Source organism: Pseudophryne corroboree, chromosome 10 (assembly GCF_028390025.1).
Source record: "Pseudophryne corroboree isolate aPseCor3 chromosome 10, aPseCor3.hap2, whole genome shotgun sequence".
Lineage (NCBI taxonomy): Eukaryota > Metazoa > Chordata > Amphibia > Anura > Myobatrachidae > Pseudophryne > Pseudophryne corroboree.
In genome coordinates, this window is record NC_086453.1 from 206,951,288 (window position 1) to 207,239,645 (window position 288,358).

At 46.6% G+C, this 288,358-nt stretch overlaps 1 protein-coding gene across 2 annotated transcripts; it reads right to left on the reverse strand.

Annotated features, from left to right (window-relative positions):
* Positions 1-26,647: 26,647 nt before the first annotated feature.
* On the reverse strand, positions 26,648-160,099 carry GNB1 (G protein subunit beta 1). 2 transcript variants are annotated; one of them, XM_063943049.1, is made up of 11 exons: positions 159,672-160,099; positions 89,709-89,810; positions 56,975-57,013; positions 56,725-56,831; positions 54,649-54,712; positions 43,969-44,131; positions 37,722-37,788; positions 37,150-37,351; positions 36,403-36,619; positions 29,658-29,769; positions 26,648-29,108 (listed from the first exon to the last, which is right to left on the reverse strand). In XM_063943049.1, the coding sequence occupies exons 2-10, from the start codon at positions 89,763-89,765 to the stop codon at positions 29,663-29,665; spliced, it is 1,023 nt and encodes a 340-aa protein (XP_063799119.1). In that variant the 5' UTR covers positions 89,766-89,810; positions 159,672-160,099; the 3' UTR covers positions 26,648-29,108; positions 29,658-29,662. The 2 variants fall into 2 exon arrangements, with proteins under 2 accessions (XP_063799119.1, XP_063799120.1); XM_063943050.1 differs by lacking the exon at positions 159,672-160,099 and adding an exon at positions 145,053-145,155.
* Positions 160,100-288,358: the final 128,259 nt, after the last annotated feature.

Sequence of the window (288,358 nt, forward strand, 5' to 3'; positions counted from 1 at the left end):
ATGAACGTTATGGTAAGAACTTACCGTTGATAACGTGATTTCTCTTATGTCCACAGGTATCCACAGGATAACATTGGGATATTGTCGAGCGACAGCGAAAATGGCACCAACACTGTCACAAGCTTTCTGGCCTCCCAGGATGCATTGGGGCCTCCACTATATAGTCCCGCCCACTGACTCAGTCAGATCAGTTCTTTCCACAGCGATTATAGGCAGGAACATTAGGTAGAGACCTGTACAGGCGATAAGAACACACATGCACACCCTTCCATACAAGAAGGAAGAGGTTTTTAGTGTTTGTCTAGATCCTCAAATCAGATGCGTCCGGGTGGGATCCCTGTGGATATAAGAGAAATCACGTTATCAACGGTAAGTTCTTACCATAACGTTCATTTCTCTGGCTGGGTCCACAGGATTATCCACAGGATAACATTGGGATTCCCAAAGCCATTTTAGTGGTGGGGACGCTCCTGATTGCACAGGAGGACCTTTCGCCCGAAGTCTGCGTCATGAGAGGCAAAAGTATCCAAGGCATAATGTCTGATGAATGTGTTTATGGAAGACCATGTGGCTGCCTTACATATCTGTTCTGCTGATGCACCCTGTTGTGCTGCCCAAGAAGGACCTACCTTACGTGTCGAGTGTGCAGAGACATTAGCCGGAATAGGGAGATCTGCATGAGAATAAGCTTCAGATATTACCATTCGGAGCCATCTCGCCAGCGTCTGTTTACTAGCAGGCCAACCTCTCCTATGGAATCCGTAGAGGATGAAGAGGGAATCTGTTTTCCTGATGGCACTAGTACGATCTATGTAGATTTTTAAAGACCGGACCACGTCCAGTGACGCTTCTCCCGCAGATAGTCCAGATACCTGAAAAGCTGGGACTACAATCTCTTAATTCAGGTGAAACTTTGACACCACCTTTGGAAGATAACTAGATCTCGTTCGGAGAACTGCTCTGTCTGGAAAAAAACTTAGGAAAGGAGACTTACATGATAATGCTCCTAAATCTGACACTCTTCTGGCTGACGCCATTGCCAGTAAAAAAAGAACTTTAACCGTTAACCATTTAAGATCTGCTCTCTCAAGTGGTTCAAACAAAGGACCCTGGAGAAATTTAAGAACTAAATTCAAATCCCAGGGAGCTGCAGGAGGAACAAATGGAGGTTGAATATGTACTACTCCTTGGAAAAAAGTACGTACATCCTGTAAGTCAGCAATCTTCTGCTGAAACCATACAGTCAACGCTGAGACTTGCACCCTCGAGGAAGCAACCTTCAACCCCATATCCAATCCTGCCTGCAGAAAATCCAAAATTCTAGCTACTTTAAAGGCTCTTGGATTGTAATTTTTTCCAGAACACCAATGAATATAGGCTTGCCATATTCTATGATATATACGGGCCGAAGAAGGCTTTCTTGCTCTAAGCATGGTTTGGATTACTTGCTTTGAAAATCCTTTAGCCTCTAAGATAGAGGTTTCAATAGCCACGCCGTCAAAGACAGGCGATCCAGATGACTGTGACAACAAGGACCCTGCATTAACAGATCTGGACGTTGAGGGAGCAGTATCGGTGCTTCCACGGACATTCTCCACAGATCTGTGTACCAATGCCTTCCCAATCTGGAGCTATTAGAATGATTGCTCCTTTTGCCTGTTTTATCTTTCTCACTACTCTGGGTAACAGAGATATTGGAGGGAACAGATATGCCAGCTGAAACCTCCATTCTACTGACAGTGCGTCTACCAGGACTGCTCCTGGGTCCCTTGTTCTTGATCCGTACCTCGGAACTTTGTTGTTTAGACGAGACGCCATAAGGTCTATCTCCGGTAGACCCCATCTGTTCACCAGTGTCTGAAACACTTCTGGGTGTAGTGCCCATTCGGTTTCCTGAATGGTGTGCCGACTGAGAAAATCCGCTTCCCAATTTAGTACACCCGGGACAAATACTGCTGACAATGCTGGGAGATGGAGTTCTGCCCACTTTAGAATGGGAGTTACTTCCTCCATCAGACTCTTGCTGTGAGTCCCTCCTTGATGATTTAGGTATGCTACTGCCGTCGCATTGTCTGAGCGGATCTGGACTGGTCTTCCTTGTAGATTGTCCTTTGCCTGAACTAGGGCCAAGTAAATGGCTCTTATTTCTAACAGATTTATCGGCAGGCGACTTTCCCTTGCGGTCCATTTTCCCTGGAACCATAGGCTTCCGAGTACCGCCCCCCCAACCTTGCAGGCTGGCATCTGTCGTCAGGACTTGCCACTCTTTTATCCAAAAGGGTCTCCCCTTGTTTAAATGGTCTGTCTGTAGCCACCATGCTAGAGACCTTTTTACATTTACTGGAATCTTTATCATGTGCTTCTTTATTGTTTGATGATTTCCGTTCCATTTTGTCAAAATGAGATGCTGCAATGGTCTGGAGTGGAATTGCGCATATTCCACCATGTCGAACGTTGATACCATCAGACCCAACAGTCGCATTGCTGCATGGACTGACATTGTCTGGGCTTGCAACGCTTCCTGAGCCATGACCTGCACCTTGACTATTTTCTTCTCTGGTAAGAGAACTCTCTGTAGGTCTGAATCCAATATGGCTCCCAAATGAACCATCCGCTGTGATGGATTCAGGGACGACTTCTCCCAATTTATGAGCCACCCGTGTCTCTGTAAACAAACTATCGTCTGTTGGAGATGGCTCAACAGTAAATCTTGCGACTGTGCTAAGATTAATAGGTCGTCTAGGTATGGGAATATCCTTATCCCTTGTTTGCGCAGACAAGCTGCCATAACCACCATGATCTTGGTAAACACCCTGGGTGCTGTAGCTAGCCCGAAGGGCAGAGCTTGGAACTGGAAGTGTTCCTTGAGGATGGCAAACCTGAGGTAACACTGATGTGATAGTGCTATAGGCACATGTAGGTAAGCAACCCGCACATCCAGAGATACCATATAGTCTCCCGGTTCCATAGCCAACATTATGGAGCGTAACGTCTCCATGTGGAACTTCGGGATCCATATGTAATTGTTCAACATCTTCAGATTTAGAATTGGTCGATATGACCCATTTGGTTTCTGGATTAGAAACAGATTGGAGTAATACCCCTGTCCCTTTTGTGATGGAGGTACTGGGACAATCACACCTGACTGCAGTAATTTTTGGACTGCTTCTTGCAGGGCATTGGCCTTCGACTCTATACGAGACGGGCTGGTGCAAAAAAATCTTTGAGGAGGCTGCCTCCTGAATGGGAACCCATACCCCTGAGATACTACCTTCTGCACCCAGGCATCTGTTGTTGACTGTTGCCATGTGTGTGCAAATTGCAGGAGTCGGCCCCCAACCCTGGAATCCTCCAGGCGGAGGCCCGTCTCTTCAGGCTGAGGGCTTTTGTTCAGGTTTGGAAGCTGGCTTTTTGCTAGCCCACTGCTTCTTACCCCTTGATTTAAACTGGGGTTGTTTAGGCTCCTCTTTACCTTTCGCTTTGCTTTGCCAGCGAAATGAGCGAAATTTTAAACCCTTGGACTTAGGGTTGTAGGTAGCCGGAAATCTGACCTTCGATTCAGCCTCTGACTCTAGGATATCAGATAAAGGTTTTCCAAATAATATATTACCCATGAAAGGCAATGCTTCCAATTCCTTCTTGGACTCCGCATCTGCCTTCCAGGTCCGTAGCCAGACTGCTCTGCGAGCGACTACTGCCAGGGCTGAAGCTTTAGAAGCAACAGTGCCTACATCAATGGCTGCTTCTTCTAAATACTGGGCAGATTGTCTTAAACGGCAAAGACGATCCTCTTGCTCCCTAGTAGGAGAGGGGATGTCATTCTCTAGTTCCTCTATCCATTCGCCCATTGCCTTTGCTACCCAGGCCGAAGCCATAGCAGGTCTTACCACTGCACCCACAAGAGAAAAAATATTTTTCAATAGGCTCTCTACCCTCCTGTCTGTGACATCATTCAAAGAGGTAGATGACAGTGGCAAAGCAGATTTGTGCACGAGTCGCAGAACATGTGCATCTACTTTTGGAGGAACTTCTCTCTTCGAACAATCTCCAGCAGGAAATGGATAATAAGAATCCCATCTCCTAGGAATCTTATACTTTTTACCGGGCGCTGCCCAAGACTCATCCATCATTTCCGTCAACTCCTCTGACGCTGGAAATTCAGCTTTCACTGACTTTGTTCGTTTGAATACAGGTGCTTTTGACGCTGTCTTGGCTGGTTCTTCCAGAGAAAGCACAGCCTTTACTGCATTAATGAGTTCAGCTACATCATCTGAACTAAAGCTCTGCGACTGATCATCATACGGAGTTGAATCTATTGTTTCCGCATCATCATCCGATGTATCCTCTTGTGTAGTCTGCCATACAGACGTATCTGTCTTAGTCTTACCTACCCCTTGGTTGCTTGTAGAGGCTACTGGAACCAAACCATAGGAAGGGAGCTGCATGTATGGGTTCATAGTGTAACCTAACCCCTGAGGTGGTGCTACTGGAGCTAACCTGTCCGCTATTGAAGACAGAGTCTTTGCGAACATTTTCCATGGTGGCTCTACTGGAGGTTGAACTAACTCCTGTTTTTTACTTCGCTGAAAAGCGAAACAGTTTGCACACAAACCCTCATAAGTGACCAATTGAATCATATCAATTACCCCTGACTTACAAGATAAGCATGTTAGGGCTGTAGGAGTGCTTGACAAATTCTCCTCATCACTTTTGCCGCTCACAGACATTTTTTTCTGATATTGACTACACAATTTTGTGACTGAACCACACCCTATAATCAGTATATAGAGGTGAAATCAATCTGACCACAGTGCACCTGATTTGAGGGTCAGAACAGGACTGACATTACACAGAAAAGTCAGCACACATACTAGCAGTCAGTCACATGTTAAAGCATTAGACATTGTCATATGAGAATACAACCTCCATAATAACTTATACATAAGTAGGAAATTTGTACTTCTGTTTAACTGGTTCTTTTTCAACATAACATGCAGAAAACACAGTAATATACAGGTCTCATATGCAATAGGTACTAAAAATTAACAGTGCACACTAAGAAGTAGAAGGAATTTTTAGTACTGTATACCCTGCCTCCAGGGAGCGGGATACAGGGAGACTCACCACACTTCCATATCCAAGCAAAGACGCTCGAAAAACGCTGAGTGGATTCAGACGCTACTGGTGTACACTGCCGCTCTTGGTAACTGATAACTAACACGGACGCTCACCAACGCACACGGACGCTGAGCGACTCCACGTGCATGCAGACACTAAAGGCCTGCGACTCGGTCTGGGCGGGTTTATATCCAGTGTACACAACCGCAGCGTCTAAGCTGCGACCGAGTACCCTCGTGGTAGCGTCTGAGCCGGAAGTGAGGTCATTCAGTTCATGAAACGAGAGACCCGCGGGAACTGGCCATGAACTCGGAGGAGGGACGGCCAGGAGAGCGTCTGAAACCCCCTGTTGACTTAAACTCCCAGGATCGCGGCCTCACCTAGTCCTGGCGCCTATGATCCCCGGAGCGTAGCGCTGTCACACTCGAGATGTTCGGCGCATCAACACGCTGTTTGTAGTCTCCACCAAATCAGCGTAGCTGTGTCCTGACCCCTCTAGTAAGAGGAAGTCCATATACTGTCTCCCCATGCTCCGGCCACAGCCTGGTAACGTCTGCTGGACCTGCTAGAACATCCGACACAGACGCCCGTCGAGACAGCACTGTACCGCGAAGGTAAGCGTTGTTGCGACCCGGTGGGGAGTTGTTGGAGCGACTCTTTCTAATACACGTTTAAGACGCTGTTAAGAGAAGTCGCTCAAACAAAAACAGTAAAAGTCTATAAAAATAAAGTAATGAAAACTTGAGGCTGCTTTCACAGCAGCCCTGTGACCATGCGGCTTCCTGCCGCACCAAGCAAAAAACTGATCTGACTGAGTCAGTGGGCGGGACTATATAGTGGAGGCCCCAATGCATCCTGGGAGGCCAGAAAGCTCGTGACCGTGTTGGTGCCATTTTCGCTGTCGCTCGACAATATCCCAATGTTATCCTGTGGATAATCCTGTGGACCCAGCCAGAGAAATGTCTACTTCCCAGCCGTCGCTGTGGAAACGAGGTCCGAGAGACCATCCCCAAACAACTCCTCACCCTTGTATGGCAAAACCTCCATGTGCCTTTTAGAATCCGCATCACCTGTCCACTGCCGAGTCCATAATACTCTCCTGGCAGAAATGGACATTGCATTTATTCTAGATGCAAGTTGGCAAATATCCCTCTGTGCATCTCTCATGTATAAGACTACGTCTTTAATATGCTCTACTGTTAGCAATATAGTGCCCCTGTCAAGAGTATCAATGTTATCAGACAGGGAATCTGACCACGCAGCTGCAGCACTGCAAATCCATGCTGAAGCAATAGCCGGTCTCAGTATAATACCTGAGTGTGTATATACAGACTTCAGGATAGCCTCCTGCTTTCTATCCGCAGGCTCCTTTAGGGCGGCCGTATCCGGAGACGGTAGTGCCACCTTCTTTGACAAGCGTGTGAACGCTTTATCCACCCTAGGGGATGTCTCCCAACGTAACCTATCCTCTGGCGGGAAAGGGTACGCCCTTAGTAACTTTTTGGAAATTACCAGTTTCTTATCGGGGGAAACCCACGCTTCATCACACACTTCATTTAACTCTTCAGAAGGGGGAAAAACCACAGGTTGCTTTTTCTCCCCAAACATAATACCCTTTTTTGTGGTACCAGGGTTAATGTCAGAAATGTGCAACACATTTTTCATTGCCGTAATCATGTAACGGATGGCCCTATTGGAATGTACACTAGTCTCGTCGTCGACACTGGAGTCCGTATCCGTGTCGACATCTGTGTCTGCCATCTGAGGTAGCGGGCGTTTTTGAGCCCGATGGCTTTTGAGACGCCTGGGCAGGCACGGACTGAGAAGCCGGCTGTCCCACATCTGCTATGTCATCAAACCTCTTATGTAAGGAGTCGACACTGTCACTTAATTCCTTCCACATAACCATCCACTCAGGTGTCGACCCTGCAGGGGGTGACATCACATTTACCGGCACCTGCTCCGCCTCCACATAAGCCTCCTCATCAAACATGTCGACACAGCCGTACCGACACTCCGCACACACACAGGGAATGCTCTGACTGAGGACAGGACCCCACAAAGTCCTTTGGGGAGACAGAGAGAGAGTATGCCAGCACACACCACAGCGCTATAAATCACAGGGATGTACACTATAATGAGTGATTTTACCCTATAGCAGCTATATATATATATATATATATATATATATATATATGTATTTGCGCCTAAATTTAGTGCCCCCCTCTCTTTTTTACCCTATTGAGCCTGGAAACTGCAGGGGAGAGCCTGGGGAGCGTCCTTCCAGCGGAGCTGTGAGAGGAAATGGCGCCAGTGTGCTGAGGGAGATAGCCCCGCCCCTTTCACGGCGGACTTCTCCCGCTTTTTTCATGGATATATGGCAGGGGATTTTACACATATATAGTCTTAATGACTATATTATGTGTATTTTTGCCAATGTAAGGTAATCTTATTGCAGCCCAGGGCGCCCCCCCCCCCCAGCGCCCTGCACCCATCAGTGACCGGAGTGTGAGGTGTGCATGGGGAGCAATGGCACGCACAGCTGCAGTGCTGTGCGCTACCTTAATGAAGAACGGAGTCTTCAGCCGCCGATTTCCTGGACGTTCTTCTTGCTTCTGGCTCTGCAAGGGGAACGGCGGCGCAGCTCCGGAACCGGACGACCGAGGCTGAGCCTGTGTTCGATCCCTCTGGAGCTAATGGTGTCCAGTAGCCTAGAAGCCCAAGCTAGCTGCAAGCAGGTAGGTTCGCTTCTCTCCCCTAAGTCCCTCGTAGCAGTGAGTCTGTTGCCAGCAGATCTCACTGAAAATAAAAAACCTAAATAAACTTTCTTTTCTAGAAGCTCAGGAGAGCCCCTAGTGTGCATCCAGCTCAAGCCGGGCACAGATTCTAACTGAGGTCTGGAGGAGGGGCATAGAGGGAGAAGCCAGTGCACACCAGGTAGTCCTAATTCTCTTAGAGTGCCCAGTCTCCTTCGGAGCCCGCTATTCCCCATGGTCCTTACGGAGTTCCCAGCATCCACTAGGACGTCAGAGAAATACAAAACAGTATATCCTGTGGAACACTATATGGTATATGGGACCCTGACACACTTAGTTCCCCAGGGTACAGAATATAGTGATAGCAATGTGTGTGATACACAGAATAGAATCCACACAGCAGCTATAGGCACACACATCCACAGGTACAATGCAGAAAAGAAGATTTTACTTACCGGTAAATCTATTTCTCGTAGTCCGTAGAGGATGCTGGGGACTCCGTAAGGACCATGGGGAGAGAAGGGCTCCGCAGGAGACATGGGCACTTTAAGAAAGAATTTAGTTCCTGGTGTGCACTGGCTCCTCCCTCTCTGCCCCTCCTCCAGACCTCAGTTAGAGAACTGTGCCCAGAGGAGATGGACAGTACGAGGAAAGGATTTTTGTTAATCCAAGGGCAAGATTCATACCAGCCACACGTATAACTTGTGATAACAATCCAGTAAACAGTATGACAATAACATAGCATCAGTTCACACCCGTTGCAACAATAACGTAACCCTTATTGAAGCAATAACTATATACAAGTATTGCAGAAGAAGTCCACACTTGGGACGGGCGCCCAGCATCCTCTACGGACTACGAGAAATAGATTTATCGGTAAGTAAAATCTTATTTTCTCTAACGTCCTAGAGGATGCTGGGGACTCCGTAAGGACCATGGGGATTATACCAAAGCTCCCAAACGGGCGGGAGAGTGCGGATGACTCTGCAGCACCGATTGAGCAAACATGAGGTCCTCCTCAGCCAGGGTATCAAACTTATAGAATTTTGCAAAGGTGTTTGTACCCGACCAAGTAGCAGCTCGACACAGCTGTAGTGCCGAGACCCCTCGGGCAGCCGCCCAATAAGAGCCCACTTTCATAGTGAAATGGGCCTTGATCGATTTAGGTAACGGCAATCCTGCCATAGAATGTGCCTGCTGAATCGTGTTACAGATCCAGCGAGCAAGAGCCTGCTTTGAAGCAGGGCCGCCATGCTTGTTGGCTGCATACAGAACAAACAGTGCTTCTGTTTTTCGGACTCTAGCCGTCCTGGCTACATAAATTTTCAAAGCCCTGACCACATCAAGGGACTCGGAATCCTCTAAGTCCCGTGTAGCCACAGGCACCACAATAGGTTGGTTCATATGAAAGGATGAAACCACTTTTGGCAGGAACTGAGGACGTGTCCGCAATTCCGCTCTATCCATATGGAAAACCAGATAGCGGCTTTATCACATAAAAGCCCCCAATTCCGACACTCGCCTAGCCGAAGCCAGGGTTAATAACATGACCACTTTCCAAGTGAGATATTTCAACTCCACCATTTTCAGTGGTTCAAACCAGTGTGACTTTAGGAAGCCCAAGACCACATTAAGGTCCCAAGGCGCACCGGAGGCACAAACGGAGGCTGAATATGCAGTACTCCCTTAACAAAAGTCTGAACTTCTGGGAGAGAAGCCAATTCTTTTTGAAAGAAAATGGATAGGGCCAAAATCTGGACCTTAATGGAGCCTAATTTAAGGCCCAAATCCACTCCCGTTTGTAGGAAGTGAAGGAAACGGCCCAGATGGAATTCTTCCGTAGGAGCATTCCTGGCCTCACACCAAGAAACATCTTCGCCATATACGGTGATAATGTTTTGCTTTTACTTCCTTCCTAGCCTTTATCAGCGTAGGGATAACCTCCACCGGAATACCTTTTTCCGCTAGGATCCGACGTTCAACCGCCATGCCGTCAAACGCAGCCGCGGTAAGTCTTGGAACAGACAGGGACCCTGTTGCAACAGGTCCTGCCTTAGAGGAAGAGGCCACGGATCTTCAGTGAGCATTTCCTGCAGATCTGGATACCAGGTCCGTCGTGGCTACCTCTGAAGCTTTTTGTTGAGGCGGAACGCCATCATGTCTATCTGTGGCAGTTCCCACCGACTCACAATCTGTGCGAAGACTTCTGGATGAAGTCCCCACTCTCCCGGGTGTAGGTCGTGTCTGCTGAGGAAGTCTGCTTCCCAGTTGTCCACTCCCGGAATGAACACTGCTGACAGTGCACTTACATGATTCTCCGCCCAGCGAAGAATCCGGGTGGCTTCCGCCATTGCCGCTCTGCTCCTTGTGCCGCCCTGGCGGTTTACATGAGCCACTGCGGTGATGTTGTCTGACTGGATCAGAACTGGTTGGTCGCGAAGTAAGGCCTCCGCTTGACGTAGGGCGTTGTACATGGCCCTTCGTTCCAGGATGTTGATGTGCAGACAAGTCTCTTGACTTGACCAAAGACCCTGGAAATTTCTTCCCTGTGTGACTGCTCCCCAACCGCGGAGGCTTGCGTCCGTGGTCACCAGGATCCAATCCTGAATGCCGAATCCGCGGCCCTCGAGAAGGTGAGCACTCTGCAGCTACCAGAGTGGTGACACCCTGGCCCTGGGGGACAGGGTGATCAACCGATGCATCTGTAGATGTGATCCGGACCACTTGTCCAACAGATCCCATTGGAAAGTCCTCGCATGGAACTTGATAAAGGGAATGGCCTCGTATGAGGCCACCATCTTTCCCAGGACTCGAATGCAATGATACACGGACAACTGTCTTGTTTTCAAAAGGTTCCTGACCAGAGTCATAAGTTCCTGGGCTTTTTCTATCAGAAGATAAACCCCTTTCTGGGTCATGTCCAGAATCATGCCCAAGAAGGGCAGACGAGTCGTAGGAACCAACTGCGACTTTGGGATATTGAGAATCCAGCTGTGTTGTTGTAACACTTTCAGTGAAAGATACGCTGTTCAGCAACTGCTCTCTTGATCTCGCTTGTATGAGGAGATCGTCCAAGTACGGGATAATTGTGACACCCTGCTTGCGCAGGAGCACCATCATTTCCGTCATTACCTTGGTGAAAATCCTCAGAGCCGTTGAGAGACCAAACGGCAACGTCTGAAATTGGTAATGACAGTCCTGTACCGCAAATCTTAGGTACGCCTGATGAGGTGGATAAATGGGGCATGAAGGTACGCATCCTTTATGTCCAGTGACACCATAAAATCCCCCCCTTCCAGGCTGGCGATGACCGCTCTTAGCAATTCCATCTTGAACCTCTTCAAGTATAGGTTCAGAGATTTTAAATTCAATATGGCTCTGACCGAACTGTCCGGTTTCGGAACCACAAACATGGTCGAATAATACCCCCTTCCCTGTTGAAGGAGGGGAACCTCGACCACCACCTGCTGAAGATACAAAATTTGTATTGCATTTAACACTATATCCCTCTCTAGGGGGGAAGATGGTAGGGCCGATTTGAAAAACCGGCGAGGAGGCACCTCTTCGAATTCCAGCTTGTAACCCTGAGACACAATTTCTATTGCCCAGGGATCCACCTGGGAGTGAACCCACATGTGGCTGAAATTCCGAAGACGCGCCCCCACTAACCCCGACTCCGCCAGTGGAGCGCCAGCATCATGCGGTGGATTTTGCAGAGGCCGGTGAGGAATTCTGTTCCTGGGAACTAGCTGTATTGTGCAGCTTCTTTCCTCTGCCCCTCCTTCTGGCAAGAAAGGACGCACCTCGGACTTTCTTGTTTCTTTGTGAACGAAAGGACTGCATTTGATAATGCGGTGCTCTCTTAGGCTGTGAGGGAACATAAGGCAAAAAATAAGAATTTACTTACCGATAATTCTATTTCTCGGAGTCCGTAGTGGATGCTGGGGTTCCTGAAAGGACCATGGGGAACAGCGGCTCCGCAGGAGACAGGGCACAAAAAAGTAAAGCTTTACTAGGTCAGGTGGTGTGCACTGGCTCCTCCCCCCATGACCCTCCTCCAGACTCCAGTTAGGTACCGTGCCCGGACGAGCATACACAATAAGGGAGGCATTTTGAATCCCGGGTAAGACTCATACCAGCCACACCAATCACACCGTACAACTTGTGATCTAAACCCAGTTAACAGTATGACAACAGAAAGGGCCTCTTAAAGATGGCTCCTTAACAATAACCCGAATTAGTTAACAATAACTATGTACAAGTATTGCAGATAATCCGCACTTGGGATGGGCGCCCAGCATCCACTACGGACTCCGAGAAATAGAATTATCGGTAAGTAAATTCTTATTTTCTCTATCGTCCTAAGTGGATGCTGGGGTTCCTGAAAGGACCATGGGGATTATACCAAAGCTCCCAAACGGGCGGGAGAGTGCGGATGACTCTGCAGCACCGAATGAGAGAACTCCAGGTCCTCCTTTGCCAGGGTATCAAATTTGTAAAATTTTACAAACGTGTTCTCCCCCGACCACGTAGCTGCTCGGCAGAGTTGTAATGCCGAGACCCCTCGGGCAGCCGCCCAAGATGAGCCCACCTTCCTTGTGGAGTGGGCTTTTACAGTTTTAGGCTGTGGCAGGCCTGCCACAGAATGTGCAAGTTGAATTGTGTTACAAATCCAACGAGCAATCGACTGCTTAGAAGCAGGTGCGCCCAACTTGTTGGGTGCATACAATATAAACAGCGAGTCAGATTTTCTGACTCCAGCCGTCCTTGCAATGTATATTTTTAAGGCTCTGACAACGTCCAACAACTTGGAGTCCTCCAAGTCGCTAGTGGCCGCAGGCACCACAATAGGTTGGTTCAGATGAAATGCTGATACCACTTTAGGGAGAAAATGCGGACGAGTCCGCAGTTCTGCCCTATCCGAATGGAAGATTAGATAAGGACTTTTATAAGATAAAGCCGCCAATTCAGATACTCTCCTGGCAGAGGCCAGGGCTAGTAACATAGTCACTTTCAATGTGAGATATTTCAAATCCACCTTTTTCAATGGTTCAAACCAATGGGATTTGAGGAAATCTAAAACTACATTTAGATCCCACGGTGCCACCGGAGGCACCACAGGAGGCTGTATATGCAGTACTCCCTTGACAAAAGTCTGGACCTCAGGGACAGAGGCCAATTCTTTTTGGAAGAATATTGACAGGGCCGAAATTTGAACCTTAATGGATCCCAATTTGAGACCCATAGATAATCCTGATTGCAGGAAATGTAGGAAACGACCCAGTTGGAATTCCTCCGTCGGAACCCTCCGATCCTCGCACCACGCTACATATTTTCGCCAAATGCGGTGATAATGTTTCACGGTGACTTCCTTCCGTGCCTTAATCAAGGTAGGAATGACTTCTTCTGGAATGCCTTTCCCTTTTAGGATCTGGCGTTCAACCGCCATGCCGTCAAACGCAGCCGCGGTAAGTCTTGAAAAAGACAGGGACCCTGCTGTAGCAGGTCCCTTCTCAGAGGTAGAGGCCACGGTTCGTCCGTGAGCATCTCTTGAAGTTCCGGATACCAAGTCCTTCTCGGCCAATCCGGAACCACTAGTATTGTTCTTACTCTTCTTTGCCGTATGATCTTCAATACCTTTGGTATGAGCGGCAGAGGAGGAAACACATACACTGACTGGTACACCCAAGGAGTTACCAGTGCGTCCACAGCTATTGCCTGTGGATCTCTTGACCTGGCGCAATATTTGTCCAGTTTCTTGTTGAGGCGAGACGCCATCATGTCTACAATTGGTCTTTCCCAACGGTCTATTAACATGTTGAAGACTTCTGGATGTAGACCCCACTCTCCCGGATGAAGATCGTGTCTGCTGAGGAAGTCTGCTTCCCAGTTGTCCACGCCCGGGATGAACACTGCTGACAGTGCTATCACGTGATTCTCCGCCCAGCGAAGAATCTTGGCAGCTTCTGCCATTGCACTCCTGCTTCTTGTGCCGCCCTGCCTGTTTACATGGGCGACCGCCGTGATGTTGTCCGACTGAATCAACACCGGCTTTCCTTGCAGGAGAAGTTCCGCCTGGCTTAGAGCATTGTAGATTGCTCTTAGTTCCAGAATGTTTATGTGAAGAGACTTTTCCAGACTCGTCCATACTCCCTGGAAGTTTCTTCCTTGTGTGACTGCTCCCCAGCCTCTCAGGCTGGCGTCCGTGGTCACCAGGATCCAATCCTGAATGCCGAATCTGCGGCCTTCTAATAGGTGAGCCTTCTGCAACCACCACAGAAGTGACACCCTTGTCTTTGGTGACAGGGTTATTCGCAGGTGCATCTGCAGATGCGACCCTGACCATTTGTCCAACAGATCCCTTTGGAATATTCTTGCATGGAATCTGCCGAATGGAATTGCTTCGTAAGAAGCCACCATTTTTCCCAGGACTCTTGTGCATTGATGTACTGACACTTTTCCTGGTTTTAGGAGGTTCCTGACCAGATCGGATAACTCCTTGGCTTTTTCCTCTGGAAGGAAAACCTTTTTCTGAACCGTGTCCAGAATCATTCCTAGGAACAGCAGACGAGTTGTCGGGATTAAATGGGATTTTGGAATATTCAGAATCCACCCGTGTTGTCTTAGCACCTCTTGAGATAGTGCTAAAGCTGTCTCCAGCTGTTCTCTGGACCTTGCCCTTATTAGGAGATCGTCCAAGTATGGGATAACTAATACGCCTTTTCTTCGAAGAAGAATCATCATCTCGGCCATTACCTTGGTAAAGACCCGAGGCGCCGTGGACAATCCGAACGGCAGCGTCTGAAACTGATAGTGACAGTTTTGAACAATGAACCTGAGGTACCCCTGGTGTGCGGGGTAAATCGGAACGTGTAGATACGCATCCTTGATGTCCAAGGATACCATAAAGTCCCCTTCTTCCAGGTTCGCTATCACTGCTCTGAGTGACTCCATCTTGAACTTGAACTTTTTTATGTAGAGGTTCAAGGACTTCAGATTTAGAATAGGCCTTACCGAGCCATCCGGCTTCGGTACCACAAATAGAGTGGAATAATACCCCTTTCCTTGTTGTAATAGGGGTACTTTGACTATCACCTGCTGAGCGTACAGCTTGTGAATGGCTTCCAACACCCTCTCCCTTTCGGAAGAGACGGTTGGTAAGGCAGACTTCAGGAAACGATGAGGAGGATCCGTCTCTAATTCCAACCTGTACCCCTGAGATATTATCTGCAGGATCCAGGGGTCTACCTGCGAGTGAGCCCACTGCGCGCTGTAATTTTTGAGACGGCCCCCCACTGTCCCCGAGTCCGCTTGAGAGGCCCCAGCGTCATGCTGAGGTTTTTGCAGGAGCCGGGGAGGGCTTCTGTTCCTGGGAAGGAGCTGCCTGTTGGTGTCTCTTCCCTCTTCCTCTGCCTCGTGGCAGGTACGACAAGCCCTTTGCTCTCTTATTTTTGTAGGAGCGAAAAGGCTGCGGTTGAAAGGTCGGTGCCTTTCTCTGTTGGGGAGTGACTTGAGGTAAAAAAGTGGATTTCCCGGCAGTAGCCGTGGCCACCAAGTCTGATAGACCAACTCCAAATAACTCCTCCCCTTTATACGGCAAAACCTCCATGTGACGTTTTGAATCCGCATCGCCTGTCCACTGTCGTGTCCATAAGGCTCTTCTGGCTGAAATGGACATAGCACTCACCCGAGATGCCAGTGTGCAAATATCCCTCTGTGCATCACGCATATAGATAAATGCATCCTTTATTTGTTCTAACGACAGTAAAACATTGTCCCTATCTAGGGTATCAATATTTTCAATCAGGGATTCTGACCAAACTACTCCAGCACTGCACATCCAGGCAGTTGCTATAGCTGGTCGTAGTATAACACCTGCATGTGTGTATATATTCTTTTGAATAACTTCCATCTTTCTATCTGATGGATCCTTAAGTGCGGCCGTCTCAGGAGAGGGTAACGCCACTTGTTTGGATAAGCGTGTGAGCGCCTTGTCCACCTTAGGGGGTGTTTCCCAGCGCGCCCTAACCTCTGGCGGGAAAGGGTATAATGCCAATAACTTTTTTGAAATTATCAACTTTTTATCAGGAGCAACCCACGCTTCATCACACACGTCATTTAATTCTTCTGATTCAGGAAAAACTGTTTGTAGTTTTTTCACACCATACATAATACCCTGTTTTACGGTATCTGTAGTATCAGCTAAATGTAACGTCTCCTTCATTGCCAAAATCATATAACGTGTGGCCCTACTGGAAAATACGTTTGAATTTCTACCGTCGTCACTGGAATCAGTGCCCGTGTCTGGGTCTGTGTCGACCGACTGAGGCAAAGGGCGTTTTACAGCCCCTGACGGTGTTTGAGGCGCCTGGACAGGCATTAATTGATTGTCCGGCCGCCTCATGTCCTCAACTGACTGTTTAAGGGAAGATAAACCATCACGTAATTCCACAAATAAAGGCATCCATTCTGGTGTCGACCCCCTGGGGGGTGACATCTGCATATTTGGCAATTGCTCCGCCTCCACACCAATATCGTCCTCATACATGTCGACACCACGTACCGACACACACCGCAAACTCACAGGGAATGCTCTAATGAAGACAGGACCCACTAGCCCTTTTGGGGAGACAGAGGGAGAGTCTGCCAGCACACACCACAAAGCGCTATATATACAAGGGATATCCTTATATTAAGTGCTCCCTTATAGCTGCTTTAATATATATATATATATAGCCATTAATGTGCCCCCCCTCTCTGTTTTACCCTGTTTCTGTAGTGCAGTGCAGGGGAGAGACCTGGGAGCCGTTCTGACCAGCGGAGCTGTGACAGAAAATGGCGCCGTGTGCTGAGGAGATAGGCCCCGCCCCTTTTTCGGCGGGTTCTTCTCCCGCTATTTTTCCAGTCAGGCAGGGGTTAAATATCTCCATATAGCCCCTATGGGCTATATGTGAGGTATTTTTAGCCTTGTATAAGGTTTATATTTGCCTCTCAGAGCGCCCCCCCCCCAGCGCTCTGCACCCTCAGTGACTGCCCAGTGAAGTGTGCTGAGAGGAAAATGGCGCACAGCTGCAGTGCTGTGCGCTACCTTATGAAGACTGAGGAGTCTTCAGCCGCCGGTTTCCGGACCTCTTCACGCTTCAGCATCTGCAAGGGGGTCGGCGGCGCGGCTCCGGGACCGGACTCCACGGCTGGGCCTGTGTTCGATCCCTCTGGAGCTAATGGTGTCCAGTAGCCAAGCAGCAAATCCACTCTGCATGCAGGTGAGTTTACTACTTTCCCCCTAAGTCCCACGTTGCAGTGATCCTGTTGCCAGCAGGACTCACTGTAAAGAAAAAAAACCTAAACTAAACTTTCTCTAAGCAGCTCTTTAGGAGAGCCACCTAGATTGCACCCTTCTCGTTCGGGCACAAAATCTAACTGGAGTCTGGAGGAGGGTCATGGGGGGAGGAGCCAGTGCACACCACCTGACCTAGTAAAGCTTTACTTTTTTGTGCCCTGTCTCCTGCGGAGCCGCTGTTCCCCATGGTCCTTTCAGGAACCCCAGCATCCACTTAGGACGATAGAGAAAATTTGACTTTACAGCCGTAGCTGTGGAGACCAGGTCCGATAGACCTTCACCGAACAATTCCTCACCCCTGTAAGGTAAAACCTCCATATGCCGTTTTGAGTCGGCATCACCTGTCCATTGCCGAGTCCACAGGACCCTTCTGGCAGAAATCGACATAGCGTTTATTCTAGAACCCAGCAGACTAATCTCTCTTTGAGCATCTCTCATATAAAGGACAGCGTCTTTAATATGCCCCAGGGTCAATAATAAGATTTTACTTACCGATAAATCTATTTCTCGTAGTCCGTAGTGGATGCTGGGGACTCCGTCAGGACCATGGGGAATAGCGGGCTCCGCAGGAGACAGGGCACATCTAAAAAGCCTTTTAGGTCACATGGTGTGTACTGGCTCCTCCCCCTATGACCCTCCTCCAAGCTTCAGTTAGGTACTGTGCCCGGACGAGCGTACACAATAAGGAAGGATCTTGAATCCCGGGTAAGACTCATACCAGCCACACCAATCACACCGTACAACTTGTGATCTGAACCCAGTTAACAGTATGATAACAAAACACGAAGTAGCCTCTAAAAAAATGGCTCACAACAATAGTAATAACCCGATTTTTGTAACAATAACTATGTACAAACATTGCAGACAATCCGCACTTGGGATGGGCGCCCAGCATCCACTACGGACTACGAGAAATAGATTTATCGGTAAGTAAAATCTTATTTTCTCTAACGTCCTAGTGGATGCTGGGGACTCCGTCAGGACCATGGGGATTATACCAAAGCTCCCAAACGGGCGGGAGAGTGCGGATGACTCTGCAGCACCGAATGAGAGAACTCCAGGTCCTCTTTAGCCAGAGTATCAAATTTGTAAAATTTTACAAACGTGTTCTCCCCTGACCACGTAGCTGCTCGGCAAAGTTATAATGCCGAGACTCCTCGGGCAGCCGCCCAGGATGAGGCCACCTTCCTTGTGGAATGGGCATCTACATATTTCGGCTGTGGCAGGCCTGCCACAGAATGTGCAAGCTGAATTGTACTACAAATCTAGCGTGCAATAGACTGCTTAGAAGCAGGAGCACCCAGCTTGTTGGGTGCATACAATATAAACAGCAAGTCAGACTTTCTGACACCAGCCGTCCTAACATATATATATATATATATATATATATATATATATATATATATATATTTTTAGGGCCCTGACAACGTGGGGTTCCTCCGATAGAAATTTATTTATTTAATTTAATTTAATTTAAATATTTAATTTATTTCTAGAAGAAAATCTACAGGGCCGAAATTTAAATCTTAATGAACCCCAATTTGAGGCTCAAAACACTCCTGTTTTCAGGAAGTGTAGAAATCGACCTAGTTGAATTTCCTTCGTGGAGCCTTCCTGGCCTCACCCACGCAACATATTTTCACCACATGTGGTGATGACGTTGTGCGGTCACCTCCTTCCTGGCTTTGACCAGGGTAGGTATGACCTCTTATGGAATGCCTTTTCCCTTCAGGATCCGGCATTCAACCGCCATGCCGTCACACGCAGCCGCGGTAAGTCTTGGAATATACATGGTACTTGCTGAAGCAAGTTCCTTCTTAGCTCCCCAGGCCCTTAGTCCTCTGTGAGCATCTCTTGAAGTTCCGGGTACCAAGTCCCTCTTGGCCAATCCGGAGCCACTAGTATAGTTCATACTCCTCTATGTCTTATAATTCTCAATACCTTGGTTATGAGAAACAGAGGAGGGAACACATACACTGACTGTTACACCCACGGTGTTACCAGAACATCCACAGCTATCGCCTGAAGGTCTCAAGACCTGGCGGAATACCTGTCCCGTTTTTTGTTCGGGCGGGACGCCATCATGTCCACCTTTGGTCTTTGCCAACGGTCCACAATCATGCTGAAAAACTTCCCTATGAAGTTTCCACTCTGCCGGGTGGAGGTAATGCCTGCTGAGGAAGTCTGCTTCCCAGTCGTCCACTCCCGGAAAGAACACTGCTGACAGTGCTATCACATGATTTTCCGCCTAGCGAAAAATCCTTGCAGTTTTGTCACTGCCCTCCTGCTTCTTGTGCCGCCCTTTCTGTTTACGTGGGCGACTGCCGTGATGTTATCCCACTGGATCAATACCGGCTGACCTTGAAGCAGAGGTCTTGCTAAGTTTAGAGCATTATAATTTTGCTCTTAGCTCCATCTATGTGGAGAGAATTCTCCAGACTTAATCACACTTCCTTGGAAATTTTTTCCCTGTGTGACTGTTCCCCAGCCTCTCAGGCTGGCCTCCGTGGTCACCGGCATCCAATCCTGAATGCCGAATCTGCGGCCCTCTAGACGATGAGCACTCTGTAATCACCACAGGAGAGACACCCTAGTCCTTGGATATAGGGTTATCCGCTGATGCATCTGAGGATGCGATCCGGACCATTTGTCCAGCAGATCCCACTGAAGTGTTCTTGCGGGAAATCTGCCGAATGGAATTGCTTCGTAATAAGCCACCATTTTTACCAGGACTCTTGTGCAATGATGCACTGACAGTTTTCCTGGTTTTAGGAGGATCCCGATTAGCTCGGATAACTCCCTGGCTTTCTCCACTGGGAGAAACACGTTTTTCTGGACTGTGTCCAGAATCATCCCTAGGAACAGTAGACGTGTCGTCGGAAAAAGCTGCGATTTTGGAATATTTAGAATCCATTCGTGCTGTCGTAGAACTACTTAAGATAGTGCTACTCCGACCTCCAACTGTTCTCTGGACCTTGCCCTTATCAGGAAAGCGTCCATGTTTCTTTTAAGAAAAATCATCATTCCGGCCATTACCTTGGTAAAGACCCGGGGCGCCGTGGACAATCCAAACGGCAGCGTCTGAACTGATAGTGACAGTTCTGTACCAGGAACCTGAAGTACCCTTGGTGAGAAGGGCAAATTTGGACCTGTATGTAAGCGTCCCTGATATCCAGTGACACCATATCGTCCCCTTCTTCCTGGTTCGCTATCACTGCTCCGAGTGACTCCATCTTGATTTGAACGCTTGTATGTAAGTGTTCAAATATTTCAGATCTCACCGAGCCGGTTGGCTTCAGTACCACAATATAGTGTGGAATACTACCCCCTTCCTTGTTGTAAGAGGGGTACTTTGATTATCACCTGCTGGGAATACAGCCTGTGAATTGTGTGAGGGGGAGACGTCTCGAATTTCCAATGTACACCTGGGATACTACATGTAGGATCCCGGAGTTCCCTTGCGAGTGATTCTGAAACTCTTGAGATGACCCCCTACCGCACCTGAGTCCGCTTGTACGGCCCCAGCGTTATGCTGCGGACTTGGCAGAAGCTGTGAAGGGCTTCTGTTCCCGGGAATGGGCTGCTTGCTGCAGTCTTCTTCCCTTTCCTCTACCCCTGGGCAGATATGACTGGCCTTTGCCCGCCTGCCCGTATGGGGACGAAAGGACTGAGACTGAAAAGACTGTGTCCTTTTCTGCCGATATGTGACTCGGGGTAACAAAAGGTGGATTTTTCAGCTGTTGCCCTGCCCACCAGGTCCAATGGACCGCCCCTTTATACGGCAATACTTCCATATGCCGTCTGGAATCTGCCTCACCTGACCACTATCGTGTCTTTGTCTGGCAGATATGTACATCACAATTACTCTTGATGCCAGAATGCAAATATGCCTCTGCGCATCACGCATATATAGAAATGCATCCTTAAAATGCTCTATAGTCAATAAAATCTTGTCCCTGTCAAGGGTATCAAAATTTTCAGTCAGGAAATCCGACCAAGCCCCCTCAGCGCTGCACATCCAGGCTGAGGCGATTGCTGGTCGTAGTATAACACCAGTATGTGTGTATATACTGTTATGATATTTTTCCAGCTTCCTATCAGCTGGCTCCTTGAGGGCGGCCGTATCTGGAGACGGTAACGCCATGTTTTTATAAGCGTGTGAGCGCCTTATCCACCCTAAGGTGTGTTTTCCCACTCGCCCTTACTTTTGGCGGGAAAGGGTATTTTCTATCGGAGGAACCCCACGTATCATCACACACTTCATTTAATTTATCTGATTCAGGCAAAACTACAAGTAGTTTATTCCCACCCTACAAAATACCCTTATTTGTGGTACTTGTGGTATCAGAAATATGTAACACCTCCTTCATTGCCCTTAACATGTAACTTGTGGCCCTAAAGGAAAAATACGTTTGTTTCTTCACCGTCGACACTGGGGTCAGTGTCCGTGTCAGTGTCTGTCGACCGACTGAGGTAATTGGGCGTTTTTACAAGCCCCTGACGGTGTCTGAGACGCCTGGACCGATACTAATTTGTCCGCCGGCTGTCTCATGTCGTCAACCGGCTTGCAGCGTGTTGACATTATGACGTAATTCCATAAGTAAGCCATCCATTCCGGTGTCGACTCCCTAGAGAGTGACATCACCATTACAGGCAATTTGCTCCGTCTCCTCACCAACATTTTCCTCATACATGTCGACACACACGTACCGACCTACAGCACACACACAGGGAATGCTCTGATAGAGGACAGGACCCACTAGCCCTTTGGGGAGACAGAGGGAGAGTTTGCCAGCACACACCAAAAGCGCTATAATGTATATAACAACCCTAGAAGGTGTTGTTTCTATATATGCGCTCTTAATATATATATATATATATATATATATATATATCGCCAATTTATGCCCCCCTTCTCTTTAACCCTGTTTCTGTAGTGCAGTGCAGGGGAGAGTGGGAGCCTTCCTCACCAGCGGAGCTGGGCAGGAAAATGGCGCCTGTGTGCTGAGGAGAATAAGCTCCGCCCCTTTCTCGGCGGGCTTTTCCTCCCGGTTTGTTTAATACTGGCCTGGGTTAAAATACATACATATAGCCTTAATGGCTATATGTGGTGTATTTCTTTTGCCAAATTAGGTATTTATATTGCTGCCCAGGGCGCCCCCAGCAGCGCCCTGCACCCTCCGTGACCGTGTCAGTGAGCCTGTGAGACAACAATGGCGCACAGCTGCAGTGCTGTGCGCTACCTCTATGAAGACTGAGAAGCCTTCTGCCGCCTGTCACCGGACCTCCGTCTCCGCCGTCTTCAGCGTCTGTAAGGGGGATCGGCGGCGCGGCTCCGGGACGAACCCCAGGCTGACCTGTGTTCCGACTCCCTCTGGAGCTCAGTGTCCAGTAGCCTAAGACTTCAATCCTCCTGCACGCAGGTGAGTTGCAAGTCTCTCCCCTAAGTCCCACGTTGCAGTGATCCTGTCGCCAGCAGGAATCACTGATTAGTTTAAACCTAAAAAAGACTTTTCTAAACAGCTCTATAAGAGAGCCATCCAGGTTGCACCCTACTCGGACGGGCACAGAAACCTAACTGAAGCTTGGAGGAGGGTCATAGGGGGAGGAGCCAGTACACACCATGTGACCTAAAAGGCTTTTTAGATGTGCCCTGTCTCCTGCGGAGCCCGCTATTCCCCATGGTCCTGACGGAGTCCCCAGCATCCACTAGGACGTTAGAGAAAAAACAGTATCCCTATCTAGGGTATCAAACTCCTCTGATAAGGTATCAGTCCATGCCGCTACTGCACTACAGACACAGGCCGACGCGATTGCCGGTCTGAGCAAGGTACCTGAATGTGTATAAATGGACTTCAGGGTACCCTCCTGTTTGCGATCAGCAGCATCCTTGAGGGTAGCCGTATCCTGGGACGGCAGGGCTACCTTTTTGGATAAGCGAGTTAAAGCTTTGTCCACCCTAGGGGAGGATTCCCATCGTAACCTGTCCGTTGGCGGGAAAGGATACGACGTAAGAATCCGTTTGGAAATCTGCAGTTTTTTATCTGGAGATTCCCAAGCTTTTTCACATAACTCATTCAGTTCGTGTGAGGGGGGAAAAGTTACCTCAGGTTTCTTTCCCTTATACATATAAACCCTTGTGTCAGGGACAGGGGTTCTCTCTGTGATGTGCAAAACCTCCTTAATTGCTATAATCATATATCGGAGTGATTTAGCCAACTTTGGCTGTAACTTTGCATCATCGTAATAGACACTGGAGTCAGAATCCATGTCGGTATCTGTGTCAACAATTTGGGATAGTGGGCGCTTATGAGACCCTGACGGTCCCTGCGACATAGGATCAGGCACGGGTTGAGACCCTGACTGTCCCAATGCATCAGCCTTGTCTAATCTTTTATGCAAAGAATTAACATTATCATTTAAAACCTTCCACATATCCATCCAATCAGGTGTCGGCGGAGACACCACATTCATTTGCTCCCGCTCCTCTCCCACATAGCCTTCCACATCAGACATGTCGACACAAGCGTACCGACACACCACACACAGGGAATGCCCTTTCTGAAGACAGTTCCCCCACGAGGCCCTTTGGAGAGACAGAGAGTATGCCAGCACACACCCTAGCAATATATAACCCAGGAATAACACAGTAACTTAATGTTAACCCAGTAGCTGCTGTTAATATACTTTTTTGCGCCTAATTATGTGCCCCACCTCTTTTCAACCGTCTTCTACCGTGTATCAGCAGGGGAGCTTCCTCTCAGCGTGCTGTAGAGAAAAAATGGCGCTGGTGAGTGCTGAGGGAGAAGCCCCGCCGCCTCAGCGGCGGGCTTCTGTCCCGCTTAAATTTTATTTCTTTGGCGGGGGCTCCTACATATATACAGTGCCCAGCTGCATATATGTGTTTATTTGCCAGAATGAGGTCCCAAATGCTGCCCAGGGCGTTCCCCCCCCCTGCGCCCTAACAGTGACCGGAGTATGTGTAGGTGTGTGGAGCAATGGCGCACAGCTGCAGTGCTGTGTGTTACCTCCAGTGAAGATCGCGAAGTCTTCTGCCGCCTGTGAAGTCTTCTTGCTTCTCATACTCACCCGGCTTCAGTCTACCGGCTCTGCGAGAGGGACGGCGGCGCAGCTCTGGGACGGACGGCGAGATCCTGCGTACCGATCCCTCTGGAGCTAATGGTGTCCAGTAGCCTAAGAAGCAGGACCTAGCTTCAGAGAGTAGGGCTGCTTCTCTCCCCTCAGTCCCACGATGCAGGGAGTCTGTTGCCAGCAGAGCTCCCTGAAAATAAAAAACCTAACAAAAAACTTTCTATCAGCAAACTCAGGAGAGCTCACTGAAAAGCAAGCAGCTCCTTTGGGCACAGAATCAAACTGAGGTCTGGAGGAGGGGCAGAGAGGGAGGAGCCAGTGCACACCAGGAACTAAATTCTTTCTTAAAGTGCCCATGTCTCCTGCGGAGCCCGTCTCTCCACATGGTCCTTACGGAGTCCCCAGCATCCTCTAGGACGTTAGAGAAATGATTACATATAAACAGTAAGACTGCACTGGACTAGTAATACTACATAGATATGTATACAGATATAACAATGCACAGTAAACACTGGATGTATATCACAGAATACTTAAACTATATATTCATATAGTAGTGCACTTGTTCTTAACTAACGTTGTCTAAACGACATGTAGAATAATTAAGTGTCCTGTAAATGCACAGCGCTGATGAGACAGGTGGCTTTACAGAGGAGACAGTGCCCAGCAGTCCCAGGATCAGCGCAGCTCTGTGAAATGGCGCCCAAATGCTGACAGGGAGTGAGGGAGAGCGAGAGATGCAGCTATAGGGTGGGAACACCTTCTGTAGATGGCACCTGGAGTTGGGGGAGGGGCTACAGATCAGCGCCTTATCCCCTTCTGCAGGACTTCACCACCGGGTACTATGGCGCCTATAATAAATGGATTTTAGTAAATCCGACCTGTGCTCCCTGCCCTGGTGGATATAGGGGGGTCCTTGCACGGACACAGTCTCCACGCCAGAGGCGCGGTCCGTCTCCTGGGACCGCAGCCGCATTACGATTTCGGTGGGTCCCACCTGGAGGACCCTCTTACCTCTTCCGTGAAGTGCGGCCACACGATCCAGGAGAGCAGCAGCGGTGATGTGTGCCTGCTGACCGGAGTGCCTCCGCTGCAAGTACTCGGCAACCAGGGCGCGGGAGTATGCAGCGCCGATGGGTGAGGTGATGGCGCCGCAGCACAGAATGTCAGCATGACATGTCAGTGCTGCGGCCCTTGAAGTCTTCTTTCTTAAAAATCTCCTAGCGCAGGCCCACCCGTTAGCTGCCTGCACTGCAGGCACCAACTTACAAACTGAGCTCCAGTGTCTGGAGGCAGGGCTGTACAGGAGGCAGTGCAGTGAATCCTGGGAAGTGTCAAAGCTTTAGCCTGTTGGTGCTTTGGATCAAGATCCAACTCTACACCCCCGATGTTATTTCCTGTGGAATACCAGTGTACTCTGCTGCAGAAATAGAGAATGAGAGAGGTCGCGGATTGCCATTCTAATTTAAACAGACCATATCCAAATACCAAAGTAAGGAAGTCTGTCCTTCACGCAATATAGGATCAGTTTACAAAAGGAACAGGCTAAATGTTAAGGAAAAGGCGGCAATGGGTGTTTAGTGTAATTCTGGGTATACATTAGATGATATTGTGGACAATGTGCCCGATTCAGAAACATTGTTCACGATATCGTCTAGTATGTATGCACAATGTCCCTGACTATGCAAGCTACTGCACATAGTCAGCGACATCGCCTGTCAGATGTGCATGAATGGCCGACGGGGGAAATTGGCAGTGAGGATGCAGCATTGCCCCGACTCCTTCAACCGCCGCTCCGCACTCGGCGATGACTGCACCCTCCCGGTCCCATCGCCACCGATATGGTCAAGTAATCAGCTTAAGTTTTTAGCTGTGTTAAAAGAATCCTGCTCCATTCTCAGGTTAAGACGCTGCTGTGTACGCGCATGGTGCTTTGTAAGGGCGGCTGTAACGTCCCTTAGAATTATTAACTTTGGCTCAGTTTTACAACTTCAGCACAACAGAAGGACAACTGTCATTTTTTTGTATTTATTAAAAGGTTTATGGACATTAAGTTTAAGCCTACAGCCGACATTTAGTTTTAACTTGTGTCCAAATTATAGAATACAAAACAAAAAACAAAAAAAAACAAACAAAAAAAAAAACAGGAACACAAACCATTAGTTTTACAAGTCAGTAACATTTCATGCAATGGAGTTTGATTACATTTCAAATAAAATGACAGGTCATCTGATCGAGTCCATTCTAAGTATCAGTGCACCAGGCACTGAATCTAAAAGGTTTAACAAGTACCAGAATCCCCTAAACCAATGCCATTAAATGAGACACTAACCACAAGAAATAAACTCATGTCAAACTGCTTTATTACATCTTAAATAACAGTACATTTTAATATAGTATCTATCTTGCATCCAGCGTTCTTGTAGTACACTGACTTTAAAATTAAATACAAAAGGTGAGAGGGAGAAGGGGGTGCAGAGAGCTCTAGAGTAATTTATGCAAAAAGTGGGCGGGGCATCTCGTTCTCTGCCAGTTCCCGGCCTAACGCACAATTACAGTACTTTTGTATAGAAAGAGAAAAATAAAATAAAGCCTCTACTGCTAAAGGTTGAGTATCATTCATATACAATTAGGAAGAAGCTAATTAAATTATAGTGGGCTACTTTTTTTTACTGTACAGATCTGTGGAACAGTAGGGCAGATCTCGCATATTGGTTTACAGATCTTTACAGTAATAAAGAAGCAATGCACAGGAGACTAAAATAAATTGCAGGGAAAGTCGTTCTTAGAAAAACAAAACAAATTAGATGCAAGATCCTTTAGCTACAAGAACAGGCTGAGAAGCATCAATTTAAACCAACTAAAGTTTAATTTCACAATTCCCAACCCTTCCTGTAAAAAAAAAAATAATAATATTTTTTTATGCGATTGTTTGAATAGGATGTTTTGTACATTTGTAAAAAAAAAAAGAAAAAAGTGAATTGAGCTACTCTTAGTGCTCACAATTTCGCACTGAACTTTGAAAGTGTATACAGAGTAGCTGTGAGTACATAAAATAAACGCACAACCGCAAATTTCATTCTTAAACAAGTTTTCTTAAAGGGCAGGGGCAAAAAAAAACCCAAACAAAAAAAATAATAATAAAAAACAAACAATCATCTAGGGACTCTATTTGCACATTAAGCAACTCTACAGCATGCAATCTTAAGAGGAAAACCCATCCCTATGGCAAACACACCCCCTCCCCGCCAACATAATAAAAGCTTTCGTAAGTTTTAACTTAGAAAGTTCAAGATCATTATTTTCAAAAACATTAAATTTGTACATCATTTCATACACATCTGACTGTATATCCAAAGAGTACAGACAGGTACTTCTGTCCACGGCTGCTCCTAATCTATCAATACGGGACTAGGGTAGTGTTCATGAAAGATACCCTTTTATTTCTCAAAATCTATTCCCAGTGTTAACAGAACAAGTTTGCAGGGAAGCTGGAGTCTGAATGAATGATTCAGGTCTAGGTGAAGGATTTGACAGTGAAGTGAACGTTGAAGGACGTGGTGAAGGGGGGGGGGGGGGGGGGCCGACAAAAAAGAATATATATAAAAAACAAAACCCCTGGCAGGAGTATACAGCACCAGTAAGTCTAGAGACTCATCTAGAGTCTCTGCTCAAGGGGGAGCAGATATTACAGATCACATCGCTGGTGCTTCCCATTATACAGTGGATGCCACCAGCTTAATTCTGATCAACTGTTCTCACACGTTATGTGTGTAGGAGTACTAATGTCGTCGAATATGCAGAGGGGGTAGGTGGGATTGTGTACATGCATTCCAGGAACACAATTCATTGGTATTGGTGTTCTAGAGCGCAGCACACTTGAGTCCTTACAACACTCCAATCAAAACTTTTGCAGGGTTCAAACGCAGATGTTAAATATTCTTAGAGGACGAGAGATTCTGAAGGCACTCCAGGCATTGCGTTACTACATTTCCATAAACAGTTGGCGCTCAAAAGTAACTCAATTACTGGAGCTTCCTACCAGGGGTCAACAGATTTTAACATGACCATCACATAAGGGCAAGCCGATGGCTAGTATGCTCTTTAATGTTTGTATGTTTCTGTATCTGTGCAACAGATTTTCACAAGACAATATAGGGACACTTACAACATAAAAAGGCCCCGACACAAATGTATCACACCTGACCTTAACTTAATGGATCAGAATTAGAAATGTGGAGGGAAGAAATTAACATAAAAAATAACCCACATAACTTCTTATTTTACAATCCTGGTACTGCTGCAGTTCTCACAACAACTGCTATAGACATCTGATTTACAAAAAAAAAAAAAAAAAGTTTAAAAGACCGACTTTGCTCCAAAAACCTTTGAATGAACAATCATGAAATGGACTTTACGCTCAATATAGCTACTTACTGGTTATGTCTTACTGCGCTCGTATAGTGTTTTGTATCATTATTCAAGACAAACAAAGGTAAAGAAAGAATTTAAAGAAAAAAAATTGTTTATATATTTATATATATAATATGTGGGGGAAGGGGGGGGGGTGGTCCCAAAAGGAATGCACAATTTTCAGTTTCAGAACCACAAAACAATTCTTCCTATAGCAAATAATTGTGCTCTTGTTTTCAGCAAAAAAATGAGAGGAGAGGTTCTGCCCTTTGATGTACGGGAGTAGGGAGAGTGGGTGTCCACGTTAGTATGGTTGGATCGGATATGCTATGATTTAAAATTTCGAAGGTTGGAATGCTCTTCCAGTCATGGAGAAGTCAGCTGGGAATCTGGGGAGAGGGGGGAAAAGGGAAAAAATGAAACAAAAACAATCTGATCTGAAACATCGAGCCATCTAAGAGAATTTATACTTTCTGTAAGAATGTCTGCTTATAGGGATAGGAATCCACTAACTATAAGCATAGGTCTTCAACCTGTGGCCCTCCAGCTGTTGTGAAACTACACATCCCAGCATGCCCTGCTCAGTTTTAGCATACCTTAATAGCAAAACTGTGGCAGGGCATGCTGGGATGTGCAGTTCCACAGCAGCTGGAGGGCCGCAAGTTGAAGGCCCATGAACTATAGCTACTCCTAGTGGATGAAAGAAAAAACAATCCATGCCTTCAAAGTCTAGAGCAGTGCTCTTACACTCCTGTTTTTACTGGGGCTTAAGGTGAATGGCATTTTGGTAAATAGTACCGCAACTATAGGGTCAACATTCAGAAAGAAGCTAGGTACACCTTGCAAATTTGGGGTCATCCTTCCATCATGGTTTATAAAAGATTGATAAAAGGGCTTTCAGAAAGATAAACTGGCAGAAAGCAATCGCTGATACTCACAGACTTTAATTCCAAATCTTGAGGAAGCTGTCCCATGACCCTGTTGCCACTGCCATACCATCATCTGTTACTCCCAAGCAGCTTACACGGTTATCATGACCAGCTAGGACGCCTGGAAATGAAACATTGGAAAATGGGTGAGCACTCCAACCAGGAGTCAATTTACTCACAGGCACCATCACAGAGCATCACTGAGATTGCTCTGCTGTTCATACAGTTACAGTACCGACAACATTTTACGTTTTTCTGCACAACTTCTGGGATGTGGGGGAAAACAGAGTATGGCGTACTGTTTCACAATGGCACATAGTGTATGCAACATGTAATATAATCACCCCAATATAGTTCAGAGAACTAAATCCTACAATTCAGGCGTTATTTTACCCATTTACATTCTCCAATATATAGTGCAGCCCCAATAAGGGTCAATTACCACCCACTAAGATCCATTGTGAATTGGCAATCCAGGGGTGCTACATCTCAGGTAATACCAGTACAAACAAGGTTTCTCTCTTCATAACTGAAAACGGATCATAAGGAGCCACTTGTACGAGAATTGGGAGAGCAAACACTTTCCAGATCACTACGGGTAATGTTACAGACCTAAAAAATAAGAATTTACTTACCGATAATTCTATTTCTCGTAGTCCGTAGTGGATGCTGGGGACTCCGTCAGGACCATGGGGAATAGCGGGCTCCGCAGGAGACAGGGCACATCTAAAAAGCTTTTTAGGTCACATGGTGTGTACTGGCTCCTCCCCCCATGACCCTCCTCCAAGCCTCAGTTAGGTACTGTGCCCGGACGAGCGTACACAATAAGGAAGGATCTTGAATCCCGGGTAAGACTCATACCAGCCACACCAATCACACCGTACAACTTGTGATCTGAACCCAGTTAACAGTATGATAACAAAACGAAGTAGCCTCCGAAAAGATGGCTCACAACAATAGTAATAACCCGATTTTTGTAACAATAACTATGTACAAGCATTGCAGACAATCCGCACTTGGGATGGGCGCCCAGCATCCACTACGGACTACGAGAAATAGAATTATCGGTAAGTAAATTCTTATTTTCTCTAACGTCCTAGTGGATGCTGGGGACTCCGTCAGGACCATGGGGATTATACCAAAGCTCCCAAACGGGCGGGAGAGTGCGGATGACTCTGCAGCACCGAATGAGAGAACTCCAGGTCCTCCTTAGCCAGAGTATCAAAATTTGTAAAATTTTACAAACGTGTTTTCCCCTGACCACGTAGCTGCTCGGCAAAGTTGTAATGCCGAGACTCCTCGGGCAGCCGCCCAGGATGAGCCCACCTTCCTTGTGGAATGGGCATCTACATATTTCGTCTGTGGCAGGCCTGCCACAGAATGTGCAAGCTGAATTGTACTACAAATCCAGCGTGCAATAGACTGCTTAGAAGCATGAGCACCCAGCTTGTTGGGTGTATACAGTATAAACAGCAAGTCAGACTTTCTGACTCCAGCCGTCCTAACTATATATATATATATATATATATATATATATATATATATATATATATATATATATATATATATATATATATATATATATATATATATATATATTTTTAGGGCCCTGACCACGTCTAGTAACTTGGAGTCCTCCAAGTCCCTAGTAGCCGTAGGCACCACAAGAGGTTGTTTCAGGTGAAAACGCTGACACCCCTTTATGAAGAAACTGGAGACGAGTCCCAGTTCTGTCCTGTTCAAATGGAAAATTTTAATATGGGCTTTTGTAAGACAAAGCCGCCCATTCTGACAATCGCCTGGCCGAGGCCAGGGCTAACAACATGGTCACTTCCCATGTGAGATATTTGTCAACAGCATGGTCACTTTCCATGTGAGATATTTCAAATCCACAGATTTGAGCGGTTCAAACCAATATGATTTTAAGAAATCCCAACACTATGTTGAGATCTCACGGTGCCCCTAGGGGCACAAAAAAGCTGTATATGCAATACATCCTTTACAATCTGGACTTCAGGAACTGAAGTCAATTCTTTCTGGAAGAAAATCTACAGGGCCGAAATTTAAATGTTAATGAACCCCAATTTGAGGTCCAAAACACTCCTGTTTTCAGGAAGTGTAGAAATCGACCTAGTTGAATTTCCGTCGTGGAGCCTTCCTGGCCTCACCCACGCAACATATTTTCACCACATGTGGTGATGACGTTGTGCGGTCACCTCCTTCCTGGCTTTGACCAAGGTAGGTATGACCTCTTATGGAATGCCTTTTCCCCTCAGGATCCGGCATTCAACCGCCATGCCGTCAAACGCAGCCGCGGTAAGTCTTGGAATAGACATGGTACTTGCTGAATCAAGTCCCTTCTTAGCTCCCCAGGCCCTTAGTCCTCTGTGAGCATTTCTTGAAGTTCCGGGTACCAAGTCCCTCTTGGCCAATCCGGAGCCACTAGTATAGTTCATACTCCTCTATGTCTTATAATTCTCAATACCCTGGTTATGAGAAACAGAGGAGGGAACACATACACAGACTGGTACACCCACGGTGTTACCAGAACATCCACAGCTATCGCCTGAAGGTCTCATGACCTGGCGGAATACCTGTCCCGTTTTTTGTTCGGGCGGGACGCCATCATGTCCACCTTTGGTCTTTGCCAACGGTCCACAATCATGTTGAAAAACTTCCCTATGAAGTTTCCACTCTCCCGGGTGGAGGTCATGCCTGCTGAGGAAGTCTGCTTCCCAGTCGTCCACTCCCGGAAAGAACACTGCTGACAGTGCTATCACATGATTTTCCGCCTAGCGAAAAATCCTTGCAGTTTTCACTGCCCTCCTGCTTCTTGTGCCACCCTTCTGTTTACGTGGGCGACTGCCGTGATGTTATCCCACTGGATCAATACCGGCTGACCTTGAAGCAGAGGTCTAGCTAAGTTTAGAGCATTATAAATTTGCTCTAAGCTTATTTATGCGGAGAGAATTCTCCAGACTTAATCACACTTCCCTGGAAATTTTTTCCCTGTGTGACTGTTCCCCAGCCTCTCAGGCTGGCCTCCGTGGTCACCGGCATCCAATCCTGAATGCCGAATCTGCGGCCCTCTAGAAGATGAGCACTCTGTAATCACCACAGGAGAGACACCCTTTTCCTTGGATATAGGGTTATCCGCTGATGCATCTGAGGATGCGATCCGGACCATTTGTCCAGCAGATCCCACTGAAGAGTTCTTGCGGGAAATCTGCCGAATGGAATTGCTTCGTAATAAGCCACCATTTTTACCAGGACTCTTGTGCAATGATGCACTGACACTTTTCCTGGTTTTAGGAGGATCCCGATTAGCTCGGATAACTCCCTGGTTTTCTCCACTGGGAGAAACACATTTTTTTCTGGACTGTGTCCAGAATCTTCCCTAGGAACAGTAGACGTGTCGTCGGAAAAAACTGCGATTTTGGAATATTTAGAATCCACTCGTGCTGTCGTAGAACTACTTAAGATAGTGCTACTCCGACCTCCAACTGTTCTCTGGACCTTGCCCTTATCAGGAAAGCGTCCATGTTTCTTTTAAGAAAAAACCTCATTCCGGCCATTACCTTGGTAAAGACCCGGGGCGCCGTGGACAATCCAAACGGCAGCGTCTGAACTGATAGTGACAGTTCTGTACCAGGAACCTGAAGTACCCTTGGTGAGAAGGGCAAATTTGGACCTGTAGGTAAACGTCCCTGATATCCAGTGACATCATATCGTCCCCTTCTTCCTGGTTCGCTATCACTGCTCCGAGTGACTCCATCTTGATTTGAACGCTTGTATGTAAGTGTTCAAATATTTCAGATCTCACCGAGCCGGTTGGCTTCAGTACCACAATATAGTGTGGAATACTACCCCCTTCCTTGTTGTAAGAAGGGTACTTTGATTATCACCTGCTGGGAATACAGCCTGTGAATTGTGTGAGGGGGAGACGTCTCGAATTTCCAATGTACACCTGGGATATTACATGTAGGATCCCGGAGTTCCCTTGCGAGTGTTGCTGAAACTCTTGAGATGACCCCCTACCACACCTGAGTCCGCTTGTACGGCCCCAGCGTTATGCTGCGGACTTGGCAGAAGCCGTGAGGAGCTTCTGTTCCTGGGAATGAGCTGCTTGCTGCAGTCTTCTTCCCTTTCCTCTCCCCCTGGGCAGATATGACTGGCCTTCGCCCGCCTGACCGTATGGGGACGAAAGGACTGAGACTGAAAAGACTGTGTCCTTTTCTGCCAATATGTGACTCGGGGTAACAAAAGGTGGATTTTTCAGCTGTTGCCATGGCCACCAGGTCCAATGGACCGCCCCTTTATACGGCAATACTTCCATATGCCGTCTGGAATCTGCCTCACCTGACCACTGTCGTGTCTTCGTCTGGCAGATATGTACATCACATTTACTCTTGATGCCAGAATGCAAATATGCCTCTGCGCATCACACATATATAGAAATGCATCCTTAAAATGCTCTATAGACAATAAAATCCTGTCCCTGTCAAGGGTATCAAAATTTTCAGTCAGGAAATCCGACCAAGCCCCCTCAGCGCTGCACATCCAGGCTGAGGCGATTGCTGGTCGTAGTATAACACCAGTATGTGTGTATATACTGTTATGATATTTTCCAGCTTCCTATCAGCTGGCTCCTTGAGGGCGGCCGTATCTGGAAACGGTAACGCCATGTTTTTTATAAGCGTGTGAGCGCCTTGTCCACCCTAAGGTGTGTTTTCCAACTCGCCCTTACTACTGGCGGGAAAAAGGGTATACCGCCCATAACTTTCTGTCGGAGGAACCCCACGTATCATCACACACTTCATTTAATTTATCTGATTTAGGCAAAACTACAAGTAGTTTTTTCCCACCTTACAAAATACCCTTATTTGTGGTACTTGTGGTATCAGAAATACGTAACACCTCCTTCATTGCCCTTAACATGTAACTTGTGGCCCTAAAGGAAAAATACGTTTGTTTCTTCACCGTCGACACTGGGGTCAGTGTCCGTGTCAGTGTCTGTCGACCGACTGAGGTAAATGGGCGTTTTTACAAGCCCCTGACGGTGTCTGAGACGCCTGGACCGATACTAATTTGTCCGCCGGCTGTCTCATGTCGTCAACCGGCTTGCAGCGTGTTGACATTATCACGTAATTCCATAAGTAAGCCATCCATTCTGGTGTCGACTCCCTAGAGAGTGACATCACCATTACAGGCAATTTTCTCCGTCTCCTCACCAACATTTTCCTCATACATGTCGACACACACGTACCGACCTACAGCACACACATACAGGGAATGCTCTGATAGAGGACAGGACCCACTAGCCCTTTGGGGAGACAGAGGGAGAGTTTGCCAGCACACACCAAAAGCGCCATAATGTATATAACAACCCTAGAAGGTGTTGTTTCTATATATGGGCTCTTAATATATAATTATATCGCCAATTTATGCCCCCCTTCTCTTTAACCCTGTTTCTGTAGTGCAGGGGAGAGTGGGAGCCTTCCTCACCAGCGGAGCTGGTCAGGAAAATGGCGCTGAGTGCTGAGGAGAATAAGCTCCGCCCCTTTCACGGCGGGCTTTTCTCCCGGTTATTAGGAAAACTGGCCTGGGTTAAATACATACATATAGCCTTAATGGCTATATGTGATGTATTTATTTGCCAAATAGGTATTTATATTGCTGCCCAGGGCGCCCCCAGCAGCGCCCTGCACCTTCCGTGACCGTGTCAGTGAGCCGTGTAGCAACAATGGCGCACAGCTGCAGTGCTGTGCGCTACCTCTCTGAAGACTGTGAAGTCTTCTGCCGCCTGTTTCCGGACCTCCGTTCCGCCGTCTTTCTTCAGCGTCTGTAAGGGGGATCGGCGGCGCGGCTCCGGGACGAACCCCAGGCTGACCTGTGTTCCGACTCCCTCTGGAGCTCAGTGTCCAGTAGCCTAAAACTTCAATCCTCCTGCACGCAGGTGAGTTGCCAGTCTCTCCCCTAAGTCCCTCGTTGCAGTGATCCTGTCGCCAGCAGGAATCACTGATTAGAAACCTAAAAAAAAAACTTTACTAAACAGCTCCTTAAGAGAGCCATCCAGTTTGCACCCTTCTCGGACGGGCACAAAAACCTAACTGAGGCTTGGAGGAGGGTCATGGGGGGAGGAGCCAGTACACACCATGTGACCTAAAAAGCTTTTTAGATGTGCCCTGTCTCCTGCGGAGCCCGCTATTCCCCATGGTCCTGACGGAGTCCCCAGCATCCACTAGGACGTTAGAGAAATAGAAGCAGTCATTATTTATGGCTAATGACACTAGGTCAGTGGTTCTCAAACTGTGTGCCGTGGCACCCTGGGGCACCTCAGGGCACTCGCAGGGGTGCCTTGGATTGGTGGTCCAGGACAAATTCAAATTATGTATGATCAATGTAACAGGCAAAACCAGTGCTGGTGGCTGCAAATTATAAACTACGTGGACAAACAAGCAAATCTCGTTCCTCACCGCACAATTGAAGGATACATAAAACGCAATTTACTTAATGTGATATTTTTTCTCTAATTCTATCACGAAACCTTTGGCTTATGGGTGCAGAGAACAAACTTCTAATACTCTAGGGTGCCATGATTCAAAAAAGTTTGGAAACCACTGCACTAAGGCTTTGAGCGCCCGCATTTTGTCCCCTGGATTTCTAGGCTTCCATACACTACTTGCTGCACATAACAGGCAATGTAAATGCTGCTAATGGGCTTCATACAAAAAAAGACAAACTATCATTTCACCTGCTCTGTCAGCCTTAAGTGTGTCCCAGACATTGCAATTGAAGTCGTCATATCCAGCTAAGAGGAGACGTCCACTCTTGGAAAATGCTACTGAAGTGATGCCACAGATTATATTGTCATGGGAATAAATCATCAACTCCTGGTCCGCACGGAGATCAAAAAGCCTGCATGTGGCATCGTCTGAGCCAGTGGCAAAAGCATTGCCATTAGGGAAGAACTGCAAATACCATGTTAAGACAGTGTTAATAAAAAAAAGAAATCTACATGTCATAGGTACAAAGGTATGCTCAGTTATCTCAGTGTACGCAAGTTATTGAAGCCTGAAATCTGATTATACAAATTGACAACTAAAGCGAACAACAAATGGGACCACTGGTCAGCCATTGTAGGCTCTTATAAAGGCTCATCTACAAGCGGAGATGTGTCTAAGAAAACGCCTCTAACAAGGAATAAATTCTGCAAGCAACAGAAGGGTTGACAAATATTTGTGATTTGCATGAAAGGGATTTAAATTTCAGGTCCAGTGGTGCCTGTAATCACATGACAAGACCTGTAATCATGGATTTTAAAAATGGTCATTTACCAACCCCAACCAATTACTTGCATATAAACCAGCTCATTTTTAAAATGGATCTATGGCCAAATCAAGTCAGTTACCCAAAATGAGCACCAAGTACAGTTTCTAGACAAAATTACCAGGGAAAATAAACATGCAACATATATAGGGAAGGAAAAGAAACCTCTTACACAGATCGCATTAATGTCAGACTCGTGTCCTGTAAAAGTCTGTCGGCACATTCCTTCTCGGATATCCCAAAGTTTGGCTGAGGCATCACAGGCCCCAGACACAAAGCACCTTGAATCTGGAGCAAGGGACAAGCTCATGACATCCCCAGTGTGCCCAGTGAAGGTGGTTGTCTGCTGGCCAGTTTCAATGTCCCAAAGAGCGCTGATCACAGGGAGATAAAACAGCGCACATTAAAAAAAAAAAAAAAAAAAAAAATCCACAGAATTCATAGTAAAAGCAGAAAAACCTTTGAAAATATTTACATAATTAGTTGCCATGTATGGAGACAGATTTAAGATCTACATGCGACTGTAGTTAGATCTTTATCACATTTGCAAATACAAAAGAATCTGGAGAATGCAAGCAGCTTTGGTAGGATTTATAGGAATGTAACATTCAAACATTCTGGGAATGCTGCATTAACGCTGCAGAGTTGGGATTTTCACATATGAACATGTGAATAGGACGCAGTAGTAAGTTCAACTAAATTATCCAATCTACACCCTACATTTATGATTGAGAACATACTAACCAAGTGGTATCTCCAGAGCTGGTAATAATTTGGTTATCATCCAGAAAGCGACAACAGGACAGGTAGCCTGAGCAAAACAAAAAAAGCAATAGTTATATTCACTTCTAACTACTCACTTTGGAGGAGGGGGGAATTCAATTGCCAGCAAATACCATTGGCAGTGCATTTAAAATACTGGCAACGGCAGCACTTTTCACACCCTTCACTGGCCGATTTGCTTAAAAGTGCTTGCAACCCTGTGGGGCAAGTAAACACTTTTGAACGAGATCAGACTGCAAAAAAACACGCCAACTGCCACTCATATTTGACAAGGCATATCCGTTCACCCTCAATTCAATTCTTCCCCCCTGTATCATATTTCCCTTATATAACTTTGGACTATTTAAAATAAATGTTTGTGTAGCACTACTTTAGACTAGCAGCACACTGTGAGCTATCCCCACTTGCCTTCAGGGTGCATTGCACAGGTTTATAACAAAAGGTGTGCTGCACAGTCACTTCATATCCAGGCCCCAGCTATATCAAGACCTGGGCCCTACCAAGTACAAGTGGTTGTGGTCCCAGGAGATGTGCCCTTAACATTTTTTCTAGGGAAAGGACAAATAAATAAATAAATTAAAAAAAGTGACTAATAAACTTGAAAAATTCTATTCCTGCAACAGAGAAAATAGGATTTTGGTTACCTACCGGTAAATCCTTTTCTCGTAGTCCGTAGAGGATGCTGGGGTCCACATTAGTACCATGGGGTATAGACAGGTCCACCAGGAGCCATTGGCACTTTAAGAGTTTGAGAGAGTGGGCTGGCTCCTCTCTATGCCCCTCTTACCAGACTCAGTCTAGAAACTGTGCCCGAGTAGACGGACATCTTCGAGAGAAGGATTGAACACGGATAGTGGCGAGATTCATACCAGCTCACACATACAAGGCACATCAAGCTAACTAGCTTGAAAAACTCAGCAACTGCTGAAACATTACTTACCAAGTAACAATGCAGTACTCAACTAAACAAAGTTTTACTGAACCAGATAACTGTTGCAGGAAAACAAAACGCTGGGCAAGCGCCTAGCATCCTCTATGGACTACGAGAAAAGGATTTACCGGTAGGTAACCAAAAACCTATTTTCTCTTACGTCCTAGAGGATGCTGGGGTCCACATTAGTACCATGGGGATGTACCAAACCTCCCAGAACGGGAGGGAGAGCGCGGAGGCTCCTGCAGAACTGATTGACTGAACTTCAGATCATCAGAGGCCAAAGTATCGAACTTGTAGAACTTACCAAACGTGTTCAACCCAGACCAAGTTGCCGCTCGGCAAAGTTGTAACGCCGAGACCCCCCCCGGGCAGCCGCCCAGGAAGAACCCACCTTACGAGTAGAGTGGGCCTTAACAGATTTTGGACACTGTAATCCTGCCGTAGAATAAGCATGCTGGATAGTGAACCTAACCCAGCGAGATATAGTCTGCTCTGAAGTAGGACACCCAATTTTCCTGGGATCATACAGGACAAACAGTGTTCGATTTCCTGTTACGAGGAATCCTCTTCACAGATTCTTAAAGCCCTCACAACATCCAAGGACTTTGACGAAATTGAGGAGTCAGTAGCCACTGGCACCACAATAGGTTGTTTGATATGAAATGCCAACACAACCTTTGGAAGAAACTGCTGACGTGTCCGGAGCTCAGCTCTATCTTCGTGGAATATCAAATAAGGGCCTTTACATGACAAAGCCATCAATTCTGACACACGTTTAGCAGAAGCTAAGGCCAACAACGTGACAGCCTTCCATGTAAGAAATTTGACCTCAACCTCCTGTAGAGGCTCAAACCAGTCCGACTGGAGAAACTGCAACATCTCGTTAAGGTCCCAAGGCAGTACAAAGGGAGGTTGGATGTGCAGAACTCCCTTCAAAAAGGTCTGAACCTCAGGGAGTGCAGACAATTGTTTCTGGAAGAAAATGGACAGGGCCGAAAGCTGGACCTTCACAGATCCCAACCTCAGGCCCATATCCACACCTGCTCTCCGAAATGGAGAAAACGTCCAAGTTGAAACTCCACCGCAGGAAACTTCTTGGACTCACACCAAGAGACATATTTCTTCCAAATACGATGGTAATGTTTAGACGTTACCCCTTTACTAGCTTGTATCAGGGTAGGTATGAGCTTCTTTGGAATGCCCTTCCAATCTAGTATCAGGCGTTCAACCTCCATGTCGTCAAACGTAGCCGCGGTAAGTCTTGATAGGCGAACGGCCCCTGCTGCAGCAGGTCCTCCCGAAGAGGAAGAGGCCCCGGCTCTTCCTGCAAGAGATTCAGAAGGTCCGCGTACCAAGCCCGCATTGGCCAGTCTGGAGCAATGAGGATCGCTTGAACTCTTGTTCTCCTTACGAGCTTTAGAACTCTTGGAATGAGTAGGAGTGGTGGAAACACGTACACACACTGGAACACCCACGGCGACACCAGGGCATCCACTGCTACTACTTGTGGGTCTCTCGACCTGGAACAATAGCGTTGAAGCTTCTTGTTGAGACGAGAGGCCATCATGTCTATTTGGGGTAAATCCCCAAAAGGTCTTATTTCCTTGAACATCTCCGGATGGAGACCCCACTCCCCCGGATGGAGATAGTGTCTGCTGAGGAAGTCTGCTTCCCAGTTGTCCACTCCCGGAATGAAGATTGCAGAGAGCGCCAACGCGTGTTTTTCTGCCCAGAGGACGATTGTCACCTCTGACATCGCAGCTCTGCTTTCCGTTCTGCCCTGTCAGTTTATGTAAGCCACGGTCGTTACATTGTCCGACTGTACTTGAATAGCCCGATTTCTTAGAAGATGGGCCGCCTGAAGAAGACCGTTGTAGATGGCTCTTAGTTCCAGGATGTTGATCGGCAGGCCGGCTTCCAGACTTGACCACCTTCCTTGGAAGGTTTCCCCTTGAGTGACTGCACCCCAGCCCCAGAGGCTTGCATCTGTGGTTAGAAGGACACAGTCCTGAATCCCAAACCTGCGGCCCTCCAGAAGGTGAGGCAATTGGAGCCACCAGAGGAGTGAAATCCTGGCCTTTGGCGACAGACTAATTCTCTGGTGCATGTGTAGATGAGATCCTGACCACTTGTCCAGGAGATCCTGTTGGAAAGCCCGAGCATGGAACCTCACGCACTGGAGAGCCTCGTAAGAGGCCACCATCTTCCCCAAAAGGCGAATGCATTGATGAACAGACACCCGGGCTGGCTTCAGGACATCCCGGACCATTGTTTGTATCACCAACGCCCTTTTCCTGCGGAAGAAACACCCGCTGCACTTCCATGTCGAGGACCATCCCCAGAAAAGACAACTTCCGGGTTAGTTCCAAATGAGATTTTGAAAGGTTCAGAATCCAACCGTGGACTTACAGCTCCTCCTTGGATGATCAGTAGATCGTCCAGATACGGAATGATGTTCACCCCGTCTTCGGAGTACAACCATCATCTCCGCCATCACCTTGGTGAACACCATTGGTGCTATAGAGGCCGAATGGCAGGGCCTGGAACTGGAAATGACAGTCCAGGAACGCAAAACGGAGATAAGCCTGATGCGGTAGCCAAATCGGAATGTGGAGGTACGCATCCTTGATATCCAGGGATACTAGGAATTCACCCTCTTCCAGACCTGATATCACCGCCCTGAGAGACTCCATTTTGAACTTGAACTCCTTCAGAAAAGGGTTCAGTGACTTTAGGTCCGGTACACAAAAAGGTTCGAATAGTAACCCGTGGCTTGCAAATGAGGTACTGGCACAATGACCTGTGCCTCCACCAACTTCTGGACTACTGCTTGTAGGACAGTCCTGTCCGCCAGCAGAACTGGCAAGCCTGATTCGAAAAATCGGTGAGGAGGAAGATCTTGAAATTCCAACCTGTATCCCTGGGACACAATATCTGTCACCCAGGGATCCAGGCCAGACGATACCCAGACGTGACTGAACTGTCTGAGCCTCGCTCCCACTGGCCCCACCTCCAGGCCGCGCGGTTCATCGTCATGCCGAGGACTTCGGCGTACTGGAAGCAGGCTTAGTTTCCTGGGAACCTGCCACAGCAGGTTTCTTGGATTTAGCTTGACCTCCCCTAAAGAAAGTATTGGACGGTTTGGCCTTTCTAGGCTTGTTAGACCGAAAGGACTGCGATGCTAATGAAGAGAAGGATTTCTTCGAAGCAGGTGAGGGAAGGAACGGAGACTTATCCGCTGTAGCTGTGGATAACCACGCATCTAAAGCTTCCCCAAAGAGAGCCTGACCTGTGTAGGGTAGGGACTCCACACTTTTCCTGGATTCCGCGTCGGCCGACCACTGGCGCAGCCACAGTCCCAGACAAGCTGAAACAGACATGGAAGAGATCCCCGCAGCCATGGAACCTAGGTCTTTCATGGACTGTACCATAAAACCTGCTGAATCGTGAATGTTACGCAAAAACAATTAAACATCACCCTTATCCATCGTATCCAAATCCTCAAGTAAGGTGCATGACCATTTTACTATAGCTTTTGCAATCCATGCACTAGCAATAGTGGGACGTAATATGGCCCCCAAATGGTGTACATTGACTTAAGTGTATTATCAATTTTTCGATTAGCCAGCTTCTTTAAGGCGATAGATCCCGGAACAGGTAAAACCACCTTTTTGGAGAGTCTGGACACAGATGCGTCAATTGGCGGGCTTTCCCATTTTCTCCTATCCTCCTCAGGGAAAGGAAACGCCACCTGCATCCTTTTAGGGATCTGGAATTTTTTCTCAGGGTTTTCCCATGTTCTCTCAAATATAGCATTTAATACCTTTGACGCAGGAAAAGATAGCGAGGCTCTTATTTTCAGTGAAAAAAGCCTCCCCAACCTGCTCAGGTGTTGCATCATTAATATTCAATACATCCCTGACAGCCTCTATCATCAATTGCACCCCGTTTGCAAGAGAGGCAGACCCCCGCTACACATCCCCAGTACCGTCTGTGGTATCAGAATCGGTATCCGTGTCATCTTGCATGACATGAACAAGCGCACATTTGTGGGGGTATATAGCGGAGCGTCCTGAGGTACCAGAATCGGCCCATGCTGCCATAGAGTTCTGGAATCTGTGCTAAACCAGTGCTATCCTGATTACATGGAATGGGATCATCTTGGGAGGATATTCTCCGCAGCATATGACACAGTGTCCCTGGACATAGCTAAAGGAGACCACAAACCCCCCCCCCCCCCCCCCCCCACACACACACACACACACAGGGGAGGGCAGACAGAGTTTCACCCCAAGAATGGCAAGAGAGACAGATTGGAGCCAACCCACACACAGCGCTTTTAAGCAAAGCGAGACCCCTTGTCAGCGCTGACTGTGTACCTTAATAGGATACACAGTCATATTGCAACCTCCCCCACCCCCTTCTACAACCCCCTGGTACAGTGAGAGATAGCTGGAGTTGCTGTGGATGGACCTTATTTCTCATGATCAGCGCTGTGCAGGCAGGAAAATGGCACTGAACGCTGCTGGGCCGGCTCTGAGGAGAAGCTCCACCCCCAAAATTGAGCTGTTTTCCCGCTCTTCATCTGATTATACTGGCCGGAGGATTGATGCTGGCTGAGATCCTGGGCCCCCGACAGGCTTTGTGACCAGTGTAGGGTGTGAGCGCTGGCCCACGGCGCCACACTATGTACCGCTGAGCCATCCCGGAGCGCTCTGCTGGCGCCATCTTCACACCGGCCCCCCGCTTGCAAGGGGGGTCGGTGTCTTACTTTCCACAATCTTCAGCTCTGGAAGGGGGTGGCGGCATGCTGCTGGGGTGAGCGATCCATCCCCTCAGGAGCATAGTGTCCTGTCAGTGGAGTAAGTGGCTCAGACCCCGCAGGGCGGACACTACTCCCCCTGTTAGTCCCACGCTGCAGGGAGGCTGTTGCCAGCAGTCTCTCAGTAAAATAAAAAAAACTCTAAAATAACTTTCTAGAAAAAGCTCGAGAGCTCCCCTAGCTGTGACTGGCTCCTCCAGGCACATTTTCTAAACGGAGTCTGGTAGGAGGGGCATAGAGGGAGGAGCCAGCCCACACTCTCAAACTCTTAAAGTGCCAATGGCTCCTGGTGGACCTGTCTATACCCCCATGGTACCAATGTGGACCCCAGCATCCTCTAGGACATAAGTGAAAACAGCATACAGAAAAGTAGGATCAAAATCCATATAGTCAGGGCTTGCAATAAAGCTTTACTGGACGTAACAAGCCATGCGCAGCTGCTAAAGGCTCACCTGTGTGACCAGCCAATTCACGGCTCACCCGCACATTTCCTTCACGAGTTTTTAGGTTGTAAATTGAACAAATGTTATCAAGACCACCACAAGCCACGTAGTTTCCAGATGGGGCATACGCACACGTCATCACCCAAGAAGAACGCAAAGGAATTGCATGAACCTAAACAGATTGAATAAGAAATAGTCTTGTGAGCAAGGGACATATTTAAACCTGTATCTTCCAAGGCAAAAAGTTAAACCACAAATCATTTGGACACTTTTTGCTTCAGCATTGTCAGCAAACTTGCTCTACAACAGCAAACATCTTGTACAAGTCCATCACAGATTATATACACCTATTTCTATACAGTTTTATCCATAATGTCTGATTTATTTTGCAACCCCCTCCCCACTTAATATGCATTTAGAAAGACTAACTTGAATGGCACTTTGAGCGCTGCAGTCACATAGAAGAGCATACTACAAGACTAAGTATGAGGAACAGGGCAAACGCCTAAAATGAAGCCCAACATGTTATAGCTTCAGGACACAATCGAGTCCTACAATTCTGCAACATTACACATTGTGGAAAGTAGTATGTAAAAGTAAATATATCTGGGCCGTGCAAAATTAGTCACATCCCTGAAACCATATGTTTTGATTCCTGGCATACCAACTAGGAGACCAGTTCTATCATCAGCTCAATACAAGTTAAATGTTTAAGTTGCAGCATTTTCTAGCAATACACCCCATAGAACAGAATTTGGCCTGCAGTCTATTTGCCAGTTGTCGGGATCCCAGCAGTCAGGATACAGACACCGGAATCCTAGCACACGGGGACTATTCTCACTCATGAGTTTCCACGACACCCATATAGAGAGAGAATAGAACTTGTGACAAGCTCGCGAGAGGACTTGTAGTGCTCACCCTGATACCGGCAATATGACGGGCAAGATGCCGCTGTCAGGATCTTAACAGCCAGCATCCCGCCCGCCGGGAAACTGAACGTGTTCCTAGTACTTGGCCCCACAGCCATTACATTGGATGTAGGCAGACTTTCTTTACAGGGCAGATCAGCTTTTTTTTTGTACCAACTTCCAATTTTTTGGTGCGTGTGTATTCTGCCCAATTAAGCCTTGGAGGAAAAGGGGCTAGCAATGCCAGTAACTGCTGCTGCAGGCCAGCGCAGTGAATCAGTGCCTGCAGAACATTTACAAGCATTACTGCGCTCTCCGCCCGAATTTCGGTATGGGGCATAACAATGAAATATTACAATATAGAAAAATAAGAATTTACTTACCGATAATTCTATTTCTCGTAGTCCGTAGTGGATGCTGGGAACTCCGTAAGGACCATGGGGAATAGCGGCTCCGCAGGAGACTGGGCACAAAAGTAAAGCTTTAGGACTACCTGGTGTGCACTGGCTCCTCCCCCTATGACCCTCCTCCAAGCCTCAGTTAGGATACTGTGCCCGGACGAGCGTACACAATAAGGAAGGATTCATGAATCCCGGGTAAGACTCATACCAGCCACACCAATCACACCGTACAACTTGTGATATGAACCCAGTTAACAGCATGATAACAGAGGAGCCTCTGGATAGATGGCTCACAACAACAATAACCCGATTAGTTAACAATAACTATGTACAAGTATTGCAGACAATCCGCACTTGGGATGGGAGCCCAGCATCCACTACGGACTACGAGAAATAGAATTATCGGTTAGTAAATTCTTATTTTCTCTGACGTCCTAGTGGATGCTGGGAACTCCGTAAGGACCATGGGGATTATACCAAAGCTCCCAAACGGGCGGGAGAGTGCGGATGACTCTGCAGCACCGAGTGAGAAAACTCCAGGTCCTCCTCAGCCAGAGTGTCAAATTTGTAAAATTTCACAAAAGTATTTGACCCTGACCAAGTAGCAGCTCGGCAAAGTTGTAAAGCAGAGACCCCTCGGGCAGCCGCCCAAGATGAGCCCACCTTCCTTGTGGAGTGGGCTTTTACAGATTTTGGCTGTGGCAGGGCTGCCACAGAATGCGCAAGCTGAATTGTACTACAAATCCAGCGAGCAATAGTCTGCTTAGAAGCAGGAGCACCCAGCTTGTTGGGTGCGTACAGGATAAAAAGAGAGAGTCAGATTTTCTGACTCCAGCCGTCCTGGAAACAAATATTTTCAGGGCCCTGACAACGTCCAGCAACTTGGAGTCCTCCAAGTCCTTAGTAGCCACAGGTACCACAATAGGTTGGTTCAGATGAAATGCTGAAACCACCTTAGGGAGAAAATGAGGACGAGTCCTCAATTCTGCCCTGTCCGTATGAAAAATCAGGTAAGGGCTTTTACAGGATAAAGCCGCCAATTCTGACACATGCCTGGCTGAAGCCAGGGCCAACAGCATGACCACTTTCCATGTGAGATATTTTAAGTCCACAGTGTTGAGTGGTTCAAACCAATGTGATTTTAGGAAACCCAAAACAACATTCAGATCCCAGGGTGCCACTGGAGGCACAAAAGGAGGCTGTATATGTAGCACTCCCTTAACAAACGTCTGGACTTCAGGCACTGAAGCCAGTTCTCTCTGAAAGAAAATCGACAGGGCCGAAATCTGGACCTTAATGGATCCTAATTTTAGGCCCAGACACTCCTGCTTGCAGGAAATGCAGGAATCGACCCAGTTGAAATTCCTCCGTCGGGGCCTTTTTGGCCTCGCACCACGCAACATATTTCCGCCAGATGCGGTGATAATGCTTTGCGGTTACATCCTTTCTGGCTTTTATCAAAGTAGGGATGACTTCGTCTGGAATGCCTTTTTCCTTTAGGATCCGACGTTCAACCGCCATGCCGTCAAACGCAGCCGCGGTAAGTCTTGGAACAGACAGGGTCCCTGCTGGAGCAGGTCCCTTCTCAGAGGTAGAGGCCACGGGTCCTCTGTGAGCATTTCTTGAAGTTCCGGGTACCAAGTCCTTCTTGGCCAATCCGGAGCCACGAGAATAGTTCTTACTCCTCCCCGCCGTATAATCCTCAGCACCTTGGGTATGAGAGGCAGAGGAGGGAACACATACACTGACTGGTACACCCACGGTGTTACCAGAGCGTCCACCGCTATTGCTTGAGGGTCCCTTGACCTGGCGCAATACCTGTCCAGTTTTTTGTTGAGGCGGGACGCCATCATGTCCACCTTTGGTTTTTCCCAACGGTTTACAATCATGTGGAAGACTTCTGGGTGAAGTCCCCACTCTCCCGGGTGGAGGTCGTGCCTGCTGAGGAAGTCTGCTTCCCAGTTGTCCACTCCCGGAATGAACACTGCTGACAGTGCTATCACATGATTTTCCGCCCAGCGAAGAATCCTTGCAGCTTCTGCCATTGCCCTCCTGCTTCTTGTGCCGCCCTGTCTGTTTACGTGGGCGACTGCCGTGATGTTGTCCGACTGGATCAGCACCGGCTGACCATGAAGCAGAGGTCTTGCTTGGCTCAGAGCATTGTAAATGGCTCTTAACTCCAGGATATTTATGTGAAGTGATGTCTCCAGGCTTGACCACAAGCCCTGGAAGTTTCTTCCCTGTGTGACTGCTCCCCAGCCTCGCAGGCTGGCATCTGTGGTCACCAGGACCCAGTCCTGAATGCCGAATCTGCGGCCCTCTAGAAGATGAGCACTCTGCAACCACCACAGGAGAGACACCCATGTCCTTGGGGACAGGGTTATCCGCCGATGCATCTGAAGATGCGATCCGGACCATTTGTCCAGCAGGTCCCACTGGAATGTTCTTGCGTGGAATCTGACGAATGGGATTGCTTCGTAGGAAGCCACCATTTTTCCCAGGACCCTTGTGCATTGATGCACTGATACTTGGCCTGGTTTTAGGAGGTTTCTGACTAGCTCGGATAACTCTCTGGCTTTCTCTTCCGGGAGAAACACCTTTTTCTGGACTGTGTCCAGGATCATCCCTAGGAATAGAAGACGTGTCGTCGGGATCAGCTGCAATTTTGGGATATTGAGAATCCAACCGTGCTGCCACAGCACTACTTGAGATAGTGCTACTCCGACTACCAACTGTTCCTCGGATCTTGCCCTTATCAGATCATCGTCCAAGTAAGGGATAATTAAAACTCCTTTCCTTCGAAGGAGTATCATCATTTCGGCCATTACTTTGGTAAAGACCCGGGGCGCCGTGGACAATCCAAACGGCAGCGTCTGAAACTGATAGTGGCAGTTCTGTACCACAAACCTGAGGTACCCTTGGTGAGAAGGGTAAATTGGGACATGGAGGTAAGCATCCTTGATGTCCAGAGACACCATATAATCCCCTTCTTCCAGGTTCGCGATCACCGCTCTGAGTGACTCCATCTTGAATTTGAACCTCTGTATGCAAGTGTTCAAAGATTTTAGATTTAAAATAGGTCTCACCGAGCCATCCGGCTTCGGTACCACAAACAGCGTGGAATAATACCCCTTTCCCTGTTGCAGGAGGGGTACCTTGATTATCACCTGCTGAGAATACAGCTTGTGAATGGCTTCCAATACCGCCTCCCTGTCGGAGGGAGACTTTAGGAAACGGCGGGGGGGGGAGACGTCTCGAATTCCAATTTGTACCCCTGAGATACCACCTGAAGGATCCAGGGGTCCCTAGTGAGTGAGCCCACTGCGCGCTGAAATTCTTGAGACGGGCCCCCACCGTGCCTGAGTCCGCTTGTAGAGCCCCAGCGTCATGCTGAGGACTTGGCAGAAGCGGGAGAGGGCTTCTGTTCCTGGGAACTGGCTGTTTGCTGCAGCCTTTTTCCTCTCCCTCTGCCACGGGGCAGAAATGAGGAGCCTTTTGCCCGCTTGCCCTTATGGGGCCGAAAGGACTGCGCCTGATAATACGGCGTCTTCTTATGTTGAGAGGCTACCTGGGGTAAAAATGTGGATTTCCCAGCAGTTGCCGTGGACACTAGGTCCGATAGACCTACCCCAAATAACTCCTCCCCTTTATAAGGCAATACTTCCATATGCCTTTTGGAATCAGCATCACCTGACCACTGCCGCGTCCATAACCCTCTTCTGGCAGATATGGACAGCGCACTTACTCTTGATGCCAGTCGGCAAATATCCCTCTGTGCATCACGCATATATAAAAATGCATCTTTTAAATGCTCTATAGTCAGTAATATACTGTCCCTATCCAGGGTATCAATATTTTCAGTCAGGGAATCCGACCAAGCCACCCCAGCACTGCACATCCAGGCTGAGGCGATTGCTGGTCGCAGTATAACACCCGTGTGAGTGTATATACATTTTAGGATATTCTCCTGCTTTCTGTCAGCAGGTTCCTTAAGGGCGGCCGTATCAGGAGACGGTAGTGCCACCTGTTTAGACAAGCGTGTGAGCGCTTTATCCACCCTAGGGGGTGTTTCCCAACGTGCCCTATCCTCTGGCGGGAAGGGGTATGATGCCAATAACCTTTTAGGAATTATCAGTTTTTTATCGGGAGAAACCCACGCTTCATCACACACTTCATTTAATTCCTCAGATGCAGGAAAAACTACAGGTAGTTTTTTTTTTCTCACCAAACATAATACCCTTTTTAGTGGTACTTGTACTATCAGAAATGTGTAAAACATTTTTCATTGCCTCAATCATGTAACGTGTGGCCCTACTGGAAGTCACATTCGTCTCTTCATCGTCGACACTGGAGTCAGTATCCGTGTCGGCGTCTGTATCTGCCATCTGAGGTAGCGGGCGTTTTAGAGCCCCTGATGGTCTTTGAGACGCCTGGACAGGCACAAGCTGTGTAGCCGGCTGTCTCATGTCATCAACCGTCTTTTGTAAAGAGCTGACACTTTCACGTAATTCCTTCCATAAGCGCATCCACTCAGGTGTCGACTCTCTAGGGGGTGACATCTCCATTATAGGCAATTGCTCCGCCTCCACATCATTTTCCTCCTCATACATGTCGACACAGTTGTACCGACACACAGCACACACACAGGGAATGCTCTGATAGAGGACAGGACCCCACTAGCCCTTTGGGGAGACAGAGGGAGAGTATGCCAGCACACACCAGAGCGCTATATATATGTTGGGATAACACTATACAGAGTGTTTTTCCCCTTATAGCTGCTGTTTATATTATACTGCGCCTAATTAGTGCCCCCCCCTCTTGTTTTACCCTTTTCTGTAGTGCAGGACTGCAGGGGAGAGTCAGGGAGACGTCCTTCCAGCGGAGCTGTGAGGGAAAATGGCGCCAGTGTGCTGAGGAGATAGGCTCCGCCCCCTTCTCGGGGGACTTTTCTCCCGCTTTTTTCAGGAATCTGGCAGGGGTTAATATACATCCATATAGCCCTGGGGGTTATATGTGATGTATTTTAGCCAGCCAAGGTGTTCATATTGCTGCTCAGGGCGCCCCCCAGCGCCCTGCACCCATCAGTGACCGGAGCGTGTGGTGTGCATGAGGAGCAATGGCGCACAGCTGCAGTGCTGTGCGCTACCTTGGTGAAGACTGATGTCTTCTGCCGCCGATTTTCCGGACTTCTTCTTGCTTCTGGCTCTGTAAGGGGGCCGGCGGCGCGGCTCTGGGACCGGACTCCGAGGCTGGGCCTGTGTTCGGTCCCTCTGGAGCTAATGGTGTCCAGTAGCCTAAGAAGCCCAAGCTGGCTGCAAGCAGGCAGGTTCGCTTCTTCTCCCCTTAGTCCCTCGATGCAGTGAGCCTGTTGCCAGCAGGTCTCACTGAAAATAAAAAACCTAAAACTAACTTTTCCTAAGAAGCTCAGGAGAGCCCCCTAGATTGCACCCAGCTCGGTCGGGCACAAAAATCTAACTGAGGCTTGGAGGAGGGTCATAGGGGGAGGAGCCAGTGCACACCAGGTAGTCCTAAAGCTTTTCTTTTGTGCCCAGTCTCCTGCGGAGCCGCTATTCCCCATGGTCCTTACGGAGTTCCCAGCATCCACTAGGACGTCAGAGAAATTGAGCTTAAGAGTTAGGGTACAAAACCCATTATACAGTATCAGTTTTATACTTTTAGCAGAAGCTTGCCAATGAAAATTGCTAATGACATATATGCTGCAGTAATGCACTGCAGAATGATCAGCATGAAATACAACCTATGCAGCTCAAGAGCTAAAATGTGTGGACTGAGGCAGGAAGCAGCTACAAAACCACAAATGGAGGTCAGGAACTCTCACCAAGTAACCCAAATCACTGAAGCAAGGAAGGGAATAAAAAGCAGCTCATCTAGAAATACTACATTACAGCTGCAGTAGCAGAGGCTTCAGATTACAACAGGAGCCATTGTCTGCAGCAGCAGCAGCTTCCTAAATAAAGAGTGTGAACACACAAGTGACGGCAATTAACACCAGTACCGAACCATTAATCCAGGTCTATAAGGAAAGAGGAATTACTCGTAAAAGGACTTTATTGCAGAAGGGACAATTGCTTTACACATCCATTTTATCCAAATTGTATAACTTGATGTTTTGGTTTTCAGACGACAGAGCGAGCACATTACTGTGTGCGCCAGAGTTTACACAGCCACAGGTTTACTTTACCACACTATTTGTTTCCTGTATCCTTCATAAATCACGAGACCTGCTGCAGCGAGAGCTGATGGAAGGCAGGCTGCTCCCAATTCTGCCAGAAGGCTCCACATGACATCAGTAGTTATCTCAACACTATGTCCTTCAATATAAACTGCATGACTATATCGTATGCACATTTAAAGGGGAAGGATCAAATAGAATCTATTTACCGACTGCAATGTTACTGGAGAGAGCAAAGCCAAAACAGATTATTGTCTAATTAGAAAGAATTATTTTAGTTGTATTTATTTGTATTTAATATATTTTTAGTGTGGAATTACATTTAAGTTTTATTTGTGGGCTTGGATGATGCTGCAGCCGGGTGTGGTTCATCAAATCGACAGTGTCTAGGTCGACAATGTTTAGGTCGACCACTATAGGTCGACAGTCACTAGGTCGACATGGATGGAAGGTCGACAGGGTTTCTAGGTCGACATGTGCTAGGTCGACAGGTCTAAAGGTCGACATGAGGATATTTTTTTTTGGTGTCGTTTTCTTCGTAGAGTGACCGGGATCCCAAATTAGTGCACCGCGTCCCCTCGCATGGCTCGCTTCGCTCGCCATGCTTCGGGCATGGTGCCTTCGCTCCGCTACCGCTTCTTTCGGCACACTTTACCGTTCCAATCGTAGTCCACGCACGTGGATCGTTAAGTATGAAAAAAGTAAAAAAAAAAAAATGTGAAAAAATCATGTCGACCTTTAGACCTGTCGACCTAGCACATGTCGACCTAGAAACCCTGTCGACCTTCCATCCATGTCGACCTAGTGACTGTCGACCTATAGTGGTCGACCTAGACACTGTCGATCTTCAGACCGGATCCCGCTGCAGCCATGGAGGGAATTGGAATCTTTCACTATTAAATGATCATTTTAATACATAGGGAGATGTTGCCGATAGCAACCAGATTCTAGCTATTATCTTCTAGAAGGCGCTAGATAAATAATTCGCATCTGATTGCTTGCTATGGGCAACATTTCCACTCTCAAAAAACTGGCACTTTAGTAAATATACCCCTTAGTCTTTAATTCTCTATGCTATCAATTCAACAACATAGATATGAAGTGGACTAATATTTATACCTATAAACACTTTTGCCCACAGAGAATATTTAATTACTACTAGATTCAGTAAAATGCCAAAGGGGGAAAAAAAAAAAAAACCACCTCATTTTTATTTTAACCAGACTGCCTCCATACTCGAGACACCGCAATATACGCAGTATTGGCCCAATGATATGGGTCTCCAGTAGGGAACATTACAGAATGAGAGCAGGGATATGCAGGAGACTTTACAGCCTCCCGCAGAGTGCAAACAACCTCCATCATCTCCCGCATCTCATCCACTCCTGTAATTCCGGTGTTAATACATTGAACAGCAAGTGTATAAACATAGTGCTGGCATGAGGCAATCCATCCACAGTGTATAAGAAGCACGGCAGCATAACTGATGGCGCCCATACACTAGGGCGATTGACCGCGATGCAATATCGAGCTTCGATTTACCCGGTAGGCAAGGCTGCGATAAATCGCATCTGTAGTGAGGTTTTCTTGCATTCGATGTGCATGCGATAAATCACATGCCGCTTGTGATCTGAAATCGAGTGATTGCATGCACACCAGACTTATCGGTCAGATCCCTTTTAAATTAACAGAGGGCTGGGATATATGGGGGGTATATAAAGTAGCAGCCATTTTAATTCTGTGCACTCCTGTTTGCTCTGTGACTAGATTGGTGTATACCGGCTGCTCGTTCCACATTGCTAGCTACTGTGACCTGCTTTGTTCTGCCTGGCATTACAAAGTACTTCTATCCTGCATTGCGCAGTGATGGATTTTTCATCTTGTTATCAAACTCTGATGTCCTATGCAACACATTCCTCTACTTTTGAACTAAGCATTTTTACGGCCCAGGGGAATAACAACTTGTTTGAACACTCTGCGACAACAAATCATCTGTGTGAGAGGGGTGAAACTTGCAAAATGGTTTTGAGATAGTCCAAGATCAGTGTCCCCTCCCCCGTCACTCCCTTTTAACTCGCACTCACTCATTTAATAGCCACACGTTGTACATCTTTGTTTTTCTTTTACAGCTATTTGGATGTTTACATATCTGTAAGACAGAGTGTACTGTTTAGATCAGACAATCCCATCATCAGTCCTCAAGGCACAGTAACAAGTACAGGTTTTAGTGATATCCAAGCTTCAGTGCAGATGGTTAAAACAAAATACCTGAGGTACTAATTAAGTCACCTGTGCTCAACCATGGATATCATTAAAACCTGGACTGTTCGTGTGCCTTTAGGACCGTGCTTGGGAATTCTTGGTTTAGATGGAGCAATTCTTGACTTAGGCCCTAGAGGTAGTTCTGAACCATGAAACCTAGTTGTGGCAGCTTCCAGGAAGCATCATTTGTAAAAAATTACTTCAGCAAAAAGGTTCAGAGACCTCCGAAGGAACAAGGTGCAAATTTGGCCCAGTGAAATAAAGATGCAAAGAATATGATCCATTAAATTTATACGTGAGCTTTAAAATGCACCTGTTATGGCATTGTGAAAAACGTAGCACTAACTGCCTTAATAAAACACAGGTATGTATGTATGTCTTTTCCATGGGCACTGAATTCTTGTGACCTCTTATGTGAGATGAAAGCCGACTGTTAAGCAAGGTGCCTCACATTCAGCATGCTCCCTAAAGCATACAGGCTGCTCACTCTCACTATATGAACAGTTACTGCTGCCCAGGAGAAGGCTACTTCAGTAAATGTAAATTATTTTTAGCAAACCATTTCCTGTTCCAATTTGTTTAATGTACAGGCATTTGTAGAGAACAGGTATTGAGGGACACTCGTGTGATTTTTATACTTCATGCATTCAATCTTCAGTGCAATTGAACAATTTCAAGATTAAAAAAGGTAATAAAAAAAAAAAAAAAGGGGGAACATGATCTTAACTTAGTAAAGCAAATTAGGGTACACACACCCCGAAACACTGCTGCAGCCTAAATATTTCTGCATGGGTCAGAGGTGGAAGACGGTCACTAACATTAGCAGAGAAACTTCTAGCACAGAAGAATAACTGTATTAGAACAGACTTCTGTGTGAAGGAAGAATGATTTTATAAATGCCACCAGATCACTTCAAGTCACGCACCTTGTTTGTGGTGTAGCTGTCCCAGATTATAAGCTTGCCATCCTGGGAGGCACTAACTAGCAGCCTGTAGGGAAGAGACAAAGATGCATTAGCCAGGAAATGCAGCTAGCAGTTACCAGAAACAAGATCTTTTGAATATTGGAAAATGCTGCAACAGTCCCAATCTCAGATACCCAATATGAAGATGTCCTTTAAGTGACTTGCATAGGATACGAATATACATACAGATTACATTAAATTGGGGGAAAAGCAATCTGATTGTATACATTTTACTTAACCAAAGAACAACCTATGCTTCTTACTACGTTCACAATTACAAAACCTTGTTCAAACAGCGTTTAAAGATACAGGTCAGTTTTTCAGAATGGCATCAGCATTTTTACTAAATACCATTTCCTAACTACACTCCATATTTAAGTCTATGTTAGCTTTTTTAAAGTCATAACATGGCCAGTAAAGGTGAAAGAATGTAATGGAGAGCAACCATATACAATGCAGCGGTATACGGAGGATAGATTGACAGTGTCTAGTCAGACAGTCAATAGTCACCATATGTTAGACAGACATTAGGTCGACAGGGTCAAAAGGTAGACATGAAAAATGGTAGACCCAGGGTTTGTTTTTAATTTGACATGCTTTTGGCTATTTCATACCTCCTCTATTCATGTCGGCATTGAGTTGGTTATAAACCTTGTGGCAAGCGCAGCGAGCCACCGAGCTTGAAGCGTGGCAAGCGAGGGTATGCCTTTCTACAACTGGGGGTCCCAGATGACAAAACTATCCAACAAACCACAAAAAAAAAAAAAAAGTCTGCTTTTGTGTCGACCATTTTCACGTCGACCTTTTGACCTAATGTCTGTCTAACATATGGTGTCTATCCATTGACTGTCTAACTAGACACTGTCTATCAGCTAGGGAGGCCAATCCTGGGCCATTCTTTTCAATCTCGGGTATCGGTATTCAAAAATGGTCAACCCCGGGATTCCCAGGATTGGCTTTTCCCTGTGTGTCTGCACCCTCGCCCCACCCCGCACACATAGATCGGCATACGACGAGGGCGTGAGGGTGGTACACATCCATCTGCCTCAGCGGCGCAACGTGATGTGCGGGGGAGCCAGAAAGCGTCTGAGCATCCTGAGGATGCTCAATGCTGCCAGTCTTAAAAAAAGAAAAAAAAAAACCCAACAGATGCCCGCCTGATCCCTGAATCCCCGGGATTGGAGCTTCCAATCCCTGGATTGAATCCCGACCGTTTTGTGGCCTAAATCCAGGGATCCCATCGATCCCAGGATTGGCCACCCTATCATCCCACACCCCAATGCAGCATCATAATTACAAACAGATCTATGTTACCGCAACATGTAATGTGAAGATGAACCTACCATATTACATTACAGGTGTAGCAACCCATATATGGGCAGTAATGCTCCAATACTTAAACAGTAGAAGGAGGGTGCACTCATCACACTTGAACACAGAAGCAAAGGATTTATTCATACAGGGGTGTATTACATCACAAGAACATTTCGGTACCCACGCAGACCTGTGTCAAATTGTTGATGTGATGCACATACCACAGAACGATTTAGTTATCTGATGGATTGGGTGAATATACAAATACCAGTGTTCTTGACAGCAATTTTTTTACTCTGTGCAGTCATGCCAAGGCATTGCATCTATGGGTGACATTAAATGTGTAATTGCATATAACTGGTGTGCTGGCTACCAGTGTTTTTCTGTACCTCCATTGGTTCAGATAGACATGGTCTACGTTACCCATACTACAGACTTTGGGAATTTTTCTTGCCACCATAGAAGGGTGTGAGCAGAAATGCTCACAACTGTTGGCAGCAAAAACTAAATGGCTGTCAGGCGCCGAACAAATAACGGACTCTACCCCACAGTCTCATTTTGAGTGGACAAAATAAAACCTTCCTAAAGGCTCAGTGAAGTGACAGATTCTTAGTGAGAATATATATCCAACATGTTTTGTGAACAGTCAACAAAACGACTGGTTAGATGTTTAGTTTACCAATTGAATCCGCTCCTATACGCTACATATTACATGAAACCTACCTGGAATCTGTACCCCAGTGCATAGCATAGATTTTAGCAAGGTGTCCTCTCAGCGTACGTCTAGTGCGCATCTGAATTCGTCCTACTGGATCAATATTGGCCGTGATCTAGAGTGATAAGACAGACATGATTCATTGGAGGGCTTTAGAATATACAAGTTTAGTCGGTGGTCTACAAAACTATGTTGATACATACAGCTGGAAAATTATAGCTTTATCACTCACAGTTCTCCAGAATTAGAAATATTTACCTGGGCCAGAGTGGCATCTGCACATGCTTTCCTGGCATCCTGTAAAATAAGCAGGTAGAAATTTAAGAAGTTACCCAAATAAATCCTAGAGAATAAAAGGCTAACGCTGCTCCTCACCTCTATGGAGGAATTTAAGTGTTTTGTGTGCTGTGGCCACTAGATTGAGCAATTCAATTGTTGCTCCATTCGGCCACGCACAGCCGCCGCCACTGACATTACAGTTATGCTGTTCTGTCATTTTGAAGAGCTGGTAAATAGTGGTGTGATAAAAATGGTCACTGCAGGCAGCTCACTATTGGACATGTTTACAAATTCAAAAGGAGGGGAGAGGTGCAATCATCTTTGAAATAAAGTTGTTTACACCTTATACATCAAAACCTAAGACACAATATTTTTAAGGGAACAAAAATCATTCCTGTACCTATCTACGGCTCTATTAATGATGGCAAAGCGGTGCAGTTTACTTCTAAAATGTACATATTGTTATCTCAGTAATATGGACACTACGTAAAGATAACCGACCGAAAATAGAAAAAAAATAAGGTTACAAAAATAAGAATTTACTTACCGATAATTCTATTTCTCATAGTCCGTAGTGGATGCTGGGACTTCCGTAAGGACCATGGGGAATAGCGGCTCCGCAGGAGACTGGGCACAAAAAGTAAAAGCTTTAGACTAGCTGGTGTGCACTGGCTCCTCCCCCTATGACCCTCCTCCAAGCCTCAGTTAGGATACTGTGCCCGGACGAGCGTACACAATAAGGAAGGATCTTGAATCCCGGGTAAGACTCATACCAGCCACACCAATCACACTGTACAACCTGTGATCTGAACCCAGTTAACAGTATGATAAACGTAGGAGCCTCTGAAAAGATGGCTCACAACAATAAACAACCCAATTTTTTTGTAACAATAACTATATACAAGTATTGCAGACAATCCGCACTTGGGATGGGCGCCCAGCATCCACTACGGACTATGAGAAATAGAATTATCGGTAAGTAAATTCTTATTTTCTCTGACGTCCTAGTGGATGCTGGGACTTCCGTAAGGACCATGGGGATTATACCAAAGCTCCCAAACGGGCGGGAGAGTGCGGATGACTCTGCAGCACCGAATGAGAGAAATCCAGGTCCTCCTCAGCCAGGGTATCGAATTTGTAAAATTTTGCAAACGTGTTTGCCCCTGACCAAGTAGCTGCTCGGCAAAGTTGTAAAGCCGAGACCCCTCGGGCAGCCGCCCAAGATGAGCCCACTTTTCTTGTGGAATGGGCTTTAACAGATTTTGGCTGTGGCAGTCCTGCCACAGAATGTGCAAGCTGAATTGTACTACAAATCCAACGAGCAATCGTCTGCTTAGAAGCAGGAGCACCCAGCTTGTTGGGTGCATACAGGATAAACAGCGAGTCAGATTTTCTGACTCCAGCCGTCCTGGAAACATATTTTCAGGGCCCTGACTACGTCCAACAACTTGGAGTCCTCCAAGTCTCTAGTAGCCGCAGGCACCACAATAGGTTGGTTCATGTGAAACGCTGAAACCACCTTAGGGAGAAATTGAGGACGAGTCCTCAATTCTGCCCTGTCTGAAAGAAAAATTAGGTAAGGGCTTTTATATGACAAAGCCGCCATTTCTGAGACACGCCTGGCTGACGGCCAGAGCTAACAGCATGACCACCTTCCATGTGAGATATTTTAATTCCACAGTGGTGAGTGGTTCAAACCAATGTGATTTTAGGAACCCTAAAACTACATTGAGATCCCAAGGTGCCACTGGTGGCACAAAAGGAGGTTGTATATGCAGTACCCCCTTGACAAACGTCTGAACTTCAGGCAATGAAGCCAGTTCTTTCTGGAAGAAGATCGACAGGGCCGAAATTTGAACCTTAATGGATCCTAATTTTAGGCCCATAGACAGTCCTGCTTGCAGGAAATGCAGGAAACGACCCAGTTGAAATTCCTCTGTGGGGGCCTTCTTAGCCTCACACCAGGAAACATATTTTCGCCAAATGCGGTGATAATGTTTCGCAGTTACATCCTTCCTGGCTTTGATCAGGGTAGGGATGACTTCATCTGGAATGCCTTTTTCCATCAGGATCCGGCGTTCAACCGCCATGCCGTCAAACGCAGCCGCGGTAAGTCTTGGAACAGACAAGGTCCCTGCTGGAGCAGGTCCTTTCTTAGAGGTAGAGGCCACGGGTCCTCCGTGAGCATCTCTTGCAGTTCCGGGTACCAAGTTCTTCTTGGCCAATCCGGAGCCACGAGTATAGTCTTCACTCCTCTCCTTCTTATGATTCTCAGTACTTTTGGAATGAGAGGCAGAGGAGGGAACACATACACCGACTGGTACACCCACGGTGTTACCAGAGCGTCCACCGCTATTGCCTGAGGGTCCCTTGACCTGGCGCAATATCTGTCCAGTTTTTTGTTGAGACGGGACGCCATCATGTCCACCTTTGGTTTTTCCCAACGGTTTACAATCACTTGAAAGACTTCTGGGTGAAGTCCCCACTCCCCCGGGTGGAGGTCGTGTCTGCTGAGGAAGTCTGCTTCCCAGTTGTCCACTCCCGGAATGAACACTGCTGACAGTACCACCACATGATTTTCCGCCCAGCGAAGAATCCTTGCAGCTTCTGCCATTGCCCTCCTGCTTCTTGTGCCGCCCTGTCTGTTGACGTGGGCGACTGCCGTGATGTTGTCCGATTGGATCAATACCGACTGACCCTGAAGCAGAGGCCTTGCTTGACTTAGGGCATTGTAAATGGCCCTTAGCTCTAGGATATTTATGTGAAGAGACGTTTCCATGCTTGACCACAAGCCCTGGAAATTTCTTCCCTGTGTGACTGCTCCCCAGCCTCTCAGGCTGGCATCGGTGGTCACCAGCATCCAATCCTGAATGCCGAATCTGCGGCCCTCTAGAAGATGAGCACTCTGTAACCACCACAGGAGAGACACCCTTGTCCTTGGAGATAGGGTTATCCGCTGATGCATCTGAAGATGCGATCCGGACCATTTGTCCAGCAGATCCCACTGAAAAGTTCTTGCATTGAATCTTCCGAATGGAATCGCTTCGTAAGAAGCCACCATTTTTCCCAGGACTCTCGTGCAATGATGCACTGACACTTGGCCTGGTTTTAGGAGTTTCCTGACTAGCTCGGATAACTCCCTGGCCTTCTCCTCCGGGAGAAACACCTTTTTCTGGACTGTGTCCAGAATCATCCCCAGGAACAGTAGACGTGTTGTTGGAATAGAAAAGAGTGAAAGATGATTATAGAGTGCGCAATAAGATCCAGAGATCAGCCCAGTGAAAGTATAAATGAAGTTTCACCTACTTCACAAAATTTGTCGCAGTATTGTATAGATAATATACTCCACTTAGGCGCTCTCTAGATGTAACATGAAGGTGGATCACACCTATATAATATATGTCCTCACAATTAAAGGCACAGATGTGCCTTTAATCATTTGAAGCCTTGTGAGTGAGATGTATTGAAAACAAGAATTCACTGCCATCTAACAAAGCATTCTACACTATTGTGTCTTTTTTGTTTTGTCTTTTATCTATGTACCTTCACGGCTGACGCCAATAAGGACATATATTATATAGGTGTGATCCACCTTCATGTTACATCTAGAGAGCGCCTAAGTGGAGTATATTATCTATACAATACTGAGACGTGTTGTTGGAATCAGCTGTGATTTTGGGATATTTAGGATCCACCCGTGCTGACGTAGCACTACCTGAGATAGTGCTACTCCGACCTCTAACTGTTCCCTGGACCTTGCCCTTATCAGGAGATCGTCCAAGTAAGGGATAATTAAGACGCATTTTCTTCGAATTAGAATCATAATTTCGGCCATTACCTTGGTAAAGACCCGTGGTGCCGTGGACAATCCAAACGGCAGCGTCTGAAACTGATAATGACAGTTTTGTACCACAAACCTGAGGTACCCTTGGTGAGAAGGGTAGATTGGGACATGGAGATAAGCATCTTTGATGTCCAGAGACACCATATAGTCCCCTTCCTCCAGGTTCGCTATCACTGCTCTGAGTGACTCCATCTTGAATTTGAACCTTTTTATGTAAGTGTTCAAGGATTTTAGATTTAAAATAGGTCTCACCGAGCCGTCCGGCTTCGGTACCACAAACAGCGTGGAATAATACCCCTTTCCCTGTTGTAGGAGGGGTACCTTGATTATCACCTGCTGGGAATACAGCTTGTGAATAGCTTCCACTACCGCCTCCCTGTCGGAGGGAGACGTTGGTAGAGCAGACTTCAGGAACCGGCGAGGGGGAGACGTCTCGAATTCCAATTTGTACCCCTGTGATACTACCTGCAGGATCCAGGGGTCCACTTGCGAGTGAGCCCACTGCGCGCTGAAATTCTTGACGGCCCCCCACCGTGCCTGAGTCCGCTTGTAAGGCCCCAGCGTCATGCTGAAGACTTGGCAGAAGCGGGGGAGGGCTTCTGCTCCTGGGAAGAGGCTGCCTGGTGCAGTCTTTTTCCCCTTCCTCTGCCCCGGGGCAGAAATGAGTGGCCTTTTGCCCGCTTGCCCTTATGGGAACGAAAGGACTGAGTTTGAAAAGACGGTGTCTTTTTCTGTTGAGAGGTGACCTGGGGTAAAAAGGTGGATTTTCCAGCCGTTGCTGTGGCCACCAGGTCCGATAGACCGACCCCAAATAACTCCTCCCCTTTATACGGCAATACTTCCATATGTCGTTTGGAATCCGCATCACCTGACCACTGTCGCGTCCATAACGCTCTTCTGGCAGAAATGGACATCGCACTCACTCTAGATGCCAGGGTGCAAATATCCCTCTGTGCATCTCGCATATATAGTAATGCATCCTTTAAATGCTCTATAGTTAATAATATACTGTCCCTATCCAGGGTATCAATATTTTCAGTCAGGGAATCCGACCAAGCCACTCCAGCACTGCACATCCAGGCTGAGGCGATTGCTGGTCGCAGTATAACACCAGTATGTGTGTATATACCTTTTAGGATATTTTCCAGCCTTCTATCAGCTGGTTCCTTAAGGGCGGCCGTATCGGGAGACGGTAACGCCACTTGTTTTGGTAAGCGTGTGAGCGCCTTATCTACCCTAGGGGGTGTTTCCCAACGCGCCCTAACCTCTGGCGGGAAAGGGTATAGTGCCAATAATTTATTAGAAATCAGCAGTTTTTTATCGGGGGAAAACCACGCTTTATCACACACCTCATTTAATTCATCCGATTCAGGAAAAACTACTGGTAGTTTTTTCACACCCCACATAATACCCTTTTTTGTGGTACTTGTAGTGTCAGAAATATTCAATGCCTCCTTCATTACCGTGATCATGTAACGTGTGGCCCTACTGGACATTACGTTTGTCTCCTCACCGTCGACACTGGATTCAGTATCCGTGTCTGGGTCTGTGTCGACCATCTGAGGTAACGGGCGTTTTAGCGCCCCCGACGGTGTCTGAGACGCCTGAACAGGCACTAATTGATTTGCCGGCTGTCTCATGTCGTCAACAGTTTTTTGCAAAGTGCTGACACTGTCACGTAATTCTTTAAATACGACCATCCAGTCAGGTGTCGACTCCCTAGGGGGTGACATCACTAACACAGGCAATTGCTCTGCTTCCACATCATTTTCCTCCTCATACATGTCGACACAATCGTACCGACACCCAGCACACACACAGGGAATGCTCTGAAAGAGGACAGGACCCCACGAGCCCTTTGGGGAGACAGAGGGAGAGTTTGCCAGCACACACCAGAGCGCTATATATATACAGGGATAACCTTATGTAAGTGTTACTCCCTTTATAGCTGCTGTTTTATATTAGCTGCCAATAGTGCCCCCCCTCTCTTGTTTTACCCTGATTCTGTAGCAGGACTGCAGGGGAGAGTCTGGGAGCCTTCCTTCCAGCGGAACTGTGAGGGAAAATGGCGCTTGTGTGCTGAGGAGATAGGCTCCGCCCCTTCACGGCGGCCTTTTCTCCCGCTTTTTTTAGGAAAACTGGCAGGGGTGAAATGCATCCATATAGCCCAGGAGCTATATGTGATGTATTTCTTTAGCCATATAAGGTTTAAACATGTTTTATTGCGTCTCAGGGCGCTCCCCCCCAGCGCCCTGCACCCTCAGTGACCGGAGTGTAAAGTGTGCTGAGAGCAATGGCGCACAGCTGCAGTGCTGTGCGCTACCTTATCTGAAGACAGGAACGTCTTCTGCCGCCGATTTCTCCGGACCTCTTCGCTCTTCTGGCTCTGTAAGGGGGCCGGCGGCGCGGCTCCGGGACCCATCCAGGCTGAACCTGTGATCGTCCCTCTGGAGCTAATGTCCAGTAGCCAAGAAGCCCAATCCACTCTGCACGCAGGTGAGTTCGCTTCTTCTCCCCTTAGTCCCACGATGCAGTGAGCCTGTTGCCAGCAGGACTCACTGAAAATAAAAAACCTATTTAAACTTTTACTTCTAAGCAGCTCAGGAGAGCCACCTAGCATGCACCCTTCTCGTTCGGGCACAAAAATCTAACTGAGGCTTGGAGGAGGGTCATAGGGGGAGGAGCCAGTGCACACCAGCTAGTCTAAAGCTTTTACTTTTTGTGCCCAGTCTCCTGCGGAGCCGCTATTCCCCATGGTCCTTACGGAAGTCCCAGCATCCACTAGGACGTCAGAGAAAAATAACACATAAGTACACCCCATCATTTCCACATCACCACTCACCAATGGCTTGTCAAATGACAAAGTTGCATCTATAGCATTACTGCCCCACAGCACTGAGGTTGTGGGTTTGATTTCCACCATGTCCATAACTGTGTGGAGTTTGTATATTATCCCTCTGCTTGTGTGGGTTTCCCCTGGGTACTCCGGTTTTGTTCCACACTCCAAAAGTATAATGGTAGGTTACCTGGCTCCCAACTAAAAATTGCCATGTGTGCACACTGTATGATTGCAAGCTCCAGTGGGGCAGACACTGATGTGAATGGGCAAAATAGTCTCTGCAAAGTGCTACAGAATGGTATGCGGTCAGCATACCACTCATTGGGATCCCGGCTGTCACAATACTAATGCAAGGATCCCAGCGAGCACAGCGAGGCCGCAAGGGGCTTTGCTGTACTCGTCCCCCCTGCCGACTTTCCACCACCTGGGATGCCAAAGTCTGTATACTGACATTCGGCATCCAGAGCGGCGGTATAACATACAGACCCCCCACAGAATGTGTGAGAGCTGTATAAATAACTGGTAATAAACAGAATACTCACTTTGAATATTAACCTACAGATGTGTCCTCATACATCGCAAGATGCCTGGCGTGACCTGCAAGGCCCAATGCAACATTGCTATCATCGGGTGTCTTTTTCACCATAAATGTATCTTAGTCAACGCAACGCAGCTAGGAAGTACGAGGAGACTCTGCTGATTTGCAATTGCAGGTTGAGTATTCCTTATCCAAAATCCCACATTTCTGGGTCCCATACGGAGATAATGACCTATATTCTATATCTACACATATCTGTACATATATACATACACACATTTATCTCTCTCTCTATACATAAAAAAAACAACACATATATATATATATATATATACACACACACATATATACACACACACACACATATATATATATACATATACACACACACACATACATATATATATATATATATATATATATATATATACACACACACACACACACACACACACACACACACACACACATTGCTCAAAAAAATAAAGGGAACACTAAAATAACACATCCTAGAGCTGAATGAATGAAATATTCTTATTAAATACTTTGTTCTTTACATAGTTGAATGTGCGGACAACAAAATCACACAAAAATTATCAATGGAAATCAAATTTATTAACCCATGGAGGTCAGGATTTGGAGTCACCCTCAAAATTAAAGTGGAAAAACACACTACAGGCTGATCCAACTTTGATGTAATGTCCTTAAAACAAGTCAAAATGAGGCTCAGTAGTGTGTGTGGCCTCCACGTATGCAAATGTATCCAAATGTATTGCAGGCCTATTCAATTCAACTATCAAAACACTGCACATTTCAGCTCAAACCACAGGAGGCTGCGAGCTTAAATGTGTCTCCCGGGCTGCAGGTGCGCCCCAACGGAGCAACAATTGATTTGCTCCGTTGAATGCCACCTAGTGGCGGCTGTAGAGACCAACAATTGAATCGCCCCCTTTAGTTCTGTCGGTTGCAAAAGTCCAAGTGCTAAGCTGTGATTATCAGGCTGAGCAAATAAGAGTGCAGCTCCAAAATTTGGGCTGCTGTCCAATGGTTATGTTAACTTTGTTCTACAAGCCCTGCATTTGTTTGCATGACATCTCCTTAAAAAAAAAAAAAAAAAAAAAAAGTGTACTCCTGAGATTTCTGTGGAATTGGATGACAGGATAAGCAATTGTTGCCAAAACCATTTTCATTAATCCATTCAGTGTTTAGGAAAAAGAGGAGGAGATGTGTGCCAATACCCACAATGCTCAGAGCACAGATTCAGGACAGTTACAGATGTGCCCTCATAAACCTAGCGTCTACATGCCATTTGGTGCGTCATTCCCAGCACAACAGACGCTCAGAGGTGCAGAATAGTCTTTTTAAATTTTGTCTCTCATTTGCATCACTGTTGCGACAAAATACCACTCCGTGTACTAGAGACGTGTGCAGGAATTAGTGTAAACATGAACAAGGTTGCAGATGAAGCGTGAGAAAAAGCTTCTGCAATGTAGTACTTGTCCACAGATTCAGCCTCATTCACGCAGATGTACAAATGCTGCACATCAATTAATCAGTGTAAACTAATGAACTAGCTTTGTCACTTCCAGTATTCCTTATGCAAAGACAACCAGCAGTAATTCAATTGTTCTGCTGTTCGGGCACAATAGCAGCAGGCGCAAACATTTCTGCTTGCTGCCTCCAGAGGTGACGATCTTGGGAACCTAAACTCACCTTTTCGTGTCGCTGGCACCACTGTTGGGTGTAGCTATTTGTGCAGCTAAACTCTGCACTTCTGAGTGCAATGAGCGCCCAAACAACTGCATACCACCCTGTCTAAAGTGACAGCGGAAATGCAATTATACGCACCCATTGAACAAGTGAAATGCCCCCTAAGTATCCAGATCACAACGCCTAAATGCCCATATAGACGGGAGAGATGTGTGCTGAGCGATGCGGGGGAGGACGGGGGGCCGCTCATTTCACCCAGTGGGTGAAATGAGCTACGTGCTAGGTTGGCCTGCATGCAGGCTCAATCTAGCACCGGCATTAGCTATGTGCAGGGCCGCGCATCGCTATCGCTGAGGGGGGTACACATGAGTGATCTGTGCTTAAAACCTAAGCAATCTAGTCAGATTGCTTAGATTTTAAGCATGGCTCTCTCCGTGAGTACCCCCCTTAACAGTGATAGGCAGCAGGCAGCCACCCGAGCCTTCGCCCGTACTCAGCAGTTACAGCATTGTTTCTTGTGAGATTGGTACATACCCATTATGTTATTATAGGTAACTATCCTTTGATTACATTTATTAACTTTACCTTATTACTGAGATTAACATAGAGCCCTTCTGTACGTTACAGGATCCCCCATGTGGCCCCTGCAGTTTACAAGGTTGTGCATGCATTTCACCAAATCCAACTTGGGATGGTATCTGAGCTAAGACATACCTATGAACCAGACCAAGTATTTGGCATATGGACTCAATGTCAATTAAAGCTTTTACAAACTGGGTTGATACTGGCTCACTCTAGTCATAGTACAACAGAAGCAGGCTTTGAAGGAAGAGGAAGAAAAACGTACATAACTAATACATGTCAAAGCTTTGCAAAAACAGACCTCTTAACGGATACACTGAGCTAAAGACATCCAGGAAGTCTGGTCCTGGCTGGAGCCAAGCTTTTATAACTGTTTAAAGGAGTTGAGAATTAATGAAGACAGAACTATTCACTGACAAAATTGCTGATGTATACAGAGATAAAGCAAACTGCCCAGGATTTACTTTCTCTCCAGTACTGGGCCATCTGCAGCAGTTAGCCAGTAATACAGTGCCGCAGGCCTTCAGTGGGCACTTAGGTAACCGTTGTATGGGCTTGCTTTGTTTTTTTTAACTAGAAGAAAAATGTGAATTAAGAAATCTCTTGCTTTATATGGGTAAGTATCTGATGAGCTAGCTTTGTAACACCAAACTTGGATTACAGAGTTGTGCAGCATTGTTATTCAACTATATGCAATTTAGCATATGTGGGCAACTGTAATGAGTGTCAGCATAGTAGAGAATACAATGCACCAGTCCTATGTCATGTAACTAATCTGTTTCAGGACACAACGGATGCCCAAGAGGCATTCTTAATATAGATTTGACAGTGGTTCAATAGTTGCTGTTTACACATTGCAATTCACAAAATGCGATTTGATATTAAACACACACATTATTTATATATATATATATATATATATATATATATATATATATATATATATATACACACACACACACATGCATACATACAAACAAAACACACATCTATATCTACCGTTCTTTATTAGATTTTGTACACGAATTAAGGGAACATGTCTGTTACGTTGTCTTGGGAAGTGGTTATTTTTTTTAAATCTGGTTCTTGACTCTTGTCAAATTATTCTGGCAACACATCACAAGACTTGGCATTGTACAATAGCGAAAAAACTTACACATACATGTTGAGTATCCCTTATCCAAAATGCTTGGGACCAGAAGTATTTTGGAATAATTGCATACCATAATGAGATATCATGGCGAAGGGACCTAAGTCTAAGCACAGAATGCATTTATGTTTCATATACACCTTACACACACAGCCTGAAGGTCATTTCAGCAAACAACGAGATTTATGGAAAGAACTTACCGTTGTTAAATCTTTGAGAGGTACACTGGGCTCCACAAGGATTAACATCGGGGTGTAGAGTACGATCTTGATCCGAGGCACCAACAGGGTAAAAGCTTTGACTGTTTCCAAGATGCACAGCGCCGCCTCCTCTATAACCAGTCCAATGTAGAAGGTACCAGAGACGGCAATCGTGAGTAGCCACAGACACCACACACTCACTACAGGAGAGGGTGTCAGCGCCTAATGCCATACCAACCCAAAGAAGCCAAGTGCGTCAGGGTGGGCGCCTTGTGGAGCCCAGTGTACCTCGCAGAAAGATTTAACGGTATCTCGTTTTCTGCTGCGGGGTACACTGGGCTCCACAAGGATTAACATCGGGGATGTCCTAAACCAGTTCCTTATGGGAGGGGACGCACTGTAGCGGGCACAAGAACCCGGCATCTAGAGGAAGCATCCTGGAAGGCAGAAGTATCGAAGGCATAGAACATTATTAATGTGTTCACTGAGGACCACGTAGCCGCCTTGCACAATTGTTCAAGGGTCGCACCACGGCGGGCCGCCCAAGAAGGTCCAACAGACCGAGTAGAATGGGCTTTGATGGTAGCAGGAGCTGGCAGACCAGTCTGTACATAAGCATGTGCAATCACCATTCTAATCCATCTGGCCAAGGTCTGCTTGTTAGCAGGCCAGCCACGTTTGTGAAATCCAAACAGAACAAAGAGAATCAGACATCCTAATGGAGGCAGTTCTCTTCACATAGATACGGAGAGCCCGTACCACATCCAAAGACCACTCTTTGGAAGACCACTAGGAGAACTAAAGGCCGGAACCACAATTTCCTGATTAAGGTGGAAGGAAGACACCACCTTGGGTAGATAACCAGGACGCGTTCTAAGAACGGCCTGGTCATGGTGAAAAATCAAAAAATAGGGGGACTTACAGGACAAGGAACCCAAGTCCGAGACCCTACTAGCTGACGTGATAGCCAGCAAAAACAAAACCTTAAGGGAAAGCCACTTAAGGTCTGCAGACGCAAGAGGTTCAAAACGGAGACTCTTGCAAGGCCTCCAGAACCACCGACAGATCCCAAGGGGCCACAGGCGGTACATAAGGAGGCTGAATCCGCAACACACCCTGAGTGAAAGTATGAACATCCAGTAGGGTAGCAATCTTTCTCTGAAACCAAACAGACAAGGCAGAAATGTGAACCTTGAGGGAGGCCAGACGAAGGCCTAAGTCGAGGCCCTGTCGTAGGAAGGCTAACAGTTTGACCATACTAAAACTTGAAAACGTCATGATTATGAGACGCGCACCAAGTAAAGTAAGAATTCCAGACCCTATGGTAAATCAGAGCAGAAGCCGGCTTACGGGCCTTTAACATAGTTTGAACGAGGAGGTCTGGTCGTTGTGGAAGTAGAAGAGGACTATCTAGCGAGAGGCCCTGTAGATCGTGGAACCAGTACCGTCTGGGCCACGCTAGAGCGATCAGAAGTAGGATTCCTCCTTCTTGCTTGAACTTCCTTATTACTCTGGGCAGGAGTGACACCGGAGGGAACACGTATGGCAGCTGAAAGTTCCATGGAATTGCCAGAGCGTCCACGAATGCCGCTTGAGAATCCCTTGTACTTGCTCCGAAGACCGGAAGCTTGTGATTGTGTCGAGACGCCATCAGGTCCACATTTGGAAGGCCCCACTTGTCCACGAGAAGTTGAAACACCTCTGGATGGAGGCTCCACTCTCCTGCCTGTACGTCCTGACCACTGAGAAAGTCTGCTTCCCAGTTTAGGACCCCCGGAATGAACACTGCGGATAAAGCCAGCAAATGGCGTTCTGCCCACTGAAGAATCTGTGATACTTCCCTCATTGCCATGCGGCTTAGAGTGCCACCTTGATGATTGATGTACGCCACCGTGGTGGTGTTGTCCAATTGTACTTGAACAGGTCTGTTCTGTATCAAATGCTGGGCCAGGTTCAGTGCATTGAACACCGCCCGCAGTTCCAGAATGTTTATCGGGTGAATGTTTATCGGTCCACCGACCCTGAAGGGAGTGTTGTTCCAACACCGCGCCCCAACCTCTCAGACTGGCATCCGTTGTCAGCGGGACCCAGTTGGAGATCCAGAAGGGACAACCCCTGCTCAATCGATGGTCCTGAAGCCACCAGCTCAGTGACAGGCGGACCTCCGGAGACGAGGAGATGATTTGAGATCTGATCCGGTGAGGCAGGCCGTCCCACTTGGCAAGAATTAACTTCTGCAGAGGGCAAGAATGGAATTGAGCATACTCCACCATGTCGAAAGCAGACACCATGAGACCTAGCACTTGCATTGACGAATGTATTGACACTTGCGAACGAGATAGGAAGCATCGAATCCTGTCCTGAAGCTTCAGGACTTCCTACTGAGACAAGAACAACCACTGGTTGTGAGTGTCCAATAACGCTCCCAAGTGCGCCATGCTCCGAGCAGGAACCAGGGAAGATTTCTTCCAGTTGACTAGCCACCTGTGGGCTTTCATGAACTGGACAGTCAGATCTAGATGACGCAGGAGAATATCTGGGGAATTTGCCAGGATCAACAAATCGTCCAGGTACGGCAGGATCCTAACCCCTTGACGGCGGATTACAGCCGTCATTACAGCCATTACTTTGGTGAACACGCACGGAGCATTGTCAAACAGCCCGAAATTGGTAATGAAGGTTGCCCACCGCAAACCTCAGGTACTGCTGATGTGACATTGCAATAGGAATATGCAGGTAGGCATCCTGTATGTCCAGGGAGACCATATAGTCCCCAGGCTCGAAGGCCAGAACAATAGAGCGTAGAGTTTCCATACGAAACTTGGAGACCCTCACATACTTGTTCAAGGACTTGAGATTGAGAATGGGCCGCGAGGACCCGTTCGGTTTCGGGACTAGAAACAGCGGTGAATAGAACCCCTTGCCTCTCTGAGCCAGAGGCACCTGTACTACCAGTCCTGTGGTCAGGAGGGATTGTACCACCGAATAAAGAGAGTGTTTGCCTTCACTGGGTCCAAAGGTGGACTACACATTCCAGCATGTCCTACCACAGTTTCAGTATACCCAAGTAGCGGGGGGTTTGTACCGCACAACCCTGAATGTATGCACTTTTTCTTAACTAACACTGTCCACTGACATGTAGAATACTTAAGTGTCCTGTAAAAGTAGGATTTTGGTACTTACCAGGTAAATCCTTTTCTTTGAATCCATAGGGGGCACTGGAGTACTCTAGGGATATGGACGGCTTCCGCAGGAAACAGGGCACTGAATATTTAAATTTAGAACTCTCCACCCCTCCATATCCCCGAGTACCTCAGTGTTTTTTACTGAGCCGAACAGGAACTAGAGAGAGGTTGACAATTGAGAATTACATATAACATAACGGACAACAACAAAGTTGACACATAACGTTACTGACAACTAAACAGTTGACACCATAACCGATAGAACTTTATAATTTGAACCAGTCGGTGAAAATGTGTTACCATAAGATCCCCTGGGCTTATTACAAACCAGGTAAAACTGCTCTGGGTGGGCATCCAGTGCCCACTATGGATTCAAAGAACAGGATTTACCTGGTAAGTACCAAAATCCTACTTTCTTTTTCATCCACTAGGGGTCACTGGAGTACTCTTGGGACGTACCAAAGTTTCCCTTGTGGGCAGGAGAGCTGTTTGGCACCTGTAACACTATGCGGCCAAATCTAGATGCTGATGCCGCAAACGTATCAAACTTGTAACAGCGCACAAACGTGTGCACTGATGACCATGTAGCCGCACGGCAAAGCTGCGTCGTAGAAGCTCCACAACCAGATGCCCATGAAGCTCCCACAGAACATGTGGAATGAGCTGTTACTGATGTATGCGGCTGTAACCTAGCATGAAGGTAAGCCTGACGTATAGTCAGTTTTATCCATCCGGATAAGGTCTGCTTAGAAGCTGGCAAACTTATGTTGGCAGCATCATAGAGAACAAACAACGTATCCGTTTTACGAACTGTAGACATTCGGAATGCATAACGCGGAATGCGCGTACCACATCCAGAGTTCCAGAATGTCTGGTTAACACCGGAACTACTATTGGTTGATTGATGTGAAAAGATGACACTACCCCTTGGTAAGAAACCGGGATTCGGACGAAGTTACGCTCTGTCATCATGAAACCCCAAATACAGTGGCTTGCATAACAAGGCACCCAAACTGAAACACGCCTTGCCGAAGCTAAGGCTAGAAGAAAAATTGTTTTCCAAGTGAAAACTTATATCCACTTCTTGTAAGGGTTCAAAATATGAACTGTAAGAAATCTAAAACCAGATTCAAGTCCCATGGCGCTGTAGGTGGAATGAATGGAGGCTGTACTCTGAGGACACCTTGCAGAAATGTGTGTATAGACGGCAATAGAGCCAATCTTCTTTGAAAGTAAATTGACAAAGCAGATACCTGGACCTTTAGTGTAGATAAACGCAGTCCTCCATCTAACCCCGTTTGTAGAATAACAAAAGACGGGATAACTTGAAAGATGATGTCGGAAACTTCCGAGTTTCACACCAACCTATATAGGCACGGCAAATTCTGTAATAATGAGCTGCCGTAACTGGCTTCCTAGCTCGTAACATGGTTGGTATAACCAATTCTGGAATGCCCTCTCTTCCTAATAGGGCGGTCTCAACAGCCACCCCGTCAAAAGCAGCCGCGCTAAATCGGGGTAAAGGAACGGACCATGTTGTAACAAGTCTGGACGTAGTGGGAGCAGCCAAGGATCACCTGCGAGTATCCGCGGAGATCCGAGAGCCAAGCTCTCCGAGACCAATGAGGCACCACTAGTATGACTGTGACGGACTCTCTTTTGATCCGTTTTAGCAACCGAGGGAGCAGCGGAAACGGTGGAAACAGATACACGAGGCTGTACGGCCACGCGATTGTGAGAGCATCCACCGCCACTGCCTTTGGATCGCTCGTGCTGGACACATACTGGGGCGTTTGGTAATTGTGGCGAGATGCCAACAGGTCCACCTGAGGGTAACCCCACCTGTGGACCAACATGTGAAACACTGCTGGATTTAATGCCCATTCTCCTGGATGAAAATCCCGACGGCTGAGATAATCCGCCTCCCAGTTGTCCACTCCCGGAATGAACCCTGCCGACAATATCACCTGGTGGTATTCTGGCCAATTGAGGATTCGAGCTACTTCCCACATTGCCATGCGGCTTATCGTTCTTCCTTGGTTGTTGATGTATGCGACTGCCGTCACGTTGTCTGACTGCACTTGGACAGTCTGAGAGCGAAGCATGTGTACTGCTTGTCGTAGTGCATTGTAAATTGCGCGGAGTTCCAGGACATTTATAGACAGCAATCTGTCGTGATCCGCCCAGATACCCTGTCGCTGACAATTTTGAACTACAGCTCCCCAACCTCTGAGACTCTCGTTCGCCGTTAGAATTATCCAATTCGAGCCGCCGCCTGCGTTTAAATTGTGTACCTTGAGCCCCAGAGTAGAGACACCCTCGCCCTTGGCGACAACCTCACCCTGTGGGGAATCTGCAGATGCGAGGCCGACCACTGTGCGAGCACATGCTGTTGAAATGGACGCGAGTGAAATCTTCCGAACTGAAGCGCTTCGAAAGCCACCATTGTTCCTAATAGGCAAATATACAAATGTATCGAGACTGTGCGTGGCTTGAGCACTAATTGTACCAGATGGCGAATAATCTGTACTTTCTGTTGTAGTAGGTAAATTGCTTGATTTACCGTATTGAGAATCATACCTAGGAATTGAAGTAGTTGAGACGGAATTAGATGCGATTTATTGAAGTTGACACTCCAACCGTGGTGTACGTTAGCAGCGCAAGTTAGAGGAGCATCTGTTGAGACGGAGCTTTTATGAGCAGATCTTCTAAGTAAGGAACGATTGTCACTCCCAGGGATCTGAGATGAGCTATCATCACAGACATTCACTTTGGTGAATACCCGAGGCGCTGACGAGAGGCCAAACGGTAGAGCCCGAAACTGTTAATGGTTGTGGCGTATTGCAAAACGCAAGAACCTCTGATGAGGTGACCAAATCGGAATGTGTAAGTACGCATCCTTGAGATCAAGCTTAATCGTGCAATCTTGTGACTCCAAATCTGCAATTACTGACCGCAGAAATTCCATCTTCAATCTGTAGTAAGTGACTTACTGATTGAGACTGTGACGGAGCCCTCCGGCTTCGGTACCACAAATAGACGGGAATAATAACCCTGACCTTGTTGATGTACCAGGCCTGGCATTAAAAACTGCTGAATCCAGCAGAGACTGAATGGCAATCTGCCAAAACGCCTTCTTGTCGTCCGACAGAGGCAGTCCTGTCTTGAAAAAGCGCAGTGGCGGGAGACAGCTTTCTTTTAACACTAAATTGCGGATACATCCATCAGTGGATGTCTGGAATCCCGTCAAATGTAACGTCTGAAGGCGCGCTCCCACAATTGGAAATCCGAGATGGCCTGGGAGCCCGTCAAGCCACTGGCTTGTTGGTGACTTTAGCGCCCTGGCGTTATTTGAACGGCGGACCAGAGTATTTCCGTCTTGGTACCGGTGGAGGCAATGGCAGGAAACTAGACTCCGCCCGCCCGCCCCCCCCCCCCCCCCCCCCCCGCCTTGGCCTGAGAACTGCATTTGTCCAATTTAGGAACAAAAAACTTCGGGCCACCGTATTCTTTTGACCTCTGACTCCGCTTGCCAAGAACGCAGCCAGAGTACTTGCCGTGCTGTAACTAGCGACGATGAAAAGCGAGAAGCGAGCCAACAGCCGGCAGCAGAAGCTGTACATAGATACTCAGCAGCTTCTCAGATTTGATTAACGATAAGTATAACATGATCGTCATTGTTCCCATACAAAGAGCGCCTTAGTGACCCAAATGCCCTTCTATCTTACGTCTGAAGGGTCTTTATAAGGTTTGACACAGACGAATCCACCAATGGCGGATTCTCCAATGTATATGTCACTGTGTGGAAACGGGTAAGTAGACTTAAATCTGTGAGGTATAGAACCGGTTATTCGGTTATTTTGTGTTTCTACTAACATCTTATTAAGATATCCTAAATAAGAACCCCATTGGAGATCTCTGTCATTTAGTAAATACGACTTATTATATGTTAGAGGCTCCTTAGTCTCTGTAAACGTCAGAGACTGACGCATTGGTCATTATCAATGTCTGGGCTGTCAAAAACCGCACTGACTGACTGCTGGTCTAATGTGCCCTCCTCACCCTTATTTAGCGCAGTGAGGTTTGGCATAGAATTGTCAGACTGCAACATAGCAGACACGGTTAAATTATAAGACCAATTAAATTAATACCTTGTTACCCAAAGTGAAGTTGGACCTTTGCAACGGCTGAGACTCTACCATTAGATGTGGCGGTCTCACCCGAGACTCCGATCTTGCCGCTCGTGTCGAGCGGCGGCCAATTCTAATTGCAACCCAGCCATTACATTTGCGTAACACAGGAATGAAACTGGGTTCCAGAGTGGAAACCTACAAAACATACTGAACATGTGGTAGATTCATGTACAGAAATTGCAGTAAAACTTCTTTTTTAGTCTTTGCTGGTGCCGTACTCATTATGCAGACAGACAACACAATAGATAAAGACAGACACTTGCACGACTCAGTAAAATTGTTACTTAAGGTGTGTAATATACATATATATATATGGCCGAAGTGCATTCACATGGCCAGCCTATATAAAACCTGAACCAAAAATTCCCACTAACACCCCTGCGCCTTCGGTGGAGTAGAGATGTAGGACAGGAACGTTCTGGAATTACAAACAGGAAGAAACAGGAAGCATGGTTAAAATGGCCCCCATGCCATGCTTACACTGATAATCACAGGTCAGGTTACAATACATGCCGCCTGTGTTTAATATAGGCTCAATAGTCTATTAAAATAACCTATGGTGCATATGAATCTGGCAGCCTGTCATGCAGCATATTATAAGTTTTTCTTCCCTTGCAGCAGCGCTGCCTGATCAGACTTGCCCCCCCCCCCCCCCTCCCCTGTGCTCCGTGCGTCTCCGCGGGGAGCGGGAAGCTGACCTGGTCATTGCAGGGAGGCGGGGGACGCTTGTGAGGAGAGCGGCCGAGTGAACGGAGTTCGGCTGGCTGGAGCGGCGTGTAGCGGCTTCCGGCGGCGCTAGTGAGAGCGCTGTGCTGCGGCGGTTCTCCCCCTCGTAGCGCTGGCTTTGAAGTCCGTACAGCGCGGCCGGAGCGGCTGGGTCGGGCGCTGGTATTAGCGGCGGGCGGCGGTGATGAACACGGACCCCACACAGCGGGGCGGCAGCGAGCACTGACCACCCCGTCCCCCCCAGCATACCTTGTCTCCTTGTAGGGAGGGCTGCGACGGGGCTTCTTTCTGTAAGCTCCGTCCAGCTCTTGCAGCAGTTCAGTGGGCTGCGTGTGGCTGTGAGGGTGCTCTTTGTGAGGACTGACACGCCATGCGCTGCTCCGTGCAGCGGCACTATCCCGGACCCATGTTTTTAGTAGAAACTGGGAAGGGATGTGCTGGAGTAGTATAAAAAAGTAAAAATTAAAATCAATATTCAAAGAAAGTGTGGGAACCCACACAAGCCTCTGTTAGTGCATGAGCACAGAAAAAACACTGAGGTACTCGGGGATATGGAGGGGTGTAGTGTTCTAAATTTAAATATTCAGTGCCCTGTTTCCTGCGGAAGCCGTCCATATCCCTAGAGTACTCCAGTGACCCCTAGTGGATGAAAAAGAAATGAACAGCGCTGACGAGCAAGCGGCTTTACAGAGGAGGATTTGCCCCAGCAGTCCCAGGAACAGCGCAGCTCCGTGTAATGACGGCTGACAGGGAGTGAGGGAGATATACATGCAGATCCAGGGCGGGAACATTTACCCAAATGGTGCCCTGGGGCTGGGGGAGGGGCTACAGGTCAGGCCTTATCCCCCTGCTGGCTTCCCCACTAGGCACTGCGGGCTGTAATGAAAAGGGTTTTTCACAGAGACAAAAACCATACCTGTGCCCTGTGTCCTGGAGGCTAGTGGAGCGGCTGCCCTTTACAGTGTCCACGCCAGCCTGCGCAAGGCCCACCTCCCACGGCCGCGCTGGATCACGATTACAGCGGGCCAAAGAGACCCCTTACTTCCCCTTCTAATGCGGCCACGCGATCCGGGAGACAGCGGCGAGTGTGTGACTAATGTATGAAGAACAACTGAGCCTCCGCTGCAGTGACCCGGCAACCAGGGTGCAGAAGTATACAGCACCGCTGGGGGAGTGATGGAGCTGCAGCAGGGGATGTCTGACTGACATCTAACACTGCTGCAGCTCTTGAACTCTTCAGATATTCTCTCTTCTGAAATTGGCTTTTCTTAGGGCTGCAGGAGCAGCCCCCCTGTTGAAGTGCCTGCTAACTGCATGGCACCAACTTACAAACCTAGCTCCTGTGCACAGAGGCGGGGTTATAGAGGAGGCGGCGCTGTGCATCTTGGGAACAGTCAAAGCTTTGAGCCCGTTGGTGCCTCGGATCAAGATCCTACTCTACACCCTGATGTTAATCCTAGTGGAGCCCAGTGTACCCCGCAGCAGAAATTTTTAATAAACTTTGTGCATTAAACAATGTGTATGTACATTCACACTATTAATTTGTGATCCATATACAGCCTGAAGGCCATTTAATACAATATTTTTAATAACTGTATTAAACAAAGTTTGTGTTCATTGAGCCATCAGAAAACAAAGGTTTCGCTATCCCAGTATTTCGGAATATTTGGATGTGGGATACTCAAATATAATATTATATTATATATATATATATATATATATATATATATATATATATATATATATATATATATATATATATATATATATATATATATATATATATATATATATATAATAATAATAAGATTTTACTCACCGGTAAATCTATTTCTCGTAGTCCGTAGTGGATGCTGGGAACTCCGTAAGGACCATGGGGAATAGACGGGCTCCGCAGGAGACTGGGCACTCTAAAAGAAAGATTAGGCCCTCTTGAAGATGAGCACTCTGCAGCCACCACAGTAGAGATACCCTGGTCCTTGGAGACAGGGTTGTTAGCCGATGCATCTGAAGATGCGATTCCGACCACTTGTCCAAGAGGTCCCACTGAAAGGTTCTTGCATGGAACCTGCCGAATGGAATTTTGCTTCGTAAGAAGCTACCATTTTTCCCAGGACTCGTGTGCAGTGATGCACCGATACCTGTTTTGGTTTCAGGAGGTCTCTGACTAGAGATGACAGCTCCTTGGCTTTCTCCTGCGGGAGAAACACTTTTTTTCTGTTCTGTGTCCAGAACCATCCCCAGGAACAGCAGGCGTGTGGTAGGAACCAGCTGTGACTTTGGAATGTATAGAATCCATCCGTGCTGTTGTAGCACTTCCCAAGATAGTGCTACTCCGACCAACAACTGCTCCATGGACCTCGCCTTTATAAGGAGATCGTCCAAGTACGGGATAATTAAAAACTCCCTTTTTTCGAAGGAGTATCATAATTTCTGCCATTACCTTGGTAAAGACCCTCGGTGCCGTGGACAGTCCAAACGGCAGTGTTTGGAATTGGTAATGGCAATCCTGTACCACAAATCTGAGGTACTCCTGGCGAGGATGGTAAATGGGGACATGTAGGTAAGCATCCTTGATGTCCAGGGATACCATGTAATCCCCCTCCTCCAAGCTTGCAATAACCGCCCTGAGCGATTCCATCTTGAACTTGAATTTTTTTATGTATGTGTTCAAGGACTTCAAATTTAAAATGGGTCTCACCGAACCGTCCGGTTTCGGTACCACAAACAGTGTGGAATAGTTACCCCGTCCTTGTTGAAGTAGGGGCACCTTGACTATCACCTGCTGGGAATACAGCTTGTGAATTGCCTCTAGCACAGCCTCCCTGCCTGAGGGAGTTGTCGGCAAGGCAGATTTGAGGAAACGGAGGGGGGGAGACGCCTCGAATTCCAGCCTGTACCCCTGAGATATTACTTGAAGGATCCGGGGATCCACCTGTGAGCGAGCCCACTGATAGCTGAAATTTTTGAGGCGGCCCCCCACCGTACCTGGCTACGCCTGTGGAGCCCCCGCGTCATGCGGTGGACTCAGAGGAAGCGGGGGAAGAATTTTGATTCTGGGAACTGGCTGACTGGTGCAGCTTTTTCCCTCTTCCCTCGTCTCTGTGCAGAAAGGAAGCGCCTTTGACCCGCTTGCTTTTCTGAAGCCGAAAGGACTGTACCTGATAATACAGTGCTTTCTTAGGTTGTGAGGAAACCTGAGGTAAAAATTTTTCTTCCCAGCTGTTGCTGTGGATACGAGGTCCCAGAGACCATCCCCAAACAATTCCTCACCCTTATAAGGCTCTATGTGCCTTTTAAAGTCAGCATCACCTGTCCAGTGTCGGGTCTCTAATACCCTCCTGACAGAATGGACATTGCATTAATTCTGGATGCCAGCCGGCAAAATATCCCTCTGTGCATCCCTCATATATAAGACGACGTCTTATGTTCGCAAAATAGTATCCCTGTTTGACAGGGTTACAAACCACGCTGCAGCAGCACTATCTGCAGGTCTCAGTCTAGTACCTGAGTGTGTAAATACAGATTTCAGGATAGTCTCCTGCTTTTTATCAGCAGGTACCTTCAAAGTGGCCGTATCCTAAGACGGCAGTGCCACCTTTTTTGACAAACGTGTGAGCGCCTTATCCACCCTATGGGATATCTCCCAGCGTAACTTATCCTCTGGCGGGAAAAGGTACGCCATCAGTAACTTTTTAGAAATTACCAGTTTCTTATCGGGGGAACCCACGCTTTTTCACACTTCATTCACTCATTTGATGGGGGAGCAAAACACTGCCTGCTTTTTCTCCCCAAACATAAAACCCTTTTTTAGTGGTACTTGGGTTAATGTCAGAAATGTGTAACACATTTTTTATTGCCGGGATCATGTAACGGATGTTCCTAGTGGATTGTGTATATGTCTCAACCTCGCCGACACTGGAGTCAGACTCCGTGTCGACATCTGTGTCTGCCATCTGAGGGAGCGGGCGTTTTTGAGCCCATGATGGCCTTTGAGACGCCTGGGCAGGCGCGGGCTGAGAAGCCGGCTGTCCCATAGCTGTTACGTCATCCAGCCTTTTATGTAAGGAGTTGACACTGTCGGTTAATACCTTCCACCTAACCATCCACTCTGGTGTCGGCCCACAGGGGGCGACATCCCATTTATCGGCATCTGCTCCGCCTCCACATAAGCCTCCTCATCAAACATGTCGACACAGCCGTACCGACACACCGCACACACACACAGGGAATGCTCTGACTGAGGACAGGACCCCACACAGCCCTTTGGGGAGACAGAGAGAGAGTATGCCAGCACACACCAGAGCGCTATATAATGTAGGTATAAACACTATCACTGAGTGAATTTTCCCCAATAGCTGCTTGTATAAACAATATTGCGCCTAAATTTAGTGCCCCCCCTCTCTTTTTAACCCTTTGAGCCTGAAAACTACAGGGGAGAACCTGGGGAGCTGTCTTCCAGCTACACTGTGAAGAGAAAATGGCGCCAGTGTGCCGAGGGAGATAGCTCCGCCCCTTTTTCGCGGACTTTTCTCCCGCTTTTTTATGGATTCTGGCAGGGGTAATTATCACATATATAGCCTCTGGGGCTATACATTGTGATTATTTTGCCAGCCAAGGTGTTTTTATTGCTGCTCAGGGCGCCCCCCCCCAGCGCCCTGCACCCTCAGTGACCGGAGTGTGAAGTGTGTATGAGGAGCAATGGCGCACAGCTGCAGTGCTGTGCGCTACCTTGGTGAAGACTGAAGTCTTCTGCCGCCGATTTTCCGGACCATCTTCATGCTTCTGGCTCTGTAAGGGGGACGGCGGCGCGGCTCCGGGAACGAACACCAAGGACGGGTCCTGCGGTCAATCCCTCTGGAGCTAATGGTGTCCAGTAGCCTAAGAAGCCCAAGCTAGCTGCAAGCAGGTAGGTTCGCTTCTTCTCCCCTTAGTCCCTCGTTGCAGTGAGCCTGTTGCCAGCAGGTCTCACTGTAAAATAAAAAACCTAACATATACTCTCTTTCTAGGAGCTCAGGAGAGCCCCTAGTGTGCATCCAGCTCGGCCGGGCACAGAAATCTAACTGAGGTCTGGAGGAGGGGCATAGAGGGAGGAGCCAGTGCACACCAGATAGTACCTAATCTTTCTTTTAGAGTGCCCAGTCTCCTGCGGAGCCCGTCTATTCCCCATGGTCCTTACGGAGTTCCCAGCATCCACTAGGACGTCAGAGAAATAAGATTTTACTTACCGGTAAATCTATTTCTCGTAGTCCGTAGTGGATGCTGGGGACTCCGTAAGGACCATAGGGATAGACGGGCTCCGCAGGAGTCATGGGCACTTTAAGAATTTAGATTCTGGTGTGCTCTGGCTCCTCCCTCTATGTCCCTCCTCCAGACCTCAGTTAGAGAAACTGTGCCCGGAAGAGCTGACAGTACAAGGAAAGGATTTTGGAAATCCAGGGCAAGACTCATACCAGCCACACCAATCGCACCGTATAACTTGTGATAACTTTACCCAGTTAACAGTATGAACAACAACAGAGCATCAGATCAACCCTGATGCAACTATAACATAACCCTTATTTAAGCAATAACTATATACAAGCATTGCAGAAAGAAGTCCGCACTTGGGACGGGCGCCCAGCATCCACTACGGACTACGAGAAATAGATTTACCGGTGAGTAAAATCTTATTTTCTCTAACGCCCTAGTGGATGCTGGGGACTCCGTAAGGACCATGGGGATTATACCAAAGCTCCCAAACGGGCGGGAGAGTGCGGATGACTCTGCAGCACCTATTGAGCAAACACAAGGTCCTCCTCAGCCAGGGTATCAAACTTGTAGAACTTTACAAAAGTGTTTGAACCTGACCAAGTAGCCGCTCGGCAAAGCTGTAATGCCGAGACCCCTCGAGCAGCCGCCCAAGAAGAGCCCACCTTCCTTGTGGAATGGGCCTTAACCGATTTAGGCAGCGGCAATCCAGCCGCAGAATGAGCCTGCTGAATCGTGTTACAGATCCAGCGAGCAATAGTTTGCTTTGAAGCAGGCGCCCCAAGCTTGTTGGAAGCATACAGTATAAACAAAGATTCTGTTTTCCTGACCCTAGCCATTCTGGCTACATAAACCTTCAAAGCCCTGACCACATCAAGTAACTAGGAATCCTCCAAGTCAGTAGTAGCCACAGGCACCACAATAGGTTAGTTTATATGAAAGGATGAAACCACTTTCGGTAGAAATTGTGGGCGGGTCCGCAATTCTGCTCTATCCGCATGGAAAACCAGATAAGGGCTTTTATGTGACAAAGCCGCCAATTCTGACACACGCCTAGCCGAAGCCAAGGCTAGTAGCATGACCACCTTCCACGTGAGATATTTCAATTCCACCGTTTTGAGTGGTTCAAACCAGTGTGATTTCAGGAAACTCAACACCACGTTAAGATCCCAAGGTGCCACTGGAGGCACAAAAGGGGGCTGAATATGCAGCACTCCCTTTACAAACGTCTGAACTTCAGGCAGAGAAGCCAGTTCTTTTTGAAAGAAAATGGATAGGGCCGAAATCTGGACCTTAATGGAACCCAATTTTAGGCCCAAAGTCACTCCCGACTGTAGGAAGTGAAGGAAACGGCCCAGCTGGAACTCCTCCGTAGGGGCATTCCTGGCATCACACCAAGCAACATATTTTCGCCATATACGGTGATAATGTTGAGTCGTCACGTCCTTCCTAGCCTTTATCAGCGTAGGAATGACCTCATCCGAAATGCCTTTACCTGCTAGGATCCGGCGTTCAACCGCCATGCCGTCAAACGCAGCCGCGGAAAGTCTTGGAACAGACAGGGCCCTTGTTGCAACAAGTCCTGTCTTAGAGGCAGAAGCCACGGGTCCTCTGTGAGCATTTCTTGCAGATCTGGATACCAAGTCCTTCTTGGCCAATCCGGAACAATGAGTATTGTTCTCACTCCTCTTTTTCTTATTATCCTCAGCACCTTGGGTATGAGAGGAAGAGAAGGAAATACACACCCATGGCGTCACCAGTGCGTCCACAGCTATCGCCTGAGGGTCTCTTGACCTGGCGCAATACCTCTGTAGCTTTTTGTTGAGGCGGGAAGCCATCATGTCCACCTGTGGCAGTTCCCACCGACTTGCAATCTGCGTGAAGACTTCTTGATGAAGTCCCCACTCTCCCGGGTGGAGGTCGTGTCTGCTGAGGAAGTCTGCTTCCCAGTTGTCCACTCCCGGAATGAACACTGCTGACAGTGCGCTTACGTGATTCTCCGCCCAGCGAAGAATTCTGGTGGCTTCTACCATCGCCACCCTGCTCCTTGTGCCGCCTTGGCGGTTTACATGAGCCACTGCGGTGATGTTGTGTGACTGAATCAGAACCGGTTGGTCGCGAAGCAGTGACTCCGCTTGATGTAGGGGGTTGTATATGGCCCTTAGTTCCAGGATGTTGATGTGAAGGCAAGTCTCCTGACTTGACCACAGACCTTGGAAATTTCTTCCCTGTGTGACTGCCCCCCACCCTCGGAGGCTTGCATCCGTGGTCACCAGGACCCAGTCCTGAATGCCAAATCTGCGGCCCTCCAGAAGGTGAGCACTCTGCAGCCACCACAGGAGAGACACCCTGGCCCTGGGGGATAGGGTGATTAACCGATGCATCTGAAGATGTAATCCGGACCATTTGTCCAGTAGATCCCATTGAAAGGTCCTCGCATGGAACCTGCCGAAGGGAATGGCCTCGTATGATGCCACCATCTTTCCCAGGACTCGCGTGCAGTGAAGCACCGACACCTGTTTTGGTTTTAATAGGTTTCGGACCAGTGTCATGAGTTCCTGAGCCTTCTCCATCGGGAGATCAACCCTCTTCTGGTCTGTTTCCAGAATCATGCCCAGGAAAGGCAGACGAGTCGTAGGAATCAACTGCGACTTTGGAATATTTAGAATCCAGCCGTGTTGTCGTAACACTTCCAGAGAGCGTGCTACGCTGTTCAGCAACTGCTCTCTTGACATCGCTTTTATGAGGAGATAGTCCAAGTATGGGATAATTGTGACCCCATGCTTCCGCAGGAGTACCATCATTTCCGCCATTACCTTGGTAAATATTCTCGGTGCCGTGGAGAGACCAAACGGCAACGTCTGAAATTGGTAATGACAATCCTGTACCACAAATCTTAGGTACGCCTGATGAGGTGGATAAATGGGGACATGAAGGTATGCATCCTTTATGTCCAGAGACACCATAAAATCCCCCCCTTCCAGGCTTGCGATGACCGCTCTGAGCGATTCCATCTTGAACTTGAACCTTTTCAGGTCTATGTTCAGGGATTTTAAATTTAATTTGGGTCTGACCGGTTCGTCCAGTTTCAGTACCACAAACATGGTCGAATAATAACCCTTTCCTTGTTGAAGGAGGGGAACCTTGACCACCACCTGTTGAAAATACAATTTGTGAATTGCAGTTAACACTATTTCCCTCTCTAAGGGCGGAAGCTGGCAGGGCCTATTTGAGGTATCGGTGAGGGGGCATCTCTTCGAATTCCAGCTTGTATCCCTGACACACAATCTCTATTGCCCAGGGATCCAACTGGGAGTGAACCCAACTTGTGGCTGAAATTTCGGAGACGCGCCCCCACCGGGCCTAGCTCCGCCTGTGGAGCCCCAGCGTCATGCGGTGGATTTAGTGGAAGCCGGGGAGGACTTCTGTTCCTGGGAACTAGCTGCGTTGTGCAGCTTCCTTCCTCTGGCAAGAAAGGACGCACCTCGGACTTTCTTGCCTTTTTTGTGATCGAAAGGACTGCATTTGGTAATACGGTGCTTTCTTAGGTTGTGAGGAAACATATGGCAAAAAAATGTGACTTTCCAGCAGTAGCTGTGGAGACCAGGTCCGAGAGATCCTCCCCAAACAATTCCTCACCCTTGTAAGGTAAAACCTCCATGTGCCTTTTTGAGTCTGCATCACCTGTCCATTGCCGAGTCCACAGCACCCTTCTGGCAGAAATCGACATAGCATTTATTCTAGAGCCCAGTAGACTAATGTCTCTGAGCATCTCTCATATATAGGACAGCGTCTTTTATATGCCCCAGGGTCATTAATATAGTATCCTTGTCTAAGGTATCAAGTTCCTCAGACAGGGTGTCCGTCCATGCTGCTACAGCACTACACACCCAGGCCGACGCGATCGCTGGCCTCAGCAAGGTACCTGAATGTGTATAAATGGACTTCAGGGTACGCTCTTGCTTTCTATCCGCAGCATCTTTTAGGGTGGCCGTATCCTGTGACGGCAGAGCTACCCTCTTGGATAAGCGTGTTAAAGCTTTGTCCACCCTAGGGGAAGATTCCCAGCGTAACCTGTCCGTTGGCGGTAAAGGATGCGCCATAAGCATCCATTTGGAAATCTGCAGTTTTTTATCTGGAGATTCCCAAGCCTTTTCACATAACTCATTTAGCTCGTGTGAAGGGGGAAAGGTCACCACCTGCCTTTTTTCCCCATACATATGAACCCTCTTGTCAGGGACTGGGGTTTCCTCTGTGATGAGCAACACATCCTTAATTGCATCATCGTAATCGACACTGGAGTCAGAATCCATGTCGGTATCTGTGTCAACGATTTGGGATAGTGGGCGCTTCTGAAACCCCGACGGCCTCTGCGACATAGGATCAGGCACGGGCTGAGACCCTGACTGTCCTAAGGCTTCAGTTTTATCCAACCTTTTATGCAAGGAATTAACATTTAAAACCTTCCACATATCCATCCAATCAGGTGTCGGCGGAGACACCACATTCATTTGCTCCCGCTCTGTTTCCACATAGCTTTCCTCGTCGAACATGTCGACACAAGCGTAGACACACCACACACACAGGGAATGCTCTTTTTGAAGACAGTTCCCCCACAAGGCCCTTTGGAGAGAGAGAGAGAGTATGCCAGCACACACCCCAGCGCTATATAACCCAGGAATAACACAGTAACTTAATGTTAACCCAGTAGCCGCTGTTATATTGATTTTTGCGCCTAATTATGTGCCCCCCCCCTCTTTTTACCCTCTTCTACCGTGTATCTGCAGGGGAGAGCCTGGGGAGCTTCCGCTCAGCGGAGCTGTGGAGAAAAAATGTCGCTGGTGAGTGCTGAGGAAGAAGCCCCGCCCCCTCAGCGACAGGCTTCTGTCCCGCTTCAATGTACAATTTTTGGCAGGGGCTCATACATATATACAGTGCCCAAATGTATATATGCAAAATTTTTGCCAAAGAGGTCCTAATTGCTGCCCAGGGCCCCCCCCCCCTGCGCCCTGCACCCTTACAGTGACCGGAGTATGTGGGGGTGTGTGGGAGCAATGGCGCACAGCTGCAGTGCTGTGCGCTACCTCAGTGAAGACTGGAGTCTTCTGCCGCCGATTTCGAAGTCTTCTTGCTTCTTATGCTCACCCGGCTTCTGTCTTCCGGCTCTGCGAGGGGGACGGCGGCGCGGCTCTGGGATCGGACGACGAGGGTGAGATCCTGTGTACGATCCCTCTTGAGCTAATGGTGTCCAGTAGCCTAAGAAGCAGGACCTATCTGCAGAGAGTAGGGCTGCTTCTCTCCCCTCAGTCCCACGATGCAGGGAGTCTGTTGCCAGCAGAGCTCCCTGAAAATAAAAAACCTAACAAAAAACTTTCTTACAGCAAGCTCAGGCGAGCTCACTGAACAGCACCCAGCTCGACCAGGCACAGATTCAAACTGAGGTCTGGAGGAGGGACATAGAGGGAGGAGCCAGAGCACACCAGAATCTAAATTCTTTCTTAAAGTGCCCATGTCTCCTGCGGAGCCCGTCTATCCCCATGGTCCTTACGGAGTCCCCAGCATCCACTAGGACGTTAGAGAAATATTATATATATATATATCATTTTTTACACATGCATACATACATACATATATATATATATATACACACACGCATACAAAGTTCACTCACCATAGCAAGCTCACTTCTCCTCGCAACATCAATAAATGAATGATGGAGTTTAGTTAATGAATTGGCCAATGCACGGAAGCCTGGAAACCGCTCGCCAAGTTACCCCACCTTCTTGCAGGTCCTAAACTATCACAGAGTCTTAAAAATTAAAACCTGGCAACTGTATCACACATAATATAATTGCAAATATGTCCACTAGGTTTAATGTGCACCTGCCACATACCCTATGGCTTTTAAAGGGTTAATCTTTGGTATGTAAACGCAATTGTCCCAAACCTGTGTCAGCTGTCCCTTCGTAATTTATCAACCAGTGTTAGGTGACTAGTGTACCTTTAAAAGCCATAAGCTTTCTATGGTGAGTGCTGAATTTCCTGTTTGTATATAATTAATTAGGTGGTCATGGGCTACACACACCCCACCCTATGAGTGGCGAGTGCAGACATTGCACCCCACTTCCGGGGTGGCGAGTGCTGTGGTTTTATTTATTTATATATACACATAAAGATACATAGATATCTATCTCTTGTAAATTAAGGCACTCCAGTAGAGCCTACACTATAGATGACGTTTGCACAAGTTTTACTTTGCCTATATTATTAGATTTGGGATGGTAACTAGTACTTGAGTTCCACTATACAATGGGGCATTAAACATGCAGCCCTCCAGCTGCTGTGGAACTACACATTCCAGCATGTCCTACCACAGTTTCATTATACCCTAGTAGCAAAATTGTAGCTAGGCATGCTTAGTTTTACAGCAGCTGGAGTGCTACATGTGTATTCCCCGGCCCTATAATCAACAAGGATAGCACAAGCAACCCTGTCAGTTTGGTGGGCTCATGTCGACAACACATATTGTCCTCCACACCCCATAGAGGTGCGATGACGGCACTACACATTGAGTTGAATCGGCCCCTAAAGGATTGAGGAGGAAATTGTTTGGAAAGTTATCCTTTAAAACGGGTACAAAAAAAAAAAAAAAAACACACAAAAAACAAAACACTTCAGTATCTTTAGTACGGTCTTTCAATTAGTTAAGTTGGTATCAGAGTATTGATCCATTTCCCTTAACCAGTAGTCAGACAGGACAGCAGATCAATATGTCAATTTCTGGTTTATTCAGAGACCTGTGTGCCTACACATTGGGTGTAATTTAATTATTTATTCACATCCGATCTCCAGGAGATTTTGAATGCGCCAATCGCACTCTGCAGTACCGGGTTTAGCCACGTAAAAATGCTAAAGCTGACTAAAGTTCAGGGTTGCTCCAAAAATTGCCATTTGGCCACCCAAACTGGTAACTTTTTGCACATTTCTGCTCACCACCTCAGGAGGCGGCAATACGAAATGTTGGCACCAGCAGTTATTAATGCGAAAATGTAACAACTGAATTGCTCTGTCGGGCGCCTGGCAGTGACTGCTGCCGGGTAAAACTATTGAATTTTCCCCATTGAATAATAAAGGTTTTATGAGAGGTATATGCTAATGTGTTTTCTCAAGAGAGTCAATTGTAGAAGGGACACAGCCACCAGAATAGTATGCACAGGGTAAACAAAAATATGGTCCATAACCAATACATTATATAGGCGAAGAGTTAAGTTTCTGTATAATATAACGTAAAGGGCCACCAAATATTACCCAAGTAGCAATATAAAAAGGTGTAGACGTGTGCCTTAACATTGTATTTACAGTGAATCATTGTCCAGTTATTTACCATTGGTCATTATCTGCGGAGAAGCGTCTGCAGATAGTTTGCTGCACATAGGAAGTGCTCTCCTTGTACGATCGCAACTACAGTATGTCCAGTCCAGATAACATCCTGACCGTTACAAATCTATTTTAAAAGAAGTCTACTTGAATTTTAGGTTTAGTTGGTCTTTAAAAACCACTTTAGGGGAAAATGCTTTGCGGGTTTAGCGATCCGTAAAACACCTCCAACATTGGTCTTAACTCCCCAGACCTCTCTAAAGTATAAGAAAAAGATGCTAGCTGTGTTATACAACACGCTAGAAAATTCTGCATTCAATATAAAGAATACTGTATAACTCACAAAGCTACACAAAAAGGACACATACTGTACGCTGTAATGCAATTACACCTCTTCAAACAAGATTCTGGAAAGCATGTTAAAATTATGCTTCACCCAATTAAAAAAAAAAAAAAAAAAAAAAAAGAAGGAAGAAGGGTTGCCATTTATTAAGTCCGTTTTACAAAAACAATGTGATGCAAGTTTATATTATTGCCGCCGTGTAGTTTACAGAATAGACACTGCACAAACTGGTTACTGGCGTCTTTGGGGAATGCTGCACCCTATTAATAAAAGATCAGCCATAACTGGGTACTAAGAATAAAGGGAGGGGGACAGAGCTACTAAAAAGAGCTATAAATTTAGTACATTCCAGGACAAAACTAAGTATGTGCAGTTACTTGTACTAAGGATCTGTAACTAAAAAAACAAATAGAGAGTATAAATATATATATATATATATATATATATATATATATATATATATATATATATATATATATATATATATATATATATATACATACATATACACACACACACACACACACACACACACACATATATCCATCCCTCTATATCTATCTATAAAAGGTGTATGTGTATACCCCCCTATAGTTTCTTTTCTGTAACGTGAACTATGGACCATTTAAACAAGGAAAAGGCACATTACAAAAACTGGGTATGTAGGACTTCTGGAGTGGCCTACAGCCTAGCCTTCCTGGTTTTTACTATTGGACAATTGTAGACATATCGGATGCGGAGCTCTTCTGAAATGAATGTTACATAGAGTTACTCACTCTGATTTGGTTCTTTAGTTGCTCAGCCTCCTGGCGTAGCTGATCGAGTTCACTCATCTTTCTTCACTAAAAATGAGGCTTCTCTACCACCAACAATCAGTTCTGTAAGGAGGAAACATATATACTTGTCAGCAGGAAGATTCTAGCTTCATGAACAAGAAAACAAAACAGCAGGAGAGGAGGATTTATCTGACACACTGCGACCTTCCCTCAAATTCCAAAATAAACAGTTCAATCAACATTTGTGCAGTTAAACTAGTGGTATGTAGCATGACCACTTATTTCACACTAAAACAAACACAGACTGGGCTGATTCTGCATAAGCCCCCTCAGAATGGCCCAATACAAATCTCTCCACAGGGCCTCCGTACACGCAATTTTAGAAAGTAAAACCAGGCAGCATTTTGCGAGCCAAAATTAGAAACTAGAATCTAATTGAAACCTGAATAGAAGATCGGCAATAGGGCAGTGTTTGCCAACCTCAAGGCTCAGTAACTGTCCAGGTTTTGAAGCTACGTGTGTTTGAGCACAGATGGTTACATTAAAATAACATAGGCACCAATTAAGTCACCTGTGCTCAAGTAACTATCCCTAAAACTTGGACCAATAGTGTGCCTTCAGGAGTGTTGTTGGGAAATACTAGCATAGGGCAATGCAAGCCCTTACACCACAACACTCTAACCAAAGGCACTTTAATCTCATATATTTCACAATTTGGCACCAATTTATCTCGGGCGTCTTATCTTTCCAACAAGTACTTTTACATTCATGATGCAATAATGTGAAAATAGCTTGTCCCCAATCTTATACTTACAATTCACCTGAAATACAGAACTAGATTGCAAGCTTGGAAAGTCCTGGTTCGGAGCGCGGCTGTGTTCTCCTACACCTACATCCCTTTCACCCGTCCTCCATACAATGTCATCTTTAAGCCCCAATAGATCAGTTACTCATTCAAATCCGGTTAACACAAAACCGGCTGAGAGTCTTAAGTTGTTCACTATCCTTCTGACCCTAATCCAATGTTTGGTTTGCTTTAGGTGTATTTTTCAGACCAAGGACAAAACTGGCAAAAGCGCACAAGCGGTGCTGTATCGCAGGTGGAACTTGAGACTACTGAATTAAAAAAAACAACCCTATCATATGTAGCCGGGTGGCTGCGACTTTAATGTCTACTACATTAAATATACTAGTAAAGAACTTCTGTAACATATGCCAATAATACAGCATAGAATTGTGGTACATCGACAGAAAACATAAGGGGTTTATGCAGCTCCCTTTAACTTCTACTCATGACTGTGCTAGGTATTCCTAAATGCAGATAGAATAGTGAGAAATGGCTGCCTTCAATTCTAGACTAATATATTTAACTCATTAAAATCGGCAAGATAAGTGTCCAAAGTACATACCAATGACAAACCCCATTAACTTGGATGTTTAAGCTATTAAAGCTTACCCCACTGTCTTGCTTGAACTGCAATTGGATGATGCCTCAAGAGCAGAAAAACAATTTAGACGTTTGCCAAATCCTGCACATTTTATCTACATTTCAGGTTATCGACAAATGTGGTTTTGCATCCACAGCTAAAGCACAATACAGACATTTCCCAGTAATATGATGGTCTCTTCAAAGCAATCAGAGCTAAAAACTGCTCACCTTTGTACGGCTGTCCAGTTATCCCCGCTCATATAAAATGCAGACCAATTAGTAAAACGCACCCAAGTACAAATCCCCTTAATCTTATTGACGAAAATATTTCCTCAGATAATACTCTTGGCAGAGTGCAGAGTGGCAGTTCACCTAGTAGCTTCACACCCAAGCTCTGTATGTGGGCACTGAGCAGTCTGCTCCCAGAAACCCTATACACAATAAAATACAAATTATAGTGTATATACATACAAATTAGACAAATAACTACAATCATGACAAAAAATAAGAATTTACTTACCGATAATTCTATTTCTCGTAGTCCGTAGTGGATGCTGGGAACTCCGTAAGGACCATGGGGAATAGCGGCTCCGCAGGAGACAGGGCACATCTAAAGAAAGCTTTAGGATCACCTGGTGTGCACTGGCTCCTCCCCCTATGACCCTCCTCCAAGCCTCAGTTAGGATACTGTGCCCGGACGAGCGTACACAATAAGGAAGGATTTTGAATCCCGGGTAAGACTCATACCAGCCACACCAATCACACTGTACAACTTGTGATCTGAACCCAGTTAACAGCATGATAATAGAGAAGCCTCTATAAAAGATGGCTCACTACAACAATAACCCGAATTTTTTTGGTAACAATAATTATGTACCAGTATTGCAGACAATCCGCACTTGGGATGGGCGCCCAGCATCCACTACGGACTACGAGAAATAGAATTATCGGTAAGTAAATTCTTATTTTCTCTGACGTCCTAGTGGATGCTGGGAACTCCGTAAGGACCATGGGGATTATACCAAAGCTCCCAAACGGGCGGGAGAGTGCGGATGACTCTGCAGCACCGAATGAGAGAACTCCAGGTCCTCCTCAGCCAGGGTAACAAATTTGTAGAAGTTTACAAACGTATTTGCTCCTGACCAAGTAACTGCTCGGCAAAGTTGTAAAGCCGAGACCCCTCGGGCAGCTGCCCAAGATGAGCCCACCTTCCTTGTGGAGTGGGCATTTTAAGATTTTTGGCTGTGGCAGGCCTGCCACAGAATGTGCAAGCTGAATTGCACTACAAATCCAACGAGCAATCGTCTGCTTAGAAGCAGGAGCACCCAGTTTGTTGGGTGCATACAGGATAAACAGCGAGTCAGATTTTCTGACTCCAGCCGTCCTGGAAACATATTTTCAGGGCCCTGACCACGTCAAGCAACTTGGAATCCTCCAAGTCCTTAGTAGCCGCAGGTACCACAATAGGTTGCTTCATGTGAAATGCAGAAACCACCTTAGGTAGAAATTGAGGACAAGTCCTCAATTCTGCCCTGTCAGAATGAAATATTAAATAAGGGCTTTTATATGATAAAGCCGCCAGTTCTGACACACGCCTGGCTGAAGCCAGGGCTAACAGCATCGTCACCTTCCATGTGAGATATTTTAAGTCCACAGTGGTGAGTGGTTCAAACCAATGTGACTTTAGGAAACTCAACACAACATTGAGATCCCAAGGTGCCACTGGAGGCACAAAAGGAGGCTGTATATGCAGTACCCCTTTTACAAATGTCTGAACTTCAGGCACTGAAGCCAGTTCCTTTTGGAAGAAAATCGACAGGGCCGAAATTTGAACCTTAATGGACCCTAATTTTAGGCCCATAGACAGTCCTGTTTGCAGGAAATGGAGGAAACGACCCAGTTGAAATTCCTCTGTAGGGCCTTCTTGGCCTCCCACCACGCAACATATTTTCGCCAATGCGGTGATAATGTTTTGCGGTTACGTCCTTCCTGGCCTTGACCAGGGTAGGGATGACTTCATCCGGAATGCCTTTTTCCTTCAGGATCCGGCGTTCAACCGCCAAGCCGTCAAACGCAGCCGCGGTAAGTCTTGGAACAGACAAGGCCCCTGCTGGAGCAGGTCCTTTCTTAGAGGTAGAGGCCACGGTTCGTCCGTGAGCATCTCTTGAAGTTCCGGATACCAAGTCCTTCTTGGCCAATCCGGAACCACGAGTATAGTTCTTACTCCTCTCCTTCTTATGATTCTCAGTACTTTTGGTATGAGAGGCAGAGGAGGGAACACATACACTGACTGGTACACCCACGGTGTTACCAGAGCGTCCACCGCTATTGCCTGAGGGTCCCCTGACCTGGCGCAATATCTGTCTAGTTTTTTGTTTAGACGGGACGCCATTATGTCCACCTTTGGTTTTTCCCAACGGTTTACAAGCAGGTGGAAGACTTCTGGGTGAAGTCCCCACTCTCCCGGGTGAAGGTCGTGTCTGCTGAGGAAGTCTGCTTCCCAGTTGTCCACTCCCGGAATGAACACTGCTGACAGTGCTATCACATGATTCTCCGCCCAGCGAAGAATCCTTGCAGCTTCTGCCATTGCCCCCCTGCTTCCCGTGCCGCCCTGTCTGTTTACGTGGGCGACTGACGTGATGTTGTCCGATTGGATCAATACCGCCTGACCCTGAAGCAGGTGTTTTGCTTGACTTAGGGCATTGTAAATGGCCCTTAGTTCCAGAATGTTCATATGAAGAGATGTCTCCAGGCTTGACCATAAGCCCTGGAAATTCCTTCCCTGTGTGACTGCTCCCCAGCCTCGCAGGCTGGCATCCGTGGCCACCAGGACCCAGTCCCGAATGCCGAATCTGCGGCCCTCTAGAAGATGAGCACTCTGCAACCACCACAGGAGGGATACCCTTGTCCCCGGTGACAGGGTTATCCGCTGAAGCATCTGAAGATGCGACCCGGACCATTTGTCCAGTAGGTTCCACTGGAAAGTCTTGCGTGGAATCTGCCGAATGGGATTGCTTCGTAGGAAGCCACCATTTTTACCCAGAACCCTTGTGCATTGATGCACTGAGACTTGGTTCGGTTTTAGGAGGTTCCTGACTAGCTCGGATAACTCCCTGGCTTTCTCCTCCGGGAGAAACACCTTCTTTCTGGACTGTGTCCAGGATCATCCCTAGGAACAGAAGACAAGTCGTCGGAACCAGCTGCGATTTTGGAATATTGAGAATCCAATCGTGCTGCCGCAACACTACCTGATATAGTGCTACACCGATCTCCAACTGTTCCCTGGATCTTACCCTTATCAGGGAATCGTCCAAGTAACGGATAACTAAAATTCCCTTCCTTCGAAGGAATATCATCATTACGGTCATTACTTCAGTAAAGACCCGGGGTGCCGTGGACCATCCCTACGGCAGCGTCCGAACCGATAGTGACAGTTCTGTACCATAACCTGAAATACCCTTGGTGAGAAGGGTAAATTTTGACATGAAGGTAAGCATCCTTGATGTCCCGAGACCTCATGTAGTCCCCTTCTTCCAGGTTTGCAATCACTGCTCTGAGTGACTCAATTTTGAATTTGAACCTCTGTATGCAAGTGTTCAAAGATTTTAGATTTTAGATTTTAAAATCGGTCTCACCGAGCCGTCTGGCTTCGGTACCACAATAGTGTGGAATAATACCCCGTTCCCTGTTGCAGGAGGGGTACCTTGATTATCACCTGCTGGGAATACAGCTTGTGAATGGTTTCCAAAACTGCCTCCCTGTCAGCGGGAGACGTCGGTAAAACAGACCTTTGGAAACGGCGAGGGGGATACGTCTCGAATTCCAATTTGTACCCCTGAAATATTACCAGAAGGATCCAGGGGTCTACTTGCGAGTGAGCCCACTGCGCACTGAAATTCATTGAGAACGGGACCCCACCGTGCCTGAACTTGTAAAGCCCTAGCGTCATACTGAGGGCTTGGCAGAGGCGGAAAAGAGTTTCTGTTCCTTGGAACTGGCTGATCTCTGCAGCCATTTTCCTCTCCCTCTGTCACGAGCAGAAAAGAGGAACCCTTTTGTCCGCTTGCCAACCAGGCCTGCGCCTGATAATACGGCGTCTTATTTTGAGAGGCGACCTGGGGTACATCCCCTCTTTTAAGGCAATACTTCCAAATGCCGTTTGGAATCCGCATCACCTGACCACTTTACTGGTATAATTGGACAACGCACTTATACTTGATGCCAGTCGGCAAATATTCCGCTGTGCATCATGCATATATAGAAATGCATCTTTTAATTGCTCTATAGGCAATAATATACTGTCCTTATCTAGGATATCATATTTCCAGTCAGGGAATCCGACCACGCCAACCCAGCACTGCACATCCAGGCTGAGGCGATTGCTGGTCGCAGTATAACACCAGTATGTGTGTAAATACATTTTAGGATACCCTCCTGCTTTCTATCAGCAGGATCCTTAAGGGCGGCCATCTCAAGAGAGGGTAGAGCCCTTGTTCTTACAAGCGTGTGAGCGCCTTATCCCCCCTAGGGGGTGTTTCCCAACGCACCCTAACCTCTGGCGGGAAAAGGTATACTGCCAATAACTTTTTAGAAATGATCAATTGTTATCGGGGGGAAACCCACGCATTTCTCAGATTCCGGAAAACTACAGGAAGTTTTTCCTCACCAACATAATACCCCTTTTTTTTTTTTTTTTTTGGTGGTATTCATATTATCAGAAAAGTGTAAACTTTTTTCATTGCCTCAATCATGCAATGTGTGGCCCTATTTGGAAATCACGGTCGTCTCTTCACCGTCGACACAGGAGTCAGTATCCGTGTCGGCGTCTGTATCTGAGGTAACGGGCGCTTTAGAGCCCCTATATGAGACGTCTGGACATGCACAAGCTGAGTAGCCGGCTGTCTCATGTCAACCACTGTCTTTTATACAAAGCTGACACTGTCACGCAATTTCCACAGTACATCCACTCAGGTGTCGACCCCCCAGGGGGTGACAACACTATTACAGACACTCTACTCCGTCTCCTCATCATTTTTCTCCTCATATATGTCGACACAAACGTACCGACACACAGCACACACACAGGGAATGCTCTGATAGAGGACAGGACCCCACTAGCCCTTTGGGGAGACAGAGGGAGAGTTTGCCAGCACACACCAGAGCGCTATATATATACAGGGATAACCTTATATAAGTGTTTTTCCCTTTATAGCTGCTGTATTGTTTATACTGCGCCTAATTTGTGCCCCCCTCTCTTTTTTAACCCCTTTCTGTAGTGTAGTGACTGCAGGGGAGAGCCAGGGAGCTTCCCTCCAACTGAGCTGTGAGGGAAAATGGCGCCAGTGTGCTGAGGAGATAAGGACGCCGAGAAAGGGGCGGAACCTATCATCCGTTTTCTTGTATGTTTTGGCAGGGGTTAAATGCATCCATATAGCCCAGGAGTTATATGTGATGCATTTATTTTAGCCATAAAAGGTTTTCTAACGATTTATTGCGTCTCAGGGCGCTGCCCCCCCAGCGCCCTGCACCCTCAGTGACCGGAGTGTGAAGTGTGCTGAGAGCAATGGCGCACAGCTGCGGTGCTGTGCGCCTACCTTTATCTGAAGACAGGAAAGTCTTCTGCCGCCGATTTTTCCGGACCTCTTCGCTCTTCTGGCTCTGTAAGGGGGCCGGCGGCGCGGCTCCGGTGACCCATCCAGGCTGAACCTGTGATCGTCCCTCTGGAGCTAATGTCCAGTAGCCTAAGAAGCCCAATCCACTCTGCACGCAGGTGAGTTCGCTTCTTCTCCCCTTAGTCCCTCGATGCAGTGAGCCTGTTGCCAGCAGGTCTCACTGAAAATAATAAACCTAAACTAAAACTTTCACAAAGAGCTCAGGAGAGCCCCTAGTGTGCACCCTTCTCGTCGGGCACAGAAAATCTAACTGAGGCTTGGAGGAGGGTCATAGGGGGAGGAGCCAGTGCACACCAGGTGATCCTAAAGCTTTCTTTAGATGTGCCCTGTCTCCTGCGGAGCCGCTATTCCCCATGGTCCTTACGGAGTTCCCAGCATCCACTAGGACGTCAGAGAAAAGGGTAGAGGGTGTTCTTGTTAGTGAAAGCATACAATCTAGTGTGAAACGGGGTAGAGCTGCATTAAGAGGAGAAAAACTAGTGGCGCTCTGGACAGTATACAGGAAGAAGTTGTACATGTGGAAGTAGGGTAGGCACAGTAAAGAGATGTGTTATTAGAGACAAGTTAAAGGCTGTGGGACAATCCGATTGGTGTGGTAGGAAATACATAGGGGGTGATTCAGATCTGATCGCAGATGTGCTAAATTTAGCTCATGTACAATCAGTTTCTCAGACATGTGGGGGAACGCCCAGCAGAGGGCTAGTCCACCCTGCATGTCAGGGCCTGCCCCCATCCCCCAAACATCAGCGATGCTTTTGCAGCCGCCGAGTAGCTCCCTGCCTGCGCGTTCCGGCTCGCAGCGCCTGCGTGTGACGTCACACCGCAGTCTGCCCCCGCAATGGTTCAGACACAACTGCATTGTCCGGATTGCGCCCCAACGGCGTTCTAACGCCATTGGCACGCCCCGAGACCGCCTCTGCCTATCAATCTGGCAGAGGCGACCGCACACTGTGTATGCGCACCCTGGGAGGCCAAGTGAGATGCTAAAAGCATCTCAGGGCTGCGGTCGCTTCTGCCAGATTGATAGGCAGAGGCGACCGCAGCCCTGAGATGCTTTTAGCATCTCACTGGGCCTCCCAGGGTGCGCATACACAGTGTGCCCGTGAGGGCTTCAGACTGTGATCGTTGCCACGGCAGCAATCCAGTCTGAATTGCGTCCATAGTTGGGTAATAGAAACCTTGTGTGAGCAATTTGGTTACCATGAGTAATGTGGGCCATACATCAGACCAACTTTCCTCCAACCATCCAGCGAGTAAGAGGGCTCAGGCTGTCAGAGGAGAGTGGGTGAAGGCTGTAATGGTCCAGACCCAATCGGCTCCCTGCAGCGACTTCTGACACTGTGCGCGTCTCCCTGCAGTTTGCTGTGTGATAAAGGTCACATACATTGAGATAAGTACAGAGCTTCACAGTGGCAGAAGTTGCAGCAGGAACCTGGCCCAGTATCCAGGAACATTCCTGTTGTCACCCAATCACCTGCGAGTACCAAGGCAGATCATGCTGCTGCCCTCCCAACCATCTAAGAATAGTTACTTCACACTGAACAAAATAACCCGGTATCGACCTGGTATTATGCCCGGTCGACGCGGGTCAATGTGCTATGTAAACAGGTCACTGCCAAATTCCAGGGTCGTCTGACCCAGTAATTCAACCCAAGAATAAAGATGGATTCAGGCAGTGTGAATGGGTTACCTGGGTCGATGCAACCCGGTACCCGTTTACAGCATAGGTAGAGGTGGCGCAGAGATGATCTAATTTCCAGGTGCCGCCTCCACACCCGCCTCCTACACTGACTACGTCCCCGCCCCTGATGGCAACGCACCTGGGAAGGACCAGTTTCCAATTCCTGGGTGCGACCTGATATTGCAATCTGAGTAGGGTATTAGAGAACTGTGCTTTTATTAGGATTGGTTCCATCTAGAATTATTGCAATTTTTTCTTGTGGAGTACACATGAGGTGACGCCATTATATTTTGCTGGCTAGATCCCCAGGGGTACAAATTATGTCCAGCCTCGGCTTCCTCTGTGCCCAATCCTGCGGACCTCAACTCAATGCTGAAAGCAGCCAGTGTTCTAACAAAACACTCTCCACCACCTCCTGCTATGCAGTTCTGTAAAGGAGGGGGGATTCTGTGGCAGTAGCACGGTACAGAACAGAAGATTAGCTGGGATCTGCAAGAGGACGACCAGGGAAAGTACAGCACGATGTGTCCTCGCCAAGAGTTCAAGACCCAGATGCTTTTCCCGAATTGAGGTGCAGGCCGAGCGGCAGATAAGGGCAGCTAAGGAAGGTTCTCTGACAGGCCAATGACTGAGGTGGGTGTGGTTCATCAAATCGACAGTATCTAGGTCGACAATGTTTAGGTCGACCACTATAGGTCGACAGTCACTAGGTCGACATGGATGGAAGGTTGACAGGGTTTCTAGGTCGACATGTGCTAGGTCGACAGGTCTAAAGGTCGACATGAGGATTTTGTTTTTTTGGTGTCATTTTCTTCGTAGAGTGACCGGGATCCCAAATTAGTGCACCGCGTCCCCTCGCATGGCTCGCGGGCTTCGGGCATGGTGCCTTCGCTCCGCTACCGTTTCGCTCAATACAGATTACCGTTCCAATCGTAGTCCACGTGGATCGTTAAGTATGAAAAAATAAAAAAAAATAAAAAAAATGTGAAAAACTCATGTCGACCTTTAGACCTGTCGACCTAGAAACCCTGTCGACCTTCCATCCATGTCGACCTAGTGACTGTCGACCTAAACATTGTCGACCTAGATACTGTCGATCTTCAGACCGGATCCCGACTGAGGTGCAGAGGACAGGGATCCCTGGGCGGATGTTTGCAAAGAAGTAGGAGGGCACTGCCGGCCAGTTCTACCTACTTATCGCTCTGTTGGGGGCAAAGTTCTCCCAACACTAGGTCAATTAGTAGGGAAAAATCAAACAGGTTTGATTTTCCCAACTAGTTGGACCAATCGATTCCTGACGTTTTTAGCGTGTGAAAGCAACTGATTGAAGAATCGCTTGCTCCCTCACATAGCCAGATTGTCATTACAACGAGCCAACAAGTTGGCTGTTTGGAACGATATCTTTCTGATGTATGGCCAGCTTAAGACGCACAGGTAGAAGTCAGATCTAGAAGCATGAGGGAAATTATTCAGCGATAAGGTATGAGATATATAGAGGTGTGTCTGGTAATAGTAATTTAAATAGAATTCTGGTGCGACAGGGATTTGTAGAGTATGGCAGCGATGTGGAACAGTGAGGGGGAGAGATCAGTCTTGCCAATTCCCGTTATAATGTTCTGAAGCAGGGACAAGGGTTACAAGGAAGTTGCAATAACTGAGGAAAGGTCTGTCCTATAACATTTGAGTGGCCAATGCAACATGTGGAAACGCCAGCAACAGCACCACAACTTGTGGTCCAATCACACAGCTTTTTGTCTGCATCTGAGGCTGCGAACATTAATCAGCAACTCCTGAAGTACAGATTTAGCCATGCTCCTCTTACTGTGATGCAGCGTGCTGCAATACGGCTTGCTGCATTCCAGGCTGCGGCTATTCGCAGCTGCCAATCGCTCCATTAATTCCTAACGGAATTAGATCCCGGAGCTATTCAATTGTCCCCATCGTGCCCTGCACTTAGCTGGGAGATGCCAGTTAAAATACCTTAAGCCGGGTGTTGTCATGGTAACTGGCATTCTCCGAATAAGTGTGGGCTGTGATGCTGCTCAAGCACGCAATAAGGCTGAAAACAGCATTGTAGCACTTTAAATAAGAATTTACTTACCGATAATTCTATTTCTCGTAGTCCGTAGTGGATGCTGGGAACTCCGTAAGGACCATGGGGAATAGCGGCTCCGCAGGAGACTGGGCACAAAAGTAAAGCTTTAGGACTACCTGGTGTGCACTGGCTCCTCCCCCTATGACCCTCCTCCAAGCCTCAGTTAGGATACTGTGCCCGGACGAGCGTACACAATAAGGAAGGATTTTGAATCCCGGGTAAGACTCATACCAGCCACACCGTACAACCTGTGATCTGAACCCAGTTAACAGCATGATAACAGAGGAGCCTCTGGAAAGATGGCTCACGACAACAATAACCCGATTTAGTTAACAATAACTATGTACAAGTATTGCAGACAATCCGCACTTGGGATGGGCGCCCAGCATCCACTACGGACTACGAGAAATAGAATTATCAGTAAGTAAATTCTTATTTTCTCTGACGTCCTAGTGGATGCTGGGAATTTCCGTAAGGACCATGGGGATTATACCAAAGCTCCCAAACGGGCGGGAGAGTGCGGATGACTCTGCAGCACCGAATGAGAGAACTCCAGGTCCTCCTCAGCCAGGGTATCAAATTTGTAGAATTTAGCAAACGTGTTTTCCCCTGACCAAGTAGCTGCTCGGCAAAGTTGTAAAGCCGAGACCCCTCGGGCAGCCGCCCAAGATGAGCCCACCTTCCTTGTGGAATGGGCTTTTACAGATTTTGGCTGTGGCAGGCCTGCCACAGAATGTGCAAGCTGAATTGTATTACAAATCCAACAAGCAATAGTCTGCTTAGAAGCAGGAGCACCCAGCTTGTTGGGTGCATACAGGATAAACAGCGAGTTAGATTTTCTGACTCCAGCCGTCCTGGAAACATATTTTCAGGGCCCTGATTACGTCCAACAACTTGGAGTCCTCCAAGTCCCTAGAAGCCGCAGGTACCACAATAGGTTGGTTCAGATGAAATGCTGAAACCACCTTAGGGAGAAAATGAGGACGAGTCCTCAATTCCGCCCTGTCTGAATGGAAGATCAGATAAGGGCTTTTACAGGATAAAGCCGCCAATTCTGACACGCGCCTGGCCGAGGCCAGGGCCAACAGCATGACTACTTTCCATATGAGATATTTTAACTCCACAGATTCAAGTGGTTCAAACCAATGTGACTTTAGGAACCCCAAAACTACATTGAGATCCCAAGGTGCCACTGGAGGCACAAAAGGAGGCTGTATATGCAGTACCCCTTTTACAAACGTCTGAACTTCAGGAACTGAAGCTAGTTCTTTCTGGAAGAAAATTGACAGGGCCAAAATTTGAACCTTAATGGACCCCAATTTTAGGCCCATAGACACTCCTGTTTGCAGGAAATGCAGGAATCGACCTAGTTGAAATTCCTCCATTGGGGCCTTACTGGCCTCGCACCGCGCAACATATTTTCACCAAATGCGGTGATAATGCTTTGCGATTACATCCTTCCTGGCTTTGATCAGGGTAGGGATGACTTCATCCGGAATGCCTTTTTCCTTCAGGATCCGGCGTTCAACCGCCCTGCCGTCAAACGCAGACGCGGTAAGTCTTGGAATAGACAGGGTCCTTGCTGGAGCAGGTCCCTTCTTAGAGGTAGAGGCCACGGGTCCTCCGTGAGCATCTCTTGAAATTCCGGGTACCAAGTCCTTCTTGGCCAATCCGGAGCCACGAGTATAGTTCTTACTCCCCTCCGTCTTATAATTCTCAGTACTTTTGGTATGAGAGGAAGAGGAGGGAACACATACACTGACTGGTACACCCACGGTGTTACCAGAGCGTCCACAGCTATTGCCTGAGGGTCCCTTGACCTTGCGCAATACCTGTCCAATTTTTTGTGTAGGCGGGACGCCATCATGTCTACCTTTGGTTTTTTCCCAACGGTTTACAATCATGTGGAAGACTTCTGGGTGAAGTCCCCACTCTCCCGGGTGGAGGTCGTGCCTGCTGAGGAAGTCTGCTTCCCAGTTGTCCACTCCCGGAATGAACACTGCTGACAATGCTATCACATGATTTTCCGCCCAGCGAAAAATCCTTGCAGCTTCTGCCATTGCCCTCCTGCTTCTTGTGCCGCCCTGTCTGTTTACGTGGGCGACTGCCGTGATGTTGTCCGACTGGATCAGCACCGGCTGACCTTGAAGCAGAGGTCTTGCTTGGCTTAGGGCATTGTAAATGGCCCTTAGCTCCATTTATGTGAAGTGATGTCTCCAGGCTTGACCACAAGCCCTGGAAATTTCTTCCCTGTGTGATTGCTCCCCCGCCTCGCAGGCTGGCATCCGTGGTCACCAGGACCCAGTCCTGAATGCCGAATCTGCGGCCCTCTAGAAGATGAGCACTCTGCAACCACCACAGGAGAGACACCCTTGTCTTTGGTGACAGGGTTATCCGCTGATGCATTTGAAGATGCGATCCGGACCATTTGTCCAGCAGGTCCCACTGGAAAGTTCTTGCGTGGAATCTGCCGAATGGAATTGCTTCGTAGGAAGCCACCATTTTTCCCAGGACCCTTGTGCACTGATGCACTGACACTTGGCCTGGTTTTAGGAGGTTTCTGACTAGTTCGGATAACTCCCTGGCTTTCTCCTCCGGGAGAAACCCCTTTTTTTTTTTTTGGACTGTGTCCAGGATCATCCCTAGGAATAGAAGACGTGTCGTCGGGATCAGCTGCGATTTTGGAATAATGAGAATCCAACCGTGCTGCCGCAACACTACTTGAGATAGTGCTACCCCGACTACCAACTGTTCCCTGGATCTTGCCCTTATCAGGAGATCGTCCAAGTAAGGGATAACTAAAACTCCCTTCCTTCGAAGGAGTATCATCATTTCGGCCATTACTTTGGTAAAGACCCGGGGTGCCGTGGACAAACCAAACGGCAGCGTCTGAAACTGATAGTGACAGTTCTGTACCACAAACCTGAGGTACCCTTGGTGTGAAGGGTAAATTGGGACATGTAGGTAAGCATCCTTGATGTCCAGAGACACCATATAATCCCCTTCTTCCAGGTTTGCAATCACTGCTCTGAGTGACTCCATCTTGAATTTGAACCTCTGTATGTAAGTGTTCAAGGATTTTAGATTTTAAATAGGTCTCACCGAGCCGTCCGGCTTCGGTACCACAAATAGCGTGGAATAATACCCCTTTCCCTGTTGTAGGAGGGGTACCTAGATTATCACCTGCTGGGGATACAGCTTGTGAATGGCTTCCAATACCGCCTCCCTGTCGGAGGGAGACGTCGGTAAGGCAGACTTTAGGAAACGGCGAAGGGGAGACGTCTCGAATTCCAATTTGTACCCCTGAGATACCACCTGAAAGATCCAGGGGTCCACCTGTGAGTGAGCCCACTGCACGCTGAAATTTTTGAGACGGGCCCCCACCGTGCCTGAGTCCGCTTGTAAAGCCCCAGCGTCATGCTGAGGACTTGGCAGAAACGGGAGAGGGCTTCTGTTCCTGGGAACTGGCTGTTTGCTGCAGCCTTTTTCCTCTCCCTCTGCCACGGGGCAGAAATGAGGAGCCTTTTGTCCGCTTGCCCTTATGGGGCCGAAAGGACTTATGTTGAGAGGCTACCTGGGGTAAAAATGTGGATTTTCCAGCCGTTGCCGTGGCCACCTGGTCTGTTAGACCTACCCCAAATAACTCCTTTTTGGAATCAGCATCACCTGACCACTGTCTTGTCCATAACCCTCTTCTGGCAGAAATGGACAGCGCACTTACTCTTGATGCCAGTCGGCAAATATCCCTCTGTGCATCACGCATATATAGAAATGCATCTTTTAAATGCTCTATAGCTAGTAATATACTGTCCCTATCTAGGGTATCAATATTGTCAGTCAGGGAATCCGACCAAGCCACCCCAGCACTGCACAATCAGGCTGAGGCGATTGCTGGTCGCAGTATCACACCCGTGTGAGTGTATACACATTTTAGGATATTTTCCTGCTTTCTGTCAGCAGGTTCCTTAAGGGCGGCCGTATCCGGGGACGGTAGTGCCACCTGTTTAGACAAGCGTGTGAGCGCTTTATCCACCCTAAGGGGTGTTTCCCAACGTGCCCTATCCTCTGGCGGGAAGGGGTATGATGCTAATAACTTTTTAGGAATTAACAGTTTTTATCGGGGGAAACCCACGCATCATCACACACTTCATTTAATTCCTCAGATGCAGGAAAAACTACAGGCAGTTTTTTCTCACCTAACAATACCCTTTTTAGTGGTACTGGTATTATCAGAAATATGTAAAACATTTTCCTTAGCCTCAATCATGTAACGTGTGGCCCTACTGGAAGTCATATGTGTCTCTTAATCGTCGACACTGGAGTCAGTATCCGTGTCGGCGTCTGTATCTGCCATCTGAGGTAACGGGCGTTTTAGAGCCCCTGATGGCTTTTGAGACACACAGGCTGAGTAGCCGGCTGCCTCATGTCATCAATCTTTTGTAAAGAGCTGACACTGTCACGTAATTCCTTCCATAAGCTCAGCCACTCAGGTGTCGACTCCCTAGGGGGTGACATCTCCATTACAGGCAATTGCTCCGCCTCCACACCATTTTCCTCCTCATACATGTCGACACAATCGTACCGACACACAGCACACACACAGGGAATGCTCTGATAGAGGACAGGACCCCACTAGCCCTTTGGGGAGACAGAGGGAGAGTATGCCAGCACACACCAGAGCGCTATATATATACAGGGATAACCTTATAGAAGTGTTTTTCCCCTTATAGCTGCTGTTTTATTAATACTGCGCCTAATTAGTGCCCCCCTCTCTTTTTTAACCCCTTTCTGTAGTGTAGTAACTGCAGGGGAGAGCCAGGGAGCTTCCCTCCAACGGAGTTGTGAGAGAAAATGGCGCCAGTGTGCTGAGGAGATAGGCTCCGCCCCTTTTTCGCGGACTTTTCTCCTGCATTTTTATGGATTCTGGCAGGGGTTAAAATACATCCATATAGCCCTGGGGGTTATATGTGATGTATGTTTGCCAGCCAAGGTGTTTTTATTGCTGCTTAGGGCGCCCCCCCCCCAGCGCCCTGCACCCTCAGTGACTGCAGTGTGAGGTGTGTATGAGGAGCAATGGCGCACAGCTGCAGTGCTGTGCGCTACCTTGGTGAAGACTGATGTCTTCTGCCGCCGATTTTCCGGACCTCTTCTTGCTTCTGGTTCTGTAAGGGGGCCGGCGGCGCGGCTCTGGGACCGAGCTCCGAGGCTGGGCCTGTGTTCGGTCCCTCTGGAGCTAATGGTGTCCAGTAGCCTAAGAAGCCCAAGCTGGCTGCAAGCAGGCTGGTTCGCTTCTTCTCTCCTTAGTCCCTCGATGCAGTGAGTCTGTTGCCAGCAGGTCTCACTGAAAATAAAAAACCTAAAACTAAACTTTCACTAAGAAGCTCAGGAGAGCCCCTAGTGTGCACCCTTCTCGGCCGGGCACAAAAATCTAACTGAGGCTTGGAGGAGGGTCATAGGAGGAGGAGCCAGTGCACACCAGGTAGTCCTAAAGCTTTACTTTTGTGCCCAGTCTCCTGCGGAGCCGCTATTCCCCATGGTCCTTACGGAGTTCCCAGCATCCACTAGGACGTCAGAGAAATTTAGTGCGATTTCTGCTCGCATCTCAGGAGGGGTGTGAGTAGAAATCCTCTAGTTGGGCTTGTCAATTGAATAGCTCTGGGACTTCCTTCTCCGTGCTATTCATTTCACACTGTACTGAATCGCCCCCAAAGGGAATGAAACTATGGAAAATATTGTACAGATGTAAAATGTAACAGTTGGGATTGCCATGTGGAGAAACTGCTGATATGACATTTATAATGAAATTGCTCTGTGAAACACTGAAACACTGCAGGGCAATTTGTAGACAAAGCACAGTTCAAACAGCCTGAAGGGTGGCACTTGATATACTGGCTGTTGACGTCTGGCGCTCAGCATACCGGCACTGGGATCCAGACAACTATTCTCCCTCTTGAGGGTCCACTACACCCCTGGAGGGAGAATAGATAGCAGTATACTGGCTATCGGGATCCCTGCGCTCAGCATACCAGCACTCAGATCACGACCACCGGGATACCAACAACTATTTTCCCTCTTCGGGTGTCCACGACACCCCTGGAGGAAGAATAAATAGCGTGGTGCGTGTAGCACGCCCCCATGTCCGTAGCATGGCAAGCACGCAAGGAGCTCTTTTGCGCATGCCCCACCTCTGGCATTCTGGCGGTCAGGATCCTGACAGCCGGCCAGTCACAGTACACCCAGCAGGAAAAAGTTAGATTGCCACTGCTTACAGTGAGCCCATTATTATACAATGTTCACTGGAATCTATGATAACGTTATCCGAGGCAGTTTCCAAGATATATTCAGAGGAACATGGCTCTGGGAAAGTTAAAACATTTTAACACTGATCTACTAGTTTGTAAATACCAAAGATCAATGCCCAAGTGTACCAAAATGAACAGTGAGATTTGTAGAAAAATTAGTTTACCGTGTGTAATTATTTCCCATTTTCAAATTCTATTCCGCATGCAAATTAGCAGCTCATTTCTTTCAACTGCCTAACAAGAGCCTATTAGATTATTTACTGCATGGTCCAATAGTAGTTGCTTCCTGATGCAGTGTTCCTCCGTTTTAGTGGTGTTCACAACGTATAAAAGCATATTTGGTATCACCCTACCTAGGAACACCCTCAGAATGAAGCAAGGACAATAACAGGAAAAGCAGACCATGGAGCCTGAGCAGACACTGAACAGCATCATGCATGCCAAGGATTAAGCTGTCTTAAAGAGGATTTAAATTTAAAAAAAATAAAAAAAGTTTATGCATTAGGACAAAATAAGATTATACTTTCAATGAACCTTGGAGGGCGGGAGGGCTTTTCATTAGCCAACTCTTGTTGAGCAGCAAGTGCTACCAGTTAGAAGGCTATAGTTTCTGCAAGGCCTGGGCACCCAAAACGGAATATCTACACAAGGGTGCAATGTGCCATTTGGATTGAATTCCCCCCAACAAGTAAGCAATCTACAATCTATTGTCATCTCAATTTAAATGCTTACAAATGTGTAGGAATAATATGGTAGCTCAAAAAGGTCTACAATTTTTTTTTATTTTTTTTTAACTATAAAAGCTACCACATTCAAAGAGAGGACCCCTTTATGTGACAAAAGATAGGGGCAATCTGGGCTTTAGATTTATCCTCATCTGTAGAATTTTTTAATATAGATTTTTAATCAATGGGTCAATTCAATTCAGAGTTATGCCAAGTTGGAAAATGCCGATACTCTGACAATACAGGGTGTTTAGTCGCAAAAAGCGGGTATTCTATTAATAAAGTGCCTTGCCACAGTCCTAGTTCTGGCAAGAAGAAATACACTAGTCGGGGACAACATTGTTCCGAAATGAATAGCTCCTTGAGCTCCTCCACGATGCCATTTAATTCGATCTGAAATCGACCCCACTGTTTGGTGATACCCAGACAACAAACACTAAGGGCCACATTGTTTGATAGAGGGGAGTCCACTGTGTCAAACCACGCAAGTTTGGGCTACTGAGGGGGAGATCCATCAATGGATAACATTTTCATAAGGCAGGGAAATATTGTCTGGTGATCAAATAATAAGTACTATTGTTTGAATGCAGGAACACCCCTCTTTCAAATGTGAACAAACCTTAATTACTTGAAGTTGATCTGAGCAAATCATCCTCATCTCTGGACTCCCTAGGGTAGGGGACATAGCTGCTATGGAAGGGGGAGATAAAAGGACTTAAAACCACTCCTCGCACTGAAAAAGCCTTTATTTATTTTTTTTAAACACAGAAGGTGACATCAGCACACATGCACGCAACATCACTTCATAATCCGTTCCCCCACCCGTACAGTGGACGAGTGGGGCACCCCCACAGTGAACAAGTGGGGGTGCCCCACCACTCAAGCACCTCAAAATTAGGTAGATCATATGAGCACAATGCAACCACTTAAAAATAGGATTTTAATACCTACCGGTAAATCCTTTTCCTCGTAGTCCATAAGGGATATTGGGGACAGAATTAGTATGATGGGGTATAGACGGGTCCAAAGGAGCAGTGCACTTTAAATTTCTTCAACTGGGTGTGCTAGCTCCTCCCTTCTATGCACCCTCCCACAGGTAGTATAGGTAGGAGAAATTACATACTTGAGAGAAGGAACATAACAATAAGTGTGGTGAGACTTACACACCAGCACACCAAAACATAACCGGGCCAGCAACGGCTGGCAACAGAAACAGCTGAACAGGTAACACAACAGAGAACCTGCAGAGGAAAACTTCCAGAGCGCGCAGCACCGCCTGCCGAAACTGGGCATCCTCTTTGGCCAGGGTATCAAGCTTGTAGAACTTCAAAGGTTTTCTTCCCCGACCAGGTAGCAGCTCGGCATAGTTGCAAGGCCGAGACTCCCCGGGCAGCCACCCAGGAGGAGCCCACTGATCTAGTAGAGTGGGCCTTTAGAAACTTAGGAACCGGCAAGGCTGCCGACACATAGGCCTGTTGGATAGTAAGCCGAATCCAACGAGCAATAGACTGCTTTTAAGCAGGGCAACCCTTTTTCTGCGCATCATACAGCACGATCAAGGAATCCGTCTTTCTTTTCCAAGCCGTCCTCTTGACATAGATCTTCAAGACTCGCACTGCATCCAATGCCTCCGGAGGAGCAGAAGAGCCAGAACTGGACGAAAATAAGATTTTACTCACCGGTAAATCTATTTCTCGTAGTCCGTAGTGGATGCTGGGGACTCCGTAAGGACCATGGGGAATAAACGGGCTCCGCAGGAGACTGGGCACTCTAAGAAAGATTTAGTACTACTGGTGAGCACTGGCTCCTCCCTCTATGCCCCTCCTCCAGACTTCAGTTAAGGAAACTGTGCCCGGAAGAGCTGACATTACAAGGAAAGGATTTTGGAATCCAGGGTAAGACTCATACCAGCCACACCAATCACACCGTATAACTTGTGATAACATACCCAGTTAACAGTATGAACAACAAAGCATCAACCACGGATGCCAACATAACATAACCCTTCATTAAGCAATAACTATATACACGTATTGCAGAAAGTCCGCACTTGGGACGGGCGCCCAGCATCCACTACGGACTACGAGAAATAGATTTACCGGTGAGTAAAATCTTATTTTCTCTAACGTCCTAGTGGATGCTGGGGACTCCGTAAGGACCATGGGGATTATACCAAAGCTCCCAAACGGGCGGGAAAGTGCGGATGACTCTGTAGCACCGAATGGGCAAACACAAGGTCCTCCTCAGCCAGGGTATTAAACTTGTAGAATTTTGCAAAAGTGTTTGAACCCGACCAAGTAGCTGCTCGGCAAAGCTGTAATGCAGAGACCCCTCGGGCAGCCGCCCAAGAAGAGCCCACCTTCCTTGTGGAATGGGCTTTTATCGATTTTGGATGCGGCAATCCAGCCGCAGAATGAGCCTGCTGAATCGTGTTACAGATCCAGCGAGCAATAGTTTGCTTTGAAGCAGGAGCACCCAGCTTGTTGGATACATACAGGATAAACAGCGAGTCAGTTTTCCCGACTCCAGCCGTTCTGGCCACATAAATCTTCATAGCCCTGACTACATCAAGCAACTTGGAATCCTCCAAGTCACGAGTAGCCGTAGGCACCACAATAGGTTGGTTCAAATGAAAAGATGACACCACCTTCGGCAGAAATTGTGGACGAGTCCGCAATTCTGCCCTGTCCACATGGAAAACCAGATAGGGGCTTTTACATGACAAAGCCGCCAATTCTGACACACGCCTAGCTGAAGCTAAGGCCAATAGCATGACCACCTTCCACGTGAGATACTTTAGCTCCACGGTCTTAAGTGGCTCAAACCAGTAGGATTTCAGGAAACCCAACACCACGTTGAGATCCCAAGGTGCCACTGGTGGCACAAAAGGGGGGCTGAATATGCAGCACTCCCTTAACAAACGTCTGAACCTCAGGAAGAGAAGCCAGTTCTTTTTGAAAGAAAATGGATAGGGCCGAAATCTGGACCTTTATGGATCCCAACTTCAAGCCCATAGTCACTCCAGACTGTAGGTAGTGCAGGAACCGGCCCAGCTGGAATTCCTCTGTAGGGGCCTTCCTGGCCTCACACCAGGCAACATATTTTCGCCATATACGGTGATAGTGTTTTGCTGTCACGTCCTTCCTAGCCTTTATTAGCGTAGGAATAACTTAATCCGGAATGCCTTTTTCCGCTAGGATCCGGCGTTCAACCGCCATGCCGTCAAACGCAGCCGCGGTCAGTCTTGGAACAGACAGGGCCCCTGTTGCATCAGGTCCTGTCTGAGAGGCAGAGGCCATGGGTCCTCTGTGAGCATTTCTTGCAGTTCCGGGTACCAAGTCCTTCTTGGCCAATCCGGAACAATGAGTATTGTTCTCACTCCTCTTTTTCTTACGATTCTCAGCACCTTGGGTATGAGAGGAAGAGGAGGAAATACATAGACCGACTGGAACACCCACGGTGTCCCTAGTGCGTCCACAGCTATCGCCTGAGGGTCCCTTGACCTGGCGCAATACCTTTGTAGCTTTTTGTTGAGGCGGGATGCCATCATGTCCACCTGTGGCAATTCCCATCGATTTGTAATCTGCGTGAAGACTTCTTGATGAAGTCCCCACTCTCCCGGGTGGAGGTAGTGCCTGCTGAGGAAGTCTGCTTCCCAGTTGTCCACTCCCGGAAAGAACACTGCTGACAGGGCTTGCACGTGATTCTCTGCCCAACGAAGAATCCTGGTGGCTTCCGCCATCGCCACTCTGCTTCTTGTGCCGCCCTGGCGGTTTACATGAGCCACTGCGGTGATGTTGTCTGACTGAATCAGCACCGGTTGGTTGCGAAGCAGAGGCTCCGCTTGACTCAGGGCGTTGTATATGGCCCTTAGTTCCAGGATATTTATGTGCAGACAAGTCTCCTGACTTGACCACAACCCTTGGAAGTTTCTTCCCTGAGTGACTGCCCCCCATCCTCGGAGGCTCGCATCCGTGGTCACCAGGACCCAGTCCTGTATGCCGAACCTGCGGCCCTCCAGAAGGTGAGCACTCTGCAGCCACCACAGAAGAGACACCCTGGCCCTGGGGGACAGGGTGATCAGCCGATGCATCTGAAGATGCGATCTGGACCACTTGTCCAACAGATCCCACTGAAAGATCCTCGCATGGAACCTGCCGAAGGGAATGGCTTCGTATGATGCCACCATCTTTCCCAGGACTTGCGTGCAGTGATGCACAGACACCTGTTTCGGTTTTAAGAAGTCTCTGACTAGAGTAACGAGCTCCTGAGCCTTCTCCACCGGGAGAAACACCTTCTTCTGGTCTGTGTCCAGAATCATGCCCAGAAAGGGCAGACGCATCGTAGGAATTAGCTGCGACTTTGGGATATTCATAATCCAGCCGTGCTGTTGCAGCACTTCCTGAGAGTGTGCTACGCTGATCAGCAACTGCTCTCTGGACCTCGCCTTTATGAGGAGATCGTCCAAGTAAGGGATAATTGTGACTCCTTGCTTTCTCAGGAGCACCATCATTTCCGCCATTACCTTGGTAAATATTCTCGGTGCCGTGGAGAGCCCAAACGGCAACGTCTGGAATTGGTAATGACAGTCCTGTACCACAAATCTGAGGTACTCCTGATGAGGCGGATAAATGGGGACATGCAAGTAAGCATCCTTGATGTCCAGAGACACCATAAAATCCCCCTCCTCCAGGCTTGCAATGACCGCTCTGAGCGATTCCATTTTGAACTTGAATCCTTTCAGATAAATGTTCAGGGACTTTAAATTCAATATGGGTCTGACCGAACCATCCGGTTTCGGTACCACAAACATTGTGGAATAGTATCCCCTTCTCTGTTGAAGGAGGGGAACCTTTACCACCACCTGCTGGAGATATAACTTGTGAATTGCCGCTAACACTACCTCCCTTTCCATGGGGGAAGCTGGCAGGGCCGATTTGAGGTAACTGTGAGGGGGCATCACTTCGAATTCCAGCTTGTATCCCTGAGACACAATCTTTATAGCCCAGGGATCCACCTGTGAGCGAACCCACTGGTGGCTGAAAACTCAGAGACGCGCCCCTGTGGAGCCCCAGCGTCATGCGGTGGATTTAGTGGAAGCCGGGGAGGACTTCTGTTCCTGGGAACTAGCTGTATGGTGCAGCTTCTTTCCTCTACCCCTGCCTCTGGCAAGAAAGGATGCACCTCTGACTTTCTTGCTTCTTTGTGATCGAAAGGACTGCATTTGGTAATACGGTGCTCTCTTAGGCTGTGAGGGAATATATGGCAAAAAATTTGACTTCCCAGCCGTAGCTGTGGAAACTAGGTCCGAGAGACCGTCCCCAAACAATTCCTCACCCTTGTAAGGTAAAACCTCCATGTGCTTTTTGGAGTCGGCATCACCTGTCCATTGCCGAGTCCACAGGACCCTTCTGGCAGATATTGACATTGCATTTATTCTAGAGCCCAGTAGGCAAATGTCCCTCTGGGCATCCCTCATATATAGGACAGCGTCTTTTATATGCCCCAGGGTCAGTAAAAAAAGTATCCTTGTCCAAGGTATCCAGTTCCTCAGACAGATTATCTGTCCATGCTGCTACAGCACTATACATCCAGGCCGACGCAATTGCCGGCCTCAGTAGCGTACCTGAATGTGTATACACAGACTTCAGGATACTTTCCTGCTTCCTATCCGCAGGATCCTTTAGGGAGGCCGTATCCTGTGACGGCAGGGCCACCTTCTTAGATAAGCGTGTCAGAGCTTTGTCTACCCTAGGGGAGGATTCCCACGCATCCTGTCCGTTGGCGGGAAAGGGTACTCCATAAGTAACCTTTTGGAAATCAGCACTTTCCTATCGGGGGAATCCCACGCTTTTTCACATAACTCATTTAACTCATGTGAAGGGGGAAAAGTCACCTCTTGCTTTTTCTCCCCATACATATAAACCCTCTTGTCAAGGACAGGGTTTACCTCTGATATGTGCAATACATCCTTCATTGCTATAATCATGTAGCGGATGGCTTTAGCCATTTTAGGCTGCAATTTTGCATCATCGTCATCGACACTGGAGTCAGAATCCGTGTCGATATCTGTGTCAACAATTTGGGATAGTGGGCGCTTCTGAGACCCTGACGGCCTCTGCGCTGTAGGATCAGGCATGGGCTGAGACCCCGACTGTCCCGAGGTTTCAGCTTTATCCAACCTTTTATGCAAGGAGTTTACATTATCATTTAACACCTTCCACATATCCATCCAATCAGGTGTCGGCGCCGTCGGCGGAGACACGTCATTCATCTGCACCTGCTCTGCCTCCACATAGCCCTCCTCGTCAAACATGTCGACACAAGCGTACCGACACACCACACACACAGGGGATGCTCTATGAGGACAGGACCCCCACAAGGCCTTTTGGAGAGACAGAGAGAGAGTATGCCAGCACACACCCCAGCGCTATATGACCCAGGAATCACACAGTAACTTAGTGTTTACCCAGTAGCTGCTGTATATATGATTAATGCGCTAAATTTGTGCGCCCCCCTTCTCTTTTTACCCTCTTTCTACCGTGAGTCTGCAGGGGAGAGCCTGGGGAGCTTCCTCTCAGCGGAGCTGTGGAGAGAAAATGGCGCTGGTGAGTGCTGAGGAAGAAGGCCCCGCCCCCTCAGCGGCGGGCTTCGGTCCCGCGATTTTGTGTAAAAATAATGGCGGGGGCTCATGCATATTACAGTGCCCAGCTGTGTATGTGCTGCTTTTTTGCCAGGAGGTACTCAATTGCTGCCCAGGGCGCCCCCCCCCCCCCTGCGCCCTGCACCCTACAGTGACCGGAGTGTGTGGGTTAGTGTGGGAGCAATGGCGCACAGCTGCAGTGCTGTGCGCTACCTCATATGAAGACAGGAGTCTTCTGCCGCCGATTTTGACGTCTTCTTGCTTCAACCCGCCGGCTTCTGTCTTCTGGCTCTGCGAGGGGGACGGCGGCGCGGCTCCAGGAACGGACGACCAAGGTTAAGTTCCTGTGTTCGATCCCTCTGGAGCTAATGGTGTCCAGTAGCCTAAGAAGCGCAACCTAGCCGCAGTTACTAGGTTTGCTTCTCTCCCCTCCGTCCCACGTAGCAGAAAGTCTGTTGCCAGCAGAAGCTCTCTGAAAATAAAAAACCTAACTAAAATACATTCTTATTAGTAAGCTTAGGAGAGCTCACTGAAATGCACCCAGCTCCTTCCGGGCACAGATTCTAACTGAGGTCTGGAGGAGGGGCATAGAGGGAGGAGCCAGTGCACACCAGTAGTACTAAATCTTTCTTAGAGTGCCCAGTCTCCTGCGGAGCCCGTCTATTCCCCATGGTCCTTACGGAGTCCCCAGCATCCACTAGGACGTTAGAGAAATCACAAGAGGTTGATTCGTGTACAAAAATTAATGGACATCCGTCACAACTGAATTGCTCTGTCAAGCGACAATTATAGTGGTGCCCCAAAACAGAAAACCCCCTATAGTGAATAAATGGTGTCCTCAGTGCAATGTGTCTGAGTAGGCATCCTTCTACAGGCAGATGGAAAACACTATTTTAGCATTATTACAAACTGGTGATTCACATAGGCCGGCATCAATGATTTGAACTGTATCCATCTCTGCGGAAAAAGGATTCTACAACCTGAAAAAGGAACCAAACTGATCATTTTCCGGATACAAGACTATACAGATCATCTAGAGCAGCACACACACAATTGTGACCAGCCACATGCAAGATAATCAGGTCAGTGGCACACGATATTCACAAGCGTGACTTTTCTGTAAGCAGTCTCTCTTGAATTCTGTTAGAGATCAAGTTTTCACTGTAGCTGAAAGAGGAAAAGGTGTGGTAACTCAGCCTTGGGTGTGGGTTCCTCATGAGCACAAATATTTGCTGCACCAGGACAAATGGCAACATACTGCCCGAACTACACTTTGCTTGCAGCATATATGGTATTTTTTTTTAGTCATAGAAAACTCAATTTCTTTAATCACATGATTTAACCCAGCAGAGTTCTTATCACTGAGTACATTAACACGCAAAAGGTTTAGAAGTCCCCCCACTATGTAGTAAACTCAATAAAAGGAAACAGTTTCTGAATCTGTCACCCCTCGTTGACCCCAACATAGGAATATTAAGCTGGAGGAGAAAAACAAACAAACAAACACAAAACAATAGTTGACATAAAATTACCATATGAAGCCTTTACTTCTACCACGTTTTGTTGTCAGATTGCCTCAGTGACCTCTATACATGATCAGAACAACAATGCGGTTCCAAGCATTACGGTAGGCAGATTCTGTTCACCCCTCCGTAGGGTGCGACCAGAATCTGCCATCAGACGTTACAGTGCGCCAGTACCCGCTAGGTTGACACAGGCGCTAGGTCGACGCAAGTTTTTCAAATTTTTTGGACTTTTTCATACTTGACGATCCACGTGGACTACAATTGGAAACTGTAACCTGTGCTGAGCGCAGCGATAGCAGAGCCCGAAGCTTTGCTCGCAATGCGAGGGGACACTGTGCACTAATCAGGGATCCCCATCACTTTACGAAGAAAACACCCAAAAAGTCCAAAAACCAATGTCGACCTTTTGACCTGTCGACCTAATGACCATGAAGACCTATTGCATGTCGACCTAAGTTGAGTCGACCCAACGACCCATACCCACCCGTTCTAGCAGCTTCTGATGTTACATGAATCAACCGCAGTCTGGCCAGACACCGTATGGGACCTCTAGACTTCAACTACAAAATGCTTACACCTAAACTGATCAGAACAAACAGAACTGAAAGACTACTTTAGAGAGAGACACAATCAGGATTTTTTTTTTTTTTTTAATACTAATAAATGACTTTGCAAGATTTAGTTATGACCAATTCCAAAACATTCAGTCAGCTAAATGTAAATCCATATTTATGTGCATGATATGTCTTCAAATGTAAAGACAAGAAAACACAAAGTGAAACATTCAGGACACTACATCTTAACTTTAACATGAAAATGTTAAAAGATCGCCATGAGCGCCAAATCTATTTAACAGTAGAGGGTACTTCTTACAGGTGCAGCTGCTTTGTTCTCACAACACCTTAGGGTGTACCCTAACAGCAAGAGATAAGAGCAACAAGACTGGGGTGTTAGGTCAGGTCTAGAAACAGGAAAAGGACAACTCCTTGGGGCATTTTCAATCAGCCGCAGAGTTTTCCCCCGCAGCTAACTGATTGCGCGGCGCAGGGAAAAGCTACTCAAGTAATTAGCCTTTTCCCCCGCATGGTAAACCAGGGCTAAATGCATGCGAACCCATTGATAACATGGAAAAACATACAATTAGTGGGTATCCCCACGTGTTAAAATACAGAATCTATTTAATTGCAGATATTTCCATTCTGCTTCTGAGGCGGACGGGAATAATCCTGCCCCTTGTACTCAGCGGGTGGGCTTCCCTAGGCTAATAGAATCCAGCAGCGATGACAAATGGCTTGGGTAAACCTCATGGCTAATTGAACCCCTTAATTCTGAATATAATCTGTATAAAGTGACAACACAATGCACTGTACCTTTTAGATGCATTATGCAAAACCATGTAAATGCACTTATAAATATTGCTAAAAAAAACCCAAAACAAACAAAAAACTAAAAGCCCACAAAGCCATCTTCTCCCTTCAGAGTACAAGAATTCTAGTACCGGCGTTAACCCCTTAAGAAAGGTTTAATCCATTAATAGGCGTGCTCAGTCATGACCTTTCAAATACTACTCTGGAAGTGGTAGGAAATGGCCTGTATAAGAGGGGATTTTACTTTAAGTTCCTGGTCCTTTGGGGCACAAATGATCAATAATATACAGACTGTTCTCGTTCACACTTCTATAGCTAATAGCTTAAATAATCTCAAAACAGTCTACCAATGCTTTCTGCAGAACAGCTGGGCATACGTTGGACTTTCTAATCTAGCAGGGCAGAAGTCCCAAGGCAAACTGCCACAAACAAGGCCAGACTCATTCATCACCCAACTGCTTCTTATGTGTATCACTACTGGCATCTGAATGATCCCAGCCAGGTGTTGATCAGGATTGGTGGTCTTTTAGCCACACAGGCACAGCAATTCACTGCCAATTAGAACTAAAATGGCTAACTTGACAATCAAATAGCAGTTTATTATCCAGTGTAATACTGGATATTAGCAGTCTGCTATGAAGGTTGATGAGGGCGTCTGCACTATCATGCACCCAAACCTGGCATGTGAAGCACTGCAATTACACCAGAGATAAAATCAAGCTTCTTAAAAAGGATTCTGGGTACATATAACATAATGGGGTCGATTCTATTCGGCAACTAATGAATAGCGCCGGGAATTAGCTCCCGATGCTATTCAATTCAGCAACTAATTACCTGCAATTGTCGGGAATTCTTCTCTCATCCCCGGGGGATGAGAAGAGAAACCCGACAAAAGTGCTGCCTCGCGGCCGGCGCGAGGCTGATTCTGTCGGGAATCAGCCTCGCGCCGGGGAGTTAAGTCGGAGAATGCCCGTTCTCCCGACAATTCAACCTGTTTTGTCGGCGAGAACGGGCCATCGCCGACGTAACTAGTTGCTGAATTGAATAGCGTCGGGAGCTAATTCCCGGCGCTATTAATTAGTTGCCGAATAGAATCGACCCCAAAGAATGTAGGAATTTGCGGCTAAACCTATATACAAGACAATAGGGCCGATTCAACTGTTACTGCCGCAGTCGCCACTAGAGGGCACCCAGTGGCAGCAATCTGCCATTTGGGGGACTAGCAGCAGACATTTTTCTAACAGCCTGCAGAGGTGTGAGTAAAAATTTGTTGTAACTGGGCACTTTGGGTGTCCCAGAGAGTTTAGACTGGTTTAGCTGTTTTAGACACCTAAACCCTGGATGCTTGGGCGCAACATGCGCAGTGTGCACGGGCACCCAAGCAGGCCCATCAGAAGGAACAGCCGCAATCAGATGCACAACTGAATTCCACCGTTACAATGGAGAATACACATATATATATATATATATATATATATATATATATATATATATATATATATATATATATATATACACACACACGCACACACAATATAATAAGAATTTACTTACCGATAATTCTATTTCTCGGAGTCCGTAGTGGATGCTGGGGTTCCTGAAAGGACCATGGGGAATAGCGGCTCCGCAGGAGACAGGGCACAAAAAGTAAAGCTTTAGGATCAGGTGGTGTGCACTGGCTCCTCCCCCTATGACCCTCCTCCAAGCCTCAGTTAGGATACTGTGCCCGGACGAGCGTACACAATAAGGAAGGATTTATGAATCCCGGGTAAGACTCATACCAGCCACACCAATCACACTGTACAACCTGTGATCTGAACCCAGTTAACAGTATGATAACAGCGGAGCCTCTGAAAAGATGGCTCACAACAAATAATAACCCGATTTTTGTAACTATGTACAAGTAATGCAGATAATCCGCACTTGGGATGGGCGCCCAGCATCCACTACGGACTCCGAGAAATAGAATTATCGGTAAGTAAATTCTTATTTTCTCTATCGTCCTAGTGGATGCTGGGGTTCCTGAAAGGACCATGGGGATTATACCAAAGCTCCCAAACGGGCGGGAGAGTGCGGATGACTCTGCAGCACCGAATGAGAGAACTCCAGGTCCTCCTTAGCCAGGGTATCAAATTTGTAGGATTTTACAAACGTGTTTGCCCCTGACTAAATAGCCGCTCGGCAAAGTTGTAAAGCCGAGACCCCTCGGGCAGCCGCCCAAGATGAGCCCACCTTCCTTGTGGAATGGGCATTTACATATTTTGGCTGTGGCAGGCCTGCCACAGAATGTGCAAGCTGAATTGTATTACACATCCAACTAGCAAAACTCTGCTTAGAAGCAAGAGCACCCAGTTTGTTGGGTGCATACAGGATAACAGCAAGTCAGTTTTCCTGACTCCAGCCGTCCTGGAACCTATATTTTCAGGGCCCTGACCACATCTAGCAACTTGGAGTCCTCCAAGTCCCTAGTAGGCGCAAGACACCACAATAAGCTGGTTCAGGTGAAACACTGACACCACCTTAGGGAGAGAACTGGGGACGAGTCCGCAGCTCTGCCCTGTCCGAATGGACAAACAGATATGGGCTTTTTTGAGAAAAAAACCACCAATTTGACACTCGCCTGGTCCAGGCCAGGTCCAAGAGCATGTTCACTTTTCATGTGAGATGCTTCAAATCCACAGATTTGACTGGTTTTAAACTAATGTGTTTTGAGGAATCCCAGAACTACGTTGAGATCCCACAGTGCCACTGGAGGCACAAAAGGGGGTTGTATATGCAATACTCCCTTGACAAACTTCTGGACTTCAGGAACTGAAGCCAATTCTTTCTGGAAGAAAAATCGACAGGGCCGAAATTTGAACCTTAATGGACCCCAATTTGAGGCCCATAGACACTCCTGTTTGCAGGAAATGCAGGAATCGACCGAGTTGAAATTTCTTCGTGGGGCCTTCCTGGCCTCACCACCACGCAACATATTTTCGCCACATGTGGTGATAATGTTGTGCGGTCACCTCCTTTCTGGCTTTGACCAGGGTAGGAATGACCTCTTCCTGAATGCCTTTTCCCTTAGGATCCGGCGTTCCACCGCCATGCCGTCAAACGCAGCTGCGGTAAGTCTTGGAACAGACATGGTACTTGCTGAAACAAGTCCCTTCTTAGCGGCAGAGGCCATAAGTCCTCTGTGAGCATCTCTTGAAGTTCCGGGTACCAAGTCCTTCTTGGCCAATCCGGAGCCATGAGTATAGTTCTTACTCCTCTACGTCTTATAATTCTCAGTACCTTAGGTATGAAAAGCAGAGGATGGAACACATACACCGACTGGTACACCCACGGTGTTACCAGAACGTCCACAGCTATTGCCTGAGGGTCTCTTAACCTGGCGCAATACCTGTCCCGTTTTTTGTTCAGACGGGACGCCATCATGTCCACCTTTGGTAATTCCCAACGGTTTACAATCATGTGGAAAACTTCCCCATGAAGTTCCCACTCTGCCGGGTGGAGGTCGTGCCTACTGAGGAAGTCTGCTTCCCAGTTTCCATTCCCGGAATGAAACACTGCTGACAGTGCTATCACATGATTTTCCGCCCAGCGAAAAGTCCATGCAGTTTTTGCCACTGCCCTCCTGCTTCTTGTGCCGCCCTGTCTATTTACGTGGGCGACTGCCGTGATGTTTTATCCCACTGGATCAATACCGGCTGACCTTGAAGCAGAGGTCTTGCTAAGCTTAGAGCATTATAAATTTACCCTTAGCTATATTTATGTGGAGAAAAGTCTCCAGACTTGATCACACTCCCTGGAAATTTTTTCCTTGTGTGACTGCTCCCCAGCCTCTCGGGCTGGTCTCCGTGGTCACCAACATCCAAAACTGAATGCCGAATCTGCGGCCCTCTAGAAGATGAGCACTCTGTAACCACCACAGGAGAGACACCCTTGTCCTTGTATATATGGTTATCCGCTGATGCATCTGAAGATGCGATCCGGACCATTTGTCCAGCAGATCCCACTGAAAAGTTCTTGCATGAAATCTGCCGACTGGAATTGCTTCGAAGGAAGTCACCATTTTTTTTTTACCATGGCCCTTGTGCAATGATGCACTGATTTTAGGAGGTTCCTGACTAGCTCGGATAACTCCCTGGCTTTCTCTTCCGGGAGAAACACCTTTTTCTGGACTGTGTCCAGAATCATCCCTAAGCACAGGAGACTTGTTGTCGGGATCAGCTGCGATTTTGGAATATTTAGAATCCACCCCTGCTGTTGTAACAGTATCCGAGATAGTGCTACTCCGACCTCCAACTGTTCCCTGGACTTTGCCCTTATCAGGAGATCGTCCAAGTAAGGGATAATTAAGACGCCTTTTCTTCGAAGAAGAACCATCATTTCGGCCATTACCTTGGTAAAGACCCGGGGTGCCGTGGACAATCCAAACGGCAGCGTCTGAAACTGATAGTGACAGTTCTGTACCACGAACCTGAGGTACCCTTAGTGATAAGGGCAAATTTGGGACATGGAGGTAAGCATCCCTGATGTCTCGGGACACCATATAGTCCCCTTCTTCCCGGTTCGTTATCACTGCTCTGAGTGACTCCATCTTGATTTGAACCTTTGTAAGTGTTCAAATTTTTTTAGATTTAGAATAGGTCTCACCTAGCCTTCTGGCTTCAGTACCACAATATAGTGTGGAATAATACCCCTTTTCTTGTTGTAGGAGGGGTAATTTAATTATCACCTGCTGGGAATACAGCTCGTGAATTGTTTCCCATACTGCCTCCTTGTCGGAGGGAGACCTTGGTAAAGCAGACTTCAGGAGCCTGCGCAGGGGAAACGTCTCGACATTCCAATCTGTACCCCTGGGATACTACTTGTAGGATCCAGGGGTCCTGTACGGTCTCAGCGTCATGCTGAGAGCTTGTCAGAAGCGGTGGAACGCTTCTGTTCCTGGGAATGGGCTGCCTGCTGCAGTCTTCTTCCCTTTCCTCTATCCCTGGGCAGATATGACTCTTATAGGGACGAAAGGACTGAAGCTGAAAAGACGGTGTCTTTTTCTGCAGAGATGTGACTTAGGGTAAAAACGGTGGATTTTCCAGCAGTTGCTGTGGCCACCAGGTCCGATGGACCGACCCCAAATAACTCCTCTTCCTTTATACGGCAATACACCTTTGTGCCGTTTGGAATCTGCATCACCTGACCACTGTCGTGTCCATAAACATCTTCTGGCAGATATGGACATCGCACTTACTCTTGATGCCAGAGTGCAAATATCCCTCTGTGCATCTCGCATATATAGAAATGCATCCTTAAATGCTCTATAGTCAATAAAATACTGTCCCTGTCTAGGGTATCAATATTTTTAGTCAGGGAATCCGACCAAGCCACCCCAGCTCTGCACATCCAGGCTGAGGCGATCGCTGGTCGCAGTATAACACCAGTATGTGTGTATATACTTTTTATGATATTTTCCAGCCTCCTGTCAGCTGGCTCCTTGAGGACGGCCCTATCTATAGACGGTACCGCCACTTGTTCTGATAAGCGTGTGAGCGCCTTATCCACCCTAAGGGGTGTTTCCCAACGCGCCCTAACTTCTGGCGGGAAAGGGTATACCGCCCATATTTTCTATCGGGGGGAACCCACGCATCATCACACACTTCATTTAATTTATCTGATTCAGGAAAAACTACGGTAGTTTTTTCACATCCCACATAATACCCTCTTTTGTGGTACTTGTAGTATCAGAAATATGTAACACCTCCTTCATTGCCCTTAACGTGTGGCCCTAATAAGGAATACGTTTGTTTATTCACCGTCGACACTGGATTCAGTGTCCCTGTCTGTGTCTGTGTCGACCGACTAAAGTAAACGGGCGTTTTAAAACCCCCGACGGTGTTTTTGAGACGTCTGGACCGGTACTAATTGTTTGTCGGCCGTCTCATGTCGTCAACCGACCTTGGCGCGTGTTGACATTATCACGTAATTCCCTAAATAAGCCATCCATTCCGGTGTCGACTCCCTAGAGAGTGACATCACCATTACAGGCAATTGCTCCGCCTCCTCACCAACATCGTCCTCATACATGTCGACACACACGTACCGACACACAGCACACACACAGGGAATGCTCTGATAGAGGACAGGACCTACTAGCCCTTTGGAGAGACAGAGGGAGAGTTTGCCAGCACACACCAAAAACGCTATAATTATATAGGGACAACCTTATATAAGTGTTTTCCCTTATAGCATCTTTTTTATATATTTCTAACGCCAAATTAGTGCCCCCCCTCTCTGTTTTAACCCTGTTTCTGTAGTGCAGTGCAGGGGAGAGCCTGGGAGCCTTCCCTCCAGCCTTTCTGTGAGGGAAAATGGCGCTGTGTGCTGAGGAGATAGGCCCCGCCCCTTTTTCGGCGGCCTCGTCTCCCGCTCTTAACGGATTCTGGCAGGGGTTAAATATCTCCATATAGCCCCCGGAGGCTATATGTGAGGTATTTTTAGCCAAAAATAGGTTTTCATTGCCTCCCAGGGCGCCCCCCTCCCAGCGCCCTGCACCCTCAGTGACTGCCGTGTGAAGTGTGCTGAGAGGAAATGGCGCACAGCTGCAGTGCTGTGCGCTACCTTAAGAAGACTGAGGAGTCTTCATGCCGCCGATTCTGGACCTTCTTCTTGTTTCAGCATCTGCAAGGGGGCCGGCGGCGAGGCTCCGGTGACCATCCAGGCTGTACCTGTGATCGTCCCTCTAGAGCTAATGTCCAGTAGCCAAAGAAGCCAATCCATCCTGCACGCAGGTGAGTTCACTTCTTCTCCCCTAAGTCCCTCGTTGCAGTGATCCTGTTGCCAGCAGGACTCACTGTAAAATAAAAAACCTAAGCTAAACTTTTCTAAGCAGCTCTTTAGGAGAGCCACCTAGATTGCACCCTTCTCGGCCGGGCACAAAAATCTAACTGAGGCTTGGAGGAGGGTCATAGGGGGAGGAGCCAGTGCACACCACCTGATCCTAAAGCTTTACTTTTTGTGCCCTGTCTCCTGCGGAGCCGCTATTCCCCATGGTCCTTTCAGGAACCCCAGCATCCACTAGGACGATAGAGAAATATATATATATATATATATATATATATATATATTCACCCATTTCAATGGGTGGTCTTCTGTATGCCGACTGACGGGATCCCGGCGCTGGGATCCCGACAATTGTTCTCCCTCGTGCCCGTAGCGTGGCGAGCGCAGCGAGCCCTCAAGGGGCTCATTTGCGCTCGCCACACTGTCTGTAAGCCGGCGGTCGGGCTCCCGGCGCCGGTATGCTGGTCGCCAGGAGCCCGTCCGCCGGCATACCATAGTGAACCCATTTCAATTACTATGATGTTTGAAAGTCATGACATACCATACAGCAAGATGAGCTATAACGAGAGGGGAAGGATCCAGTATAGGACAAGCTTGGATCCTGGCCATAGTTGGGATGTTCTGTGTGCATACTGAGTATGGTGAGCCAAAACCAGCAGCTCAGGGATCAGCATCTTAGGTCCTGGGATAGCAGTAAAGCAAAAGGTATTTTGCATCCCATGCAACTATCACTTCCATGACTTTATGAAGTACACTACATGAATTTTTATACTGATCTAAAACCCTCCAGCTGCTGTGGTACTATAAATACCAGAATACCCTGGCACAGTTTAACATGCCTTAATAGTAAAACTGTGGCAGGGCATGCAGGGAGGGTCGAATACTGAATATCCAGAGTAATGGCTAACAGTACTCTTTCTAAAGTTGGTTATTTATGAAATCTTAGGTGTTTATTAATCATTGGTGGGTCAGTGGGTGTTTTCTGTATCAGAAATATGCAAATGAGTTTATCACTCGCACTGTTGGTGAAAGCTTCCACAATATGCACAGCCAGATTTGGCCCAGAAAGGATCCAGTGAAGCCCAGCTGACTTTGCTGGTGCCCCATTGATACCATAAGTTACACCATTTTAGGATGAAGTTTTAAGAACCTCTTTGCAGCCCCCATAGTAGGCTATAGGAACTGTAGCAACACGCAAAATGAGAGGGAATGCAGGAGATGCCAGATTACTCTAATACCAGAATCCTCTAATTAAATGGGACAAAGCAGTGAGAACCGTAAACATGCCCACATAAAGGAATCCTAAAAGAGTGATAACAGCGCAAAACTAACTATTAAATAGCCGTTTATAGAACTACAAATGATTTAGGAGACATCTCATAATGATGTTCCAATGTTTTCCTGCACCTTCTTGACAAGCAGATCGCTGGAGAATTACCAAACAAAACAAGGCTCCCCAGAGTAAGCTTGCCAATTAACACCCAACACCTGGTTACCAACAACTAATCAGCATCAAAAAGGTGTTTATATGCCTACTGGAAAATTCATACTACAGAGAATCCAGTCCACTCAGATGTTATCCATTTAAAAAAAAATTAGTTATGGTAGACTTACCATTGTTAACGCTCTTTCTGCGAGGTACATTGGGTTCCACAGGGAAACATCAGGGTAGAGTGGATCTTGATCCAGAGGCACCAACAGGCTAAAGCTTTAGGCTGTCCCATTATGTAGTGGGGCCTCCTCTATAACCCCTCCTCCAGGCACTCAGCTCAGTTTCGTTAACTAGTCCAATGCAGGAGCAGGTAAGAGAGAAGGTAGTTGTTAGTCACATAGAACCACATTCTCACAACAGGAGAAGGGACCAGCGGCTAATGCCATACAAACCCATAGAAGCTAGGTGCATCAGGGTGGGCGCCTTGTGGAACCCAATGTACCTTGCAGAAGGAGTTAACAATGTTAAGTACCATAAATCTCCTTTTCTGCAGCAGGTTACATTGGTTTCCACAGGGAAACATCGGGATGTCCTAAAGCAGTTCCTCAAGCGAGGGGATCTGCCTTAGCGGGTATGAGAACCCGGCGTCCAAAGGAAGCATCCTGAGAGGTGAAAGTATCAAAGGCTTAGAACCTAATAAACGTGTTCACAGAGAACCACGTGGCCGCCTTGCACAATTGTTCTGCAGACGCACCACGGTGGGCCGCCCAAGAAGGTCCAACAGACAGTAGAATGGGCAATAATAGCAGCAGGAGCTGGGAGACCAGCCTGCGCATAAGCCTGTGCAATCACCATTCTAATCCATCTGACCAAGGTTTGCTTATTCGCCGGCCAGCCACGTTTGGGAAAACAAAACAAAACGGGAATCTGACCTCCTGATAGAGGCAGTCCTCTCCACATATATACGGAGAGCTCGTACCACATCCAAAGATCACTATTTGGAGGACAAATCAGAAGAAATAAAGGCCGGAACCACAATCTCTTGGATAAGATGGAAAGATGACACCACCTTACGTAAATAACTTGGACAAGTTCTAAGAACTGCCCGGTCACGATGAAATATTAGAAAGGGTAGACTACAGGACAATGCGACTAAGTTTAACACCCTTCTTGCAAAGGCAATAGCCAGTAAAAACAAGACCTTGGCCGTGAGCCATTTAAGGTCCACATTCTCAAGAGGTTCAAATGGAGACTCTTGCGGGGCATTCAGGACAACAGACCGATCCCATGGAGCCACAGGAGGGACATAAGGAGGATGAGTCCGTAAAACACCCTGAGTGAAAGTATGAACATCAGGTATAGACGCAATTTTTCTCTGAAACCATACCGACAAGGTAGATATGTGAACCTTGAGGGAGGCCAGACAAAGGCCCAAGTCCAGGCCTCTTTGCAGAAAAGACAGAAATCTGGAAGTTCTGAATCTGTATGCATCATAAATTCTTATCACACCAGGTGAAGTAAGAATTCCAGAACCTGTAATAAATCCGAGCAGATGCCGGTTTGTGGGCTTTTAACATAGTTTGGATGATCACCTCAGAGAATTCTTTGGCTCTCAGGAGTGATGCCTCAAGATCCACGCTGTCAAAGCCAGCCTAGCCAGGTCCGGATAAAGACAAGGGCCCTGTACGAGGAGGGCATTGAGGAAGTAGAAGAGGACGCTCTGTCGATAGACCCTGTGGGTCCGAGAATCAATGCAGTCTGGGCTACGCTGGAGCGACTAGAAGTAGAAATACTCCTCCTTGTTTGAACTTCCGCAGGACCCTGGGCAGGAGTGACACTGGAGGGAACACGTAGGGCAGCTGAAAGTTACATGGAATTGCCAGTGCGTCCACGAATGCTGCATCAGTATCTCTGGTCCTTGATCCAAAGACCAGAACCTTGTGATTGTGTCGAGATGCCATCAGGTCTACGTCTGGTAGGCCCCACTTGTCCACTAGGAGTTCTGGATGAGGACTCGACTCTCCGGCATGCATGTCAGCTTCCCAGTTTAAGGCGTCCGGAATGAACGCTGCTGATATTGCTGGTAGATAGCATTTCGCCCAACAAAGGATTTTTCTACACTTCCATCATAGCCATGCGGCTTCGAGTGCCACCTTGATGGTTTACGTATGCCACCGTAGTGGCATTGTCTGACCGCACTTGAACCGGCCTGTCTGTACTAGAGGCAGGGCGAGAGTCAATGCAGTGAACACCACCCGCAACTCCAGAATGTTTATTGGGAGGAGTTACTCCTCTTTGGTCCAGTGACCCTGAAAAGTGTGTTACTCCAACACCGCACCACATCCCATCCCCTCAGACTGGCGTCCATTGCAGCAGGACCCAGTCAGGGATCCAGAAGGGACGGCTCCTGCTCAATTGCTGGTCCTGTAGCCACCAGGTAAGCGATAGACGAACCTCCGGAGTCAAAATGATCATATGAGATCTGATCCAATGAGGTAGGCCGTCCCACTTGGAAAGTATTGCCCTCTGCAGAGGTTGAGAATGAAATTAAAGTGTACTCTACCATGTCGAATGGCGACACCATCAGGCCAAGTACTTGCATCGCCACTCTGGGGAGATAAAGGAAGCATCTTATCCTGTCTTGAAGTCTCAGGACTTTGTCTGAAGACAGAAACAATCGTTGACGGTGTGTGTCCAGGAGTGCTCCCAGGTGCACCATGCTCACAGCTTGGACCAGCAAGGATTTCTTCCAATTAATGAGCCACCCGTAGACTTGTAGGAAGCTTACCGTCAGTTGCAGATGACTGAGGACATCGGGGGAGTTTGCCAGAATCAGCGAGTCATCCAGATACGGCAGGATCCTGACTCACAGGCGACGGAGTTGGGCCGTCATTAAGGCCATGACCTTAGTGAAGACCCAAGGAGCTACCGTAGCCAGTCCAAATGGCAGAGCCTGGCACTGATAGTGGAGGTTGCCAATAGCAAACCGTAGATACTGCTTATGCGACAAGGCAATAGGTATATGCAGGTACGCATCCTGTATATCCAGGGATACCATATAGTCTCCGGGTTCCATAGCCAATATAACTGAGCGCAGTGTTTCTATAGGGAACTTGGACACTCTCAAACTTGTTCAGTGATTTGAGGTTGAGTATAGGCCGGAAAGACCCATTGGGTTTTGGAACTAGAAACAGGGTCAAGCAGTAACCTCTGGGCCTAATTCAGAGTTGATCGCAGCAGCAAATTTGTTAGCAGTTGGGCAAAACCATGTGCACTGCAGGTGTGGCAGATACAACATTTGCAGAGAGCGTTAGATTTGGGTGGGTTATTTTGTTTCTGTGCAGGGTAAATACCGTCTGCTTTATTTTTACACTGCAATTTAGATTTCAGTTTGAATACACCCCACCCAAATTTAACTCTCTCTGCAAGTGTTCTATCTGCCCCCCCTGCAATGCACATGCCACGCCCAGCTGCTAACAAATTTGCTGCTGCGATCAACTCTGAATAACCCCCTCTGCCTGTCTGGGCCAGAGGAATCGGCACTACCACTCCTGTATTCAGGAAAGAATTCACAACTTTTTGCAAAGCTTGCACCTTTAACGATTTCGAAGGGATAACCGTGGAACAAAACTGGCGAGGGGGACGTCTCTTGAAGGAGACTGCGTACCCATGAGAGACAACGTCCCACACCCATGCGTCTAAAGTGGTCATTAACCAGACCTGGGTGAACTGCAAAAGTCGGCCTCCCACCCTGGGGTACCCCAGAGGGAGGCCTGCCCCATCATGCGGCAGGTTTGTCTTGTTTAGAAGCAGGCTGATGGGCTGCCCAGGACTGCTTTGCCTTGGGCTTAGTGGTTGGGGAGCACAAGATTGTCACGAGTATGCCTGACCTTTTGCTTTCCCTTGAGGCAAAGAGGAACGAAAGTGGTACCTTTAGCCTTCTGTGCAGAAGGATTAGCATTTGGGAGAAAGGCAGTCTTAGCAACCGCCAATTCAGACAGAATTTTATTTAAGTCTTCCACAAACAAAATGTCCCCCTTAAAGGGGAGTACCTCCAAGGTCTTTTTGGGAGTCTAGGTCCATCTTCCATAACCTCAACCACAGAATACGGCGAGCCAGGACATAAGTAGTCGGCGCCTTGGCTGCCAACACACCCGCCTCAGAGGACGCCTACTGAATGTAATAGGCAGGGGTGGTAATGCGAGACCAGTATTGTCTGGCATTGTCAGATATATCCTCGGGCAGCTCTTCCTCCAATGCCTGAACCCATGCTTCAATTTCTTTTGCAGCCCAAGAGGCCGCAATAGTGGGTCTATGTACAGCACATATAAGGGAGTAAATAGATTTCAGGCATCCCTCCACACGCTTATCTGTCGGTTCCTTCAGTGAAGTGACAGGTAGAGTGGACGACACCACTAGGTGGGAGACATGAGAATCTACCGGCTGTTAATTTTCCCACTTGTTATATAACTCTGCAGGGAGAGGATAGCGAGCCAAGGCCCGTTTAGACAGAGGGAATTTCTTCCCTGGATTAGACCAGGGCTCCTGCATGATGTCCACCAAATGGTCAGAATGGGGTAATAGATTTTTAACCACCTTCTGACGTTTAACATATCAGTTTTCTTAGCAACAGTAGTGGAATCTTTATCAGTGATTTGTAGGATTTGCTTAATAGCAACCACTAGGGCAGGGACATCAATTCGCAATGGAGAATCCTCGTCAGAAACACCTGATTCAGTGTATGACAGGACTGTAGATGAACTATCCAAGAGATTTGTGGATTGTGAGGAGGAAGCTGCCCGCTTAGATGACTCAGAGACACTAGTGACCTGGAGTAGATTTTTGTCTGACCAAGGAATGACTTAATTGCTGCAACTGGTTAGACAAATTTTCCACCCAAGGCGGATTAACCATAAGGACAATTTGTGGCTGTAGTGGCACAGGTAGTCCCATAGGGGGTGTAAGGCATTCCACTAAAGTACCCCGTAGGTTGGTGAAAGCAGCCCAGGGTGGCTCCTGATTGGTTACAGGAGCTGCGGACTGACTGGGAGATATACGATACATAGCACACAGACCATCATACACAACTTCCTCCTCTGGTAAATCTTTGGCGTATGCTCCGCATGATGCAGGAGCGTCCACAGACTTACTGTCCTTCTTGTTAGACATTGTACACAAATGCAACAGAGCGAATTAGTACGATAAAGCCAGACAGTACAATACCCGCAAATAAATCAGTTAGTATGTGACTGTAGACATTACACAACACCAGCGAATAAATCCAGTATTATGTGACCGAGTACACAGTAGAATACACGTAACGGGTAAATACTGTGACGCGCTATATTATATATATATATATATATATATATAGCAAAAGAGGCTGCGGCACTCAGAGACTTGAATCACTAGAGCAGTGTATTAAAGATATCGCATAGCACAGCCCTAGACCAAAGGTATATATCAGGATACTCGTACAACGGCCCTCATTCCGAGTTGTTCGCTCGCAAGCTGCTTTTAGCAGCTTTGCACACGCTAAGCCGCCGCCTACTGGGAGTGAATCTTAGCATAGTAAAATTGCGAACGAAAGATTCTCAAAATTGCGATTACACACCTCTTAGCAGTTTCTGAGTAGCTTCAAACTTACTCGGCATCTGCGATCAGTTCAGTGCTTGTCGTTCCTGGTTTGACGCCACAAACACACCCAGCGTTCGCCCAGACACTCCTCCGTTTCTTCAGCCATTCCCGCGTTTTCCCCAGAAACGGTAGCGTTTTTTCGCACACCCATAAAACGGCCTGTTTCCGCCCAGAAACACCCACTTCCTGTCAATCACATTACGATCACCAGAACGAAGAAAAAACCGTGAGTAAAATTCCTAACTGCATAGCAAATTTACTTGGCGCAGTCGCACTGCAGACATTGCGCATGCGCGACTAATCGCTCCGTTGCGGAAAAAAAAAAGAACGAGCGAACAACTCGGAATGACCCCCAATATATCCTGTAAAAGGTACAATTTTTCTTAACTAACGCTGTCTGTATAAAGACATGCAGAATACTCAAGTGTTTGTAAGGTCACAGCGCTGTATTCAGGCAGCTTTACAAGGGAGACCTTGCGCTACAGTCCCAGAGACTAGCCACAACTATGCTTAGAAGATGGCGCCCAGCGTCTCAGACAGGGAGTGAGGGAGAGTGAGGCAGCTCCAGGGCGGGAAAATCTGCAATAGATGTCGCCCTGGGCCGGGGAGAGGTTACAGGGCAAGCGCCAGTTCCCCTATGCTGGACTTCCACCCCAGGTACTAGCGAGCCTTATTAAATGGGGCGTTAGTACAACCGACCTACGCTCTATTGCCTTGGTGGTCTACTGGGGTCCCTGCGCAGTGAGTGTCCACGCCAGTGCCGTGACGGCCCAGTTTTGAAGAAATTGTCTGTCAGAAAAAGCTTTTTCAGGGCTGCCCAGTGCAGCCCACCTGTTAAGTGACCTGCTGCTGCAGACACCAACTGAAACTGAGCTCACAGTGTCTGGAGGTGGGGTTATAGAGGAGGCCCCAATGCATCCTGGGACAGCCTAAAGCTTTAGCCTGTTGGTGCCTCTGTATCAAGATTCACTCTACACCCTGATGTTTCCCTGTGGAAACCAATGTAACCTGCTGCAGAAATATATATTTTTTCTCCTACAACTTCTGACCGTCATGTATCGTATCACCCACATTCCCTCCAAGTTTCTCAAGCATGGATCAAAAAAAGCAGATTGCAAAAGGAAGGAGTCACAAAAAAATTACCACCTGCATGTCTCAATAATACACAACACATACAATCTATAGAATAGGCCTGGGTAACCTGTGCCTCGTGAAACTATACATCCCAGCATTATCTGCCACAGTTTTAGCATTTCCTAACCGCAAAAGTATTGCAGGGCATGCTGGGACTTGTAGTTTCTCAACAGCTGGAAAGCCACAGGTTGGCCAGGCCTGTTTTAGAACTTCCCCGCCCTAATGTGTTACAAAACATTTGCAACATATTATACACACCTTTATGGAGGTGGCTTCCACCTCTTACCCATGCATGCTGAGGATCATCTAGTAATGTATTTGTTTTTTTAGTTCATACAATTGAATTGAAATCCAGCTGAGAGCATAGAAAAACATGCCACGCTTACATGTGTAATTGTTGGAAGCAAACTGCATGACAACACCAAGGGGGATTTCAATTGTTTGGGCGGCAATAAGTAATACACGTCCAACAGAGCTCTTCAAATTGTTTTGCCAATCGGGCGTGACTGCATTACTTATTCCGCTTGTTGTGCCCAAACGCACCAGGCTTAGCAGCGCAAAATAGCTAAACACATCTGAAGTCCTGGCTAGCGCGGTCAAAAGGCCGAATTTCTGCTTGCGACCTCAGGAGGCAGAGAGCAGAAATCATGTAATTGTGCCCGAATAGCTGCTGTCGAGCAACCACTGCTTACAGCAGGGGTGGGGAACCTTTTTTCTACCAAGGGCCATTTGGATATTTATAAAATCCTTCGGGGGCCATACAAAAATTATCAACTTAAAAATTAGCCTGCCCCCAGTCAGTAGTTATGCCCGTTTAAATTTGCCTCCAGTCAGTTATGACCCATTAGATATGCCCACTGTCAGTTGTTTTGGCCCATTAGATATGCCCCATCAGTTGTTATGCCCCATTAAATATGCCCCCTGTAGTTATGCCCCATTAGATATGCCCCATTAGATATGCCCCCTAGTAGCGCCGCTTACACATACACACATTAAAAGGAAAAAAAAAACACAATGCTCACCAGCCCTGCTCCTGCTTCCGAACCGCTGCCCTCCCTCTCCTCGGAACTATGGGAGAGATGTCGTGACGTCTCTCCCATAGCGCCGCACAGCCACACATGTACACTGCCTGAGCCAAAAGCTGGAGCTCAGGAGTGAGCTCCTGCGTCTGGCTGCTGCTGAGGAGCCGGAGCGCCCACTGGTGGTAAAATCTCAGCGGGCGCTCGGCATCTCCTCTCGTTTAGGCAAGCCTGGCCGGGCCAAGTGGCTTCGAGGGCCTTATACGGCCCTCGGGCCTGAGGTTCCCCACCCCTGGCTTACAGCCACACTAAACAATTGAATTGTCCCTAAAAGTTACACAATAGGGGACGGGGGGGATGCAATGGTCTTTATGGTCCTCTATCAGACCTATTCAACTGTTGGTCCAATCTGGCGTGGCAGTCATTTTGGCTCGCACCCTCGGAGATGCAGAGGTAAAATGTGTGGAAAGTCGGCTGTCTAGTTGCCCAATCTGCGCTTTTTCTGTCACACTTATTAGTTCAGTCAGTTTTTGACACTTTGCATGGCTAAACACTAAATGGGTGAAATAATTAAAGGGCACCCAAAACAATTGCATTGCAACAATGGGCGCCCATTAATTATTGCGGCTTTAAAAATAAAATTTAACTCACCCCAGGGTTTAATTAATGTTTTATTTATTTTTTTATTTACCACTATGGAATACGTGCTTTCAAGCAGAAAAGAGGTTGTAGATTCCACCCCTTTCCAAACCTCCACTACCTCCTACTTGCCAACAGCTGGGACAGGGCTGTGCAAGTGTCTACAGCAACTGACTCTGCAAGTCCTCGCCAATCAACCATTACATAAAGTATATACCCACAGACCTGGCTAACAAACACATGCTTTATACTACAATGATCGGGCAGGTGAGGGCATCCTATAATCTAACCACCAGACTTTTACCAAGCGCTATCTTCCTGATTCATGTTTTCTCTGCTTCATACATTTAAGACTAGATCTATTGTTGAATGAACATTCATGATTTTTTTTCCCCTGCACACATGGAAGTGTCTCTGAATGTCAAATTTACTCTTATATGAACAAAGCAAGCTTCTATAAATAACTATTCTGTAAAGTAGTTCACTGCTCTCCCTTGGGGAGATTAGAACAAAAGAATGTAGGGCACAAGCAGAAATTCCTGAATGAAGTTAATATTTTGATTTTTTAAAACTCGCCAATAGCTTTAGATATTAGTGATCCAATATACAGATTTGTAGCCTAAATGCTATTTGTGGATGCAGCCGCTTAAAAAAAAAAAGTTAGACTAACAGAATTTGTCCCTGAAAGCAACAGAACTGACAGACTGATTACCGGTCATTGCTCTGCATAGAAGACAAACGCATACCCTAAAATACCACCACTATTAAGACAATCAACTGGACATTTTACCATTTCTATTTCTCCAAAGGAAATATTAGCTTTCATAAAAAGGTTGGACCAAAAAGCTACCCATTCACACAAAACTGCAGATTATGTGGGCCAACGCCTAACCAAAGTTGATGTGAGAGCACTAATTCATATTTTAATAGTGGTCAACTATTTTGTGAGCCACATGTGGTTATGGCCTAAGTGTAATATTGGGGGCGCATTTAAACATGAAGATCTTTCCAAATTGCGGGGTGATTCAGATGTGTACGCAGTGCAGTAGTGCTGACAGAGGTCGCTGTAGAGTCTGCTAAATTACGTAAATGCAGGAGACGTCCTTCGTGTAAATAGTTGCCACCTGAATGCTTCTGTGATCCATCGGATCACTAGCGTGAACGACGGCCATTTGAGTACTAGGATGGAGCCAGAAAATCTGTGTCGGAAGATGCATATCCCAGCCTCGGCAACCCTACAAAACAGAGGCGCCATGCCTTCAATAAGTCCAACTTCTTACCACCACCTGTTTTATAACACCACAGGTTCCTAAGAGAAGTCTCAGTTCAGCCTAATTTACTGCTCAAGATAACCATCAGGTGATGTCGGAAGAGCCTCAAGTCACTTGTGTTTGAAGTCTTCCTTTATATTTGGTAAAACGCGCCTAAAGACAACCAAAAGAGAGCACCAAAATTCTGCAGCTCTTTACAATCAGATCCAGGCTGCAGATGCAAAATAATGAAAATAATGGGCACAGAGGGAGCAATCAAAATGTTAAAGCGAACCCTGTCGCAGTATATAGCCAGTCACTATAGACAGGGCTATATGCAAATGTTTGATCTGGTGCTGGGCACCTACTGTTTTCACATCCAAAAGCACTGGTATAGCAGTACAGAGTGGCTAAACCCATCTAAAGTATTAGGCGCAACGCGGAAACTTTTCGAAAAGCTAGGCTTCACAGCTACCATTAATGCAGGACACACACATACAGATTATTCTTTTGTTTGGAACAAAGTAATAGATCATTTCAAAAATGATATCTAAAACCAAGTATAAAGAACGGTCACAAATTCGTGGAGGCTTCATTAAACAAACTAGGGAATTAATACAATATACCTAAAGCCTACTGTTTTTAACAGCCTAAAGAAATGTACCAGTAGTTTGGTGGATATTGTGTGTAACCGGGTTTCACATTTTCAGACCTCTGGACTACCTAACATGTGATCAGGGGAGCAGGTAGTAGAATAATTCATCCAACTTTGATTGGCCTACTTGGGCACGAGAAAGGAAATCCACAAAACACAACTAGTTTTGGGTCCTTGACGATCTAGGACTGAACAGCTCAGTGAGAGTTGGCATGCAGCATATGTATAGGGGTTATTTGCCCACATTGCTATGTTAACTATGAGTATCAGCTATTTCATCTGAATGTGATTGGAATGAGACAATAGCACCTGAATGATTGATCACAAAAACTAAAGGTGCTATCCCCCCAAACAATCTTCATGTGCTATTGGTCATTAACCATTTTATACAACTTTCACACTTCTTTGGAAGCAGCTTCTAAGGGAACTTGAATAAGTCATTAAAATAAAAAGTCAAATTCAAAGGGGTTTGTAACAGTGCACCAAAGTAACAAGCAGCCAGACAAAAGACATTCTCGCCCAAAATGTAGGAATAATTTACAGGGAAAACCATGTTGCCCAATAGTATGAAGCCCCACTCCACAATCTATAGGCAAACGCAGTTTCAATGGACATATCCACTGTTAGACGCTGTGCTCCCAATCTCAAATGGCTGTATGGGGGGGGAAATCACAAAACCAAGATGGGCAGCAAGGACATTTTCTGAGAAAATAAATAAATAATGGAATGAGGGACAAGAAAAACACTAAAACTTCATAGTACCTTTACATAAACTACTGTAGTAAAATTCTGACCGCACTTACTTTAAACACCTCTGTATTTGCATATTGCTACTTTGCATCTAAAGGCATCGTGCATTACAGGAAAGCCACATTCAGAAGCTGCACAGAGACATGTTCCCTGTAGTGAGGGGTAACATATGGGGGGTGTCACACTGGTCTGTAGATGCATGCACGGTTTTAAATATTTGTAACAAGTATTTGAGAAGATCTTATCTACCAAATGTTGGGGTAATTAAACCAGGATTAAACAAACATGTAGCATGCAAGAGTAGATTGGTATCCGGGTGACAAGACGACCTTAATCAGGTCAACCGTCAATAGGTAAGCACAGCTTTTTTTTTTTGGGGGGGGGGGGGTCGGGTTTAATTCATTTTTTTTTTAACTTTCATACTTTACCATCAATATGGACTACGATTGGAAATAGGACGCAGTACACTAATTGTGTTTCCATGTGCTGTGACAGTGAAAACACACAATAGAAAACACACGTGTCGACTGCTCCAATGTGGACCTTTTACAAGTCAACCACCTAGTTAGGGTCAGCCCTGTGATCCATACCGAAATAGATTTTGGTTATAATTATCTATGCCAACGATCTACACACACCCATGTACTGTACATTGTGGCATACACCACAAATATGATTTTTGATTGGTGAGTAGTGAAAGTGGGGTTACCTCACTTTCTGCATGAGGTTACTGTGGGGCGAATCAAATGTTTATGTGAGCCCAAACTCCCATCTAAAGGGGTCGATTAAATTCAGCAAATTATGAATAGCGCCGGGAATTAGCTCCCGACGCTATTCAATTCAGCTGCTAGTTACCCGCAATTGTCGGGAATTCTTCTCTCATCCCCGGGGGGTGAGAGAGAAGAAAACCCGACAAAAGCGCTGCCGCGCGAGGCTGATTCTGTCGGGAATCAGCATCGCCGCGGGTAGTTAAGTCGGAGAATGCTCGTTCTCACGACAAAACTACCTGTTAAGTCGGCGAGAACGGGCTTTCGCCGACTTAACTTTAGCTGAATTGAATAGCGTCGGGAGCTAATTCCCGGCGCTATTCATAAATTGCCGAATTGAATCGACCCCAAAGTGACGGGAAATCGTAGGGCAATATTCATTGGGGCAGATTCAATTGTTTTGGGCATCTAAAGATGCCCAAACAGTTGTCACAAATCAGTTGTGTTTGGGCACCCATGGACATTTTGCATGTCGCACCCAAACAGGGTTTAGCAGTCTAAACTCCCTGCTCTGGGCGTCCAAAGTGCCCAGTTAAAACACATTTTTACTTGCACCTCTGGAGGCTGCGAGAACAAATGTGTCCTCCACAGCTGCTCTGCGCCCAAACAGAAGAACAACTGAATTGCTGTCGGCCGTTGGGCACCCTCTAACGGCAGCCGCAGCAATAACATTTGAATAGGCCAGAAGGTTTTTTGTTTTTTTTTAACACTCTGATCGCGCTCTGCAGTGCCAAGTTTAGTCATGTACAATGGGTAAACCAGCTAAAGTTCTGTGCACAGCATAAGAAGTGCCGTTTGAGTATCAAAACGGGTCACTATGCACACATTTCTGCCCGCCACCTCAGGAGGCATCAAGCACAAACAGCTGCCAGCTCCGACAGCTGTTTGTGCCCGGACAGAGCAACAATTGAATTGCTCCATCGGGCACCTGGCAGTCATAGCCAACAGCAAAAACAATTGAATTCCCCACCACTGACTGTTGCAGAGACCATAAACCACATTCTCCTAAGTAGAATATATATGGGCAGAGATTAGAAGCAGGATGACCTGAGGAAGTAGTTATTAACTATAGTAACACATTCTGACAAATAACAATCAGTGCTACACTGCAACAAATGCAGCAGAGCACTTTCTGCTGCTCTCTAAGGATGTCCACAAAAAACATTTGAATTTTCCCCTCTCTCTCACATCTAATTTAATCTATGATGGGAATTTAAATGTTTTGTGGACGCCTGCTAGAGCTTTTCAATTGCCCTCCCCCATTGGGCACACATCACGTTTGCGCACCCATAGTACTGGCTTAACCTGCACAAAGTGGCTAAACCAGTCATTTCAGGTCACACCTCAGGAGAGTGGCATCTATTCACAGCGAGGGGAGAGCTTAGAGGGAAGCACAGCACCTCTGTAAATTAGTGTATGCGTTAGGAAATGGGCAGGATACGTGCAGGCACATTTTCTCTGCATCTGCCAGGGAAGGGGGCACAGCCCAGGGGAATACTGGCCATAGGGCTCACAGGGAAGATGTTCATGTGGGGCCTGTTTGTTGACAAGTGAGGGGTGGTGCTACCACCATGGTTACATGGTATACCTCTGGTGCTGACCATGTTAAGCCACTTTCAGTGCCTAATCTGCCCCTGCCCAACACTGAAAGTGCAATGTAATATGCTAGCGCTACTGTCCCAATCGATAAATGCAATCTGTAGATGAAGGACTTTTAGCGTACGTAGAATCTGTGCTTTTAGCTATGTGGCTTAGACTCTATGGAACGCACTTCCACACACAGTTTGAGAAGCCCCCGCTCTAGAATGCTTCAAAAACAGACTCACGACTTTCCTGTTTACGCAAGCATTTCCAGAATGTTCCTTTAGTATCTCCACACTCTGTATTTTAGGAAAATCTTTCTGTATGCCATTGTTTCTGTACTAAAGTACGTTCATTCTGTTAAGCGACTTGGGTCCTATTGGAGAAAAAGTGCTATATAAATAGGTATTTTTAAATAAATGTTAATATATAGAGGTTACAGCCAAGAATTATAACATTTGTTCTGTCACTGGGCCTTTGAAACAGCAGTGGAAATTTGAAACAAATTGTAATACCAAAAGCTATATTATAAATGTATTTTTCCTGTGGGGGACATTTTGTATTGTTTTCTGTGTCTGTTTTTTCCTGTATGGCCAATTTGTTTTTTTTGTGCAATATTTTTCATCTGCGCTTGCGTCTGAGTTGCACCACGATGGTGTTCATACAGAGTTGTAGTAGAGTCTGACACACGCATCAAGCAGTGTATTAGAAATGTGTTGGACATTCCTGTGTTTACAGGGGGTTGGCTAATCAGAAGCAGATGTAATGTAGTGTGTTGCTGAAAGTGGTTTTGAGCGCAGCCTCCTGAGGTGGTGAGCAGAAATGTGTGAAAAGTGTCCCATATGGGCACTCAAATAGCACTTGTCTGTCACGCTGCGCCCAGTACTTTATGCCGTTTTAGCCATTTTGAGTATCTAAACCCAGTACTTCACAGCACAATGAGTGCGCAAAAATAATGGGCACCCACACAACTGCATACCGCCCTGCCTAAAAAGTGATGGAATACGCAATTTTGGGCCCTCATTAAACAATTGAATTGCCCCCTAATGGTGGGTGGGAAAGTTGCACAGCCAAGTGAACAGATGCAATGCGCACAGCATCTATTCACAGTGAGTGGAGAGTTCGGGGACGGCCCAGCATGTCCGTAAGTGCTGGGCACGCCCCTGTAAGAGACAATAACTGTACCACACCCCCTGGCCAGTTTCACCTCCTTTTCATGCACCTTTGGCATGAACAGGAATTCAGCCCCCTGGAACCTCAGCGCCCAGCTCGAAGTCTAGCAGGAACATTACTTCTTGTAGACTGGTTTAAACCCGTTGCTTTTAGGGGTGTCAATACTAAAGGTTATTCGTGTTATTATTATTATTATTATTATTATTAGAGTGAGTGTGATATGCAAATTAGGCACACCTACTATCAAAGAAAAAACAATTGCAGAGAATTCAAAATTCAAATGTTCTAAAATATTTCAGTATCAGGTTGCTTTGGCGCCTTTACCAGCCAATGGTTTTCTTGTGAATGCAGCTCCCGTCTAAAGGGACAGGTGGTGTTAAACTATTTGTGCTGCTGGGTATCTATTACTTACTTCGCATGTCAAGCCAAAACGCACCAGGATTAGTCATGTAAAGTGCAACCAGTGCAAAACTACTCGCCATGCTGAGCAAATGGTAGTGATAGGGGAAATGCAATTTTGGGAGCCCATTAAACAATTAAAATCGCCCCCTACAGCTATGTTCTCATACATCTTGCCTCAATACGCCACATAGCAGGAGAAACCTGCCTTGAGTGAGCTGACTGTTCCCATGCAACTCCATGGGGTCGATTCTATTCGGCAACTAATGAATAGCGCCGGGAATTAGCTCCCGACGCTATTCAATTCAGCAACTAGTTACGTCGGCGATGGCCCGTTCTCGCCGACAAAACAGGTTGAATTGTCGGGAGAACGGACATTCTCCGACTTAACTCCCCGGCGCGAGGCTGATTCCCGACAGAATCAGCCTTGCGCCGGCCGCGAGGCAGCACTTTTGTCGGGTTTCTCTTCTCATCCCCCGGGGATGAGAGAAGAATTCCCGACAATTGCAGGTAATTAGTTGCTGTATTGAATAGCGTCGGGAGCTAATTCCCGGCGCTATTCATTAGTTGCCGAATAGAATCGACCCCCATTAGTAGCAAAGTCTTTTTGGCAAAAATGCATCTTATTCACACTGCTATGCAAACAGTATGTCAGGACGCACAAGCAGCTTCTGCTGATTAAAAGGATATGCAGCATGCCTATATTATATTCTGTGTGCGTCTGTGGTTGTATCTGCATATGAAATGGTAAGTTACAAGAGTTGCCTGGTTTAAACAACCTTATGCTGCTGCGACTACTGGCAATGTTTTTATTCAAATTGTTTAATACCAGTGGCATGCCCAGTGCTAATGCTTTACTCCTTTTAGGTGAACAAATGGCACTTTTCGCTGTATTTTAGGGCGAATGAAGATTCGCCCTATGCAATAGCAGGGCTGAATTTTTGCCTAGGCAAGACATTTGGCAGGATCAAAAAACATGTTAATCAGCAAATCCACATGTTTTCGCAACTGCAAAAATGCGGGCAGTTTTTACAACCCTGTATGTTACAGTGTTTAGCTCTGTAGTGTACCATTTCATATGCAGATACAGCCGTGGTCAAACAGAATATAGGCCTGCCAGATCATTTTAATCAGCATAAGCTGCTTGTGACCCCTATTCGCAAAGCGATGCGAAAGACGCCTTTTAATGGAAAGTCGCACGTAAAGATGCTTGGCGCTACCAAGTCACGACAGGTATGGCGAGACTTGAAGTGCTGTTTAATGTACTAGGAGGCTAGATGTATGTGGTCACATCTGTATAATCATGTTTCAGGCCAAGGAAACGCAAATCCCTGTGACACTACATTATAAATTACACGTCAGACTTTTGATGATAGGCAGTATTAAGCCACATGTCTTTTTAATCCCATGGAAGTATATTTCATTGCTGTTCAGTTACGCAGCAACAACAGACATAAGAGGTACTTGTAATTGATGATATATTACTTTGTTTTGAAAGACTATGGAAGGCACTTCCTGCAAAGACTAAAGGTGCATACACACTGGGCGTTTCTGCACAGCGATGATTGCCGACATCGCTGGGCTGAAAATCGCTCAGTGCATACACACTGAGCGCTTGTCTCCCCTGCCCAGCGATGTCAGCGGGGGTGAACGGCTTTCCAAAGCAGGACGCTATAGAAAGCCGCTCACCCCGCCGTTCATCTACTGGTAGTACCAGTAGACGAACAGCAGCCACCGGCGATGAAGCTGAAGCGCGCATCAGCTCTCATCCATATACACTGGGCGGCTCAAAATCACCCAGTGTGTATGGGCCTTAAAAGTACAATAGCTAGATCTTACGAATGTGAGATTTTATAAATATTACATTGGTTTAATGTTTGTATAACGTACTTCTACAGTAGGTAAAAAAAAAATTTTTTAGGCCATATCCAAAAACTTTAGATCAATAGGTTGGGAACCAACAGGATACTTTGAAATATCCATCAATGCCATCTAGTAGCAGCTATTCTGATTGCAGGCATCCTGGAATGGTGTTGCCACAATAAGGCCTGCCATATGGTTTTAAGTGGATAATAAATTCGAGAATATTAATTATCAAGATAGTAATGCAACAAGCCAAAAATCCAAGGATAAGAATATAATCCAATTCAGAGGCTAAATCATGAGCCAGAATCCATATTCCAGTATGACCTTTGTTATTTTCAGCAAAGCTTAGCAATTACATTAGCAACACAGAGTATGGAGAGATTTTAAGTTTCATACAGAACATCTGCTCATTTCATAGAAATCATTACAAATCTACCTTAAGACACACAAACATGTTACCATAACATGGAATCTATATTTTCTAAAAGAAGCATTTACTGCATAACTAATTTTAAGTCTTTGGGCACTCTAAAGTAATGGGCATCCGACCGAGCTATTTAATTGTTGCTCAGATTGGGTTCGACTGTCGTGGTCAGCAATTACTTATAGTGCTTGCGGAACCCCAAAAAAACACTGGGTTTAGCAGCGTAACATATACACATTATATATATATATATATATATATATATATATATATATATATATAACATACACACGTCTAAAGTACTGGTTAGCGAGCATAAATTGCTGTTTGGGCACCCAAAACACTGACTTTTGACAATTTCGGCTAGCCACCTCAGGAGGGTACAAGCAGAAATATGGGTACTCACGGCATCCTGGCTCATTGGCAGCAACACTAAAATAACTGAAATACTCCCTAAAATACCATTATCTACATTTACACTGGGACCAAGAGAACATAACTGGAGAACCAGTAAGGTCACTAAGGATTTCCCCTCAAAACATATACATAAACAGACCCTCCAGTCAAACGCGCACTATGAGATTAAAAGCTCTATTAAAATAAATATCTATTTGTAGGACTGAAAAGAAAAAACAAAATTAGAGCAGCCTTAAAACATAAATGCCTAAGGTGATGCATTATTGCTCAAGCAGAACTGAAAGCACTAGAGACTAATAACACAAAAGTGGAGCTCAAGTGTACAAAATCCTGAATGGGGAGGGGGTCTTAAACATAGCACCTAACCTATTTAGAGTATTGTGGTGTATCGGAAGTCACATTCAGGGATGGAAATGGCAAAGCATGTCTCCTCCAAACATAGCTTCTATGCAGCTGACAGGCGGCACTTGTCCAAAATAGATTTTATTTTTATTTATTTATTTATTTATATATATATATATATATATATATATATATATATATATATATATATATATATATACTAGGTGCTTCATCGCGCCCTACGGGCGCTCTTCACACCGTCGCAAGGGGCTACGCCCCCTTAACCCTTGCATGCCTTTCTGGGGTTTAATATTTGTATTATATGGAGTATTACCTGCATTCCTTTGTTAGTGGTTAAATATTGCACAATGAAAGGGCGTGCGATGGTGAAGGAGGCGCAGCCCCTTGCGACGGCGTGAACAGCACCTGCAGGGCACGATGTACAGAATGTAGCGGGTGCGGGGGGGACTGCGGATGGTGTCTGTAGATGCTGCGGGTGGAGGGGAGGCAGAAGTGGGGGTGGGGCCCGGATGGGGAAGGTTCGGGAGGTGCTGTGCGTGGGGGAGGGGCAGAGGAGTGGGGGATGCAGATGGGGGAGGGGTCCGGAGGCACTGCAGGTGGGGGAGGGGCAGGGGTGCCACGGGTGGGAGAGGGGCAGGTGTGGGGATGTTGTGGATGGGTGAAGGGTTCCGGAGGTGCTGTGGGATGGGAAGGGACGGGAGTGCCGGGGGTTGGGTAGGGGACCGCAGGCACCATGGGTAGGGTAGGGGCAGGTACGGGTGTTGCGGCGGATGGGAAATGAGGTCCGGAGGTGCTGCAGGTGGTGGAGGGGCAGGTGCGGGGGTGCCATTGGTGGGGGAGGGGTGGGGGAGGGGGGGACCGCTGATGGAGGAGGGTGTCTGCAGATGCTGCGGGTGGAGGGGGGCAGGTGTGGGGGGAGACATATAAGGGGGGTGAATGGTGGAAAGGGCCTGGAGGTGCTGTGGGTGGTGAAGGGGTGGAGGAGTGGGAGCCACGGGTGGTGTAGGGGGTCTGGAGGCACAGCATGTGGGGGAGGGGTGGAGTGCCGCATGTGGTGGAGGGGAAGGTGCGGAGGTGTGGTGCACTGGGGAGAGGTCTGGAGGCGCTGCGGGTACTGTACATGCCATAAAAGGTAGTTGGAGGGTATGCGGTGACGGGGACAGGACAGGGGTGACGGGGACAGGACAGGGGTGACGGGGACAGGACAGGGGTGACGGGGACAGGACAGGGGTGACGGGGACAGGACAGGGGTGACGGGGACAGGACAGGGGTGACGGGGACAGGACAGGGGTGACGGGGACAGGATAGGGGTGACAGGGACAGGGTAGGGGCGACAGGACCAGGACAGGGGTGATGGGGCCAGTATAGGGTTGACAGGGCAAGCACAGGGGTGACATGGCCAGGATAGGGGTAACAGGGCCAGGATAAGGGTGAAAGGGCCAGGATAAGGGTGAAAGGGCCAGGATAAGGGTGGCAGGGCAAGGCCAGGGGTGACAGGGACATGACAGAACACAGGGCACGGGAGAGATTGGTATTAGGGACAAAACAGTGGTGACAGACAGATGTGTCTTACCGGAGTCACTGCTGCTGGCTGCTGCTGTTCCACTCCAACCTGTTGGGATCTGCTGCTGCTGAAGACTTGGCATGGCTGACTCTCTCAGGCTGGAGTCCTGCTTTCTCTGCCCGTCCGCATCCCTCCCCCCCTCCTCAGTCACACACCGCAGACCTCGCGCAGCTGCCGGGCACTGTGGTAAGGTGAGACTGGAAATGACTGGTTAGCCCCCAGGAGATGCTGCGGCTGGAGGGAGGAGGGGGTCATAGCATGCATGTGGCGCGGACCTCACGGCTTCCGGGCACTGTGGTAAGGGGAGACTGGGAGTGACTGGTTAGCTCCCAGGAGACGCTGCGGCTGGAGGGAGGAGGGGGTCGGAGCCTGCAAGCAGCACGGATTTCTGCAGCGCTACCCGCCAGCTAAAGTGTGTGAATGAGCTGGGCGCACTCCACTGCGGGTGGCAGCGCTGCAGCTAGCGGTGGGGTTGCCGGGGCTGGAGATAACAGAGGCAGTATGGAACCTGCACAGCGGCAGGTGCCCCACTAAACTGCAGCTAAGAAGCGTGGAGTGTGCCAGAAAGTGACGCTCCTCCGCCCCAGAGAGACCCTGCTGAGTATGCCGATGTGGGGGGTCAAGCACACAGTGAGCCGGTGCCCGTCTGTCTGTATGACATACCCCCCACACACCCCCATACCTCCCAAATGTCCCGATTATCGCGGGACAGTCCCATTTTTTGGGGTCTGTCCCGCTGTCCCACCCACGGGTCGCAGTTTCCGGCGGTGGGGGGGGCAGTTGGAAAGCTCCTGTACTCGCTGTTCTGCTTAGCAGAGCAGCGGTGAATAGCGGAGACAGAGGGAGAGGGGGCATCGGGGGTAAGGATTAATGGGGGGGTTCCAGCAGCAGAGCCGGATTAAGGGGGGGGGGGGCAGGGGATACGTAACGTTGGCCCCACAGTTTTAGGGGGCCCCCCGGCTGGAGTAGCTCTGTCCCAGCTCAGAAGCTCCCCCCCCGTCCTGCCAGCAACAGCGGCAGCATTGTGCTACAGTCAGCACACGCTGCTGCGTGTTGGCAGGTCTGTGGTGTTGCAGAGAGGCAGCAGTCTCCCTGCTTTCTTCTCCCTGTGCGGGTGTGTAGGGGGGAGCGACCACCTCCTCTGGATTTAGCCCTAGCTGAGGGGCCAAAATCCCATTAAAAAAAAAAAAATAAAAAAAACAAAAAAATAAAAACGGAATTTGCATAAGGGGGCGTGGCCGCGCGGGCCGCGATTAGGCCACGCCCCCAACCCACAGCAAGCACAGCAATGAGATAGGGCTCCCCTGTCACAAGTGCCCTGGGCCCCCCGGACTCATAATCAGCCCCTGGGAGCATGCCAGCAGCTCACAGAGCGCTGGGCATGCCCCCTCACTGACGAAAACGGGGACCCTCCCGTGAAGCCACGCCCCCTTTTCGCTGAGTGTGTTTCCCTCCTTCTGCCTGGAGAAAGCTCCTGCAGAAAGCTGGGAGGTCTGCACCCCTGCCTGTGACATGCCCATGCTATCTGCTTCTGCTCCTAGTCTCCTGTAGATTTGGCCAGATCTCTGTGACTCATTTGACTAACTCCGCCCAGTGTTGTGACTCCGCCCAGCGTTAGCAAATGAATCACAAGGTCACAGAATAGGGCTATTATATAGGAGATATATATTTTTTTTTAAGCTAAAAAATGATATAGATATATTATATACACACACACACACTCCTAAACTACACAAACTCAAACTACAAAGTAGGGACATTTTAACCTTAGTGTAACATTATATTCACAATGTAATTAATTGGGGTCGATTCAATTCGGCAACTTATGAATAGCGCCGGGAATTAGCTCCCGATGCTATTCAATTCAGCTGCTAGTTACCCGCAATTGTCGGGAATTCTTCTCTCATCCACGGGGGATGAGAGAAGAAACCCGACAAAAGTGCTGCCTCGCTGCCGGCGCGAGGCTGATTCTGTCGGGAATCAGCCTCGCGCCGGGGAGTTAAGTCGGAGAATGCCCGTTCTCCTGACAATTCAACCTGTTTAGTCGGCGAGAACGGGCCATCGCCGACTTAACTGGAGCTGAATTGAATAGCGTCGGGAGCTAATTCCCGGCGCTATTCATAAATTGTCGAATTGAATCGACCCCATTGGGGTCAGTTCAATTCGGCAACAGTTGAATAGCGCCGGGAGTTTGCTTCCAACGCTATTCAATTCAGCTCCAGTTAAGTCGGCGATGGCCCGTTCTCACCGACTTAACAGGTAGTTATGTCGGGAGAACAGGCATTCTCCGACTTAACTACCCGCAGCGATGCGGATTCCCGACAGAATCAGCCTCGCGCCGGCCGCACTTTTGTCGGGTTTCTTCTCTCATCCCCCGGGGATGAGAAAAGAATTCCCGACAATTGAGGGTCAGTCGTCGCTGTATTGAATAGCGTCGGGAGCAAACTCCCAGCGCTATACAACTGTTGCCGAATTCAATCGACCCCATTGAGTGACTTCAACTGTTTACACCGGCATCTGACAGAGCAATGCAATTGTTGCTCCATTTGGTCACAAACAGCTGCCGGAAGTTAAGCATTTCTGCTTGCAGCCCCCGTGCTGGCGAGCAGAAATGAGCGAAAACTGAGTGCCAAAACAGCAATTTTTGCATCTAGTCCATTACTACTTTAATAAAAAATATTATTGATGTGTTAACAAGCATTGCTGAATTAATGGGAAGCTTTTAGGGGGCGATTCAATTGTTACTCTATTTAAACAGCGTTAGCCATGGGGGTGACCTTTCTTCTGGCAGCCTCCTGAGGTGTGCATTAAGGCGGTGCTTTTGGTATCCAAATGTGAGTTTGAACCTCAAATAGGAACTTTAGGCGGGTTTAGAAGTTTTACGCAGCTAAACCCTGTCTGTTGTGGCGCAACATGCGTGATATCCATGGGTACGCAAAACACAACTGAATGGTGACTGGGCATCTAAACATCCTGTTTAGACAGGAAAAACAGACGCCCAAAAACAATTGAATTAGTGCACAAATAATCTAAGGGTTAATTAAATTCTTATCATGGGCACCCACACCTGCCTGCTGGCAGCTATTCAAGTGTTTCTGCCGGTGGGCGCGAGACAGTTGCAGCTAGCTACCCCCAGCCGAGGCAAGCTAAAATGCGCAAAGTGACCCATTCGGGACTTTTCATATCTCGCCCAAATGTTTAGTCAGGTTTTGCCACTTTACCCAATTGATATGGGTGCGATTAGCACAATAACAGGGAAAATCTGAATAGTGCTCCGCGATCTCCCATCACTTTAGACGGGAGACCGGGCGCAAATAAAACAATTGAATTCCCAAGGTATCTAAGATAGAATTCTCTGACGCAAGCTTATGTAGAATAAATAGCCAAAAGTGAACAGATACAAGGTATGAATCCCTTTGGTTTTCTTTTAAAACAAAAAAAAAACAAAACCTTTCAGACGAGACGAAAACACATCAAATCCATACCAATCTGACCTGGTGCTTCTAACACTACTGGGATGCTGCACTGCTCTATCAACAGCAACCGTATGACAGCCAATTTCACAACTGTTTTTCCATAATTACTTCAGCGGATCAGTGTAAAAAACATTCACCAGGTGGCCACTTTACCTGCAATAATGTCCAACACCCCACTGTAGGGAAGTGGGACATTTGCTTTCTGCGTGGACGTGTCCAACTAATCCAACGGTGGTAACGCACCTCTAGAGTTATACATACTGAACACTGATGTGGGACATTCATGTGTTGAAGATCGCCGAATCAATAAAGTGAAAAATTACAGACACCAACTAAAATACAAGACACATTTTTCACTTCAATACTATTATGTAGCATCTCTCAAAAAGAGTCGAGTAACTAACAACTTGCACACATTTAACAGTCAAAGCCCCAAAATACATTAGTAATTTTATTATTTTTAAATCAAGGCTCTTCCTAACTGTACAATAAAACTTCCTGTTCTGCAGACAGGAAGTCAGGAGTACAGAATCCTATACAGAACAGGTTAAATTGTCCTGACAAGATTGGGGGGGGGGGGGGGGAGAGATAAACACCTTAAAAACACAATCTACACATTAGCCTAAAAATGGGATTGTTTTAAAACAAGGAGAACAATAAATTAAACTTACACAGTTCCCCTAATGACCACAAAGGTTTGCAATGGGTAAGCATAAGAGGACTGCCCTAAAACTGGCAATACAGGTCTTATAGTTGCATTTCCTTTTTCACAGTTTTTACAGTTACCTTTATACTTTTAAAAAGGCCTCAGGAGTTTATTCACAGCCACCCACTGTTAGCATAATATAGAAAGAAAAATGTATGCCTTAAATGCACATTAAATATACGATAAATGGTTTCTTACCGGCTTTTTCTCTTGCATTCTAATACAAGGAACTGCATTTAGTTTTGGAATAGAGTTTACACTGTATCTCATTTGTTCCCACATTAACAGCACAACATAAATGTTATTTAGACAAAGTAAAAAAACAAACAAACAAACCCGTACTTGAGTGATGAAAGAGCATAGTACAGAGACAGAAGACAAACCAGAGACAGAAGACAAACAGGAGACGCACAAAACAAGCAAGGCAAAGTACACAACATTCATGCAGTGTACATGTACATTAAGGGGCCGATTTACTTGCTTTGGGCATCTAAGAATCCGACGCAAACGGGACATTTTAGATGTCCAAATAATTGTCACAATTCAATTGTGTTTGGGTGCCCATGTATATGGCGCCCAAACAGACCGGGTTTAGCCACCAAAAACAGCTAAACCAGTCTAAACTCCGGATACCAAGTGAAAATGTGAGATCCGCGGCCACTGGATGCCCTAACGGCAAAACAACTAAATTTCTGCCATTGGGCACCCTTCTAGTAGCTGCAGCAAAAAAACAAAAAAAAAAACAATTATGTTCCCTAAGGATAAGAGCACAGATGTGTGTCATACAGAACATGTAAGAGGCACAATACAAGCACATTCAGGTGATAACAGGTAAGGCGGGGGGACAAAGTGTTCTTACATTATTGAGACATTTAATTAGCCATGGGGCTACCGCAGGCTTGCTGAAGTGCCCAGAGCTATTCAATTGCAGCCAGCATTTAAAGTGGGTGTCTGCTTGCACCCTACCCTCCTGAGGTGTGAACAGAAAGCTGTGGTAAACAGGGCTTTTTTTGCCTTTACTATGGCTGCTGCAAGTGTTTTAGCACCTGGACACTTAACCTGGAAACTGTGATAACCAGTAGCTGTCGGGTTTACCACAAGAGGTAATGGGCTTAAAATTAAATAGCCCTGGGTGTTAATGTTCAAGGGTATCCTCCTGTGGCTAACTGAATGGAATAGTCACATCGGTACACATTTTCATGAGATGTGTAAAAGAACCCTCACACAGCGTTTGGCCAGTCAAGTAAGCTTTTGTGTCAAACATGGACAGCACAGTGGCATAATGATTAGCTTGCTGCCTCACAGCAATGAGACCTTGGGTTCAATTCCCCCAAATGCCCTATGGGTTGAGTTTCTCTGCATGGGTTTCCTCCAGGTACTCAAGTCTTCTCCCACAATCCAAAAACATGCTAGTACGCTGACATCACAGAGATATCCCATTGTGAACATACCGGGCAATGACTGTACCAACATACGACTTATTCTCTAGCACCTCAATAGGGTGTGAGGGAAAACTTGTAATGATGGCCAGGATACGATGAGCCGTTCCAGATGGGTACAACGCAACTGTGTCGCAAGTGGAACTAACCCCATAGACTAAAGGTGGGTACGCACTAGTAGATATATCTGCAGATCAATTGATCTGCAGATATATCTATGGACGGATCGGGCAGTGTGCTGTGCATACACACTGCCCGATCCGGCGGGGACTGACGTCGTGAACTGGGCGGGCGTGTACACACAGCCGCCCAGTTCAGCTGTCAATCACCGCCGGCCGCCGCCGCATGTGTACGGGCGGGCGGCCGACTGCCCCGTATACACACAGCGATGCGCCAATATATCGGTAGATATATTGGCCGTCGGCTGTGCTGAGCGGCCGACGCGATACGTCTGTGAACGACGGAGTTCACAGACGTATCGGCCGTATACACTGGCCGACGGTCCCACGATATATCAGCCGTTCAAGAGAACGGCCGATATATCGACCAGTGTGTACGGGCCTTTAGATCCACTAGGGTAGGAACTGAGACTAAATATTAGTTAAGTAGTGCATATAATAAGAATTTACTTACCGATAATTCTATTTCTCGGAGTCCGTAGTGGATGCTGGGGTTCCTGAAAGGACCATGGGGAATAGCGGCTCCGCAGGAGACAGGGCACAAAAAAGTAAAGCTTTACTAGGTCAGGTGGTGTGCACTGGCTCCTCCCCCTATGACCCTCCTCCAGACTCCAGTTAGGTACTGTGCCCGGACGAGCATACACAATAAGGGAGGCATTTTGAATCCCGGGTAAGACTCATACCAGCCACACCAATCACACCGTACAACTTGTGATCTAAACCCAGTTAACAGTATGATAACAGAAAGGGCCTCTTAAAGATGGCTCCTTAATAATAACCCGAATTAGTTAACAATAACTATGTACAAGTATTGCAGATAATCCGCACTTGGGATGGGCGCCCAGCATCCACTACGGACTCCGAGAAATAGAATTATCGGTAAGTAAATTCTTATTTTCTCTATCGTCCTAAGTGGATGCTGGGGTTCCTGAAAGGACCATGGGGATTATACCAAAGCTCCCAAACGGGCGGGAGAGTGCGGATGACTCTGCAGCACCGAATGAGAGAACTCCAGGTCCTCCTTTGCCAGGGTATCAAATTTGTAAAATTTTACAAACGTGTTCTCCCCCGACCACGTAGCTGCTCGGCAGAGTTGTAATGCCGAGACCCCTCGGGCAGCCGCCCAAGATGAGCCCACCTTCCTTGTGGAGTGGGCTTTTACAGTTTTAGGCTGTGGCAGGCCTGCCACAGAATGTGCAAGTTGAATTGTGTTACAAATCCAACGAGCAATCGACTGCTTAGAAGCAGGTGCGCCCAACTTGTTGGGTGCATACAATATAAACAGCGAGTCAGATTTTCTGACTCCAGCCGTCCTTGAAATGTATATTTTTAAGGCTCTGACAACGTCCAACAACTTGGAGTCCTCCAAGTCGCTAGTGGCCGCAGGCACCACAATAGGTTGGTTCAGATGAAATGCTGATACCACTTTAGGGAGAAAATGCGGACGAGTCCGCAGTTCTGCCCTATCCGAATGGAAGATTAGATAAGGACTTTTATAAGATAAAGCCGCCAATTCAGATACTCTCCTGGCAGAGGCCAGGGCTAGTAACATAGTCACTTTCAATGTGAGATATTTCAAATCCACCTTTTTCAATGGTTCAAACCAATGGGATTTGAGGAAATCTAAAACTACATTTAGATCCCACGGTGCCACCGGAGGCACCACAGGAGGCTGTATATGCAGTACTCCCTTGACAAAAGTCTGGACCTCAGGGACAGAGGCCAATTCTTTTTGGAAGAATATTGACAGGGCCGAAATTTGAACCTTAATGGATCCCAATTTGAGACCCATAGATAATCCTGATTGCAGGAAATGTAGGAAACGACCCAGTTGGAATTCCTCCGTCGGAACCCTCCGATCCTCGCACCACGCTACATATTTTCGCCAAATGCGGTGATAATGTTTCACGGTGACTTCCTTCCGTGCCTTAATCAAGGTAGGAATGACTTCTTCTGGAATGCCTTTCCCTTTTAGGATCTGGCGTTCAACCGCCATGCCGTCAAACGCAGCCGCGGTAAGTCTTGAAAAAGACAGGGACCCTGCTGTAGCAGGTCCCTTCTCAGAGGTAGAGGCCACGGTTCGTCCGTGAGCATCTCTTGAAGTTCCGGATACCAAGTCCTTCTCGGCCAATCCGGAACCACTAGTATTGTTCTTACTCTTCTTTGCCGTATGATCTTCAATACCTTTGGTATGAGCGGCAGAGGAGGAAACACATACACTGACTGGTACACCCAAGGAGTTACCAGTGCGTCCACAGCTATTGCCTGTGGATCTCTTGACCTGGCGCAATATTTGTCCAGTTTCTTGTTGAGGCGAGACGCCATCATGTCTACAATTTGTCTTTCCCAACGGTCTATTAACATGTTGAAGACTTCTGGATGTAGACCCCACTCTCCCGGATGAAGATCGTGTCTGCTGAGGAAGTCTGCTTCCCAGTTGTCCACGCCCGGGATGAACACTGCTGACAGTGCTATCACGTGATTCTCCGCCCAGCGAAGAATCTTGGCAGCTTCTGCCATTGCACTCCTGCTTCTTGTGCCGCCCTGCCTGTTTACATGGGCGACCGCCGTGATGTTGTCCGACTGAATCAACACCGGCTTTCCTTGCAGGAGAAGTTCCGCCTGGCTTAGAGCATTGTAGATTGCTCTTAGTTCCAGAATGTTTATGTGAAGAGACTTTTCCAGACTCGTCCATACTCCCTGGAAGTTTCTTCCTTGTGTGACTGCTCCCCAGCCTCTCAGGCTGGCGTCCGTGGTCACCAGGATCCAATCCTGAATGCCGAATCTGCGGCCTTCTAATAGGTGAGCCTTCTGCAACCACCACAGAAGTGACACCCTTGTCTTTGGTGACAGGGTTATTCGCAGGTGCATCTGCAGATGCGACCCTGACCATTTGTCCAACAGATCCCTTTGGAATATTCTTGCATGGAATCTGCCGAATGGAATTGCTTCGTAAGAAGCCACCATTTTTCCCAGGACTCTTGTGCATTGATGTACTGACACTTTTCCTGGTTTTAGGAGGTTCCTGACCAGATCGGATAACTCCTTGGCTTTTTCCTCTGGAAGGAAAACCTTTTTCTGAACCGTGTCCAGAATCATTCCTAGGAACAGCAGACGAGTTGTCGGGATTAAATGGGATTTTGGAATATTCAGAATCCACCCGTGTTGTCTTAGCACCTCTTGAGATAGTGCTAAAGCTGTCTCCAGCTGTTCTCTGGACCTTGCCCTTATTAGGAGATCGTCCAAGTATGGGATAACTAATACGCCTTTTCTTCGAAGAAGAATCATCATCTCGGCCATTACCTTGGTAAAGACCCGAGGCGCCGTGGACAATCCGAACGGCAGCGTCTGAAACTGATAGTGACAGTTTTGAACAATGAACCTGAGGTACCCCTGGTGTGCGGGGTAAATCGGAACGTGTAGATACGCATCCTTGATGTCCAAGGATACCATAAAGTCCCCTTCTTCCAGGTTCGCTATCACTGCTCTGAGTGACTCCATCTTGAACTTGAACTTTTTTATGTAGAGGTTCAAGGACTTCAGATTTAGAATAGGCCTTACCGAGCCATCCGGCTTCGGTACCACAAATAGAGTGGAATAATACCCCTTTCCTTGTTGTAATAGGGGTACTTTGACTATCACCTGCTGAGCGTACAGCTTGTGAATGGCTTCCAACACCCTCTCCCTTTCGGAAGAGACGGTTGGTAAGGCAGACTTCAGGAAACGATGAGGAGGATCCGTCTCTAATTCCAACCTGTACCCCTGAGATATTATCTGCAGGATCCAGGGGTCTACCTGCGAGTGAGCCCACTGCGCGCTGTAATTTTTGAGACGGCCCCCCACTGTCCCCGAGTCCGCTTGAGAGGCCCCAGCGTCATGCTGAGGTTTTTGCAGGAGCCGGGGAGGGCTTCTGTTCCTGGGAAGGAGCTGCCTGTTGGTGTCTCTTCCCTCTTCCTCTGCCTCGTGGCAGGTACGACAAGCCCTTTGCTCTCTTATTTTTGTAGGAGCGAAAAGGCTGCGGTTGAAAGGTCGGTGCCTTTCTCTGTTGGGGAGTGACTTGAGGTAAAAAAGTGGATTTCCCGGCAGTAGCCGTGGCCACCAAGTCTGATAGACCAACTCCAAATAACTCCTCCCCTTTATACGGCAAAACCTCCATGTGACGTTTTGAATCCGCATCGCCTGTCCACTGTCGTGTCCATAAGGCTCTTCTGGCTGAAATGGACATAGCACTCACCCGAGATGCCAGTGTGCAAATATCCCTCTGTGCATCACGCATATAGATAAATGCATCCTTTATTTGTTCTAACGACAGTAAAACATTGTCCCTATCTAGGGTATCAATATTTTCAATCAGGGATTCTGACCAAACTACTCCAGCACTGCACATCCAGGCAGTTGCTATAGCTGGTCGTAGTATAACACCTGCATGTGTGTATATATTCTTTTGAATAACTTCCATCTTTCTATCTGATGGATCCTTAAGTGCGGCCGTCTCAGGAGAGGGTAACGCCACTTGTTTGGATAAGCGTGTGAGCGCCTTGTCCACCTTAGGGGGTGTTTCCCAGCGCGCCCTAACCTCTGGCGGGAAAGGGTATAATGCCAATAACTTTTTTGAAATTATCAACTTTTTATCAGGAGCAACCCACGCTTCATCACACACGTCATTTAATTCTTCTGATTCAGGAAAAACTGTTTGTAGTTTTTTCACACCATACATAATACCCTGTTTTACGGTATCTGTAGTATCAGCTAAATGTAACGTCTCCTTCATTGCCAAAATCATATAACGTGTGGCCCTACTGGAAAATACGTTTGAATTTCTACCGTCGTCACTGGAATCAGTGCCCGTGTCTGGGTCTGTGTCGACCGACTGAGGCAAAGGGCGTTTTACAGCCCCTGACGGTGTTTGAGGCGCCTGGACAGGCATTAATTGATTGTCCGGCCGCCTCATGTCCTCAACTGACTGTTTAAGGGAAGATAAACCATCACGTAATTCCACAAATAAAGGCATCCATTCTGGTGTCGACCCCCTGGGGGGTGACATCTGCATATTTGGCAATTGCTCCGCCTCCACACCAATATCGTCCTCATACATGTCGACACCACGTACCGACACACACCGCAAACTCACAGGGAATGCTCTAATGAAGACAGGACCCACTAGCCCTTTTGGGGAGACAGAGGGAGAGTCTGCCAGCACACACCACAAAGCGCTATATATACAAGGGATATCCTTATATTAAGTGCTCCCTTATAGCTGCTTTAATATATATATATATAGCCATTAATGTGCCCCCCCTCTCTGTTTTACCCTGTTTCTGTAGTGCAGTGCAGGGGAGAGACCTGGGAGCCGTTCTGACCAGCGAAGCTGTGACAGAAAATGGCGCCGTGTGCTGAGGAGATAGGCCCCGACCCTTTTTCGGCGGGTTCTTCTCCCGCTATTTTTCCAGTCAGGCAGGGGTTAAATATCTCCATATAGCCCCTATGGGCTATATGTGAGGTATTTTTAGCCTTGTATAAGGTTTATATTTGCCTCTCAGAGCGCCCCCCCCCAGCGCTCTGCACCCTCAGTGACTGCCCAGTGAAGTGTGCTGAGAGGAAAATGGCGCACAGCTGCAGTGCTGTGCGCTACCTTATGAAGACTGAGGAGTCTTCAGCCGCCGGTTTCCGGACCTCTTCACGCTTCAGCATCTGCAAGGGGGTCGGCGGCGCGGCTCCGGGACCGGACTCCACGGCTGGGCCTGTGTTCGATCCCTCTGGAGCTAATGGTGTCCAGTAGCCAAGCAGCAAATCCACTCTGCATGCAGGTGAGTTTACTACTTTCCCCCTAAGTCCCACGTTGCAGTGATCCTGTTGCCAGCAGGACTCACTGTAAAGAAAAAAACCTAAACTAAACTTTCTCTAAGCAGCTCTTTAGGAGAGCCACCTAGATTGCACCCTTCTCGTTCGGGCACAAAATCTAACTGGAGTCTGGAGGAGGGTCATAGGGGGAGGAGCCAGTGCACACCACCTGACCTAGTAAAGCTTTACTTTTTTGTGCCCTGTCTCCTGCGGAGCCGCTATTCCCCATGGTCCTTTCAGGAACCCCAGCATCCACTTAGGACGATAGAGAAAAATAACATGACTTCTAGGTAACAAATACTGCAGACTTCAGCATGACGTGAATGTGTGTTATTTAAGCCTTATGGTATGTTCCAGATCACCAATGAAGACAGGGTAGCGTCTTGTTTCCCTTCGTGGAGAGGACCTTTCTCATAAGCCCCATGGTCCATATCACAAATTATTTGGAATAGCAACCTGTGGCGCACGAAACACAACGAGACACCGAGCCCGAAATGTGGCGCACGAAGCGAGCCTGCGAGGGTCCAATGGTGCATAGAAAAAACAAAAGCTCAAACGAACGGAGAAAACACTTAGGTGCTGTAAGGGCGGAAGTTACCTACTGCCCTCTCGTGCTGTCACTTCCTGATCACAAAGGGAACATAGACACAAGCATGAAAACAGTGACAAATCTCAGGGAGGGAAATAATGAGGTAGACATTACCACTTAGAGGTATACCTCCACCTCTAAAAAATAAAATGATTGAGAAAAAATAAAATAAAACAATTATATTTATAATTAATGCATATAATCAAGATATATAGATAGACAGAATATATATCTCTCTCTCTCGATTATATGCATTAATACATGGCAGTTTGGATACAGATCATTGGATGCATGGTTGGTTTAAGGTTTATCTTTTGGGGGAAAGGAGGAAGGAATAACGCATGAAAGGTTTTAAGGTCCCAACAATAACCACAATAGTTAAACCCAAGTCACCAAAATTAACCATTTACACACAGCTGTTAGTTATAGCAAGACTAATTATGCAACAATTAGAAAAGAATGCAAAACTCCCACTGACAATGGTGGTAAAAAAAAAGTCAAAATACACGCAGCTAATAGTACATGTACTCAATTACTAATCATGGCTATATATACTCCTCCCACTGGTATGGTGTGAACTAGAGATTAGCAATAGAATGTAGTGGGGAAAAACAGATATGCAACAGCACACAAGGGAAACAAATTAAAAAATAAAATGAGTGTTCTCAAACCTGCCTCACTGAGAACAACAACAAAAGCAGATGCAAGGCCAAGACATGAAACGAGGCTGCCTTGCAACACAAGGAAAAGGAGTTTAACATGTAGAATTGAAATGCTGAGACGCCATCTTGTTGCAGTAACTGGGCCTAGGATCTGACACTTCCCATTCATTCACCACTTAAAAGCAGCCACCTTCTAGTATTTCTTATTAACCACTCCCCTCACCAGGCTCCCCCCCCCCTCTCTTTGCTACCAGATGTGCCCAAAGATGAACCATTCCAGTCCTCTCAATTCTTTATCAAGACAAATATCTCGATAAGGATTACAGCTGCCGTTTCTTACAGTGGTTATCAGCTGTTTCTGGGCCGCATAATGACTGCAGATTATATGGGGCAGGATTTAACGGTTGCAAGTCAGCTTCCCCATTTTACCATTTCCTGTGAAAGAAACACAGCCTAAAAGGGAAGATAAGCAGAATGAACCTTGACTGCACATTTCACAGCCTGCACTGAAGACCAGACTCTGCCCTGACACCCTACGACACATTGGGGTCGATTCAATTCGGCAATTTATGAATAGCGCCGGGAATTAGCTCCCGACGCTATTCAATTCAGCTCCAGTTAAGTCGGCGATGGCCCGTTCTCGCCGACTAAAAAGGTTGAATTGTCGGGAGAACGGGCATTCTCCGACTTAACTCCCCGGCGCGAGGCTGATTCCCGACAGAATCAGCCTCGCGCCGGCCGCGAGGCAGCACTTTTGTCGGGTTTCTTCTCTCATCCCCCGGGGATGAGAGAAGAATTCCCGACAATTGCGGGTCACTAGCAGCTGAATTGAATAGCGTCGGGAGCTAATTCCCGGCGCTATTCATAAGTTGCCGAACTGAATCGACCCCATGTTCACAAAGTATGGCTTGAAAAGGGTTAACACCCTGAACAATCTGTTCGGCTGCACCAGCCAGAGCACATACAGCCTGTGCATATAAGAAACACACTCACAATAACACACTAACCTTGGTCACATTACAAGCTTACATGGGAAAAAAAAAAAAAGTACTTAATCACTAATTCCCAGGAATAAGACACTAGGCTGTCACAGACCTGTCTCCCTCCCCACCATCCTCCATGACATTCCTGCCTTGCAGATCCCTCCCTTTCCCCTGCTGCCTTCCCAGGGTAACATCCACCATTATTTTGCACCTAGTGTGGACCACCGCCCAGACATGCAAGATACTGGTCATGCATGTTTTATACAAACACATCATGCCGAGATTGCTGTTGAAACAGCACTAGCTTAGCTTGCACAGGTGTGGGGGGAACACTGCAATTGCGATTCCGGGGTCCCCCCTCCCCTTGTAATCTTGGTTACACCCCCACTAGGATCATGATGCTTTCAGACAAGAACACCCCCCAATCGCAGTGTAAGCTCCTGCCACCCCCCTCTACTGGATCTACAGCACGGTGCATGGGGAACAGATGCTGAACTCCCCTCTAGCTGCTGCCATAGAAAATACATGGGGGCATCTGGAACACACAGGGTAATAGGGGTGGAGAATTGAGCAGCCTGTACCCGTGCTGCGGCCAGGCGGGGGTGAGAGAGCGGCTACTGTGCGGGTGTATGGGGGAGGGGAGAAAGGGTAGATCTGGCACCGATCACTCACCCGCAGGGGTGGCTGGGGGGGGGGGGCGCCGGCTGGGTGAGGGGCGCCCCTCAGCCGGGGGTAAGGGTGTTCTTTCCTCACCTGCTGTCCGCCCAATGTGTGACCATCCACTCCGGGTAATATCCTCCTCGGCCTCTCGTCGGTTCGGCCCCAGGGGCTGCAATCCGCTGGCACCGCGTGTCCTCCTTCCCCCAGAGGCCGTGCGCTCCGGTGCTGGGAGGTGAGGGGGGGGGGTGGGGGACGGGGAGGATGGGGGAAGCGGGAGACGTTCGGGGCGGTGACGGGAGGGCGGCGGCGGCGACCTCTCTGTCTCTCTCCCTCCTCGGTGGGGGTATCAGCGCCTGACTCCCCGCACTGCCGCCGTCTCCGAGCGCTCTAAAGCGGGAAAGAAAACACACAATAACGCGCAGGAACCGCCGTCCCCGTCAGATCCCCTCAGCCATCGAGCAGAGATGGGCGCGGTAACCCTGCGGACAGCGCCGGGAAACCCCACGCACGGATAGGCGGGGCTGATTGAAAGGGGGCGTGTCCTGTGTGGGGACGTCACCTCGTTGCGCTGTGGCTGGAGCACGCCAGTACCCTGGCTGACTCGGCGGGGCGGGGCGCTTGGGATGAATGGCAGGGCTGGGGGAGGGAGCCAGTATGAGCTTAATCAGAGTCATGGCGGAAGGTGATGTGCAGCGCCAGCTCCGTGCCCGGCTCCATATGTGTGACAGCAGCGAGGATTACCGTAGTGTGTGCAGGAGCACGGGACGTGCATGGCAGGGAACAGTCCATGCAGCTGTGGCGCTGAGGGCTATCCTGACAGCCTGAGCAGTCACCATGATTGGTGTAATACATAGAAACATTATATATATATATATATATATATATATATATATATATATATATATATATATATATATATATATATATGTATGTATATAAAGCACTGTGACTGATGGACAAATGCTGGAGGATCATGCGCACAGCGTTACAAAAAATAAAGCTATTATGTTCACATTTCTTTTAAAAATGTATTTATAAAGCATCAGCGTGCACCACAACGCTTCATCTCTGAGCTTGAGTCTATGGGGGTATACTCAATTGCTGTCGAAACTGCCATCTTGTTGGAAAGACGGCAGTTTTCGACTTTTTCAGGTCGGAAGGGGTCCTGACCTATTTATTCCCAGCTTTTTTTATCCAACAAGTTGGGGAATTCGACTTGTCGGAAATACGTGGATCAGCGGAATAGCTGCCAATCCGCGTGCTTGACCATCTCAATCCGACTTTAAAAAATGTAGGATGGAGATGAGGGTGCTGAGAGGAGGAGACGGGGGAGAGCAGCGGCTACAGCAGCATATGCAGGAGGATGGGGCACCGCCGCCACTCATGGCAGCGTCCACTGGCTCCAGCAAGTGAGGTCCCGCTTGCTGGAGCCGGGTGGACGCTGCTGTGAGGTCTGGCGGCGGTGCCCCATTCTCCGACTACGCTGCTGTAGCCGCTGCTCTCCCCCGTCTCCCCACTGCTCTCCCCCGTCTCCTCTCACCACCCTCATCTCAAGCCGGCTTTTTGTGTAGAGACATTATTTAGTAATAATTTCATATAATACAGTAGGTGACAAATCAAACAGACTTAGGGCCTAATTCAGACCTGATCGCTAGGCTGCATTTTCGTACGGCGGGCGATCAGGTCTAAACTGCACGTGCGTATGCACCGCAATGCACAGGCGCGTTGCACGAGTACATAGCGTATCACCACTCAGCGATGGATTTGTGTGTAAAAATCCATTCGCATGGGCTTTCGCAAGGAGATTGACAGGAAGAAGCCGTTTGTGGGTGTCAACTGACCGTTTTCTGGGAGTGTTTGGAAAAACACAGGTGTGTCCAAGCGTTTGCAGGGCGGGTGTCAGACATCAGTTCCTGTCCCGGACAGGCTGATGTGATCGCAGCAGCTGAGTAAGTCCTGGGCTACTCAGAGACTGCACAAGATCTGTTTATACAGCTCTGCTACACATGTATGCGCACACTTGCAAAGTGAAAATACACTCCCCTATGGGCGGCGACTATGCGAACGCAGGACTGCAAAAAACCCTAGCGAGCGAACAGGTCTGAATTAGGCGCTGAGCTGCGATACGCTTTGTACCCGTGCAGCAGGTCTGAATTAGGCCCTTGAATGGAATTGTTTCCGCAGCTGAAGAACTGACAATCCATACAATAGCTATCTATCTATCTATCTATCTATCTATCTATCTATCTATCTATCTATCTATCTATCTATATGTTGACATATAATAGTCACTAATCAGCTCGATGTGGCCTTTGTGGTGGACAATTGAGCCTCATCTGATAACGCATGACATAGTCTGATGGTAGCCTCAGGGACATTGCCATCTAATGAACCCATCAGCCTGCAGCTCATCCGTTGTAATGTTGAACATTTAGCAGTACTAGTTAAGCTTATTTCTGCTGCGGGGTACACTGGGCTCCACAAGGAATAACATCGGGGTGTAGTATAGTATCTTGATCCGAGGCACCAACAGGCTCAAAGCTTTGACTGATCCCAAGATGCATAGAGCCGCCTCCTCTATAACCCCGCCTCCGTGCACAGGAACTCAGTTTTGTAGTTGGTGCCTTGCAGTAAGCAGGCAGTCAACAACCCTAAGAAAAGCTTATTTCAGAAGAAAAGAAAGACTTCAAGGGCTGCAGCAGTGACTAGATTTCAGAGACATCCCCTGCTGCAGCTCCATCACCCCCCAGCGGCGCTGTATACTCCCGCGCCCTGATTGCCGGGTAACTACAGCGGAGGCTCCGGTGTTCTTCTCAGTCACACACTCACCGCTGTGGTCCGGGATCGCGTGGCCGCATACAAGGGGAGGTAAGGGGTCTCTTTGGCCCGCTGCAATCGCGATCCGGCGCGGCTGATGGGAGGCGGGCCGCGCGCGCTCTTGCGTGGACACTGTAAGTGGCAGACGCTCCACTAGCCACCAGGACACTGGGCACAGGTCGGTTTTCTTCAAAAACCATTTGATTGGTATCCGGACTCCAGGTCGACAGCACAAAGGTCGACACACCTTAGGTCGACGCCAATTGGTCGACACACCTTAGGTCGACATGGACAAAAGGTCGACATGGACAAAAGGTCGACAGGAACAAGGTCGACATGGAAAAAGGTCGACATGAGTTTTTCACAATTTTTTTCTTTTTTTGAACCTTTTCATACTTAACAATCCACGTGGACTACGTTTGGAACGGTAAAGTGTGCCGAGCGAAGCGGTAGCGGAGCAAAGGCACCATGCCCGAAGCATGGCGAGCGGACGCGGTGCACTAATTGGGGTTCCCGGTCACTCTACTAAGAAAACGACACCAAAAAAACATAAAAAACTCATGTCGACCTTTTTCCATGTCGACCTTGTTCCTGTCGACCTTTTGTCCATGTCGACCAATTGGCGTCGACCTAAGGTGTGTCGACCTTTGTGCTGTCGACCCTCAGTCCCAGACCCTATTTGATTACGGCCCGAAGCGCCTGATGGGGAACCCAGCAAGTGGGATAAGGCTTTGACCTGTTGCCCCTCCCCCAGCCCCAGGGCACCATTTAGGCAAATGTTCCCGCCCTGGAGCTGCATATCTCACTCCCTGTCAGCTGCCATTTCACGGAGCTGTGCTGTTCCTGGGACTGCTTGGGCAAATCCTCCTCTGTAAAGCCGCCTGCACGTCAGCGCTGTGCATTTTACTTTGCTATATCTACTGTTTGCTCTACTGAGTATTACTTTGTATTGTTAGTCCAGTGCAGTCTTATTGTAATATAACTTCTGCATTGTACATTGTGACTTTCTGAGTGTGTGCAAGTAGCTATATTCTGTAACCTGATGGGGCTCAGTGCGTCAGGTTTATTAGTAGATATAGGTTTTTTACAAGATATACCTACTGTGTATTTTTCTCTGTGATTTCTAGTCACCATATATCTCTTGGATTCCCGGTGTGTGCTGATACACTATACTGGGAGTTCTTGCTAGATGTAGTGCTGCTAATATTGTACTAGGTTGCCTGATATTGAACTTATTATTATGTCAGCTACAAGGGGCAACGGGGCTGGGGCTGATCCCACATTGGGTGGAGGTGACTCTGCAGACACATTTGAGGAAAACATGGCAGCAGTGAGTTCAGGTTCTGGGGGTTATTTGCCCCCCAGTGGGTTTGTAGCAACGGGGGTCCAAAATGACCCGCCCTGGGCTACCTTCTCCACGTTATTAAATAAGCTAGTAACTAAACTTACGCCCCCTGTGGGACATCCTATACCAGTACAGCAGTTTATGGTCCCTGCAGTCAATCCGCCATGGGCAGGTTAGATCTCTTCTCAGTTACAGCACTTGAACCAATCACTGACTAAAAAGAAGTCTAACTCTCGCCCACCTAAGACTAAGACGTCTTCTAAATGGGCCGCTATTTCCTCACAATCCACCACTGTTCCAGACACCTCCTCTGATGAGGATGGCGCATACACTGACCCCACAGACACTGACTCTGATGCTTCAGATGAGGAAGGACGGCCACAGGTGGATGTCCCTGATTTGATTGAGGCTATCAGGCTGATTCTTCAAGTTTCTGATGAACCAGAGCCTGAGGCTGTTTCTAAAAATCCGGACAGATTTAAACGTAAGAAAGTGGTTAAACAAGTTTTACCTCATTCTCAGCACCTGGCTGACATACGTCAGGAATCCTGGGAAAATCCAGGAACAAAGTTCACGCCGCACAAGAAAATGTTGGCTCGCTATCCTCTCTCTGTGGAGCTAAGTAAAAATTGGGAAACTCCTCCGCCTGTAGATTCCCAGGTGGCAAGATTGGTAGTTTCCTCAGCTCTGCCAGTGACTACCGTCACCTCTCTGAAGGAACCGACGGATAGACGTGTGGAGGGTTGTTTAAAGGCGATTTACACCCTAACAGGGGCTGTGCATAGGCCAACCATTGCAGCAACATGGGCTGCTGAAGCTGTTGAAGCATAGTCTCAGGAGTTGGAGGCGGAGCTACCTTCCAACGTTTCTGATCATGCTAGACAATGTCTCGCATATATTACCACGGCTTCTCATTATCTTAAGGAGGCGGCTTCCGATGCCGGGGTGCTGGCGGCCAAGGCTGCTACTACGTCCTTCTTGGCTCGACGTATCCTTTCGTTGAGATCCTGGTCTGTGGATCTGGATTCTAAGAAAACCCTGGAGGTGCTCTCTTTTAAGGGAGACATTCCTTTCAGGGAAGACCTCAATAAGATTGTGGCTGACTTGGCATCTGCTAAAACAGCTTGCCTACCGAGTACGGCGCCGAAGGCTAAAAGTACTTTCTCTCACCCCTTTCATCCTCCAGGAAAGGCAAAAGGTCAGGCGTACCCGAAACAAGCTCGTACTTCCAAACCTGCTAAGCTCAGACCTAAGCAGGCCTGGGCTGCCCGTCAGCCGACTTCCAAAACAGACAAGCCTGCCGCATGACGGGGAGGGCCTCCCTCTGGGGGATCCCAGGGTGGGGGGCCAACTTCTAGGGTTTGCCCAAGAATGGTTGAAGGCCACTTCAGATGCCTGTGTACGGGAAGTCGTCACTCGAGGTTACGCCGTATCCTTTAAGAAACGTCCCCCTCATCGATTTTGCCTGACAGATGTCCCTCCGGATCCGGTAAAGGCAAAAACTCTTCATTCGGTGGTATAGTCCCTCCTGGACACAGGAGTGGTAGTACAGGTGCCACTGGCTCAGAGAGGCAAGGGGTACTATTCACCGCTGTTTCTTGTCCCGAAACCGAACAGGTCCTCGCGGCCCATTCTCAATCTCAATTCTTTGAACAAGTTTGTGAGGGTCTCCATGTTTCGTATAGAAACTCTACGCTCTGTTGTTCTGGCCTTGGAGTCTGGGGACTATATGGTCTCCCTGGACATACAGGATGCCTACCTGCATATTCCTATTACAATGTCACATCAGCAGTACCTGCGGTTTGCGGTGGGCAACCTTCATTACCAATTTCGGGCTTTACCCTTTGGTTTGACCATGGCTCTTAGGGTATTCACCAAAGTCATGGCGGTAATGACGGCTGTACTACGCGTCAGGGTATCAGGATCCTTCCGTATCTAAAAAAAGAAAATAAATTAATAAAGGCGCTCATTACATTTAGACATTATAATATCCTGAGTTCTATTACAACCAAAGAGTCAAATGGATTTATAAAAATGAATATTTAATTATCAAGATGAATCAATAAAAACCACTTGGTTTAAAACAAGCTCATGTATAATTTGAATACATAATCCCTATCCTCACTGAATTTGCCACATATATCAAAATATAAGAATCACATAAGATGCATAAAATGTTTCAATGAACACTATAAGCAATGGAGCTGACTGAAGTAGCTGATGAAAGTTCAAGTGTAACAATCTGTTACCATGCTTATGGAACACTGTTGCCAAAACTGCTATATGAAGAAGTTTGTTTATTAAATGAAACACAGTTGCTACGTGTGTAGCCAATATAGGCTCTAGAATGTTAAGCCGTTGGGGAAATGGCTTCAGAATTCAAGTGGCCGGTATATATATTGCAAATGAACATTGAGTTACCTCTCCAATAGGGCTGATGGACCCGAGCGTCCTCGGGTAAGTCCAGAGAATGCCCAATGTTTAGTAGAACTGGAGGGTTCGTGGCCTGTATGCCCGCGTGGAACGGGATCACGCTGTTGTTAGCTCAATTTCCCTGGGCGTGCATCGCCCGCTGTCTACTGCAGAATTTGTGGAAAGAGCATGTATGCGGCTGATTAATTGAAAGCCACCCCACGGATCCAGCTGTATATGAATCTCCTCCAAGACTCCCTGGACGTGCACCGTCCGCCGGTGGTCAGAGGAAGAGAGGCTGATGAGCCGGCCACGACAGCCGCACGGAGCTCACACGCCGGCTTCGTCCTGTATTGGGACGCGTGACGCCCGCTGCTGCAGCCGGTAAAGTTTAAGCAGCGGTAGCTGTGTCCCAGAGCGTGCGGGTACTCAGTGAGAAAGGGGAGGAGTCCTGACGCGTTTCGTCACACAACCCGTGACTTTTTCAAAGATGACTCCTATGACCACATGTGTTCTATTTAAAGGGCTCCCAATAGAGCCTTCACATATTTAATTAATGAGATTAATCATACACCAATGGTTAAAAAGACTCTTAACCGTGACACCTTTGGTTGTTTTTTAATATAGTGGCTGAACCAATTAGTGGACCAAAGAATTCTCTGTTCACACGTAAAACACTTTAAAAACCCTTTATAGAATGCCCTATGAGGCAATGGCGGAGTTAACTAAAAACCAAATCATCATAGACAAAAGATTAATGATAGAGTAAGGAAAGGTAGTTTAGACATATTCCAATACTACTACCAGCTTCAATCATCAATCCACAATATATATCCAGCATAACTGCATACTTTTATAGAGAGAGAATAAAAAATATATATATGGAGACAATATACATAAAAAATATATCAAATGCAAAATAAAAATATATATAAAAATAATAAATATATAAAATAAATAAAAAAATAAAAGAATATATAAACGAAATAATGAAAAATACAATTTAATAATTTAATCAACTAAATAGATAAACATTTTAGGCATGAAAATAACAGTCCTAGCAGATCCTTCCGTATCTAGATGACTTACTGATCCTGGTGAACTCCCCGGATATCCTCTGTGAATGCCAAATTGATTTCTCACAAATATTTAAAATGCCCGCTCTAATATATATTGTAAACGCCTGCACCTCTTATTACCATATCCCATGAATGTGCGCTATACATCGCAAAACACTGCATCCCATAAGAGAAAACAATAAACCCACACATTATCTGAGTTCCGAAGCTCATTGATGTATATATTTGTTATTAAAAAGGATATGGATTCAATATATATTACAAAGTACAGTATACCTATAGTTACATGGTTACACTCACACAGTAAGCAGTTAAAACATACAGTTACATACAATTACATACAGTTACAGGCCAGCGATACAATTACCATTCCCTCCAATGCATCTTATGTCTCTCTCTCTCTGTAAATAAATACAGGAACTGAACTGGCAGCAAGTCCATCATCCTTTGAGACCAAAAAGCAACTGAGCTCCTGTGTGATCAATGTGTTATCTAGTTTCTGGGGGAGGGGTTCACGATGAGTCACCAGTCCCTTTGTATATGGTAATCAGGTTCAGCCTTGAAGACGTCCAAAGGGCTGGCCTGAGTTTCCTGTCCACTGTCCTAATAAGAGTGATTTAAGCTTTTATACATTTAATCATAATTATCCGCTGCAATGTCCCACAACTTCACAACAAGCATCAAATGAATCTACACATCAATCTGGTTGCTTCAGTAGTAAACATGACCGGTCTATCTTGTTTCATTCAAATAATACACATACATGACACCACTCCATCATATACAATTCTAAATCATCATGATGTTTGGCGCTTGATACCACCACAATTATGTACTGCATGAAATAAGTGTCGAATCCATCTCTGTGGCATGTCCGTGTAAATGCGTGTGTTACCATATATTGCTGTGCTCGCTGCGCGTATTTGCAAGTATAGCGACTTATATGTGTGTAGAGTTTGTATGTTCTCTTTATGTTATATTTTTTACTTCGACAGTCCACCCTTTGGCAGCAAACAATAACTGCCATCAATAATTAACATTAAAAAAAAATATTTCATACCATAATCGGTGACCTAGACACAAGTATGTATGCATTTCGCAAACCAGACACTTGACTATATTTGGGGAAGACAGGGAGGAGGACGAGACATCCTCTATATGCACTCGGCGGTCACGGGACCACTGGTTGGGTGTGGGACAACATTCAACCTATAGAGTATGCTGGGACAGTGCTTTGGCCTATAATGTCTGATTTGCGACGAACATTTCACACATACATGTACCTACGTCTTTGTACACTGATGTTTGGATTTGATTGAGGTTCTGCAGGGTAGATGAAGAAGACACAAACAAATCGTGACAGTGACATATAAAAGTTTCATGATCTACATATTCCTATCATTTTCTGAACATTGTTTCCATTTCTGGAACGTATGCTAGGTCTGTTTAATCATTGGACAATGGTTATAAGTAGTGTCCTTCCTAAATAACATAAACCTTCAGAGTTCGGTGAGAGCCACTCATAAACTTTTCTTCCACATATATTAATGAGCTCCTTATCTGCAATGTGTGAATAGCCATTGTCTGATTGTTCCTGATTACCTCTGAACTCCATAACTACTAGAACTTTGATTTTTCTCTGACTTTAACAAACTGATCGGCTAATCCTGGGATCCTATAAGGAGATCACTCCTTCCTACAGAACCAGTTCCAGTCCCACACTCGACTCCTCATAAAAAAACCTTGCAAAAATAGAATATCCTGAAAGAAAATGTTTGTCAGCGGGAAAGAGAGAAAAGAAAGATAGAACAAAACAACTCTTGTTCATAACAAATCAATTACAATGACTGGTCTTTCTGCAATCCTTTAGTACGCTCAGGTAGTGTTCAACAGTGCCGCCTCTCAGTCTTCACGGAACAGAGTCTCTGGTGATACTTTTGCGATCTCACTCCATTTACGAGTTCCTTCCGGACTACCGACTTTCCTGCAATGGGAATCGTGGACCCAAGTCTCTCTCTCGGCTACTTTCACTGGGATAGTGCTGTCACCAAAACTTGGTATGGTCCTTCCCACCTGTCTATTAGGCAACCTGAGCGTAAGAACAATCACACAGTCTCTTGGTTCACAATCAAAACAGTTAGTATTTGGCATACCAGCAATCAACAGTTTCAAGTTCTTTTGTCAAGTTCTCAAATGCTGGCTCATCTCAATAAGGTACTGTACTGTCACCTCACTGGTGTATTTCTGATCATTGTGCGGATCAATCATGACATGAGGTTGTCTTCCAAAAACAACCCAAAAAGACACAAATACCAAAACAAAAACAAATTTCGAAGAGGGTGATTCGTTAAGTGAAGATCTGGGAGTGGTTCCGAAGCTACATAATACTAGTGGCAGTATCTATGATCACAATAGTACAATTTCAGGCTTTGCTCCTACTTCTAGGGGTACCATTATCTACACACAAATTTCTGAGCAATTTTTCTTTGCGGTAAACACAGCAGCATCCGTGGCGGCAGGAAATGCCTCTACCCAGTTTGAGAAAACATCAGTGCTCACCAATACATAGCAATAATTCCTAAAGGGTGTTAACTGTACGAAGTCGATTTGTATTTCCTGAAAAGATCTGCCTGCAGGAGGGATATGGGATGGCTCTGTTGGTATTGCTTTACCAATATTCTTCCTCAAGCAAGCAAGACAGGTCATTGCTCTCTTTACCTGCATGAGAATAGAATCCTGGTGCACACCAGTAGGCTCTCATCAGCCTGCACCTACCCTCTTTGCCTAGATGAGTCAGACCGTGTGCCACCTCAGCTAGACTTGGAAGGTATGCTCTGGAGGCTACTGGCTTACCGTGTCCACCTGCCCACAGTCCCGAGGACTCCTGGCCATACCCCTTTGTCCTCCAGACTGCCTCTTCCAGCAGAAAACACACATTTTTTTATTTTAATTTTCTATGGTGTGTTTGCAATGTAGAGTACCATGAGCATAACTCAAAAAACAAAAAGAGAAAACAGAAACATCTCTAGAGGAGAGAAAGAAGAAGAAAATGAAAAAGAAGATGTCAGGTTTGCCATTCACCAACAGGCATATCAGTGTCTATACAAAATTTCCCTTCACCAGTATTCCCATTCTCCACCCTTTGTGCATGACAAGGCACACTGCAGTAATACTGGTGTCATCGTGCTGTTGAGATATACTGGGTTCGGGCAGAACTCTGAAGGACCTAGGCATGTGGAGTTTGAACTGTACTTGGGTCCATGTATTGTACCCCCCTGTGTGAACGCAAAAGATGAAGAGGAAACTGTAGAGAAATAGAATAGAGGTTGGTGACAGATGAGTTTGTAGAGCTGAAGAAGATTTTATAAAAATTTGACAACTGGTTTGGGCACTACGGGGAAGTGATTCTCTACTTGGTCTATACCCCTTAAAAACAATTCTGTGTTTGTTGTATCACTATTGGGACTATCCCAGCCATCAATCCAGTGTCCTGTCCATCCTAAGTTCATAGGGAACTCGGTATATGTGAGATAATTTCCTCTACCTGTGATGGACATGCATCTAGAACAGTAGAATGCGACATTAGTCTTCAAGTTTTGTCAAAGGGTAATGTTGCATTTATTTTGTTCTTCCCATTAGCCGAATCTGTGTTTTCTATATGGCTTATGATTCCTTACTATATGTCCCTTGGTCCCGTCTATGTGTTTAATAATGTGGCTTGTGTTTTCTGTCTAGGGGATCTATATTGACTATGTGTCCTACTACTCCTACAATCTCTGGCAAAATGCCCTTCCTTCCTACAAGTGTAACATATTATTGACCATTAGAGATCTGGGGTTTGGACTGTTTGTGCCAGTATACTTACCGTCCTCAACCTCTCCACCTGTTGTTCTCTGCGCCTAACACTATTCTTGTGATGTTCAATAGCACACTATCTAAGATTAGCTACTGTGACCCCTTTCCAATTTTGCAAGGAAGTCTGCACCCTGACACTCAATGCCTTATTGAGCCCGTCCATTTGCACAGAGACAGCCACCTCCCAATTGCCGAATTAGTGTTTACCAGTGGTCTTATCCAGATGGAGAGTTCTCTTATTACTGCAAGAGACAAAAACAAAAAGTTTAACAAGCTTCTAGGTCATGCGAAGTATTTCATTCAATCCTTCTCATCCCGTATTAAGGGTCTGTACATGGTCCAACAAACATTTCCGAGCTCATCTTGACTAGGGGCATTACTAGGAATGAATACTTCTTATATGGTAACTGAAAGAATTACCCTGGGGTTACCTTGTCTCTGTCCGCTTTCCTACTGGCAAATACTAATGTGTGGACAGGTTTTTCTCCATTTCTGACATTACTTTCTTGATTTTTTTGTTGTTGTTTTATTTTTGGGTTTTACTATATATGTACACAAATGATACCATACTTACCTGTTCCACTGATCTCAGCCACTTCCCCTACAGGCTACTGCTCTTCTTTTACCGGTTGGATACTCCTCTGGATGCATGAGAAATGGCTGAAAACAATCAGGTCACCTTCTCCTCCTAAATAAAACTTCAACATTCATTAGTACATATATAGGTTACAGTCATATTTTTCATATTTTTTATTATTTTCTATAGTTGGTATGCTGGCCGTAACTGCTTCCACATCTACATAAGGCGGTATAATTGCATTCTCTTTTTTTTTCTTCCTACTTATTTATTGTTGCTACAAGTTCAAACAGTTCTTATATTTCCATTCTTGTCTTATATGACTTTGGTTAGACATACCACCTGCAATACCTTAGTATCAAACTCACCAACCCCTCTTGCTGCCACAGGTTTAAACAATTTGTATGTCTGACCCTTTGTTTTCGGGATTTTATCAGACATATTCTTATCCTTAAGTTCTGCAATACCTCTGGTTCAAAGCTGCTCACCTTAGGGAATGGTTCCCTATCTTTGTCAGTCATACATACCCATTCATTGCAAAAAGCCTCCATGTGTGACCCATATTTTTCACACATAATAAACCTCGCTGACCCCCTAGGCCGCAGCACCTCAACCTGAACCCTAGTTACCAAACGCCCACTGCTTGTGCAATTGGATCCCATCGCGGACTTTTTGCCAATAAACGCAATCCCCAATGCACACCGCAGATAGACGGTTAAAGACACCTAGCGCTTTCACTCACGCCCACGTTGGCCAGTACTACCATACACTGTCATTAGCGAAGGCAATGTACCCAACCTAGGGCCCTATCTGACCTATATTTACTGGAAGTTTTTAGGAATAACTTACCCTTTCCAGTAAAATATCGGTCGTTGGAGATTTTCCTGAGAGAGACCAGCGAAAACTCCCTATGCACTTTATTATACACAAATCACGCTTGCGTATGCTCTATACAGCGCTAATGATACCGCGATTTTACGCAAAAGCTCGTAAAGGGGTATCCAGTTGCGCTATATATATCGCACCCACAAACGCGTGGTCCAATCGCACAGCATATAGGTACTTGTTACTTATCTGCCATATGACCACTGGAATCGAATCACAAGCTGCGAAACCTCAGCCGGAGCGTAACAAAAAACCCTTTTACTTCAATACTACACAATACACAATTCCCTATTACGCTCCTCTGCAAATCTCACGATTTGCATATTTCAATCTATATTAACGTGAACCAGCCACTTCACGCCACTAAGCCTCCCCTTACTCGGTGTACCACGGGACCCGATTTCCGGGGTTCAGTTCCACTCATTCCTACGTTCGCTCGCTCAAGTACATTTTGTCTTTTCTGTACAGAAATTTTTTTATTCATTCAGATAAGCAGCTTTACCCCCAGAGGCAATACAGTTTAAACAAACAGTTTTATACTAATCTGCTTTAGAAACCAGGCAGTTTTGTGCTATTGTAGCGTGGCTACTGTCCCACCTTTTAACTAAACGATACTATTGTGTAATTTGTACTTAGCGCCCATCCTCTTACGCACTTTGCGTAAACACGCGACCGCGCATGTCTTTTACGCTGCGTGCGCAGTCCTGTACTTTGTCCGAGACACGTGTACAAAACCGTACGTCCGCAATTAAACAAATCCCACAACATCTATAAATGTGAGCAACATTAACTATAATCGCTCACTTAACACAACACACAGTTTCTTTCTGTATAAACCTTTACAACCAGGCCAGACTGCGTTTGTGCTTTACACTTACTTCCTTAAACATTTATTTTAGTTTTAACTATATTCATTTTACACATTACAGCAGGCACGCGACCCCATTTTACACAGCACGGCAGGCAAGTGTCCCCATTTTACACAGCACGGTAGGCAAGTGTCCCCATTTTACACAGCACGGTAGGCAAGTGCCCCCATTTTACACATTGCGGCAGGCACGTGCCCCCATTTTACACATTGCGGCAGGAAAGTGTCCCCATTTTACACATTGTGGCAGGCACGTGCCTCCATTTTACACAGTACGGCAGGCAAGTGTTCACATTTTACACATTGCGGCAGGAAAGTGTCCCCATTTTACACATTGCGGCAGAAAAGTGTCCCCATTTTACACATTGCGGCAGGAAAGTGTCCCCATTTTACACATTGCGGCAGGAAAGTGCCCCCATTTTACACATTACGGCAGGCACGTGCCCCCATTTTACACAGTACGGCAGGCAAGTGTTCACATTTTACACATTGCGGCAGGAAAGTGTCCCCATTTTACACATTGCGGCAGGCACGTGCCCCCATTTTACACAGCATGGCAGGCAAGTGTCCCCATTTTACACATTGTGGCAGGCACGTGCCCCCATTTTACACATTCCGGCAGGCAAGTGTCCCCATTTTACACATTGTGGCAGGCACGTGCCCCCATTTTACACATTCCGGCAGGCAAGTGTCCCCATTTTACACATTCCGGCAGACAGGTGTCCCCATTTTACACATTCCGGCAGACAAGTGTCCCTATTTTACACATTCCGGCAGACAGGTGTCCCCATTTTACACATTCCGGCAGACAAGTGTCCCTATTTTACACATTCCGGCAGACAAGTGTCCCCATTTTACACAGTACGGCAGGTGGTGGTGGGGGGGAGGGAGAGAGAGAGAGGGAGAGGGGCTGACTTACATTTGAAGTGGTTCTTCCCGCTCTTCAGCCGCCTCTCCCTCGTCTGCGCAGCGCCGGCCGTCTTGGCTCCCCCTTCTCCCTCCTCTCGAGTGCCCAGCTCGGCGGGCGGGGTTTCGTGGAATGACGCGATTGCGTCGTGACGTCACGATGCAAACGCGTCATTCCGCGAAATCCTGCCCCCCCGAGCTGGGCACTCGGGAGGAGAGGGGAGGGGGGTTTGAAAGTGCTCAGGAAGTGCCGCGGCGGGAGCCCCGTGCGGTTGCACGGCTTGCCCGCCGCAAGAAACGGCACTGATGTCACCTACATTCACATTGATTACATTTGTTATGCTGAGTTCATGTTCCATGGTTGCACAGGATAAGTTTGGTTAATAAAACCTTTATTTTTCTTGCTATAGTTTCCAGCTATCTATGTGCACTTTATAAACATTAACAGCATCAAAAATATATTTGTGTGTAATGAGACCCTCTTCCACTTAGCACATCTAGCCTTAAGCTTAAGGTGCATACACATGGGCCTATATTTACTAATAATCCGAGTTTAACCGATTTGTGTTTTTTTTTTCTAAGTCCCAACACGGGAATTCACTAAGCACAAATCTCGGCAGTGTTTGGGCTATTCGTAATGGTTTTAACGGCAAAGTTCAAAAATACGAATGAATAGACCATCGGTCAAATGCGGCTGTTATTTCATACAACACGGGTATTCACTATTCATTTGTATTTGGGTGTTAGTCCCTGAGTGCTCAATCGCGGTCGTATTTTTTTGCGATTCATTAAATAAAGTGGCAAAAAAATAGACCTGCTTTTTTCAGGCGTGTTTACATATGTTGCAACTTACAAATCACTCACACCTGAATAAGGATGCCTATAAAAGGATCTTAGGCCCATTTCAATCCACCTACACTCAGAAATGGCAGCAGGACTGTGAGCCAGTGATATTTTGTGTGCTGTGGGATTCATCAGACTCAGACATCAGCCTGTAAGTAACCAGGGCCAACACACTGAACATGGTCAGCAGGTTGTACAGGTTCCGCGGAGGCTGCGCAGGCGTCGTTTTTTTAGGGGGCGTTTAAACTTGAACGCATTGTCCGATGATACGGTCATACAGATGTTCCGTCTAAATCGTAACAACATTTTCCGTCTGTATGACCTTGTCAAACTGGGCCTAGACCCTGAGACAGCACGCTCTCGCTCTGTCTCAGGCCTGCACAAACTCCTGGCTGTGTTGCACTTTATGGCTACTGGCAGCTTTCAGGCTGTGTCTGGGGATGTCATAGGAATCTCACAGCCCTCATTTTCGAGAATATTAACACAGGTGATGTATACCTAACTACCTCCTCTGTTTTTTGTTTGTTTTAATTTCTCGGTGGCCAGTTCTGTCCTAAAATCTCATGTTTATTTTTCTTTCAAATATACACACAGGTGTTGGCTGTTTTGCAGCCCCACATCGATGCCTCAATCTGCTTCCCTACCCAGGAGTCTCAGTGGCATGCCGTCAGGGTAGATTTCTATGAGCTGGCTGGCATGCCCAATGTGCTGGGAGCCATATATTGCACACACATTCAGCTGAGACTACCTAGGGGCAGGCAGCACATCTATACTAATCGACATCTAGAGCACTTCACAAATGTGCAGGTGGTTTGTGATGCAAATCTCAAAATAATGAGTGTTGTTGCTGGTTACCCTGGGTGCTGCCATGACTCCTTCATCCTCAGTCAGTCATCCCTCTTTGATAAGTTTGAGGATGGACAAATGCCAGATGGGTGGCTGCTGGGTATGTAATTTGATATGTGTAGGCCTGCGTCTACTTTGTCCAAATACAGGTGCAGATGTATTAACTTGGAGAAGGCATAAGGAAGTGATAAACCAGTGATATGTGCAAGGTGATAAAGGCACCAGCCAATCAGCTCCAATATGTAAATTATAATTTAGGGACAGATTGCCCGCTGCCTTTATTACCTTGCACATATCACTGGTTTATCACTTCCTTATGTCTTCTCCAGGTTAATACATCTGCCCCACAGTGTGTTACTTATGTGTTGCTGTATCTTAACATGAATCACGTTACTATATCTGTCTTTTAGGTGATGGAGGATATGGCTGTTTCACTTGACTTTTAACTCCATTGTCCTGACCTGATACCCCTGCTGAACACAATTACAATCATGCACATAAGTCCATGTGGAATGTGATAGAAAGATGTTTTGGTGTGCTGAAATTTAGGTTTCGGTGTCTGGATAAGTCTGGTGGCCTTTTGTTGTATAGTCCCTTGAAGGTTACTCAAATTGTGTTCTGCTGCTGCTTTCTTCATAACATGTGTTTGCAACAACATCTGCCACATGTTGAGGAGGAGGAGGATGAAGAAAGCAGCCAGCAAGCAGTGGAATTAGCGACATCTGGTGATACTTGGAGTACAGATGTAGGGAGGCAGGTTAGGCAAGACCTCATAAATCGCTATTTTTAAGGTAAGTTTTGTTTGCTTCTTTCATTTGTTGTGTAAGCCTAAATATATGTTTCCCCATTTTTCAATTAAAAACCATTACTCAGACTGTGTCTGTCTCCTTGAGACATAAAAACATACCCTCGCTTTATGCTATACAAATGTAGCATGTGTATTGTGTTTATTTAAAAACTCAAAACAACAGATTATGAGTTGTATGCATGAAGTCTGGATAAGTGTTAATAAACTTGGATTGAAAATTTATTACAAGCACACATAATCCACATAGTAATTTATTTTGTATTTTACTTTATGATTGTGTGTAACGTCCTAATGCACAGGTTCTCAAACTCGGCCCTCAGGATCCCACACAGTGCATGTTTTGCAGGTAACCCAGTAGAAGCACAGGTGTATGCATTACTCACAGACACATTTTAAAAGGTTCACAGGTGGAGCTAATTATGTCACTTGTGATTCTGTGAGGAGACCTGCAAAACATGCACTGTGTGGGGTCCTGAGGCCCGAGTTTGAGAACCTGTGTCCTAATTAAACACTCCTCCACATATAATATGTTAGCCTTGAGGAATACATGTGTCCCTATGTTTGATGCTCCATCGTATTTAAGGGACACAAGCTTAGTCTCATCCAAAATAATTTATTTTGTAATGTTTGCTGCAGTAAACTTGCTGTTTTGTAAGTAAATACACAGTTTGCCACATATATACATTATTATACACATTATTTGTGTTTTTTAAGAAAAATTCAAATTTCCTTGTTTCTGCATCATGTGTAAGAAACTGATTACTCATTTTTAACACACACAAACATGGCCCAACAATAATGACATTCATTTTGGCACTGAATTATCTAAATTCAATCACAACATATTAAAACCTTTTTAGGCAACTCAATTGTGTTATTCTTGTAATGTTGTATAGAGAAGAAAGGTAAAATAGTTAACAATCACATTGTAATTTGTATTGGCTGCAGAATATAAGATTGATTGGAATCTAGAAAGAGTAATGATTAGAAAAAAATCAAGTGGTCTGGTTACTTCCTGCTAAACATATTCTGCCTGGCTGGCAATTATTGTGTCTGCAGGATATGAGAATGATTGGAATCTAGAAAGAGTAATGATTAGAAAAAAATCTAGTGGTCTGTTTACTTCCTGCTAACATCTATGTGCAGCTCAAACAACATTTCCCTCCTCCAAAAAAATTCAAAGATGGTAAAGAATAAATGTGCGTACAAATTTCCTGTTGTTGTTTGTACCACTTATAATTAATGATGTTGTACAAATTGTCAAGGAGCTAAGCTAATCTATTTTGACAAACATACACTTACTAAGTATTTTGATTTACTTCTCTGAAATTATAAATGTGAGGTTTATTTGTTAATTTTTTTTGGGTGGCTGCTTGTCCTGCCCTTTGCCTTTATCACTGTCATGTTGGCGTGCTCTGGTGGAGCGTCTTGGTGGTGATGACACTGGCGTGATATTTGGAGTAGTCGTACCAGAACTGCTGCTTGTTTGCTGTTGGTGCATGGATCTGAGTTTTTCATTGAGGTTAGTGAGGGTGCATTGAGTTCACGTGTAGCAGCATTTTGATTGTCTACAATTCGGAATAAAGTTTCATTTATCTTTTGATTGTTTTGAAAAATGTTCATATAGCTTTGCTGTTGTCTGTGCTGTTGTTCCATTAGTCTGTGCTGTTCTTCCATTATGCACTGTAAGTTGCCCATGACCTGTGTAATGTCTGCACGCATGAGTTCCATGGTATTGCCAATTCTCGTGGTTTGTTCATTTTGTCTACTCATATTTCTGGTTATTCTTCTGAGGTGACATGGTAGGCTTGCAAACATTTGTGTCTGCCTATGCAGGCAATCTTCATTAGTGGCCTGCTGTCTAGCCCAAATGTTCCAAAACACATGATCAGGGCCTTGTGTTACTGGTGTTGTTGGGCTTTGTTGTGGTGGTGGTGTGCTTTGCTGTAGTGGTGTACTCACAGGTGCTGGGGGGCTGATTCCTTGGCTTAATGGCTGCATTTCTAACATGATTGTTTCATCCATGTCACTGTGTTGCTGTTGTTGCGGAGGGATGCTGTTACCAGGACTAGAAGCTGTAATTTTGAAAAAATATACGTTAGCTATCCATATGTTTGATAAATTATAACAAATCACTAAACATGGAACACATGTCATTGACTGTTGCTTTCAGATATCCTGCCTAGCAACATCATCACTCATAACTTAAATACATACATATGCCTGTTTGTGGCAAATGTGTCTGGTTACTTCATTGTGAAGTTTTATTGTAGATCAGACATACTCCACCATTAAAACACATTGTAATCCATAATGTGTTACCTTATAGCTTTTCAAAAACAAACATAGTAATGTTTTTTTATGTATTTGGCAATGTTAGGTCAAACACACATGTGAAAATTTGTTAAACAACCTTACTATTTTCAAAAATTACACATGAGTTTCTGTTGCAGCATCTTACACACAATGTGCTACTGTATGGCTGAAGTGGACATACATATCTTTACAGGATGTGGACAAGGCCATTTTGCTAGGATCCATTTCATGTTTTACTGACTTCGGTAAGTATATCAGATTTTTTTTTTTTTCAAAACAATGTTTATTGAAGAAAGGTAAAGATAGATGTACAAAATTCCATGTCTGGATTCATAGTGGAGAGGTACAAATAATAGAAATACGAGGTAGGTCAGGGTCATACAATAATGTCTCGGTATGTGGAAAATACATGCATAATTACATATAGTACATGTAGGAATTTGGTAATAAATGATATCCATAGGATATATTCCACTCCTATTGTCTAGGGTTACCATTTTGCTTAGTGAAATGTGAGATCTGGTATTAAAGAGACATGAAGGTATCTAGTGGAAGTAAAGACTTGTAATAAGCCTCAGTATCTGACCATATAGCCCCTTAGCAGCTGAGAGACCACTACAGACAAGGAGAAAGAAAACAGAAAATGAAGAGATACTAACCCTTCTTCAAATAATTTTCTATTTTGTAAAGAAGATTCGTTAGGTAGAAATTCAAATTTGTATAGCTTGTAGAGGGAAGAGAAATGTGAGGAGAAAGAAAGAAAAAAGAGGGGGTGGGAGACGGAAGGGAAGGGGGGGGGGGGTGGACAAGACGTGAAAACAGGACAACATACAGCATCATTCTCTAAAGGAAAGATTATACCATAAGGTTGTCAGGTTGGATATATGTCCTGTCGACTGCGATAAGTAGATAGTATTTACCGGCTCAACACATTTCAAACTTAGCAAAGTTAATAACATTAATCAATCTGTCTATACAAATACCAAGTAGTGGGTTCAAAGATTTTCTGGATTCTGAGCTGGGTGGCGTTATCAAAGCTTTGTATAACAGTTTCCCATTTCCCATAGAATCTAGGGGCCCCTGACTCTATATCCGGTACTAGAGCCTGTCGCTCGTAAAATATGTTGTTTAGCAGAGAGGTTCTCATTTCTGCAATAGATGGAGATTGTCTGTGTAACCAATGGGTGAGGACTAATTTTTTAGCGATAGTAAGGATAACTGTCAGGGCAGGTATAATCTTCTGTTTGTGTGGGCCCAGGTCCCAATCTGAAAAGCAGTAAAATAGACATGCGGTAGGGAGCTTGTTAATTCGAACTGAAAAGATATCATTAACATGGTTTATCAGCTTGTCCCAGAAAGTTCTTATTTTCCTGCAGTCCCAGAAGTTATGATAGTAGGTGGCCTCAGCCATCCCACATTTAAAACATCGACCCGTAGAGGCCAGGGTGAAATAGGAATGCTGTTTCGGGGAGATGTAGGCTCTATTTAAGAATTTGAGGTGTGTTTCCTGCAAAGCTGCGGATTTTAAATATTTAAATGTGGGGGACAGTTTGGACATAAGTGCCGACATAGCCGGGAAATCAGGTATGTCCCGCTGCCAGCGCGAGTGGAGAGCACTTTGCAAAGGTGTTTTCCCTGAGTCTATGAGAATAGAATATAAATTACGCAGCCTATATCCTATGGTCAGATTAAAATGCAAGAGAGGGGTAAGAGGGTCAATGGCCGTATCAAGGGCCATTCCAGGTGGTAACGACTGTGCAAAATGACGGGATTGGAGGTACATATAAAATTGGGAGTTGGGTAGACCATATCTATCTGACAATGCAGAGAAAGAGTAGATCTTACCCCCAGGGTCAAAGATATCTCGAATGCACGAGATGCCCTTCTCTTTCCACGTCAAGTAAGCACGGCCGTCCAAACCAGGAGGAAATTGTGGGTTGCCCCAAAAGGTGGTGTAAGGGGAGTTAGAGGAATTCCTGTGTAATCGTTTATTGATAGATTTCCAGGCTTTATAAGTGTCATGAAAGAGTATGTTGGATTTTATATGGGAAGGAATCAGTGAGGTAGGTGCATGAAGGAGAGCAGCTGGGGAGAAAGGATGGAAAAGGTGTTCCTCTATGTTGGGGAGAGTATATACGGAGCCACCAGAAAACCAATCCACCATGTATCGATACATAGCTGCATTTGAAAAAGCAGAGATGTCTGGCATCCCAAAACCACCCTCCGGCCTCGGCAGTCGCAAAATATGGCGGGATACCCTAGATTTCTTTTTTGCCCAGATGAATCTTGTAAACAGGGAGTCAAATCGTTGGATATCTGACTTGGAAAGTTGCAAGGGAAGCATCTGGAGGACATAGGATAATTTGGGAAAAATAAAGCTTTTAATAACCACTACCCTACCAGACAATGATAGAGGTAAATCCATCCATCCGTTCAATATTTTCTCCGCCGAGGAGTATATCTGGTGGAAATTAGCAGAGTATAGGGCGTCCAGATTAGGGGGAATCATGATGCCTAAGTATTTAAGTGGAGAGCGGCAAATTGTGAATTGTGTCAGCGTGGGGGATAGAAGGTTTGTGGAGTGACCAGGGCCTAGAGGGAGGAGGTGTGACTTGTCATAGTTCACGCGAAATCCCGAGAAAGAGCTTGTCAGGAATCGACTCACCACGGTGACATCTGTCCGCCGCTGCGGACTCCGTCCTGGGTCCCTGCGTTCATCTGTCATCCGCGTCTCTGCCATCAGACGCCATCCTGGGCCTGGGAGCGCTCCTGTGATAGCGGGCGTGTAGCACGCCGCGTTCCCGCTAGGCCGCGGCATGGGCGCCGCCATGACAGCCTCCAGCAGTCAGCATACGGCGGCCAATCCGGTGCTTGGCCGCACCCACTTTTCTTCACTCCACCAATGACTGTGTAACAAGGGGTATATATGAAGCTGCAGGATCAGTCTGCAGGCATCCTGAACTTTGTGTCACTCCTGCGACTCATGTGTAAGGATCTGGTTCCTGTTTCCTCCGTGTACCTGGATACCTACCTGCTGTTCCGTGTTCCTGGCTATCTACTTAAGACTCTGTACTCCTGGTTACTTCTCACAGCTCCGTGGAACTACAAGTCCCAGCAATACCTGCTTCCATCTACAGGCTTCACACTCACCACCATCTCTGTGTGCTTCAGCCTAGCAGTAGAGACTGACTCCAGGTGTGTTCCATCTCTCCACCTGTGATGCAGCTTGCATGCTGCCAGTGCCTCATCACCTGCACTGTGGACATAGTCAGACTCCTGCCTCTGCTACCAGGTTTGCCATACAACACCATCTCTGCTGGTTCCATGTTTTAATCTGCTCTGGTTCCCATACCAGAATATTCCCTGCCAAGTTATCACTCATCTGTTATCATCACTACCGGTTATTATTTCATCAGTCACCATTCATTCTGTTACCATAGACTTTCAGCTGCCACGCTGTACAATTGACATTTGCATTTCCTACTGTTATTTTCTGCTGCCGTTTTGTGAACCATCTGTCTAATAAATATCATTGCGCTCATGCGCAGAAACATAATCCAGCCTCCTCGTTTTCTCCCATCCACCTCCACTGACCCACTAGCGCCCCCTCCGGGGACACAGACAAAACCAAGTCTGACAGTAAGTTCAGGATCGATGGACTCGGACGGTGGACGGAGTGTGGGGTCAGAGGCCTTGCAAAATCTGGTCTCCCGTTTGGATGGTCAAGAGGCTGCGCAGCAGCAGATGTTCCAGTTTCTGCAAGGGATGTCCTCCCGGATAGATACACTACAGCAATCCCTGCCTAGTGTACACACTCCTACAGTTCCTGTTACTCCAGCACCTGCCAGTACTGTGAGTCCTTCTATGCCGGCTGCATCAGCTCCAGTGTCACGTCTGCACCTGCCCGTGCCAAGCAAGTATGATGGCAGCCCAAAGTTATGTCGCGGGTTTCTCAACCAATGTGAAATCCAGTTTGAATTGTTGTCACATAATTTCCCCACGTCAAGATCCAAGGTTGCCTACATCATCTCTCTACTTTCTGGATCTGCTTTGAGTTGGGTGTCTCCTCTGTGGGAACGTGCCGACCCTCTGATTAACAACTATGCAGAATTCGTGTCAACCTTCAGACGGATCTTTGACGAGCCTGGTCGTGCAACATCAGCTTCTGCCGACCTAATCCAACTTCGTCAAGGTACCCGTAGTATGGGACAATATGTCATCCAGTTCCAGACGTTGGCCGCAGAGATTCAGTGGAACAATCAAGCCCTGGTAGCAGCTTTCTGGCATGGACTCTCTGATCGGATCAAGGACGAACTGGCAACCCGCGATCTTCCTGTACAATTGTCCGATTTAATTTCCTTGTGCATCAAGTTGGACTCTCGCATCCGCGAACGCAACAATGAACGTGCTCGGAGTGAGCCACGCAGATCAAGGATGATACCTTCCGTACAGTTCCAGTCTCCACCTTCTGATGAGCCTATGCAAATAAATAGGTCCCGCCTAACTCCTGAGGAGCGGTCAAGAAGACTTCGTGAGAGACTATGTCTTTATTGTGCGGCTGCAGGTCACCAGATTAATTCCTGCACAGTGCGTTCGGGAAACGCCAGATCCTGACTTGTAAAGGAGGAGTCAAGTTGGGATCTTTTAGACAAGCTCCTTCTAATCAAGACCTTATCCTTCCTGTGACTTTAGAGACTTCAGTTGGGCTTCAGTCTGCATCAGCATTAGTGGACTGTGGAGCCGCAGGAAATTTCATCACCCAAGCTGCGGTAAATAAATTTTGCTTGCCTGTATGTGAACTTTCTTACCCAGTCTACATTACCGCCGTGGATGGTAGCCGAATCTCCAAGGGGAATATTTCTCACCAAACTGCACCAGTGGTTTTGGGAGTTGGGTTCCTACACTCAGAATTAATAAAGTTCTTAGTCATTCCTCAAGCCACCCAGGAGATCGTTTTGGGCATGCCCTGGCTCCAGCTACACAATCCACAGTTTGACTGGTCAACGTTACAACTTACTTCATGGGGTTCACATTGCCATCAGTCCTGTTTAGCCCAAGTTTGTCCAATCAAGTCTACTGAAGTAAAAACCCAGTCAAGTCTTCCTGCGGCTTATCAAGATTTCTCTGATGTCTTCAGTGAAAAAGCCGCGGATTTCCTGCCGCCCCATAGAGAATGGGATTGTCCCATCGATCTCCTTCCTGGCAAGAAGCCACCTAGGGGGCGTACCTACCCGTTATCTGTTCCCGAAACTGAAGCAATGAGCGACTACATCAGGGAGAATTTACAGAAGGGATTCATTCGTCCTTCATCATCACCCGCTGGTGCAGGCTTCTTCTTTGTTAAAAAGAAGGATGGAGGACTGCGTCCATGCATTGACTACCGGGGTCTCAATGACATTACCATTAAAAATAGTTATCCATTACCACTCATTACCGAATTATTTGACAGAGTTAAAGGAGCCCGCATTTTCACCAAGCTAGATCTCCGCGGTGCCTACAACCTCATCAGAATCCGGAGTGGTGACGAATGGAAGACAGCTTTTAACACTCGAGATGGTCATTACGAGTACCTGGTAATGCCATTCGGGTTGAGTAATGCCCCAGCAGTGTTCCAACACTTTGTGAACGAAATCTTCCGTGACGTTCTGTATAAATACCTCGTTGTTTATCTGGATGATATCCTCATCTTCTCCCAAGATCTTCCCTCTCATCGTCTACAAGTCCGTGAAGTCCTCCGACGTCTTCGTGAGAACCGGCTCTACGGTAAACTATCCAAGTGTACCTTTGAAGTTTCCTCTATACCCTTCCTGGGATATATAATTTCCGGATCGGATCTCCAGATGGACCCGACAAAGTTGGAAGCCATTGCCAATTGGTCCATTCCAAATTCTCTCAAGTCTATTCAGCGGTTCCTGGGATTTGCCAACTACTATAGGAAATTTATTCGGGGATTCTCCACTCTCATCGCTCCTATTACCAACTTAACTCGGAAAGGGGCAGACCATTCCAACTGGTCAGAAGAGGCTTTAGCGGCCTTCCAGAAAATCAAGCTGGCCTTTATGTCTGCTCCAGTTCTGTCCCAGCCAGATGTAAACAGACCGTTCGAGTTGGAGGTGGATGCCTCTACAGTTGGAGTTGGAGCTGTTCTCTCCCAGAAGGAAACTGATGGGAAACTCCACCCCTGTGGATTTTATTCTCGTAAATTCCTCCCTGCAGAAGCTAACTATTCCGTTGGAGATCAAGAACTACTGGCGATTAAGCTGGCCCTCGAGGAATGGAGGTATCTCCTGGAAGGGGCCAAACATCCGTTCAACATCTACACGGATCATAAAAATCTGCTATATTTAAAGGCAGCCCAGTGCCTTAATCCTCGCCAGTCCAGGTGGGCTATGTTTTTCTCACGTTTTAACTTTAAGCTTCATTTCCGCCCAGGTTCGCAGAATGTTAAAGCTGACGCCTTATCCCGATCTATGGAATCCGTAGAGGAAACGTCTGACTCAGTTCCACATTCCATCCTGAGTCCAGTGGTATTTGCTGCATCTCAAGTCTCCCCAGCTCCTCCTCCTGGTAAGACTTTTGTTTCCCCAGAACTCCGTCCCAAGTTGCTGTCTTGGGCCCATCAATCCAAGTTCACTGGTCTGAAAACCTTCAAGTTCCTCTCTGAGACATACTGGTGGCCAAAGATGAAAGCTGACATCAAGGATTTCGTGGCATCCTGTCCTAAGTGTGTGCAGCACAAGACTCCTCGTCAGTCTCCAGCAGGTCAGTTACAACCATTGTCTGTTCCTAGTCGCCCTTGGTCACACCTGTCCATGGACTTTATCTCCGACCTTCCTCCTTCTCAAGGATACAATACCATCTGGGTTGTAGTGGACAGATTTACCAAGATGGCCCATTTTGTTCCTCTCCAGGGTCTCCCTTCTGCCCCAAAACTCACCCAAATCTTCCTACGGGAGATTTTCCGCTTACATGGTCTACCCTCAGAAATAATATCCGACCGAGGTGTACAGTTTGTAGTGAGGTTTTGGAGGGCTCTCTGTTCTGCTATGCAGGTTAAACTGAAGTTCTCGTCATCTTACCACCCTCAGACGAATGGGCAGACAGAGAGGGTAAATCAAGAACTAGAGACATTTTTAAGGTTGTACGTTTCATCTTCTCAGGATGACTGGTTTGATCTGCTCCCATGGGCCGAGTTTGCCCACAACTTCCGCTACCACACTGCTACTGAGACAACTCCATTCTTCGCAGTGTATGGGCAACATCCTCGTGTTCCAGATTTCCAAGAACTCCCTCACATGGATGTTCCTGCTGCCACTACTGCCCTGAGTCAGTTTTCTTCAATCTGGAGGAAGATTCACACTTCTCTCAAAAAGGCCTCCAGCCGGTATAAATACTTTGCTGATCGCAAAAGACGTGCAGTTCCTAGCCTGAAACCTGGGGACAAGGTTTGGCTGTCTACCCGGAACCTCCGTCTTAGGGTCCCGTCTATGAAATTTGCACCACGTTTCATTGGTCCCTTTCCTGTCGAAAGAGTCATCAACCCTGTGGCCTACAAGCTGAAGTTACCACCTTCTCTGCGAATACCTAATGCTTTTCATGTTTCTCTCCTCAGACCTTTAGTCCTGAATCGTTTCCAAAGAGCTCTTCCAGTTGGTCCCAAAGTTCGAACTCAGCGGGGCGTGGAGTTCGAGATTGGCAAGATTCTGGATTCCCGTTGTCGGTATGGACGTCTTCAATACCTTGTCGATTGGTCCGGTTATGGCCCAGAGGAGAGAAGTTGGGTAAATTCGTTGGATGTCCATGCTCCAAGGTTGGTCCGTGTCTTCCATAACACTCATCCTTCCAAGCCACGTGGGTGTTCGGTGCCCACCCTTAAAGGAGGGGGTACTGTCAGGAATCGACTCACCACGGTGACATCTGTCCGCCGCTGCGGACTCCGTCCTGGGTCCCTGCGTTCATCTGTCATCCGCGTCTCTGCCATCAGACGCCATCCTGGGCCTGGGAGCGCTCCTGTGATAGCGGGCGTGTAGCACGCCGCGTTCCCGCTAGGCCGCGGCATGGGCGCCGCCATGACAGCCTCCAGCAGTCAGCATACGGCGGCCAATCCGGTGCTTGGCCGCACCCACTTTTCTTCACTCCACCAATGACTGTGTAACAAGGGGTATATATGAAGCTGCAGGATCAGTCTGCAGGCATCCTGAACTTTGTGTCACTCCTGCGACTCATGTGTAAGGATCTGGTTCCTGTTTCCTCCGTGTACCTGGATACCTACCTGCTGTTCCGTGTTCCTGGCTATCTACTTAAGACTCTGTACTCCTGGTTACTTCTCACAGCTCCGTGGAACTACAAGTCCCAGCAATACCTGCTTCCATCTACAGGCTTCACACTCACCACCATCTCTGTGTGCTTCAGCCTAGCAGTAGAGACTGACTCCAGGTGTGTTCCATCTCTCCACCTGTGATGCAGCTTGCATGCTGCCAGTGCCTCATCACCTGCACTGTGGACATAGTCAGACTCCTGCCTCTGCTACCAGGTTTGCCATACAACACCATCTCTGCTGGTTCCATGTTTTAATCTGCTCTGGTTCCCATACCAGAATATTCCCTGCCAAGTTATCACTCATCTGTTATCATCACTACCGGTTATTATTTCATCAGTCACCATTCATTCTGTTACCATAGACTTTCAGCTGCCACGCTGTACAATTGACATTTGCATTTCCTACTGTTATTTTCTGCTGCCGTTTTGTGAACCATCTGTCTAATAAATATCATTGCGCTCATGCGCAGAAACATAATCCAGCCTCCTCGTTTTCTCCCATCCACCTCCACTGACCCACTAGCGCCCCCTCCGGGGACACAGACAAAACCAAGTCTGACAGAGCTAAAGTGATCTATAATGTGCTTTATAGCAGGGATGGAAAATTGGGGGTTAGAGATAAATAAAAGCATGTCATCGGCAAATAGACTGAGTTTCACTTCAGTCGACCCAACGACAATACCAGTATATTCTAGAGACATGCGCAGTGCAGTGGCTAGGGGTTCTATAGCTAAAGCAAATAGAAGGGGTGAAAGGGGGCAGCCTTGTCTGGTCCCTCTATGGAGGGGGATGGGAGAGGACATATAATTGTTAGAGAGGATTTGAGAGGAAGAGTCATGATAAAGAAGACGTACTGCATGGATGAAGGCCTCCGGGAACCCAAACCTGTGCATGGTGTCAAAAAGGTGATCCCATGTGACTAGGTCAAAAGCCTTCTCAGCATCAAGGGAGAGAAGGGCATAGGGGTTCTGGTCTCCCGAAGTCTCCAACCACTGCATGACAGTCAGTATCTTACGCACATTTACCGTAGAGTGGCGCCCCCATATAAATCCTGTCTGGTCCTCCTGGATCAGAGAGGGCAAGAGAAGCTTTACCCAGTCTGCCAAGATCTTGGTATATATCTTGTAATCCGTATTCAATAAGGATATAGGTCTATATGAACTGGGAAGCAGGGGGTTTCTCCCTGGTTTATGGAGAATTTTCAGAATCGCAGCATTGAAGTATAGTGGAGGGGGTGTTCCGGACAACAGCAAGTTGAATAGTTCACAAAGGGGTTTGACCAATTGAGGGGCCAGTATTTTATAGTATTCATTGGTTAGACCGTCAGGTCCAGGGGTTTTGTTTGGTTTCAAACAGTGAATTGCATGGAGCACCTCCTCATCAGTAATGGGGTTCAGTAGGGATTGGGATGAGGTAGAGGATAGAGAGGGAAGCGTAAGGGAAGACCAGAAAGAGTGTTGTTGTTGGTGATCAATAGAGGGTTCAGAATATAGGCCCTCATTCCGAGTTGTTCGCTCGGTATTTTTCATCGCATCGCAATGAGAATCCGCTTAGTACGCATGCGCAATGTTCGCACTGCGACTGCGCCAAGTAACTTTGCTATGTAGAAAGTAATTTTACTCACGGCTTTTTCATCGCTCCGGCGATCGTAATGTGATTGACAGGAAATGGGTGTTACTGGGCGGAAACACGGCGTTTCAGGGGCGTGTGGCTGAAAACGCTACCGTTTCCGGAAAAAACGCAGGAGTGGCCGGAGAAACGGTGGGAGTGCCTGGGCGAACGCTGGGTGTGTTTGTGACGTCAACCAGGAACGACAGGCACTGAACTGATCGCACAGGCAGAGTAAGTCTGAAGCTACTCTGAAACTGCTAAGTAGTTAGTAATCGCAATATTGCGAATACATCGGTCGCAATTTTAAGAAGCTAAGATTCACTCCCAGTAGGCGGCGGCTTAGCGTGTGTAACTCTGCTAAATTCGCCTTGCGACCGATCAACTCGGAATGAGGGCCATAGTGAGGAATAAAAAGACTGCAGAACCTCAGACACCTGGCCACAATCATGTACCACAGTGCCGTCAGCCCTAGTTAAAGCATGGATAAGTGTTGGGGGATGTTGACCTTTCAGGAGATTTGAAAGCAATCGACTAGATCGATTGCCGAATTTATGGAATCTACATTGAGACATAAATGTTAATTTAGATTCGGTTTGGGTTAAGAGTTTGTCAAAAAGGGATTTCTGTTCATGGTAGAGTTTTCTGGTAATTGGGGTGGGGGACTGCGTGAACGCTTGGTAGGCGTCAGTAAGTTTAGATTGAGCATCAAGGTACAGAGCTTGTGTGTCTTTCCTATGTTTGGAGGTGAAGGAGATGATAGAGCCTCTTAGTACTGACTTAGACGTCTGCCAGAACAGGAGCGGTGATTCATTAAGTATATCAAATTTTGATGTGTTTTGACTTAATGCGTTTAAGTAAAAGTTTTATTACGATCTGAATTTTATTAAATTTATTTCAAGTTGATACTCACAATCAAGATGAGGGGAGTGTGGTTCACGTCTTGGAGGTGTGTCCAAAATTTGGAGTGGGGGGGACCGAACATACTGTCGGTAATCTTTGTGGCGGGGTATCCTGCTGTGGTTGGCCCTGGACATCAGACCTTGCTTTCTTTGCTGCCACATGTTTTTTTTGGTGGTGTGTTACAGAAGTCCGACTTCTGCTGCTCCAGACTTCTTTTGATGGACCTAGTATTGAAAGTTAAATTTTGTTATGGCCATTCCTTTACAAACATACCCTATACTACAATGGACACTTTACTTGCTTCCGCAGCGTCATCATCATCAGATGTCATGGGAGTTACTGTAGGACGACCAGTACTGCTTTTTTCCAACACTAAAACCAAAATAAAAAAATCATGTATTCATGCTATTGTTGATACATCCACCCATTATGCTTAGAAACATTAATTCTTAAAAGAATGCTTGTTTTTTTTTTATAAAAAACATAAGGACCGTAAACCAAAAAACCACTACATAAAACAGTAAACATTGGGGGTAATTCCAAGTTGATCGCAGCAGGAAACTTTTTAGCAGTTGGGTAAAACCATGTGCACTGCAGGGGGGCAGATATAACATGTGCAGAGAGAGATAGATTTGGGTGTGGTGAGTTCAATCTGCAATCTAAATTGCAGTGTAAAAATAAAGCAGCCAGTATTTACCCTGCACAGAAACAAAATAACCCACCCAAATCTAACTCTCTCTGCAAATGTTATATCTGCCCCCCCCTGCAGTGCACATGGTTTTGCCCAACTGCTAAAAAGTTTCCTGCTGCGATCAACTTGGAATTACCCCCATTGTCCAATAGCCATATGCACTATGGAAAGTGCAACACAGGAAAACATGTACAGGACACTGACATAGGACACAAGTAAAAATACATACACTAACAACCAAAAACACACACATCTTCATTTTGTAATGAAAGGAAAAAATTTACAGATGCAATATAGAAATTGCTCTGTGATGTGGCACTCCAAACACACATTACCCCTATATGAGCCAAACAAAAACAACACCCCCCCCCAAAAAAAAAAAAAATATTTAAAAATAATTAGACTGCAGTGTTGTGTCAGGGTACAAATACAGACTCAAACTGAACAAACAAATAGTGTTGTTTTTTTTTAAAATTATTACATTCAGTACTAATGACATTACACATGTAAGTGGTTTCCAAACCACTTTCCACTACTCCAGCCTCTAACATGACAACCACTGTTTTTGCAACATTGCACATGGAGAACCTAAATATAAAACATAGGCCCTCATTCCGAGTTGTTCGCTCGCAAGGCGATTTTAGCAGTATTGCACACGCTAAGCCGCCGCCTACTGGGAGTGAATCTTAGCTTCTTAAAATTGCGAACGAAAGATTCGCAATATTGCGATTACACATCTCGTAGCAGTTTCAGAGTAGCTTCAGACTTACTCGGCATCTGCGATCAGTTCAGTGCTTATCGTTCCTGGTTTGACGTCACAAACACACCCAGCGTTCGCCCAGACACTCCTCCGTTTCTCCAGCCACTCCCGCGTTTTTTCCGAAAACGGTAGCGTTTTTTCCCACACGCCCATAAAACGGCCTGTTTCCGCCCAGTAACACCCATTTCCTGTCAATCACACTACGATCGCCTGAGCGAAGAAAAAGCGGTGAGTAAAAATCCAAACTTCATAGCAAATTTACTTGGCGCAGTCGCAGTGCGGACATTGCGCATGCGCACTAAGCGGAAAAACGCTGCGATGCGAAGAAATTTTCCGAGCGAACGACTCGGAATGACCTCCATAGTCCAAATTAAAAACTTAAAAATGTGCAAAAGGAAAACATTATTGCTGGACAATTCAATGACACACCAAGTCCAAACTACACATGGGGGTAAATTTACTAAGAATCGTATTTTCCCGTTTGAGGTCAAAGTTCAATCACGAATGACATCGAAAGTGTAAAACTAAATATGCAACTTTTTGAATTGATTACGACTAATTTACTAAGCTGCCGTATTCTGCATTTTCGGTTTTTCCGATGTCGATGTCATTCGTTTTTTTAGGCAGTGTTTTACGTGAGTGACTTGTAAAACACTGCCGACTTTAATACAATGAATCTCGGCCGGATCTGAGAGATCCGTGCTGGGCTTCATTGTGCACCTTGTAAAAAAAAAAAAAAAATTTTATTTAAACTTAAAAAAAAAATTGCGTGGGGTCCCCCCTCCTAAGCCAAACCAGCCTCGGGCTCTTTGAGCCGGTCCTGGTTGCAAAAATATGGGTAAAAAATTGACAGGGGTTCCCCCATATTTAAGCAACCAGCACCGGGCTCTGCGCCTGGTCCTGGTTCCAAAAATACGGGGGACAAAAAGCGTAGGGGTCCCCCGTATTTTTGAAACCAGCACCGGGCTCCACTAGCTGGACAGATAATGCCACAGCCGGGGGTCACTTTTATACAGCGCCCTGCGGCCGTGGCATTAAATACCCAACTAGTCACCCCTGGCCGGGGTACCCTGGAGGAGTGGGAACCCCTTCAATCAAGGGGTCCCCCCCCTCCAGCCACCCAAGGGCCAGGGGTGAAGCCCGAGGCTGTCCCCCCCATCCAATGGGCTGCGGATGGGGGGCTGATAGCCTTTGTTGTAAGTTATGAATATTGTTTTTAGTAGCAGTACTACAAGTCCCAACAAGCCTCCCCCGCAAGCTGGTACTTGGAGAACCACAAGTACCAGCATGCGGCGGAAAACCGGGCCCGCTGGTACCAGTAGTACTACTACTAGAAAAATACCACAATAAAGACATAACACACACACCTTGAAAGTATAACTTTAATGCATACATACACACCACCATATACACATACTTACCTTATGTTCACACGAGGGTCGGTCCTCTTCTCCATGTAGAATCCATGGTGTACCTGTTGAAAAAATTCTACTCACCAAATCCAGTGTAGAGGGCTCCTCGGGTAATCCATTTGTAATCCACGTACTTGTAAAAATAAAAAAACGGACACCCGACCACGAACTGAAAGGGGCCCCATGTTTTCACATGGGACCCCTTTCCCCGAATGCCAGAAAACCCCTCTGACTTATGTCTAAGAGGGTTTCTTCAGCCAATCAGGGAGCGCCACGTTGTGGCACCCTCCTGATCGGCTGTGTGCTCCTGTACTGTCTGACAGGCGGCACACGGCAGTGTTACAATGTAGCGCCTATGCGCTCTATTGTAACCAATGGTGGGAACTTTGTGGTCAGCGGGTGACCGAAAGTAACCTCACCGCTGACCACAAAGTTCCCACCATTGGTTATAATGGAGCGCATAGGTGCTACATTGTAACACTGCCGTGTGCCGCCTGTCAGACAGTACAGGAGCACACAGCCGATCAGGTGGGTGCCACAACGTGGCGCTCCCTGATTGGCTGAAGAAACCCTCTTAGACATAAGTCAGAGGGGGTTTCTGGCATTCGGGGAAAGGGGTCCCATGTGAAAACATGGGGCCCCTTTCAGTTCGTGGCCGGGTGTCCGTTTTTTTATTTTTACAAGTACGTGGATTACAAATGGATTACCCGAGGAGCCCTCTACACTGGATTTGGTGAGTAGAATTTTTTCAACAGGTACACCATGGATTCTACATGGAGAAGAGGACCGACCCTCGTGTGAACATAAGGTAAGTATGTGTATATGGTGGTGTGTATGTATGCATTAAAGTTATACTTTCAAGGTGTGTGTGTTATGTCTTTATTGGGGTATTTTTTTAGTAGTAGTACTACAGGTACCAGCGGGCCCGGTTTTCCGCCGCATGCTGGTACTTGTCGTTCTCCAAGTACCAGCTTGCGGGGGAGGCTTGCTGGGACTTGTAGTACTGCTACTAAAAACAATATTCATAACTTACAACAAAGGCTATCAGCCCCCCATCCGCAGCCCATTGGATTGGGGGGACAGCCTCGGGCTTCACTCCTGGCCCTTGGGTGGCTGGAGGGGGGGGGGACCCCTTGATTGAAGGGGTTCCCACTCCTCCAGGGTACCCCGGCCAGGGGTGACTAGTTGGGTATTTAATGCCACGGCCGCAGGGCGCTGTATAAAAGTGACCCCCGGGTGTGGCATTATCTGTCCAGCTAGTGGAGCCCGGTGCTGGTTTCAAAAATACGGGGGACCCCTACGCTTTTTGTCCCCCGTATTTTTGGAACCAGGACCAGGCGCAGAGCCCGGTGCTGGTTGCTTAAATATGGGGGAACCCCTGTCAATTTTTTACCCATATTTTTGCAACCAGGACCGGCTCAAAGAGCCCGAGGCTGGTTTGGCTTAGGAGGGGGGACCCCATGCAATTTTTTTTCAAAAAATTAACACTTTCCCATCCCCTTCCCACTGATAAACATGCTGGGATCTCATGGATCCCTGCATGCCTGTCCAAACACGGGATAAAAAAGCAGGTCTGGTTTTTTTTTAGCACTTTTTTACGATTTGTATTTCTGCACGTCAGTGTTTGGCTATTGTCGGCAGTGTTTGTGATTTGCACTTTTTAGTAAATTCCCGATTTCTACCAAATTGCAGGCGTATTTGACCGATGGTGTATTGATTCGTGATTTTTTCCTAGAACTTCCAAATTATTACGAATGCCCTCATCACTGCCGTGATTTTTGCTTAGTAAATTACCGAGATGACGCTTTGAAGAAAAAACGGCATCTCGGTCAAAATCGGGACCTTAGTAAATATACCCCATGGAAAATATACAGAAAAAAAACACATGACATATAATAAAGTAAGATGTTACATTGGCTTTTGTAGAAAACATTACCAAAAAAAAATTATTTGCTGACACACACTTGAAGATGGGAGTAATATGCAACGTCACATGACACACATTTGAAAAAAAACAAAAAAAACAAAAGTAAGGTCATAGAATGTTAATGCAAATACACATGCTCACCATTCTTCCTGGGCCTATCTGAATCCCGGACATGGGTTGCAGAGACTACTTCAGGAGGTATTACACTCCGCATGGGCTCCTCATACTCCAGATATCTTGCAATATAGGGCTGCCCACCACCGGTTTTTCGAGCCGACTTCGCCTCCTTGGCCATTTTGGACTTGACACGTCGCTTTATGTCATAGTACCGCTTGCGGCACGTGTCCTCCGTCCGCTTGACCACCCCCTCACTATTGACAGCAGCAACAACTTTCGCCCACAACACCGTCTTCTTCCGTGTTGGCACCTTGGCGGACTCAGGCCCAAATAGCTGCCGCTGATACTTCATCAGCTCCCGCACCAATGCCACATTTTCTGCATAACTAAACTTGACATTCCGCCTAGTCTTAGTAGTGGTGCGTGGCTGCGGAGCTCTCTGACTGTCACTATCACTGTCACTTGAGGCTGCTGCAGCAACCTCACCCACCTCCTCCACCTCACTAACCTCACTCACACTCACCTCCTCCACCTGACCGACCTCCTCCCCCTCACTCACACCCTCCACCTCACCCACATCTGAGTCACACATAATTGTGTGTCTAAACACTTAACACAGAAAAAAAAATACAAACAACACACTCCTCCACTACCACTGCACAAATCACACACACACACACACACACACACACACACACACACACACACACACACACACACACACACACACACACTGACAAGGGACTATAAATAAAAAATACTTGGGCAAAAAATTAGACAAAACCACAAAAAACAAGACTACAAGAATGACAAGACGACTTTCAAACACAATACTACACTCAGAAATCGCAAACAACACTCCTCACCAAACCAAAAACTCACCTACCTCCACAGCACAACCTCCCTCCTCACCACTAACTAAACCCACGAGGTTCGGACGGTTTGGGGCGTATTTATATGGTTGCGCACAGACACTCCTACATCTGAAACACAACCAATCACGAACGGGGATGAAAAACGATACTAAAAGTTAAAATGCGGCCGGGGTTTAAAAAAAACCCTGCTGCGTTTAACTTAGAAAATAAACCAGCAAAAACAACAAAAACACGTACGCAAACGACAATGACGGCCGTAAATGTGCCAAAAAAAACGACTGGCATCGACATCGGAAAACACGAAAAGCATAAAGTTGACTGCTTCGTAACTTTGCGTATATAGTTTCAAAAAGTTGCATGAAAATGCACCCGATACAAAACGAGTTAAAACACTACACAAACCGACTCAAACACGAATATTAGTAAATATAGGCCATGGTGAGATATTGTCTATGCCTGATTTTTACTATGCGATTTCCCTTGAACTTCCCCAGAGCCCAGAAGCACCAATATTTGCTATACACACGGTGCGATTTTGGCTATGTGCAATTTTGACTGTGGCACACTTTGTACTAGATAGTCAAGATTGACTTGCCTGCACAGTCTATTTTTTCCTGTGATACCGATCCCGCAAGAATACATCGCACTGTGTGTATGCACCTTTACACTTTAGGAAATAAAGCAGAAAATTGGCTTTTCCTCCATTATATTATGCTTTACTCCAGCTATGTCATGTTATTATACTTACCTTCCACCATCAGCTCATCTCCTTCTATCCTTCATCAGCCACATCATGTTATCACCCACTTACATCCTCCACCAGCTACATCATGTCATTATCACCATCCTTCACCAATTAAATCGGGTTATCACCTCCTCATAGCCTTTTTCAGCCATATCATGTCATTACCCTTTATCAGCCACATGATGTCATTACATTTACAGGAAATCATTTCATCCCCCACTTCCAGCCTCCACCAGCCACATGATGTCATCACCTCCTCACATCAACCAACCAACCAACCAACCAACCAACCAACCAACCAACCAACCAACCAACCAACCAACCACATTATCTTTCAGCATGTCATCCCCCTGTGATTTACCAGCCATGCCATCACCTCCTTTTATCTATCAACCAGACACATAATTTCATAACCTCCTCTTATCAACCAATCATGTAATATCATCTCCTCATCTACCAGCCACATAATGTCATCACTTCCTCTCATCTACCAGCTACATAATGTCATCACCTCCTCCCATTTACCAAGCACACAATGTCATCTTCTCCTCTCATCTTCCAGCCACATAATGTCATCACCACCCATCATGTCATTCCCCTGTAATCTACCAGCCACATAATGTCATCACCTTCTTTCATCTGCCAGCCGCATGATGTCATCACCTCCTTTCATCTAACAACCACATAATGTCATGATCTCCCATCATGTTATCTCCACTCATCTACCAGCCACATAGTGTCACAACCTCCTCTCATCTACCAGCCACACAATGTCATCATCTCCTCTCATCTACCAGCCACATGTCATAATCTCCTCTCATCTACCAGCCATATAATGTCATCTCCTCTCCTCATCTACCAGCCACATAATGTCATCACCACCCCTCATCTACCAGTCACATAATGTCATTACCTCCTCTCATTTGCCAATCACATAATGTCATCACCTCCTGTCATTTACCAACCACTTAATGTCATTACCTCCTCTCATCTACCAACCACATAATGTCATCACCTTCTTTCATCTGCCAGTTACGTGTCATCACCTCCTTTCATCTACTAACCACATAATGTCACAATCTAACATCATATCATCCCCCGGTGTTCTACCAGCCACATAATGTCTTCATCTCCACTCATCTACCAGCCACAAAGTGTCTTCACCTCCTCTCATCTACAGCCACATAATATCATCACCTAACCTCATCTACCGGCCACATAATGTCATCACCTCCTCTACCAGCCACATGTCATAATCTACTCTCATCTACCAGCCATATAATGTCATCATGGCTCCATATCTACCTGTCACATAATGTTATCACCTCCTCTCATCTACCAAGCACACAATGTAATCATCTCCTTTCATCTACCAGCCACATAATGTTATCACCTCCCATCATGTCATCCCGCTCTGATCTACCAGCCACATGATGTCATCACTGTCACGTCTAGCAAAGTTCGACGATCCGGCAGCTGAGATTTGCCCGAGGAGGTAGCAGGCTGTGAATGAACCAGATGAGGGGGCTGGATATAGTTCCTTCGCATGGGACACGGATCAATGAAGAACGTAGGCGGGGTTTGAGAGTCAATGGAAAGTATTTATTAGGTACAGGGCTGAGGTAGAGGACCGAGGCTGGAGCACAATGGTTAAAGACGTGGCAGGGGGCGAAGAACTGTGGACTGTGATTTGAAAGACGAGACTGTAGATGATAAACTGTGGAACTGTGGATGGTGGTTGAAGACGTGGCTGGAGACAAGGACTGTGGTTTGTTAAATGAGGCTGAAGATAATAATCTGCAGGCTGTGGTCGGTGGTACAAAGGCGTGGCTGGTGAAGGAGATCTGTGGAGTGTGGCTTGAAAGACGAGGCAGAAGACCCGGGGCCGACTGTGCCCAAAGAGTCTTGCTGGACCGGGTTTTCCAGGAGCGCTTCCACAGGCAGTAACAGGCTAGAGACGGCAGGGCTGCAGCAGCAACAGGGAACCGACCGAACAGAATCAGGAGGAACCAGAATACAGCAGGAATCCTGGGAGCACAGGCTAAAGCACCTACAACAGGGTTGTAACTAGAAGCACTGGCATCCCTGTCCTAAACCAGCCCCCTTTTATAGGGAGAGCTTCCCCTTGATTGGCTGGAAGAAACAGGAAACAGGAACTATGCTTAAAACTAGGTCTCCAACATGGCGGCGCCCAGTAATGCAGACCTTTTTGCAAAGCCACAATGCTCACTGCCCCTGGTCTCCTAGCAACGGCTCAGCAAGAGCGACGCGCTGTAACGGCGTCCCGCCGCCACGAGCGGACCCCCTCACTGCCGCTACTGCTGCCCACGGATCCGGCGCAGCAGCCCACCTCCGCCGCTGCCCGCACATCGCCAAGGAAGCCAGCCCCGCGGCCCCAGCGTACCGGTAAGACTCCGGACGCTGACAGTACCCCCCCCCCTTTGCGGGTGGACTCCGGACACCTATGTGGTTTAGTTGGAAACTTGGCATGAAATGTCCGAAGAAGTCTTGGAGCATGGACATCCTCTGCATCTACCCAAGACCTCTCCTCTGGCCCATACCCCTTCCAATCAACAAGGTACTGGATGCGACCATAACGTCTGCGAGAATCGAGGATCTTGTGAATCTCAAATTGGTCTCCATGTGCTGATTGGATCTTGGGTGATTTAGGCACAGCGGCTCTGAACCGATTAAGTACCAATGGTTTTAAGAGAGAAATATGAAATGCATTAGGAATTCTCAACTGCGGAGGTAATTTCACTTTGTAAGCCACAGGATTCAACACTTTTTCGATTGGGTAAGGCCCAATAAATCTGGGAGCAAACTTTTTTGTAGGAACATTTAATCTTAGGTTACGTGTGGAAACACAAACCCGATCTCCTACCTTAAGGCTTGGTGCAGCTTTTCGTTTCAGATCTGCATAGGTCTTATATCTCTTGGATGTCTTGAGCAAAGTCTTGTGAACTTGTTTCCAGGCTTCAGTAAATTGTCGAAGTGTTGACTCTGCGGCAGGAACCTCGAGCGTAGGCAGAAGTTGGAAGTCAGGAACTCTTGGATGGTAACCATAACTAATGAAGAATGGAGAAGATTTTGTGGCAGAGTGATAAAGATTGTTATGGACAAATTCTGCGAATGGGAGGAAGTCCAGCCAGTCGTCTTGTGAGGAGGACATGAATAAACGCAGAAAAGTCTCCAGATCCTGGTTCACTCTCTCTGTTTGACCATCCGTTTGGGGATGATATCCTGAGGAGAAGTTTAATTTCACGCCAAGAGCAGAACATAGGGATCTCCAAAACTTGGCCACAAATTGAGGACCTCTATCATACACGATTTCCTGTGGTAGACCATGGAGTCGAAAGATCTCTGCTATAAACAATTTTGCCAACTGGGATGCAGATGGAAGATTAGCCAGAGGAACAAAGTGTGCCATTTTAGAGAATCGGTCAACTATGACCCATACGGTGTTCCACCCACCAGACGTAGGTAAATCTGTAATAAAGTCCATAGAAATATGCGTCCATGGTCTTAATGGTACTGGCAAAGGATGGAGTAACCCAGCTGTTGGACCCTTGGGACTTTTTTGCTGAGCACATTTTGGACAGGCAGCTACGAATACCTGAACGTCAGTCCTGAGATGAGGCCACCAGTAGGAGCGCTGAATGAATTTAAGTGTCTTATGACCGCCCGCATGGCCCATGAAGGAGGAGGAGTGAGCCCATGTAAGAAGTTTTTTGCGAAGATTTGGTGCAACGAAGATCTTCCCTGGAGGAGGAAGTGGAGAGGTATTAGTTGCAGAACAAGAGGTGGATTCCAGGATAAATTGCTCTTTTGAATGGTCAGAGGGTTCTTCTGAACTTAGGGAACGAGATAATGCACCTGCCTTTTTGTTGAGGGAACCAGGTCGGTAACTGAGTTTAAAATTAAAACGGGTAAAGAAGAGTGCCCATCTTGCTTGGCGTGGGTTCAGACATCGGGCTGACTGTAGATACAGGAGGTTCTTGTGATCCGTGGTCACCGAAATTGGATGCTGAGCTCCCTCCAACAAATACCTCCACTCCTCAAAGGCCAACTTAATTGCCAGTAATTCCTGCTCCCCAATAGTGTAATTCTGTTCAGCGGGGGAGAATCTTTGCGAGAAGAACGCACAAGGATGGACCTTCTTGTCCTCGAAAAGCTGGGATAATACTGCTCCCACTCCCACAGTAGAAGCATCAACCTCCACCAAGAACGGACGGCTGAGATCGGGTTGTCGAAGAACTGGAGCAGTCGTGAAGGCCTCCTTTAAAGATGAAAAAGCTTCCAAAGCCTCAGGAGACCACTTGGCAGGATCGGCTCCCTTCCTAGTTAATGCGGTTATAGGAGCTATGATAAAAGAATAATTTTGAATGAATCTTCGGTAGAAGTTAGCAAACCCCAGGAAACATTGAATTCCTTTAAGGGTAGCTGGAAGCGCCCAATCCTGAATCGCCTGGACTGTAGCGGGGTCCATCTGTAACCTCTGCCCTGAGAGAATGTAACCGAGGAATGGAATCGTGGGCACTTCAAAGGTGTACTTCTCTAACTTACAGAATAACTGATTCCTTCGTAAACGAGTTAACACTTCTTTGACTTGTTCCCAATGGGTCTTCAGATCCCTAGAAAAAATGAGGATGTCATCCAGATACACTACCATGCAGTCGTAGAGGAGATCTCTGAAGATTTCGTTAACAAACTCTTGAAAGACGGCTGGGGCATTACATAGGCCAAAAGGCATTACCAGGTATTCGTAATGGCCGTCGCGGGTATTAAATGCCATCTTCCATTCGTCCCCTGGGCGAATACGTATAAGATTGTAGGCCCCCCGTAAGTCCAACTTAGTAAATACAGTAGCTCCTTTAACACGGTCGAACAGTTCTGGAATCAGAGGTAACGGATATCTGTTCTTAACTGTTATGTCATTGAGACCTCTATAGTCATTACAGGGCCGCAACCCCCCATCCTTTTTTTTAACAAAGAAAAATCCTGCTCCGGCCGGAGATGTAGAAGACCTGATGAGCCCTTTCTCCAAATTCTCCCGGATATACTCCGACATGGCCTGTGTCTCGGGAAGTGAGAGAGGGTAAATTCGACCTCGGGGAGGAGTCTTACCGGGTACTAGCTCAATGGGACAATCCCAAGTACGATGCAGAGGCAAGGTGTCCGCCCTATGCTTACTGAAAACATCTTGAAAAGCTTGGTACTCCACAGGAAGGCTGGAAGGGCTGGAAGAACAGAGAGGTCTAACTGAAGGTAAACAGTTCTGGAAGCAGTTTTGTCCCCAAGAGAGAACATCCATAGTTTGCCAATCTATGTGGGGGTTGTGTCTGATTAACCATGGAAACCCTAGGATTAGTTCATGAGAGGCTTTAGGAATTACAAGGAAAGAGATTTTTTCTGAATGGAGAACTCTGACCTTCATCTTGAGAGGAATAGTACGAAAGGATATAATCCCCTTAGGGATATAACTTCCATCCACTGCGGTAACCGAAATGGTACGATCCAAAGGAACCGTTTGTATTCCAGATCGTTTGACCAGAGCTGACGTAATGAAACTTTCGGCGGCTCCGGAGTTGAGTAGTGCAGGGATGAGAAGAGAAGAAGAAGGGAGCTCCAATTGGGTTAACAGGACAGACTCTTTCTTGGTATGTAATTCTTAGAATTCTCCTAGCTTGACCTCTCCAGCACAAACTAGGAGCGGGCGTTTCCCGGACGTAGATTGCAAGTTTTAACAAAGTGATCAGATGCACCACAATACAGGCAGAGGTTCCCTTGTCGCCGTCTCTGACGTTCTTCATTGGAGAGGCAGGAACGATTAATCTGCATGGGTTCTTTTTTCCGCAGTTGGTGATGATGGTGTTGGTGGAAGAACAACTCTAGGCTTAGGGCGATCTGACCGCAACCTCTCCATACAGCGTTCTCTGTACCTTAGATCTAACTTATTGCATAAAGAAATTACTTTATCCAACTTATCAGGTACGTCCTGAGTTGCGAGGTCATCTTTGATCTTTTCGGAGAGACCGCTCCAGAAAGCTGCAATGAGAGCCTCCTCGTTCCAGTTCAGTTCTGAGGAAAGGGTGCGAAACTGGATCACGTACTGACTGACCGTACTTGTGCCCTGACGCAGGATCTCCAATGAGGCGGCAGAAGTCCTGCCCGGTTCGTCGAAGATTCTTCGAAAGGTGGCCACGAATTCTGGATAGTTAGATAAGATGGGATCCATCCTCTCCCACAATGGTGAAGCCCATTCCAACGCTTGCCCGGTAAGTAAAGAAATGATATAGGCTACTTTGGTTCGTGCTGATGGGAAGTTGGCCGACTGTAGTTCGAACTGGATTTCGCACTGGTTAAGAAACCTGCGGCATTGTTTTGGATTCTCATCGAATTTACTGGGAGGTGGCAAATGCAACCGTGGAAGTGGTACTGGTACAGGAGGAAGCGGGACCGGAGGTGCTAATGTGGGAGCAGCTGTAGATACTTGAGGGGCCGTCATGGCAACACAGAGAAAATCGAGATGTTCGGACATACTCTGCATGAACCGCACGATTTGAGATTGTGTGGCCTCCTGCTTATTTAAGCGAGACCAGATATCTGCAGTTGAATCCCCTCCTGAGGCCTGATCACCCGTCAAATCCATTTGGCCAGTGCTTACTGTCACGTCTAGCAAAGTTTGAGGATCCGGCAGCTGAGATTTGCCCGAGGAGGTAGCAGGCTGTGAATGAACCAGATGAGGGGGCTGGATATAGTTCCTTCGCATGGGACATGGAGCAATGAAGAACGTAGGCGGGGTTTGAGAGTCAATGGAAAGTATTTATTATGTACAGGGCTGAGGTAGAGGACCGAGGCTGGAGCACGATGGTTAAAGACGTGGCAGGGCGCGAAGAACTGTGGACTGTGATTTGAAAGACGAGACTGTAGATGATGAACTGTGGAACTGTGGATGGTGGTTGAAGACGTGGCTGGAGAAAAGGACTGTGGTTTGTTAAACGAGGCTGAAGATAATAATCTGCAGGCTGTGGTCAGTGGTACAAAAGCGTGGCTGGTGAAGGAGATCTGTGGAGTGTGGCTTGAAAGACGAGGCAGAAGACCCGGGGCCGACTGTGTCCAAAGAGTCTTACTGGACCGGGTTTTCCAGGAGCGCTTCCACAGGCAGTAACAGGCTAGAGACGGCAGGGCTGCAGCAGCAACAGAGAACCGACCAAACAGAATCAGGAGGAACCAGAATACAGCAGGAATCCTGGGAGCACAGGCTAAAGCACCTAAAACAGGGTTGCAACTTGAAGCACTGGCATCCCTGTCCTAAACCAGCCCCCTTTTATAGGGAGAGCTTCCCCTGGATTGGCTGGAAGAAACAGGAAACAGGAACTATTCTTAAAACTAGGTCTCCAACATGGCGGCGCCCAGTAATGCAGACCTTTTTGCAAAACCACAATGCTCACTGCCCCTGGTCTCCTAGCAACGGCTCAGTAAGAGCGACGCGCAGTAGCGGCGTCCCGCCGCCACGAGCGGACCCCCTCACCGCCGCTACTGCTGCCCACGGATCCGGCGCAGCAGCCCACCTCCGCCGCTGCCCGCACATCGCCAAGGAAGCCAGCCCCGCGGCCCCAGCGTACCGGTAAGACTCCGGACGCTGACAATCACTTCCTTTGATCTACCAGCCGCATGATGTCATCACCTCCTTTCATCTACCAACCACATAATATCATGATCTCCCATCATGTCATCCCCATGTGATCTACCAGCCACATTCTGTCTTTATCTCCACTCATCTACCAGCCGCATAGTGGCCCTCATTCCGAGTTGTTCGCTCGCAAGCTGCCGCCTACTGGGAGTGAATCTTAGCATAGTAGATTTGCGAACGAAAGATTAGCAGATTTGCGAATAGACAGTTCTTAGCAGTTTCTGAGTAGCTTGAGACTTACTCTGCCACTGCGATCAGTTCAGTCAGTTTCGTTCCTGGTTTGACGTCACAAACACACCCAGCGTTCACCCAGACACTCCCCCGTTTCTTCAGACACTCCCGCGTTTTTCCCAGAAACGGCAGCGTTTTTTCAAACACACCCATAAAATGGCCAGTTTCCGCCCAGAAACACCCACTTCCTGTCAATCACACTACGATCACCAGAACGAAGAAAAAACCTTGTAATGCCGTGAGTAAAATACCTAACTTAATAGCAAATTTACTTGGTGCAGTCGCACTGCGGACATTGCGCATGCGCATTAGCGACTAATCGCTCCATTGCGGAAAAAAAATAACGAGCGATCAACTCGGAATGGCCACCAGTGTCACCACCTCCTCTCATCTACAAGCCACATGTCATAATTTCCTCTCATCTACCAGCTATATAATGTCATCACCTCCCCTCCTCCACCAGCCACATAATGTCAGCACCATCCTTCATCTGCCAGTTACATGATGTCATAATCTCCTCTCATCTACCAGTCATATAATGTCTTCATTTCCACTCATCTACCAGCCACACAGTGTCATCACCTCCTCTCATCTACCAGCCATATAATGTCATCACCTCATCTACCAGCCACATGTCATAATCTCCTCTCATCTACCAGCCATATAATGTCATCATGTCTCCTCATCTACCAGCCACATAATGTCATCACCTCCCCTCTTCTACCAAGCACACAATGTCATCATCTCCTCTCATCCACCAGTCACATAATGTCATCACCTCCTCTCATCTGCCAGCCACATAATGTCATCACCTCGCCTCATCTACCAGTCACATAATGTCACCACCTCCTCTCATCTACCAGCCATATAATATCATGATCTCTCCTCATCTACAGTCACATAATGTCATCATCTCTCATCTACCAGTCACATAATGTCATCACCTCCTCTGATCTACCAGCCACGTGTGATCATCTCACCTCATCTACCAGTCACATGTCATCACCTCCTCTCATCTACCAGTTACATAATGTCATCACCTTGCCTCATCTACCAGCCATACAATATCATTATCTCTCCTCATCTCCAGTCACATAATGTCATCATCTCCTCTCATCTGCCAGTCACATAATGTCATCACCTCCTCTCATCCACCAGCCACACAATGTAATGTCATCACCTCGCGTCATCTACCAGTCACGTCATCACCTCCTCTCATCTACCAGTCACATAATGTCATCACCTCGCCTCATCTACCAGCCATATAATATCATTATCTCTCCTCATCTCCAGTCACATAATGTCATCATCTCCTCTCATCTACAAATCACATGATGTCATCATCTCCTCTCATCTACCAGTCACATAATGTCATCAGCTCCTCTCATCTACCAGCCAGATAATGTCATCTCCTCGCCTCATCTACCAGTCACATAATGTCATCACCTCTCCTCATCTACCAATCACATAATGTCATAAACTACCAACATCTACCAGTCACATAATGTCATCACCTCCTCTCATCTACCAGTTATATCATAACCTCCTCTCATCTACCAGCCACATAATGTCATCATCACCCCTCATCAACCAGCCACATAATGTCATAAACTACCATCATCTACCAGTCACATAATGTCATCACCTTCTTTCATCCTACACCCACTTCATCTTGTCATCACCTTATCCCAACTTCATGCATCTAGATCCTCTCACTCTTCACCAATCACATCATTCCATCGCACCATCCCATCCTCCATCAGCATGAAAAAACCCCAAACATAGGCTGTCCATGCTGTGCTCTTTCCACTGCTTTATTGGGCTGCTTTCCCTTTACTTCCAACTGAGAATTGGGCCTGCACACTGCAGTGCAAAATATAATGTTTTGGGGCCGGTTCCACATAATAGATTGTGGCCATGCATTTCTCCCAAACTTTCCCAACTAATACTCAGACACATCACACAGTTTGACACTATTGGGTTCTATTCCCACTCTATGGGTGTCGTGGACACCCACAAGTGGAAATAGTCCCTGTTGGTTGGCATGCCGACCATCGGGATAGTGAGGGGGCGGGATGTTGGGGGAGGTCATGTGACCATCGGGCTGTTGACCGCCGGTCACATGAGTACCACCCTATAATAGTACCCTACTTTAGTTCATTTCCTGAAACATAGTAGTGCCCTAGTTCTCATTTTGTCACATTGTAGGCTGCCAGTACACATTATGCAACACAGTACCCCCAATTCACATTATGACATACAGTGTCCCCAGTTCCTATTATGCCACCTTACAGTGCTCCCGATTCATAATATGCCATACTATATTGCCTCTACTTCATATTATGCCACATTAGAGTGCCCCCAGTACATAATATGTAACATAATGCCCTCCAGTTTATTTTATACCTCATTACAATGAGCAGGTTCAGGGGCATACCAAGATATATTGCAGACCCCAAGGTAAAAGTTTGTTAGGGCCCTTATGTACCGATTGGTGAAAAATTTATAAACACATGTTATGGATCCCATACACTTGTGAGATATTAGGTGCTAACCTTCGATTTTGACCGCATCTTTGAGAGAAATCGAAGGATTGTATGCACATTTTAGGTACCTTGCGACGCGATGCGCGGGCACGCCGGTCGAGTCTCTCGTCTCAAGATAGTATGTGCTGCACTTAATATTTATCGAATCGCAGTGCGATCGCATGTGGGTTTTTAAACACATGCAGTATATCGCACTGTGATGTGCAATGGGCACCCGCCACTCCCACTCGGTGGTGATGTGCCCATCACATGATTACCATGCGATCTATTGCATGATCGCATGGTAATGACTTTGGCAGTTCAGATCGCACCTGAACTGCTGGTGCGATGCCCTGCGATGTCGCGTTGTGGGGCATCGCACAAGTGTATGTGTACCATTACTTTGACAGGAGACGTGGACCCCTCTCGGTGGGTTACGATCATTAGGTCGATAGTACTTAGGTCGACAGTCATTAGGTTGACCACTATTGGGCGACATGCATTAGGTCGACATGGTCAATAGTTCGATGTGTACTAGGTTGACATGGAAAAAGGTCGACATGAGTTCTTCAAAAAAAAATCATTTTGTGAACTTTTTCATACTTTACAATCCACGTGAACTACGGTTGGGAACGGTAACCTGATGGCGAGCCATGCGAGGGGACACGGTGCACTAATTGGTGTTCCCCCGCCACTTTACGGAGAAAATGACACCAAAAACTGTCAAAAAACTCATGTCGACCTAGTGCGTCGACCTATTGACCATGTCGACCTACTGCATGACAACCAATAGTGGTCGACCTAATGACTGTCGACCTAATGACCCATACCCCTCTCAGCTCTGGGCCCCATAGCAGCTGCACTCCCTGCACCTATAATAGCTACGCCCGTGACTGAATATCATGACCATCCTGTTTTTATACATTTGTCTGTAGCATGTATGACTTGCTGTTAATGAATTACCCTAGGTGACGATTTCCCTTTATTATACACACTCTATTTGCATGCACAAATGCAGTCGGAATCTTAAACAAAAAAGGATAGCATCTATTTCCATACTAGAATTTACAACTAGTCTATTGTAGCAAGCTGTACCCAAGATTTACATTTTGAAGAGTATGCAAATTTGAACAAACATGTTTTCTGCAGCTGAAAATCACAGCTGTAACAAATTCTTGGAAATGATATACAGACACATCTATGACAAAGTAACATATTTTAGTACAACTACTTACATTGTTAGCAGATACTAGATAAAATGTGGCCTGGTAATGAAATTCCATGGTGTTATATTGCTAAGTAATGACTGTTACTGTTACATAACTAGGTGTGACATTACTAGAAGGCTACTTTGTCATGTTTGCAATGCACAGCAAATGAAACATACTGTGTGTCTGATTTAGAGTTAGGAGCAAATCCAGCTAGTACTTTGATACCATGTCACAATACAAGCGGTGCAAATCCAATTTCTTTATATATTTTTTATATTTTTTCTCTCCTTCGTCCTAGAGGATGCTGGGGACTCCAAAAGGACCATGGGGTATAGACGGGATCCGCAGGAGACATGGGTACTTTAAGACTTTAAATGGGTGTGAACTGGCTCCTCCCTCTATGCCCCTCCTCCAGACCTCAGTTAGATTCTGTGCCCAGAGGAGACTGGGTGCACTCTAGGGGAGCTCTACTGAGTTTCTCTAAAAAAGACTTTTGTTAGGTTTATTTTTTTCAGGGAGCACTGCTGGCAACAGGCTCCCTGCTTCGTGGGACTGAGGGGAGAGAAGCAGACCTACTTCTGTGAGATCAAAGGCTCTGCTTCTTAGGCTACTGGACACCATTAGCTCCAGAGGGTCTGATCACTTGGTGCGCCTAGCTGCTTGTTCCCGGAGCCGCGCCGCCGTCCCCCTCACAGAGCCTGAAGAGAAAAGCCGGGTGAGTAGCAGAAGCAAGAAGACTTCAAAGGCGGCAGAACGCTGCGCGCCATTGCTCCCACACACAAGCGGCTCTATATGGGTGCAGGGCACAGGGGGGGCGCCCTGGGCAGCAATAAATCCTCTTTTTGGGACTGGCATGAAGGTATACATTGCATAGGCAATGTATACAGACCCCCGCCAGTATAAATAAAAGTGGGAACGAAGCGCACCGGGTAGGGGGCGGGGCTTCCTCCCTCAGCTCTAACCAGCGCCATTTTCTCCACAGCTTGCTGCTGAGACGCTGCTCCTGGCCCTTCACTGCTGTACACAAGTAACAGGGTGCATAAAAAGAAGGGGGGTACAACATTTTTGTTTGATTATTGCTATAAAAGTGCTGACAGGTCTGGGGCATTGTTTAATTCCTTCAGACCGGTGAGGCGCTGGGTGTGAGCTGGCAAACTCCCTCTCTGTCTCTCTGAAGGTCCTTATTGTGGGTCTGTCCCCTATAGCCCTGTGTGTTTGGGGGTGTCGGTACGCGTGTGTCAGCATGTCTGAGGTTGAAGGCTTTTCCCAGGAGGAGTCTGGTGTGGAGACTGAACAGAATGTGGGAGTGACTCCGTCGGCACTGCCGACTGCTGATTGGGTAGATATGTGGAGTGTTTTAAATGCAAGTGTGGCTTTATTGCATAAGAGGTTAGACAAAGCTGAGTCTCAGAACCAGGCATGGAGACAATCCATGGGAGATGTTTTGTCACAATCTCCGGCCCCCTCAGGGTCGCAGAAACGTTCATGTACCCAGATAGCAGACACTGATACCGACACGGATTCCGACTCCAGTGTCGATTATGATGATGCTAAGTTACATCCTAAGGTGGCCAAGAGTATTCAGTACATGATTGTGGCCAGTGCTTAAAGTGGTCCTGGAGAGGAGGTGGAACTCACCCCCCCCCCGAGCTGTAAAGAGATTGTGCGCGGCGTAAGCGCGCAGTGCGAAAAAAGGGGCGTGGTCCCCAAAGGGGCGTGGTCATCCAATAGTATCCCCAATTTAAATTATTTAAAGTTGCCCCCAGTACAGATGTCCCCAGTTCAGATGCCCCTGTAGAAGATGTCCCCAGTAGTTCATGCCCCCAGTAGAAGCTGCGCCCTGTACTTATGCCCCCAGTAGAAGATGCCCCCCTGTAGTTATGCCCCCAGTACAGATGCCCCCAGTACAGATGCCCCCAGTAAAAGCTGCCCCCTGTAGTTATGCCCCCAGCAGAAGCTGCCCCCAGTACAGATGCCCCATGTAGTTATGCCCCCAGTACAGATGCCACCAGTAGAAGATGCCCCCAAGTAGCGCCACTTCACACACACATAAAAATAAAAGCCACACACAATACTCACCAGCCCCGCTCCTGCTTCCGGACCGCTGACCTCCGCCTGGCTGCCCGCTCCTCGGATCTATGGGAGAGACGTCATGACATCTCCCCCACAGCACCGCCACCGCCAGCCCAAACCCAAAAATGTTTGGTAAGCGAATATATATTTTGGCACCCCTGGGTGGAATATATAGGGGTGTGGTTTCATGGGAAATAGGCGTGGCCACAGAATAGTACCAATTCACATTACATCGCACAGTAGCGTCCGTTAGTCATATTACACCACACAGTAGCGTCCGTTATTCACATTACACAGCACAGTAGTATGCAGGGTGTGACAGAGAAGCAGTGGGTGACAGGGAGAGGGTAACCGGGAGAAGGTGACAGGGAGAAGTTGGTAATAGGCAGAGGCTGAGGGTGATGGAGAGTGGGTGAAAGGGAAAGGTAGAGTGTGAAAATGAGAGGGTGATAAGCAGTGGGTGACCGGGAGAGCCAGAAGGTGATGGGGAGGGGGCAACAAGCCGAGGGAGACTGGGAGAAGGGGACAGGGAGAGGCATAGGGTGAAGGGGAGAAGGTGACAAGCAGAGTGTTACCGGGAGAGGGTATCTGAGGTGTCTGTACGAGGGAGTAAAGGGGGTAAATTGGGTTGAAAGGGCTCACTGGGACATGACGGGAAAGTATTCGGGGAGAGACATGCAGAAAAAAAAACAATGGCTGTTAACATGAGAGGAGAGAGGGAGTGAGAGACGGAAAGGGGAGAGGAAAGAGAGAACTTTTCTGACCTGCAGTAAGAGAGACGTTCCTTTCTGGACACAGTGGAAGGCTCTGGAGAGCATAGTCCCATGGTCCCAGCACTGGCAGGCGATTGAATGTCCCTCGAGACGGCCCTGCGTCGGAGGTCTGGCAACTCAAACAGTATCAGAGAGGAGGGTAGGGGAGGGGCCGCCTCCTGCTTTGTTATGACCCGCCGCAGCGTACCGCTAGCTCTGTAAAAAAAAAATTGAGCTGCCTGCGATGCGGGTGTGTGTGGCATCCCCGTGTCTGGCGAGCGGCAGCAGGGCTGTAGACAGTGAGTGGCGGTGACTCAGTGTCTGCAGTAGCGCCCTCTAAACTCTGGCGCTCCACGCGGCCGTGTACCATGTGTATGCGTCGGGCCGGCCCTGGCCACCGCACAGCTGCACACAGCCGCACACAGTGGAAACCGGAGCTCAGAGTGAGCACCGGCTGCCGCTGAGGGAAAGGTGCGGGTGCCCGCTGGTAACACAACCTCAGAGGGCGCCCGGCATCCCCATGCGGCTCACATTCTGGGTTAGGTGAGCCGGAGGAGGCAGAATCCAATTGGAACTGACAGAACTGCGCTCCGCCCCGTTCCGGCTCACTTTAACCTCTGATTTTATCCCTGACACAACTCTCCCTCCCTGACAGTTTATCCCACACACAGCTCTCCCCTCAGCACGTATAATCCCACACACCATCCCCCCAGCACGTATAATCGCACACACAGCTCCCCCCCAGCACGTATAATACCACACAACATCCCCCCAGCACGTATAATCCCACACACAGCTCCCCCCCAGCACGTATTATACCACACACCATCCCCCCAGCACGTATAATCGCACACACAGCTCCCCCTCAGCACGTATACCACACAACACCCCCCAGCACGTATAATCCCACACACAGCTCCCCCCCAGCACGTATAATACCACACAACACCCCCCAGCACGTATAATCCCACACACAGCTCCCCCCCAGCACGTATAATACCACACAACATCCCCCCAGCACGTATAATCCCACACACAGCTCCCCCCCCAGCACGTATTATACCACACACCATCCCCCCAGCACGTATAATCGCACACACAGCTCCCCCTCAGCACGTATACCACACAACACCCCCCAGCACGTATAATCCCACACACAGCTCCCCCCCAGCACGTATAATACCACACAACACCCCCCAGCACGTATAATCCCACACACAGCTCCCCCCCAGCACGTATAATACCACACAACATCCCCCCAGCACGTATAATCCCACACACAGCTCCCCCCCAGCACGTATAATACCACACACCATCCCCCCAGCACGTATAATCGCACACACAGCTCCCCCCCAGCACGTATAATACCACACAACATCCCCCTAGCACGTATAATCCCACACACAGCTCCCCCCCAGCACGTATAATACCACACAACATCCCCCCAGCACGCATAATCGCACACACAGCTCCCCCCCAGCACGTATAATACCACACAACATCCCCCGAGCACGCATAATCGCACACACAGCTCCCCCCCAGCACGTATAATACCACACGCCATCCCCCCAGCACGTGTAATCCCACACACAGCTCCCTCCCAGCACGTATAATACCACACGCCGTCCCCCTCAGCACGTATAATCCCCCACACAGCTCCCCCCCTTTCAGCACATATAACACCACACACAGCTCCCCCAGCACATATAGTCCCACACACAGCTGTCCCCCGCAACACATATAATTCCACAGAGCTACCCCCTCAGAACATAGTCCCACACACAGCCCCCCCAGCACATATAGTCCCATCCACAGCTCCCCCCAGCACTTATAGTCCCATACACAGCCCTCCCAGCACATATAGTCCTACACACAGCCCCATCCAGCACATATAACCCCCACACACAGCCCCCAGCACATATAGTCCCAAAAAAGCCCCCCCCCCCTCTTCCCCAGTATAGCGACATCATCTCCTCTCTTCCCTTCCCCCCCCCCGCACATCTCCTTGCTACCTCATTCATGTGCGTGGGTCATCCTGTCAGGGCTTCAACAGCTCCTCCACTTTAGGTGGCAGGAGAGACAGGAATGCAGTGGTAGCACTGCATGATTTCATTCCCGCCGCCGCGGCCAGCAGGAGCAGCGGGTACCTGTAGAGGCGGGGGCTAGGGAGTGAGACACTGTCTAGTGCTGCTGCCCGCCCACCCCATCTATTAAAGTCGGAGGCATGGTGCAGCGCAGTGACTGTGACAGCGGGAACAGGCTAATCGAGCAGCACAGCCTGTATAAAGTTCCCATGGCCGGGTAAAGTGGGCTGGAGGTGGCGGAACTGGTTCCGCCTCCCAATACAACTGACGGAACGCAGTTCCGCCCCGTTCCGGCCCACTTTAACCCCTGATTGTGGCAATTAAAGAGGTGTTACATATCACAGAAGACCCCACTGTCCCTGACACAAAGGTCTGTATGTTTAAGGGAAAGAAACCTGAGGTAATGTTTCCTCCCTCTCATGAACAGAACACTCTTTTTGAAAAAGCTTGGGAATTCCCTGACAAGAGACTGCAGATTCCCAAGAGGATTGCTATGGTGTATCCTTTTCCCTCGCAGGATAGGTTTCGGTGGGAATCCTCACCCACGGTGGACAAGGCTCTGGCACATTTGTCCAAGAAGGTGGCGCTACCGTCCCCTGACACGGCAGCCCTAAAGGATCCTGCGGATCGTAAGCAGGAAACTACCTTAAAATCTATTTATGTTACTACGGGTACGCTGCTCAGGCCGGCCGTGGCGTCGGCATGGGTGAGTAGCGCTATTGAAAGGTGGGCAGATAACTTATCATCTGACATAGACACCCTGGATAGGGATAACGTGCTTTTGACGCTGGGTCATATCAGGGACGCAGCGATATATCTAAGGGAAGCGGCGAGAGAAATTGGCCTCTTGGGATCAAGCAGGGCCGGCAACAGAAATTTTGGGGCCCGGTTCACTGATATCTCTGTGGGCCCCCTCCAGGCCACTACTGTCACTGCCACTAATGTCACTACCATGTAGAGAAGTTCTATTCCAAGTGCAGATAGTGCTAGCCGTGTGCTCAGCAGTAGTGCAGTATATTTTTATTACACTGCATATTGTATAAAACAGATAATATTTGCTATGCAATGTAATAAAAATATGCTGCACTACGACTGAGCACCCAGAACAGTGGGCCCAAAATCTGCACCTTTGTACACACGGGGATATCGAGACAGGTGACCTGGTGGCATGGGGCGGTGGTGGGTCCCCAAGGCCGTTTCTAGACAATATTGCTCGCAGTGAGAGCAATATAAATGCCCCCCGCAGAGTGAGGTCATGCTGCAAAAGGGGTGTGTGGATTAACTGCTAGGGGCATAGCCAAAAAAAGTATTTGAGAATTACTTTAATGGAGGACAGTATGGGTGAGCTGGGGGCACAGGTAATGTAGTTAGCAGAAATCCCTCTACTGTGTGCTAAAGAGCCACATAGCCCAACAAGGAGAATGGAAAGTAATGCCCAAATATAACAGGAGGTCTCACCCAGGGGTCACTGAGGCTGCAGTGTCCAGGTGATGTCTCCACTGCTGCTTTCCAGCTGGCCAAGGATACTGAAAGGTCCCTGGAGAGTGTCTGGGACGCCATAGAACCGCACAGGCAGAGTGCTGCAGCGTGAAGCATTTCCAAGCACACAGCAGGAGGGAGCTGGGGAAGCTGTATGCTCCAAGCAGAGGGGAATGCTCCGGTGACACAGGCAGGACGAGGTCTGGAGTCAGAAACCAGTGGTGGGGAGCAGCAGACTGCAAGTCAAGGTCAGCGTGATAACTCCCCACCAAACTGTAGACAGACGCTCCAGGAAGCTGCGGCTGTCACCCGGGAGCAGAGAGGGGAAGTAACAGCACGTGTTGGCAGGGGCGTGGCAGGGGGCCCTGAGGTAATGATTGACAGCTGTTAGTTGCCCAGCAACTAACTTTCCCTCACAGAATAGGGTCAGGGGCGCCCCGTGCTATTGCGGCAGGCAGGCGGCCAGGCGCGATCCATATACATTTTAATACATTTATTGCACCGCACTGCCTCTAAATCCACGCAGCCGCCACACTGCCGCAGTCATGATTACCCCAGAACCTTGGGGCCCCTTACAACATCGGGGCCCGGTACGGGTGTCCCCTTTGACCCCCCCTGTCGCCGGGCCTGGGATCAAGGGCCAATGCCATGGCAGTCTCGGCTAGGAGGGCGTTGTGGACTCATCAGTGGAATGGTGATGCTGACTCTAAAAAGGCGCTGCCCTTCAAAGGTGAAGTGTTGTTTGGTGAAGGCCTCGCGAACTTGGTGTCTACGGCTACCGCGAGTAGGTCTTCCTTTTTGCCTTTTGTCCCTCCGCAGCAAAAGAAAGCGCCTCAATACCAGATGCAGTCCTTTCGATCTCATAAATTCAGGAAAGGGCGTGGATCTTCCTTCCTCGTGGCCAGAGGTAAGGGAAGAGGAAAAAGATCGCCGGCTGTGGCAAGCTCCTAGGAGCAGAAGTCCTCCCCGGCTTCTGCCAAATCCACCGCATGACGCTGGGGCTCCTCTGCTGGAGTCCGCACCGGTGGGGACACGTCTTCAGCTCTTCGATCAGGCCTGGGTTCGCTCGGGCCTGGATCCTTGGGTACTGGAAATTGTGACCCAAGGATACAAGCTGGAGTTCGAAGACGTGCCTCCACACCGATTTTTCAAATCGGCCTTACCAGTTTCTCACCCAGAGAGAGAGATAGTGTGTGCGGCAATACAAAAGCTGTGTCAACAGCAAGTCATTGCCACGGTTCCTCCATTACAACAGGGGAAGGGGTTTTATTGAACCCTGTTCATGATCCCCAAGCCGGATGGCTCGGTCAGACCGATTCTGAACTTAAAATCCCTCAACCTGTATTTAAAAAGATTCAAATTCAAGATGGAATCTCTCCGAGCTGTGATCTCCAGTCTGGAGGGGGGGGGGGGGGGGGGGGATTTTATGGTGTCAGTTGACATAAAGGATGCATACCTACATGTCCCCATATATCCTCCTCATAAGGCGTTCCTGAGGTTCGCTGCACAGGATTGTCACTACCAATTTCAGACGTTGCCGTTTGGTCTTTCCACGGCCCTGAGGATTTTCACCAAAGTAATGGCGGAAATTATGGTGCTCCTGCGCAAGCAAGGGGTCACAATTATCCCATACTTGGACGATCTCCTGATAAAGGCGAGATCAAGGGAGCAGTTACTAAAAAGCGTTGCACTCTCCCTTAAGGTACTGCAACAACATGGCTGGCTCCTAAATTTACCAAATTCACAATTGATTCCGACAATCCGGCTGTCGTTTTTGGGCATGATTCTGGACACGGAACGGCAGAGGATCTTCCTCCCATTGGAAAAGACTCAGGAACTCCAGAACATGGTCAAGGAACTTCTGAAACCGGCCAGAGTGTCGATTCATCACTGCACTCAAGTGCTGGGGAAAATGGTGGCGGCCTACGAGGCCATTCCGTTTGGCATATTCCATGCAAGAACTTTTCAGTGGGACCTGCTGGATAAGTGGTCCGGGTCCCATCTGCACATGCATCGGAAGATAAGCCTGTCCCCCAGGGCCAGGGTTTCTCTCCTGTGGTGGCTCACCTTCTAGAGGGTCGCAGGTTCGGGATCCAGGATTGGGTTCTGGTGACCACGGACGCGAGTCTCCGAGGTTGGGGAGCAGTCGCAATGGGACAAAATTTCCAGGGAAAATGGTCAAGCCAGGAAGCTTGTCTGCACATAAACGTGCTGGAGTTAAGGGCCATCTACAACGGCCTTCGACAAGTGAAACATCTTCTTCGCGACCTGCCCGTCCTGATTCAGTCAGACAACATTATAGCCGTTGCGCACGTAAACCGCCAGGGCGGAACAAAGAGCAGAGCGGCGATGGCGGAGGCCACCAAGATTCTTCGTTAGGCAGAAAAACATGCAAGCGCTCTGTCAGCGGTCTTCATTCCAGGAGTGGACAAATGGAAAGCAGACTTTCTCAGCAGACATGATCTCCATCCAGAAACAGACAAAATCAGCTGCGCAAAGTATCAGGGAAAGGACAGTACAATTTTAGGAGAACCGATGTATGTATATAAATTGATTTATTAATGAAAAAGCATAAAATAGCAGTAAAAGATGACATAAAATTGTTGGATATAAAAAGGCACACCTTGACTAAGTTTATCCGTTTAAACAGACACCAAATTGTGTCGGTTCTCTATATGGAAGTCCACAAAAGGAAATAAAGTCCAGCTGTTTGTTGGAAAGCAATAGATGGTAATAGCCGTAATGTTATTACTGGAAGTGAATGATCAGTGCAGTACACATCCCATAATAATAAATTGGGGGACCCCACTCTCCATCCAGGAGAGTGGGGTCTTCATCAAGAGGTCTTTGCAGGAGTGACAAGTCATTGGGGGCTTCCTCAAATAGACATGATGACGTCTCGCCTCAACAAGAAGCTTCAGACATATTGTTTCAGGTCGAGGGACCCTCAAGCAATAGCAGTGGACGCACTGGTGACACCGTGGGTGTTTCAGTCAGTCTATGTGTTCCCTCCACTTCCACTCATCTCAAAGGTGATAAGGATCATAAGAAGAACAAGGGTTCATGTGATACTTGTTGTTCCAGATTGGCCACGGAGGGCCTGGTATTCGGATTTTCAGGAATTACTCACAGGAGATCCCTGGCCTCTTCCTCTAAGAGAGGACCTGTTACAGCAGGGGCCGTGCGTGTTCCAGGACTTACCGCGGTTGCATCTGACGGCATGGCGGTTGAACGCCAAATCTTAGCTAGAAAGTGTATTCCCGGGGAAGTCATCCCCACTCTACTTAAAGCTAGAAAGGAGGTAACGGCGAAGCATTATTACCGTATTTGGAGAAAATATGTGTCTTGGTGTGAATCCAAGAAGGCTCCTACGGAAGAATTTCAACTGGGTCGTTTTCTCCACTTTTTGCAAGCAGGTGTGGATGCGGGCCTGAAGTTAGGCTCCATTAAAGTGCAGGTTTCGGCCTTATCAATTTTCTTTCAAAGGGAATTGGCCTCACTTCCAGAAGTACAGACTTTTGCAAAGGGTGTGCTGCACATCCAACCTCCCTTTGTGCCCCCAGTGGCACCGTGGGACCTTAACGTGGTGTTACAGTTCCTTACGTCACATTGGTTTGAACCTTTACAAAAGGTTGAGTTGAAATTTCTCACTTGGAAAGTAGTCATGCTATTGGCCTTGGCGTCCGCAAGGCGGGTGTCCGAATTGGCGGCTTTGTCTCACAAAAGCCCCTATTTGATTTTCCATGTGGATAGAGCGGATTTGAGAACTCGTCAACAATTTCTGCCTAAGGTGGTTTCGTCGTTTCACATGAACCAACCTATTGTGGTGCCTGTGGCTACTGAAGCCTTGGCGTATTCCAAGTCTCTTGATGTGGTCAGAGCTTTGAAAATTTATGTAGCCAGAATGGGAAAACAGAGGCACTGTTTGTCCTGTATGCGGCCAACAAGGTTGGCGCTCCTGCTTCTAAACAGACTATTGCACGCTGGATCTGTAATACGATTCAGCAGGCTCATTCTACGGCTGGATTGCCGTTACCGAAATCGGTGAAAGCCCATTCCACTAGGAAGGTGGGCTCATCCTGGGCGGCTGCCCGAGGCGTCTCGGCATTACAGCTTTGCTGAGCAGCTACTTGGTCGGGTTCAAACACTTTTGCAAAATTCTACAAGTTTGATACCCTGGCTGAGGAGGACCTCATGTTTGCTCAATCGGTGCTGCAGAGTCATCCACACTCTCCCGCCCGGTCTGGAGCTTTGGTATAAACCACATGGTCCTTTTGGAGTCCCCAGCATCCTCTAGGACAAAGGAGAAAATAGGATTTTAATACCTACCGGTAAATCCTTTTCTCTTAGTCCGTAGAGGTTGCTGGGCGCCCGTCCCAGTGCGGACTCTATCTGCAGTAATTGTAAATAGTTATTGCTTGGTTACACAAAGGTTGTGTTTTGATAAGGGTCAGCCTGTTGCTGATATCTTTGGTTCACGCTGTTAACTGGTTTTAGTTAAATGCCATGTTGTACGGTGTGTTGTGGTGTGAGCTGGTATGTATCTCACCCCTAGTTTAACAATATCCTTTTCCTCGAAATGTCCGTCTCCTCTGGGCACAGTTCCTATAACTGAGGTCTGGAGGAGGGGCATAGAGGAAGGAGCCAGTTCACACCCATTTAAAGTCTTAAAGTGCCCATGTCTCCTGCGGATCCCGTCTATACCCCATGGTCCTTTTGGAGTCCCCAGCATCCTCTACGGACTAAGAGAAAAGGATTTACCGGTAGGTATAAAAATCCTATTTTTCTCCTTATTTTTTTTTCTTTTTATTTATGCAGGAAAACATGCATATCTGGGCATGCAACCACATTTAGTTATGCTGTACCTCGAGAGGGCTTGCTACACTTAAGCGAACATATCCTTGCTGTATTCAACTAAACCTAAACCCTCCTATTCACAAGTGTAAGATAAATACTGTGTATTGTGGTTCACATGCACAATATGGAAATGCATATAGGGGGTCATTCCGAGTTGATTGCTCGCTAGCAGTTTTTAGCAGCCGTGCAAACGCTATGCCGCCTCCCACTAGGAGTGTATCTTAGCTTAGCAGAAGTGCGAACGAAAGGATCGCAGAGCGGCTACAAAAATATATTGTGCAGTTTCTGAGTAGCTTCAAACCTACTCAGCGCTTGCGATCACTTCAGACTATTCAGTTCTGGATTTGAAGTCACAAACACGCCCTGCGTTCGGCCAGCCACGCCTGCGTTTTTCCTGGCACGCCTGCGTTTTTTCGAATACTCCCTGAAAACGGTCAATTGACACCCAGAAATGCCCACTTCATGTCAATCACTCTGCGGTCAGCAGTGCGACTGAAAACTTTACTAGACCTTGTGTGAAAATACATCGCCCATTGTGAAAGTACATCGTGTGTGCGCACTGCGCCGCATGCGCATGCGCATAAGTGCCGTTTTTTTACTTAATCGCAGCACAGCAAACATTTTCAGCTAGCGATGAACTCGGAATGACCCCCATAGTGAGTGATTCAGACCTGATCGCTGCTGTGCGTTTTCGCACAGCGGGCGATCAGGTCAGGGCTGTCTTTTCGTATGGGCTCAATGGGCACTTGCCCAAGGGCCCCAGGAGTATAAGGGCCCTAGGCTGATAGCTGATGGTCCCCTCTTTCCGGCAGTACCAGATTTTTTAAAATCGGGCAAGGGGAACCAGAGATATCCGACTTCAAAGCAGTGGTCCCCATCCAAGCATGTTAATTGCTCTTCCCAGCCAGATATCTCGGATTCTGTTTGACTTATAGTTTTCTGAGGATAAATTCCAAGGGCTGGGACTCTCCCCTTTTGGTGAACACTGGCAGCTTGTCTCTACTATGCCCAGAACCAGAGATATCAGCCTTCCAGCAGCTGGTCCCTGCTCCAGCACTGCACGCCTGGTATACATTTTATATTTTCGTTGGTGGATTGCTCTGGCTCCTGAACTCTGATCCCCAAGTCCCCAGAACCTCCTGAAAGGTGAGACTCTTAAGTGTTTTTATCCCATTCAAAGCTAAGAAATCTATTTCCAGGAACTGGAGATATCTGCAGTCAAGCAAGCTGCCCTCTCACCGGAAAATGGTGAATATTAAACCCACTCCACTATCCACCCCTCCCCTTCGTATTAAACACCCCCTACCACCCTGGAAGTCATGTACCAGGGCCCCTTCATTCAGCCCAATGCCCCCTTATACAGTTTAGTGTTCCCTCCGCCAGATCTGTGCAGTAAAGGATTAATTAGCAGAAATTACTGCTCCAGGTCCTACATGCTGAGCTGAAGATAGAACACCCCCTACTGCCCACGGAACATCAAAGCTGCCGCTGCTAGCACCCCCAAACCCTACAGCTGGAGGATAAGTAGGGGCCCCAGTGCATTGTTGTGCCCAGGGGCCCACACTGCTGTTAAGACGGCCCTGGATCAGGTACTAACTACGCATGCGTATACACCGCAATGCGCCTGCACATCGGACAACAACAAAGGGCATCGCCGTTCACCGATGGGATGATGCAAAAAATCAGATTGCATGGGCGTTCACAAGATGATTGACAGGATGAAGCCGTTTGTGGGTGGTAACTGACCGTTTATTGGGAGCATCCGGAAAAACACACGCGTTCCCAAGCGTTTTCAGGGAGGGTGTGTGACGTCAGCTTTGGCCCCGATCAGCCTGTTCTCATCGCACTGGAGTAGTAAGTCCTGGCCTGGGCAGAGACTTCGCAAAGTGGATTTTTGCAGCTCGGCGTACACATGGGATCGCACACTTGCACGGCGAATTTACACTCCCCCTGGAAGCGGCGACTATCTGAACGTAGGACAGCAAAGTTTGCAGTCCAGCGATCAGGTCTGAATTACCCCCATAGTTAGGCCACATAAAGTCATACACATACAATACTAAATGAAGTCTTGAATTATCTGTTTGTCTATTTGAATGAAAATATGTTTATTAATAATTATTAGAATAATTGTATTTATAGAGCGCCCTTTCTCCTATAGAAATCCAAGCTCTTAACAGATAAAATGAGACAAAATACAGTACTGACACATAATACAGTGCAGGAACAAAATAAATACTGAAGAAGCTTTTAATGAAATACAGACGGTTGTGATCGATATGCCAGCTTTCAGGATACCGGTGGTGAGAATATTGACCACAACATCCCGATGCTCAGATTCCTTTCAGGGGAATTAAGTATACTTACCTTCCACCAATGCTCACCTAACCCTAACCCTCCCTTCTAGCAGCCTAAACTTAACCCCATTTCCCCCGCATCCTAACCCTAACTCTCCGCTTTGGTGCCTAAACCTAACCCCCCTTCTCGCAGCCTAAACCTAAAACTCCACCCGCATCCTAACCCTCCCTGGGGATGCCTAAAATTAACCGCTCCATCCCGCAGCCTAAATCTAAACCCCCCACCCCTCACCGCAGCCTAAACCTGAGTATTGTTGGGATCATGGCGCCGGTATTTCAACTGCTAGGATCCTGACCAAATCCCATACAGACAGCATGGAGATACTTCAATGGGTATTTAGCCTAAATTGGAATATACAAAGTCCACTGTAATAATAATTCTGACTTCTGCTAAATACATACCTACCAACGTGACCCATTCCAGGAGGGAATACCCTCTTAATTTATGATTGCTGTCACCTGTTTTGAACAGGTTAATTGATACCAAAGGTGTTTCAACACAGGTGATGGCAATCCTAATTTAAGAAGGAAGTCCAGGAACAGAGCATTTTGTCCTTCCTGGAAAGGGTCATGTTGGGATGTATCATACCTCCCAACTGTCCCTATTTCAGCAGGACAGTCCCTCTGTTCAGACACTGTCCCTCCAGCGGGCCACAGGTTGGGGAGCCTAAGATCAGTGTCGCTCTGCATAGCAAAGCAGCTGGTGATCTCTGGATGGATGGCGTGCACATGTGAGCGGCATCTAAACAGTACATCGCAGTAAGCTTGACGGCTGGCCAGCTGCTCTTAGAGCGCTGGATACGCCCCTAAAATTATTAAAATGGGGAACACAATGAGAGGCCCCACCCACATATTTGAGGCCCCATCCCTTCTAGGTTGAAATCTCACCCCTTATTTAGGAGCGAGTCATGGAACCTCAAAGTTGGGAGGTATGGATGTACATAAATACAAGATTCCAGCATTCCAGGATCCTCTTAGTGGAGAAAGTAAAAATTGATTTTCTTTATTTAATGTACATCTTTAAAACATAAGAGTGATCTCAGTTTCTGCATTTGAGGCAGCACCTGTCCTTAATCACGGCTATAAAAAAAGGTGCTGTCTGAAGGACGTAAATGAAACAAGATGTCTAACTTTTACAACACTGAGTTTTTTGGATTTTGTCTTCTTCAACTGGACGTAGATTTATTTTCTCAGATTTCACCGCTATCAGAAAAAACTTAAGGTGCCCATACACTTAAGTCAGATTGGAAGCTACATTTTTAAGTGTATGGGCACTTTTAGACATAAGGTAGAGTGGAAGTAACTGTCCAACAGGTTTGAGAATTGGTAGCAGACAAAGGGGGTCATGCCAACCCGATCGCACGCTGCAGTTGTTCGCAGCGATCAGGTCAAAACTGTGCATGCGCCGGCACTGCAGTGCATCAGCGCATGCCAGACGGCCGAAGGGCGTCGTTACCTAGCGATCGCCTCTGTATGATTGACAAGTAGAGGCGTTCGCTGGGTGCAGTCCTGCCAATTCAGGCGTAGCCGGACCGTGCGGGGGGCGGGTCACAGCGGCTGCGTGACATCACACGCAGCCGCTGCGACCCTGGGGAAGCGACTGACAACTCCCGGGCAGCCGCAGGAGCTGCACTGGCAGGGAGTTACTCTTCAAGTACAAAAGCATTGGCGCTATGCGATGCTTTTGTACTTGTGCGCAGGGGGGGGGGGGGCGGACTGACATACGGGGCGGACTAGCCCTGGGCTGGACGTCCCCCTGCATGTCTGGGAAGATGATCGTAGCTGTGCTAAATTTAGCACAGCTACGATCAACTCGGAATGACCCCCAATATTGGAGCGAGTCGGTGTAAAAATTGAAAGTACAAATGTAGAAAAACATACTGGTAGATTCACTGGCTTCAGATTAAATTAATCCTTTTTTTAATGTGTTTTTATTGGGATGACAATTCAGGCTACAAGGTATATTGGCACATGGACGGATGAGGATGATGAAACTGTCTCTGTAAAGTGTTTAATATGTTCTACTTAAAGGCAAGTAAAAACTGTAATAGAAAATGGAGAAATTGGTGCAAGGTTTATGTACCTGTAGTTATATGTTTTCCTTGTATGTTATACTGCAGTGGTATAGCGTGATGGTGTAATTGTTCATTAAAGACTCAGAATGTTCACATTTATCACTAGGCCAATGGAAGAAGGTGTGCAGAGAGAGGGGTCACCTTGCTAAGACCCCAGTAAGTAAAGCAAAGCATAAACAAGTTTTTTTTTTTTTTTTTTATACTGAGCAAGATTATTAAAATGAGATAAGGGAGTGCTGTGAGTGCAGTTTTAGGTGCATTCTTTGTTTATGGAATGATGCACAGCCAGGGGCACTTCTAGAGAGGCGTAGGCTCTTCTCTAGCCAGCAGCTATGTAGACTCTGGACACTAGGGTGACTAGGGAACAATTGCGCTGTCTCAGAGTCGACTACACATGGGCAGGTCTCTGCGAAAATGGTCACAATGGCCATTTTCCCAGTGATTTTCTTACCGAGCATGTGCAAAATGCCAGGAAAATGGCTGCCAATCCATTTTTTTCCTGGTGATACGTGGGACTTTGGAGGGTTAGTATTGAAAAAAATGGGTGTGGTGTGGGCCCCCCTGGACCCCGGGGACCAATGAGCACCGCACACACTACATCGATTTTAAAAATGCCAGTGTACACAGCCATTTTCGCTCTGAAAAAACATCGACAGGCTCCAAGTTGGCGGATTCTGTGTCTCATTGGAAACTTTCAGTGAGTTTTGATTTTACACCATCCAGTTGCACTTCCAAGTACACTTTGCCCATTGGTAAATAAAAGCTTTAAATGCATGAAAGACCCATATAATAAAGACAGTTGTAATGTCACCGCCTTCAAGATTCGTTTAATGGACTCCATGGTTGAGGCCAAACTGGCTGGGGAAACAGAGGGGGAGGCTGATGGACACCAAAGGGGAGACAGAGACACTGAATGGGGAGACTGATGAACACAGTGGGGGAGACTGAGAGGCACATAGGGGGATGCTGATGTACACCAAGGGGGAGCTGCTGAACACAGACGGGGAGGCTGATGGACACAGGGGGGAAGAGAGACACAGAGGGAGAGACTGATGGACACAGAGGGGGAGGCCGAGGGACACAGGGGAGGGGTTTGAGGCTGAGAGACACAGGAGACTGGAGTGACAGGCAAGAGGCTGGAAAGATAGGAGGCAGAGAGGCACAAGGGGACTCGAGACACAGGGGACAGGAGGCTGGAAAGACAGGGCATTAGGCTAAAGTGATTGTCAGGAGGCTGGAGTGATCAGGCAGGGGGGAGGAGGCTGAATTGACGAGGCAGGAGGCTGGAGAGACATGGGGGATGAAGCTGGAGTGGATACAGGGGGCAGGAGGTGACACGGGGGCACGAGTCTGGTTAAACCTCTGTTGTATGATGATAGCATTGGTTATATTCCTACACCAACAAGCATCTTCCGGACCATGTGATCTCCTACATGAATAGTGAATACCGTCTGAAGACTCTGTCTACCCAGGGAGGATCAATTTCTTCAGAGGTTTCCCATTTCAAAGAAACTACCATATAGGTAAGGTGTATCTGGAATTCAAAGGACAGGAATGGCGAGAAACAGATGGTGTGTCATGCTGACACGCCCATTACAAGTGCCCACGCCTTTTGTTTTTGGTGCACGCAGAGTACCACTAAGACATTTTCTCTACTTGCGCCACTGTGACCAGGTTGCCCTTGTGAGGGAAGAGGTAGCCTGTTACTGCACATGTTAGTATGCTATGAAATATGCATAAAAGAAGATACGTGCATATAATGCTAAAACTCACAATCTACAATTCTATGCTAGAGCAGCTTCATGCCGAATACACAGCCCCATGACACCATAGCAATAATCCCAAAAGAAGGCGATAGATTGTGGTATACACAACATTATATAATAACCAGTATTGATTCCTACAACATATCAAATGTTAAGTAATATGCACACAAAGCGCCTTATTCAGCTTTGTTAGCAAACCAAAAAAGTTAGCAAATTGTGGGGCCCCGTGACTGACAAAATAGGCAGGGCCCCCTTCCCCTGGGGGGAGGGGGGCAGAGCTATGGATATTGTTGGTGGAGCATCAATTGGTGCATAAACCTGTTTTTTTATTTTTTATTTAAAGTTTGGGCTGTGTGTGTGGGTGCTATTATAACATGTTAATCAATCATATAATAAGTGTGTGTGTTTAGACAGATCCACATAAAATATATTGAAATAGCCAGATCCACATAAAAGAACACTGCAAAAGCTAGATCCACATAAAAAAATTAAAAAGCCAGAACCACATAAAGAAAAACAAAAAAACAAAAAGTACTAAAAAGCCAGATCCAACTAAGAAAAAACAAACAAACCCTGCAATACTGGTATATATCACCTGCATAAACTCTTTTATATAATATACCAGGTTACACCAATGTGTGAGCTGCAATTAGGGGTATTAGAAACTCAAGGGTCCCCTATCGTATGATACATTAGATCAGGGGCGTAGCCAGAACTTTACGGGGCCCATATTTACATTTTGAAGGGCTCCTTTCCAAATGCTTCTAGAGACACACCTCTCTGTTGCCGTTGTTAATTTTATGCCCAGTAATAGTATCCTACTTGATTTTCTGTACCATAGTAGTGCTCTAGTTCACATGATGTCACACTGTAGGGCTGTCAGTACACATTATGCAACACAGCACCCTCAATACACATTATGACATCCAGTGTCCCCAGTTCATATTATGCCATGTTACAGTGACCCCAGTTCAAATTATGGTACACTATATTGCCTCCACTTCAGATTGTGCCGCATTACAGTGCCTCAGTTCATATTAAGTAACATTATAATGCCCTCCAGTTTATTTTCTCTTACGTCCTAGAGGATGCTGGGGACTCCAAAAGGACCATATGGTATAGACGGATCCGCAGGAGCTTGGGCACACTATCAAGACTTAAACTGGGTGTGAACTGGCTCATCCCTCTATGCCCCTCCTCCAGACCTCAGTTAGACTTTGTGCCCAGGAGTGAAGGGACACACACTAGGGGAGCTCTACTGAGTTTCTCTAAAAGACTTTATGTTAGGTTTTATGCTCCCACACACCAACGGCTGGTATTGGGTGCAGGGCGCAGGGGGGGAGTGCCCTGGGCAGAATGTTTACATTGATTTACAATCCCAGAGAACATATACAGTGGGTAATCACTGTATATGCTCCCCTACCTGCATAAAATGTTTTTTAACATAGTGGGCTACCGTGCGCCGATAAGGGGCGGGGCTTAGCCCTCAACAAGAGACAGCGCCATTTTCTGCAATGTCCCTGCCAAAATCTGTGTATAGCACAAACAAGGGGGGGGGGGGGCACATTTTGTTAGTGTTGTGTAGGATAACACTATTTAATTGGAAATGGGCATGTACTCAGGGTTGTGTTTACTCTCAGTGTCCTCCCTGTCAGATATACACTTGTGTCGACATGTGTGAATGATCTGTCACTAACGCCTCTGGAGCTCATTGTCGGCATCGCCGATGCCTGTTTGGTACTTGATACAGAGTCAACAGGTCGGTTGTGTTATACTTGTTCATGGTAACACGGTATGGGAGACACAGTAGTAGGTGGGTGACCCTGTCGGCACCACTTGTTATTACCGGGTGTAAATTGACATGCTGTAACTGACTTATACCTGTATATAAATTCATATGTATTTATATGGTTCGGTTCAGGGAGTCCGGGGCTCGAGCACAGACATGTTTATATTTGTGGGGGAATGTTATTAAAATTATTTATGTATAACTCCCTCGGACCCCTCGGGGTCACAAGTATGTTATTTTGACTGGTTACTACTCCCTGCTGTCGACGATTACTAAGTTTTCTGTCGACTATATTGTTTCCTGGTAGAGCCACAACTGCGGATTCAGTACATGGTCATACACATTCAGAACACATTAATGTCACTTGGGTCCCGAAGGTTCCGGACAATCCGCTTATATATATATATATTATATGTATATATTGGTAGGATATGTGTGTTTATGTGTATTGCAATATGTATATTCATCTTATGATTTATAATGAATGCTAAAGTAACAGTATTCTTTCTCATGTGCTGGTCGCTCTGTTGATAAAGCTCTAGGTCGGCCGTGACGAGTGGGTCTCCCGCCCTCTCCAGGAGTCCGAATGTTTATTCTTTTCCTGCGGCGGAGAGGATACTGTGAAAGTCAACTCCTGGTCGACACGGCGTTTGGTCATAAAGGATCGAATACAGGAAGCTAAGTGATATTTTCAATCTATTCTTTGGATTTATTTGCATGACATGCACACGAGGGAGTGTTTATATTCGGAAGGACATCCGATGAAATTATCCTGCAGAGATAGGGGATTTTCCTTATGTTGGGTTGTCTCTGTATATCGCGGCAGGCTACAGTGCGTATACAGGAGGTAGCCGGGGAAATACTGTGGCTGACTCCGAGTGATACTGGAGTTTTTTTCCCTGGGCTGGTGTACCGCTGTTTGGGGATGCCTTACTTCAGTCAATCTCAGCGAATGCTGCTGATAAATCTAACTTGGTGGGTTAGATGATTCCCTCACGACGGTTGGTGACGCATTCTTTTGTGGGATGCAGTCGATTTAACTAGTTTGATGCCGTTCTTTTTTACTTTTCTGTGCAGATGGAGTGTGAAAAGGTAAGCGTTCTGCAGCCTTGTTAGGTTCGCAGAAGCGGAGGTCGTTTTCTGTTTCTCACACATCCACCACATGGTGCTGAGTCTATCTGCCTGGACCCCACTCCGGTGGGGACTCATCTACTACCTTTCAGTTGGTCCGGGGATAGAGCAGGACCCGTGAGTTAATTGTAGAATCCAGAGGGGGAATGTCTGGAGTTACAGATGTTTCCCCTCACTGTTTCCTAATAGATCTTACCGTTTCCCCTCTGGAAGGGGAGGTAATACGCGACACCATATCAGAGGTGCGTCAGGTTCAGGGCCTTGTTCTCCTGTCCCGGTTATATAAAAAAAAAAAAAAGTTTACGTGCGTTATTTTACACATTCGGATTACCTGGAGGGATAGCCAGAATGGTCTTTGCCATTTCACTGGAGTGATGGTAGTATGATGGTTTTCTTTCAATAGTAAGAGCCATTGTGATTCTGTAATGAGAGGTTCGCCTGATTGAGGCAAAGTCAAGAAACAAGTGGTACAAATCGTTGTTTCTTTCTCTGACTGTTCTTCAACACAGGTAAGGGCTGTTGTTCCCGACGATGCAGATGTCGGAGGTGGTATCAGGGTAGATACGGAACGGTGGAGGTTCTGTGTTTTCCTGTGGAAAGAGGTCTGAGGATCCTGAGTCGGATCAGATTTGCAGTGCCAATACCTCTATATGTTCCGTTGATGAAGAAGTTGAGGGCGGCCTAAGAAGCCTTTTCGGTGCGCAGGTCAAATGCCAGAAGTGGTTTTCATGGGACCTGTTGGGAATGTGGTCCGGGTCTCACGGGAACATACACCGGAATATAATTTTAATGGTCAAGATATCGCTCCTGTGGCGTCTGCTCAGTTCTCACCTCCTAGAGGGACGAAGGTTCGGGATCCAGGATTAGATCCTGGTGTCCATGTATGCGGATCTCCGAGGCTGGGGAGCAGTCCTTGCATGGGAAGTATTTCCAGAGGAAAAGGTCAAGCTGCGAAGCTGGTCTACAATGAGCTTTCTTGAAGTAAGAGCTATTTTCAACGAACATATTCTTCGTGATCTGCCCGGTTTTAATTCTGTCGGACGACTTGACAGCAGTGGCGTAAGTAAGCCGCTAGACTGGTAAACGTTATATTAGCAGTCTTAGTTCCGGACGTAAATGACGGAGAAATAGATTTCCTCTGCAGACCCGATCTCCATCCGGGAGAAATACTGTCGTCATCGAGAAGTTTTACAGAAGTGACAAGTCTTTGAGGAGTGCCTCAATTGGGTATGTTGGCGTCTCGCCTCAACGAGGGACCTTAGGAATATGGTTCCAGGTCAAGGGACACTCAAACTATCGCAGTGGACGCCCTCGTGACACCGTGGGAGTTTTCAGTCGGTCTATGTGTCCCCTCCCCTTTCACTCTGCTGAAGGTGATAAACGTAAGGAGAACAGAGGTTCTGGCGATCCTCATTGTTCCGGTTTAACCAAGGAGGGCTTGGTATCCAGTTCTTCAAGATTTATTCATAGAAGATCCCTGGCCTCTTCCTCTACGGGAGGAACTGTTACAGCAAGATCCGGGCATGTATCAGGACTTACCGCTGCTGAATTTGACGGCGTGGCGGTTGAACGCCATATCCTAGTCCGATCGGGTATTCCCAGTAAGCTCATTTCCGCACTTCTTCTGGCTAAAAAAATGAAGTAACGGCGAAGCCTTAACACAGTATTTGGCGTAAATATGTGTCTTGGAGTAAATCTAAGATGCTTCCTACGGAGGATTTTCAGCTGAGTCGCTCTTCTCCATTCTTTGCAAGAAGGTGTGGATGCAGGCCTACAGTTAGGCTCTGTTTCAGGGCAATTTTGGCCTTGTAAATTCCCCCCCCCCCCCAAAAAAAAAGAAGAGTTAAGAGTTGGCCACCTTTCCGGAAGTTCAGGCTTTCGTGAAAGGAGTACTGCACATCCAACCTCCATTGGTGCCCCATTGGCACAGTGGGCTCTTGACGTGGTGTTGCGTTTTTTTTGTGTCTCACTGATTGGGACCTTTATTAAAGGTTGGGTTAAAATTTCTCTCTTGGAGAGTGGTCATGCTTTTGCATTTTGGGCAACCGCAAGGCGGTTGTCGGAAGTAGCGGCTTTGTTTCACAAGAGCCCCTGTTTGATCTTCCAAGTGGATAAAATGGAGAACTCGGTTAGTAGTTATGCCGAAACGGGTTTTCGGGGTTTATCAAAAACCTGCCTGGTTTGATGCCTGTGTTAACTTCAGCATTGGCTGATTCAATCTCTCGAGGTAGTCAGGGCTTTGAAGATTTATGTCGCTAATTGGGCTCAGTTTGGGAAAACAGAGGCTCTGTTTGTCCGGTATGCTCTCAGCGTGCTTGGGGCGCCTGCGTCTCTGCAGTCTGTTACACGCTGGATCCGTGATACGATTCGGTGTGCTAGTGCTACGGCTGGATTGCAGTTGCCGGAGTAAGGGGAGACCCATTCAACTAGGAAGATGGGTTATTTTGGGCGGATGCCCGAGGTGTCTTGGCGGGTTAACTTTGCCGAGCAGCTACTTGGTCGGGTTTCAAACACTTTTTCTAAGCTCTACAAGTTTGATACTCTGGTTGATGGGGACCTCATATTTGTTCAATCGGTGCTGCAGAGTCGTCCGCACTCTCCCGCCCGTTCTGGAGCTTTGGTATAGACCCCATGGACCTTTTGGAGTCCCCAGCATCCTCTAGGACATAAAAGAAAATAGGATTTTAGTACCTACCGGTAAATCCTTTTCTCCTAGTCCGTAGAGGATGCTGGGCGCCCGTCCACGTGCGTACTGTGTCTGCAGTTATTGATTTTGGTTGCACTTTGTGGTTTTCTTCTCTATCCGGCTATCGCTGACGTTGTTCATGCCATGGCATGTAGTTTTTTATTGTTGGTAGGCTGACACACAGGTTGTGTTACATATTCTCTCAGCATATGGCTGTATGGTTTTCATAACGTGGGCTGGTCTTCTGTAGAAGGCCATGTCTTGCGGTATGTTCGTGGTGTGAGCTGGTATAACACTCACTGTGTTTAAATGATAAATTCTTTCCTCGAAATGTCCGTCTCTCCTGGGCACAGTTTTCTAACTGAGGTCTGGAGGAGGGGCATAGAGGGAGGAGCCAGTTCACACCCAGTTTAAGTCTTTATAGTGTGCCCAAGCTCCTGCGGATCCGTCTATACCCCATGGTCCTTTTGGAGTCCCCAGCATCTTCTACGGACTAGGAGAAAAGGATTTACCGGTAGGTACTAAAATCCTATTTATACCACATTACAATGAGCAGGTCCAGGGGCGTAACTAGATATAGTACAGGCCCCAAGGCAAAAGTTTGTAAGGAGGACCCCTATGTATCTACCACTGGTGAAAAATATATATAACACAAGTAACTGTGACAGGGAAGGTGGACCCTCTCAGCTCTGGGCCACATACTGTAGCAGCTACACTGCCTGCACCTATGGTAGCTATGCCCAGTGCCATAACTAGACATTTTAGTGCTGTGTGCAAGAAACGGCATTGGCAACCCCCCTTTATTTAAAATAAGATTTTAAACCTACCGGTAAATCTTTTTCCCGTAGTCCGTAGAGGATGCTGGGGACTCAGTAAGGACCATGGGGATAGACGGACTCCGCAGGAGACATGGGCACTTTAAGAAAGACTTTAGATCTGGGTGTGCACTGGCTCCTCCCTCTATGCCCCTCCTCCAGACCTCAGTTAGAGAAACTGTGCCCAGAGGAGACGGACAGTACGAGGAAAGGATTTTTGTTAATCCAAGGGCAAGATTCATACCAGCCACGCCAATCACACCGTATAACTTGTGATAAACTACCCAGTTAACAGTATGAAACAACATAGCATCAGTTCAAAACCGATGCAACTAAAACATAACCCTTATTTAAGCAATAACTATATACAAGTATTGCAGAAGTAGTCCGCACTTGGGACGGGTGCCCAGCATCCTCTACGGACTACGAGAAAAAAAATTACCGGTAGGTTTAAAATCTTATTTTCTCTTACGTCCTAGAGGATGCTGGGGACTCCGTAAGGACCATGAGGATTATACCAAAGCTCCCAAACGGGCGGGAGAGTGAGGATGACTCTGCAGCACCGACTGAGCAAAAGGAGGTCCTCCTCAGCCAGGGTATCAAACTTATAGAACTTTGCAAAGGAGTTTGACCCCGATCAAGTAGCAGCTCGGCACAGCTGTAGTGCCGAGACCCCTCTGGCAGCCGCCCAAGAAGAGCCCACTTTCCTAGTGGAATGGACCTTGACCGATTTTGGTAACGGCACTCCAGCCGTAGACTGCGCTTGCTGAATCGTGTTACAGATCCAGCGAGCAATAATCTGCTTTGAAGCAGGGGCACCAATCTTGTTGGTCGCATACAGGATAAACAGTGCTTCTGTTTCTCTGACTCTAGCCGCTCTGGCCACGTAAATTTTCAAAGCCCTGACCACATCAAGGGACTCGGAATCCTCCAAGTCACGCGTAGCCACAGGCACCACAATAAGTTGGTTCATATGAAAGGATGAAACCACTTTTGGCAGGAATTGAGGACGGGTCTGCAATTCTGCTCTATCCATATGGAAAACCAGATAGGGGCTTTTATGTGACAAAGCCGCCAATTCCGACACTCGCCTAGCCGAAGCCAAGGCTAATAACATGACCACCTTCCAAGTGAGATATTTTAACTCTATTGTTTTAAGTGGTTCAAACCAGTGTGACTTAAGGAAACTTAACACCACGTTAAGGTCCCAAGGCTCCACCGGAGGTACAAAAAGGAGGCTGAAAATGCAGCACTCCCTTCACAAAAGTCTGAACTTCTGGGAGAGAAGCCAATTCTTTTTGAAAGAAAATGGATAGGGCCGAAATCTGGACCTTAATGGAGCCTAATTTTAGGCCCAAATTCACCCCAGTTTGTAGGAAGTGAAGGAAACGGCCCAGATGGAAATCTTCCATAGGAGCATTCCTGGCCTCACACCAAGAAACATATTTTCGCCATATATGGTGATAATGTTTAGATGTCACGTTCTTCCTAGCCTTTATCAGCGTAGGAATGACCTCATCCGGAATGCCTTTTTCCGCTAGAATCCGGCATTCAACCGCCATGCCCTCAAACGCTGCCGCGGTAAGTCTTGGAACAGACATGGCCCCTGTTGCAACAGGTCCTGTCTTAGAGGAAGAGGCCACGGATCTTCTGTAAGCATTTCCTGCAGATCCGGATACCAGGTCCTTCGTGGCCAATCTGGAACAATGAGGATTGTTCTCACTCCTCTTTTTCTTATTATTCTCAACACCTTGGGTATGAGAGGAAGAGGAGGAAATACATAGACTGACTGGAACACCCACGGTGTCACTAGGGCGTCTACCGCTACTGCCTGAGGGTCTCTTGACCTGGCGCAATACCTCTGTAGCTTTTTGTTGAGGCGGGACGCCATCATCTCTATCTGTGGCAATACCCACCGACTTGCAATCTGTGCGAAAACTTCCTGATGAAGTCTCCACTCTCCAGGATTTAGGTCGTGTCTGCTGAGGAAGTCTGCTTCCCAGTTGTCCACTCCCGGAATGAACAGTGCTGACAGTGCGCTTACATGATTTCCGCCCAGCGAATAATTCTGGTGGCTTCCGCCATCGCCACTCTGCTCCTTGTGCCGCCTTGGCGGTTTACATGAGCTACTGCGGTGACGTTGTCTGATTGGATCAGAATCGGTTGGTCGCGAAGTAAGGTCTCCGCTTGACGTAGGGCGTTGTATATGGCCCTCAGTTCCAGGATGTAGATGTGAAGACAAGTCTCTTGACTTGACCAAAGAGCTTGGCAATTTCTTCCCTGTGTGACTGCTCCCCAACCTCGGAGGCTCGCGTCCATGGTCACCAGGATCCAGTCCTGAATGCCGAACCTGCGGCCCTCTAGAAGGTGAGCACTCTGCAGCCACCACAGGAGATATACCCTGGCCCTGGGGGATAGGGTGATCAACTGATGAATCTGTAGATGTGACCCGGACCACTTGTCCAGTAGGTCCCATTGGAAAGTCCTCGCATGGATCCTGCCGAAGGGAATGGCCTCGTATGATGCCACCATCTTTTCCAGGACTCGAGCGCAGTGATGCACTGACACCTGTCTTGGTTTCAACAGGTTCCTGACCAGAGTCATGAGTACCTGGGCCTTCTCTATCGGAAGGTAAACCCATTTCTGGTCCGTATCCAGAATCATACCCAAGAAGGGCAGACGAGTCATAGGAACCAACTGTGACTTCAGGATATTGAGAATCCAGCCGTGTTGCTGTGACACCTTCAGCGAAAGTGACACGCTGTTTAACAACTGCTCTTTTGTACTCGCCCTTATTAGGAGATCGTCCAAGTATGGGATAATTGTGACTCCTTGCTTGCGTAGGAGCACCATCATTTCCGCCAATTACCCTGAAATTGGTAATGACAATACTGTACCGCAATTCTCAGGTACGCCTGATGGGGTGGATAAATGGGAACATGAAGGTATGCAGCCTTTATGTCTAGATACACCATAAAATCTCTCCTTTCCAGGCTGGCGATGATCGCTCTGAGCGATTCCATTTTTAATTTGAACCTTTTCAAGTATAGGTTCAGAGATTTTAATTTTAAAATAGGTCTGACCGAACCGTCCGGTTTCGGGACTACAGCCAAGGTTGAGTAATATCCCCTTCCTTGTTGCAGGAGGGGAACCTTGAGCACCACCTGTTGGAGATACAATGTGTGAATTGTATTTAATATTATCTAATATTACCTTTCTGGGGGAGAAGCCGGTAGGTCCAATAAGGAAAACCGTCGAGGAGGCACCTCTTCGAATTCCAGCTCGTAACCCTGAGATTTATCGCCAAGGGATCCACCTGTGAGTGAACTCAGATGTGGCTGAAGAGTCGAAGACGTGCTCCCACTGGGGCGGACTCCCTTAGCGGAGCCCCAGCATCATGCGGTGGATTTAGTAGAGGCCGGGGAGGACTTCTGTTCCCGGGAACTAGCTGTGCCCTGTGCCCTTACCACTGGTAAGAAAGGACGCTCCTCGTACTTTCTTGTTTTTCTGCGACCGAAAGGACTGCATTTGATAATGTCGTGCTTTCTTAGGCTGTGAGGGAATATAAGGCAAAAGATCAGAATTACCAGCTATAGCTGTGGAGACCAGGTCCGAGAGCCCTTCTCCACACAATTCCTCAGCCTTGTAAGGTAAAACCTCCATATGCCTCTTTTAGTCGGCATCACCTGTCCATTGCATGTTTCACAGGACACGTCTCGCAGAAATCGACATAGCGTTGACTATAGAACCCAGTAGACCAATGTCTCTTTGGGCATGTCTTATATATAAGACATTATATTATTATATTATATTATTATATATTATATATAAGACTTTATCACACTCCGTTGCATGTATTCACCTAGACCGTGCTCACCACGTATTCACCTAGACCGTGTTCACCAAGTTTCACCAAGTTTCATCTAGTTCACCAAGTTCACCAAGTGGGGTTCAATACATTCACACCTTATTCAGCCCACACTAACACTCTATAGTTTTCTGATCAGAAAAATATATTTTCCTGTTAACTGATAGCTTTCCCCAGAGGTAATACAGTAGAGAAAGTTTTATTTAAACTAAATCTTGGACACTGAACAATTTGTGCTATTGGCTGCCTGTAAAGGTGTTTTTTTTCACTGCTAGGAAAAAGCAGTTACACAGGTTAATTTGCATTTCAATGGCTATCTTATAGCAAGCAGAGTTAACTGAATATTAGAGAAAAAAAAAAACTTTTTTTTATATCTGTGTGTACTTCTTACATCAAGTATTCATCTTACTATTAACTTTTATTAAGCCCCATCTGAAACTATTTGTAATTGACTATGGCATGGGTTAAATAAATGCATTGGTAACTCATAAATGGTGATTTCTTTTTGACCAAGGAGGGCTGATTATTCCGGGCAGTGAAAATCAGCCATTTAGAAAAATGACCTTCCCAACATGGCCGCTGCTCCTCCCCCTTCCACATCCATGAGGGTTACACAAAATGGTGGACAAGCCATGTGGGTAGTCCAAAATGAAGGACAGACCATGCGGCTTCCTTTGTCACAAAGAAATCACACACCATGCAAGCCCCTGAAGTTATTTTAGGCCTGAGTTAAAAAAAACACTATATCAAGGCTTTTGCAGCAACTTTTAAATGTACTTTTACCCTACTTAACAGATAAGCAATCCAATCTGAATCAAACACAATATGACTCATTTGAACCTTGTTTTGCAACAATATGATCAGATACGCAGAGTACAGGTGTATGCTTGTATTGTGTGCGCATTTGGCGCCAAACAGAAATTCACAGACTTTTTAAATAGCTTTGCTTATTCACTTTACGGGTCCCACCAGCATCCCTACAAACCATGCAGAGCAGACGCCATCTAATCAGCATACAAATAGGGTTTCCATTGTATCCTGCGACCAGGAAAGGGTTCACGCAGGGTACCTGTCCGCCCTTTTGCTGATAGATAAAGTCTGTTGTAACCTGCTAGGCTGCGGGTATGAGGAAAAACCGGACGATGCACCCAATTGATAATGTCGATATTATCATAAACCATAAAGCTATACCTCTAGATACACTTTTACCTGAATACATGCGCTACGCACTTTGTACGCTATTTGCATACAGAGTCCCGTACGTGGTACGTACTTGGTACGTACAGAGTACGCACAGCGCGCGCACACACAATTGATAACCTTTAAACCTTATTAGTAATACAATGTAATAATATGGTTACACTTTAAACCTTTATGCAGCAAAGCACTGCAATGATGTTATACCTTAAACCTTAAGTAGCGCTGACGGTATAAAGTACCCGCAGTGCGCACACCTTATCAATATACTCTTAAACCTTATACAGTAAAATACGCTTTAAACCCTAGCAGGAAAGTGAGGACACAACACCGATATGTAGTTGAACTACAGGGTTCTAAGGCCACAGTGGATTATTTCAAAAGGTAAAACAGTACAAATTATACACTACAGGCTAACAAGATAAATATACAACAGAATAATGGTTACAGTCAATGTACATACGTGTGAATAATCGCGTGCGCTTCCCGGTCCCGGTCCTCCGCTAATCAGGTTGAAAGCGTTAAGAGTTTGTGATAGTGACCTGGCCTGCAGCTCACTCTTTATTCAGTAGATCAAAACATAATACAATAGACACTGTGTGCTCTTCTTCCATTGGTTCGGGGGTGGGACATATCCTGTGCACCGGGGACCATTGGTCAGTTCAAGAAGTGGGCGATGGCTAGGACTTGAGATATGGTTTCTGTTGTTTACATCTGAGTTCCCGCCCCATGATCAGTTAAACCCATCACATTAATCATAAATCTGGTATTATTAATAACTTAATGAGGTAATATTTAATAATGTTCTTATTCCCACCAGATTAATGTTTACGTGACTCTGAACAATATGATCCCACACATGATATGATTATCTATTTCCATCTTCAAGATATACATATATCCACATATTCATATATATATATATATATATATATATATATATACACACACACGTACACACATACTCCTGCTATTACAATTTGTTAGGAATTATATATTTATTCATATATATATATATATATATATATATATATGAATACCTACATCTCCATGGTTTTTAGACTAGGAATGTTAATATCTTAAATTTCTATCTGTCTGGTCTTGTGTTGTGGTTAGCTATTGTTTCTGATTTTCTAAGCAGAATCGGTTCCTGGGTATTGTCACTTTGTTTGTTTTTGCTTTCAGGTGAGACAATGACAATTCAGTACTCATTGTTTTACATAGAAACTTGGCTATTTTAGTAAACAAAGGTGTTTGCCTTCTCCATAGAATTTCAAAGCTTAGTGTAAATAAGGCCATTGTATTTTAGTCTCTGGGAGTTTTAATTTATGTGTGACTGATTTTCCTGCTATTTAAAGGTTAAAACAGACAGTGTGGGATTTATACAATATATATATATTAGATTTATGATATGTCTTTGTGGCTTTTCCATGAGAGTACAAACTCCACTGTAATTACTCATACCACGCTCAAACCGCACAGGACCGCGGGTGCGACCATACGCAATTTGCGGATATGTGCACGCATGGCGGACATGTGTGTGTGGTTTGTACGTGATGTGTGTACTGCAATATTTTTCGACTTTGACAAGCTTACATATAAGATCAGCTCATCATGTATACAATTTTTGGATGTGAATATTGAACTGAGAGAAAATGGGTTGGTTACATCCCTCTACTGTAAGGCTACAGATAGAAACACACTTCTCAAACATGACAGCTTTCATCCCCTCCCATTGCGACATGGCCTACCATATTCACAGATGCTGAGAGCAAAACATATAACAAGTGATCCTATTTTGGTCGATCAAGCTCTTGATAGCATGGTTTCACAATTTGTGGATAGAGGCTATGATAGACATAAGCTTGGTAACATTAAAGAGAAGGTAAAGTTGATTCCTAGAGAAAATCTGTTGAAATCCAAAGACCCTATTGGGTCACCAATTAAGAAAATACCATGGGTAAACAGGTACACTAGTTCCAGTGATGTAACTAGGAAAGAGATTAAGAAACTTTGGCCTATTATCAGTTCTGATAGAGATCTCCCCTCTTTGCATAACACACGGCTGATGCCTACCTATACTAGGGGTAAGAACCTAAAAGATCAGTTGGTAAAACTAGATGTCACTGAATTGATGAGACCTAAACCAGTGTCTCATTTTTTGACCAGAAAGGCGGGCAGTTACCGTTGTGTTGGGTGTGTAACATGCAGATCCCTTTTAGTTGGTAATACAATTAGCCACCCCAGATCAGGGAGGAAATTAACCATCAATTTCCCCCTTACGTGTACATCTCGTTTTGTCATCTACGTTCTGTCTTGCCCATGTGGGTTATATTACGTGGGCAAGACAGAATGTCAGTTTAGGGAGCGAATGGCCAACCACAGATCCGCCATTCGAGCGGCTTTGGAAACTGGACAAAGTGAACAGCCGGTTGCCCGTCACTGTGTGCAAGCTTCACACAGCATAGCGAGTATTCGCTGTAAATTCATTGATCATGTCCCTGCTTCTAATCGGGGGGGGGGGGGGGGGGGGAGGGGGGGGGGGGGGCAGAGGTAAAAAGCTCCTCCAGTTAGAAAGCAGGTGGATATACAGATTGGATACCCTTGCACCCAAGGGACTTAATGAGGTTCTGGGATTGCACTGTGTCTTATAAAGCTCTATATGTTGCTGTTAATTTATATAACAGATCTGTTCTTGCATGATTTGGTTTACATTATTTATCACATGAGCGATAAAGATTAGATTATATGGGCTGTGTATTAAGTACATGTGTAAATTGATTTCTTATTGTATCTTGGGGATGCATTTATAGTCCTTGCCCTTGTGCTGTTTTTTAATATATTTCTTATGGTATATGTAATATATGTTGTATGTTTTTTTAAATACTGTTTGGTCTTTTTTGTTTATTTACTATAGTTGTTATGGTTACAGTGTTGCTCTTCCTGGTGTGGGCTGCTGCTGATGACATCACCCGCTTGAGACGGCCAGTATCAGAGGCAAGGGAACGCATAGGCGGCCGTCCGTGGGCTGTGACACACTGTGTACGTCTGTTGGATGGGACAGGTGAGCGCCATGTGCAGGCAGCGGCTGATGACGTCATCCGCCGTGACACGAGGGCGGCATTGAATAGCGGTGGTTGGATCCAGCAGCGGCTTCACGGGTGAGCATATTTTACAATTATTATCACAGGGTGTATGTCCTTGAGGGTATTTAAGACATGTTTGAAACATTGTACACTCATCCCTGATGACGGGCTGTAGCCCGAAACATGTGTTGGATGCACGTTTGGCAATAAAAAGCTACTACTAGCAAAAAAGTCTCCTGAGTGCCGCTGTGATTTCCTACTACATACGGTCTTGCTGACTGAGGGAGGGCACCGGAGCAGGTAAAGGATTGATTCCTTGGAGTGCCAGCTGATTTCGTTCGATATATATATATATATATAGTCTGTAACAAGGAGCCCGCACATCCAAAAATACTGCTTCAAAAAACTTTTATAAAACGTTCAGAAAAGAAGTTCATCTAACTCCACATAAAGTGCATATATCCGGAATCAGGACAATCAATAGAGTATACAAGCCTGCCAGGGTGGTCAGTAATCAAGTCAAGTCCCGCAAATTCCAGTGAGCATCAGCATGGTGTCAACAGCTGTTTCGGTGCACTATGAGCACCTTCATCCAGGACTACTGATGCCAATGTGAGAGCCCCTTATAAAGGTCCCAAACGAGTGTGAATGAACTCACCTGTGTAGCGCTATTCCCGCCGCGTCTGTCACTCCAGGAAGTCTCCGACCAGAAGTGACGTTGCATAACCAAGGGAACCGCTATGCCGTTACCAGCGCAACCACTTAATATATATTATAAATATTAGAGATGTGCGGTGGGCACTTTTTGTGTTTTGATTTGGGATCTGGATCCTCGCTCGTGTTTTGGATCTGGATTGCTTTTGCCAAAACCACCCTTTCGGGTTTTGGTTTTGGATCTGGATAATTTTTGGAAAAAGCACACAAAAACAGCTAAAATCACAGAATTTGGGGTTAATTTTGATCCTACGGTATTATTACCATAAATAACATTAATTTCCACTCATTTCCAGTCTATTCTGAACACCTCACACCTCACAATATTGTTTTTAGGCCAAAAGGTTGCACCGAGGTAGCTGGATGACTTTGCTAAGCGATAAAAGTCGGCGGCACAAACACTTGGCCCATCTAGGAGTGGCACTGCAGTGGCAGAAAGGATGGCAGATTTAAAAAATAGGCCCCAAAGAGCACATCATGCAAAGAAGAAAAAGAGGTGCAATGAGGTAGCTGGATGGCTAAGCTAAGCGACACAAGTGTGCGGCACAAACACCTGGCCCATCTAGGGCTGGCACTGCAGTGGCAGAAAGGATGGCAAATTTAAAAACTAGGTCCCAAACAGCACAGCATGCAAAGAAGAAAAAGAGGTGCAATGAGGTAGCTGGATAGCTAAGCTAAGCGACACAAGTGTGCGGCACAAACACCTGGCCCATCTAGGAGTGGCACTGCAGTGTCAGACAGGATGGCAGATTTAAAAAAACAGGCCCCAAACGGCACCTCATGCAAAGAAGAAAAAGAGGTGCAATGAGGTAGCTGGATGGCTAAGCTAAGTGACACAAGTCGGCGGCACAAACACCTGGCCCATCTAGGAGTCACACTGCAGTGTCAGACAGGATGGCAGATTTTAAAAAAACAGGCCCCAAACGGCACCTCATGCAAAGAAGAAAAAGAGGTGCAATGAGGTAGCTGGATGGCTAAGCTAAGCGACACAAGTGTGCGGCACAAACACCTGGCCCATCTAGGAGTGGCACTACAGTGGCAGACAGGGTGGCAGATTTAAAAAATAGGCCCCAAACAGCACATCATGCAAAGAAGAAAAAGAGGTGCACTGACATAGCTGAATGGCTAAGTTAAGTGACACAAGTCGGAGGCACAAACACCTGGCCCATCTAGGAGTGGCACTGCAGTGGCATACAGGATGGCAGATTAAAAAAATAGGCCCCAAACAGCACATCATGCAAAGAAGATAAAGAGGTGCAATTAGTTAGCTGGATGGCTAAGTAACACAAGTGTGCGGCACAAACACCCGGCTCATCTAGGAGTGGTACTGCAGTGGCAGACAAGATGGCACTTTTAAAAATAGGCCCCAAAGAGCACATCACACAAAGAAAAAAAAGAGGTGCACTGAGGTCGCTGGGTGACTAAGCTAAGCAACACAAGTGTGCAGCACAAACACCTGGCCCATCTAGGAGTGGCACTGCAGTGGCAGACAGGATGACACTTTTAAAACCTAGGCCCCAAACAGCACATCATGCAAAGAAGAAAAAGAGGTGCAATGAGGTAGCTGGATGACTTTGCTAAGCGACACAAGTATGCGGCACAAACAACTGGCCCATCTAGTAGTGTCACGCAGTGGCTGAATGTCGAAAGTGGCCCGCAATTTTTCGGGCCACTGACAGCATCTCCTGCATGCCCCTGTCATTTTTCAAAAAACTCTGCACCACCAAATTAATTGTATGTGCAAAACATGGGACGTGCTGGAATTTTCCCAGATGTAATACACGCTCAATATTGGTGGATTTATATGGCATATCTAGAATGGTCATTGATAATATATAGTTACTTGTATTATCTATTGACTTCCCACAGAATGTTTTTTTGTCTTGTATGTCTTGGTGTCAGTAATACTTTTTAGAATTTCATATATTAAAAGCTAAGTTTTCAATTTATTCATACACATACATTTAATAAAAGAGTGCGCCACACAATAAGCTTTCCTTAGAGGATGACCCACTAGTGGTTTTTCTCTATATTTTTTTCTTCTCAGTCATTGTATATGCTTACTGGTGCACCTCCAGCCCATCTTAGAATAGTTTGGGTCATTAGACTAAGTTAAATGGATTTATTTCAAGGCTGGTTCAAATATCATATCACTATTTTTTTATAAACACTAAAGCTTGTGTATAGCCTTCCTAGACTATATGTCTTCTCCCGCTAACTTATACGGCAGCGCCCCTGAACTTATACGGCTGTACCATTGGACTGGACTTATACGGCAGTACCACTGGACTTATATAGCAGTACCCCTGAACTTATACGGCAGTACCCCTTAACTTATACGGCAGTACTTCTGAACTTATACGGCTGCACCACTGGACTGGACTTATACGGCAGTACCACTGGACTTATACGGCAGTACCCCTGAACTTATACCGCTGCAACACTGGATTGGACTTATACGGCAGTGCCACTGGACTTATATGTGTCACGATCCGGGTAACTGGACGCCATTTTCTACCAGTTAGGTGTCGCCTGAGATTGGCTCAGCGTGCCAGGGCCGGGTCATAACTATGTTTTGTTTTGCATTTCATCTGGTGTTACCCGCAGCGCTGGCTCAGCAACCTTCCTAGTGTTTTCACTTAACTTTAGTATGGCACTCTCAGTCCCGCCGCGGCCGTCACCACCACGCCCGTGTTCTTGCCGCATGGAAGCTGAGTGTGGCATCCTCTGTGGGCCGCGGCGGCCGCCGCCATCCCTGTGACCGCTGTGCATGTGTGGGAGAGCGTGGAGCCTTCTGCTGCTGCGGCCTCCGCCGCCATTGCTGTTTGGCACATGGTTCTTCAGATCATCTTTCCCCTTCAAACTCTGTCATGGGCGCAGCCATGTTGGATGAAATCACATGTCACTCTTCTCACCAATCTGCAGCGCTGCTGGTGCCTGTGTGTAATTGTCAGCCAATGCCTGCTTCCCAGCAGGTGTAATTATCCTGTCCCAGCACCCAGGAAACTGTCAGTGCTTCAATTGTCTTCCAGTGATTCCAGTCTTCAGCTTCACTAGAGACTCTTCTGTGTTTATACTCTGCAGTACAGCCTGACTCTCCTGTGATTATACTCTGCGGTGCAGCCTGACTCTCCTGTGATTACACTCTGTGGTGCAGCCTGACTCTCTTGCTATTGCACCCTGCGTTTGCAGAGTGTATGCCTCGGCTTCCAGCAGCTCTTCTCCAGTGATACTTTGCTCTCACTGTCTTCAAGAATCCACTATTACAGTTAAGTGCTATCTCTGCGATCCCTAGCATCACTTAAATGCTTTACCTACGATCTCTAGCATCATAAAGCACTTTAAGCCAACCCCTAGTTACTGGTCTCAAACCAGTAGGAACCCAGAGACTTTCTTTGACGGTTATTGTTTTGTTGCACCTTCTATGACTTTTATTTAATAAAAACCTTAAAGGCACCTCCTGTTGTCATGGTCACGCCTTTGGGCATTGGTACTGCTGTTCCTGCGCATGTCTAGGAGTCCCATCTCACCTCCTAAGTTCAGGTACCCGTCAGCCCCTACAACTGAGGCTTCCCGCTACCAACACCAGCCCTCAGTTGTGACAGTAAGCACTAACCTAATGGATCCGGTCGGAGATCAATTCCAAGTGACTAGGCCGATGCAAGAACTGGCAGCCCGTCTTGAACATCAGGAGGCTGCACAAGGCCATGTTATCCGATGTCTTCAGGACCTCCCCTCCCGGCTGGATGAAATTCAAGTAATCCTCCGTGGGTCAGGGTAGTCCAGTGTGCCAACTGCAGTACCTATGGTGGTATCCCCGCCCACCATACCCATTTCTGCTCCACGTCTCCACTTGCCGACACCTGCTAAATATGATGGATCCCCAAAAGCCTGCAGGGGTTTCTTAAACCAGTGCGAGATCCACTTTAAGTTGCAACCTGGCAGTTTTCCTACAGACCGCACTAAAGTTGCTTATATCATCTCCCTTCTCGACTGGGCATCACCCTTATGGGAAAGATCAGATACTCTGTTGTCATCCTATTCTGACTTCGTGGCAACATTTAGACGCATCTTTGATGAGCCAGGTCGAGTGTCATCAGCCTCTTCTGAAATCCTTCGGCTACGTCAGGGGTGACGAACTGTCGGCCAGTATTTAGTTCAATTCCAGACTTTGGCATCTGAAGTTTCCTGGAATAAAGAAGCCCTCTATGCAGCCTTTTGGCAAGGCCTGTCTGAACGTTTTAAAGATGAGCTCGCTACTAGAGACTTGCCCTCAAAATTGAATGAGCTCATATTGCTCTGCACTAAAGTTGACCTACGGTTCCGTGAAAGGGCTATAGAGCAAGGCAGGTCAACAGTTCCTAAGACTCCTTCTGCTCCTCCTGCTCGTCAGCCATCTCTGCCCAAAGACGAACCTATGCAGATAGGTCACTCACGATTGTCTCCAGCTGAGCGTAGAAGACGTCTATCTAATCGTCTTTGCCTGTATTGTGCTGCATCTTCCCACCTCATTAATGCCTGTCCTGAGCGTCCGGGAAACTCCAAGTCCTAGCCCGCCAAGGAGAGGGTCGGCTAGGAGTGATGAATTTCTCTCCGTCTTCAAGTGACTGCAACCTCTCAGTTTCACTTCAGGTGGCTCAACGTACTAAGAATCTTATTGCCTTGTTGGATTCTGGAGCAGCCGGAAACTTTATAACTGAGAAGTTCGTAAGCAGTGGTCTCTACCCACTGAGAGACTGTCAGCTCCTATATCTTTAACTGCCGTGGACAGTAGTAAGATTCCTGATGCGGTGATTACCTCCAAGACCCTACCTATCCGTCTGAAGGTAGGGGTTCTGCATACAGAACTGATTTCCTTCCTGGTAATCCCAAAGGCCACTCATCCTGTGGTTCTAGGCCTCCCATGGCTTTGTTTGCATAACCCTCAAGTTGATTGGAAGACTACCCATATCCTAGCATGGGGTCCTTCTTGTTCTGAGACATGTCTACATTAAGTGCTTCCAGTTTGCAAATCTTCCTCTAAGTCTCCTGATGTTCCACCTTCTCCATATCAGGATTTCACCGATGTATTCAGCAAGTCCTCAGCCGATATTCTTCCTACCCATAGAGAATGGGATTGCCCTGTCGATCTCATTCCAGGGAAAACTCCTCCTCGTGGACGCACGTATCCATTGTCGTTGCCTGAGACCCACTCCATGGAAGAGTATATTAAGGAAAATCTAGCTAAAGGGTTTATCCGGCCTTCATCTTCTCCAGCTGGCGCAGGCTTCTTCTTCGTAAAGAAGAAAGATGGCGGCCTGCAGCCTTGTATTGACTACTGGGGTCTGAATGACAGCACAGTGAAAAATCGGTGCCCTCTGCCGCTTATCACCGAGCTATTAGACCGCGTCAGTGGAGCCACTATTTTTACAAAGTTAGATTTGAGGGGTGCTTATAATCTCATCCGAATCCGGAAGGGTGACGAGTGGAAGACTGCTTTTAATACCCATGATGGACATTACGAGTACCTCGTCATGCCTTTCGGACTCAGCAATGCTCCAGCGGTATTCCAACACTTCGTGAATGAAATCTTCAGAGACATTCTCTATTGACATGTTGTGGTCTATCTCGATGATATCATTATCTTTGCGAATTATTTGGAGGAACATCGGTTCTGGGTGAAAGAGGTTTTGTCCCATCTCCGTACCAATCATCTGTATTGCAAACTGGAAAAATGCATTTTTAAGTCAAATCCATTACATTTCTGGGGTACATTGTGTCCGGTTCTGGTCTGGAGATGGATCCCGAGAAACTTCAAGCTATTCAAGATTGGCCGATTCCTGTAACCCTCAAAGGCATCCAGAGATTTCTAGGTTTCACCAACTATTACAGGAACTTTATTAGAGACTTCTCCACTATTGCAGCACCAGTTACTGTGCTTACAAAGAAAGGTGCTAACCCTTCCAAGTGGTCAGAAGAAGCCATTCAAGCCTTCCATCAGTTGAAACAGAGGTTCGTCTCTGCTCCAGTATTAAAACAGCCAGATACTAGCTCACCCTTTACCCTTGAGGTGGATGCCTCTTCTGTCGGAGTGGGCGCAGTCCTGTCTCAATGAGCCAATGATGGTCATCTACATCCCTGTGTTTTTTTCTCTCTGAAGTTTTCTCCGGCCGATCGTAACTATGCCATTGGTGATCAAGAACTTTTGGCTATCAAACTTGCGCTGGAGGAGTGGAGATATTTGTTAGAAGGCGCTTCACATACCATCACCATTCTGACAGATCACAAAAATCTTTTGTATTTAAAAAATGCTCAATTCCTCAACCCTCGTCAAGCCATGGGCACTCTTTTCCTCCAGATTTGACTTCAAACTTCAGTTTTGTCCTGGGTCACAGAATCGTAAGGCTGATGCCCTTTCCCGCTCTTGGGAGCAAGAAAATGAGTCTGAGTCTACTGACAAGCATTATATAATTGATCCAGTGGTGTTCTCCGCAGTGAGGATGGACTCTATGCCCCCATCGGGGAAAAGTTTCGTAAAGCCGGCTCTCAGAAGGAAGCTCTTGCATTGGGCACATTCCTCTCGCTTCGCCGGACATTCAGAAGACCAGGCATTCAGAAGACCTTAGAATTCATTTCCAGATCATACTGGTGGCCGACCCTGAAGAAGGACATTACTGAGTTTATTGCGTCATGCTCAAAATGTGCTCAACACAAAGTGCCTCGCCAGTCACCCGTTGGGCAGCTGGTTCCGTTATCTGTTCCTCATCATCCGTGGACTCATTTATCTATGGATTTCGTCATGGATCTCCCTATGTGTAATAAATTCAACACCATCTGGGTGGTAGTTGACCGGTTCACCAAGATGGCTCATTTCATTCCTCTCACCGGTCTTCCATCAGCTTCCAAGTTGGCACAAGTCTTCATTCAAGAGATCTTCAGATTACACGGTCTTCCTGAGGAGATAATTTCCGACAGAGGTGTTCAGTTTGTGGCCACGTTCTGGCGAAGTCTTTGCCAGGCCCTCCAAGTCAAGTTTAAATTCTCTACAGCCTATCACCCTCAAACCAATGGGCAAACTGAGAGAGTGAATCAGGACTTGGAGGCCTTCCTCCGTATCTATGTATCCTCTTCCCAAGATGATTGGGTTCAACTCCTCCCATGGGCTGAATTTTGCCACAACAATCAGTACCATTTTTCATCTTCCTCCACGCCATTCTTCACCAACTATGGGTTTCACCCAAACGTTCCAGAGTTCCAACCGCTTCCAACAACATCGGTGCCTGCAGCTAATATCATGCTTCGTCAGTTTTCAAATAACTGGAAGAATGTTCGAGCAGCTCTTTTGAAAGCATCCTCCAGGTACAAGAGATTTGCGGATAAGAAGCGTAGGGCAATTCCTGCCCTTAAAGTTGGTGATCGTGTTTGGCTGTCTACAAAGAATCTAAGATTGAGGGTCCGAAGCATGAAGTTCGCCCCCCGCTATATCGGACCTTTCCTGATTGAACAAGTCATCAACCCAGTAGCTTACAAGCTCCATTTACCTCCATTTCTGAAAGTTCCTAAGACATTCCATGTTTCACTTCTTAAACCAGTGATTCTGAATCGCTTTCAATCAGCGCTTCACAACGCCATTTTCTACCAGTTAGGTGTCTCCTGAGATTGTGAGATTGGCTCAGCGTGCCAGGGCCGGGTCATAACTAGTGATGAGCGGGTTCGGTTCCTCGGAAACCGAACCCCCCCGAACTTCACCTATTTTACACGGGTTCGAGGCATACTCGGATTCTCCCGTATGGCTCGGTTAACCCGAGCGCGCCCGAAAGTCATCATCTCGCGGTCGGATTCTCGCGAGATTCGTATTCTATATAAGGAGCCGCGGGTCGCTGCCATTTTCACTCGTGCATTGGAAATGTTAGGGAGAGGACTTGGCTGGCGTCCTCTCTGTTTATTAATGTTGCTGCAAATATTTGTGCTTATTGCTTAATTGTGGGGACTGGGGAGCAGCTGTATTATATAGGAGGAGTACAGTGCAGAGTTTTGCTGATCAGTGACCACCAGTTTTATCCGTTCTCTGCCTGAAAAACGCTCCATATCTGTGCTCAGTGTGCTGCATATATCTGTGCTCACACAGCTTTATTGTGGGGACTGGGGACTAGCAGTATAATATAGGAGGAGTACAGTGCAGAGTTTTGCTGACAGTGACCACCAGTATATATAGCAGTATGGTACGGAAGGCCACTGCTCTACCTACCTCTGTGTCGTCAAGTATACTATCCATCTAGATTCTATACCTGTGGTGCAGTTTAGTTTTGCAGTTTGCTGACAGTGACCACCAGTATATATAGCAGTACACCAGTATATATAGCAGTACGGTACGGAAGGCCACTGCTCTACCTACCTCTGTGTCGTCAAGTATACTATCCATCTAGATTCTATACCTGTGGTGCATTTTAGTTTTGCAGTTTGCTGACAGTGACCACCAGTATATATAGCAGTACGGTATGGAAGGCCACTGCTCTACCTACCTCTGTGTCGTCAAGTATACTATCCATCTAGATTCTATACCTGTGGTGCATTTTAGTTTTGCAGTTTGCTGACAGTGACCACCAGTATATATAGCAGTACGGTACGGAAGGCCACTGCTCTACCTACCCCTGTGTCGTCAAGTATACTATCCATCTAGATTCTATACCTGTGGTGCATTTTAGTTTTGCAGTTTGCTGACAGTGACCACCAGTATATTTAGCAGTACGGTACGGAAGGCCACTGCTCTGCCTACCTCTGTGTCGTCAAGTATACTATCCATCTAGATTCTATACCTGTGGTGCATTTTAGTTTTGCAGTTTGCTGACAGTGACCACCAGTATATATAGCAGTACGGTACGGAAGGCCACTGCACTACCTACCTCTGTGTCGTCAAGTATACTATCCATCTAGATTCCTGCGCTGAGATACACACTGGATTGAATCCTGGACTGAATCCTCTGCAAACCTCCACTGAGAAATCCTTCAGTTTAGCAGCTGCTGCACTCTGCATTGGACATTGCCCAGATAAGGTACTGTGGATTACAACCTATCTTTGGCTACATCTAGCCCCTCACTAAGACATCATCCACCTCTGTTCTCTGAGCAACTAATAACTGACTTATTGCATTAATCTACTAATATCAGTATATTCAGGCTCTGAATTGCTGAAGGCTCACTGTTTCAACTCAGGATCCATTTCCCAGGACATGTTATCACTTCCCCCCACACACAAGAAACCTACTTCAAAGGCCTCTCACACTGAGACTTTTCACACCTACACAGTAGGAATTGGCTTCTAACACCTTCCCAAAAGTCTGCCTATGCTAGGATAATTGATTAAATCAGCAGCTATTTTATTTATCACTTGCTTCAAATATACCCAATAGGTTTGACAATAACTTTGTTCATAAACCCATTAGAATTTTGGACCAAATACCGATTGGGGGAAAACAAAACACAAAAAGGAAGAAAAAAAAAAACAAAAAAAAAAAACACTGCTTTCTCTCCCTCTCTCATCATCATATGCAGCTCAAACTCATAGTAATCTGTCATTGATGACCAAATGTATACATATTGCTCCAGCTTCATTCTTTCACTCCGCCCACCACGTTCTGCAGTTCCTATCACACCATCACAGGCTTCTATTCTCCAATCCCTTGGCATTTTAAAAAGAAAACACAGGCGCATTCGTGGGAAGCGAGCAGGCAGGAAACCTATTTCCCCCGGTAACCATCTACGTCCTTTGCCCACCTGCTCACCCCCATACACAAAGAACAATCAAATAGAAGTAATACCCAAAAGACGGCCCTATGTTTGGAAGGACAGAACTGTCAACTCTCGCTTTGTGACCCCCATACCCAGAGCTCCTGCACTTAACATAAAGAAAACTGAAGGCCCTCTGGTATGCCCAATCAGGTCAGTCCTTTGTAATGCCAGATCTATAAGAAACAAGACTGCAACAATTGCTGACCTTATTGAATCTGCAGATCTAGCCTGTATTACAGAGACCTGGCTAGACGAAAATGCAGCACCTATATTGGAGGCTGCGGTACCAACAAACTACTCTGTCATCCACAACCCAAGACTGGACCGCAGGGGTGGCGGGGTGGCTATCTGCTTCAAAAAAGAACTTAAACTTAGGGTCCACCCTATTGAAATTACTCGCTCATTTGAGTGCATTGCTGCCCAGAGTTCGACAGGATTAGGTTTCAGAGTACTTCTCATCTACCGGCCACCTGGAGATGGAAAGATATTTCTACAAGAAATTGCAGACACTGTTGCTGGCCTGGTTCTGGAACATCAAAGATGGCTCATCCTCGGGGATTTCAATGCATGGGTGGATGATGAGCTCTCACGCCTTGGCCAAGACCTCCTGTGCACAATGAATGGTCTGGGCTTCACACAGATAATTCCCTCTGCCACACATAAAAGTGGTCACACTCTTGATCTTGTCTTTCAGATTGGATTAGAAGTCACTGACCTAAAAATAAACCCAGTCATCTGGTCAGACCACTACTCCCTCTGGTTCTCAGTTGCAACCCCTCAAATAAGATCTCTGCCCGTGGAGTTGACCAGGTACCGTCCAAGGAGGGGTATGACTCCCCAGGCTCTTGCAGCAAATATGGATCTCTCTGCTATACTGGGTGCCTGTGAAGATCCCTGTTCCCTAGTCCGTTATTATAATAGGGATGTTAAGGCTGCAATTGATATTATCGCCCCTGTGCGTATAAGACCTCGTAAACCACATCGTCAAGCTCCATGGTACGACAACAGTGTTAGTGAGCTCAAGAAAAGGGGGCGTAGACTGGAAAGACGATGGAGGAAGACTAACCTAGTGGATGACAAAATAAAACTAATAAAGCATAACGAAGAATATCAATCGACAATCACTCGCAAGAAATCACAGTTCCTGTCAAATGAGATCACAGCAGCAAACAATAGGCCAGCTCAACTTTTCCGCACAGTGGAGATGCTTTGCAAGCCAGCATGCCTGCAGACTGATGAGACCCTTTCCCAAGCAAGATGCAACGAGTTTGCAAACTTCTTTGCAGATAAAATATCCACCATCCGGGCTGGAATATCCACAGTGCCATCAAAGGAGAGCCAAACTACAAAGCCTGCCAATATAAGCTACCTGCCTTCATGGACCAGCTTTGACCCAGTGGATGTAAAGGACACTGCTGAAATTGCTCGGATTTTGCGTCCCACCACCTGTGGTCTGGACCCAGCCTCAACCAAGCTTCTAATAGGTTGTACGGATATAATCGGTCCTGTCTTTGCAAAAATTGTTCAATGCTCTTTGCAGACAGGCATTTTTCCTGGACCCCTAAAGGAAGCAATTGTTAGACCACTTCTTAAAAAACCTAATTTAGATCCCGACTGCATGTCCAACTACAGACCGGTGTCAAACCTTCCTTTCCTAGGAAAGGTTATTGAGAAAGTGGTTGCAAATCAACTGGAAACTCGCCTGACAACCCATGATATTTATGATCCATTTCAATCAGGATTCAGGAGAAGACATAGCACTGAAACAGCCCTGGTGTGTGTGTTAAATGATCTTCTGATGGCAAAAGACAGAGGTGACTGTTCAATATTAATCCTTCTGGATCTCTCGGCAGCATTTGATACCGTGGACCACGGGCTTCTGATTGAGCGACTGATACACTTCTGTGGTCTGGATGGCACAGTCCTAAACTGGTTCAAATCATTTCTCACAGGCAGGTCACAGAGAGTATCATCTGGATTATACTCATCACCACCAGTGCCATTGCCATGTGGTGTCCCACAAGGTTCTATACTATCCCCCATGCTTTTTGCAGTATACATGCTCCCATTGGGCGAAATAATCAGGCGCCATGGCCTGGTCTACCACTGCTATGCAGATGATACACAACTGTACTTGTCCTTTGCTCCGGGCACTGATAACCCAGTAGCAACCCTGAATGGCTGTCTAGCTGAACTACAGGAGTGGATGAGCGCCAGTTGGCTGCGACTGAACCCGGATAAAACAGAGGTCCTTATAATACGACCGCAACATCAAAGGACAAGACTGCAGCATAGCCAACCAACTGGACTTACACTCGGGGATTCAGAATTACAGACCAGTGATCATGTGCGGAATCTTGGCGTTGTCCTGGATGATGGCTTGACACTTAAACATCAGATATCAGCCACAATCAAATCCTCATTCTTTCACCTGAGGAACATAGCCAGAATCAAGCACTTAATTCCCTCAGATGATATGCCAAAAGTCATACATGCATTTGTATCATCTCGATTAGACTACTGTAATGCCCTCTACCTTGGTCTACCAGCAAAAGAATTGCAACGCTTACAGCTGGTGCAAAACACAGCTGCCAGGCTGTTAACCAACCAGCCCCGTTCCAGCCACATAACACCCATCCTCTACTCCCTTCACTGGCTGCCTGTAAGATGGCGAATCCTCTTCAAGATTGGCTTACTGAGTTTCAAAGCATTACACGACCAAGGCCCAAGGTACCTGAAACAGCTTCTGATCCCATACTGCCCCACTCGATTACTGCGATCTGTAGATGAAGGACTTTTAGCAGTACCTAGAATCTACCGTAATTCATCTGGGGGTCGAGCTTTTAGTCATGCGGCTCCGACTCTATGGAACTCACTTCCCCGCACAGTGCGAGAGGCCCCAACTATAGAATCCTTCAAAAGTAGACTCAAGACTTTCCTGTTTACTCAAGCATTTCCATAGTGTCTCTTTTAGTATCTTCATGCTTCTGTATTTTATGAAAAATGTACTTCATTATTTTTCTGTACTATATTATGCTGTGTATCTGTTAAGTGCCTTGAGTCCTATTGGAGAAAGAGCGCTATATAAATAAAATTATTATTATTATTATTATTATACCTGTGGTGCATTTTAGTTTTGCAGTTTGCTGACAGTGACCACCAGTATATATAGCAGTACGGTACGGAAGGCCACTGCTCTACCTACCTCTGTGTCGTCAAGTATACTATCCATCTAGATTCTATACCTGTGGTGCATTTTAGTTTTGCAGTTTGCTGACAGTGACCACCAGTATATATAGCAGTACGGTACGGAAGGCCACTTCTCTACCTACCTCTGTGTCGTCAAGTATACTATCCATCTAGATTCTATAACTGTGGTGCATTTTAGTTTTGCAGTTTGCTGACAGTGACCACCAGTATATATAGCAGTACGGTACGGAAGGCCACTGCTCTACCTACCTCTGTGTCGTCAAGTATACTATCCATCTAGATTCTATACCTGTGGTGCATTTTAGTTTTGCAGTTTGCTGACAGTGACCACCAGTATATATAGCAGTACGGTACGGAAGGCCACTGCTCTACCTACCTCTGTGTCGTCAAGTATACTATCCATCTAGATTCTATACCTGTGGTGCATTTTAGTTTTGCAGTATGCTGACAGTGACCACCAGTATATATAGCAGTACGGTACGGAAGGCCACTGCTCTACCTACCTCTGTGTCGTCAAGTATACTATCCAGCTAGATTCTATACCTGTGGTGCATTTTAGTTTTGCAGTTTGGTGACAGTGACCACCAGTATATATAGCAGTACGGTACGGAAGGCCACTGCTCTACCTACCTCTGTGTCGTCAAGTATACTATCCATCTAGATTCTATACCTGTGGTGCATTTTAGTTTTGCAGTTTGGTGACAGTGACCACCAGTATATATAGCAGTACGGTACGGAAGGCCACTGCTCTACCTACCTCTGTGTCGTCAAGTATACTATCCATCTAGATTCTATACCTGTGGTGCATTTTAGTTTTGCAGTTTGCTGACAGTGAACACCAGTATATATAGCAGTACGGTACGGAAGGCCACTGCTCTACCTACCTCTGTGTCGTCAAGTATACTATCCATCTAGATTCTATACCTGTGGTGCATTTTAGTTTTGCAGTATGCTGACAGTGACCACCAGTATATATAGCAGTACGGTACGGAAGGCCACTGCTCTACCTACCTCTGTGTCGTCAAGTATACTATCCAGCTAGATTCTATACCTGTGGTGCATTTTAGTTTTGCAGTTTGCTGACAGTGACCACCAGTATATATAGCAGTACGGTATGGAAGGCCACTGCTCTACCTACCTCTGTGTCGTCAAGTATACTATCCATCTAGATTCTATACCTGTGGTGCATTTTAGTTTTGCAGTTTGCTGACAGTGACCACCAGTATATATAGCAGTACGGTACGGAAGGCCACTGCTCTACCTACCCCTGTGTCGTCAAGTATACTATCCATCTAGATTCTATACCTGTGGTGCATTTTAGTTTTGCAGTTTGCTGACAGTGACCACCAGTATATTTAGCAGTACGGTACGGAAGGCCACTGCTCTGCCTACCTCTGTGTCGTCAAGTATGCTATCCATCTAGATTCTATACCTGTGGTGCATTTTAGTTTTGCAGTTTGCTGACAGTGACCACCAGTATATATAGCAGTACGGTACGGAAGGCCACTGCTCTACCTACCTCTGTGTCGTCAAGTATACTATCCATCTAGATTCTATACCTGTGGTGCATTTTAGTTTTGCAGTTTGCTGACAGTGACCACCAGTATATATAGCAGTACGGTACGGAAGGCCACTTCTCTACCTACCTCTGTGTCGTCAAGTATACTATCCATCTAGATTCTATACCTGTGGTGCATTTTAGTTTTGCAGTTTGCTGACAGTGACCACCAGTATATATAGCAGTACGGTACGGAAGGCCACTGCTCTACCTACCTCTGTGTCGTCAAGTATACTATCCATCTAGATTCTATACCTGTGGTGCATTTTAGTTTTGCAGTTTGCTGACAGTGACCACCAGTATATATAGCAGTACGGTACGGAAGGCCACTGCTCTACCTACCTCTGTGTCGTCAAGTATACTATCCATCTAGATTCTATACCTGTGGTGCATTTTAGTCTTGCAGTTTGCTGACAGTGACCACCAGTATATATAGCAGTACGGTACGGAAGGCCACTGCTCTACCTACCTCTGTGTCGTCAAGTATACTATCCATCTAGATTCTATACCTGTGGTGCATTTTAGTTTTGCAGTTTGCTGACAGTGACCACCAGTATATATAGCAGTACGGTACAGAAGGCCACTTCTCTACCTACCTCTGTGTCGTCAAGTATACTATCCACCTAGATTCTATACCTGTGGTGCATTTTAGTTTTGCAGTTTGGTGACAGTGACCACCAGTATATATAGCAGTACGGTACGGAAGGCCACTGCTCTACCTACCTCTGTGTCGTCAAGTATACTATCCATCTAGATTCTATAACTGTGGTGCATTTTAGTTTTGCAGTTTGCTGACAGTGACCACCAGTATATATAGCAGTACGGTACGGAAGGCAACTGCTCTACCTACCTCTGTGTCGTCAAGTATACTATCCATCTAGATTCTATACCTGTGGTGCATTTTAGTTTTGCAGTTTGCTGACAGTGACCACCAGTATATATAGCAGTACGGTACGGAAGGCCACTGCTCTACCTACCTCTGTGTCGTCAAGTATACTATCCATCTAGATTCTATACCTGTGGTGCATTTTAGTTTTGCAGTTTGCTGACAGTGACCACCAGTATATATAGCAGTACGGTACGGAAGGCCACTACTCTACCTACCTCTGTGTCGTCAAGTATACTATCCATCTAGATTCTATACCTGTGGTGCATTTTAGTTTTGCAGTTTGCTGACAGTGACCACCAGTATATATAGCAGTACGGTACGGAAGGCCACTGCTCTACCTACCTGTGTGTCGTCAAGTATACTATCCATCTAGATTCTATACATGTGGTGCATTTTAGTTTTGCAGTTTGCTGACAGTGACCACCAGTATATATAGCAGTACGGTACGGAAGGCCACTGCTCTACCTACCTCTGTGTTGTCAAGTATACTATCCATCTAGATTCTATACCTGTGGTGCATTTTAGTTTTGCAGTTTGCTGACAGTGACAACCAGTATATATAGCAGTACGGTACGGAAGGCCACTGCTCTACCTACCTCTGTGTCGTCAAGTATACTATCCATCTAGATTCTATACCTGTGGTGCATTTTAGTTTTGCAGTTTGCTGACAGTGACCACCAGTATATATAGCAGTACGGTACGGAAGGCCACTACTCTACCTACCTCTGTGTCGTCAAGTATACTATCCATCTAGATTCTATACCTGTGGTGCATTTTAGTTTTGCAGTTTGCTGACAGTGACCACCAGTATATATAGCAGTACGGTACGGAAGGCCACTGCTCTACCTACCTGTGTGTCGTCAAGTATACTATCCATCTAGATTCTATACATGTGGTGCATTTTAGTTTTGCAGTTTGCTGACAGTGACCACCAGTATATATAGCAGTACGGTACGGAAGGCCACTGCTCTACCTACCTCTGTGTCGTCAAGTATACTATCCATCTAGATTCTATACCTGTGGTGCATTTTAGTTTTGCAGTTTGCTGACAGTGACCACCAGTATATATAGCAGTACGGTATGGAAGGCCACTGCTCTACCTACCTCTGTGTCGTCAAGTATACTATCCATCTAGATTCTATACCTGTGGTGCATTTTAGTTTTGCAGTTTGCTGACAGTGACCACCAGTATATATAGCAGTACGGTACGGAAGGCCACTGCTCTACCTACCTCTGTGTCGTCAAGTATACTATCCATCTAGATTCTATACCTGTGGTGCATTTCAGTTTTGCAGTTTGCTGACAGTGACCACCAGTATATATAGCAGTACGGTACGGAAGGCCACTGCTCTACCTACCTCTGTGTCGTCAAGTATACTATCCATCTAGATTCTATACCTGTGGTGCATTTTAGTTTTGCAGTTTGCTGACAGTGACCACCAGTATATACAGCAGTACGGTACGGAAGGCCACTGCTCTACCTACCTCTGTGTCGTCAAGTATACTATCCATCTAGATTCTATACATGTGGTGCATTTTAGTTTTGCAGTTTGCTGACAGTGACCACCAGTATATATAGCAGTACGGTACGGAAGGCCACTGCTCTACCTACCTCTGTGTCGTCAAGTATACTATCCATCTAGATTCTATACCTGTGGTGCATTTTAGTTTTGCAGTTTGCTGACAGTGACCACCAGTATATATAGCAGTACGGTACGGAAGGCCACTGCTCTACCTACCTCTGTGTCGTCAAGTATACTATCCATCTAGATTCTATACCTGTGGTGCATTTTAGTTTTGCAGTTTGCTGACAGTGACCACCAGTATATATAGCAGTACGGTACGGAAGGCCACTGCTCTACCTACCTCTGTGTCGTCAAGTATACTATCCATCTAGATTCTATACCTGTGGTGCATTTTAGTTTTGCAGTTTGCTGACAGTGACCACCAGTATATATAGCAGTACGGTACGGAAGGCCACTGCTCTACCTACCTCTGTGTCGTCTAGTATACTATCCATCTAGATTCTATACCTGTGGTGCATTTTAGTTTTGCAGTTTGCTGACAGTGACCACCAGTATATATAGCAGTACGGTACGGAAGGCCACTGCTCTACCTACCTCTGTGTCGTCAAGTATACTATCCATCTAGATTCTATACCTGTGGTGCATTTTAGTTTTGCAGTTTGCTGACAGTGACCACCAGTATATATAGCAGTACGGTACGGAAGGCCACTGCTCTACCTACCTCTGTGTCGTCAAGTATACTATCCATCTAGATTCTATACCTGTGGTGCATTTTAGTTTTGCAGTTTGCTGACAGTGACCACCAGTATATATAGCAGTACGGTACGGAAGGCCACTGCTCTACCTACCTCTGTGTCGTCAAGTATACTATCCATCTAGATTCTATACCTGTGGTGCATTTTAGTTTTGCAGTTTGCTGACAGTGACAACCAGTATATATAGCAGTACGGTACGGAAGGCCACTGCTCTACCTACCTCTGTGTCGTCAAGTATACTATCCATCTAGATTCTATACCTGTGGTGCATTTTAGTTTTGCAGTTTGCTGACAGTGACCACCAGTATATATAGCAGTACGGTACGGAAGGCCACTGCTCTACCTACCTCTGTGTCGTCAAGTATACTATCCATCTAGATTCTATACCTGTGGTGCATTTTAGTTTTGCAGTTTGCTGACAGTGACCACCTGTATATATAGCAGTACGGTACGGAAGGCCACTGCTCTACCTACCTCTGTGTCATCAAGTATACTATCCATCTAGATTCTATACCTGTGGTGCATTTTAGTTTTGCAGTTTGCTGACAGTGACCACCAGTATATATAGCAGTACGGTACGGAAGGCCACTGCTCTACCTACCTCTGTGTCGTCAAGTATACTATCCATCTAGATTCTATACCTGTGGTGCATTTTAGTTTTGCAGTTTGCTGACAGTGACCACCAGTATATATAGCAGTACGGTACGGAAGGCCACTGCTCTACCTACCTCTGTGTCGTCAAGTATACTATCCATCTAGATTCTATACCTGTGGTGCATTTTAGTTTTGCAGTTTGCTGACAGTGACAACCAGTATATATAGCAGTACAGTACGGAAGGCCACTGCTCTACCTACCTCTGTGTCGTCAAGTATACTATCCATCTAGATTCTATACCTGTGGTGCATTTTAGTTTTGCAATTTGCTGACAGTGACCACCAGTATATATAGCAGTACGGTACGGAAGGCCACTGCTCTACCTACCTCTGTGTCGTCAAGTATACTATCCATCTAGATTCTATACCTGTGGTGCATTTTAGTTTTGCAGTTTGCTGACAGTGACCACCAGTATATATAGCAGTACGGTACGGAAGGCCACTGCTCTACCTACCTCTGTGTCGTCAAGTATACTATCCATCTAGATTCTATACCTGTGGTGCATTTTAGTTTTGCAGTTTGCTGACAGTGACCACCAGTATATATAGCAGTACGGTACGGAAGGCCACTGCTCTACCTACCTCTGTGTCGTCAAGTATACTATCCATCTAGATTCTATACCTGTGGTGCATTTTAGTTTTGCAGTTTGCTGACAGTGACCACCAGTATATATAGCAGTACGGTACGGAAGGCCACTGCTCTACCTACCTCTGTGTCGTCAAGTATACTATCCATCTAGATTCTATACCTGTGGTGCATTTTAGTTTTGCAGTTTGCTGACAGTGACCACCAGTATATATAGCAGTACGGTACGGAAGGCCACTGCTCTACCTACCTCTGTGTCGTCAAGTATACTATCCATCTAGATTCTATACCTGTGGTGCATTTTAGTTTTGCAGTTTGCTGACAGTGACCACCAGTATATATAGCAGTACGGTACGGAAGGCCACTGCTCTACCTACCTCTGTGTCGTCAAGTATACTATCCATCTAGATTCTATACCTGTGGTGCATTTTAGTTTTGCAGTTTGCTGACAGTGACCACCAGTATATATAGCAGTACGGTACGGAAGGCCACTGCTCTACCTACCTCTGTGTCGTCAAGTATACTATCCATCTAGATTCTATACCTGTGGTGCATTTTAGTTTTGCAGTTTGCTGACAGTGACCACCAGTATATATAGCAGTACGGTACGGAAGGCCACTGCTCTACCTACCTCTGTGTCGTCAAGTATACTATCCATCTAGATTCTATATCTGTGGTGCATTTTAGTTTTGCAATTTGCTGAAAGTGACCACCAGTATATATAGCAGTACGGTACGGAAGGCCACTGCTCTACCTACCTCTGTGTCGTCAAGTATACTATCCATCTAGATTCTATACCTGTGGTGCATTTTAGTTTTGCAGTTTGCTGACAGTGACCACCAGTATATATAGCAGTACGGTACGGAAGGCCACTGCTCTACCTACCTCTGTGTCGTCAAGTATACTATCCATCTAGATTCTATACCTGTGGTGCATTTTAGTTTTGCAGTTTGCTGACAGTGACCACCAGTATATATAGCAGTACGGTACGGAAGGCCACTGCTCTACCTACCTCTGTGTCGTCAAGTATACTATCCATCTAGATTCTATACCTGTGGTGCATTTTAGTTTTGCAGTTTGCTGACAGTGACCACCAGTATATATAGCAGTACGGTACGGAAGGCCACTGCTCTAACCACCTCTGTGTCGTCAAGTATACTATCCATCTAGATTCTATACCTGTGGTGCATTTTAGTTTTGCAGTTTGCTGACAGTGACCACCAGTATATATAGCAGTACGGTACGGAAGGCCACTGCTCTACCTACCTCTGTGTCATCAAGTATACTATCCATCCATACCTGTGATGCATTTCAGTTGTGCGCAGTATATATAGTAGTAGGCCATTGCTATTGATACTGGCATATAATTCCACACATTAAAAAATGGAGAACAAAAATGTGGAGGTTAAAATAGGGAAAGATCATGATCCACTACCACCTCGTGCTGAAGCTGCTGCCACTAGTCATGGCCGAGACGATGAAATGCCATCAACGTCGTATGCCAAGGCCGATGCCCAATGTCATAGTAGAGAGCATGTAAAATCCAAAAAACAAAAGTTCAGTAAAATGACCCAAAAATCTAAATTGAAAGCGTCTGATGAGAAAAACTTGCCAATATGCCATTTACGACATGGAGTGGCAAGGAACGGCTGAGGCCCTGGCCTATGTTCATGGCTAGTGGTTCAGATTCACATGAGGATGGAAGCACTCATCCTCTCGCTAGAAAAATGAAAAGACTTAAGCTGGCAAAAGCACAGCAAAGAACTGTGCGTTCTTCTAAATCACAAATCCCCAAGGAGAGTACAATTGTGTCGGTTGCGATGCCTGACCTTCCCAACACTGGATGGGAAGAGCTTGCGCCTTCCACCATTTGCACGCCCCCTGCAAGTGCTGGAAGGAGCACCCGCAGTCCAGTTCCTGATAGTCAAATTGATGATGTCACTGTTGAAGTACACCAGGATGAGGATATGGGTGTTGCTGGCGCTGGGGAGGAAATTGACAAGGAGGATTCTGATGGTGAGGTGGTTTGTTTAAGTCAGGCACCCGGGGAGACACCTGTTGTCCGTGGGACGAATATGGCCATTGACATGCCTGGTCAAAATACAAAGAAAAACACCTCTTCGGTGTGGAATTATTTCAACACAAATGCGGACAACAGGTGTCAAGCCGTGTGTTGCCTTTGTCAAGCTGTAATAAGTAGGGGTAAGGACGTTAACCACCTAGGAACATCCTCCCTTATACGTCACCTGGACCGCATTCATCAGAAGTCAGTGACAAGTTCAAAAACTTTGCATGACAGCGGAAGCAGTCCACTGACCACTAAATCCCTTCCTCTTGTAACCAAGCTCCTGCAAACCACACCACCAACTCCCTCAGTGTCAATTTCCACCTTACACAGGAAAGCCAATAGTCCTGCAGGCCATGTCACTGGCAAGTCTGACGAGTCCTCTCCTGCTTGGGATTCCTCCGATGCATCCTTGAGTGTAACGCCTACTGCTGCTGGCGCTGCTGTTGTTGCTGCTGGGAGTCGATCGTCATCCCAGAGGGGAAGTCGGAAGACCACTTGTACTACTTCCAGTAAGCAATTGACTGTCCAACAGTCCTTTGCGAGGAAGATGAAATATCACAGCAGTCATCCTGCTGCAAAGCGGATAACTCAGGTCTTGTCAGCCTGGGTGGTGAGAAACGTGTGTCCGGTATCCACCGTTAATTCACAGGCAACTAGATACTTGATTGAGGTACTGTGGGGCAGATTTATTAAGCCCGGTGAAGTGATAAAGTGGAAGGTGATAAAGCACCAGCCAGTCAGCTCCTAACTGTCATTTTTCAAACCCAGCCTGTGACATAGAAGTTAAGAGCTGATTGGCTGGTGCTTTATCACCTTCCACTTTATCACTTCACCGAGCTTAATAAATCTACCCCTATGTCCCCGGTACCAAATACCATCTAGGTTCCATTTCTCTAGGCAGGCGACACCGAAAATGTACACAGACGTCAGAAAAAGAGTCACCAGTGTCCTAAAAAATGCAGTTGTACCCAATGTCCACTTAACCACGGACATGTGGACAAGTGGAGCAGGGCAGACTCAGGACTATATGACTGTGACAGCCCACTGGGTAGATGTATTGCCTCCCACAGCAAGAACAGCAGCGGCGGCACCAGTAGCAGCATCTCGCAAATGCCAACTCGTTCCTAGGCAGGCTACGCTTTGTTTCACCGCTTTCCAGAAGAGGCACACAGCTGGCAACCTCTTATGGAAACTGAGGAACATCATCGCAGAATGGCTTACCCCAATTGGACTCTCCTGGGGATTTGTGACATCGGACAACGCCACCAATATTGTGCGTACATTACATCTGGGCAAATTCCAGCACGTCCCATGTTTTGCACATACATTGAATTTGGTGGTGCAGAATTATTTAAAAAATTACAGGGGCGTGCAAGAGATGCTGTCAGTGGCCCGAAGAATTGCGGGCCACTTTCGGCATTCAGCCACTGCGTTCCGAAGACTGGAGCACCAGCAAACAGTCCTGAACCTGCCCTGCCATCATCTGAAGCAAGAGGTGGTAACGAGGTGGAATTCAACCCTCTATATGCTTCAGAGGATGGAGGAGCAGCAAAAGGCCATTCAAGCCTATACATCTGCCCACGATATAGGCAAAGGAGGGGGAATGCACCTGACTCAAGCGCAGTGGAGAATGATTTCAACGTTGTGCAAGGTTCTGCAACCCTTTGAACTTGCCACACGTGAAGTCAGTTCAGACACTGCCAGCCTGAGTCAGGTCATTCCCCTCATCAGGCTTTTGCAGAAGAAGCTGGAGACATTGAAGAAGGAGCTAAAACGGAGCAATTCCGCTAGGCATGTGGGACTTGTGGATGGAGCCCTTAAGTCGCTTAACCAGGATTCACGGGTGGTCAATCTGTTAAAATCAGAGCACTACATTTTGGCCACCGTGCTCGATCCTAGATTTAAAACCTACGTTGTATCTCTCTTTCCAGCAGACACAAGACTGCAGAGGTTCAAAGACCTGCTGGTTAGAAAATTGTCAAGTCAAGCGGAACGTGACCCGTCAACAGCTCCTCCTTCACATTCTCCCGCAACTGGGGGTGCGAGGAAAAGGCTAAGAATTCTGAGCCCACCCACTGGCGGTGATGCAGAGCAGTCTGCAGCGAGTGCTGACATCTGGTCCGGACTGAAGGACCTGCCAACGATTACTGACATGTCGTCTACTGTCACTGCATATGATTCTGTCACCATTGAAAGAATGGTGGAGGATTATATGAGTGACCGCATCCAAGTAGGCACGTCAGACAGTCCGTACGTATACTGGCAGGAAAAAGAGGCAATTTGGAGGCCCTTGCACAAACTGGCTTTATTCTACCTAAGTTGCCCTCCCTCCAGTGTGTACTCCGAAAGAGTGTTTAGTGCAGCCGCTCACCTTCTCAGCAATCGGCGTACGAGGTTACTTCCAGAAAATGTGGAGAAGATGATGTTCATCAAAATGAATTATAATCAATTCCTCCGTGGAGACATTCACCAGCAATTGCCTCCAGAAAGTACACAGGGATCTGAGATGGTGGATTCTGAAAGGATTCCTCCTCTTTCCTTTAACCCTCGATGTGATAGCCTCATAGACGTCCGTGAGTGTAAACCTTTTATGCTACGAGTAACATGCACAACACAAGCAGTAAAGATTCACACTGTTTATTGTTGGTTTAACAAAAGTATATAAAAGAAAGGATTTAGGGCGTGTATATCCAAAGTCAATAACTAATTGGACAGAACACAAAAGGGGCTAACAGAACATGATTGGCTAGGAACTGCCGCAGTGGAAGGATATGCATATATGGGCAAGTTGGTACTCAAATAGGAAGGTTATTCACACGGTATAAAAAAGATAACAGACAAGGACAGTAGCAAAAAATGTGCTGGAACATTAAGTTCTATAACACAAGCAATTCTATGACATTGAAGCAGAGACGAGCTTTAACCCTTTCAATCCCCTCTTAGAATCATTATTGTTATACTATATGATTCTTGCAAAGCTTACGTCTTTCTGCGCGCCCGTGGCGCAATTTTTAGCCTGAGCGGGAGTTGCAGTAATTGTTGGGCATTTTAAGAAGGGTTAATCGTTGGGTTAATGATGTTCCGTGTTTATCCTTTTTATCTAAGGCTTCAGCGGGCTTATAGCCCCATGGGGTACCTGTGTTCCAGGCAGCCGCGGACCATGAGCTGCAATCATTTCCCCAGTTATGGCCTGTAACGCAAATATAAGGTACCTCGGGGCTTAGGTTGTCTGTGGTGTCAGCGCGGATCTGGTAGTCAACAGACTTTTGGACAGCAGCTAGTTGGGGGAATTGGAAATAATCTAGTATGTAGGTTGCGGTGTATGTGGTGGAAGAGTTATACCATAGTGTCAGTTTCCCTTATTCTGAGTTATATCAACCTCAGTCATTGAGAGGGGAAAATGGGCCAGTAGGGCTATCAAGATAGTCCCCAGGGTAAAGATAGGGGGCATTTTCTTCATCCTCCTCTGGTCTTCTGTCTTCGCTAGGTGGGAGGTCAGGGCTGTCCGCCCCTGTTCGTACCTCACTGGAATCACCTGTTTCCTCCTCTAGGTCTGGTCTAGGAATTTTCTTTACTCGGGAAGCATGGATCCAGGTGGGACTCTCTTCTGTCAGGACTGCGGTTCGGGTTACAGCAACGACTTCCGCCTCTGGGCCATAGGTGAAGTCTCCTGGGCTCTTGCTGCGGGGGAGGATCTTCACCACTACTCTGTCTCCGACCTTAAAAGGGTGTGTTGGTTCCTGTGGATTCAGAGGGTTTTTTACAAGCGACATCATGTTCAATCTCATCAAGTTTGGTTATGAGGGCCCTGACATACTCTTCCCTTATAAGTTCTAGATCTCCTTCCTGTATCATCAACGGTTTCTTAGCCCAGGGTGTGGGGAAGGGTCTACCCATTAGTATTTCAAAGGGTGAGTATCCTAGAGTTTTCTGTGGGGTCATTCTGATTTCTGCTAGGATAATGGGAAGGACCTGCTTCCATTTGTGGAAGGTACCTCCTGTGGCCTTCCTTAGTTTGTCTTTGAGGGTCCTATTCATTCTTCCTACGACCCCTGAACTCTGCAGGTGGTACGGGATGTGAAACTTCCACTCCACCTGCAGAGCTGTTACTAAGGCCTGTGTGATTTTGGCTGTAAAGGCTGAGCCTTTATCACTATTTATTTGCAGGGGGCACCCCCATCTAGGGATGATTTTCTGTGTTAGGATTCTTGCTACTGTCTTGGCATCCTCTGACTTAGTTGGGAATACTTCTGGCCAGCGAGAGAACATATCTACAATGACCAGGGCATATTCTTGTTTACCTGTACCAGGGATATGGGTAAAATCAATTTGTAAGTGTGTAAAAGGGGTGGTGGGGTATTCAAGATGCTGGTGTTTCGCTTTATTGGGGTTGTTAGGGTTATTCCTGAGGCAAGTGATGCATCTGCTAACATACTGGTCCACAAGTGATTTGGCATTAGTAACATAAAAATCATTGGTTAGTAGGAGGAGTGTTGTGGCTTCACCACGGTGACCAACACCACGGCAATGGGCAACGAGCAAAGGGGCACCGGACCGGGGCACACAGGGTTTCCCCTCTTTGCAGATTAATCCTGATTTAGGATTTTTTCTGCAGAATTGGGTAAGTCCAGTCGGAGAGATCAGTATTAGTCGCAGCAGCTTGAAGTTGAGTGAGCAGATGGACGTTGTCAAGGGAGGGACATGCTCTAGTGAGTGCAATGAGTTCTGCAGCTTGCGCGGACTGATAAGGTATTGGTAGGGCTTCCAACACAGTGTCAGGGAGGGTGACAATGGCATAGCCAGCCTGGTATGTATTGTCATTGGGCCTACTACAGGAGCCGTCAACAAAAACTATGTCTGCGCCTGGTATGGGAACGGGAGACAAGTCAAGTCTGGGAGAAGTTTCAGCTTCAATGGAAGCAGCACAGTCATGTAGGTCGGGTGGTTCATCCTCGGGACCTTTCAAGCCTAAAAGGGCATTGAGAATGGGTGCAGGGCCAGAAGAACTAGCAGTGTACTTAATGGTAAGGGTAGGGTTACTCAAAAGGAGTACTTCATATCCACTAAGGCGTTGTGCTGACATGTGCTGTGTGTGTAAGCCTTTAAGTATTGCCAGGACATCATGTGTGGTGTGGAGTACTGTGATGTGGCCTAAAGTGAGGGTAGTGGCCATTTCTGCAACCATTGCACAGGCTGCCAAAGCCCTGAGGCAGGCAGGCATACCTTGCACAGACACTGGCATGACTTTGGAAAAAAAATGCCACGGGGCGCAACTTCCCTCCATGAAACTGTGTGAGCACCCCCGCCATGGTTTTACAATTGTCCTTTGCATATAGATGGAAAGGTAGTACATAATTGGGGAGGCCAAGTGCCGGACTTTTCATCAACATACATTTTAAACTTTCATATGCAGTTAACATTTCTTGTGACCATTGTACAGTTTTAGGTTTGTCCTTCAGTGTGGCTTGTCTCAAAATGTTATCATAATAAGAGCAATCAGAAATCCACTGTCTGCAGTAATTTACCATACCCAGGAAGGACAGTAGTTCCCTCTGGGTAGTTGGGGTGACCAGGCCCAATACAGACTGTATGCGTTGTGGACTGACTTTCCTCTCTCCCTGAGTGAGCACAAAACCTAAGTAATCAACATGCTTTTTACACCATTGCATTTTTGTTTTGGACACCTTGTGTCCACATTCACAAAGCCAGTTTAGTAATGAAACACCATCCTCTCGGCAGGCCTCCTCAGTTTGACTACAGAGCAGCAGATCATCTGCATACTGTAGCAGGACTGAACCATGGTGAGGTTGCCAGGGCCCCAATGTGGCCTGGAGACAACAGGTGCGTCAATAATCTGCACCAGGTAAGTTGTTTACCCTCAAAAGAAAAGGCAAAAAGTAATTGTGTCTGTGAATCTACAGGTATGCTGAAAAAGGCATTCTTCAAATCAATTACAGAGAAGAACGCAGCATCTGCAGGGATTGCAGAAATGAGTGAGTTTACATCTGGAACAATTGGTGCAATTGGGACAATTAACTGATTGATCGCTCTGAGATCCTGTACAAATCTTATACTGCCATCAGCTTTGGCAACAGGGTTCACAGGAGTACAGTATGGTGATACAATATGTCTGAGAATACCCTGTTGTAAGAATTGCTGTATCATGGGGCGGAGACCTTCTATCTTTTCTGGTGAGAGGGGATACTGCTTTTGATAAACAGGTTGTGAGTCGGGTTTGAGATTGGCCTTATATGGTGTGCATGAGATTAGGCCAGTGTCATATGGACCTTCCGACCAAAGAGCGGGGTTTACTTGAGCTAAGTCAGGCATTGGTGGGTATCCCATTGACTCCCATTGAAGGAGCAGTCTTTTCCAAATCACCATCATATAGGTCAGAACACAAAACACTGGTTGTTGCACCGCTGTCCACAAAAAAGGGAACTTTACTTCCATTTATAATAAGTGGCAGCAGAGGTGAATCTTTCCCTGACTGCGGGGTTGGTTCTGTCTGTCAAAGCGTCTGGAGTTCTGATAGTTATGAGTGAGTGCAGGTTTCTTTACATCAAAACACCCTGCAGCCTCTTTCTCATACAGATGTTTTTTTTAAAATCTATCGTACTATCAGAAGTCCAGGAAGAGACGCTTTGCTTAACAGAAACTATGACAGAAGGTAGAAGGTTGTTAATGAAGGTGGAAATGAGTAAGCTTTCTGAGTTAAGCAAAGGTAAGCCAGCGTCATCTGTCCAGCAGTCCTTAAACCTTTCCCAAAACTCAGTAACAGACTATGAAGGTTTCTGTTTACAAGCTACAGCGACAGGCAAAGAAACACAGGCAAAGGAGCACGGGTTTTAAAGACTTCCTTCATATGTGTATAGCTGCGTCCTTTGCAAGCTTTGCGCAAATAAGATATACAGCCATCGGGGGTAATAGTGGGCTTGGGACAGTGTTTTACTATTATCTAAACTCTGGGTTACTGGTGCGTTAGGGATAGAGCTAGTGGACGCATTTTCTAGCAGTGGAGTTGGAGGCGATCCCATCTGGTGTGAAAGGGTTACTGCTGCTAAGAGATCTGTGTCTTTAAGCGCAGGATATATTGGAATGTAAGGGGGAGGCGAGAGGGATTTCAAAGATTTACAGTTTCTCACTTCTTCGCTTCTGTGCTGTTGGGAACTGATATTTTTTTAATCCTCCATATAGAAAGGGTAATTACTGCCTTCCCGTGGGAGTGGGTCCTGTCCTGCTTTCTCTGTCTACCCTGCTAAATTATCCACCCAGGGATCAATCAAATAATAATCAGAGGTAGAACTACGGGCCACGTATTCTTTACATGTCTCGGAGGGGGGTATACAGTTTTCTTACGCTGACCAGAACCCATAGTAAAAACACAATTTCCAACAACTTTCTATGCATGCATCAGCTAACCAGTTAATTAGTTATTGACAATATCACAATATCATCTGCATAGTACTTTAACAAAAACAATTGATAGTAATAATCTGTACGTTTACTCACCACTCGTACAGGGACTTGGAAATGCAGCGTATTGTGATAGGAAGCAAGAAAGTTATAAGGGTATTCAACAGACGTGCACTTACCACCCGTCAAGCTGAATACATGAAACTTATACTCTAATATCTGTTATGGCCATAACATAATAGACAATCAAATCGAGGTAAAATCTACGTTATGTATAGACTCCCAGGTCTATTTTAAGTATCCCAGATACTAACGTCTTTGGAGAATTGCGCTTGGACCCCCGGTCCCTTCTCAGACGTATCTTTAAGTCCCAGACATTAAAGATGTTTGGTCACGTGTTCCCAGAACACTGACACGGATTCAGCTTCAGTGTATGACCGCAATCCCGTATGGCAAAGACAGACAATAAATTCTCTATCTTACCATCCGGGGACGACCAACTGAATCGCGGACGGAGCCCCCACTTGAAAGGATTCCTCCTCTTTCCTTTAACCCTCGATGTGATAGCCTCATAGACGTCCGTGAGTGTAAACCTTTTATGCTACGAGTAACATGCACAACACAAGCAGTAAAGATTCACACTGTTTATTGTTGGTTTAACAAAAGTATATAAAAGAAAGGATTTAGGGCGTGTATATCCAAAGTCAATAACTAATTGGACAGAACACAAAAGGGGCTAACAGAACATGATTGGCTAGGAACTGCCGCAGTGGAAGGATATGCATATATGGGCAAGTTGGTACTCAAATAGGAAGGTTATTCACACGGTATAAAAAAGATAACAGACAAGGACAGTAGCAAAAAATGTGCTGGAACATTAAGTTCTATAACACAAGCAATTCTATGACATTGAAGCAGAGACGAGCTTTAACCCTTTCAGATTCCAGTGGGGACAAATTAATAATCTGTGAGGAGGGGGATGTACACAGTGAAAGGGGTGAGGAATTGGAGGATGATGATGAGGTGGACATCTTGCCTCTGTAGAGCCAGTTTGTGCAAGGAGAGATTGATTGCTTCTTTTTTGGTGGGGGCCCAAACCAACCAGTCATTTCTGTCACAGTCGTGTGGCAGACTCTGTCGCTGAAATGATGGGTTCGTTAAAGTGTGCATGTCCTGTTTATACAACATAAGGGTGGGTGGGAGGGCCCAAGGACAATTCCATCTTGCACCTCTTTTTTCTTTCATTTTTCTTTGCATCATGTGCTGTTTGGGGACAATTTTTTTGAAGTGCCATCCTGCCTGACACTGCAGTGCCACTCCTAGATGGGCCAGGTGTTTGTGTCGGCCACTTGTGTCGCTTAGCTTAGTCACACAGCGACCTTGGTGCGCCTCTTTTTTTCTTTGCATCATAGTTAACTACATTCAAGTGTACTTCGTTTGTAATCTGCTATGAGTGCCACGTCTTCTTCCTGATTTATATATATATATATATATATATAATAAGAATTTACTTACCGATAATTCTATTTCTCGTAGTCCGTAGTGGATGCTGGGGACTCCGTCAGGACCATGGGGAATAGCGGGCTCCGCAGGAGACAGGGCACATCTAAAAAGCTTTTTAGGTCACATGGTGTGTACTGGCTCCTCCCCCTATGACCCTCCTCCAAGCCTCAGTTAGGTACTGTGCCCGGACGAGCGTACACAATAAGGAAGGATCTTGAATCCCGGGTAAGACTCATACCAGCCACACCAATCACACCGTACAACTTGTGATCTGAACCCAGTTAACAGTATGATAACAAAACGAAGTAGCCTCTGAAAAAATGGCTCACAACAATAGTAATAACCCGATTTTTGTAACAATAACTATGTACAAGCATTGCAGACAATCCGCACTTGGGATGGGCGCCCAGCATCCACTACGGACTACGAGAAATAGAATTATCGGTAAGTAAATTCTTATTTTCTCTAACGTCCTAGTGGATGCTGGGGACTCCGTCAGGACCATGGGGATTATACCAAAGCTCCCAAACGGGCGGGAGAGTGCGGATGACTCTGCAGCACCGAATGAGAGAACTCCAGGTCCTCTTTAGCCAGAGTATCAAATTTGTAAAATTTTACAAACGTGTTCTCCCCTGACCACGTAGCTGCTCGGCAAAGTTATAATGCCGAGACTCCTCGGGCAGCCGCCCAGGATGAGGCCACCTTCCTTGTGGAATGGGCATCTACATATTTCGGCTGTGGCAGGCCTGCCACAGAATGTGCAAGCTGAATTGTACTACAAATCTAGCGTGCAATAGACTGCTTAGAAGCAGGAGCACCCAGCTTGTTGGGTGCATACAATATAAACAGCAAGTCAGACTTTCTGACTCCAGCCGTCCTAACTATATATATATATATATATATATATATATATTTTTAGGGCCCTGACAACGTCTAGTAACTTGGAGTCCTCCAAGTCCCCAGTAGCCGCAGGCACCACAATAGGTTGTTTCAGGTGACAACGCTGACACCCCTTTAGGAAGAAACTGGAGACGAGTCCCAGTTCTGCCCTGTTCAAATGGAAAATTCTAATATGGGCTTTTGTAAAACAAAACCGCCCATTCTTTTTGACAATCGCCTGGCCGAGGCCAGGACTAACAACATGGTCACTTTCCATGTGAGATATTGGTCAACAGCATGGTCACTTTCCATGTGAGATATTTCAAATCCACAGATTTGAGCGGTTCAAACCAATATGATTTTAAGGAATCCCAACACTATGTTGAGATCTCACGGTGCCCCTAGAGGCACAAAAGAACTGTATATGGAATACACCCTTTACAATCTGGACTTCAGGAACTGAAGTCAATTTTTTCTGGAAGAAAATCTACAGGGCCGAAATTTAAATCTTAATGAACCCCAATTTGAGACTCAAAACACTCCTGTTTTCAGGAAGTGCAGAATCGACCTAGTTGAATTTCCTTCGTGGAGCCTTCCTGGCCTTACCCACGCAACATATTTTCACCACATGTGGTGATGACGTTGTGCGGTCACCTCCTTCCTGGCTTTGACCAAGGTAGGTATGACCTCTTATGGAATGCCTTTTTCCCTTCAGAATCCGGTATTCAACCGCCATGCCGTCAAACGCAGCCGCGGTAATTCTTGGAAAGGACATGGTACTTGCTGAAGCAAGTCCCTTCTTAGCTCCCCAGGCCCTTAGTCCTCTGTGAGCATCTCTTGAAGCTCCGGGTACCAAGTCCCTCTTGGCCCATCCGGAGCCACTAGTATAGTTCATACTCCTCTATGTCTTATAATTCTCAATACCTTGGTTATGAGAAACAGAGGAGGGAACCCATACACTGACTGGTACACCCACGGTGTTACCAGAACATCCACAGCTATCGCCTGAAGGTCTCATGACCTGGCGGAATACCTGTCCCGTTTTTCGGGCGGGACGCTATCATGTCCACCTTTGGTCTTTGCCAACGGTCCACAATCATGCTGAAAAACTTCCCTATGAAGTTTCCACTCTCCCGGGTGGAGGTCATGCCTGCTGAGGAAGTCTGCTTCCCAGTCGTCCACTCCCGGAAAGAACACTGCTGACAGTGCTATCACATGATTTTCCGCCTAGCGAAAAATCCTTGCAGTTTTGTCACTGCCCTCCTGCTTCTTGTGCCGCCCTTTCTGTTTACGTGGGCGACTGCCGTGATGTTATCCCACTGGATCAATACCGGCTGACCTTGAAGCAGAGGTCTTGCTAAGTTTAGAGCCTTATAAATTTGCTCTAAGCTTATTTATGCAGAGAGAATTCTCCAGACTTAATCACACTTCCCTGGAAATTTTTTCCCTGTGTGACTGTTCTCCAGCCTCTCAGGCTGGCCTCCGTGGTCACCGGCATCCAATCCTGAATGCCAAATCTGCGGCCCTCTAGAAGATGAGCACTCTGTAATCACCACAGGAGAGACACCCTTGTCCTTGGATATAGGGTTATCCGCTGATGCATCTGAGGATGCGATCCGGACCATTTGTCCAGCAGATCCCACCGAAGAGTTCTTGCGGGAAATCTGCCGAATGGAATTGCTTCGTAATAAGCCACCATTTTTACCAGGACTCTTGTGCAATGATGCACTGACACTTTTCCTGGTTTTAGGAGGATCCCGATTAGCTCGGAGAACTCCCTGGCTTTCTCCACTGGGAGAAACACGTTTTTCTGGACTGTGTCCAGAATCATCCCTTTGAACAGTAGACGTGTCATCGGAAAAAGCTGCGATTTTGGAATATTTAGAATCCACTCGTGCTGACGTAGAACTACTTAAGATAGTGCTACTCCGACCTCCAACTGTTCTCTGGACCTTGCCCTTATCAGGAAAGCGTCCATGTTTCCTTTTAAGAAAAATCATCATTCCGGCCATTACCTTGGTAAAGACCCGGGGCGCCGTGGACAACCCAAACGGCAGCGTCTGAACTGATAGTGACAGTTCTGTACCAGGAACCTGAAGTACCCTTGGTGAGAAGGGCAAATTTGGACCTGTAGGTAAGCGTCCCTGATATCCAGTGACACCATATCGTCCCCTTCTTCCTGGTTCGCTATCACTGCTCTGAGTGACTCCATCTTGATTTGAACGCTTGTATGTAAGTGTTCAAATATTTCAGATCTCACCGAGCCGGTTGGCTTCAGTACCACAATATAGTGTGGGATACTACTCCCTTCCATGTTGTAAGAGGGGTACTTTGATTATCACCTGCTGGGAATACAGCCTGTGAATTGTGTGAGGGGGAGATGTCTCGAATTTCCAATGTACACCTGGGATACTACATGTAGGATCCCGGAGTTCCCTTGCGAGTGAGCCCCCTGCGTACTGAAACTCTTGAGATGACCCCCTACCGCACCTGAGTCCGCTTGTACGGCCCCAGCGTTATGCTGCGGACTTGGCAGAAGCTGTGAGGGGCTTCTGTTCCTGGGAATGGGCTGCTTGCTGCAGTCTTCTTCCCTTTCCTCTACCCCTGGGCAGATATGACTGGCCTTTGCCCGCCTGCCCCTATGGGGACGAAAGGACTGAGACTGAAAAGACTGTGTCCTTTTTTTTTTTTTTTTTGCCGATATGTGATTCGGGGTAACAAAAAGTGGATTTTTCAGCTGTTGCCATGGCCACCAGGTCCGATGGACCGCCCCTTTATACGGCAATACTTCCACATGCCGTCTGGAATCTGCCTCACCTGACCACTGTCGTGTCTTCGTCTGGCAGATATGTAAATCACATTTACTCTTGATGCCAGAATGCAAATATCCCTCTGCGCATCACGCATATATAGAAATGCATCCTTAAAATGCTCTATAGTCAATAAAATCTTGTCCCTGTCAAGGGTATCAAAATTTTCAGTCAGGAAATCCGACCAAGCCCCCTCAGCGCTGCACATCCAGGCTGAGGCGATTGCTGGTCGTAGTATAACACCAGTATGTGTGTATATACTGTCATGATATTTTTCAGCTTCCTATCAGCTGGCTTCTTGAGGGCGGCGGTATCTAGAGACGGTAACGCCATGTTTTTATAAGCGTGTGAGCGCCTTATCCACCCTAAGGTGTGTTTCCGAACTCGCCCTTACTTCTGGCGGGAAAGGGTATACCGCCCATAACTTTCTATCGGAGGAACCCCACGTATCATCACACACTTCATTTAATTTATCTGATTCAGGCAAAACTACAAGTAGTTTATTCACACCCTACAAAATACCCTTATTTGTGGTACTTGTAGTATCAGAAATATGTAACAGCTCCTTCATTGCCCTTAACATGTAACTCGTGGCCCTAAAGGAAAATTACATATGTTTCTTCACCGTCGACACTGGGGTCAGTGTCCATGTCTGTGTCTGTCGACCGACTGAGGTAAATGGGCGTTTTTACAAGCCCCTGACGGTGTCTGAGACGCCTGGACCGGTACTAATTTGTCCGCCGGCCATCTCATGTCGTCAACCGTCTTGCAGCGTGTTGACATTATCACGTAATTCCATAAGTAGACCATCCATTCCGGTGTCGACTCCCTAGAGAGTGACATCAACATTACAGGCAATTTGCTCCGCCTCCTCACCAACATTTTCCTCATACATGTCGACACACACGTACCGACATACAGCACACACACAGGGAATGCTCTGATAGAGGACAGGACCCACTAGCCCTTTGGGGAGACAGAGGGAGAGTTTGCCAGCACACACCAAAAGCGCTATAATGTATATAACAACCCTAGAAGGTGTTGTTTCTATATATGCGCTCTTAATATATCATTATATCGCCAATTTATGCCCCCCTTCTCTTTTAACCCTGTTTCTGTAGTGCAGTGCAGGGGAGAGTGGGAGCCTTCCTCACCAGCGGAGCTGATCAGGAAAATGGCGCTGAGTGCTGAGGAGAATAAGCTCCGCCCCCTTTTCGGCGGGCTTTTCCTCCCGGTTTTTTAATAACTGGCCTGGGTTAAAATACATACATATAGCCTTAATGGCTATATGTGATGTATTTATTTGCCAAATAGGTATTTATATTGCTGCCCAGGGCGCCCCCAGCAGCGCCCTGCACCCTCCGTGACCGTGTCAGTGAGCCGTGTGACAACAATGGCGCACAGCTGCAGTGCTGTGCGCTACCTCTCTGAAGACTGTGAAGTCTTCTGCCGCCTGTTTCCGGACCTCCGTTCCGCCGTCTTTCTTCAGCGTCTGTAAGGGGGATCGGCGGCGCGGCTCCGGGACGAACCCCAGGCTGACCTGTGTTCCGACTCCCTCTGGAGCTCAGTGTCCAGTAGCCTAAGACTTCAATCCTCCTGCACGCAGGTGAGTTGCCAGTCTCTCCCCTAAGTCCCTCGTTGCAGTGATCCTGTCGCCAGCAGGAATCACTGATTAGAAACCTAAAAAAAAACTTTACTAAATAGCTCCTTAAGAGAGCCATCCAGTTTGCACCCTTCTCGGACGGGCACAAAAACCTAACTGAGGCTTGGAGGAGGGTCATAGGGGGAGGAGCCAGTACACACCATGTGACCTAAAAAGCTTTTTAGATGTGCCCTGTCTCCTGCGGAGCCCGCTATTCCCCATGGTCCTGACGGAGTCCCCAGCATCCACTAGGACGTTAGAGAAATATATATTATATCTACATAGATAACCTTAACCCTTTAAAACTTTCTTAATCTTTCACCCACCAGGGCCAGTACTGATAAAAGCGGTAGGGTCCCCCATCTTAAGTGCATCGGGACCCCCGAAGGCTTAATCCGGCCCTGGTGTAGCTGTGATTACAGTATTTATGGAGCGTATCTGTAAACTGAACCCCTTTCCTAAATGGATGTGACAGTGATCTTACAAGCTAGCACCGCTCAAACAGCTCCTTAAAAAACAGTACCGCTTCTTAAATGGATTCTGGAGAGCAGAACATATATATTAAGCCAAATGCCCGAGATACAGTTCATATATATGGTACCTTAGCAATATTTCCTCTCGCCCACTTTGTTTTTGCAGCTACAGTCCGGTTAGTGCAAAAGCAGTCTCCAGTCATGTGCATATACTCTGCTTGTCACTCCGTCTCATCTCTGCTGCAGCCTGATAGGTGCTGCTGCGGCCACTCCTTATTATCTTCCGGGCCGCGAGATCCAATTGGCTCGCGGCCGACACCAATGAAATGCCGCCAGCGCTGACTCTCCCTGCCCGCCGGTGCACCAGTTGCAAGCAAGCAGCTCATGGCAAAGTACCAGTCCACTCACTGCTACCCAGGCCGCCTGTCTGTCGGGGCCCAGGTCAGCAGTCCTGACAGTACCCCCCTGATGGTGGCCCTACCTGCAGTGCAACATGGTTTTGCCCAATTGCTAACAAACCTGAATAACCCCCAATATACCAATCAAAGGTAACATGGTACATAAACACTGTAAATGAAACATAATGTAATATGCCAATTCACTTTCCCAGTAAGATATCCCTATGTTGTGCCCAGACATATACTTTGGGTGGGTAAAGAGGAATGTACCAGGAGATCCTCAGCTGTTAATTACCTAAAGCCAGAGTGTTCCTCAAGGTAAACTCTTCCTGGCTGGTAGTGGTGAATTTCCCATTCGGCACGTGCCTAGTGGCGGCACTTGTTTGGGGGCTGCACTTCGATGCTTGTTTTAGTACAGTCAGACCAAAATGTACCAGTAACTGCAAAATATTTCCACTGTAATGTACCATACGGCATCTCGAGTGGAGTGTAAATGGATAGGACTGCCTCTGTAAGCTGTCCTACTTAGTAAGTATACATACATACATAATAAAAAAAATTAAAAAAATATTAGTTCATGGATTTTTTATTATTATATTAAATTGGCAATCATCAAATGAGGGCTTATAACCAATCAATTAAAATAATACAGTTAGGCAGAGGGGTGCAGCTATTACTGTTGTCTTAGGGTCACCATGACCCCTAAATCCACCCCTACAGGCAGGTTCAAACCTTCAGTGTTGACTCTTGTGACACCCCCCTCAGACCACCACCCTACGCCCAGCCAGGGACGGATTAAGCCTTGGGGGTGCATGGGACACTTAAGACAAGGGGGCCCCCAGTGGAAGGTGGGGGAGTGTATTTTAGATTGTGCATACCCCCAACATGATAAAATGCTTTCTATCTGGACTTCCTTCTTAATATATGATTGGTGTTACCTGTGTTGAACTATTTAATAGATAAGAAAGGTGTTTCAACACAGGTGATTGCAATCATAATTTAAGATAGCATGTTATCCCTCCAGGACTGGGTCTTGTTAGGATGTATGGATTGTGTATATTAAATGTAAGCCAATGTGGTATATTAGATTTAAACTAATAGTTGAATAATGCCTGGGTACTGTTTATAGCTCCACTTAATTGAAAGACAACTATTTTATAAAGTTTATTGTAGTGGAACAAAGACAACATAAACATCCTTAGAATACACATCGTAAAAAAAAATCTATAATTTATCTTGTCACATGCAAGAATAGCAGCAGCAGCATCTGTACTACTTACACAATGGTACAGGATTCAGGAGGACTCTGCATGTGTGTGTCTCTCTCTAGACCCTCAGATAACCTGTTATCTGAGCAACTCCTCAGATAACAGGTTACATAGGACCCAGACACTCAGGCAGGGAGGATGAGAAGATGGTATCCCTGTGTCACTTACAACTCTCTCCACCCTCCTTTCTCTCCTCTGGTCGGAAAGCTCAATCGGTAGCTCATAAAACCTGATACTCTCCCTGCAATGCATACTGCCCTACTCACATTCTGGCTGTCTGGTTCTGCTACTGTGTGAGAGGGAAAGATAGCGATGTCGGTGTGCTCTGGCTGGGAGGCCCCCTAACAAAGGGGGGCCTGGGGTACTGTATGCCCTGCAACCCCCCCTTAATCTGGCTATGCGCCCAGCTCTGTAGCAGTGAGTCGTGACACAGCCAACAGCATCTATTACCTCCTGTCACCGAGCTGTCACTGAGGAGTTGCTCTACCTGGGCATGTGCAGCAACTCCATTTCAGCCTGCTTAGTGAACACTGTAGAGGAGCTACTGCAAATGTGGAGCACCTCTGAAAGTGTCCCGATTGGAGCTCTGATAAGTCTATCAGGGGCAGTTTCTTGGTATTTATAAATCCCCCTGTCTGTGCCACTGCTGCAGTGTGTGTGGAGATGGGGTGGTTACTGCCATGGGGATGAGGTGGGGGATCTACTACTTCTGGATGACCTATTGATACCTGGGGATGGGAGGCACTGTTACAGTGGAGGTCTATGGAGATATAGGAGGAATGCCAGCATTTGCATATCTATAATGGGTGCAGGGTGTGCAGTGTACTTGGGCCCACACCACTCACTCTGCACCCATATAATTACGTTTATCTCTCTGCCGTCTCTGGGGTCTGGCATTGGGCGGTGGGTGGGGCAACCATTTTCAGGTGGGGCAGATGTAACGTGCAGAGAAATCTAACTCCCTCTGCACATGTTACATCTGCCCCACCTGCACTGCACGTGGTTTTGGCCATTAGTGTGCTTTTTTGGTTTGCTAACAAAACCTAAATAAGGCCCTCGGTGCGCTGCCAGGGAGGAGGGGGCCTGCGTGGAGCCCTCATACAGGCCATCTCCTTAAAGTCTATGATAAAACGTAAATTCTAAACTTAATCAAATAATAACAACAACAACAACAACAATAATAATAATAATAATAATTTCAGAGAGTTTTGTGTGGGGAAAATTATCTAATTAAAAATACACATATAATGATTACTTATTTATATATAATGTATTGTGTGTACAGGGATAGCTATTTTCATCTGAGTTTGCTGCACATCAAACAGTACAAGATAAGCAAACATACTGTATAATCAACATTATTAGCTTTTTTATGCCTTCAAACAAAAATTATTATTTTTAGAGTAATTTCTCTGGCAAAAGATAAAAATATAGACAGATTATTGTTCTATTAGTTTAATGGCTGCTTAATTGGAAAAAGCGAAAATGATACCCAGACTCTCTGTGCCAAAATAGTGGATTACTGGAGGTCAGGATAAGGCTTCTGGGACCAAACAGAAATCTGATGAAAATCCAATTAGATGTAGATCGGATTGCTCTGTTTCTGCCAGATTGCTATAAAATCTGTAAGTGATCCATATGTTCGTTATTTTGCTTTTTTTGATCCTTCATACTAAATTCACACCAGTTAGATTATGCACTGATTACATTTTCTGTTTAGTATTGGATCAGTATTCCGCATCCAACACAAAAGAGGAGGTAAAATTAAAATAGTGTTTTACAGTTTTGTCTCCACTGTTTAAGCTAACGGCACAGGCCCAGCAAAATGCCATCTGGGAATAAGGTTACGTTTCTTTTTTTAAATATCTGTGCAGTGCTTGTCCCCTTTATAGCGCTACTTGACCCCCTTCACAGTGTGCGGCACCCCCCTTTACAGTGCTTTGTGGCGCCGTGCATAGTATTTGCTTTGCTGCCTCATGGAGGTGCAAAGAAAGAAGGCACACACATAACTGGAACAGCCATAGGGCGGTGCTGACAAGAGGGGGATGGCCCCCCTGTGTCAAGTGCCCCGGGCCCCCCGAAAGCTTAATCTGGCCCTGCTTCGACTTGGACACTAAAGGACATTCACCTTCCTGTCCTTAGCTACTGCATTGTTTTCTTGGCAGAATGTTTAGTGAAGTTGTTGTGCTGGAAGGTTAACAACTTGTCCATTATCCAGGTTTCCTCCAAACATAACGCTTTTCTTCAGCAGTTAGGTCACTCACATAGTGTAACAGCAGGTCATAGCAGGTTACAGGTTAAAGCATAACATTCCATGCAATGGTATAGACTTCAATGGCTGCTAACGTAAACTCAGACCCCCAGCCTGGCCAGTGTGTCCAGCTTCAGGAGCATTTTCCCGGTGGACAGACAGCATTCTTAAAGGGAGCTAACAGGTGCTACTAATCAACTTGGCTGCAGTTCATTCCTGACGTCAACGAAAACCTGGACTGGATCCATGTTCAACTGCCATTACATGGAAATCCTGCTGTCTTTGCCAATATATATATATATATATATATATCAGGGACGTGCGGTGAGCTAAATGGCTCAGGAGGCATTGGCTAACCCCAGAGCCAGATTTACATGTAATATATGAGCCAAAGGGTACATCTGGGCATTATACACAGGTGCAGCATTATAAACTCCTGGAAATGTGGTGAGTTTTGATTAGAGATGTGTCGAAAAGATACACAGGCGAGGCACTGCCTCACCTGCCATATACTTTTTACTCCAAAGTCTGGGCTATAAAAATTATTAGAATAATGCAAAGAAGATATTTCAAACAAATTATCAGTATTTTTCATATATTTTTTTATTCAGTCAAAACTCTGGTTTAAACGTAAGAATGACAGGAAAGGCTCTGCCTCCCCTGCCTCACCCCACCGCACGTCACTGATATATATATATATATATATATATATATATATATATACAGTACCAGTCAAAAGTTTGGACACTTCTCATTCAATGGTTTGATCTAATTATTTTCTACATTGTAGATTAATACTGAAGACATTAAAACTATGAATGAAAACACATATGGAATAATGTTGTAAACAAAAAAGTGTTAACTAAAAATATGTTTTAGAATTTAGATTCCTCAAAGTAGCTCCCTTTTGCTTTGATGACAGCTTTGCAAACTCTTGGCATTCCCTCAATCAGCTTCATGAGGTAGTCTCCTGGAATGGTTTTACAACAGTCTTGAAGAAGTTCCCAGTGGTGCTGAGCACTTGTTGGCTGCTTTTCCTTCACTCTGCGATTCAACTCATCCCAAACCATCTCAATTGGGTTTAGGTCGGGTGATTGTGGAGGCCAGGTCATCTGACGCAGCACTCCATCACTTTCCTTCTTGGTCAAGTAGCCCTTACATAGCCTGGAGGTGTGTTTGGGGTCATTGTCTTGTTGAAAAACAAATGATGATCCCAGTAAGTGCAAACCAGATGGGATGGCATGGCGCTGCAGAATGCTGTGGTAGGCATGCTGGTTAAGTGTGCCTTGAATTTTGAATACTTCACCAACAGTGTCACCAGCAAAGCACCCCCACACCATCACACCTCCTCCTCCATGCTTCACATTGGGAACTACACCTGCAGAAACAATCCGCTAACCTTCTCTATGTCTCACAAAGACACGGCGGTTGGAACCAAAAATCTCAGACCAAAGTACAGATTTCCACTGGTCTAATGTCCATTCCTTGTGTTTCTTGGCCCAAACAATTCTCTTCTTCTTGTGGCTCAGTTGTGGCTTCTTCGCAGCAATTCGACCACAAAGGCCTGATTCACGCAGTCTCCTCTGAACAGATGATGTTGAGATTTGTCTGCTACTTGAACTCTGTGAAGAATTTATGTGGGCTTTAATCTGAGGTGCTGTTAAGTAGCGGTTTCTGAGGCTGGTTACTCTAATGAACTTTTCCTCTGCAGCAGAGGTTACTCTTGGTTTTCCTTTCCTGGGGCGGTCCTCATGAGAGCCAATTTCATCATAGCGTTTGATGGTTTTTGCAACTGCACTTGAGGATACATTCAAAGTTCTTGAAATTTTCCGCATCGACTGACCTTCATATCTTAAAGTAATGATGGACTGTCGATTCTCTTTGCTGAGTTGAGTGATTTGTGCCATAATATGGATTACAACAGTAGTCAAATAGGGGTGTCCACTGTGTACTGACTAACCCTACCTCTACACAACACAACTGATGGTCTCAAACACATTAAGAAGGCAAGTAATTCCACAGATTGACTCCTGACAAGGCACACCTGTTAATTCAAAACCATACCAGGAGACTACCTCATGAAGCTGATTAAGAGAATGCCAAGAGTGTGCAAAGCTGTCATCACAACAAAAAGGGGCTACTTTGAGGAATCTAGAATATAAAACATATTTTGATTTGTTCAACACTTTTTTGTTTACAACATAATTCCATATGTTTTCTTTCATAGCCTTGATGTCTTCAGTATTAATCTACAATGTAGAAAATAACTAAAATAAATTAAAACCATTGAATGAGACGGTGTGTCCAAGTCCAAACTTTTGACTGGTACTGTGTATATATATATATATATATATATATAAACAAAGAAAGGTAAGGCACTCCTCAAAGCTAAATCATATAACGCCTGTGCCCCCGTATAGCATAGCGATGTACTCAGGAAAAGTCGTGGCACTCACGGCAGGATACAAATAGTCAAACACTCATGTGTAGTTAGCAATGTTTCAGTGGACACTCCACTGTCGTCAGGCTTTATTAATGTAACCCTGATTTAGGGTTTAAACAACACTTATACTGAGGTAGTTATAATATGGTGACTAATATGGAGTATAAGCATATATATTATTCATATATAAAAGTTAATGGATGTTGTAATACTGTATGCATGTTGTGAGGTAAATAATACAGTTCACAGATATGTAATTGTATGTACATTGATGTAAATGTAGTGGTGAATACAATTAAGGCTTATTTTATGGTTTCACAGTGTATCTAAAGGGTTAATGTCCTTGTGCTCCTAACTGTCAATCACCTAGTGGGGTGATTGCCAGTGGGCGGAGCATCACCTCAGAGTGGGTCATGTGACTACTAGAGAGGGGTGGGGAGGTGCTGTGAGTATAGCTGAGGAAGAGACTGCATATCCCTTGGTGAGAGGACATCGTTTTTTGCTGCTCCGGCCGTCGCTCGCATTAGAGCTGAGCGGTATACATTGCGGCGGCCGGAGGGGGCTTAGTGTGTGTAGCCAGAACAGGGTTTCCTTACTGTAAAGGTGGTGACAGCAGCATTGAGACTCAGCACTGTTCATAGAACCCGGCATCAGGGCTAGTCAACTCACCCAGCAGTATTGGAAGGGCGCACCTATGACAGGGAGACAGAGAGGGTTCCTCCTATTACCGGCACAGACTCTGACAGCCACAACAAAGAAGCCAGGACCAGCAGCAGAGGCTCCATTCTGTGTGGCTGTAAGTGTAAGGGAGGAGTCGGGGGAGCATCCTGCTGCAGCATCACTAGATCGTAGAAGTGTGAGTGCATAATCCAGCCATTTATATTACCCCTACACTAAGCACAGCAAGCCAAAGGTGACTATGGTACATAGTCAATTTCATATTAAGACTAAGGACTCCAGGGCTAGGCCGCAATAATGGCTATTAAGCAGGTGGATAGTAATGGGTCACAGTAGTCAGAGTGACCTATAATGACAGTTCCATGTATGGCTTAATCATAGTGCTAAGGAGAAGGTAGAAAGCACTGGGTATATATATGTAACAGGAGGAGTGGAGTGAAACTTGAACTGTTTAACGCTTCATAAATAGTTTTAAAGCTCCCCCATATATCAGCATCACATCAGTCAAAGGAGAGCCGGAGACATTGTTCCGCAGCGCTAAATAGAAAGTAACACCCTAAAGCTGCCACCTAATGTGTGTATTTATGCCCCTGAATTAGCAGAATTAGAGTCAAGGACATTAAAGGTAGCCATACTACAGTGACATTGGATGGATGTTAAAGCCTCTTAGCCACAAAGGATTAGAATATCATCCCGATTCAAGGACTAGCTTGTGGCACTTTAATACAACTGTGTTATATGTATATTCGTGAACCCGTAAGAAGGACTGACACGTAAGAGACTATTAGTTTTAAAGTTAAAGGATTTGAGCTCGCTGTGACTATGATAAGAGAAACCATCTCTTGCAGATATATTTAATATAGACTCATCCTAAGAGACAACAATAATTTGAGGCATACAGGAATCGAAAAGCTATATATGCTCTGAAATATAGAAAGCATCAGCTACTTCAAATGGACCCAAGGACGCAGCATAACAAAGGTTTATCATACCAGCTTCTTAGGAGTTTAGTTTAATACTGGACAATTACGGTAACATTTTTACTGAGGAAAGGATACAGATTCCTTGGTAATCAACTGTTGATGTTACTATCTATGAGCTAAATAGATACTTTCTGTTATCTGCCAAGGAGGAACTATAAGTAACCTTATAGGAGAAAGTAATCGCTACCATAAGTAGACTGAGCCAAACATCTTTCTCTTTAACTGAAGGGAGAACTGATAGTTGAAACTAAAACATAGTGTCAGACATTCTGTATTAACTGCTGTTATTTTTAGGAAGTTTATGGGCCCTTATAGTGCACTATCATATTAAGAGTACCCGGGTCACTCTAACACCTAAGGGTGTCTTGAAAAGAAAAAGGATTTGTTGTATTGCATGCAGGTACTGTGTATAGGCCTAATTGACAGGGGGTTAGCATGGATTAATGACTTAAAGGGGAATGTGTAATTGATGAAATGTTAATGTATACTTAATCCATTTGGTACTGGTCATTAAAGTGTTATACTTTCCATGTGTGTGTGGTCCGTCTGGAAGTTGATCTGAAGATCCTGGAAGAAAGAGACAGGTATATTAGATAATATATCTATGATATAAGGGAATCATCCCCTAAGGATAGAGATCAGGCTTACTCAAGCAAGCCTTAACGGTAGTTAAATACTACACATAGCTTGAGTGGAGGCACAGCTATTAGGTAACCATCCCTTAATAGAATACATAGACAGCTCTCGTTCAAGGTATTGAGGGTAGGGTTACATTAACATTAAAACAACTTAACATACCTTTATAGAACACCCTCGTGTAATCCCTAAGCAGGTCCGGACCTGTACTTCCGGTCAGGAGCTGCGGAAATGATGTGACAGTGCCGTCAGCGCACTGAGTGAAAAAGTCCCATCACCATGGATACCAGACCACAACAATCGAGCTACAGAGTTGTTAAACCAAATCATAACATAACCGTCTAATTCCGGTGCAGATACCTTGTAACAAGTATTAACAACAATACAGACAATGTCAAACGACAGCTTCATAATATCAATCATGTCCATGGCTAATCAATCATAATATTTCTTATATCTATATTACAAAAAGCATGCATATGAGAACTGTTCATTTAAACCTTTCAGATAAATGACATCAAGTTTTGCTATCCACCTAGCTTCTACTTGTAGCAACTTAGAAGCCCGATTACCTCCCCTAATGCTCGCGGGGACATGGTGGATCATCCTGTAGCAGATGCTGCTGATTGGATGTTTGAAAGCTGCAAAATGCCTAGCTACATGCACCTCTGATAGCAGATCGATGACATGTCATTCTCTCTTTGAACTTTCGTTCAGATTTACCAATATAACTGAGCCCACATGGATATAGAACTTGGTAGGTTGTATGAGTAGAATTGCAAGTAAGACGATGTTCGATCATGATTTTTTTGCCCGTATGTGGGTGATTAAATGAGTCACCAGCCAATAAATACTGGCAGGTGACACATGTGCATTTAAAACATCCCAATTTAATATTAAGATGCAACAAAAAGTGTGTACTGGGCAGTACAGTTTCTAAGTCCATCCTAGAGATATCCATTTTCACTAGATAATCTCTAAGATTCTTGCCCCTAGAATAACAGGGCATGACTCTGGAGCCAGACAGATGTAACTGCTTGTCGGTCTCTATCAAGGGCCAATGTTTCCTAGCAATTTTAGCAATGGTGTCAGACTTAGTGTTGAATTTATTTACCCAGGGAAACCTCGTCTGTTGTTCATCAGAACTACTTTTTTTCTTTAATAGAGTAGACCTATAATAGAGAAAACAACAACACAAAATACCCTTATCCCGCGCTTGTTAAAGGTTAGCTGCAACTCTTGGGGGTACCTCTGTTAGTAGGAACCAATATAACACATAAACCACATACAATTCCAGAGTGTGCTCACATAAAGTGAGATTAGATTGTATCTTGTTCTCATGTACACATTTGGAGATCCATCAACGTAATACAGTTTCATAGAAGATAAAATTCTTATGTGTAAAATTCTTCTTATTCTGTAGATCTCAATCCGATATTGTTTATGGAGGCAATACTGTAGGAAATACCCTCTCACTAAAAAATCACCCAAAGAAGAGCCCAAGTTGCCAATCAATAAGAGAAACAAACATACCAAACATTTATTTTTCAGTTATTCATAAAAAAATCCAGTAATCTTTTAAAACAATAGTCTTTACATACATAAAAAATGTGAGAGAAATGTGTCCTCACTATGCGCTGCTGGATTGAGCTACACCTTTAGGAAAGTACCCCCTGTTAGATAGGACACAATGTGATAAAGATACAGAAAAGGGATTCCAAAGGGAACTGATGTAAACAAAAAGATAACCTATTTCTGCCAATAGTCACAACCAATAGAAAAGTTACAAATTTATTTCTAAAAGCACATATGACATAAAATTACTTATACTCTGTGTTTCAATACTGCAGTTAATAATCCACAATGAATAACAATATCCAATATTAACGTCACATATATGACCTTATCAATGATGGTAAAGCCGCAAATATTCTGATTGCAATTCAGATCAGAAAAAAAATCCAACGCGTTTCGTCCACAGGACTTCTTCAGGGGTCTTATATCAATGCACAATTCTGCGATCCTTCTATGGTCAATAGTTAGACATAGATATTCAAATGGAAAGTCAATATGGAAACTTCAAAACATCATGTAAAAGATGTTCACAAGAAATGTAATAAGGGTATATAAAATCCAGTAACACTTTTAGTGTCAAGAACCATATAAATATCATTAACAATGGATAACCGTACATAAATAGCTTGTCACAGCCAAATAGCATCCAAAACAGCAAACTATATATACGTTTTCGTACAGCCTGCGATCAGATCTAAACTGCACATGCATATGCACTGCAATGCGCAGGCACGTCGCATGGGTACAAAACGAATCACCGCTCAGCGATGGGTTTGTGCGAAGAATCCATTCGCGCGGGCGTTCGCAAGAAGTTTGACAGGAAGAAGCCATTTGTGGGTGTCAACTGACCATTTTCTGGGAGTGTTTGGAAAAACTTAGGCGTGTTTATGCGTTTGCAGGGAGGGTTCCTGACGTCAATTCCGGTCCCGAACAGGCTGAAGTGTTCGCAGCGGCTGAGTAAGTACTGGGCTACTCAAAGACTGCACAAAATCTGTTTGTACAGCTCTGCTACACATGCATTCGTACACTCCCCTATAATCGACGAGTATGCAAACGCAGGACTGCAAAAAATCCCTAGCGAGTGAACAGGTCTGAATTAGGCCCATTGTGAATGATGAAAGTCATTGCATAAGATAAATGGTGCTCCAGCCAATCAGCTCCTAACTGTCATGTGTTCAGCTCATAACTGTCATGTTTGAAAAATGACAGTTGGGAGCTGATTGGCTGGAGCACCATTTATCATATGCAGCAATTTTTATAATTCACTACGAGTTTTATCACTCATTGGTAAATGAGCCCCATAATCTGCTAGGCAGACTGCATCTACTGTACCTGTCACTACTACCACTGTGACAAAATTGAAGACACATTTCTAACAAATCAAATGTGCTGAATCGCGGTAGGTAAAGCATATATATATATATATATATATATATATATAAAATCTTCATCCTGATGGCATGGACGTTATTACACATCTTGCTACGCCTACATGAATGACTCAGCCA

Bases quoted from the DNA above. Each gene is read 5' to 3' on its own strand.
- GNB1 (XM_063943049.1), bottom strand. From the start codon at position 89,765: ATGAGTGAACTCGATCAGCTACGCCAGGAGGCTGAGCAACTAAAGAAC. The intron at 56,832-56,974 runs GTAAATATTTCT...TTATCACTCTAG, and splicing joins CAGATGCCACTCTGGCCCAG to ATCACGGCCAATATTGATCC. The intron at 44,132-54,648 runs GTGCGTGACTTG...CAATCTGTTTAG, and splicing joins ACAGCTACACCACAAACAAG to GTTCATGCAATTCCTTTGCG.